This window comes from Oreochromis niloticus, linkage group LG7 (genome assembly GCF_001858045.2).
Source record: "Oreochromis niloticus isolate F11D_XX linkage group LG7, O_niloticus_UMD_NMBU, whole genome shotgun sequence".
NCBI lineage: Eukaryota > Metazoa > Chordata > Actinopteri > Cichliformes > Cichlidae > Oreochromis > Oreochromis niloticus.
The window spans coordinates 28,182,758-28,471,115 of NC_031972.2; the positions used below are offsets into that span (position 1 = coordinate 28,182,758).

Here is a 288,358-nt window from a genome sequence, read left to right on the forward strand (position 1 = left end):
TTTTATTTGGAGAACTAAGCACAGGTTCACATCAGGAACCAATTACCTTCAACTGCCTTAACCAGAAACCAGCTGAAGAACCCCCACCTCTACCGTCTTCTGTGTCCATCCCCCATTTCTTCTACCCTCCTTTTTTCCTCCTCTCCATCCCCTCCCCAACCAATACTGTACTTCTTTATGGATCTATCCCTCCCATTCCTTCCTTTATTTTTCCCTCTATTTTTTCCCTGGCACCTTAATTTTCACCTAAACCCTCCTTTTCCTTCCTGTCTCTCTTTCTATCTGCCCTCAGTAGTTTCTCCTCCACCCTTTCCTGCAGCTGCACATACTTTTTTTCTCCTAGTTTTCACACTTTTTCTAAAAACAAAAATTCTCACCACTTCATTTCTCTCATAACCTTTCCTTGCCCTGCTTCTTGGTTTTTTCTGCACTTCACTTAGACCATGTTTGTGTTTCCAATCCCCTTCTATGTCCTCATCTCGTTGTTCCCTGCTACTCTGCACCCTTTGCTGTCCACCGAGCTCCCACATTTCCCCTTTTTCTGCTTTATAACCTCTCTTACAACAGCAACAAAAAATGTGGGATTAAAAATCAGCAGATCAAACTTTCATTAGTACCCATTAAACTTTGGTGTGGATTCAGATGCAAAGTTTGTTACAATACAGTGATGTGAAAAATTAAGCATATATCCAATACTGATTCCTTTTGTTTTGTAGCTTTATTATACTAAACTTTAGTGAGGTCTTCAGCCCCATACCCAAATCACCAATGTCGAAACGTAAACGCAATCACCTCCCTGAACCTAATAGCTGCCATGTTAAGCTGCAGCAGCTTTAACCAATTGTTTCAGATACCTGGAGATCAATGTCTGACATCACTGGGTTGGAATTTTTGTATGTTGGTATCCTTTAGTGTTTTTGTTCTACGTCTGATGTTATTTTTTTTCCTTTCATCCATCCACAAAACATTTTCCCAAAAGGTCTTCCAAGTAATCAAGGTGGGCTGATGCAAGGAATCTTGGACGTGGTATTTCAGTTTTCTCTTTTTGAGGAAAATGTCTCCCACTGTGGATCCAGAGTATTCAAAATAGACTGTAAAACATTCCACCACATGTCATCTGGAATTTCTTTGGTTCTTCCAAAGTGTATGGCGCAGCATTGTGGGCAAAAGTGATACTACTGAGAAGTCAGAGGAGGCTGTATCCTTGCTGAAACCAGCTACTGATTTAACCAATGAGAAGTTGGCAGTGCCATTATAGGGGGCCACTAGTAAGACCTTTTAGGCACCGATATATGAGGGCTGGTTGCAGTCAGGCTCCGGTATGTTGAGCCTAGCTGCAGCCACTTGTTAATACTGCATAGAAGCTTATCATACAGACCCAGTTAGCAATGGTTAACAGTTTTGCTTCTGCTAGATTTTAAAAATTCTGTCATTGAATGTACGAGGGTACACAAAAATATGGAAGAAATTTGAAAAGGTTATGTGCTGTTTCATAGCATATTATGTAAAGTTAAAATGCAGAGCTAGCCTTAATGCCAAGACTCACTGTCGAACCATTAAGCCATTAGCCTGCTTGCCCGACTTACAGGTGATATTCATGAATGTTTCAGGTCTGTACTTAAAACAGTGTTTTTTAATGCCAAAATTTGGTCATTTTTCATTGACCATAGTTTACAAAAGGTTTAAATTATTCGTACAAACATTTTTATTGTGTTAATAATGCAAGTCTCACGCTTTATGCTTGTCATTTCTTCTTAGTATAGTTTTTATTGCTCGCATACTGTAACATCCCCTTTTGAAGAAGGTATCATGCATGATGATGACATGGAGACATAAAACAAATGCAGACCTTTTACACAGGACTGGGTTTTGCTGTCTTATGTGTGACCATTATTATATTCAGCTCTTTATTTTATTCTTAGGTTGTGTCCACATGAACAAAAGTATTTTTTTTTTCACTTTCATTTTGAAAAACATCTTCGTCTACATAAAAACACAAAGATGAAGTCAAGCACTTGAGAAACATAAAAACAAAATCATAGTGAAGAGTCTGACTTCAACAAAGGAAACAAGGTTTCCTTGTCCACATGCAAGACAGAAACTTTCAGAAAATCTTCACCCTGGAAGTTTTTTTCAGTGACCAGCTCAAAACAAATGTTTACCAAAATACTTGTGTACGTGTTCACGGCTTTACTTTCATTTTCACCTGTTAAGTACAGACACACAGACAACTTTGTCTGTGTGTCAGACAACCTTCGTTTATGGTTTGGTTTAAAATGTCACTGTTAAAATTAACCACATGGCAAAAACTACAGTCATCAGGGTAGTTCAGCTAAACAGGTTAAGAAGTAATCTTTCAAGGGTGGAAAGATGCCAGTTGACGTTGATTTTGAATTGTCTTTGCTAAGGTATGATTTGCTAAGGTATATATATTTATACTCGGTGTAAATGATAGAATTTCTTTGAAAATAGTAAGCGACAGTGTAATCCGATGATTACTGGCACAGATGTACATGGGATTTTTGTTCAGATTCCACCTGCCTGTGAAACTAAATTAGTCAGTGATTTGATTAAATCTAAGTTTTCATCTTAAAATCATAGCCTTCATACTGGAACATATTGACTGTCTACCCACAGATATGCATGTGGTCAGTGTTTGAGTAACATGGAATTCACTGAGAAGTGCCATGTCTGTGGTTAAAAGTCTAGTGGTGTGGTACCATGTAAGCATACCACTCAGAGACATGGTTGCGGTAACCCTCACACACTGTACACTCTATCCCTTTCTGTCTCTGTTTAGCTTTCTCTCCCCCTTTGTCTTTTCCTCTCAGGGACTCTACTTTTCCATCCCCTCTCTTCCTTTTTATCTCATGCTGTCATTCTCCATTTCCTCTGTCTTTTTCTTCTCTTATTCCCTGTGACTGATTATATCTGCACATTGTAAATACAGTTTAAAGATGCCTTTCATATATAACATCCAATATAGTGATTTACTCACAGTGTTGTCGGTGCTTGTAATACATTTGTGCCTTTGTTTCATATCTGATTATCAAAACAATCCATAACACATAATACAATACTTTGGAGTATTTGATCTATTACAAAAAGCCTTATAAACAACATGCAGGATAATATGGGTAGCCTCACTACCTACATTATACTGCCTGCTTTTTTCTTACTACTTTATGTATTTTATATAATTAAAATGAACAATAAAAACAAGTACAACTTTGGTTTTGATCTAAAGTTAAGGCACAGTTGTACTAGTTTTAAGTTTACATGTTGCTACACGTATCTCTACTTTTCAAAGACCAAACTCTTGGTCATGTTCACCAGGTAGCTGCTAAATTTGTCAGCATAACATCTGATCCCTGTTGACGTACAGCTTGTTTGTATAGCCAGCTAGAAACAAGGGATCTATGTACAGGCTGTGAAACCAAAGCAATTAGTTGAAATGTGATTAAATTTTAGTAATAGAGCTAAGGTTGATTGTAGAATCAGGCTCTACCCCTTTCACATTACACCTAGTTCTCTGATCCCTTGTTAATGAAAAATTGCACATATGGCAGCTTCAGTGATGTTTTTATTTTATTTATGAAAATATTGACATAGTCTCACACACTCTCTCTCTCTCACACACACTCTGTACACTGACATCCTCATATGAGAAGCAGGTAACAGACATGCACACTCTTCCCTGTAGGGTAACTCACACACTCAGACATTCTTGGAGAAAGCGCTATTTGTTTTAATGGCCAAAGGGAGGATGTGGATCTACCACCCATTGTGGCACAATGCTGACTGTTGCCGTTCTCAGGCATTGTGTGATGAAAATCAGCCCCTAAAACTCCACGTTAGAGACAATCAACCCTAAAAATGCCATGTTGACGCCTCAGCAACAGCTTGAGATCAGCAATGGTCTGCACAAGTTTGTCCAAAGAAAATCCCAGGTCAGTACTTTATATATTGGACAAAAAATATTAACCCAAATAAGAACAATCAACATCCTGTGGGCTCTCTAGATGGTGCAATAATCATTCAAGTACACACACATAAATTATTATTAAACACACTAAATTCTAGTCCAAATTAAACAGCTTTAGTCTGCCAAACCCGCAGCTAAAAAATGAATATATAAAGCATCGCTTAGTCCGGGGAGAAGCCTGGAGTTGTTCTTGTACTGGCTGATTGGCGTCAGCTGTTAGTGGAATCCTTTATGACTGGCTCGTTTACAGTTGTGTAGTTATTAACTTCCAGTCATTTATAGCCCTTGACATTATAACCTGACAGGTATCAATGTCCCTTCTATTAAAACAATAAAATAACTTCATGATCTAGCTTCTGTTTCTCCACCTGCATATAGTGAAAACGTACATGAGGGGAAAGATTGATTGGATGAATACAGAGGATAGAGACGGAAGTTACAAAAATAAACTTACTCAGGGCTTGGCTGGGAACTCCCTGTTTATTCTTTGGCAAATTCAATGAAAGACTGACATTTACTTCTGCTGTTACTCAACTCTTTCGACCCCACCTCTGCCAAAAACTTCTCTTTATTAAATTCCAGCCAGTTTGACACTCTGTAGTATAGTTACAGTAAGTAAAGTATATTTTACTTATACTTCTTTTGGGACATTCCTTACAGTTTAAATTCAACTTTCATGATTCCTTGTATCTCTTCCTCTGTTGTGGCTGTGTACACGTATGCATGTGTTTCCCCTTCAAAATGGTTATTGTGATTTATAGGGAAGTTGCAGACTGTGGAGAGACTCTGGTTTCAGCTTTGAAGTTGCAGCAACCACAGGACCTCTGGCTAACACACACACACACACAAGGACCTGTGGATTAAACACACACTCTCAGTTGCTATGCCAGAATCCTAGAAGAAGAAAGTGTCAGCATGGGAGAGATGTGATGGCCAAAGAGAATGAGCGAGAGAAAGATGGCAAGGAAAGGCAAAGGAAGATGGTGAGGAAAGATATAAAGAACTTAAAAAAATGTTAAAAAAAAAAAGGTGGGATAGGGGAGAGAGGGAGGAAGGGAAAAAAGGGGGGGGGGAACAGTCCCTATGCATGGAGGTAAAAGAACCCCTTGTTTCTTTCAACAAAGTCACATTTCAGCTCTGTGTAGTTCAGTCTCTTTAGTTTGGTCTAGCTTGTCACCAGTTCCCAGGCGCTCCATATCTTTCACGCTTCAGCGAGAAAAAGTCCTCACTGTAACTGTCATGCTGTAGGTAACTGTTTTACATGGGAAAAATAATTATATGAAAATTACACAGCACTTTGCAAAATATAGAATTTATGAAATAAGATATTAAACAAGGAATTTGATTACATAGAAATTAAATATAGAATTTAAATGTGTAAAATTTATGAAATTACTCAACTAATATAAAGAGCCTCAGACATTATATCAAGTTTTAAATACTGGCCAGTTTTTCATGTTAAATACTAAATAATAGGTGTATATTGTAGCTCTTAGTGTAAAAGTGAAACAGTACAATAAGAAATACCCATTTTAAAATGACACGAAGCTGTCGCTTTAAAAGCTGATGAAGTAATCAATGCAACACATTCTTGGTGTGAAAAATACTTGCGTTGAGATTTGGAGGTTTTCTTAAGATATGACTGATGCGTGTGAGACTGGACATTTGTATCTGTGTGTGGCATTTTTTTGTGGCATGCTAAGAATGTGTAAGAACACACACACACACACACGAGCTGTTGTGCTTTTACATCAAAGTGACATTTTGCACTCCACTTCAAAAAGAGGTCAATCCCAGCAGATCACCCACCATCAAAGCAAAGTGTCATTCATTTTTGTGTGTGTGACACTGAAAGAGACTGAAGGAGAGTGATAGAGCTAACAGGCTCATTTGACCTTGTGACACAGAAACACATGCCCTCTCTATCTGTCAGTGAGTTCACTAACACACTTTGAGGCAAGTCAACGACCTTACCTGCTGAGTTAACCATGTTTGAACATACAGATTTTAGGAACTACCCCATATTAAAGCTGGCTTTATGGTCGAGCAGACATCATTCACTTCCAGAGATGCGCGTCTTGGAGGACTCCACAGCAACGCATCTCACGTGGGTGAAAACCCCTCTCCCCTCTCTGTCCAGACACACACATTTGCGGGACTATAAATCCTGCATAAGCCAGTGGACACCTGTAAGTGTTGATGTCTGATAGCATACTATGGAGACTTGTGCAAAAATGTTCTTTAAAAAACAACAAAACTTTTTGAGAAACCACTGCCTAGAGGACCTCATGCATAGATGTATCCTCGCAATGAACAATTGCAGTTTGTTGGCCTGGACCATTCAGGTGATCAGTAATGATCTTAAAATATCAATTGTAGCTGCCCATGAATCTTTGGATGGCAACTTAAGCTCCATCATTCCACAGGGAGAAAAATTATACACAAGTAACATACAAGACAGTTGCCAGTCTTCCCAGGAGTGGAAATAGACCAAAGTGGAGATGTTTTACCATAATGAAGCAAACACAACATATCAGCATAAACACCTCATACCAGCTGTCTGGCAGTGGAATTGGGACATGATGATGGGGCCACAGGAACTGAGCACATTGCAGTCACTGAGTCTGTATACCAAAGTATTGTAGAGTCATACAGCCAGACAGTGATGTCAGGCACAGCAGCAAATCTGCAACAGTATGGCTTTCAGCAAGAAAAAGAATCAAACTGTTGCAGTGGTTCAATCAAAGACCTGAACTCAACCGGATATGGTGTGGGGACCTTAAAAGAACTGTGCATAAACAAATGTCTGCAAACCTTTAAAAACTGAGGTAATGTTGTAAAGTATGAGCCAAAAGTACTCCACAATGTGAGAGACTGACAGAGTAACTATCTATCTATAAGCACGGTGGCGGTGATCAGCACTGTTGCCTCACAACAAGAAGGTCCTGAGTTCGATTCCATCATTAGGCCAGGGTCTTTCTGTGTGGAGTCTGAATGTTTTCCCCATGTTTGCGTGGGTTCTCTCTGGCTACTCCACTTCCTCCAGCAGTCCAAAGACATGTAGTTAGTGGGGTTGGGTTAATTGGTCATTCTAAGTTGCCCATAGGTGTGAATGTCTGTGAAGGTTCTCAGTCATCCAGGTCATCGTAGTCAAAGGAGTTTGCAAAGAAAAGCGTCTGGACTTCTTTGAGTTGCTTGAAGACGTTTCACCTCTCATCCGAGAAGCTTCTTCAGTTCTAAGGTCAAATGGCCGAGAGTCCCAGATTTAAACCCAGTGGGAGTGTCCCCCCAAGGAGGGACAAAGGACCCCCTGGTGATCCTCTAATCACATGCGCCAAGGTGTGAAAGTGGGTGTGGGACCTAATCAGCCAGGGTTTCGGGTGAGCTCATTGTGAAACCTGGCCCCACCCTATCATGTGATTTCCTGAGGTCAGATGGCCCAGGATGTGAGTGGGCGTTAAGGCGTCTGGGGAGGGAACTCAAAACTGGATTATAGATGGCAGACAGTTGGTGTCGTAAACCACCGCCTCTGTTCAAAGATGGTCGCTCACAGTGGACATAGATGGCCTCTTTCACTCCTCTTTCAAACCATCTGTCCTCTCTGTCCAATATGTGAACATTGGCATCCTCGAAAGAGTGACCTTTATCCTTAAGATGCAGGTGGACTGCTGAGTCTTGTCCCATAGAAGAGCCACCTCCACAGGACAAGACTCAGCAGTCCACCTGCATCTTAAGGATAAAGGTCACTCTTTCGAGGATGCCAATGTTCACATATTGGACAGAGAGGACAGATGGTTTGAAAGAGGAGTGAAAGAGGCCATCTATGTCCACTGTGAGCGACCATCTTTGAACAGAGGCGGTGGTTTATGACACCAACTGTCTGCCATCTATAATCCAGTTTTGAGTTCCCTCCCCAGACGCCTTAACGCCCACTCACATCCTGGGCCATCTGACCTCAGGAAATCACATGATAGGGTGGGGCCAGGTTTCACAATGAGCTCACCCGAAACCCTGGCTGATTAGGTCCCACACCCACTTTCACACCTTGGCGCATGTGATTAGAGGATCACCAGGGGGTCCTTTGTCCCTCCTTGGGGGGACACTCCCACTGGGTTTAAATCTGGGACTCTCGGCCATTTGACCTTAGAACTGAAGAAGCTTCTCGGATGAGAGGTGAAACGTCTTCAAGCAACTCAAAGAAGTCCAGACGCTTTTCTTTGCAAACTCCTTTGACCATAGGTGTGAATGTGGGTGCGAATGTGAGTGCGAATGGTCGTCTGTCTCTCTATGTTAGCTATGCGACACACTGGCCACCTGTCCACGGTGTACCCTGCCTCTCGCCCTATGATAGCTGGGATAGGCTCCAACCCCACATCACACTAACAACGATGAGCGGAAGAGACTGCATGGATGTTCTATAAAGCTGCTGAACCAATAGCTGGTCTCTGTCTGTTTTTCACACACTGTTTCTGCATTTTGGGTTAGTTTTAATCAAATAAATAATTAAATGGTGTAATATGTCATGTGCTGTTCATCTGAGGTGGTATTTACATAACTTTAGATCGGGGTAAGAAGCTGGTTATTTTTCATTATGTCATGATATGTATGATTTTTCAAGTGACTAAAAATAAAAATTATTTCAGTAACCTTTTGTTAAGGAAGCACCTTCGGAGTGGCTGTTCTGTCAGTGGTTGTTTCTCACAGTCTAACGACAGGGGAATACCTACCTTGACTGAAAAATGCTCACTTCTGCTCTGCAAAGAATGTTATATTTTTGGGCAACTTTCCTAGCATGTAAGCACTATATCTCACTGAATTTCACATAAATCACTCATGATACTTAATGACAGCGCTTTGTCAGATATTTTTTTGGCAATTTTTGCCTGTATTGGATAGTGAAAAGGAAGAGACACGAAATGCAGGAGAGAGAGCGACAGGAAAGGGCTGCAGATTGGACTCAAACCCAGGCTGCTACCCTTCACCCATGTGGCCTGTGATTACTTGCCCTCCCACTGAGCTAAACTGGAACCAACTTTGTCAGATATTGTATTTGTAAAAAAAAAATGGTCTGCTGAACCAAGTAATGACAATGATTATAGTTCTTCCATACCACATGGACGCTTTTCACTCTGTATACTAAAATAGCAAGCCTGTAGGCCAACATTAATAAGCAATAAGCTACTTTAGAATTAGGTTCGGTCTTCAGTTAAAGATCCATGCAAGTTAATTCCATGTGTTCCATGTGTTGATGTATAATATTTTGACGAAAAGCACATTAACCACAGAAATGTAAGACGTGCCTTTTTCGATTTCAATTTTCTGGAAGTCAGCTTTAATTTCTGTTAAAGACAAATGGAATGCAGTGGCTGATTTAGTTTGAAATGACTGAAAAAAAAACTGTTGCCTTTTTAGAAATGCAGGTGGTTTCTAAAAAGCAACACTGGAGCCTTTGAAAGTATAGGAAAGGTAATTTGAATGGCATCAATTTAAAAAACAACAACTATCCAGTACTAGCTGGAAATGAGCAATTGTGGTTTGGTAAGTCCTCTTCCATGTTCCTCTCCTGTGATATCATGCCTTTCGGTAAGCTACTTAATCTTATTGCAATAAAAAAAGAACTGTGCAGTTGAATGCAAAACGGGTGAAAACATACTGAGTCAGTCAGTAATAAAATGATTAGTCAGTTTAGATCTCTTGAAGAGCTGTACAAGGATGCCAGCATTTCTCTGGCTTGCATCTTGTTCTACATAAGTGTTTTTGTTTCAAGTCTTTGGTCTTTGTGGGAAAATTCATAGTAAAAAAAAAAGCATCTTAAAATTTATACTGTTCAGGTACTTTTTCCATCACCATGGGGGACTTCCAAGAGACTAATCTTTGAGAGAATTGCTCAATCAAAACCAGCTGCACATGAATATTTGTTCCAGAGCTGCCCAGAGTCATCCCAAAAGTTGGTTTTCTTGAAAAAGTAATGTTTTTAGGTCAGCAATGCTCAGTATTTGACCTTGGTGTCTATTTTACACAATTCTTGCTGTACAAAAAGGTATTTATGCATCACAAATGTAATTATTTACTGAGGAAAATCCTTGTTTACTGCCCTACTTTCTTTGTTTGGGCTGTGAATGTTTGTTTATCCATTGGTTTGTATGTATTTACAGAGCTTCATTACAATGACATTTTGTTTCAGAATTTTAAAAGAACATGACCACATTAACCAGTTTAACAACAACATTACTGAATAACTCAGTAAAAGGAAGTAGTGGTGTTCTTTTGTTTTGTGTGAGATTACACTCATGCTATCCACTTGTAAACTTTGTTCATTTTGTCCAAAATGTTACTATCTTTTGTTAAGCAACTAAAATTCTCATGAAAAGTTCCACAGGTAGTAAAAAAAGAAAAAAAAAGAGAGCTAGAGCCGTATAAGATGTGTTCTGCTCTCAGAAAGAAAACTGAGTCACATTCAGAGATCCTATGAAAACATATATTCTGGCCAAGGGAAACAAAGGGACAGTAAAATAAAATAAATTTGTTTTTTGTACCCCTCAAAATAATTCACATGTATCACTGTGAATTAAAAGTGAAGAAAGCCATTCAACAAAAAGTATTATAGCTGTGTGTGACACAAAAACAGGTTGTGGCTGGAAAGGGGGAAAAAAGAGAGAAAGAGAGACTGGTGTGCATGACCCTGAAGACTATTTTAGCTAGAAAATTCTTGCTTTGATGTTTATTGATATGAAGAGAGAATTCTGGAGTGATTCAAGGAGGCGGCTTGTGGACTGCTATCAGCTATCAGACTGCAAGATTACCATTTCAATCAACTGGAAACTCACACATGCAACAGTTTTCCTACAAGTAGAATTTAAATTGCATAGTCGAAGGAGAAAAAATATAATAAAAAATGCAAAAGATTTTACCGTTGCATCCCGAAGGCTAGTATTAATAATACCTTGGTATTTTTATGTGTGCCTAAAGAAAGTAGGCAACAACAGCAGTCCTTTAGTCTCCTGCAGTTTCTATTTACCCAGGTCTTTGTCTCTATAACAGGAGTAAATTATTGGTCCCATAGAAGTTTCTGGCACTCTTTGTTTTTATCACTTTCATCACTGGTTCAGTCTGAGGTCAGGGGGAAAAACACAGCGTGTTCCTTTCTCCCACAGTCATCCTTTGCTGGTTTTCTCTCCAAGTCTCTGCTTGTAGATCAAAAAATAAAACTTTTTTTTAAACGCTAATATTCTCCCTCTACACATTTTACAAAATATCAACAACAATATGTTTTCTCTTTCATAGTTTTATTACTATCTGTAGACCAAAATTAATATCTTGCAGCCAAATTATGTGACATGATACCTTGAAGTGAATTACATGTGTGTCTTAGCTCTCAGGAGATAGATAGACATAGACAAAGAGAAGAGAAAGTACATTTACCAAATGGGACATCCTCACAAGTAACAACACCACATTCAGGAGCCAGCAGTTACTCTTGGCATGCAGGATCTCAATGGTGCTATTATGTCTGGAAAGAATAATAATAATAGAATCCTACATTTCGGTAACAACTAACAAATCCCATGAACAGATATAGTAATTGTGACCTTATGTAGTTCTTATTCCTGATAATGTAGGAACAACTATAACTGTGACGCTGCTTGTATACAGCAAATATTGTATTTGAACCAGACATTCCCGCATGTTTCCTAAAGTCTCCACTGTACAGTCCAATCAGATCACTTGACCAGTAACTAACTGTGTCAGATTGTATGGGTGTTGCCATCCATTAAATCTTTACAGAGGATACAGCTGTGGTTCCTTGCTCAAAGTCCCACTGGGACCTTCTTCTGTCCTCGCTCTGAGAAGCATTTGAAGGATTGCGACATCCTCGATGGCAGCAGACCTTGATCAATTTCCAGGTCAGGAGCTTGAGGACAAGAGGGTCGAGGACAGGAAGAAGTATAATTAACTGCACAAGTATAATTTTTCCCTCCTCCCTTCCTCTCCTCTGTTTCATTTTCCACATGCCCACTCTCACTCACAGTTTGTCTTTCCCAGAGAGAACACCACTATCTGCCTGAATCACCAGTATGACAAAGTACAACTACGGTATTATCCAGTATCAGTATGATAGTTTATGATGGAGTGACTGCAGGTCTTGATAAGTTCGATTTCACAAAATTAGCATTGTGCACATCTTTCTTTTTCATTATTGTTAGCCTGTCAGTTACTCTATGGCATAGAGTAACTATACATTTCATTTCTTTCTTCTCTCTTTCATCTTGTTATTCCTGTTTAGCATGTATTGTTACTCTTCCTGTATTATTTAATAATTTGCCATTCTGACTGATTACTTTTTTAATAACCAAACATAGTGGTTTCCTTTTGTAACAAATACAGCAGTAGCCAACACTTCAATTTTGTTTCCAATAACAGACCTACGTGTAAAAAATAAAAATGACTTCACCCTTTTATGTAGGTGGGACACACAACACTGGAAGATTCGGTTAAATTGATTTAGTTCCCTGCTCCCAATTGCAGTATCATGTGTGGGGCAGAGAGACAGAGACACTTGAAAAGTGAGTTGTGTATGAGGTAGACTCCGGAGTGGAAAACCAGGATTTTGGAAACATGATTTCCTGTGGAAACAGTGATGTAATGTGTCTTTTACAGTTTCATATGCATACACGCACACACATACACACAGGCATTGTCTGTGTAAATCGGTTTCTTGTTGCAGTCACTCTGTTAATGTCATTAACATGGCTGTTTTTGTCAACTGAGCTGTATACTGCACTGGTTTATGGTGGGATTTTGGACTTTACTACAGTGGTTATGGAAGAAAGTTTGTCAGCACAATTCATTTGAGACTGATAAAACACAGCAGCAAATTCTCACAAATCTTATAAATCTGTTATGTGCCTTTTTGGTGAAATACCACAAAGTTATTATTCTTTTCTTAATTGTCTTAATTAAGGTTTTTTTTCCCTATTGGTTAATTGCACCTTAATTGCGTATCATAAGGTGTGTATTAAAGGTGAGAGGACCCAAATGCAGCATGTGTGAGGCAATGGCAAATTTATTTACCGTATATAGCACATTTCTTTACATGTAAACTCAATGTGCTTAACATGAGATACAAACATAAAAATCTATGTAGGTGTTGTGCCTTAAGGCAACTGAAGTAACAAAATAGACAAAAACTACAACATACATACACACACGCACAAACACAGTAATTAAATGCAACTCTGTGAAAATAAAAAAAAGTTTTGAGTCTGTTGTTTCAATTAACCTCAGGTCACCAGGCAGCTTGTTCCAAAGAACAGGATCACAGTAACTAAAAGCATCATCAGCTCACTTAGATCAAATTCTGGGAATAGTTGGAAGGTCTGCACCTGATGACCTGAGAGGTCTAATCAGGTTATAGACACTGAACAACTCAGACGTGCACTGGGGGTCCAAACCGGTGAAAGCTTTATGAACTAACAGAAGGATTTTAAAGGTAATTGAGAACTAGGAGCCAATAAAGTGACTCCAGCACTGGGATAATATGTTTTAATTTCCGTGTATGTTGGTTAAAGTTGTCCTGACTTGCTCACTGTGTTTCAGAGAAAGGGATGATAAATGTGAACAAATATTTCAGTCTCGTCTCTGTTCATTTCTGAGAAGTTTCAAGAGATCCAGCAGTTAATGTAATCAATGCAGCTCACTAGTTTATAAATAGGGGTTAGGTCATCAGAGGAAAATAATAGACACAGCTGTGTATCATCAGCAAAGGATGGTAGGATTTATTGCGATGTAAAACATCCAAAGGTTAAACAGCTGATCACAGAAAGGGGGGGGGGGGGGGCTAGGAATCTACAAAATCTTGGGTGAAACTTAAATAGAAGAAGAATAAATGCTAGGGTGTGTAAATAATCTCAAAATCTCTAAAAATAATCAAGAAAAACAGAGAACAAGGAACCACAAATAAACGAAATAGAAACCAGCTGTAAGCAAGAATAAAAAACAACAACAACAACAAAACAAAACATATAAAAATCTCCAAAAACCCCTCGAATCCCAGGGACAGACCACGATCATGCCATACCGTGGTTTGTAGGCTAACTGGGACTGTTTTAACAAGCTTGACGGTACTAGCCACCCACAGTCTGTCAAGGCTTTCCACAACTGGAGAAAATGATGTTGACAGTGATTATACTAGGATACAAGATGAGGTTTCAGATGCCAACAAAAAAGCATTAAAATAATCAAGAATTGATAAGAACATAAGTTAATATAACTATCACAGTGGGTTGTCAGAAAAGCAAGAAGGAGGATCTATGTGGGGGTTTACTAATAAATACAAAATCAGAAGCTCACAGACAATATAAAATGCTGGCAGGTTGACTAGTTGGCTGGCAAAGAAAATGAAGGCAGCAGAGATAAAAAATAAAAAAAAAATAGGCAAGAGTTCAGAGCAAGAAGAGAAAAAATATGGCTGGAATTCTAAATTCTCAGCTGGAGTGGATCTGGAGAGCTCGTGTAACATTAATGAGGGAAAAGGTGAGCTGACTGGGTGACTAGGAGAAATGAGGCAGGTGAGGGAGATGTGGTGGACTGCGGGCTGGGACTGCAAACTGGGAACAGACTGAGAGAAATCTGGCCGGTTCAAAAGGTGATGCAAGGGAAACAAATAAAGAGTCAGAAGTTAGCAATCTCCAGTTGCTTCTGGTTCAGACAGACACAGAACAACAGCTATGTGTTACAGTTCCCTTTTCATTTTGATGGGTAAAATTGTAAAGAGCCCCATGACGTAAAGGAAAACACACTGACCACTTCACACCCACAACAGATCCATACCACACATATGCCATCGGTGATGATGATGGGTGCAACGTTACACATGTCAAACTGGAGGCCCAGGAAACTAGTGACAATGCCTAAAACACCGTCAGCGGTGTTACAAAAGTAATTGGACTGAAATGTTTTGACTATGTTCTAAGCCAAGAAGGTGAACTCAGTCAAATAGGTATGCTGTCTCCAAGACAGAGTTGGAAAACAACTCTAGTGAAAACTAATGCAGACACACACAATTGCGTTTTAGTATATAATGATAGTACTGGATAATTGTGCACATTAAATAAAGGGAGCCTGTACTCGGCCCTGGTTGCTTTTTCCAGCAACGTAAAACTTTAAACTAGGTCAGCTTTCAATGGACTTAGCTGAAGAAACTGTATATAGAAAATGGATGTAGCCAAAATGGTTTAATCTATTTTAAAGACTTCTGTGTGTGAAGTTTAGCATGTTGCTTTTCACCATCTTGCTTTTGTAGGGAGGCAATATAGTGCAAAGTTATCAGAAAAAACTGGCTAACGTTTATAGCAACATGCATACTACTACTGCTACTACAAATGCTGGTGCTGTAGTGCACAACATAGTGGTTGGTGGTTAGCATTGTTACCTCACAGGGAGAAGGTCTTGGGTTCAAATCAGCTGGCTGGGGCCCTAATGTGTAGAATTTATTATGTTCTCCCCTGCTTCCTTCTCATACTCTGCAGTCCAAAGAGGCGTGGGTTAACTGGTGGTTCTGGTGATGGTTGTCTGTCTCTGTGTCACCTCTGTCTAGGGCATACACCGCCTCTTGCTAAGATTGGCTCGTACAACCATGAATTGGATAAGTGGAAGAAAATGAATGGATCGATAATAATGTGTTATAGCTTAATATTGAGAGGATGTTTCTGTCAAATATTCATTGTAATCTCAGTTGTGGAAAAATGTCAAAACAACAAATGTGGCCAAGAGGTTAAATCCTCCACAGTTGTCAGGCACTATAAATACATGATAATCCACCATGTTGAGATTGTTGAGATATTTTCAGACTCAGTGAAAGTGTTGGAGCCAAGTATTATCATGGTTAAAAAGATCTCTACTAGCCCGAAGCTTTCTGTTGGTTCTGCTGTCAATTTGCTCTTTGTTTTTTCTCCTTTTGCCCCAAAGCAAAAGCACTTCTACTACTGGAGATGTACTCACGGAAGAAAAGATTTTTCTTGGAAAAGATATTTGCTCTGAAGAACAACTCATGTAAAATCTTTTCATGACCTCATTATAGCTTTCAAATCCATAGTTGATCCCTCAGCTGCAAAGTTAAAGAAAATGTTTGGCTTCAAATGGCCCCTAGACAGCTTTTTGTGGCTATGCTTTATTGATATCCTGTCTCAACCTCTGATCTGATCGATTTCAAATTTAACCTGATTAATGTCTTTGAATGTCACTTGAACTCCAGTGCAATAATTCCACATTTCATTGCCTGTGTTGTGCAGTTCTCTTTTGCTAACTTGCCAAGCAGCAAAAATGTCTCTTTCTTCCTGTTTTCAAAATCCCAGGTCATTTATTTGAGCTTGATGGATAGCTATTCAGACCACATTTATGCAAGAAAAGGATAAAAATGGGCAGTTTCATTTTGATGTCTGTGGGTGGCGTGGTTAATTCATTCCTCCCTTACTCACTCTGGCTCGAGCTTTCCATTCTGCCTCACTGGCACAAATTCAGTTTACAGTCCATGACCTCTATGTCTGTTTCTTTTCCTGCTCCCTGTTTTTTTTTTTCTCAGTTTCTTTCCACATCTCTGTATTTGCTGTCTCTCTACATACAGTACAGTTCCCACACTTCTTTGTCCTTCTGTTCATCAGTTTCATTTATTTCCACTGATTTCATTTAATTTGTCTTAATTACATATTGGCTTATCATGCTCTGTGTATTCCCCGCTATATTTCATTTTAACTTATGACAGCTTTCTTGTTTCACTTTCCTTCTGTTTTTCAATGTAGTTCTCATATTTCTTCTCTACTGTTTTCATATTTTCTCTGTTTCTGCTGCCCGCCTCTCCTCGTGCTTGACCTCAGCAATCCATCTCGCCTTTTATTTTCTTGATGTCTCACTGTTACTAAAACACACGCTTACAGACACACAGGGGAAAGTAAAGAATGTGAACTCTGAAACGCTGCCATAACATGCTATAAGCATTTCCCATCTGAGAACTGGCTATCTACATTTTAGTTATTGCACAGATATGACTTTCAAAATCAATTTCTGCTCTCAGCTCACATCACAGAAGCTTCAAAATTGTTCCAATTGTGGTTAATAAAATTATGTGGTGAATTTCCTGGGTGAGTAACACCAGTTCACTCTCACTTCCACCTCATCTGAAAACAACATACACTGTGTGTGTTTGTGCTCTGTATGTGTGTGTGCATGTGTTCAGAGTGTACAGACTACGATTGTTCTCCCTGGGTGTTAGCTTTCGGTGCAGGAAGTGCACATTCGGGTCAGAAGGGGGGATCTAGGCACGCTTAGTCTGCCCACATCTGTTCAAATACCAGAGACTCTTGACACGCAGGAAATGTGTGCAACTTTGTGCGCGCGTGTGTGTGTGTGTGTGTGTGTGTGTGTGTGTGTGCCTGCACACAGGCAAGGACTTGCAATAGAAGACTATCTTTGTGACCCTAATTTATAAAAATATTTGACATTTCCTTGCATAACAGGTTCCCATAATAAGTAACTGAGGGAAATTTAAACCTGATTATAAAAAAAGCACAGACACAAAAAAAAGCATTGAATAATATGTCCCAGGCCACTAATGGTTTTTGATAGCATTTCCAAAAGTAATAGTTATGGAAAAGAGAAAAATAAAAACAAAGATTCATAACCAACCATAATAAACTATAAAACAAATACAGGGTGTATCACAGAGTTTACATTTCACCTACCTACATGTATTGTAACTTGTCTGTACATGTTTTTAAACTTACATCAGTTACTGGATTTTTGAGATGCCGTTATAATTTTCCATTTAGGTATTATTTCTGATTCTTATTTAAGTATTTAAAATATGAAAAAAAAAATCTGTTGAAAGGTTTTTCCAGTATAATGTGTCACTCCTTTAAATATAGATTAACAAAATTAAAGACCATTAGTCAGACTGGATTGCTGGGTGCTTGACTTTATACACCTGTAGCCATGGGACTGAAGCACCTGCAATCAAAGATGATTCGTAGATGATGGTGAAATTCAATATTTTTTTTCCATATTGTGTATTTAACAATTTGCACAATCAAAAAAGTCAGTAATATGCAGTGCTTTCACCACAACTTCTCCAGTCCAGAGCATTTAAACTTTTATTTAAATAATAGTATTTTCTGGGGTCAAATACAACCCCAGCTTCAAGAAATCTCATACACTGTGTAAAACAGAAATAAAAACAGAATGCGTTGATTTGCAAATCTCACAAATATCAGTTTTATTCACAACAAACCAGAGAAAACATATCAAATGTTTGAAATGAAAAAATGAAACTTTTTATGAATATATCAGCTCATTTTGAATGGGATGTTAGAGTAACCCTTATAGACATATTTACTAGTATTTTTTCGTGTTATATTCCAACACCCCTTGAACGCACCGATATTTGTCGTAGTCCCCTGAATGCAACATAAGCACACGCTGCTGAGTAAGCTAGACAAGGCAGCGCAGGTCACGTGGTAACTACTGCAACATAGTCTAAAAAAAAAAAAAAAAAGTCGGAGTAGTTGAACTGTGTGTGAAACTGAGTGTTATGATTTAGCACTTTCACAAATGCACCGAAATAATGTAAGATCCACTTTTCTTTTCGTTGTACATGTTATTCAGTGTCTTTTATGCACTTTGTCATTTCAGTCATGGGTTAATTCATATTAATAAGTTGCATAAAATTAATTAAGTTACAAACATTTCATAATTTGATTACACATGCCTTAAAAAGGGGTATATAAATATATTTGATCATAATGTTGTAAAGCAATACAATTTGAATTCATAGAAACACAGACGATGTTAAAACAACAGTGTAGTTGATTTTGAATGACATCTCATTTTATTTAGAAACAGCTGTAAGAACCATTTTGTTCATTGCTCTGTACTGTATGTGCAGACTGGGTTTTTTGTGATTCTGGAGCCTATCCCGAAGTTGGTTCCAGATACTCATGGCGAGCCAGACCCTGTGAAAACTCTTGGCAGATCCAAAAGCAGTGTGGCCAGCTGTTCTGGATGCAGGAGTAGATCTACAAACTGAACCGCTTCAACTTGCAGGATTTCAGATAAGCAAGAACAAAACCATTTACTTCCATGCGGATCGTTACTTGGAAAAGCTATCGAACTCACCATATCCTGTTCATCAGGAGTTAGGTCTAAAGAGACCTACACATTTTATTTTATTTTATTTTGCATTTATTTAAAAAAAAAAAAGGGCTCTTCTCTGTTATGTATAATTGTTTATCGTATCATTGTAAAACTGTAAACCTGCCAGCTGTTCAACATTCAGTTCTTTCAAAATCCTTTTACTCCTCTCGAATCTAGTCTATAAGCCTATCTAACTATACTAAGCAGGTGTTATATTAGGAACACAGCTAAAAACAATTGAGAAGTTTATCATACTTAAGGAGTAGGTTCAGCAGTCTGTGAAGAAATGTCTCAATAGTACATAATATCACCAAATTAAGATTCAAGATTCAAAATCAATGTTGGATGCCCATGCTCTTCAGATCCTCACGTGGCACTGCATTTAAAACAGTCATGATTCTGTCATGAAAATCACTGCACAGGCTCTCAGACTGCATACAATCCTTCTGTTGTTGAAATTCTTTTTGGAAAACATGGAAGCAACTGGACCATCTACCTTGTTGTCAGCCCTCAGTTCAAAAGCCTGCATCTCGAGTTTGCATCAGTGCCTATGGAATTACCAGCTTGCACTTCTCTCCAGATTATGTCTAGTGAAGGCTTTTGATATTTCAGAAAGACAACATGGTTAACAACATGGTTTCATAGTAGGAGAGGCCAGGTGCTGAACTTGCCTGCCTGCAGTCCAGACTTTTCGCCAACTGTAAACATTTGGTGCATCATGGAATGAAAAACATGACAAAATGGAGCCTGGACTGTTGAGCAGCTAGAATCCTGTATCAGACAAGAATGGGGCAACATTCCTCTCCCAAAAGTCCAGCAACTGATCTCCTCAGTTCCCAGACATTTAAAGGCAGTTGTTAAAAGAAGAGGGGATGCTACTGTACACGGTGGGAAGCCATTTTCAACAACATGTTTTCAATGGTATGTTTTCTGTTGCGAATGAAATACATGTTTGTAAGATTGTAAGAAGTAAATATTGCTCTCTGCGCACTTTTATTTACACAGCGTGACAACTTTCTTTGGAGTTTGGGTTGCAATATCTTATGTTTCTTTTCCAAGGAAATTCTCTTTAATTTAAGAAATTTGTATTCAATCAGTTTCACTGAATTTCCCAAAGTGTATTGTAATAGACTTTAAATTCTTTCTTTAAATGCTGTCTTATGGGTAAATGCACAGGTCCTGAACAGCTACATATCAATTTTGCTCTCTTTACATCAAAAAGAACAAAATACTGCTATAAAGAAAACAGAGGAAATGTAATATAACGGCATTGCAGTGCTTAACAGATTTATACTGAGAGCAAATATTCTTTAAATATACTGTTAATATTATTCAAATATGCCATTGTAAAATTTATTACAATACCGTAAATCCAAATTCTACAAAAAGAATGTAAAAAATTCAGTTTTTCAGCCAAATCTGCAGCACATCCAAAACTGCCTTTTTGAAATATACTGTAGTTGTATATTGCTTGTCAAGCACAAAAGAATTGACACCAGAGTCTGCACAATACAACCTTTAATGACTTTATTATTGTAATTTTTAATGAGGTGCCATGTTGTACTGAAGCTATGTAACATGTTTCCGCCATGGCGTCTGCATCATTTTTTGCTCACACCAAATAGATTCGCTGGCTTTTGTAATAGCAATAAAAGCTGTCTGCTTTAAACACACCCAGTCAATTAGGAGTCAGTTAAAATGTCGACAACAGAAGGGAAGGGAGTGGGAGCGTTACAAGGGGAAAACATGGATGCGCTGAATGTGAGGAAGAAAAAGGAGGGCAGGGATGATATAGGAAGGTGTTGGAATTGGATGGGAACAAAAGGGGGGGGGGGATGAAGAATCGGTAAAGGTTCTAATGTGCTGCCAAAACTAGCATAATGGCTATACCTAGAGGAGAGGAAAGGAGGACATCAGATAAATGTGTAGTAAATGTTGAAGACAAGACAAGAAAGGAGGACATAACAGGAGATGAGATCAAAGAAACTTTTAAGAAGGGAGGGATAGTGGAATGATTATGGGAATAAACCTTTGATATTTAAAGATCTCTTAAATAAATAATCTGTCAACACTAGCCTGAAAAACAAAGGGCAGAGCCACAAATAGAATATAACGCACAAGCTGAGTAAGTGCCCAAAGTATGTTTCTGTGCTCCTCCACCCCTGTTTCGCCACGTTTACGGGGACTCCATTTAATCTTGGGAAAGAAAAGCCCCGACAGTCTAACTGGAGCCAGGGAGAGACCAAATACCCAAGGTAATAGGTGACATTAACGTGTGAACAATACAAAGGAAAAGCACTAAAATTGCTTCATTGTTGTGGGTTAGTGCTTTGGCTAACATTAGAATTATTTCAAGGATGATGGGGAAGAGAAGCAGGGAGGGTTGGATGATGTGAAATTCAAGCATCTTTTTACAAGATGAAGTAGGATAATTCTGCTCATCATTAACATTATCACAAAAGAAGATTTCTTCTTCACAAGAATAAGAACAGAAAACATTTGCGTATTACAATTCATACTCTGGATCTACCTGATATGCTTCTTGATAATGGAGTCTAAAAAAGAGATCTAAGTACCTGTTAGCATACTTTAACACAAACACACATAAAAAAAAAAAGGTCCTCCCATATGGATCACCCTGTGGTCAACTCAAAGACTTGTGTTGGAAACAAACTGCTGGTTGCACAGAGTGAGACAAGCCCAGCGGACATTTTTGGTCTAAATGTGACATCTAGTGGATATTTCAAAATATAAGTAGTATATAAGTAATATGTAAGTGGTACAGAATGGGGTTTTAATTTATTAATGATGTCACCATGACAATACAAAAGTGCATGAGACAGTGAAATAAAACATGAATAATTTTACATTGCTATAATAACATATGAACGATTAAAACTCAATTAAAAAAGAAAAAAGTACAGACATTTTATATATTGAACAGTTATATCCAAATATATTTTACATTATCATCAACATTAATGTTTTCAACTTCGTGCTGTGTGCTGCTCTGAGTTTCTGTCCTGCTGATGTTTATTTTTAAACTAAATATTTCAAAATTTTCCAGTCTTTTTGTCACAAACAAACAGTCTGAGACAAACAGTCTCAGAACGGTTTTACCAGTGAAAGTAATTATTAGCTGTAGTGTGAAGGATTATTTTGAACAATATTTAAAGTACAAATAAACTGACATTAAACATGATTAAATGCATCTTTGAATCATTGTTATTTTATGCTTGAATGTTTGCACACATCTCTTTGAATTAATGAATGAAAGTGAATTTAAAATAAAAAGACTTAGTGAACTTCTATAAATAACCATGTCCTTTGTATGTTTCTTTGTTTCATTTTTCATTTCTTTGTGGATTGCCTACTGAGCTGTTGTCTCTGTATTTACAGTTACTCCTATTTTAACATTAAGGGTCCTATTTTGAAAACAGTTGATGTATGCTGAAAAGAAAACTCGACCAGAAACACATTTAAGTTAACCATTCATTATTGGTTTGAATTTCATTTTTTATACTTTACATTCATTCTCAATTACTGCAAATCAAATGAAAGACAGATTTAATGAAATCTGTCTTTCATGTTGATTTGAAAATAAAATGTTATAACAATTTGGATTGAATATTAAGCACAAGTTCAAAACTGTTTGGCAAAAGTGTTCTATCCTAAAACTGATATCCCAAGTAGACTGTTTTTACTATTTAAAGACATGTTTAAAAATCGATGTAATTTATTTGAAGAGTTTAAATCATGTTTTTTCTTTACTTGCCTTTATTAAGCATTTCATTCCTGAGACATAATTGAAAAAAAGTATATGAACACAGTCACTGACCATTTAATATATTTATTTGTTCATATTCAGTTATAAAAACAAACAGTTAATATTCATACTTCAACAATTACATTAAAATGTTTCATTTGACACTGGTATAAACAACAATCAGTCCATGTTTTCAGGTTTGTCCTGTGTGCTGCTATGTGTCTCTGTCCTGCTGTCTTCTGCCTGTGAACACACACTCTGCTGTGGTTTGTCCTCTGAGCTCCTCTTGATAGTCAGCTCTCTCTCAGCCTCTTCAACACACGGAGCTTTGGCTGCCTGGATGTGGAGCTTCCCATCTGGAGACAGGTGGCAGGTGATGGCTTCGGGGTTCAGTCCTTCAGGCAGATCAAACTCCTGTCTGAACTCCTGCAGTCTGTAAGAGTACGAGCCTTTCCCGTCCTCCTGCTTCTTCTCTGTCTTGCCACTGACTCTCAGCTTCCTGCCCACCTGCCTGACAGACAGCTCCTCTGGAGAAAAGCCTCGAGTGTCCAGCATCAGAGCAAACTTGTCTCCCTCTTTCTCCAGCTGGCAGGAGAGTGGTTGTACAGCCATGCTGCTTTGGAAAGGCTCTGTCTCCTCCAGGATCCTGTGTTGAAGTTTATCCATCAGCTCCACACTGCTGCGCAGCTCCTGTAGGTTTCTCTGCAGGAGATCCTGCTGGTAGAGCAGAGGCTTGATCTCTGGCCACAGACTGCGTACAGGCCAGTAGAAGTCCATGAATGGACTGAGTGCAGACTGGACTCCATGAGAGCACAGCATCTTCAGTGTGTTTAGTGTTGAGTCCTCTTCTTGTGAGATGAAACACTCTTCAGGTGTCTGTTTTCTTCTTGGTCTTGCTTGTCTTGCTTTCTGTCTCAGCAGTGAGACTGTCCCAGTTTATATATACTAAGTGGAGGAGGTCCAGAGTCTTCAGGAACTTTCCTGCATTTGCCACAGATCTCCACTGGACGGAGCTGTTTCCCAGGAGTGCTTACTTCACTCAGTCTTTCCTGTTCCATCAGGAAGTTCGCTACTAGAATGAATTTCCTGACACTGCAGATGTGGTTTGGCATGAACTTCCAATTTCTCCTGGGTGGTTGGGGTTCGGTGGACCAGATGAGTATAAAAAATAAACATCATCTTTGAAATGATTTATTTTGTTTGTAAAACAAGTTCTCATACAGGTAGACTGGATTATATCACAGCTTAATAGATTTGTCACAGTTTAATAACAGACAAACGGTCTCAGCAGGTTAAGCTCATGAACGGTTTTACCAGTGAAAGTAATTATTAGCTGTAGTGTGAAGGATTATTTTGAACAATATTTAAAGTACAAATAAATTGATGTTAAACATGATTAAATGCATCTTTGAATCATTGTTATTTTATGCTTGAATGTTTGCACACATCTCTTTGAATTAATGAATGAAAGTGAATTTAAAATAAAAAGACTTAGTGAACTTCTATAAATAACCATGTCCTTTGTATGTTTCTTTGTTTCATTTTTCATTTCTGTGTGGATTGCCTACTGAGCTGTTGTCTCTGTATTTACAGTTACTCCTATTTTAACATTAAGGGTCCTATTTTGAAAACAGTTGATGTATGCTGAAAAGAAAACTCGACCAGAAACACATTTAAGTTAACCATTCATTATTGGTTTGAATTTCATTTTTTATACTTTTACATTCATTCTCAATTACTGCAAATCAAATGAAAGACAGATTTAATGAAATCTGTCTTTCATGTTGATTTGAAAATAAAATGTTATAACAATTTGGATTGAATATTAAGCACAAGTTCAAAACTGTTTGGCAAAAGTGTTCTATCCTAAAACTGATATCCCAAGTAGACTGTTTTTACTATTTAAAGACATGTTTAAAAATCGATGTAATTTATTTGAGGAGTTTAAATCATGTTTTTTCTTTACTTGCCTTTATTAAGCATTTCATTCCTGAGACATAATTGAAAAAAAGTATATGAACACAGTCACTGACCATTTAATATATTTATTTGTTCATATTCAGTTATAAAAACAAACAGTTAATATTCATACTTCAACAAATACATTAAAATGTTTCATTTGACACTGGTATAAACAACAATCAGTCCATGTTTTCAGGTTTGTCCTGTGTGCTGCTGTGTGTCTCTGTCCTGCTGTCTTCTGCCTGTGAACACACACTCTGCTGTGGTTTGTCCTCTGAGCTCCTCTTGATAGTCAGCTCTCTCTCAGCCTCTTCAACACACAGAGCTTTGGCTGCCTGGATGTGGAGCTTCCCATCTGGAGACAGGTGGCAGGTGATGGCTTCGGGGTTCAGTCCTTCAGGGAGATCAAACTCCTGTCTGGCCTCCTGCAGTGGAGGAGACGGCGGAAAAAAATATCCAGGTTTCCTGAAGTTTCTGGTCATTTCCCCATTTCTCCACTAGGTGGAGCTGCTACTCAGGATTTTTGTAATATAATAACGGTTTTTTTTAATAGAGCACCATATTTATACAATTTTGTACGTTATTTATATAGTCACCTAACTGTTTTTTGATGTACTAGTTCGTTTTTTTTATTACTATTAGGTAACACCTATAACTTTTACACAGAACACGACTATTTCTGGTCACTGGTGACATCGTGTAACAAGATCAATAACGTTGGCCTGCACGTTTCACCGGTCTCATTATAGCTCATGGACCCTCGTTCAGATATGGAAGATGTGACGGAAAGCTCAATTAATTATATCAATTTCTGTCATAAGTCTTAAAAAAGAGCCACTGACCCCAGAAATGTACACTTGTTATGAAGGATAAATATTATTAAATACAGACCCAGGCTTTCCACATAGTCTCATCAAATAATATTGCCCCCCCCCCCAGTGGCACTAAATCCTATCAGCCCGCCCCGTCATCTCCGACTTCAAGTGTGCAGCGATGAACGTGTGCAGTGGTTCGTCTGCGTTTTATCAATGAATTCTGCGCTCCCGTGATCCAATCAGCCAATGAGCAGCTCGCACCTGCAGCCGTTCACAGCTTGGTAGCTTCAAGAGGTCACTACACTTTGAAACGTGGAAGGGAGAGCGTGGTGAGTTTTTAACAGCGTCAGCTTGCAACAGGGCCTTTAAACAGATATTAAAGCAGAACGGGTCATTCTTCTTCTAATTACAGATTGTAATGCCGTTGAAAAATAGCAACACCGTGGCTTTGGAGAGACGCGTGGATCTGGCCTCGCTTTTCTGTATGATCGGGCGGCACGGCCCAGCCGTGGCTCTGGCAGTGATAGCCATGGTGTCCGTGGTGGCGGGTTTCATCATCTACCGAACCGTGAGGGGGAAGCGGAGAAAGGCCACAGCCGGAGCCACAAGCACCGACAGTGACAGCAGGGACGCCGGAGCGGAGACGCTTATACCGCCGGATCAGGAGCCGGAGCCGAGCCCGGAGGATTTGCGCATCTCGGCGGACTCAACAGGTAACAGATTCGGATGAAACGTTAAAAGCTGCGAGCTGCTGCAGTTTACTAGTGCGGGAATTTACGTATAACATGATCTATATTATTATGTTGTAGCTTTGGTGGTAGATTCAGCTTAAGCTGCGTGCGCACAGACGTCAAAACCGAGCGTCCTCCCCTTTCTTTCTGAAATACAACACTATAAGCAGCCCATAATGGACTACAGCTCACAGTATGCTGGTGTCTAGCCTTGTCACAGTCACGGCTAAGGAAACCAGTTTGAATTTATGTTTAATACAAAAGATTAGCGCTAAAAGCGAAAATCTCGGGCAGATGTCCAAAAACAGTCTTTTTATTTTTTAAAAAAAATGTTATTAATATTATAATGATTATTATTACAAAATTGAAAAAGGCTCCTCACACATTGTTGCATTAGTAGCTTAAAGTAAGATAACACCCAGAAGGGACAACGTTGGAGGGTCTCGCCTTTTATATGAATTGTTCCTGCAGGAATAATGCTGGAGTTTAAACGTGTCTTCAAGTACTTTCAGTGTTTGTCTTTTTTTTTTTTTTTTTTTTTTTTTCATCACAAAATTGTAGTTGTTTTTTTTTTTTTCCTCATTGAGGAAGCACCGTGATATCTCAAAATGAATGGGCACGAGAAATTTGTCTAGAAGAAGTCTGTGTTTTAAGATTTGGTGCAGAAACACTCAAACTGAGATACAATTGACTGAGGCTTTGCAAGAGGTTATGGCTAAAGAACTGTGCTGATTACTTTTAAGACTGTTTATTTCATGAAGAATGGAAAAATTGATAAGTTCCAGCAAAACATGCATGCATGCATACATACATAATCATCTTGTCTGACTTATGTCTGATCGTTAAGAAACTTGTCAAGTACAAGCTACTCATCCTGCCAAATATTAATATTCCATTTTATTAAAATGACTGCCAGTGATTAGTAATGACTTTAATTTTTAGAGTGCTGTAATTTGGGGCACTTCTCATCAACTCTGACTAAAATGTATGAAGTGATCTAGATTATGCAAGTCAGATTCAGTACATTTTACAAATGAATAAAAAGAAACTTAATATTCAGTGTGTGTTTGTGCGTCTGTTTCTCCTCTGATGTCATAGTTGTGAAAGGTGAAGGCTCTTTAGATGTGGAGGATACTGCTCTTAAAATCAGGCATCGGCGTCTCACTGCTGAGAAAAAACCGCCGCCTGACCGTCAACCCAAAGGTGACTCGGTGCAAGACAACAAGCACAGTGCTTCAGTGGAGCAGGTAGCAGAGCTGCATGCAGAGGAGGAAGACAAAGGTGCTGAAATTGATGTGGAAACTGATGGCACTATGAAGGATGCTGACGAGGAAGGTGAAAATGAGGTGATACAGAGCCACAAAGAGGAAATGACGGTAAGCGGTTATCTTTACAAATTTAAGCATATTTTGCCACAATTAAATGCACTTTCGGTAAATGAATGATTGTCCTGGAGTACCACTGATCATGAAATTTTGCCATGGCACATATATTCTATTGTTCAGTTACCCTTCTGTCTAGATCCCAGCAACAGCAGGCACCATTGATTAGAAGCCCAGCAGCTAATGACAATGAAAGTTGGCTACCAGTGGGTGGTGAAATAATGTTAAAGGTCTTGAACCCTTACATCATCACCAACCCATTATTGGTTGTTTTTACTGAATGTGAGATATTGGGATCTGAAAACAAACAGGATTTTTTTTTTTTTTTAAGTGCGAGTCAAACATGGATTTAAAGAAGTTAAACTCCAACTTGAGCATGAACACTAATATTGCTTCAGGTTTTCTGGATTTGTAGTCATTTGTTCCCACGGGCAAAATAACAACTGATTCAGCTTTAATGCAATTATGCCTGTTTTGCGTAGATGGCTTTACATCTAATCTTTCTTTGCTCTGTATTGGTCAAACGTGGGGAAGTGGCTAGCTTTGCTAAAGTGATGGTGTGACTTGGCAGCCATTTTGAATGTTTTGGGGTTTTGTTTTTCCCTTTGGTAAAGCCCCTATCTGAATGCCTCAGTTCACCAGCCCTTTCTGTGGTTGAACAGAAGGACCACATGCATAGATTCCCCAATGACGGGCAGTTTAAAAACATAAATGAATTAAAAAAAAAAAAAAAAAGAAAAAAAAAAACACAACACATTTTGATTTTGACCCAAAACATTCTGGCTTCATTTTTGGATCAATCAAGAGTGCAAACATAAACAGCTTTGCCACTGCCACATGATTAGCTAATGTTTCGTGCTTGGATTGTTTGGCTCTTTGGGTGCAGTCTCAGAGGTTAGCTTAGGGCAAAGACTTGCAATGGGGAAATGAGTGATTTGATAAAATCTCTATGTAGTTTACATATTCTCCATTAGTTTAACTGAAATGCTAGTTTGGTGGTGGTCTGTAATCCTTCATATTTTTCTAACTGTTGTGTGGCTGAAACATTAAGACCTAAAGATTAAAAATGTATATTTTATGCATCTAGGTATTACAAGAAAAATGCCACGATGATGATGTGCCCACTGAAATAGATGTGTCGAATAAGGAGGCCAGTCAAGAGGAGGAAAACCTTCTGGACATTTCAAAGAGCACAGAGGCCAACTTGGAAGAACCCATCGTTCATATTGAAGACGTACCTGTTGCTTCCATCTGTTATTTCAAAGATGTGAAATTTGACGAAAAGAATCTTCAAGGTGTCACTGATTTCTCTAATGATTATAGCAACAATCAACATTTTCCAGAGGAAGAAAAGAAAAGTGGTGGTGAGGAGGCAAATGAGGAGTTGGTAGATAACCAACTGACTTCTCAACAAGCTGAGATCAGCTCCACAGTGTTTGTTGAAGTAACCAAGCTACAGGGCCAGTGTCATGAGGTGATGCTATCCTTTCAACAAAATGCAGATGAAGGCAATGTGAGTGATTCAGCGGATCTAAACTTCAACAGTCACCTGCTACAACTGGCTGAACAAAACAATGAAAGTGAGCTTGCCTGCGATCAAGACAGTGATGTAAAAGAGGAAGTACCCACTGAGGACATTGCCTCACGTGATGAACAAAGTAATCCTTCAAGTGTAGTACTGGACCACACCCTGGCCTGTTTGAACCAGATGCTTGAGCCAGAAAACATAAATGGTGATGATAGCCCAAGCAGTATAACAAAAGGGGAAATGCCCACAGCTGAGAATATTGCCTCACGTGATGAAGAAAGTAATCCTTCAAGTGTGGTACTGGACACCACCCTGCCCTGTTTGAACCAGATGATTGAGCCTGAAAACACTGATAATGGTGATTCTAGCAGTGTAGTAAATTATGCAAAGGCCCAAATCTCTGGCATTGGGGAAATCTCCAGCTTGTCATCAGATCAACAGCAACCACAAAGCAACATAAATGAAGATGACATTTCCCAAGCTCTGGGAGTCACCAGTGGGGCTGCTCCTGTCACATCTGAGGATGGTAAACTTCCTGTACTTCAGATTCACCTGCCCTCTTTTGAGCAAAGTGAGCCGACTTGGTCATACTCTGGTCTTGGTGGTGAGAGTGGAATTTCAAGCATGACTGTCAGCCCTGATTTGCCAGATGTTATCAATGAGTATGACATGCCAACTGAAAATGTGGCACTCGCAGTAAAAGATGATGCACAGTTCGAAAAGCACACTGAGGCTCAGAACAGCCTCCTTGATGATGAGGCTCAATCTGCCATGAATGAAGATCTAGCAAATGTGGTATCCAGGTCTTACCCATCATTTTTTTCCCAGCAGCCCCTCATTGAGCAAATCGACTGGGCTAATGACAGTTCTTTAGTAGCCAATGAAGATGTTTTGGGACATGAAATTGAGGATCGCTACTATAGAGAGATGGACCAGGCTATGGAGCAGATGACAGCCAACGTTACTAGCTTAACCGATGAGCTCGCAGTGCAAACAGACATGAAGGCTGATATCAAGGTTGTTGAAATCAATCAGAAGATGGAAAGGGCAGAGAAAGAGAAGGAGGAAGAGGACTATGAAAAGACTGAAATCAGTATCATGGAGGCAACTATGGACAATAATGAATGGATCACAGATGGAAACTACCAAGTTCTTCCCTGGATGAACCAGTCTGTCCCTCCTTTTGCCCAAAACCACACACAACCTGACCCAGTTTCTACTGAAGATGACCATCCAGGTGCGTCTGTCACAGGTGCTACTTGTGTAGATGCAGATGCATCTCTTTCCTTGAATGATGTGAAACAGGCTATCCCGCTTTCCCCTGTTCATGAAAATGGCAAAAAGGTTGTGGCAGTCCAGCCCATGCCCCAGAAAGTCAATGTGACTTTCCGCATCCATTATCTCACCCACTCACCAAACCAGAAGGTGGCCATCACGGGGAGCCAGCAAGAGCTGGGGAACTGGAAGAAATTCATCCCGCTCGAGAGAGCCAAGGATGGGAATTGGGCCACTGTTGTCAGCCTGCCTGCAGAGAGCATTGTGGAGTGGAAGTTTGTGGTGATGGACAAGGGTGAGGTGTGTCGTTGGGAAGAATGTGGAAACCGCCTCCTGGATACGGGCTATGGAGACGACCTGCTTGTGCACAAATGGTGGGGATTATTGTAAAAGATTTGTTGAAAATGCTGCAGTTTGAGATCAGCAGGTGCACCAGATATTCAAACTGTGTTCACGACCAGGTAAAGTTGCGTTTATGTTTGTCAGTAAATTGATAAAACATTGTGATTAAATTTGGGGCACAAAAGTATTGGTTCAAACTGGGCTAATTTTGGTTGAAAGAAACTATTTCTACTTGCTCAGATTGCAAATTTCCAATTTTTATAGCAGAAACGATAAATGATCTTTTAGTGTTAAATTCATTAGTCTATTGAAGTAAAATGCTCTTTAGCTTTTTTCTTTTTTTTTTTTTCCTTTATTATTTGTGCAAGCAAAAATTTCAAACTTGAGCCTTGTGGTGTGTCTTTGTTTCCCACATACCAATTCTGAGAATGGCTTTGACTTCTACAGTTTTAAATCATTTAAACATCATTTTACTAATATAAGACTTGGAAACATGAAATTTCAACCAGATTTATTCCAGTATAAACCTAGATGCAGTATACAGGTGATGAAAACTTCCAGCAACACAATTCCCTAACAGACTAGCTCTTATAAAACATCTGATGGGACCTTCTAAAAGCCAGTAATTAGGTATGCGTTTTCAGGGAACAGGAAGTATTTTGATCAAAACACTGAACCATTACACAAGATGGCTTTTTTCCCCTTTTACAATACCACAGATTATGCAAACTACTCCTTAACAGGATGATTTAATGCAAGCGTGAATGAAGAGATTACTGTCCATATGCTGCTTGAATATGCCTATCTATAACGACAAATGCACATAATAAAATTTTACTAAAGCAATAAATACAGCAATAATTGTCCTGTACGATCGTTGTTACATCAGGTACTCTTAACGGATTTACCACTAAACTGTGATAGTTGTAACTTCAATGCTGCTTTTATCTCATGGGACTATTTGCATGCAAGACAGTCCCATTGTTGTTCAATAAATGTGCCTTGTGAAAATAATTTTCTATTGTGTTGTAATGCATCAAACGTGTCTTTTGAATAATTTGATTTGCTAATTATCTTAAGAGAAAATTATTCACTACAGTTATCTGGTTCATCATTTGGTTCTTAACTGGTGTAGACTATAGCCTTTGTGTCTGATTCTATCATTGTATCCTGATATGAAATATTGTGATGATGCTACTTCTGAATGTTGGTTATTGTGGAGATGGTTATTAAATAAACTAATCTTAAATCTCATTCCTGAATGTTTCTTAGGCATGTAAATTTATTCAAAAGTATCCCCCTGTCCCCAAAACTCTTTAAATGCTTTAATACACATTTGGGGGAAAAAAATACTGCATTAAGCACTGCATTTGAAGAACACCATATTATTTATTTTAAAATAGAGCTAACATGTGAGGATGATGTGCTTTGCTGTCTTTCTGCTAATCATTTACAGCAGTTGCAACAGATCAAACCAGACGCAGTTGGTTTTTGAAGTTGTTGCCCCGGGGGGGGAAAGCACTTTCAACTTTCAGACCACCTCTATTTTCCTGTTTTTGGTTTTTTTTGTTTTTTCTAACCATTGGCAAAGACTGTGACCTTGTTTTGAGTCCAGCTGGCACAGGGGTGTCTCATGCAGGGGAAAGCATCATTAGCGTGGATATTTTCATGCCAGCTTGTCAGCTCCATTCAGCAGTGAGCTGAAGGTGACTCTGCTCTATCTGGGGAAAAAAATGTTTTTTATCTTCTGGTCTAGGAACTGTGGATGGTGACTAATCTCCTATATACAGGCCAGAATGCAGTCCTATTAGTTCAGAAATTCTCAATTCTGCTGCACAGAATAGGGATGTTTTGTGAAATAATGTAACAGGATGAAACTATATGTAAGCACTGAAAAAATTAAAATGCAGTATAGAAGCAATGGCCCCCTTCAGTCATTTAATTAGATTTTAAGTGCTCATTTAATTGTCAAATCAAACTCAAAGTAAGTCATGCACAAGAATTGCTCACAAAAGATTTAAAACAATTATTCTCATTAGCACAGAGTTTAATGTGATTGGAAAGGAAGCCATCAAAAAGCTCAGATTCCATTCTTACAGTCATGAGAACTTGTATTGCTTTGCTGTTTTGTGCCATCCACTTGTAAATGTCTATGAAATGTGAACTCCACATTTGGATAGCTCATGTCAGTCCAAAGTGATTATTACTTAATGTTGGCTTGGGTATTGAACCTTTGCAGAGTTAACAACATGTTCCTCATATTTAAGCAATACCTTCGTTGACCCACTGAACATGAGATCAGTAGGACTCTGCTCATCTCTAAGTCACGTGATTTCTGTTGTCTTCTATTTCAAAACATTGTTTGGGAAACTTTTGCCTTTTTGACCCAAATTTACCAGAAGATGTATTTATACTGGAGAGAGACTCTAGGTTTACATTGATGTAGACGTGTAGTAACAGTGGGAGGAAAAGTGATCTTTAAGTTAAACCTTTTGCAAATAAATGTGATACATTTTACAACACGCACAATTTTGGAACACTCCCTCACTTGTGCTAACGTGCCAGCTGGGGGTTGAAGCATCTTTTATTGTTGAGGGTAGTCCTTTATTTAGATACAAGGCTTGCAAGTGACACCAGGGGTGTCCAACTCCAGGCCTGAAGGCCTAGTGTCCTGCAGGTTTTAGATATCACTCTGGGTCAACACACCTGAATCAATTAGTTCATTACCATGCCTCTAGAAAACTTCAAGACATGTTGAGGAAGTAATTTAGCCATTTAAATCAGCTGTGTTGGATCAAGGACACATCTAAAACCTGCAGGACACCGGCCCTTGAGGCCTGGAGTTGGAGACCCCTGACTTAGCCTCTTCATAACTCATTTCAGACCTCTTTCTGTTTCTGCATGAGCCTCTATGCTCACCTGCTGTGAGTATCAGTATTTGTCAAACAGCTAAACACTTAAGCCACCGTTAAACTATTGTTTGAGCTCCTGTAAGGCTGGCGTCTTAACACTGAGTCACCAGTCTAATCTGGAAACACTTTCAGGCTCTTAACATATTTAGACTGCCTAGACTGAACAAAGCCTTCAAATCAACACACTCAAAGGGTTGCTCAGCTGTTATTTTTATGTTCTCCTGTGAAGTATATTCATGTGCTCTGGATGGGGAATGAACTGCAGGGTTACAGTCCAACCAGCTGAATGTAGTTTTACTGAACTCCCGTTCACATAAAGTAATTTCCTTAGTTCAGAATTTACTGATCCCACTTTCTTGAATACACTACAGATGATTTCAGAAGGTTTCTTTTCATGATTAAAGCATTTGAAAATCAATGTGTTGTTTTAGTTTTAAAGACACAGCTGTCAGACCTAAACAGCATTGACTCTGAAATAACAGAAGTACATAAATAGCTCATTTAAACCACAGCAATACCTCGGATTCAAATCTGTGGTATTGCTGTGGAGCCCAGCTCAGCAATTTTTAAAATATAAAGGCCATAACCATATTGATTCACATGACAGCAAAGAACACTCAGAAATTCAGAAATGCTTGGTTTGTCTTAAGTGAATATGTCTTCAGACACTTAAAAGTTGTTCTTACCATAAACCAGAGCACTGTCTCCTTGGCTATACCACATAACAATCCTTAGTTCAAGTTGGACTGCCAAGTGTGAAATTCTCTTTCTCTTGAATTTCAGACTGCTGTCTCTTCTTACAGAAGCCAACCAGTAAGACGAGGCTTCTGGTTTCCACTTGAACTTTGACACGGGGGGGGGGGATTGTATGATAATGTCAGACTATGCCAGTGTGTTTGTGGGTGTCTGTTCTGTTTTTATAACTTGCTGTCTTTAACAAAACTCTTTGAATGTATGTATTTTCCCTTCACTCCCATTCACTTTCTCTTCTTTCCTCCATTTTTCCAGCTTCTGTGTCCAGCAGACCATTTTAAATCAGCACTGTTGGCTATTTCTGGCTCAATAAATATTAATGGGGTAAAGGATTTACCCTGCTTCTTTTGATGCTTTACTACTGGTTTTTATTATTCTTACGTGATTATTTAAAGATGTGGGACGAAGGGTGGATTTCTAAAATGTTAATATGAAATACAAAACTTAAGTTATATAGTGGCATTAATAGTCATAATGCCATGTCATAGTTAGAGTGTGCCATACATGCAGGCTATTAATACAACATGCAAGAGCTTCTCCCTGTTCCGTACAGTGAGATCCTCCAATGACCTTCACTGGACTGTCAAGCATGCTGACTGCACTGCATGGCCATGAAAGAAGGAGCAGTCAGTGTGGGTTAAAGTGGAAATGAAGGAAGCTACATGAACAGAGTTTTATCAGTGTAACACAAACTGATTTCCAGTGTTAAAATACAGTTTAACATGGAGACTTTCAAAAGATTTTAATTTTTAAGAATTTTATTCGTCATGTCTTCACTCAGTGGCTTTAATAATTATTTTATTGGCCTACATGTTTCTTGTCTACCTATTTTTGGTCTTCTATGCAGTCCCTCGGTTTCTGTGTTTAAAAAGAAATGCACTGCTCCATAAAGCTCCAGGCGGTACAAACTGACCTGTTTCTTTATTTTGTGCACCAGTAAGCCAACTAAAAGCTCTTCTGGATCTGTGCCACACTGGGACAGCCCTCTGTCAGTGAGGTCGTTGCTCGCCGTCTCAGAGGACACTGCAGTTGTGGGATGAATGCAGCTGTGTTTGTGTACAATGGGAAGTGTTAGTGAAATAAGTGATTGTGAGGGACAAAACACACAGCTGCATGCATATTGCAAAAGAATCTGTGCTTCGTAAACAAGGTCAGGTTCTGAATTTTTTTTTAAAAATTGGCACATTTTAGGGCCTCTTGCAAATCCTGACAACTCTGTTCCCTGATACAGTAACTATGTGTATATAATTTTATTGCATGCAAGTTTCAATAAATCTACAGTACTTGTATATTTAAACAGCCTTTAAGGTGTCACTTCATTCTGAAAGACAAAACTGCACGAGTTTGTATTTTTGCTTCTTCCCATCTTTCCTGCCATGTCACAAAAACTCTCTTATTGAAGTGAGAAATTCAGTCACAGGCAACACAATTTGTAGATTTTATTGTTCAAATGTGTTGCCTGGTGACCCCTGATCTTCAGCCTTTACAGGCTCTATTTCAAATGTTGTGAAAATGTGAACACACAGTTACAGAGACAACACTGACCCCTGGCTGTAATTAGAAGATGCTGAGTTTAAGCTAGTGCCTCAACAATCAAGAACCAAATGTTAAATGAACAAATAGATAATAAGGAAAAGAACAATAAAACAATGTTCAAATATCTTTATGTAAAAAGTTATTATAACTAAAAACAAAACAGTATAATAGATTTCAATTCAAATTAAATCACCAATTTATAATTTTTCAGATTAACATCTTGTGACCACTGACATTTCACCTGAGGAAAAAACATGCAGTAAACATAAGTAGTATAATAATCCAGTTTTTTCAATTCAGCTGGTGGCAAGTTTTAAAAATCAACAAAAAAAAACCAACACGAGACAGAAACCAAGAAAAATGTCACAATTTTCTGTCTCTTTTAACTAATTTCAGGTTAACATTATAACATATTTTCAAACAGATCAAACATATAGCCTTCTTACCAAACCAACACTGACTCACTTAAGCCCTTTAAATCAATCATACCATATGATTCTTAATTAAAAAACAAAATCAACCGTTATACAGTACTGTCCATATGTCTTGAGAACCGTTTTCTCTTAACTTTTTTGAAATGGTCTTGAGCAATAATTCCCCAGGCTTTCTAAGGTTCTTTCAAAGTTTGTCTTTATATATTGACTGCTTTTTCACCCATTCAGTCCTGTCCTCGCCCTGATGTTCAGATGAATGTTTTTGTTCTTTAAGCCAGTTAACACAGAGCGATTAATTTTTAGAGTTTTAAAAAGCAAACCCAACTGAATGAAACTGAGCAAGTGGAGGACTAAAGAAGAAGTGACAGGTCAACCAACTATCTACCACACATGAACAGTACCTGAAAATCCTGAACTTAAGAAACAGGGGGCGGAAATCCACCAAAGACCTGACACAGACCTTCAGTTGATCCATCTGTTCACTAAAGGCTAATCAGAAATGATCTCAGTGTAAGATTGGCTCTCAAGCAGCCTTTGTTAAGAAAGGAAAACAGGGGGAAACAGCTAATCTATGCCATATTACTCAACTTAGTCAGTGACAACAGGTCTTATGGATTAATTAATCCAAATTTAATCAGTATCAGTATCACTAAGTGTCATCAATATGCACAGTGAAACCAGTAAAGAGGTCTACAGCCATCTGTAAAACACAGTAGATGTTCTGTGATGGTTTAGGGCTAGATTTTAACCAGTGCCAGTGGGAACCTTCGAGAATTGATGTAATTATGAACATAGAAAAGTACCGTCACATTTTGAGCCACCATTTCCAGTATGAAAATTATGTGAAACACACTGTCAGAGTATAAAAATAACAACAACAACAAAAACAATCATAGATTGGAGCACAGACCTAAGTAATACTGAAACAGTGTGGGATCATCTTGATGGAGAAGAAGGGCTTTGAATGTCCAGATTGGAGAACTATTCCTGAAGATGACTTAACTACAAGAAGGCTTGGTTAAGAGAGCTAAGGCAATGCTGAAGAATACAGGTGGTCATACAGATATTGACTTTCGAGCTTGTTAGAAGTGTACAAACCCTTTGCTTTATAGAGTGTATTTCCATGTATTTGTGTTTAAGTTTAACACAAATTTTAAAAAAAAACTGTTGCACCTAGTTCCCATTTTGAGGATTGATGCAAGAGTTTTGCACAGTACTTTAAAACACCATGAATCTTTATACTGACTCAGTTTTGAGTGTAAAAGTTTGACCTAGAAAGCAGAATTTACCCTGGTTATCCTCTCATGACTGTTGATTCAGCTTCAGAATTATGAAATATATATATATATATCTGAAGTGTTTCAGTCCCTGCAAACTTCCAGGCTATGGGCTCTGTGACTCTGACTCCTCAGTAATAGTGCGGTAATGCTGTGGCTGATTTTGAACCATGGGAGAATCGGTGTGGTCAAACAGAGCTAGTCTTCTCATGTGTCCTTTCAGCAGGAATTTATGAGACATTACCAGAGCACCATAGCCCTGAGAGTGTGAGAAAGCATAGCCTGACCGCCTGGTGACTCGCTTTTTCAGTGTGCGACGAGGAGCAGGTGCTGGCAATGCCTCTTTTCGCGCCTTAGCTCTCACCTAGAAAGAAACAAGTTAGATGACTTTAATATTTATTTAGTTTTTTGCACAACATTACATCAGTTAACATCCTTATTTACGGCTTTAATGTCTGTCTAATATTTTCCTCACCTCATCGTTGATGGTAGGGCGAAGCTGTATGAGAATGAAACGAAATGCTACCACAGGCAGGACACAGAGGAGCGAACTCAGGAATATGGTGAGCCATATGTTAGGCTGGTTCAAAGAGTTTCTTGCTGTGCCTGGAATCCAAACAAATATTGGACCAGCAATTAAAAACAAAGTAAAAGAATTGTTGTAGGTTACAGCATTATAATGTGCATATGTAAGTGATAAACACTAAATCCCCCAAAAAATTGAAATACATGGAAACGCTGACCTATTTACACTGTATCAATCAGCCAAATGTTAAAACGGAAATAACTTGACAAGGTTTAATTTCACAAATATCAAGTGGACCACACCAAGTAGCCTCCATGGCAGATCTACTTACCAGTGAAGGGGAAAGCAGACGTGAAGATCAAAAACATGCCGCTGCTGTACATGGTGAATGTGATGGCAAAGTAGATCGCAATACTTCCCCACACAAATAACTGGTTTATTGCTGTCCAGTAATAGGTGTCAAGAAACAGCTGAAAAATAATGTTTTTAAAAGTGTTCAGTGACTGAACTAAGTATAATTTTATACTGTGGTATGGGATACATACATATATAAATTAAAAAGGCAATCCTACAAATATAATGTTTACACATTTAAAAAGCTGTTCACTGATTTGTAGTGCAAACTAACAGAAACAGAGGACAAACAGTGTTGCAATGTCTCTGTCATTTTCTTTTATTGCAAAGCAAATATGTCATTGCCAAGCATGCTATAATGCTTCTGACAACAAGAGTTGTATTTCTTACCTGTGCGAACACCACAATAAGCAGGCAGGTCTGTGCCAGTAAAGCAAACGACTGATAGTCGGCAATGTCTTTTCCGTCATCTCTGACTGTGTCATGCATGGAAGCCCAGGGAATAAAGAAGAGGATCAAGGAACTGTAGCAGCTGTGTATCACACACCTCACAAAAGCTTTCTTATTGAAGTATTGGTTCTTCTGGCCTGGAGCGTAGAGCTGAGGGTGCTGTAAACTCCAGCGATCATTTACATCCTGCAGAAAACAAGGTTTCGAGAAAGAGATGAGAAAGCCTGGTTGATGCAGGCACTAGGATATGACATAAAAATTACACCTAAACATGGTGAATAATTTTCTGCTGCATATGTCACACAGTGGAAATTTGTGTGTTTTATGGTTAATGTTGTTTTGATCATAGTGTGTATTGGTGCATAGAGTACTGATTTTATTTGCATGGTTTTATTCTGATATTTACATTGCGTGGTTTTATCTTTGATATTTATATTGCATGTTTTAGTGTTGTTGCACAATATCCTTTTAATCCACTGTGGCGGACAATAGTAGGCACCTGTTGAAGTGTGGGCATGCCATGAGGCAGCCTATTAACCACCAAACAAACTTGTTAGAGGAGAGGGTGAGCACAAAGAGGAGGAAGGAAGAAACGCCTGCAAGCCAGCGCGGGCAAAGAAGGACCTGCTGCCTGATCGTGGAGTGCGACGGGTCATTCGCGACGGACCGGCCAGCGTAACACAGCGACCCAGTCCTGACAGCAAGAAGAACGATAGTGGGAGGCGACGTGTGTAATCAACAGCAGGGCAGATGTGCACCTCTGCCTGCATCCGTGAGTATCACTTTCCCCACTGTTCTGCGCCAGGTGCAGCTTTGCCAGGGGAGTGTTGCAGCAACCGTGCTGACAACGTTAATGGTCAGTGTCTGTCTGTTTCAGGGCGGTGCTACGAGGGAGGCCACGTCTGCAGTAATCGAGAGCCCAAGTGTAGAGTGCAGCTGGGCTCCGTGGCGACTCGCCCGTCAGGATGAGACAGGGCCGAGACAGGAGCTTCCTCCTTGGTTTTCTGGCTGGTATGTTCTCTATTTTGGAAGAGGAATTCCTCTCCTGGTTTTAAAGATAAGGACCATTTGCCTGAGCGGGGTGGACAGTGGTATCACGGGACTGTGGGGGGGATTTCAGTGTGTGAGAAATGTTGTATTATTTTTTGGGAATAGTGTATATTTATTCCTGTCGGCAGGAATTTTAGCATACTGAGAACGTTTTTATTGCATAAGGGTCCTTTTAAAATTGTGTTTGTAATTCCGGTTTTCCTTCCTTCTTGGGAATAAATGGTGTATTTAAGACCTGCTTAGTCTCTGGGCCCTGAGCGCTGATTCACTTGCTCCCCTCGTCCTTGTATGTGAAAGAACTTTAAGGTGAGATGTTTAGACCTACCAGCCTTAGCTGGCTACACATACCTGTTCAAAGAGGCTCAAGCCGAGGACAGGAAGAGCTGTGTAAATTGTGTTGTAGAAGGTGATGAACATCTCGTCATACACAGTCTGTAGATAACCAGAATATGCATGAATGTAGCATTAAAGGAATTATATGAATTTACTTATATACATTTGTCCTGGAATTGTTGGTGAGGAACTGGTTTTCACTCTGAGATAGAGATAAATCATTCAAAAAAATCTCCCAGCACAAAAACTACAACAGTGTTTAGATAAATAATTAACACACCATGACTGGCTACAGAGTTTGCTTTTTGCTTGTGAAAAGTTTAGTTACAACTCTACGTTTATTTTATTTTATTTAAAATTCTCTCTATTTCTTTTGTTTTTGTGTTGTTTTGGGTAAGTTTATATTATATGCAAATGGCAAACTTCCAAGGCTGAAAAGAAAGCCAATGCAATAAAGGGACAAAAACTGTAGATCCTTGAAGCTGGCTCATTCCCATAGTCTACCTTATTAAAATGAATTAGAGCATGCATCCTCCTTCATGGCAACCATACAGGATAGCCTGAGATAAAAATCACCCATTTAAATTATAGTTGGATAAATTATCAGTTTTGTCTGTGCAATGCAGCTATACAGTCCATGAATGCAGCTTGCTAAACAAGATGCTAGCATAAACGGATAACTGAGCACTCTAACCTGTCCAATACAGGGCTTCAGCAGCCAATCAGCAACTGACCGGTATATCCATGTTTTTCTGCAGGCTGGCTATATGGTCTTTTTGTTATTCTGCTCATTTTTGTTCCTTACTATATTTCCTTCTGTTTTCTCAAACTGCATATAAACATTTACATTTCACTGTACATTTACAATGCATATATCTCACCTGTGCTGAGAAACCGCAAAAGAAGGCGTACCAGAAATGCATAAGGGCAAAAGTGAAGTTCTTGTAAAAGAAATATCCAAGGAACTTGCACATGCGGATGTAGGACCAGCGGCCATGCACCAGCAGGAGGCGCTGAAGGTAACGGAACTGGGCAAAGGAAAAGTCACTGGAGAGGACTGCCTGCATGCCTTCCTGTCCACTGATACCTACACCAATATGAGCAGCTGACACACAGAAAAGGAAGAAATAAAATGGCCAGGATCAGTAACAGTAGCTACATATTTCCCAGCTGGTTAGTTGTAGTAAAAATACAGTTACCCTTTATCATGCTGACATCATTGGCTCCATCCCCAATAGCAAGAGTGATAGCCTGCTTGTATTTCTTGACCAGCTGAACCACTTGGGCCTTCTGCAAAGGAGTGACCCTGCAGCAAATCACTGTCTGACACATGCATGCTGTCCTCAGCAGCTCCAGCCTCAAGTTCTTCTCCAGTGCAAAGGCCTGATGATGAAGGGAAGAAAGGATTACAGTAGTGCAATGAGGTCATCTGCCAAGCCTCCCTGGCGCAACCTTATCACCTCAAAATGGCCACCAAAAAGAAAGTCTCTTAAGACAGGTAAATTTTAATAATCATATTAGTATACAAATATTAAATTCCAAAGTGTATATGTTTAATGCTATTTACATTTAAATTAAAATTCTATAAATTTCTCATTTTAATCACTTAAAAAAATTCTGTGAGTAGTTTTCAGATCTGCCTGACTGGTTTTAATTACTTGCACACTCCAGAATTGGTGCAGTTTACTGCATTCTTAAACTACTGGTCTCAGAACACACACAAAAAAAAAGCAGTGAATGTAACACGTTTGTCATCAGTGCTGCGACTGGCTAAAGCTGACCAAAGTTATGCTATTGGCAAGCTGAAGTACCAAGTAGAAGTACCAAGATGAGGTTCTTCTGAGCTTGTGTCATTCTAGCAGCAGCACCCTGCTTGTGGCTGACTGTACAGGAGTACCCCCGCCACAACTCAGCCAATGTATCGCAACCTGTTCAGGATCAGGAACATAACCAGACAATTTCTTGGCCAGCATTTTGTCCTGATATGTCTCCAATAAACATGCCTCTAACATGCTATTGGATGTGTTTATCAGAGGCAGCCACAACCGATGATCCCTGCTCAGCTGCAGGCTGCACTCATCCAGGCATATCACATCCAGAATAAGTCATACCTCAAATTAAGCACTGCCTATACACATATAAAATCTATTTCAAACATTGGGTGATTAATACATGTATGCAAGCACAAGTGAGAAAGAACAACACAAGAAACAATTCTTGTGGCTTCAGCAGCTTCTTACCAAACTGTGCCCATTTATAATTAGTCCATAATCTCCATCCACCTTCTCATCCTGCACAGTCTCCATTTTTTCAACCCAAAACAAGCCTCCACGGGATGTAGTCACAGATGGCTCCTCTGCTGCTTCTGGACACATTTTCCTTCGAGCATTCCTGAAAATATGTGGACAGAGGAAATTATTTTAAATATATTTTAAAAAACCTTAAAATCTTACAACTCTTAACCCATCTTCTTCTTTTTCTTCATTACTATTATTTTTATCTTATGTCAGATTTTTACGTAATTTATTTATTTATGTTAGAATTAGCTTATGATAGTTTAGTTAGAAAATAAGATGGTGACAGTTTCTATTATTTTATGGGCTATGTTTATTTGAAAGTACCGGTACAGTAACAAAAAGCTTCAAATATGTGCCAGTTTGTTCCTAATTAAATAATGGTCATAACTTTCTTAGTTATTTTAAGTATGTTTAAATTTCTAATAGACTCACAGTAGCTCCTCTATGGTCACTAGTAGGAAATATAAAGTCTGATTTTATTTTAATAAAAACAAGGATCTGTTGTTTTAGAACGGCAACAACTACCTATTTGCTTTACAGCTGTAGAAAAGTAACTAAAGGGCAGGGTTTTGTATACAGGAAAAGGAACGCATTAAGGCTTGAATTTGTGATGAATGAGTTATTGGTCATGTTTTTCTAGTAAGTTTATTGAAGTTCATAGTGACAAATTATCTCACTAATTCATATACTGAAACAGCCTCAGATTGGCAGAATACAATCATCATCTGGTTCTAACTGACTCACTGTAGCTCCTCTTTGACTCCTTCAGCAGTGTTTGCTGAAACAAAGAAGACATCCTTCATCTCCTCTCTTAGCATGTTACAGGAATAGCCAATGTTTTCTGCTGTCTCTGTTTAAAAAAAAAATCTCAGTCACTGTGGTGTAATACATTTTTTTAACTGTATATCATATGGTAGTATTGTTTATCCATTTTGAAATGAGTGGTTTGAATAGATGACACAGTATGTTGACACTGACCTTGCTTATCTCCAGTTAACACCCAGATTTTGATGTCAGCTTTAGCCAGTTGCTCAATGGTCTGTGGGACACCGTCTTGCAACTTGTCCTCCACAGCTGTCGCCCCCAACAACTAAAGCCACAAATGTAGTTATCATTTAAACTGATGCTGAAAGCAATGAAGCCATCCTTTGCATTTATCACAAATGATAGTTAAAGAATGCGCATTTAACTGTAACTCTAGTGGAAAATCAAGTATCATTTCTGCCAAAGTGCTCACAGGCAATCAACCAGCAAACTGTTGTCGGTCTATCTAGCAACATGGAAAGGGTTTTTGGACTAACCATCATATCTTTTTCTATCTCTTCAGAAAGTTCATCAAGTTTTTCTTCACGTCCCTCCATGGCGATGCTGGCCTCATGGTGGCGCTGTGTCCAATCTTTCATGTAGCTCTCATCTAAATCCTTGTAGGCCAAAGCCAGCGTACGGAGGCCATCACCTGCATACTCCTATTTTTGTTTGATAACTGAAATTAATTAAAAAAATAATACTATTGACTTTAGCTTCAAGCTGCTGGTATAAGCTATGGATCGCTCACATTGAGGTGATTTGTGGTCAACTTCATCAGTTTGTTACAGGAGGGGTCCAATCTTTCCAAGATGATGGTGTCCGCACCTTTGCAGTATAGACTCAACTTCCCCTCTGGGCTACGCACTGTAAATGACACGGAAAGTTACAATTATGTTATTCAGAAATGTATCACAGGTAGGTACCGAGCAGCTGGCCCTAGGCTATAAAATAAAAAGTTGAATGGAAAGACGATATTTTTAAATTATATTTTTAATTAGATTATTATGTAAATAGACCTTTAATCAGAAAATTAATAAAATATTAAAGAAAATTATCAAATATCTTCTCTGTGATAAAAAGAAAGTTTAGAAATTAAACATCTTGCTGCCCCTTTATCTCACCTATCACTGACATCCTCTTCCTCACATTATTGAAGTCCAGAACAGCCAGAAGTTCATAGATGACTTGTTTGCCCATCTCTACGACTGTGATGGTCTCTGGTGTGCGTGATCGGAACACAAATCCAAAGTTTCTTGCAGCAGTTACCAGAGCGCCTTCATCAGGTGACTGAGCCTGATAATTAAGCTCTCCTGCCACATAAACATTACATGATATTAGTGTAGTGGTAACTGAAAATGTGAAAATTGTGCATTTGAGGACTATAAAAGTCAATTTGTTTGGTTTTGTTTTGTTTTTTTATATGCCCTACATATATAATGGAGAACTTATCCTTAAATAGTAATAGTGGCGATTAAAAGAAAAAAGAAAAACAGTCACTCTGTAGTATTCCAGACTAGGCTCTATTAAAAAAAAACATATTTAATTATCAAGACATTTGCTGCAAAGCAGTTCTGCTATCAACTGCTTTTAAAGAGTTTTATTAAATAAAAGATGTCTTTAAGGGGACCCCTCACCCTCTTTCTTTTCCTCAGGCATGACAGTGTGACACAGGGATAGCAAGCGGAAGAACTCCTGAGTCTCAGGGTTTCCACTTCTCACCATCTCCACCAGACTGTGGTCATGAAAGCTGAACTTTGGATCTGCCAGATTGTTCCAGGAGAAGTCCACTCTCTCTGTCCTCTGCAGGAAAAGCCAAAAGCAACAAAGTTTGATCAATACTTCCTTTAAACAAAGTTCACAAACAGGGTAATCATGCAGTTTCCTCTCACCTCTGTAATTTCCACTCTTTGTCCAGAGAAGTCATAGAGGTCCCCTTAATAGAAGATAAATGTACCGTAAAAATCAGTTTTTCAACCAGTGCTTGTGTTTCCGTTTGGCTCACTAATTTTTACACAAGCAAAGCTGCTCACCATAAGCTTTTCCATTAATGGAGCACTTGTTGAAAGTCATGATGTTCTGTGTCAGAGTGCCAGTCTTGTCACTGAAGATGTATTTAATCTGGCCGAGCTCCTCATTGAGTGTGGTGGTTCTTGCCTGAGCTGGAGTATCATTCTTAGGATAGTACATCTTCCTGTCCCAGTCTATGAAGAAGCTGTTTCCCAGACGAATGACTTCCACGCTAAATTTGTAACACAAATTGGTCAGTTGGTCAAAACATGAAACAATTGTCAAGGTTTTTCTGTACTGAAACTTACCTGACGTAGAGAGAAATTGGTACCACTGTGTTAAGAACGATGACATAAGACCAGAAGGTGAGGAACGATGAGAGATGAGCATCAATGCCCGCTTCACGAGGAAGAAACACAGTGAACAAAGAGCCCTCGTTTGCTTCCCAGAATGCATTTAAAATGGCCATAATGGAGCACATAAATGCCAGGAAACCGAAGATCTGATTGAGTGAAGAGATCACAAATCTGCATGTGAGTAATTAATGTTTTTATGAACGTAATATATTATTATGAGTCATCTTTAAAACATTTATAGATACATGTGTATAAACTCACACACAGCACAAGGATATTCATCAGGTTATCAATGCTGGTCCGTTTGAATACTGACTTTCCACTGTTCTGCATCAGCTTAGTGTCAGGACCTGTAGAGGTTCATGTTGTCATGTTGAGACACACTGACAATACTGGTGTTACGGTTACAGTTTTTAGACGGTTTACAGACTGTTTAGTAGTAGGAGAAAGTAGTAAAAGAAAAAAATACAGGGTTTTTTTGCTTTTACACAACACACTGTAGTAGACTTTAGTACAAGGAAGAGACCCTCGCCTCTATAATAGAAACTGTGAAACCTCTAACAAATGTGTGAATTTGGTTGAAGATGATTCTCAGAAAGAGTTTTTGTGAGTCCCATAATATCCTGTACCTCAAAAAGAGATATGCCAATTGATAGATGTATTCCCAAATTATTTCTGGACAAAACAGTAACTGAGATGGCAGTTAGTGCGACACGTTAAAGCTGATTCTTCTATAGTCCGATTGGTTAGAAGGAAGATTCGGAGGTTAAATTCCTTCCAAATTAAATTCCTAATTTAGCTAATAAATTGGGCTAAAAAAATTGTAACAATAAAATAGTATTTTATATACGTCCACTACAACTGGTTTTACAATGCAGGTAGATATAAATAGTTAGGCTATTTCACTTTCAAAAGCTGGACACTTTAACAAGTCTAATGGGTAACACATGCACCCTTTGGATACCTTCACACACTTTACTCAAGAGGCCCATCCATCCTCTACTTTACTGTGTGTATTTACATTATTATCAGAGTAAATCATAAAGGTTAAATCCAAAAAGAATCTTGTCCATTGCAAACTGTACACAACTGCAGTACTAGTAGCCAGCTAGCATACCTCCAAAAATTACCAGACCGAAGCACCACTCAGTGTTCCTGAGAGTGCAGCCTCTGAGCAGCATTTTGTCATTGTCCAAAGCATAGATGTTATCGTTCACCGTCAGGGTCCCTTTGAACTTGTCGAGACGGTTGTTGGGAGGTTCACATCGCACTTCACCTGAGAAACAGAGGTGTCAGCAACAGATTTTTAATTAAAGTTCCCAGTTTTCAAGGGAATAAGCTCGTGTATAGCTCCACTTCCTCAAACCTAGCTGCTTGCAGAAATTAAAAAAATACTGAAAATAAATACATTCACAGAATATAATTCAAATTCAATGTGACAATCTTTCAAGTTCTCTAACATATTTTTGGGGTCATTTTGAATGTGATGGGAGCAACTTGCATGCGCCTCATAGGGGAGGAAAAAGTGTGACATACTAGCCAGGGCACCAATGGTGGGAAAGGCCCTTGCAAGCCTGGAATGAAATGTTTGCTTTAGTTTGAATTTCTTCCTTTTATTTCTGTTGTAATTCATTTGCCTGGTCAAAAAGATCCACCCCTTCTTCTTTACAGCACAGTCGGTTACTGTTAAAGGACACTGTGAGTGATAGCTTTCCTCAGAAAAGTATATTTAGAGTATCAAGAAAGAAATAAAAGAATGAATAAGGAGAGAATAAGGAGAGAAGTCAGCATTTATTTAAAAAAAAAAGGTGAGCTGGTAAGCAAGATAAACTACACTCAAACTATTCTACTTTGAAGCCATGCAGTATGAGGTTTAGCATCCTGCTAAAATATGCAAAGCCTATCATTTGAAAAAGACACAATCTGGATGGGATGTTGCATTAAAACCTGGTCATACCTTTTATCCTCAGTCGTGCCTTTCCAAATGTGCAGCTGCCAATTTCCCATCCACTAATGTACCTCTATACGACTCGATACAGTATGCAGTAATTGTAATTGCTGCTGAACAAGCACTCTCCTCTTTAATACAGAAGATGGGGCTTTATTTTTCAAACGTAACTTGAAATTTCAATTAAATTTGGCCACAGAAAAAGCAATTTCTGAAAATGTTACTGAGCTCGTGCAGTGATTTCATTGACAGAACCATGCCTGATTTTAATGCAGTGCTACTAACATTAGTTGATATTCATGAAATTGTAAAAAGTCTCAATTTAAAAATGTGATGTTTTTATTCTGTCTCGCGGGTATTTCTGAGGTATGTTATAAGTTTGTTATATGACAGGTAATAGTCATTGTTCTGAAAGAAATTGTATCAACGTGTCAGTAAATATGTTTATTCCTGATCTTCTCATGGCAAAGCCTGCCATCTAGTGGGTTAACAGGGGAAGCACCATGTAAAAGCACAAGCGGGAGTTTTTCTCCCAGTGCTCGACAGGGAAGGTCCATTTCTCCGTGTCTCTGACAATTCCTGCATCTATTGCTCTTGAAAAGGCATAATCTGTAAGTGTGGCAAAATTGATTGATTGATCTCACTTATTAGTACCTTGTTCAGTGAAGGGATGACTTTCTTTTGTGTTTAAAAAGTTTGTTACATTACTAGTGTAAGCTAGCTGTTGGTGCTTTGTTTAGCCTGTTAGCATGAAACATACCAGCGTATGGTGTTAGCTGTATTTCTTGACATGCAATGCCAGTGTATTGTCGATGTTGAGATTGTGTAGTGACTGTTTACTCATGACAACAATGTTGACTGTACCATTTGTGTATTTGTATGGAGACTAAATACACTGTACTCTATTTCTGTTATTACAGTTTTACAAAAGAATGAAAGAATTTATAAATGGCGCAAATCAGTAAAGCTCTGAAGAATGTGACACAGTCTCCTGAGTGTTCACTGAAGCCATTTAATGTTTAGCTTTCTGCACAAGTCGGATAGAGACATTCAGCTGAGGGCAGAAGAGTTTTGTTGCATCATGATAATGATGTATTGTTTTGCACACTGTCATCACTTTATTGAAATTGGGATTTTATAGACATAGCCTCAAAAACATTATTCACAGGACTGTACTGTAAAATTTTCATTCAAGACAATTTTTTTCTGTTGTTTCTGTTTCTGTATCTTCTCACCATTAAAGGCAGCCAATGCCTCAATGTTGTCTCCCAACTCTCCGGTTACAGTCAGAGCCTGTTTTACCTTCAGATTAGTTTCTCTGGGGGAGACCAAGAGGACATGAAAAAGGTAAGGGAAATGTAAGGCATTGTTAGAAATTAGCCATTATGCTAACATACACAGGCTTTTGCACAGTACTCCACACTCACCCGTCTAATTCAGCTGTTTCCACATAAACTAAATTAAGAGGCTCACTGCTAGACAGCAACAGAAGGTCTGCCTAATGAAAGCAATAAGTATAGTCCAGTAGATTGAAACTTTTGAATTTAATTGTTTTCACTTGCTTTAAATCTTTACTATAGCCTCCCAAAACTTACTGTGACAAACTCATTATTCTCCAGTTTGACTATGTCCCCAACCTGAACATTCATCCATTTTTCATTTTTTAGTCTGTCGGGAAAAGGAACAAAGACATAAAACACAGAAATGAATCCAAAACTGCATAATTCTTCACACAAAAGTTGTTCTTTTTTTCATTTGGGTTTCCAAAGACTTACTGGCCATCCATGAGGATGTCCACCTTTCGGTTATTCACTTGTCTGTCACATTTGTGTCTGTTCTGCTCAGTTGATACAAGAGAAAACATTGTTTGCTTACAAATCTGATTTTAGTTCCTTATTTTTTCTCTTTCCTAATACTGAGTGAGATTCTCTTTTAGTTAAATACGATTTCAATTCTGTTTCCAATTTTTATAATTTCTGCTTACTATGTCATCATTGGCATCCTTGACTGCCGATATAGACAGCACAAAAACCAAAGGGACGGCTGTGGTGAACCATGACAAAGAGGAGATTTGTGGGATTAACTGTGGACACACACACACAAAGACACACACTATTTTAGTACAATGATCATTTAGCTTGATCATCTGCAAGCTAAATAAACTTAAATTGCATGACGCATGGACATTTTACTGACAATGTTTCTACAATGTGCAGAAATGGTTCTACACTTTCTGTAGAGATACCTGAAGGATAAGGAGGAAGAGGAAATAGGCATTAGCCAGTCTTCTGAACTGCTCAAATAAATTAAGCGGCAGGAAGGTGAAGATGTTGTATTTGGAGGTCCTGATGGCATTGTTCTAAAGTAGAGGAAATTTCCAGATATTAGTCTCTGAGATGTATGTAATTTTCATAACCAAATAACCAAAAAAATTAAAAAAACTCAAACATTTGCGATTGACAGTATTTAAATATGTCTGTAAATATTACAGTGAAGTAGCAATCTATGCTTTCGATCTCAGTACGACTTTCAAACAATCTCTTATATCCATGGTATTTAATGAATATTCATAATAAGATTTGTTTTTATACTTACAGCATAGCCATGAGATAAATTGAAAGGTCTATCATTAGCTTTTAAGCGTCTCTCCTCTGTGAAAATAAAACACGGAGGGCGAGAGTTTACAATAAGTTAAAGGAGCGCTACGGAAAAAAAAATCTACTACTAGTTTCAAAACCCAGTAGTCCAGGAATATTTTCAAACAAGAAAACCCTGATAAACATAACAGTTATTCAGCCCATAGTAGAAAGTCTGCATGCATCAGAGCTTACCTTCGCTTTTCCCTTTTCCACGTACCCGGTTAAAGCGTGACACTACAGATCCCATCTTTATGTCAGTATTTCCATGTTTTACAACCTAGGGAAAGCATGCATGTGTTTTTATGACAGTGACCTATGTAGCGAGGCAAAGAGTCATTCCTTTGTGGCTTACATATATCGAAAAAGCAAATGAAAAGAGAAACTGTTGCAAAAGCAAGAGGGAATCAGTTAATACATGGAAGGTCATGTTTGAGTAGAATTGTGATTCACTGTAAAAAAAAAAAAAATGTATGTAAATATTTAACAATTAATAGGATTTAAGGATTAATAGAAAAAAGTACAGGTGGTCAACATGTAGGCAACACTTGGCATAACAGACTCCTGAAAGTGAGATGGAAATCAAAATGAAGAAAAAAAAAACACTTAAAAGCTCTGACAGCATCTTTAAAAAGCTTAAAGTTTTACATGCAATCTGTTCAATTCATTATTTTATTTTTTTAATATATTGGGTGAATATAGCCGCTGACTGATGACAGACACTGTTCTTTCACCAAAACAGCACAGTGCTGATGGTGGTAGTAATCAACTACCATCATCTACATACTATATCTATCTATCTATACTTTATTTATTACTACTAAATATAACTATATAGATATAGGGTAAATAGATTTGAAAATTAGACAGAGTAAATACAAAATGCAATTTTTAAAATGATGACCCTTCCCAGGAGTGGCCAGTCTAGCAAAATTCCTTAGAGATTGCATGAAGCCACAGACGAATCCAGAAAAATACATTTAAGAACTGCAGGCCTGACTTGCTTCGGTTAAGGTCAATGTTCAAGATTCAACAATAAGAGACTGGACAAAAATGGCGTCTATGGTAGAGCTCCAAGGTTAAAACCATTGCTGACCAAAAACGACACAAAGACTTGTCTCAAACCTGCCAAAAAACATCTTGATAATCTTCAAGACTTTTGGGAAAACATTCAGTGGACGTACTTGAAAAATATATCCTGTTACATCTGGCATAAAACTAACAAAGCATTTCATAAAAAGAACATCACACCAACAGTCACATATTGCTGTGGTAGTAGCATGATGGTCTGGGGCTGCTTTTGCTGTTATCTAGGCTGCTGAACCTGGACAAGTTGCTGTAACAGATGGAAGTATTAATTCTGCATTATACTAGAAAAAAATGTTTGTGCCATGAAGTTCAAGCACACTCAAAAACACACCAGCATGAATGAATTAAAACAATTCTGTAAAGACGAGTGGGCCAGAATTCCTCCCCAGCCACGTGAAAGACTCATTCTCAGATATTACAAATGCTTGATTGCAGTTCTTGCTGACAAGGGTGGCACAACCTGGTGTTATGATTAGGGGGCAATTACCTTTTCCACATAGGCTAGCTTACCTTAATAAAAATAATCATCATTTAAAAACTGCATTTACATTCTCAGTTATCTTAGTCTAACATAAAAAATTATTCTGTGACAAATGTGCAAGAAAAAAGAAGTTAAGAAGGCGGCAAATACATTTCACTGCGCTGTACACCCACTCTCCAGACTTTATTTGTGTTACCAAGCTATAAAGACATAAAACCACTCCCGTTTTAATCATTTCTGCCAGTCAACCAGGTTTGTTCATCACCTTTAAGTCTCCATTATAACATACAAGTACTGCTTGTGTTTTTCATCATGTTTTCTTTTTGCAAAGTAAAGTTCTGAATAGAAACAGTGAGAATGGGAAATGTTGACAGTGTAATCAATAGCAATTTAAAAATAATGAAGTGAGTCTGAGGTTAGACAATAACCTCTAATGTTACCTAATAAATTTATGGAATCTTCAAGCATAAAAAGAAGCCAATAAATTTTGTTAAGTTTATTGGCTTCTTTTTCGTTAAGACTGATTTAATATTAAATATTAATAATATTAAATAACTGTTGTGAATCTGACCTATCTAGGTCAAACTTCAAGGGTTCAAATTGTGAGCTTGTTTGTGATAATTATTCATGACATTCAGGATATCAAACACACTTCTACGGTCTGAAATGTAAATCAGCCACATACCTCAACAAAATTATGATTTCCTCTGTCCTCAAAGTCCTGCTCACACACAAGCACAGGCTGGAAAAAAAGAGGTTTTTAAGATTTTAAAGTTTCCTTTTATTTCTGCCTTTGATAAAGTTAACCCACGCTAGGTACCAATCCAGGTACCAAGTGGTGGGAGAGGTGCCTACAGTAGAGCTTTCAGGTTCATCCAGGAAGAACTGGGCTGTGATGCCCCTCCACCTAGCCTAGCAACTCAGGGCTTGTTTGAACAGTGCAGTGATCTTTGGACCTGGATGGCGACTCAGTGTAGGATGTAGGTGCGGTAAAACAGCAATAACTGGGAAGAAGTTCAGCCAATCAGAGGTAGCATTACGGTTGTGACCTGGGCGGTCAGGTATGTAACACACCCCGTGACAGATGCGCATGCTCAAATTGAGCAGTTGACTTAAATTCAGGTCACGTTTTGACTCATTCATAAGCATAAAAAAATAATGCATTGTTATACTGATTGTCACCAAATATGGAGCTTGCTGACATTTAACAGTCTGATCTCAAAATAATGGAAAGGCATATCATAGATAAGTTATTGTATTTGTCAAGATTAAAAGAAAGGCTGTGAGGAAAGAGAAAATCTGATCTGTAACCCATTAGAATTTAATAACTGTTGGAGCATAATACAGAATTTGCAGTAATGAGAGTAAAACTGAAGGGCCAGTTCTTTGATAGAGGCCATTAGCTGGTCCAATGTGGTCTAAACTTGTGCATACAGTGAATAAAGTAAACTGTGTTGATCCGCAACACAAGGATGTGAAGTATCAGGAAGAAGGCTGAGCTTTGTGATCTAACACTTCCTAATAAAGAGGATGAAACCACACGTGAAACAGGAGCAGACGGATGATTCACAACAGGTAGATGTTCTGTCCTGTTTGAAGCCTACTGCAGTAACACAGGAGACATTATTTGTTACTGAAGGAACCCTGGCAGAAAGGAATAGTTGAATCAGCTTTCCCCAAATCTCCTAAATTTGAAGTATTCATTGTGTCGTCCCTTAAAGGGTCAAAACACACGGGATGAAAATAAGCTTATCAAAATAACACCTGACATTTATTTAAAAGACTTTTTCTTTGATTCACCTTTTTTTTGACATAGAACTAATTGTTCTTTGCGTAGTGTGTGACTGAGATACACTTAGGTACTTTCAGCATTACAGGACAGACAGAAAAAAATAAGGTTAACAAGAGGTTGAGAAACTAGTGTGACATAAAACTGCTGTCAGATTCATGTAGCCGTTGAGAGGAACTTCGGCCTACTGACAGATACAGTCAGGAACTGTAACAACCTCTTGAACATTTTCAGCAGATAAAATGCTTTGGCCTTGATTGATAAAGGCAATAAGAAATCACCAAGGTGAGAAAGTAAATTTTGAAGGGCTCTACTGGCAAAGAGGAAGCTCACACATACACTATACCAGCCCCACCAATGCTTCTGTTTTTCATAAACAAATGCATTACAGCTCAGGTGACTAATGATGATCAACTGGAACTAAAAAGTGCAATTTGTCACTCAAAGTATGAGCAAAGTCTTAACATTATGAAGAAAATGAGTAAAGCCATCCTGACGCATGGTCCAATGGATTGATTGATTGATTGATTGATTGATTGTTAATTTATTTCAAACATGTAAACAATATACAGGTACATTTAGAAAACAAAATAAGAGAGAGAAAAAAAATACTATACAAAAGTCAATACATTTCAATATTGCTACCATTCTGATTCATTTACATGTTGAAAGGGAGTGGGATAAGGTAAACACTTATTTAATCCCACCCCTTTGCCATAAATTATCAGTTAATATTTAGTCAGCTTCCTTACTGATATAATCTGTAATAAAAATAGTGAACAGAATTCTGATATACTATAATATCACATCATGATTTTTTTTAAATAGAGACATTCACTTAATTTCGATATTTTCCCCTTTCTTTATAGTTCGAGAAGATCATATTTTTATAACTCTTTTTGAACTGTTTAATGTTTGGACATTGCTTTAATTCCATATTCAGACTGTTCCACAGTTTCACTCCATGAACAGAAACACCAAAGCTTTTTCTTGTAGTACGTACCTTCCCTGTTTTGAAGTTACAAAAACCCCTTAATTTATAACTTCCTTCTTTTAAAAAAACATACTCTGAATATTACCTGGTAGTTCTTTATTTTTTGCTTTGAATAGAATTTGTGGATTAACAACTGTAAATGACTATAGGCCTAATCAAAATCTGCTTGAAGCCTGGATTACAAATGATAGATATATTCTTTTTTAGACACCTTTTCCAGCATTCAATACCTTACCAAATTTAAATTATAAAATTTAAAAATAAAAATAAAAAACACGTTTTTTTCAGTATCCCAGTTTCTGTCTTCAGATTTTATAACTGACAAAATACATATTAATGCCATAAAGGACTTAACTGACTTGTTGTTTTTGGAAGTGTTTCTTTCCACCTTTGGTTCCTGTTTTTAAAGATAGGGTTATGAAAAGGTAAAAAAAAAAAAAGAACAGTTACAGAGATAAGATTAATGACTGGCTGTACACTGTGAACACTGTGAATGTTGTAGTACCAGGTTAAGTTAAGTCACGCGTTCATGAATGACTGAATGTTAAATTATTAACACAGAATAACAGCACACACAAAAATCCTCATACAAATAACCACAGTGTGTCAACTATACATGTAAAAATGAAGGGGGGAAGGGGGGCAGGAAAACAGATTTCAACTGGAAACAAAATCAAAAGTTTGTCATTCTTGCTCTTTACATTTCACCATATAGGAAATAAAACAACCAATAAAGGCAAAAGAAATCTGTGTGCAGCACACAATCTCATTGCAGTTGCGTGTTTTGTAAGTATAGGTTTTTGTATTTTTTCTCAGAATGAGTCTGATTGTTACACAACTGTATGAAACCATGTTGTCTAAGGTGATCAGCCACTCACCATACACACACACTATCAACAAGAGGCAGTTTGATGCATAGAGCAGGATAATATCCTTTTTATTTTTTATGAAACCTGTTTAACTTTAAAACTTAAGTTTTATTTTAAATCTACTTTTATAGTATATTAGAAGTGAACTGTGTTCTCATTTAAATGTTTGTTATATACATTGCATTAAAAGTCAAAATAAATAAATAAATTTTTATTTCTCAGCTATGTTGTTGGAAAATCTATTTCAGAACCAAGCAAATTTTATTTTTTTATTTTTTTCATTTTTATAACGACTCAGCATTTTACATAAAAACAACAAATCAACATTCACACATTGTAAGACACCATTAGATTTTATGCTGACACAGTGTTTCACATACAGACTTTATCTGGAAACCACAATATATTTTAAATTTACCCTGTTTTGTTTGTCTTCAGTACCAGGTTGGCTCCAAAATTATGAAGTTATGTCTGTAGTCTTTCAGTACCTGTGTACCAGGCTAGGGACTCTGTGGCTCCTCAAGCTCCTCAGCAATAGTGCGGTAGTGCTGTGGCTGATTTTGAAGTATGGAAGAGTCTGTCTGGGTGAACAGAGCTGTCATCTTTAGGGGGCGTTTTATCAGGAATTTTCTAGATGTTACCAGATCACCGTAGCCCTGGGAGTGAGAGAAGGCGTAGCCTGACCGAGTACTACGCCTTCTCAGTGGGAGACGAGGTGCAGGTGCAGGCAACTCCTCTGTACGCATCTTATACCTCACCTAGAAAAAAAGAAACATGGGCTTGTTTTTTTTTTTTAATGCAAACTTTTTTTTTTACTATGGATACATTTATTCAAACTCAGTTAAATTACATGCTACTTTATAGTGCACAGGGTGCATAGAAGACAAGAACGTCTTAGATGCTTTATGTGTTCAGTTTATTTATTTTTTTCTTACCTTGTCATTAATGGTAGGACGAAGCTGTATAAAAATGAAGCGGAAAGCAACAACAGGCAGGATACAGAGGAGGAATGTCAGGAATATGGTGAGCCACACTATAGGCTGGTTCAAAGTATTTCTTGCTGCACCTAAAATCCAAAAAGGACACAATCACATGAGTCATATACTCAGGTCTCCTTTAAAGTACAAAAATTTTAGAATAGAAAAAAACTTCAGAAAGTTAACATTAAAGTAGCCTCCTTACTAAATGCACTAAATGTACTTACCAATTAAGGGGAAAGAAGACGTGAAGACATAAAACATGCCATTGCTGTACATGGTGACTGAGATGGCAAAGTAGCCTATCGTGCTTAACAACACAAAAAAATGGTTCACTGCTGTCCAGTAATAGGTGTCAACACACAGCTGAAAAGTAGAACATTATTGTTATTATTATTATTATCATTATTATTATTATTATTGTTATTATTACTACTACTATTATTGTTATTATTATAATCACCATTGTTAGTGTCCTGGTGCACAATTAAAATTACTGACTGAGATAGAATGGAAGTCTATCTGTTACAACAGACTAATATACTGCCACTTTGTTAGGTACACCATTTCAGCTGAGTTTTTTAAAAACTGCTGATCTACTGGGATTTTTCTACACAAGCATCTCTATGGTTTACAAAGAATGGTCCAAAACAGAAAATATCTAGTGATCAGCAGTTTGTTGGACAAAAATTCCTTGATGTCAGAGGTCAGAGGAGAATGGCAGGACTGCTTTGAGCTGATAGGAATGCAACAGTAACTCAAACAACCAGTTGTTACAACCAATGTATGCAGAAGAACATCACTAAACACACAACACATCAAACTATGGGCTACAGCAGCAGACGACCACACTGGGTAATACTCCTGTCAGCTAATAACAGAAAACCATGACTATAGTTTGTAAGGGATCACCCAAATCAGACAACAGAACATTGAAAATCACTAGCTGCTCTGATGAGTCTCAGGTTCTGAATTAACATTTGGAGAATTTAAACATGAAAACATGGATCCATCTTCCATTGTATCAACACAGGTCAAATAGTGTGGGGAATATTTTATTGGCACACTGTTAGTACTAGGGCTGGGTATTGTCACTGACTTCTAGAATCGATTGGACCTTGTGAATTGGAATCAATCCACGATCTCGATTTGGTTCGATTCGAATCGGGGAAATTTTGCCTCAGACAGTCAGAAATATTATAATTCTGATCTTTTATCAGTACTGACACTTGTGAGACTTCATCAGAGGTGAGGGCATCACAGCGGATGCCTTTGTGTCAAAGTAACTGAGGCTAAAACACAGAAAAACATGAAGGAAATTTTTCCTGCCCTGACTTTTTAGTAGCAGATAACTTTAAAAATATTCTCCAGTAGAACAAAAACGAAAGAAAACCATGACTCAACATATGAACATTACCTGATGCTGCTGAAATGAAGCTGAGCAAAGTTGCAGAGGTTTTATTAGAGACACAACTAAGCGTTTGCAATTTGGCATAGTTTTAAAAAGTTTACATTTCTTCGGTATTAAAAAGCAGAACCGAGGCTTTCTTGTCGGAAGTCATTAACAAAGAAAAAAAAACAGTGGCCGACAGGGTAGACTGGTGGGTAATAAGCAAGCGAATAATGCAAAAAAATAGAGATTTTTAGATGGGAAACTGTTCTTAAAGTACACAGAGAGGGAGAGAGAGCCCTACAAAGTGTGATTTTATTGTGGTGGAAGCAAAACAGCAAAAGTAGGAGGGAATTCATGACGATGTTTATGTGAAGCGAAATGTGAAACTTAGTTTTGATCTTGTTTTGCTGCTGGTTCAGTTAATTTTGGTTGGAGAGTGATGAAACCTGCAGCTTCAAGACGTAAACACAAAGCGCGGACCCGACGCATCAGAATCTGTGAGCTGTCGGCCTTCAGCTCCAACTGCATGTCTGTGTGCCGTCGGGCAAGAAAGCCACATCTCACTGATTCTGATGCATCGGGTCCGCGCTTTGCGTTTACGTCTTTTTGCTGAATCCGTTTACCTGCTTTCATTTACTGCGTTAGCTGTTTGGTGGTTGTTGAAATAGTTTTGTGAGGTTTAACCTGAGATTCTGGCGTTTCTGGCAAAATACATTTATATTTCAATATCGATTCAGGATTTTAATGAATCAATATCGCTTTATTAAAGCTAAAATCAACTTTAATTGGAAAATCAGTTTTTGAAACCCACCCCTAGTTAGTACCAGCTCAGGATTGTTTAGTACTGATGCTGACCATGTCCATCTCTGTATTACCACAGTACTCCCATCTTCTGATGGCTTCTTCAAGCAGGATAGAGCACCACGTCAAAACTCAAATCATCTCAATTTGGTTCTTTGAACATGACAATGACTTCACTATACTCAAATGGCCTCTACAATCACCAGATCTCAATTCAATATGGCCCTTTTTGGAATGTGGTGCAATGAGAGAATTGCATTATGGATGTGCAGCTGACAAATATGCAAATGTGTTATGCTGTCATGTCAATATGGACCTACATCTCTGAGGAATGTTTCCAGCACCTTGTTGAATCTTTGCCATAATGATTAAATGCAGTTCTGCAGTGAAAACGGGGTCCAAACTAATTGTAACAATGTGCACATAGTGAAGTGTCCAGCAAGGGTGCATGGATTTATGATATAGAAATCTATAAAATCAAGCTGTCAAATGTGATGTTTTCTCAAAGCACTGCAGTTTATTGACAAAAAAAGAAAGAAAAAAAGGGGATAAATAATTCTGTGCTTCTCTATGTTCTCACCTGTGTGTGCACCACAGCAAGCAAACAGGTCTGTAGCAGGAAAGCAAAAGATGGATGGCTCACAATGTCTTTTCCATCATTTCTGACTGCGTCATTCATGGAAGCCCATGGGATAAAGAAGATGATTAAGGAGCAATAGCAGCCATGAATCAGATACCTCACAAAAGCTTTCTTATTGAAGTATTGGTTCTTCTGGCCTGGAGTGTAGAGCTCCGGATGCTGTAAACTCCAACGGTCATTTACATCCTGCACAAAACAAGGTTTCGAGAAAGAGATGAGAAAGCTCAGTGGACACAGAGACCTGAGTATGGTTTATGTAAGTCAACCAAAAACTGATAGTTAATTGTAATCTACATACCTGGTCAAAGAGACACATGCCAAGGACTGGAAGAGCTGTGTAAACCATGTTGTAGAAGGTGATGAACCACTCATCATACACAGTCTATGAACAACCATGATGAATATTTAAGAACAACATTAAGAAAATGTGAACGTGACTTTACTTGTTTCCTTTGTCCTGGGTCATTTGAAATTCTTTTGCATTTCTCTCATTGAAATCAAGAAACACTTTATGTCCCACTAAAAAAGCCACTTAAATTGGATTATAGTATAGTTACAATACATATATCTCACCTTTGCAGAAAAACCACAAAAGAAGGCGTACCAGAATTGGACAAGCGTAAAAGTGAAGTTCTTGTAAAAGAAATATCCAAGGAACTTGTACATGCGTATGTAGGACCAGCGGCCATGCACCAGCAGGAGGCGCTGAAGGTAACGGAACTGGGCAAAGGAAAAGTCGCTGGACAGCACTGCCTGCATGCCTTCCTGCCCACTGATACCTACACCAATATGAGCAGCTGACAAGCAGAAAAGGAAGCAAATAAAATACATAACAAAATACACAATATCAACTACACATTTCCCAGCTGATTGGTTGTAATGAAAATACAGCTTTGTGTATTAGTAATTTCACACAGGTTACCCTTTATCATGCTGACATCATTGGCCCCATCCCCAATGGCAAGAGTGACAGCCTGCTTGTATTTCTTGACCAGCTGAACCACTTGGGCCTTCTGCAAAGGAGTGACCCTGCAGCAAATCACTGTCTGACACATGCATGCTGTCCTCAGCAGCTCCAGCCTCAAGTTCTTCTCCAGTGCAAAGGCCTGATGATGAAGGGAAGAAGGGATTGGAGTTAGGTCATCTGTCAAGACTCTGTAGTGCAACCTTAAAACCTCAAGAGAATTCTATTCATTTCTATATTCATTTCTAAGTTTAAGAAACATAAGAGAATCAGACTTTAAAAAAACAATATGTACTTTCTGATTACACAGTTTGCAACCTCTACTGTTGAAGTTACATAAATAAAATAAACAAAACATGGCCAGAAATTTGGCCAGAGGGGCCGATGGCGCGATATGGCAGCCTCGCTTCTGTCAGTCTGCCCCAGGGCAGCTGTGGCTACAACCGTAGCTTGCCTCCACCAGGGTGTGAATGTGAGCGTGAATGAATAATGTCATTGTAAAGCGCTTTGGGTGCCTTGAAAAGCGCTATATAAATCCAATGCATTATAATAATAATGCATTGGATTCTCATTTAAAACAAAACAGGTCAACCTGCAGAGGTTTCTCAGTGGTTGCTGAAAACAATAATGTGCCTAAAAAAGCCGTCTTACCAAACTGTGCCCATTTATAATTAGTCCATAATCTCCGTCCACCTTCTCATCCTGCACAGTCTCTGTCTTTTTAAGCCAAAACAGGCCTACTCGAGATTTAATCACAGATGGCTCCTCTGCTGCTTCAGGACACATTTTTCTTCGTGCATTCCTGAAAATATGACAGAGAAAATGACTTGATAAAAAAGCTCACAATTCATTTGTTAACTATCCATCCATTCGCTTCCGCTTATCCTTTTCAGGGTTGCAGGAGGCGCTGGAGCCTATCCCAGCTGTCATAGGGCGAGAGGCGGGGTACGCCTCTCGCCCTATGACAGCTGACAAATACTATCCGTTCTCTTATTTACAGTTTTTAGCAAACCTTTTGAGACTTACTCTATTTTCACATATTGTATATTCATTTGTATAACTATTATTTTGGGGTTTTTTCCTCTATTCAACTATCCACCATTAATTTCCTGCCACAGTCTAAGTGGACAAGACCTCCCTCTCAGTGGTCAATAAAGAGAACACTGAGGCCAACTGAGAGAAGTTCTCCAACATGTTCTGCATCTGCTCCAGGGCATCCTAGATTCAGACATCCTAAGATGTCTAACCCTAACCCTAAGATGTCTGAATCAGGTCAACTGGCTCGTTTTGATGCGGCTGAGAAGTGGCTCCACTCTCTATCCCTCCCAAATCACTAACCTCCTCATGCTATCTCTAAGGTAATGAGTAAAAAATAACTGTCTATAAAAATAAATGTCTAGCTAATACAGCGGTAGTCAAATGCCACTTAGGAAGACATTAGCTTACAAATGCTTTGGAACATTAAAATGTCAGAATAATGATTTTTCAGTGATTCTTGAGATAAGGGTCAAAACATGTCTGTCAGATAAAACCCAATTTTGGGGTTAAAAATATGCATACAAGTGTTAACCCAACTGAGTAAAAGATAAACCAAGGCAATGTTTACACAACAAAAGTATGATTCTGCATTTTTTAACACATATATTTTTATTTTAAATGATAAATACATTACCAGTACCTTAAAAATCCATTGTCTAGAAGCAGGTGTGATAATATTAAAATACAGAAAAAAAAATTAAAAGTAATGTAAAATTAAACACCATGGCTCTCGTTTACATATTTTTTAAGTGATTAAAATCGTGTCCAGAGTTTTTGTCAACACCATCAGATTTTTTAAAAAGTACAAAAAAAATCAGCAATTATTGTGAGTAGCTTACACTCTGAGGACGCCTTTACTACTTCCTGTTTGATACACATGCCATGAGATCACTGCTCTGATAAGTTTTTTATTTTCATTTCATTTATTGCATACCTTTCTGATAATACCCTGTGTCACAACCATAGTGCATCAACACCACAGTCGATGAAATGCAAGATTTAATTAATTTTTTTTGTAAAAAAGAGCTTCATTTAGTTAGATTGTAGAGGCCGTAAGCAACTGATGAAAAACAAGATGGCACCAAAACATGGTGAGACAGCCAAAACTTTGTGTAATGTCAAGAGGAGAAATATTTTACTGCTATTATTTGCTGCTATTTTTATAATCATCATTACCATTTCATTATTAATAGTGATGTTGCGTTCAGATGCATTCAGATGTTCAAATATATTGGTATTATATTAGTCTTTATTACAGGTCCAAGAAGAACCACTTTCAACTGTTGAGTTGAATCTATAATTTTAAAGGCTTTTGAATGTTTTTATATTCTTACACTGAAGTCTTCAGTGGGTGAGAAACTGAGCTGCAGGGACAGGAAATACTCTGTGCCAAAATGAGACAGGAAACACTTCTGCAAGGCATCTTCTGCAGAAGCGAAACTGAAACCAGAGTCTGAGGGCAAGTACTGTGAGTAGGTTATGAAACTGTATTAAGCTTTTAGTAGAGGCTCTTGATTAAACATTTACTCAACATATTACATATATAGTTCCAGTTAGGGTATTACATGTAAGGATGAGCCGCTGTTCTGGGGAAAGGTCAGAAGTGCAACGGGTGAGATGAGAGAGCATTTAAGGGCGAGACACCCATACACACACATACAGACACATATAGTGAGAGAGGTTATGACACGTACGCAGTACACAGCACGCACGCGCCCCCGCACGTGCACGCACACACATATTAGATAGACTCATTTATATAGGTAAGAGTTTATAACTGCAAAGTTTGGGTGCGTACGTGTTAGTCTGTTCCAGGAAGTACACCAGATGTCCCAGAGATAAGCGACAGCGAAGACGAGCTGAGGGGAAGCACCGAGCCGAAGAAGATGTTCTTTTTAAAACTATGTCAAAGTTAACTGAACGTTTGTGGTTTTGAGTTGACGTATGCTGTATTAAATCTGCCTAGCAACAGAAAAGGGGGCTGTACTATCTTAACCCTATAAAGCCTTTGTCTGACTATTGTAAAGTAGTTCAATACCGATTGGGCTGTTGAACTCACACATGTGTTCATTAAAATGTCGTCTAATTGCACCAGCCTGGATCTGTGGTTATTTTTGGATTTCCCCTCAATATCTGAACCTTAACATTTGGGGGCTCGTCCGGTGAGAGGGGAATTTTTGGTGTAGACGGAGAGATCCGGGGTCCGTGGTGATTGGACAGGCAGATACGAGTCAGTGGTTGAAAGTGAGAGACAAGCCGGCTTATACAAAGGTAAGGCACATACCTGTTGAATTTTCCAAAGTGTGCCAGAATTGGACATGACAAAATGAAAGTCTACTCACTGAAAATTACTGGTGAATGTCTGTTTTGATTTTGGTGAAGTTTTCATGAGGTTTACCGGTTGAAGTAATGATAATGAAGTATAAGTGACAGTACTGAGTAATGAGAATAAAGGAATGAAAAGAGAAAGCAGTTGGACTGCTAAGTGAACTTAGAGTGATAGGGAATTTGGTCATTGTGTGGGTTAGAGTCCCGTTGGTCATTTGGTCTACGTGTGATGGTCATTTTTGTGGGTTAGAGTCCCCTATGTCCACAACGGGAGATCTGCCTCAATCTTAATCCTGTTTTGGGGGTAGATTGTTGTTTCAAATTATTCTAAATTCTTCTAGAACGACAGCGGCGTCTGTTAAGAAGCGCATTTTCTCGGAGGTAACGCTCCCTCCTGGATAAAGACGTTTACCCTTGACCTAGCGGCGACTAATGGGATAGTACGGTACGACAAACCGGGGAGGACTGGGGAATCTCCAAAATTGCTAGGAGTTAGAGTCTCCTATTTTTGCGCTTGATTGGGCATGCTGGCAAATTGAGTTAGGTTTAGAAATCTGGACAGGACAGTCTGGGACTGCCCTGGTGAATTGAGCACAAAAAGTCTGGGACTTATCGGTTGGAGCCGTTATGTTAAATTTATCGAAATTACATAGGAGTGGAAAATTATATGTAAATATGTTTTTGAAAAATCAAAAAATATTTTTTTGAAAATTAAAACCTGTTTTGTCCCTAATCTCAGGAATCACTGTTTTATAGATTTTTTCTTGTGGTAGAATTAGCTTATGGCTATGATAAACTGGGTAGTTTATTATTAGTTTTTCATTTACAGTAGGTTTTTCATTCAGTTGTGGTAGAATTAGCTTATGATAGCAAGTTATGAAATCCGGCAGCAACAGTTGTCAATTTGTCTAATAAAATCTATGGTCACTAGTAGGAAATATAAAGTCTGATTTTATTTTAATAAAAACAAGGATCTGTTGTTTTAGAACGGCAACAACTACCTATTTGCTTTACAGCTGTAGAAAAGTAACTAAAGGGCAGGGTTTTGTATACAGGAAAAGGAACGCATTAAGGCTTGAATTTGTGATGAATGAGTTATTGGTCATGTTTTTCTAGTAAGTTTATTGAAGTTCATAGTGACAAATTATCTCACTAATTCATATGCTGAAACATCCTCCGATTGGCAGAATACAATCATCATCTGGTTCTAACTGACTCACTGTAGCTCCTCTTTGACTCCTTTAGCAGTGTTGGCTGAGACAACAAAGACGTCCTTCATCTCCTCTCTTAGCATGTTACAGGAATAGCCAATGTTTTCTGCTGTCTCTGTTGAAGAAAAAAAAAAGAAGAAGAATTCTCAATCACCTAGGTGCTATAAATCTTTAAAGTCAATCTTACAGCAAACAAAAGCTGAAACGACTCAGAGCATTTGTCGATATGTATATTAGATCTGTGACTTGAAACCAAACTGTTGATGCTCTGAAATTGTGCGTAGATTAATGAGGGCAGAAACATAAGAATGTATTACACATCATAATGCAGTCTTTATCAACTTTGAAATGCATAGTTTAAAAAGACAAAAAAAGTTGCGCTGACCTTGCTTATCTCCAGTTAACACCCAGATTTTGATGTCAGCTTTAGTCAGTTGCTCAATGGTCTGTGGCACACCGTCTTGCAACTTGTCCTCCACAGCTGTCGCTCCCAACAGCTAAAGCCACAAATGTAGTTGTGATTTAAACTGATGCTGGATAAAGCAAAGCAATGAAGCCATCCTATACCTTTACCACAAATGATGCTGGTTTCACTGTAACATTAACGTACAATATGAACCAGGGGTGTCAAATATAAGGCCTGGGTGCCAGAACTGGCCTGGCATAGACTCTAACCTGACCTGCTGGACAGCTTTGTAAAATGTGAAGGATGGAATAAATTATGGACTTTCACTTGTATTTTCATAGGTTTTTGAGGCTTTTTCTACTGATAAAGACCTCCCCCATGGCCATATACATACTACACCAAGTAAATGAATTAATAGGTAAACAATTAAATGTCAGAACAATTCCTCTGAATTAACAAAACCTTTCTATTTTATAATTAGAGGACAGTCTGGTCAATGAACTTTTCTGTAACTTTACATATTTACTTCTTACAATTTAAGCTCAAAGAGTCATGCTGATAAATTTCTTTAGTTTAATACAGAAGCATTTCTCATCATATGAGAAAATCTGAGACGTACTGTTGAAATTGCACTTTTCTTATTGGAAGATATCTCAGGGATTAAATGTGTAGTAAAACACTGACAGGGGACAATCTGAATTTCACTGGTCCAGCCCATTTAACATGAAATTGGGCTAAATTGTGGGCCATAATGTAAAGTGAGTTTGATATCCATGGTATCCATGGTAACTACCAATAGGTAATCAAGCAGCAAATTGGTATGTCAGTCTATCTAGCAATTGACAAAGTTTTCAGCACGTGTACTAACCATCATATCTTTCTCTATCTCTTCATAAAGTTCATCAAGTTTTTCTTCACGTCCCTCCATGGCAACACTGGCCTCATGGTGGCGCTGTTTCCAATCTATCATGTAGTTCTCATTTAAGTCTTTGTAGGCCAGAACCAATGTACGGAGGCCATCACCTGCATACTCCTGTTTTTGTTTGATAATTGAAAGAGGTCAGATGTTAAATTACATTAATTATAATAAAATTTCATTGACTTTAGCTTCAAGCTGCTTTTATATGCTTTGGATCACTCACATTGAGGTGGTCAGTGGTTACTTCCATCAGTTTGTTACAGGAGGGGTGCAGTCTTTCAAAAATCACTGTGTCCGCACCTTTGCAGTACAGAGTCAACTTCCCCTCTGGGCTACGCACTGGAAGTCACAGGGAAAGTTACAAAGTTTGAAGTAATGTATGGTCACTGAAAATAGCGACACAAAAAAAAACTATATCTACTTCCTCTCACCTATCACTGACATCCTCTTCCTCATATTATTAAAGTCCAGAATGGCCAGAAGTTCATAGATGACTTGTTTGCCCATCTCTACGACTGTGATGGTCTCTGGTGTGCGTGATCGGAATACAAATCCAAAGTTTCTTGCAGCAGTTACCAGAGCGCCTTCATCAGGAGACTGAGCCTGATAACTGAGCTCCCCTACCAGGTTAAACAGAGATGAAAATTTTTGACAACTGGTATATATTTTTTAAAATTTGGAATTTTGCATGGTGGAGCACATTATTACATTCCTCTGTGTCTATGGGTGGGATTTGAGTACTGGCTCAAATCCCACCCATAGACACAAATTTATGTTCTCTGTAATTCAGTTCCTTTCATATTTTTAGTCTGCTTGCCTATAGGGAATTCCCTTTCCTATCTGTTTATTTTATTGCACTGAATTCAGAGTTTGGGATATTTTAGACTTTACAGTTTAAAAGGTTTTTCATAACAATGCTGGAAGTTCTGGAAGTTGCGCCTGTGTAAGGCTTTCTAAGTGGTTACAAATAATGAGAATTATTCAGGACTATTTATCATGAGGAGCTGCAATGCAAATCTCCTGAAATGTAAATGACATGAAGATGTCTTTAAGGGGACCCCTCACCCTCTTTCTTTTCCTCAGGCATGACAGTGTGACACAGGGATAGCAAGCGGAAGAACTCCTGAGTCTCAGGGTTTCCACCTCTCACCATCTCCACCAGACTGTGGTCATGAAAATTGAACTTTGGATCTGCCAGATTGTTCCAGGAGAAGTCCACTCTCTCTGTCCTCTGCAAGAAAATCCAAAACAACAAAGTTGGATCAATACTTCCTTTAAATAAGCTCCACAATCATGCAGTTTCCTCTCACCTCTGTAATTTCCACTCTTTGTCCAGAGAAATCATAGAGGTCCCCTGAATATATGATAAATGTACTGTAAAATCAGTTGTTCAACCAATGTGTTTCCATTTGCCTCACTAATTTTTACACAAGCAAAGCTGCTCACCATAAGCTTTTCCATTAATGGAGCACTTGTTGAAAGTCATGATGTTCTGTGTCAGAGTGCCAGTCTTATCGCTGAAGATGTATTTAATCTGGCCGAGCTCCTCATTGAGTGTGGTGGTTCTTGCCTGAGCTGGAGTATCTTTCTTAAGATAGTACATCTTCCTGTCCCAGTCTATGAAGAAGCTGTTTCCCAGACGAATGAGCTCCACGCTAACAATGTAGAACAAAATAAAATTTCAAAATGTGATACATATTAGCACAAGTCTCAAACCAAACCAACTTCCGTTGTTTTCTGGTTTCATTTTTTGTCTGTGCTGAAAGTTACCTGACATAGAGTGAACTTGGTATCACTGTGTTAAGGACAATGACATAAGACCAGAAGATGAGGAACGATGCGAGAGGAGCATCAATGCCCGGTTCACGAGGAAGAAACATAGTGAACACAGAGCCCTCGTTTGTTTCCCAGATTGCATTGCCAATGGTCAAAATGGAGCACATAGATGCAAGGAAACCAAAGATCTGATGGAATAAAAATATCACACTTCTTGATTATTCAAACAATATTACTCTAGGCACTCAGGTGAAAAACTAATCACTGTCTTTAAGTTCTATATCTATAAGCTCAGACTTTATGTGACTTTCTTTGTATTTGTGCTTGTGTAAACTCACACATAACACCAGGATATTCATCAGGTGATCAATGCTTGTCCGTTTGAACATTGACTTTCCGCTGTTCTGCATCAGTTTAGTGTCAGGACCTGGAAAGGTTCAATGTGATGTTGAGACACTGACAGTGATGCAGATACAGTTTTCAGTATTGTAGCGGGTCAGGGCTGTTTTGGGGTTCTGTTATTATAGTTCTGTTTCTGTTGTCATGTTGTTATGGTGATGAGTGACGCGCTCTCTCGGCGACTGTGTTTTCCGGTGAGAGAGCGCCTTTTTTTGTTGTTGTGTTGTTGTTGCCGCGCTGAGGAGGGAGGTAGCGGCAGTGTTCTCGGCAGAGAATAATAAATGGGTGCTCCCAAGAAACCTCTGTCTCCTCCGTGTCTGAGCTCGCTACATTGGTGTCAGAAGTGGGATAGCTCACCCTTGCCATAATGGAGAGAGACATTCGGAGGCTGGAGGAAGCTGTCGAGGAGAGCATCCGCTGCTTGGGAAGCTGGCAATTGAGGAGAGAGGAAGCGAGCGGCCATGTAAGTCCCCCGACGGGTCCCGACGGCGCGAGCACACCGCGGCGGCGGCCCGTCGCGACAGACGCTACGGCAATGTGTCATGGGCTGCCTCTGTCGACCGACACACCGAGCCCCCGACAGCAAGCAGTGATGCCTGCAACGCCAGCTAAGGTACCGAAATACAACGGGCTAACCCCGCTAGAGCCCTACCTCTCACAAGTACGGCTAGCCGCGAGGCATAATGGCTGGAGCGATGAAGAGGCTGCTACACACCTAGCGCTAGCATTGGAAGGAGATGCACTGCAGGTACTCCTTGACCTAGCCCCGTCAGAGCAGCATGAGCTCCAGGCCCTCACCATAGCACTCGAGAGGCGATTCGGGCAGCGGCACTCCACTGATCAGAGCAGAGAGCAGCTGACCAACCGGAGCCGTCGGCCGGGGGAGAGCCTGGGCACCTTTGCAGCGGACGTGTTGCTGCATGCTCGTCGTGGCTACCCGGAGTTCCCAGCAGCAGCCCGTGAGGAGCTTAGCCTGCATGCTTTTCTGCGAGGACGTTTTCCAGAGTGACTACGCCAACACGTCCGCCTGGCCATGCCTCAAACTCTCCGTGAGGCGCTCCTTGAGGCTGAGAGGGCCGAGCTGGTGTTCACCTCGCAACCTAACCAGCAGGTGCCCCCCCCAAACTACCCCCAAATCAGAGTCGCAGACTGCGACGGGGAGGGGGAGGCCGCCGAGATATGCCAGCTGCAACCCTCGGTGTCCCGGAGGCGTCCCCGTCGACCGACCGACCGCTGCTACCGGTGCGATGAGCCTGGCCACGTGGCGCGTGACTGCCCAGCACCTGCCCCAAAGACCAGGACTACGCAGCCCCAGGGAAACGGGGAGGGAGCGGTGTAGCGAGGGGACCACCGCTCCAGCTTCCTGCCCCCCTCCAAGGACGATGCACGGTGGTGGGCCGAGTTGGGCACCTCAAGGGACTCTACCTGAGCTGCTGTGTTGAGGACCAGCCATGCCAGGCCCTGGTGGACACGGGGTCCACCATTTCCCTGATACGACCTGGCGTGCTCCCTGGAACGTCCGGGCCATTGGTGAAGGGTTGGTCCCCCACCGACACCCAGCTGATGACAGTGACGGGTGAGAGGGCTGATATGCGGGGGAAGAAACCGTTGCGGATCCGAGTGAAGGATCTGGAGCTGGTGCACGACTTCTGGCTTGCTGACATTCAAGACCAGTGCATCATCGGCCTTGATCTGCTGACCCGCTGGGGGGCCTGCGTCGACACCGCAAAGCGGGCTATCACTCTTGGCACAGAGACTCTTGCCCTCCAGTGCGGTCAAAAGCAGGGAGCGGAGGGGACAGCCAGACGAGACAGGCGTCGGGCAGCTGCCGCTCAGCAGATTTCGGGTGCCGGTGGCTCCGGGTCATCTCTACTCACCTCAGCCCCGGCCTCTCAGCCCAACAAATCTCCCTCGACCGAGACAACCGAGGCTGTTGGTGACCTGTGGCAGCGCAGCAGCATAGGTCTCAACGTTGACCAGCGCCAGCGGTTGAGGTGCCTCCTGGACGAGAATGTGGACATCTTTGCTGCCAGTGACAAAGACTGCAGGCAGACGGGGCTGGTCCAGCACACCATCGACACCGGCTCTGCTCAACCCATCCGTCTGCGCCCACACCGGCTGCCCCTCTCAAAACGGCAGGTGGCGGAGGAAAAGATCCGTGAGATGGCTGTGGCTGGGGTGATCGAGCCATCCAACAGCCCATGGGCAGCACCCGTGGTCCTGGTGGGGAAGAAGGATGGCAGCCCGAGGTTCTGCGTGGATTTTCGCCGTCTCAATGCAGTCACCAAGAAGGACTCATACCCGCTTCCACGGATCGACGAGGCCCTGGATTACATTACCGGCTCCAGCTGGTTCAGCTCCCTCGACCTACGCAGCGGCTACTGGCAGGTGGAGCTAGCCCCCAAAGCAAGGCCTAAGACTGCATTCACCATTGGACAGGGGCTGTGGCAGTTCAGGGTCATGCCATTTGGGCTCTGCAATGCGCCAGCGACGTTTGAGAGGCTGATGGAGAGGGTGCTCGTGAACATCCCTCGTAGCCGCTGTGTTGTGTACCTGGATGACCTGTTGGTGCACGGTGGCGACTTCAACAGTGCACTGTCTCACCTGAGCGAGGTCTTCAGCGCCATCCGTCAAGCTGGGCTGCGGCTCAACCCTGCGAAGTGCCGGCTGTTGGCGAGAGAGACTACGTTCTTGGGCCATGTGATCAGCGCTCAAGGTATCGCCACCAATTCCGCAAAGGTGGCTGCGGTCCGGGACTGGACGACTCCCTCGAACGTCAAAGAACTGCGGAGCTTCCTGGGCCTAGCCTCCTACTACCATCGGTTCATCAAGGGGTTCGCGACGATAGCCAGCCCCCTCCACCGCCTGACTGACAAGGGCCAGCCATTTGGCTGGGGTGATGCCTGCGCTGCGGCTTTTGCACAGCTGAAGGAGGCCCTCACCAGAGCCCCAGTTCTGGCCTACCCCGACGCCCGGCACCCTTTCATTGTGGACACTGACGTTAGCAATGTAGGAGTTGGGGCGGTCCTTTCCCAGCAGGGCGAGGCCGGAGAACGAGTGGTGGCATACTTCAGCCGTGCTCTGGGGCGAGCCGAGAGGAACTACTGCGTGACCCGGCGGGAGCTGCTGGCCGTAGTGCTAGCGGTGCGGCACTTCCGGCCATACTTGCACGGCTGCCGGTTCCTCCTGCACACTGACCATGCATCTCTGACCTGGCTCCTGAACTTCAAACACCCAGAAGGTCAGGTGGCCCGCTGGCTGGAGGTCCTTCAGGGCTACGACTTCGAGATCCAGCATCGGGCAGGTCGGCAGCATGGCAACGCTGATGCCCTCTCCAGACGGCCCTGCATGGCCGTCGAGTGCCGCTACTGTCTGCGACAGGAGGAGTGGGCCCGGGAGGCGCTGGGGGGGGCTACTGCTCAGGCCACAGCCAGCGGAGGGGGGTGGCTCCCACTGACAACACAGCAGCTGAAGCGGGAGCAGGAGGCCGACGCAACGTTGGTTCAGGTGGGGGCCTGGCTGGAGGCGGCGCAACGCCCAGACTGGACGGGGGTGTTGGGTCAGGAGCCCGAGGTGAAGGCCTACTACTCCCAGCACAATAACCTGGAGACCGACGACGGCCTCCTGTTCCGGAGATGGCGGGCCCCCGGTCAGAGCAGAGATCTCCTGCAGCTGTTGGTGCCTCGGTCGCTGCGGTCGCAGGTGCTTGAGCTTGTCCACGGCTCGGTGGGGGCAGGCCACTATGGGAACGCCAAAACTCTCCGCCGCCTCAGGGGACGGTTCTACTGGCCTGGTTGTCGACGGGATGTGGAACTTCACATGCACTGCTGTGACACCTGCACGGCGCAGAAGGGCCCCACTCAACGCTCCACTGCCCCCCTTCAGCAATACTTGGTGGGGGCCCCGATGGAGCGAGTGGGAGTGGACGTCCTAGGGCCTTTCCCCGTTACGGAGTCAGGGAACCGGTACGTGCTGGTGGCGATGGACTATTTCACAAAGTGGCCGGAGGCCTACGCGGTGCAGGACCAGAGTGCGACGACGACGGCAGAGAGGCTGGTGGAGGAGATTTTCGCCCGTTTTGGGGTCCCAGCTGAGCTCCACAGTGACCAGGGGCACAACTTCGAATCGAAGGTCTTCGGGGAGATTTGTCAGCGGCTGGGGGTGGAGAAGACGAGAACCACACCGCTCCACCTGCAAAGCAACGGCTTGGACGAGCGTTTTAACCGCACACTGGCTACCCAGCTCGCCATTCTCACCAGCCACCACCAGCGGGATTGGGACCGACATCTGCCCCTGGTCCTTTGGTCGTATCGGACTGCGGTTCAGGAGTCCAGCCAGTGCACGCCTGCCGCTTTGATGTTTGGGCGGGAGCTCCGGACGCCTGTGGATCTGGTGTTTGGGTCCCCCCCGAGCCGGAGATTGACGGTGGGCCAGAGATGGACTACTACAGGAGGCTGAGGGAGCGGCTGCAGGTGGTTCACGACTACACCCGCCAGGCCCAGGCCAGCACCGGAGTACGACAGAAAAGAGCCTACGACACCAGGTGCCGAGGGGGAGCTTTCGTGCCTGGCGACAAGGTTTGGGTGTACTGCCCGGTTCGCAAGAGAGGAGTGTCCCCCAAACTGTGCAGTCACTAGCAAGGGCCGGCGGAGGTCGTGGAGCAGCTAACGGAAGTGGTGTACCGTATCCGCATGCCGGGCCCGGGGCGCATGGTGGTGTTGCACCGGGACAGGCTTTCACCGTACCGACCGCTCGCTCCGGGGCAGGGGATGCTGGTGACACCCCAAGTTCTGATCCTAGTGACTTTTCCCCTGCTGGTCGAGACCGGCCGGTGCGCCAAAAGAAGGCACCTGGACACTTACAGGACTTTGTGTGGGGTAATGGGGCTGTCGGGGACGACTGACCCCTTAGGTGGGGGCTATGTAGCGGGTCAGGGCTGTTTTGGGGTTCTGTTATTATAGTTCTGTTTCTGTTGTCATGTTGTTATGGTGATGAGTGACGCGCTCTCTCGGCGACTGTGTTTTCCGGTGAGAGAGCGCCTTTTTTTGTTGTTGTGTTGTTGTTGCCGCGCTGAGGAGGGAGGTAGCGGCAGGGTTCTCGGCAGAGAATAATAAACGGGTGCTCCCAAGAAACCTCTGTCTCCTCCGTGTCTGAGCTCGCCACAGTATGTTTCCAGACTGGTTAGCCTTAGAAGGAGAATGGCCTAAATGAGACACCACTAATATGTCATTACTGTGATATTGTTGTTTTAAGAACTTCACACTCTAGAATCTGTGGCAGATTATCTTCTGCATACTTTTGCTGATGTAACCGCATCCCCTTCCTGCTCTAGTCTCTTATGTACAACTTCATACATCAGTATCAGAGTAAACAATAAAGGCTAGACCAAAAAAACATCACTCAAAGTGCAAATTGTACACAGTTGCAGTGCACAGTGTACCTCCAAAGATGACCAGACCGAAGCACCACTCAGTGTTCCTGAGAGTACAGCCTCTGAGCAGCACTTTGTCGTTGTCCAAGGCGTATCTTTCCCCGTTCACAGTCAGAGTCCCTTTGAACTTGTCTAGACGGTTATTGGGAGGTTCACATCGCACTTCGCCTGAGAAACAGAGATCAGTGTCAACAAATAATTCTAAACAGTTCACAGGATAGTTAGAGGACAGCTCGAAGCAGTCTGGGTAGTCTTCTCCGACCTCTGGTATCAACAAGGGATTTTCGCTTAGAGAACGGCTGCTCACTGGCTATCTTCTCTTTTGTGGACCATTCTCTGGAAACCCTAGAGATGGTTGTGTGGGTTAATCCCAGCAGATCATCAGTTTCTGAAATACTCAGACTAGCCAATCTGGCACCAACAACGATGGAACATTCTAAATCCTTTAAATCAACTTTCTACCACATTTTATAGTCAGTTTAAATTTCAACAGATCATTTTAATAATGTCTACATGCCAAGATGCAGTGGATTGCTGTCATCTGATTGACTGGTTAGATGTCTGTATTAATTAGCAGGTGAACAGGTAACAAAGCAAACAATTAAATGAAACCCAAGATCCCATTGTTACATTAGTAGAAAAAAGCAATGCATGAAGAAATACAATCAATCAGTAGAAACTTAAACAGTTCAAAGATGAAATACTGGTCTATCCTAAAATAATTATTTTTTGCATTTATGCATTTTTTCATTATTTATTTTGGTACTTGCATTAATTCTTAACTCAGCTGACCGGCTATCAACCCCCAAAAAATCTTTGTTAGTTTTGCTCTCATATTACATTTCCCAATGACACAAACAGGTTTCACTTTTACAAATCAGACCGTGTGTTGTTTCATTCAGATTCTCACCATTAAAGGCAGCCAATGCCTCAATGTTGTCTCCCAACTCTCCAGTTACAGTCAGAGCCTGTTTCACCTTCAGATTGGTTTCTCTGGGGGAGACCAGGGGAAATCCAAGACAGTGTCAGACATTAGTTGTCAACCTAGCATTCACACAAACACCACAGTACAGCACACTTACCCATCTAGTTCAGCTGTATCCACATAAACTAAATTAAAGGGCTCACTGCTAGACAGCAACAGAAGGTCTGCCTAAGAAGTAAAAGCACTGAGTTTAGTTTTGAACTTACTTTTGAACTGAATTTCTTTCACTTGCTTCAAATCTTTACTATAGCCTCCCCAAACTTACTGTGACAAACTCATTATTCCCCAGTTTGACTATGTCCCCAACCTGAACATTCATCCATTTTTCATTTTTGAGTCTGTCAGGGAAGGGAACAAAGGCATAAAACACAGAAATGAATCCAAAACTGCATCATTCTTCACACAAAAGGTCTTCTTTTCTTTTTCATTTGTGTTTCCAAAGACTTACTGGCCATCCATGAGGACGTCCACCTTCCGGTTATTCACTTGTCTGTCACATTTGTGTCTGTTCTGCTCAGTTGACACAAGAAAAAGATACTGTTTGCTTACAAATCTGATATTAGTTCCTTATTTTTGGTTTTCTCTGTTGCGTTTACCGATTTCAACTTACTATATCATCAATGGCATCTTTGACTGCTGTTATAGACAGCACCACTATTAAGGCAAAACCTGTGGTGATCCATGAGAGAGAGGAGATTTGTGGGATCAACTGTCAACACACACACACACACACACACACACACACACACACACACAAAGATTAACACACTCTTTCATTGCATAGATAATATCTTTCAAGATTCTTAAAACTGAAAAACTTACAGTTGCTTCATTTTATTTATGTATGCCATGTATGTTCAAACTTAATAACATTTGGAAATAGCATTTGTTCAAAAAAATCTATTTATAAAAAAGCAAAAGAAAATACAAGTTCTTTCACATTTTAAGTCAAATTTGAAAATTTGAAAAATATAGAGAATGAACTCTGATTGTTTTATAAGCCAGTATTTGCATTCACATAACTATCTACAGCATAAAATAACTATTTTTAAGCATGCAATTCATTCTGACAAGAATGGCAACATGTCTACCTGAAGGATAAGGAGGAAGAGGAAGTAGGCATTAGCGAGCCTCTTGAACTGCTCAAAAAGATTAAGTGGCAGGAAGGTAAAGATGTTGTATTTGGAGGTCTTGATGGCATTGTTCTGAAGTTAAAGAAATCGACAGAGGAAAGTTACATGACTGATGTCAGTTTAACAAAAATCACTGTGACCTAATAAAGTTTGTAATAAAGTTTTTTAATGTTTAATTTATGTTTGGCAGACATACCAACAAAAAATCCTAAGATTTTGAGAATTGCACTATTAATTTCCTAAAAATTATATTTACTCCTTTGTGATATTTGACATTTCTTTTAACAGATTAATCAAATCCAAGCAAGCAAAGCATTAAGCTGAGGGTGTGTCCAAAGCTCCTCTTGTTATCTGCTGAATAGGCATGATAACATTTGTTTATATACTTACAGCATAGCGGAAAGATAGGTTGAAAGTTCTGTCATTAGCCCGCAAGCATCTCTCCTTCTCTGTGAGAGAGTAAAGCAGTCAGAGCAGGAGAGAGTTTATGCTACTGTATGTTACAGCAGTACTGAGGAAAGACAAACTCAAATTTAATTTATGCAAACATTTCAGTGCTGTTAGTCCAGCAACATTTTGAAATGTGCAGTGTATGTCACAAAAATAAATAAATAAAACTAAAACTGAGACAGACATACAGTAACTGAACAATGCAGTAAAGTAGAGCAAAGTTTACGTGCATCTAATCTCACCTTCCTTATTTCCGTGTCCACACAAATGGCAAAAGTATGACAGCACAGTTCCCATCTTTAACTCAGGTTCTCCATATTTTATAACCTGGAAAAAAGTCCACTATTCAGTCCTAATTAGTGAGTCATTTCTTTTTAGGTATTATATGTCAATATAGAAACCAAAAGGGAAAACAGTGGCAAAAGCGAGAGGGAACCAGTTGAAGATTAATAGTGAAAAGGTGGAGCTGTTTAACATGTACAGCACACCTTCTAAAATGGATATGAGGGAAAACAGATGCAAAACATCCCAAAAATAATAATTCTGAGGTTTCACAACACTCAAAATATCTCTCCATCCATCTATAGATAGACAGCCATCATCACATACTTGTCAAGATTTCCACTCCTTCCCATTTTATCTGTTCTCCAAAGCTGTAAAGATATAGCGCAACTCCCTTTCAACTCTTTGTACTATAGTTAAATTTAAGAGGTAATAATCCCTAACTACACAGATAGAGATAAAGATTTATCCTTGACCATTTGACTTGTTCAGTAATCAGCCCATAATAATATGCAGGTGTTGTATTGTTCTGGAATTTTGTGGAAAAAATGTTTCTAAGTGAGACATAAAGAATATGAATTGATCACAGAGCAATATAAAAAAATATGATTAACTGCTTCACTTTTCAATGGTCTGATGCTACCTAATTTGTTAAGAAGCAAAAACAAATTCATCCACGGCATGTTTCATTTGATCTTTCTTCTTCCACTTACAAAAATATTAAATAGGTCTGAATTACTGTAAACCTAAAGTGATTTAAATGGTTTTTGATAAGAACTGATAAAATACAGGATTTCTAATACTTTTTCAAAGTCTGAAAACAAATGAAAATCAGCCACATACCTCAAACAAAAATATGATTTCTTTTGTCCTCCGGGTCCTGCTTGCAAACAGATACAGGTCCTTGAATTTTAAGATTTTAACCCTCCTTTTTCTTCCATCTTTGAAAAAATAAATCCAGGTTTTTGTCTCTTCAGTGCATGGAAGGCCATGCACCAGTTTAATCCCAAACAGAGAAAGGAGGATCAACTGATTCTTCTACCAGGATAAAAGACAACAGGAACAACAGGTGAAGTGTTGTATTTGCACCTGCAGTAGAAGTTTTGAGTATATGCAGGAGGAAGAGGGATTCCCTTGCAACTAACAGCTAAAAGGTTATGTAAACGTTCAGTGTTCATTGGACTTGAGCCGGTGCAGGACGGGAAAGGCAGTAAAACAATAGCAAAGCTGAAGTGCTCCAGCCAATCAGAGGGAATCATATCCAATCAAGGTATATAAAATATATACCTATGGTACATACATATATATATATAAAATTTATACATATATATACATATATATATATATAAAAATTTATATATATATATATATATATATACATATATGTATATATATATATATATATATATATATATATAAAAACAACACCCAGCACGCCCCTGCGGGCGGTTTATCCTTCAAGCTCGGGTCCTCTACCAGAGGCCTGGGAGCTTGAGGGTCCTGCGCAGTATCTTAGCTGTTCCCAGGACTGCGCTCTTCTGGACAGAGATCTCCGATGTTGTTCCCGGGATCTGCTGGAGCCATTCGCCTAGCTTGGGAGTCACCGCACCTAGTGCTCCGATTACCACGGGGACCACCGTTACCTTCACCCTCCACATCCTCTCGAGCTCTTCTCTGAGCCCTTGGTATTTCTCCAGCTTCTCGTGTTCCTTCTTCCTGATATTGCTGTCATTCGGAACCGCTACATCGATCACTACGGCCGTCTTCTTCTGTTTGTCTACCACCACTATGTCCGGTTGGTTAGCCACCACCATTTTGTCCGTCTGTATCTGGAAGTCCCACAGGATCTTAGCTCGGTCATTCTCCACCACCCTTGGGGGCATCTCCCATTTTGACCTCGGGACTTCCAGGTTATACTCGGCACAGATGTTCCTGTACACTATGCCGGCCACTTGGTTATGGCGTTCCATGTATGCCCTGCCTGCTAGCATCTTGCACCCTGCTGTTATGTGCTGGATTGTCTCTGGGGCATCTTTACACAGCCTGCACCTGGGGTCTTGCCTGGTGTGATAGACCCCAGCCTCTATGGATCTTGTACTCAGAGCTTGTTCTTGTGCTGCCATGATTAGTGCCTCTGTGCTGTCTTTCAGTCCAGCTTTGTCCAGCCACTGGTAGGATTTCTGGATATCAGCCACCTCCTCTATCTGCCGGTGGTACATACCGTGCAGGGGCCTGTCCTTCCATGATGGTTCCTCGTCTCCCTCCTCTTTCTTGGGTTTCTGCTGCCTGAGGTATTCACTGAGCACTCGGTCAGTTGGGGCCATCTTCCCAATGTATTCTTGGATGTTCGTTGTCTCATCCTGGACTGTGGTGCTGACACTCACCAGTCCCCGGCCTCCTTCCTTCCGCTTAGCGTACAGCCTCAGGGTGCTGGACTTGGGGTGAAACCCTCCATGCATGGTAAGGAGCTTTCTTGTCTTGATGTCAGTGGCTTCTATCTCCTCCTTTGGCAAGCCTATTACCCCAGCAGGGTACCTGATCACGGGCAGGGCGTAGGTGTTGATGGCCCGGATCTTGTTCTTACCATTCATCTGACTCCTCAGGACTTGCCTGACCCTCTGCAGGTATTTGGTGGTTGCAGCCTTTCTAGTGGCCTCTTCATGGTTCCCATTCGCCTGCGGGATCCCCAGGTGCTTGTAACTGTCCTCTATGTCTGCAATGTTGCCTTCTGGTAGTTCAATCCCCTCAGTTCTGACTACCTTCCCTCTCTTTGTTACCATCCGACTACACTTCTCCAGTCCGAACGACATCCCGATGTCATTGCTGTATATCCTGGTAGTGTGGATCAGTGAATCGATGTCTCGTTCACTCTTGGCGTACAGCTTGATGTCATCCATGTACAGGAGGTGGCTGACAACTGCTCCGTTCCGTAGTCAGTATCCGTAGCCAGTCTTGTTAATGATCTCACTGAGGGGGTTCAGGCCTATGCAGAACAGCAGTGGGGACAGAGCATCTCCTTGGTAGATCCCGCTCTTGATGGTGACTTGTGCTATGGGCTTGGAGTTGGCCTCTACTGTTGTACGCCACATCCCCATTGAGTTCCTGATGAACGCTCTTAGGGTCCTGTTGATCTTGTACAATTCTAGGCATTCCAGTATCCAGCTGTGGGGCATTGAGTCATAGGCCTTCTTGTAATCAATCCAGGCTGTGCACAGGTTGGTCAGTCTGGTCTTGCAGTCTCGGCTGACTGTTCTGTCTACCAGTAGCTGGTGTTTTGCGCCTCTGGTATTCTTGCCAATCCCTTTCTGTGCCCCGCTCATGTATTGACCCATGTGCCTGTTCATCTTAGCTGCTATGATGCCTGACAGGAGCTTCCATGTAGTACTGAGGCAGGTAATTCGTCGGTAGTTGGATGGGACCGGTCCCTTCTTGGGGTCCTTGGGGATCAGGACCGTCCGACCTTCGGTTAGCCATTCCGGGTGTCTCTCGTTAACTAGCAGCTGGTTCATTTGTGCTGAAAGACGCTCGTGGAGTGCAGTCAGCTTCTTCAGCCAGTAGGCGTGAACCATGTCGGGCCCTGGTGCTGTCCAACTCTTCATACTGGAGACCCTTTCTTGGATATCTGCCACTGTGATGGTTACTGGACCCTGTTCAGGGAGGTCGCTATGGTCTGCCCTCAGATCCACTAGCCACTGAGCATTGCCGTTATGGGTTGCGTCCTTCTCCCATATGCTCTTCCAGTATTGCTCCGTCTCCAGCCTTGGTGGTGCTGTTCTCTTATTGTTCCCTTGCCACTGAGAGTACACCTTTGCTGGTTCTGTGGAGAACAGCTGGTTTATTCTCCTGCCTTCGATCTCTCTGGTGTACCTCCTCAAGCGGCTGGCCAAGGCTGTGAGTCTTTGCTTGGCAGTTTCCAAGGCCTCAGGTATGGACAGCTTGCTGTATTTCTTATGCACCTTCTTTGTCGCGCCTTTCTGCAACTCCGTTAGTTGGCTAACCTCCCTCCGTGCTACTTTGATCTTGCCCTCTAGCCTCCTTCTCCATGGAGGGTACTGCCCCTTGTGGCTGTTCAACTTGTAGCCAAGCATCTCACTGATCACTGCTGCCGTATTGTAGATCAGCTTGTTAGTGTCGGTAATCGTGGTTGTAGGTATCGTCCGTAGTGCTGCATTAACATCATCTAGCACACCTTCTGAGGGTACTTCACATAATCTTGGTAACCGGCTACGGAGGATCCAGGTTTCAAGCTTGGCCATGATCCTATTTTTCAGGTCAGTTCCTCTCGCACTCAACGATCCTTAGTTTAACCACTACGCTATCCAGCTGCTCGATATATAGTATATATATATATATACATATATATTAGCCCATATATATGTATACATATATATGGGCTAATTAAAAATATGTTTGTGTATTTTTAATTACTTGCCACTAGCAAGTTATTGCAGCTTGAAATATGGTGTTTTCATGTCTGATATGTGGATCCAGTTGCCCTCAGAATGGAATTTAATACCTGGGCTTGGATACAAAAGAACACTGTTGTCCAGGGGACCTCGATATGAACCTTACTTAGTGTGCTTATGTGTGTGTACACTCTCTGCTTGCAAACAACAAAGTTAAGAAGACAGAGATCTCCTTGAAACATCTGTGAGAGAGATGGAGGCATTCATTTCAAACGTCACCATCAGGGCGGCCTATTCTTGTCTTTTTGGAAGTTTTGTTGTCTTCCAAAAATTGTTGCCAGTGGTACGGAGAACATCCCACATGCTTGCCCTGCCCAATGTCCAGTGTCTACCCACACATTTTGATGGATTCCCAGACCAGCCGACATTGTGCTATGGTTGGCATCATTCCAGCTCGTTTACATTATCGACCTTACTGTCACAGGGGAGGATGCAGTGGAGGAGTCCTACGAGAGCAAGAAGCTAAAGTATGCTGAATTCACAACCGATGTACAACAGTGCACCTGGAAATTGAAGATCCAACTGTACAGTCGAAATAGGCTGCAGAGGATTTGTTCACATGTCATCAGAGCTTTTCTGGGAGTGGGAGTGAAAAGGTTAGTCAGTGGCTCTGACTAAAAAAAAAGAACTCTAATTGGGCCTTAACTGTAAAAGGAGCATAACATTTGCCGGATGTCTGGAACCTTCTGGAGATATTGTGTGCCTATCAGTGAAATCTTGAAGAAGGGATTCCCTTGCACCCACTCGATAACCCAGAAAAGTGTCACCAGCGGACTGCTCCATAAAGTTTAAGCTGCAGATTTCTCGTATGCCATGAAGGCATATAAACACCTAGTGCGATGAACAAACATATTATCATATATACTTTTCATACTACATAACTTTACATCCACACATCAGCAACAAGTCCATTTTCCTCTAATTTATACATATAAAGACCATATCCTTACACCTCTTTTTAAACTTCTTTATCTTTTGACACAGCTTCAGATTTGATAAGCATACTTTTAATTGCCACCAACTTGGAGCTTGCTGATCTTTAACAAAGAGGGCATCTGGTCTGTGTCCCATTAGAAGTCGAGGAACTGCTGAGGCAACATCCACAGTGAGCAGTAATGAGAATAAAACTGAAGGACCAGTTCTTTTACTGAGGGCATCAACTGCTCTAATCTGGTCTAAATGTGTAGATACAATGCAACAATGAAAAGAGATTGATCCACAAGTCTGAGCTTTGTGATTCAACACGTCCTGATAAGTTGATAAAACCACACATTTATTTCAAAGAATTTCTGTCTTGGTTCATGTTTTCTTTGACACAGAATGAATTGTTCTTTATATAGTGTGTGACTGAAGTACACATAGGTACATTCAGTATGACGGGAAAGATAGAAATAAATAAATAAGTTTAACAAAAAGTCAAGAAACTAGTGAAATAAAGCTGTTGTCAAATTCATGTAACCGATGAGAGGAAACCTTGGCCTGTTGAGGGATACAGTCAGGAACTATAACAACCTTTTCAACATTTTCAGCTTCGGAAATGCTTTGGTCTCGATTGATTAAGTCAATAAAAAGGCAGCACAGTGATAGAGTCAATTTTGAAGGGCTCTATTGATCAACACAGTGTGAAAACAGTGCATGAGTTCAGAGTTCACAGTCCTTGTGTGTCGTTAACTGCTTTTACTGTGTAGAGTGTTAACAAAGGTCACATATACACTATCCCAGCCCTACCAATGCTTCTGTGTTTTTCATAAACAAATACATTACAGCTCAACTGACGGATAATGATCAACTGGAAGTAGAATATGCAAGATGATGAAGAAAATGAATACAGCCATCCTGAAGCAATGACCAGTGGATTAAATAACTATAATCCACATCTGCTCGAAGCCTGGATTAGAAAATTAGATATCTCCTTTTTATACCAATCCCCTTTTCCAGTATTTAATACCTTACAAAAAATATATACTGGTATATACTTTGTATTAAAAATCAATATCAATTCCTATATTTGTAATTTCTCGGTTATTTAGTTTGAAAACCTATTTCAAAACTAAGCAAAAATACATACACCTTTTTTTTTAAAAAATCCTAGTCCACAAGCCGATTGTATTTGTAGTGAAATTAACTAAAACCAGGGTAGAACATCTTTGTAAAATCTTCAAGTGTGCTTCAGAAACTGGTCAGTAATAATGCAAGTTGCAAAATATGGAAATTGTACATATCAAGCACAAAAATAAAAACAACCATTGTGCTCTCTGTGGCAAACAACATTTTCACAGAGATATCAACATTCACACATTATAAGACACCATCTTTTCTTCAGTGCCAGGTTGGCTCCAGTGTTAGGAAAATAAAATACTGTCTGTGTTTCAGTCCCTGTGTGCTTCCATCTTAGAGCTTGTGACTCTGTGACTCCTCGGCTTCCTCAGCAATAGTGCGGTAGTGCTGTGGCTGATTTTGAAATATGGAAGAGTCTGTCTGGGTGAACAGAGGGGCTCTCTTGGTGGAGCGTTTCATCAGGAATTTTCTAGATGTTACCAGATCACCATAGCCCTGGGAGTGAGAGAAGGCGTAACCCGACCGAGTACTACGCCTTCTCAGTAGGTGACGAGGTGCAGGTCCTGGCAGCTCCTCTGTACGCATCTTATACCTCACCTAAAGAAAAGAAACAAGGGATTTTTTTTTTTTTTTAAATGTAGACTTTTTACTATGGATACCCTACTTTCTGGTGTACATGACAAAAGGGTGAATAGAAGACAAGATGGTTTTACATGCTCTCTCAAGTGTTTTCTTTTTACCTTGTCATTAATGGTAGGACGAAGCTGTATAAATATGAAGCGGATAGCAACAACAGGCAGGATACAGAGGAGGAACGTCAGGAATATGGTGAGCCACACTATAGGCTGGTTCAAAGTATTTCTTGCTGCGCCTAAAATCCAAAAAGGACACGATCACATGACTCATATACTCAAATTTTAGAATAGAAAAAACCTGATAAAGTTAACATTAAAGTGGCCTCCATACTAAATGCATTAAATGTACTTACCAATTAAGGGGAAAGAAGACGTGAAGACATAAAACATGCCATTGCTGTACATGGTGACTGAGATGGCAAAGTAGCCTATCGTGCTTAACAACACAAAAAAATGGTTCACTGCTGTCCAGTAATAGGTGTCAACACACAGCTGAAAAGTAGAACATTATTGTTATTATTATTACTACTACTACTGTAGTAGTACTGTACTATTAATACATTATTGTTAGTGTCCTGGTGCACAATTAAAATTACTGACTGAGATAGAATGGAAGTCTATCTGTTACAACAGACTAATATACTGCCACTTTGTTAGGTACACCATTTCAACCGAGTATTTTAAAAACTGCTGATCTACTGGGATTTTTCTACACAAGCATCTCTATGGTTTACAAAGAATGGTCCAAAACAGAAAATATCTAGTGATCAGCAGTTTGCTGGACAAAAATTCCTTGATGTCAGAGGTCAGAGGAGAATGGCAGGACTGCTTTGAGCTGATAGGAATGCAACAGTAACTCAAACAACCAGTTGTTACAACTAAGGTATGCAGAAGAGCATCACTAAACACACAACACATCAAACCATGGTGCAGATGGGCTACAGAAGCAAAAGATCACACTGGGTAATACTCCTGTCAGCTAATAACAGAAAACCATGACTATAGTTTGTAAGGGATCACCCAAATCAGACAACAGAAGATTGAAAATCACTGGCTGCTCTGATGAGTCTCAGGTTCTGAATTAACATTTGGAGAATTTAAACATGAAAACATGGATCCATCTTCCATTGTATCAACACAGGTCAAATAGTGTGGGGAATATTTTATTGGCACACTGTTAGTACCAGCTGAGGATTGTTTAGTACTGATGCTGACCATGTCCATCTCTGTATTACCACAGTACTCCCATCTTCTGATGGCTTCTTCAAGCAGGATAGAGCACCACGTCAAAACTCAAATCATCTCAATTTGGTTCTTTGAACATAACAATGACTTCACTATACTCAAATGGCCTCTACAATCACCAGATCTCAATTCAATATGGCCCTTTTGGAATGTGGTGCAATGAGAGAATTGCATTATGGATGTGTAGCTGACAAATATCCAGCAAATGTGTAATGCTGTCATGTCAATATGGATCTACATCTATTCAATTCAATTCAATTTTATTTATATAGTGCCAAATCACAACAATAGTCGCCTCAAGGCGCTGTTGTTGTGATTTGGAATCCCTCATCTCTGAGGAATGTTTCCAGCACCTTGTTGAATCTTTGCCATAATGATTAAATGCAGTTCTGCAGTGAAAACGGGGTCCAAACTAATTGTAACAATGTGCACTATGTGCACATTGTTACAAGCTCTCTCAGCTCTCAGAGGAGGCGGACGCACTTTTCCCCTCTCCTCTCCCTTGTCTTCCCTGCTTATGTCCTTGTCTGGTCTCGTGTTTTTTGTATTACTTTTCCCTGGAACATTCTCTCACAGTCTGTTCTCTAAAACCTAAAAGAGGAATTATGGATTGGATCAACTGGTCCCTGAATGCAATTGACACCCTTTTCTCAACGAGGAGTCTGGGCTCGGGTGAGCCTGAGTGGTGAAGATATCTACCTATTCGGAACCATGGTAACAGGGTTCTGGCTGATCGGAGCTGGCTTGGCCCTGACTTATCGAAGAATTAAGAAAGCGGAACCGGCTGTTCAAACCTCCACAAGGCTGCCCGCTGGGATTAGAACGATGGGAGAGGCGTGAGTTTCTCAAAATGGGCTCATTGAGTCAGCACGGATACGATCTTGGAGAGGCTACGGCTGCTGTGAATACTCAGAATAAGATCTCTGAATGCAGACTGGATACATCTCGGAAGGGCTAGCTCGGAATAACATCTCTGGGCACAAATCGGATGACATCTCGGGGAAGCACACTGTCGTGACTTCTCAGAATCACCTCTTTGAACATAAGAATGACAACATCACAGAACGCAAGTATGGTGAAGCTCGCAGCTCTCCAACGGGAGATTGAGAGACCAGTGTTGGACTGTAGAACTGCTTTGAAATTCATATGAGCTGTTCGCACTAAAGTAAAAAGCACCATCACTTCACTTCATGCGGATACCCTCTTGGCGCCAGCTGCGGTCGCAAGGCTGGAGCCGAACAAAAACACCCTGATAACGACTGTGTTTAGACTGTTCCTTCCCATTCCATGCAAGGCCACCTGGGTTGGCTGGAAGACTATTTACTTAGCCTGGCAGGGCGAAGGACACTGTCTCAGCTGAACTCTGGACACGCACACACATACATATACTGATACTGATAAGCACTCACTGACGCATCACCCTCCCTACCCCAGATCCAACGCCACCTCCAACGCTTAACTCCCCTCTGATGTGGACATCGGGTCAGTTGGAGGCGCAGTCGAAAGATTGCAGCAGTCCCAGATCAGATGTACACACTGGAACTCTTTCCCATGTTGCTTGTCTGTGTTTATTGTGCTATGGTGTGTTGATATCTGTGCATTCCTGTATTATCCTTTTGTGTTACACATTTCGATGTTTTTTTTTCCTCGCTACCTAGCCTGACCTGTCTCCCCAGCGTGATGTTTGTGTATTGTATGTACAGTCGGCAAGGTCTGTCATCTCGGTTGTGGGCAAAAGACCTGCAACTGACAAATAAAGGCTATCTCATCTCTCATCTCATCTAGTGAAGTGTCCAGCAAGGGTGCATGGATTTATGATATAGAAATCTATAAATCAAGCTGTCAAATGTGATGTTTTCTCAAAGCACTGCAGTTTATTGACAAAAAAAGAAAGAAAAAAAGGGGATAAATAGTTCTGTGCTTCTCTATGTTCTCACCTGTGTGTGCACCACAGCAAGCAAACAGGTCTGTAGCAGGAAAGCAAAAGATGGATGGCTCACAATGTCTTTTCCATCATTTCTGACTGCATCATTCATGGAAGCCCATGGGATAAAGAAGATGATTAAGGAGCAATAGCAGCCATGAATCAGATAGCTCACAAAAGCTTTCTTATTGAAGTATTGGTTCTTCTGGCCTGGAGCGTAGAGCTCCGGATGCTGTAAACTCCAACGGTCATTTACATCCTGCACAAAACAAGGTTTCGAGAAAGAGATGAGAAAGCTCAGTGGACACAGAGACCTGAGTATGGTTTATGTAAGTCAACCAAAAACTGATAGTTAATTGTAATCTACATACCTGGTCAAAGAGACACATGCCAAGGACTGGAAGAGCTGTGTAAACCATGTTGTAGAAGGTGATGAACCACTCATCATACACAGTCTATGAACAACCATGATGAACATATAAGTATAACATTAAGGAAAGGTGAATGTGAATCAAGTTGTTTGGTTCATTTGTCCAGCATCATTTGAAATTCTTTTGCATTTCTCTCATTGAAATAGATAAACACTTGATGTCCCATTACAAAAGCTACTTAAATTACATTATAATATAGTTACAATACATATATCTCACCTGTGCAGAAAAACCACAAAAGAAGGCGTACCAGAATTGGACAAGCGTAAAAGTGAAGTTCTTGTAAAAGAAATATCCAAGGAACTTGCACATGCGTATGTAGGACCAGCGGCCATGCACCAGCAGGAGGCGCTGAAGGTAACGGAACTGGGCAAAGGAATAGTCGCTGGACAGCACTGCCTGCATGCCTTCCTGCCCACTGATACCTACACCAATATGAGCAGCTGACAGGCAGAAAAGGAAGCAAATAAAATGGCCAGGATCAGTAACAGTAGCTACATATTTTCCAGCTGATTGGTTGTAATGAAAATACAGTTCTATGTATTAGTAATTTTACACAGGTTACCCTTTATCATGCTGACATCATTGGCCCCATCCCCAATGGCAAGAGTGACAGCCTGCTTGTATTTCTTGACCAGCTGAACCACTTGGGCCTTCTGCAAAGGAGTGACCCTGCAGCAAATCACTGTCTGACACATGCATGCTGTCCTCAGCAGCTCAAGCCTCAAGTTCTTCTCCAGTGCAAAGGCCTGATGATGAAGGGAAGAAGGGATTGGAGTTAGGTCATCTGTCAAGACTCCGTAGTGCAGTGGTTCCCAAAGTGGGGGGCGTGCCCCTTGGGGGTGGGGGCTATGATATTAAAATAAAAAAAACAAAAAACAATGCTTGGACACTGCTAGCATAATGGACAGGTTTTTTGATGGGGCTCCCACACAAATGCAAAGCAGAAGCTGAAGCATCGCCAAATATGTTTCCAAACCAACTTCCTTCCAAGCCAAAGACTAGAACTTATGATGAAGCATATCTTGCCTTTGGCTTCACCTGCAAAACAGCTGTCATTGCCAAGGTAGGTATCCCTGACAGAATTTGTTTCGCCTGTGTCGGGAGCACATGCTGGGCTCGAAATTACAGACAAACAGTATTCCACATTCTTGATATTTAGTTTACAAACACTTCTTATAACAACTAACTACTCCTGAAACTTTGGAGGTTTCAGCTCTTTATACAGTAAAGTTACAGGACAATAAAAATAATTATCACGCAAACTGTCCTTTGTTTGTTAAAATAATCCCATCCGATACCACGTGAGATCAATCAATATATAATTTTCTGTTGTAAGCCTCAAACTGAATGGTAATGTAACAACACTCATTTTTCACTTTTTCACAAAACTAAAACATCACTATGTCCACACAACACACAACACTGATCCTGCCACAATTTGTTCCCCCGGTTCAAATCACCGACAAACAGTATCCCACAGCTGTTTATGTTTTTAAACCCATTTTGCACAGAGAGACATTTTTTGAAAAATGTATTGATAGCAATGTTATCAATATTCTTACGCAGTAAAATATACATATAAATATACATAAAATAATTACACTGCAAAGATGGTTTGCTTTTCTGTTATTTAAAAGAGGTAGTGGTTTATTTTATTGCAACCCGTAATTTATTGCAGTTAACTTTTATTTGTTTAATTGTTTACAAAAGGTTTGAGGTGTGGAATAAACTAAATTTTCTTGGAAAACAAAGGGGGGCAAAAAAAGTTTGGGATCGACTGCTCTAGTGCAACCTTAAAACCTGAGGAGCATTCCATTCATTTTTACATTTTTGCTCTATGTGTAGATTAAATCAAGTTTAAGAAATATAAGATAATCAGTCTTTAAAAAGCCCATGTTTTTTCTGATCTCACAGTGTGACCTCTACTGTTGAATAGCTACAGCAAGAAAAGCAAAACAAAACAGGTCAACTAGCAGGGGATTTTCAGCATTTGCTGACAATAGTAATATGCCTAAAAAAGCCTTCTTACCAGACTGTGCCCATTTATAATTAGTCCATAATCTCCATCCACCTTCTCATCCTGCACAGTCTCTGTCTTTTTAAGCCAAAACAGGCCTACTCGAGATTCAATCACAGATGGCTCTTTTGCTGCTTCAGGACACATTTTCATTCGTGCATTCCTGAAAACATGAGGACAGAGAACATGACTTGACAAAAAGCTCACAAGAATTCATATGCTGTAACAGCCTCCGATTGGCAGAATACAATCATCATCTGGTTCTAACTGACTCACTGTAGCTCCTCTTTGACTCCTTCAGCAGTGTTGGCTGAGACAACAAAGACGTCCTTCATCTCCTCTCTTAGCATGTTACAGGAATAGCCAATGTTTTCTGCTGTCTCTGTTGAAGAAAAATACAAAAACAAGAATAATTCTCAATCACCAAGGTGCTATAAATCTTTAAAGTCAATCTTACAGCAAACAGAAGCTGAAACAACTCTCAGAGCATTCGTCAATATGTACATTAAATCTGTGACTTGAAACCATGGAAACTCAACCAAAACTGTTGATGCTCTGAGATTGTGCGTAGATTAATGAGGGCAGAAACATAAGAATGTATTACACATCATAACGCAGTCTTTATCAACTTTGAAATGCATAGTTTAAAAAGACAAAAAAAGTGACACTGACCTTGCTTATCTCCAGTTAACACCCAGATTTTGATGTCAGCTTTAGCCAGTTGCTCAATGGTCTGTGGCACACCGTCTTGCAACTTGTCTTCCACAGCTGTCGCTCCCAACAGCTAAAGCCACAAATGTAGTTGTGATTTATACATTTATCACAAATTATGCTGGTTTTACTGTAACATTAGTGTACAATATAAAGTGTGTCAAATATAAGACCTAGGTGCCAGAATTACCCTGGCATACACTCTAATCTGCTCACTGGACAGTTTTGGAAAATATGATGGAAGGAAAAAAAAATTGGACTTTTATTTTCTTATTGTAAGATAGAAACGTGTAATAAAAAACTGACATGGGACAAGCAGAGTCTTACTGGTCCAGCCCATTTAACATAAAAGTGGGCTATATTGTGGCCCACGATGTAAATTGAGTTTGATATCTATGGTATAAAGTATAATTTCTGGAAAACTACTACTAAGTAATCAAGCAGCAAATTGCTATGTCAGTCTATCTAGCAATTGACAAAGTTTTCAGCACGTGTACTAACCATCATATCTTTCTCTATCTCTTCATAAAGTTCATCAAGTTTTTCTTCACGTCCCTCCATGGCAACACTGGCCTCATGGTGGCGCTGTTTCCAATCTATCATGTAGTTCTCATTTAAGTCTTTGTAGGCCAGAACCAATGTACGGAGGCCATCACCTGCATACTCCTGTTTTAGTTTGATAATTGAAGAAGTCAAATGTTAAATTATATTAATTATATTAAAATTTCATTGACTTTAGCTTCAAGCTACTTTTATATGCTTTGGATCACTCACATTGAGGTGGTCAGTGGTTACTTCCATCAGTTTGTTACAGGAGGGGTGCAGTCTTTCAAAAATCACTGTGTCCGCACCTTTGCAGTACAGAGTCAACTTCCCCTCTGGGCTGCGCACTGGAAGTCACAGGGAAAGTTTCAAGGTTAGACATAAAGTCATTGAGAGATGAGAAGTTGTTTATCTTTTGAATATACAAAGTGTGGTCACTGAAAATAGCGACACAAAAAAACCTATATCTACTTCCTCTCACCTATCACTGACATCCTCTTCCTCATATTATTAAAGTCCAGAATGGCCAGAAGTTCATAGATGACTTGTCTGCCCATCTCTACGACTGTGATGGTCTCTGGTGTGCGTGATCGGAACACAAATCCAAAATTTCTCGCAGCAGTTACCAGAGCGCCTTCATCAGGAGACTGAGCCTGATAACTGAGCTCCCCTACCAGGTAAAACAGAGATGGCAATTTTTGAAAACTGGCATATAAGGTTGCAATTTGAAAATTTGTGTGTTGGGGCACTCAGTTTCTAGGGATTGTCTTCTTCAAAGGAGCCCTGCCTATGAGTCCTGTCTTTCCACACCAGCCCTGACAAAAATTGCCGTTCAGAGCTGTGACTTTGTGAGAAAGCTCTGGAGATTGGCTCCATTGCTGCTCACGGATGAACAATTTGTCTCTAATATTTCTTCTAAAATTAAAAAAATTTCTTAATGAGAATAGAACACCAAACAGAACGGTATGGGAGGCTTTAAAGGTATTCCTGAAAGGAGAAATCATTTCAGTGGCAGTATTTAAAAGACAGTGTGCACAGTGGGAGCAGAGGCTTATTTCAGACCAGATTTTGAGCATCGACAGGCAGTAAGCTTAATCACCATGACCGGCACTGTACAAAGAACGCCTGAGCTTACAAGCCGAGCTTACAAACCAAACTCACCCTACTTTCCACTCAGCAAGTTGAAGGATGTCTGATTAGGAACAAGAGTGAATTTTACGAACATGGTGGAAAGACTGATAAGCTATTGGCTAATCAGCTACGCGATATGAGGGCTAAACAAATCATAACAGGAGTGAGGGTGGACAATGGAGTGATGATTACAGATCAGAAGGCGATTAATGACGTTTTTTCCTCGTTTTACTCTAAATTATACGTAAGAATCTACAGTAAATGCAAAAGATTTGCATGACTTCTTTGAATCCATCGATATGCCTTCGCTTAGACCAACTCTTGAAGCCCCCATTACAAAAGAGGACATTCAGGTGGTAATAGCATCCATACAATCCGGGAAATCTCCAGGTCCTGATGGATTTTCTAAAGACTTTTATCAAAAAATTCTTTGATGATTTGGCTCCCTTTCTTTGTCAGGTTTTAACAATGCAATTTTTGGTTTTTACTTTAGAAAGGTTTGGTATGGGCCATTTATTTTGCTCCTGGATTAAACTTCTGTACACCAGTCCCACGGCTTCAGTGGTAACCAACTGTCAATACTCTGACTATTTTGGGCTATACCGTGGAATGAGGCAGGGCTGTCCTTTAAGTCCTTTGCTTTTTGCCCTGGCAATTGAGCCATTAGCAATTGCAGTCCGTGGCAGTGGGGGTGTACAAGGCAAATGGAGGGGGCACTGAGCATAGAGTTTCACTGTACACTGTACTGTACTGTACGATGACCTTCTTGTATTTCTTTCCAACCCACCCACCTCCTTATCTGCTGTACTTAATATACACTAAATGGTTTCAGTCAGCTCTCCGGATATAAAATTAATATGAATAAGAGCAAATTGTTTATGATTAATGAGAGGGCTTGAGTTCTGGATGTTGTAAATGTCCCTTTTAAAATAGTTACTGATCACTTTGATTACCTTAGGATATGTGTCACAGAACACTTGAATCACTTGTTTAAGAAGAATCTCCTCCTTCTGCTGGAGCAGTGTAAGCATAGTGTATATTCTCTAGATGGTCCCCATTATCCTTCTTTAATGGGCAGGACTAACTTTGTGAAAATGATGCTGCTTCCAAAATTCCTATACGTATTTCAATGCCTCCCCATCCTGATTCCCAAATCCTCTTTTAAATGTCTGGATTCCTTAATCACTTCATTAATTTTGAATGGTAAACATCCAAAATTGAGGAAAGGTATTCTTCAATGACTCTATCCTTAGACAAGTTCACAATATATCAATATCAATGTGTGCTCGACACAAGCTCATTCAGTTAAAGATAGTTCATCAGGGGCACTGGTCCAGGGCTAAGTTGGCACGCATACACCCAGTGGTGGACCCAACCTGTAGAACGTGTGGCGGTGCTCCTGGTACATTACTTCATATGTACTGATCCTGTTCTTCGTTGGCCAACTTTTGGAACTCTGTTTTCCAAACAATGTCTGAAGTCCTGCAGCACCAAATCAAACCAGAGCCACTCTGTGCTATGTTTGGTGCGGCCCAGAACCTGAAGTGTCTCAACTCCAGACTCAGAGCATTAAACTTTTCATTACCGCTGGCCAGATGAGCTATTTTACTTAAGTGGAAAGATTCTTCTTCCCCCTCACATGTGCAATGGGTAAAAGATAAAATGTCATGTATGGATTTAGAAAAAATTAGATATACAGTTCGTGTGTAAAAAAAACTACTTCCATAAACTAAACCCCTTTTCTGGACTTCTTTGAAAGGCCCATGACTATTGTTTCTGAGACTTTTGAAAGAAAAGAACTAAAGAAGCTTCTCAGATGAGAGGTGAAACATCTTCAAGAAACATAAGGTCCAGACACTTTTCTTTCCAAGCTCCTTAGACTTATCTCTAATTAGGTTCCTTAAAGTTGTGAGTCTACTTGCCTATATGGAATTCCCTTCCCTATCCGTGTATTTTATTGCCCTTTATTCAGAGTTAAAATCCTATAGGAATATTCTGTATTTGAGCTTGTGTAAGGCTTCCTAAATGGTTACAAATAACGTGAATCAGTATTATTCAAAAATATTTATTATCAGGAGATGTAATGCAAATCTCCTGAAATGTAAATGAAATAAAGATGTCTTTAAGGGGACCCCTCACCCTCTTTCTTTTCCTCAGGCATGACAGTGTGACACAGGGATAGCAAGCGGAAGAACTCCTGAGTCTCAGGGTTTCCACTTCTCACCATCTCCACCAGACTGTGGTCATGAAAGTTGTACTTTGGATCTGCCAGATTGTTCCAGGAGAAATCCACTCTCTCTGTCCTCTGCAGGAAAAGCCGAAAAAACAAAGTTGGATCAATACTTCCTTTAAACAAAGTTCACAAACAGGGTAATCATGTGTTTTCCTCTCACCTCTGTAATTTCCACTCTTTGTCCAGAGAAATCATAGAGGTCCCCTGAATATATGATAAATGTACTGTAAAATCAGTTGTTCAACCAATGTGTTTCCATTTGCCTCACTAATTTTTACACAAGCAAAGCTGCTCACCATAAGCTTTTCCATTAATGGAGCACTTGTTGAAAGTCATGATGTTCTGTGTCAGAGTGCCAGTCTTGTCACTGAAGATGTATTTAATCTGGCCGAGCTCCTCATTGAGTGTGGTGGTTCTTGCCTGAGCTGGAGTATCATTCTTAGGATAGTACATCTTCCTGTCCCAGTCTATGAAGAAGCTGTTTCCCAGACGAATGAACTCCACGCTAACAATGTCGTGCAAAATGGCAAATTTTCAACATGTGATACATATTAGCAAGAGTCTCAACTGTTCAAACCAGCTTTGGTTGTTTTCTCGTTTCATTTTTTGTCTGTGCTGAAAGTTACCTGACATAGAGTGAACTTGGTATCAATGCGTTAAGGACAATGACATAAGACCAGAAGATAAGGAACGATGCAAGAGGAGCATCAATGCCCGGTTCACGAGGAAGAAACATAGTAAACACAGAGCCCTCGTTTCTTTCCCAGATTGCATTGCCAATGGTCAAAATGGAGCACATAGATGCCAGGAAACCAAAGATCTGATGAAATAAAAATATCACACTTCTTGATTATTCAAACAATATTACTTTTGTCACTCAGGTGAAAAACTAATCACCATCTTTAAGTTCTATATCTTTAAGCTGAGACTTTATGTGACTTTCTTTGTATTTGTGCTTGTGTAAACTCACACATAACACCAGGATATTTGTCAGGTGATCAATGCTTGTCCGTTTGAACATTGACTTTCCGCTGTTCTGTATCAGTTTACTGTCAGGACCTGGAAAGGTTCAATGTGATGTTGAGACACTGACAGTGATGCAGATAGAGTTTTCAGTATGTTTCCAGACTGGTTAGCCTTAGAAGGAGAATGGCCTAAATGAGACACCACTAATATGTCATTACTGTGATATTGTTGTTTTAAGAACTTCACACTCTAGAATCTGTGGCAGATTATCTTCTGCATACCTTTGCTGATGTAACCGCATCTCCTTCCTGCTCTAGTCTCTTATGTACAACTTCATACATCAGTATCAGAGAAAACAATAAAGGCTAGACCAAAAAAACATCACTCAAAGTGCAAATTGTACACAGTTGCAGTGCACAGTGTACCTCCAAAGATGACCAGACCGAAGCACCACTCAGTGTTCCTGAGAGTACAGCCTCTGAGCAGCACTTTGTCGTTGTCCAAGGCGTATCTTTCCCCGTTCACAGTCAGAGTCCCTTTGAACTTGTCTAGACGGTTATTGGGAGGTTCACATCGCACTTCACCTGAGAAACAGAGATCAGTGTCAGCAAATGATTATGAATAACAGTTCACAGGATAGTTAGAGGACAGCTCGAAGCAGTCTGGGTAGTCTTCTCCGACCTCTGGTATCAACAAGGGATTTTTGCTTAGAGAACGGCTGCTCACTGGCTATCTTCTCTTTTGTGGACCATTCTCTGGAAACCCTAGAGATGGTTGTGTGGGTTAATCCCAGCAGATCATCATTTTCTGAAATATTCAGACTAGCCAATCTGGCACCAACAACGATGTAACGTTCAAAGTCCCTTGAATCAACTTTCTATCTCATTTGATGGCCGGTATGAAATTTAGCAGATCATTTTAACCCTGTCCACATGTTAAAATGCATTGGCTTGCAGCCATGTGATTGGCTGGTTATATGCTTGTATTAATTAGCAGGTGAACAGATGTACCTAACAAAGCAAAGAAACAAACAAAAAAAATAAAACCTAAGATCCCAATGTGAAGAATTATTTTTTGCATTTATGCATTTATGCATTATTTATTTTGGTACTTGCATTAATTCTTAACTCAGCCAGGGGCTATCAACCTAAAAAAATCTTTGTTAGTTTTGCTCTCATATTACATTTCCCAATGACAAAACCAGGTTTCACTTTTAAAAATCAGACTGTGTGTTGTTTCATTCAGATTCTCACCATTAAAGGCAGCCAATGCCTCAATGTTGTCTCCCAACTCTCCAGTTACAGTCAGAGCCTGTTTCACCTTCAGATTGGTTTCTCTGGGGGAGACCAGGGGAAATCCAAGACAGTGTCAGACATTAGTTGTCAACCTAGCATTCACACAAACACCACAGTACAGCACACTCACCCATCTAGTTCAGCTGTATCCACATAAACTAAATTAAGGGGCTCACTGCTAGACAGCAACAGAAGGTCTGCCTAAGAAATAAAAGCACTGAGTTTAGTTTTGAACTTACTTTTGAACTGAATTTCTTTCACTTGCTTCAAATCTTTACTATAGCCTCCCCAAACTTACTGTGACAAACTCATTATTCCCCAGTTTGACTATGTCCCCAACCTGAACATTCATCCATTTTTCATTTTTGAGTCTGTCAGGGAAGGGAACAAAGGCATAAAACACAGAAATGAATCCAAAACTGCATCATTCTTCACACAAAAGGTCTTCTTTTCTTTTCTTTTTTTTTCATTTGGGTTTCCAAAGACTTACTGGCCATCCATGAGGACATCCACCTTCCGGTTATTCACTTGTCTGTCACATTTGTGTCTGTTCTGCTCAGTTGACACAAGAAAAAGATACTGTTTGCTTACAAATCTGATATTAGTTCCGTATTTTCGGTTTTCTCACTTACTATGTCATCAATGGCATCTTTGACTCCTGTTATAGACAGCACCACTATTAAGGCAAAACCTGTGGTGATCCATGAGAGAGAGGAGATTTGTGGGATCAACTGTCAACACACACACAAACACACACACAGACACACACACAAACAGTTTTTTAATGCATTAATAATAGCTTTTAAGAACCTGAAAAGTGAAAAACTTAATGGTCACCTTTATTTTTTTTCAAAAGCAAAACAAAATACATGTCCCTTCTAGTTTTTTAAATAAGATTATATTTTAAAAACATGGTGTTCAGCATAGAGAATGAACTCTGAAATCAACTCTGAAGAATGAACTCTGAAATGCCTTGGTGCCACTGGATTTTAGCATGTCTCATACTCATGCAGTTAGACAGATGGTTGTGGTCTGGTAAGGAAGTTGGGGGAAGCAGACAACTCCACAGGAAGAGTCTTTTGTCTCTTCAAAGACTCTGGGAGGTAGCAAGGGAGTGTGAACCTTAAGGTGTGAAACAGCTGTGTACTGCCTTTTGTTCCTGTACCCACATAGCAGACAGGTCTGGCCCAGATCTGGTATCAAGCTGGCACTGCTGGCCGACTTCTGGCATGGTAAGTGGTATATCATTCAGATATGGGGCAGGCCTGGCGTAGATGGCACTGTCTATGTGATGGCATGCCATATCTGGCCCGATTGTGGTTTGGGTTATGTGGCCCACGTTCATAGAAAACAGGTCTGGCCCGGATCCAGCATCAAGCTGGCACTTCTGACTGACTGGTGTCATGGCAGGGTGTATGTCAACCAGATGTGGACCAGGTCTGGCAATGATGACACTATTTATGTTCCTGTTTTCCTGTTTTAGTTAGAAGACCCAAATGCCATGTTGCAATACTATACTGCTATGGTAGCCAACGTTTCAAATGCAGGTTTGACAGATTTGTGAGTGTCCACTTTATCCAAAACCTAGTGACGGTTTACTCATCTTTGCAAGTGGGTGGCTGTAGCTCAGGAGGTAGAGCAGGTCACCTACTGATCAGAAGGTTAGTGGTTCGATCCCTGGCTCCTTAAGCTTGCATGTCAAGAGTATGAATGTAGTTAGGAAGCACTCAGTTTAGAGATTGGGTGAATGCGGCATGTTGTATAGAGCACTTTGAGTAATCTGCGAGACTATAAAAGTGCTATATAAGAATTAGTCCATTCACCGCCTGGACAGAGTTTTGTCGTGTTGCTCTTGCACTGTTTTGCATGTTCTGGCACATGTTATTACGTAGCTTGATTAAGGTACACATTAAGGTGACATCTGGGGCCAGAGCTGAAACTGTTCTGGGCCAGCACAGGGCCAGCAGTGTGTCTGCAACTGGCCAGTGGCTGCACACAACTTACACATGGGCCACCAAAGGGCCGTCATTCTTTGCGGTATGTGGGCTATGTGTAAGCACATTGTGTTGGCCAGATCCAGGCCATACCAATTTTGCTATGTGGGTAAGAGGTATTTAACTGAGAGCCATGCTAGGCTCATTTAGACACTCTGCTGATCGTCTGCCCCAGCGATGCATTCTCTCCACCAAGCTTGGTTTCTGTTTTGTTTTTTTTTTTATTAAAGAATGTTAGCTACTGCTCACCGCTTGTCTGCAGGCTTTACTAAATGGTAAACTTCCACAACAGCATGCAATTCATTCTGACAAGAGTGGCAACATTAAGAACTGAGAAAAAAATGTCTACCTCAAGGATAAGGAGGAAGAGGAAGTAGGCATTAGCGAGCCTCTTGAACTGCTCAAAAAGATTAAGTGGCAGGAAGGTGAAGATGTTGTATTTGGAGGTCTTGATGGCATTGTTCTGAAGTTAAAGAAATCGACAGAGGAAAGTTACATGACAGGTATCAGTTTAACATGTATCACTGTGACTTAAAAAGGGTTACAAATATTTAATATTTAAATATTTGTAATGAAATTTGTTAATATTTAATTTATGTTTTCAATGGGAGACATAGAAACAAGGTACAATAAAAATCCTAAAATCTTTAGGATAAAAGGAAAATTTTAGGGAATTTAGGATAATTTTCTAAAAGTGATATACTCAAAAACCAGTTTATTATCCAGCTACATTTTTTGTTCTGCTGTTATGTAGCTCATAGAAGTTAGAGCATTCAAATATAGATAACTTTATGTTCAGTGAGTGGTAAATACAAAGAGCTGTTTTTGTGACATTCGACATTTCTTTCAAAGCATTAAGCTGAGGGTGTGTCCAAAGCTCCTCTTGTTATCTGCTGAATAGACATGATAACATTTGTTTATATACTTACAGCATAGCGGAAAGATAGGTTGAAAGTTCTGTCATTAGCCCGCAAGCATCTCTCCTTCTCTGTGAGAGAGTAAAGCAGTCAGAGCAGGAGAGAGTTTATGCTACTGTATGTTACAGCAGTACTGAGGAAAGACAAACTCAAATTTAATTTATGCAAACATTTCAGTGCTGTTAGTCCAGCAACATTTTGAAATGTGCAGTGTATGTCACAAAAATAAATAAAACTAAAACTGAGACAGACATACAGTAACTGAACAATGCAGTAAAGTAGAGCAAAGTTTACGTGCTTCTAATCTCACCTTCCTTATTTCCGTGTCCACACAAATGGCAAAAGTATGACAGCACAGTTCCCATCTTTAACTCAGGTTCTCCATATTTTATAACCTGGAAAAAAGTCCACTATTCAGTCCTAATTAGTGAGTCATTTCTTTTTAGGTATTATATGTCAATATAGAAACCAAAAGGGAAAACAGTGGCAAAAGCGAGAGGGAACCAGTTGAAGATTAATAGTGAAAAGGTGGAGCTGTTTAACATGTAAAGCACACCTTCTAAAATGGATATGAGCGAAAGACAGATGCAAAACATCCCAAAAATAATAATTGTGAGGTTTCACAGCACTCAAAATATCTCTTCATCCATCTATAGATAGACAGCCATCAGTCACATACCACTCCTCCCCATTTTATCTGTTCTCCAAAGCTGTAAAGATAAAGCGCAACTCCATTTCAACTCTTTATACTGTAGTTAAATTTAAGAGGTGTAGAATTACAGGACCCATAACAGAGGTAACAATGCCTAACTACACAGATAGAGATAAAGATTTATCCTTGACCATTTGACCCGTTCAGTAATCAGCCCATAATAATATGCAGGTGTTGTATTGTTCTGGAATTTTGTGGAAAAAATGTTTCTAAGTGAGACATGAAGAATATGAATTCATCACAGTGAAATCCAGAGCAATATATAAAAAAACAATAATTAACTGCTTCACTTCTCAATGCTACGCTCTGATGCTACCTAATTTCTTAAGAAGCAAAAACAAATTCATCCACGGCATGTTTCATTTGATCTTTCTTCTTCCACTTACAAAAATATTAAATAGGTCTGAATTACTGTAAACCTAATGTGATTTAAATGGTTTTTGATAAGAACTGATCAAATACAGCATTTCTAATAGTTTTTCAGAGTCTGAAAACAAATGAAAATCAACCACATACCTCAAACAAAAATATGATTTCTTTTGTCTTCTGGGTCCTGCTTGCAAACAGATGTAGGTCCTTGAATTTTAAGATTTTAACCCTCCTTTTTCTTCCATCTCTGAAAAAATAAATCCAGGTTTTTGTCTCTTCAGTGCATGGAAGGCCATGCACCAGTTTAATCCCAAACAGAGAAAGGAGGATCAACTGAGTCTTCTACCAGGATAAAAGACAAGAGGAACAACAGGTGAAATGTAGTCGCACCTACAGTAGAAGTTTTGGGCACATGCAAGAGGAGGAGGGATTCCCTTGCACCTAACAGCTAAGAGGTTATGTAAACCGTTGAGTGTTCATTGGACTTGGGCAGGTGCAGGACAGGAAAGGCACTAAAACAATAGCAAAACTGAAGTGCTCCAGCCAATTAGAGGGAATCTTATCACATCAAGGTATATAAGACCAACTGTGGTGGCTGCATACCATTCAGACTGAACAGTTTCCCTCTCACATTTTTAATATCAGCTCCTTAAATTCAGTTAATTTGACCTCTTTTGTGGCCATAAGAAAACTCCAGTAGACTTCTTCTATTGATGAAATATATGTATTTTAATTACTTGTCACTAACAAGTTATTGCAGCTTGAAATATGTTGGCTTAATGTCTGATATGTTCAATTGTATATATCCAGTTGCCCTCAGAAATGGAATTTAATACCTGGGCTTGGACACAAAAGAACACTGTTGTCCAGGGGACCTCAATATGAATCACTTACTTTGTTGTTTGCAAGCAGAGAGTGGACACATACAAAAACACACTAAGTTAAGAGGAGGAAGATCTCCTCGAAAGATCTGAGAGAGATGGAGGCATTCATTGCAAATGTCACCATCAGGGCAGCCTATTCTGTCTTGTCATCTTCCCAAAATCATGGCGAGTGGTATGGAGAAGATCCCACATGCTTGCTCTGGCCAGTGTCCAGTGTCTACTCACACATTTTGGTGGATTCCCAGACCAGCCTCTCTCAAAGCCAACATGACTAGTAAACTGAGACCCGACATTGTGCTATAGTCGGCATCATTCCAGCTCGTTTACATTATCGACCTTACTGTCACAGGGGAGGATGCAGTGGAGGAGTCCTACGAGAGCAAGAAGCTAAAGTATGCTGAATTCACAACCGATGTACAACAGTGCACCTGGAAATTGAAGATCCAACTGTACAGTCGAAATAGGCTGCAGAGGATTTGTTCACATGTCATCAGAGCTTTTCTGGGAGTGGGAGTGAAAAGGTTAGTCAGTGGCTCTGACTCAAAAAAAAAAGAACTCTAATTGGGCCTTAACTGTAAAAGGAGCATAACATTTGCCGGATGTCTGGAACCTTCTGGAGATATTGTGCGCCTATCAGTGAAATCTTGAAGAAGGGATTCCCTTGCACCCACTCGATAACCCAGAAAACTGTCACCAGCGGACTGCTCCATAGAGTTTAAGCTGCAGATTTCTTGTATACAATGAAGGCATATAAACACCTAGTGCCATGAACAAACTGTGGTGGGGCGTGGTCTGCGGTGCCGTGCAGGGAGGGCGGACGCACCTGCACGGCATCCTTAATCACGCCCGCCTAGTTAAAAACACGGGGACTCAGGGGTTGTGGGTTGTTGTGGTGTGATGTGAAATCATTAAAATGGCTCTACATGATGATCTTTGGTCCCGCCGTGTCTCATTCACACCACAACAACAACGCCAACCACAGGACCCAGTACAATATTTAATTCGGCGGGGCGTGATTGCGGATGCCGTGCAGGTGCGTCCGCCTCCTCTGCACGGCACCGCAGGCCACGCCCCGCCATACAAACATATTATCATATATAATATGAAAAATAAGGTCAGTACTTCCACGCTTTAAACGCTGCATGCTACACTCTGTCCCGCACTCGATATTATGATCTGCAGACAGCTGTTGTCACGAACGTCGCACTCGCTTACGTCACTGTCATGAGACGTTCTCGCAAAAAATCACGGTTTTAGTAACGCAGTAACGCAGCGTTCCTACGTGAAAGTAACGGTAATCTAATTACCGTTTTTGCAATAGTAATCCCTTACATTACTCGTTACTTGAAAAAAGTAATCAGATTACAGTAACGCGTTACTGCCCATCTCTGCTTTTGACACAGCTTCAGATTTGATAAGCATACTTTTAATTGCCACCAACTTGGAGCTTGCTGATCTTTAACAAAGAGGGCATCTGGTCTGTGTCCCATTAGAAGTCGAGGAACTGCTGAGGCAACATCCACAGTGAGCAGTAATGAGAATAAAACTGAAGGACCAGTTCTTTTACTGAGGGCATCAACTGCTCTAATCTGGTCTAAATGTGTAGATACAATGCAACAATGAAAAGAGATTGATCCACAAGTCTGAGCTTTGTGATTCAACACGTCCTGATAAGTTGATAAAACCACACATTTATTTCAAAGAATTTCTGTCTTGGTTCATGTTTTCTTTGACACAGAATGAATTGTTCTTTATATAGTGTGTGACTGAAGTACACATAGGTACATTCAGTATGACGGGAAAGATAGAAATAAATAAGTTTAACAAAAAGTCAAGAAACTAGTGAAATAAAGCTGTTGTCAAATTCATGTAACCGATGAGAGGAAACCTTGGCCTGTTGAGGGATACAGTCAGGAACTATAACAACATTTTCAACATTTTCAGCTGCGGAAATGCTTTGGTCTCGATTGATTAAGTCAATAAAAAGGCAGCAAAGTGAAAGAGTGGATTTTGAAGGGCTCCACTGAGCAACACAGTGTGAAAACAGTGCATGAGTTCAGAGTTCACAGTCCTTGTGTGTCGTTAACTGCTTTTACTGTGTAGAGCGTCAACAAAGAGGAAGCTCACACATACACTACTTCTGTGTTTTTCATAAACAAATATATTACAGCTCAACTGACGGATGATGATCAGCTGGAACTAGAAAAAGCAATTTATTACTCAGGGAGTATGAGCAAAGTCTTAACATGATGAAGAAAATGAATACAGCCATCCAGAAGCATGGTCCAATGATTTGACAACTGTTAATAACTATCTGCTTGAAGCCTGGATTAGAAAATTAGATATCTCCTTTTTATACCAATCCACTTTTCCAGAATTCAATACCTTACTAAATATAAAAAAATATTTTATTCTGGTTTCTGTTTTAAAAACAAGATTATGAAAAGGAAAAAATAAACAGTTACAGAGATAAGACTAATAACTGGCTGTCCGCTGTGAATAATGTGACTGTAGTAGTGCCAGGTTAAGTTATTGGTTCATGAAGGACTGAATGTTAAATTATTAACACAGTATAATAACACATAATCTTCATGTAAATAACTACATCGTATAAACTATACATGTAAAAATAATGAAAAAAGATTTCAAGTTTCTCGTTTTTGCTCTTTACAACCAAACAACCAATGAAGGCAAAAATAAATCTCTGTGCAGTACAGAATTAATCTTATTGCAGTTGCAATGAGATTGCAATTTATAGTACAGTATTCAAGATCATTGCCTACAAACAAAACTGTTTAGTATATACCCTGTATTAAAAATCAATATAAATTACTATATTTGCAATTTCTCAGCTATTTAGTTTGAAAACCTATTTCAAAACCAAGAAAAAAACACTACGGACTACATACACCTTTTTTTTTTTTATCCTAATCCACAAGCCGATTGTATTTGTAATAAAATTAACTAAAACCAAGGTAGAACATCTTTGTAAAATCTTCAAGTGTGCTTCAGAAACTGGCCAGTAATAATTGAAGTTGCACAATATGAAAGTGTACTTATTGAGCACAAAAAATAAAACAATCATTGTGCTCTCTGATGCAAAATTAATATTTTCACAGAGATATCAACATTCACACATTATAAGACACCATCTTTTCTTCAGTGCCAGGTTGGCTCCAGTGTTAGGAAAATAAAATACTGTCTGTGTTTCAGTCCCTGTGTGCTGCCGTCTTAGAGCTGGTGACTCTGTGACTCCTCGGCTTCCTCAGCAATAGTGCGGTAGTGCTGCGGCTGATTTTGAAATATGGAAGAGTCTGTCTGGGTGAACAGAGGGGCTCTCTTGGTGGAGCGTTTCATCAGGAATTTTCTAGATGTTACCAGATCACCATAGCCCTGGGAGTGAGAGAAGGCGTAACCCGACCGAGTACTACGCCTTCTTCGTAGGCGACGAGGTGCAGGTGCAGGCAACTCCTCTGTACGCATCTTATACCTCACCTAAAAAAAAAGAAACAAGGGATTTTTTTTTTTTAAATGTAGACTTTTTACCATGGATACCCTACTTTCTGGTGTACAAGACAAAAGGGTGAATAGAAGACAAGATGGTTTTACATGCTCTCTCAAGTGTTTTCTTTTTACCTTGTCATTAATGGTAGGACGAAGCTGTATAAATATGAAGCGGAAAGCAACAACAGGCAGGATACAGAGGAGGAACGTCAGGAATATGGTGAGCCACACATTAGGCTGGTTCAAAGAGTTTCTTGTTGTGCCTGAAATCCAATAATGTCAGAATCACATAATATTACAGTATTACAGTATATAAGAAAGTAACTCCACAAACTGCAAAAATGGATGATGAAATTTACATACACAATCCCAGGATACAGCCAGCACAAATCTAACCCTTTTTGTCTAAATGCTAGTTTGCATGACCCTGTTTTAATGTATTTAGGTCTCCTTTAAAGTACCAATATTTTAGAATAGAAAAAAACTTGATAACTTCATTAAATTAACATTAAAGTGGCAAACATACTAAATATAGTAAATGTACTTACCAATGAAGGGGAAAGAAGACGTGAAGATATAAAACATGCCATTGCTGCACATGGTTAATGTGATGGCAAAGTAGGCCACCATGCTTCCCCACACAAAAAAATGGTTCACTGCTGTCCAGTAATAGGTGTCAAGACACAGCTGGAAAAGTATTTACTTTTATCATTATTAGTGTCCTGTGTACTTATTTCTTCACATAAACTCAAATTTAGAGACTGACATAGAATGGAAATGTTTCTGTTATATTCTGCTGGAGTTTAGACTAAGCATCAGGGAGGCAAAAAAAGCTAATTAAGTTACTTTGAATGTGGTGTGGTTTTGCGTGCTAGACTGGGTATTTCAGAAATTGCTGATCTACTGGCATTTTCCCCACACAATTGGGTTTACAAGGAATAGTTCTAAAAGAGAAAACATCCAGTGAGCAGCAGTTCTCTGGGCAAAGATGCATTGTTGATGCCAGGGGAGAATTGACAGAATGCTTCGAGATGATAGGAAAGCAACAATAACTCAAATAACACGGCAACCAGGGCATACAGAAGAACAAAAGCATTGCCTAGTATCATGAATCTCAGTCACATTTAGATGGTAGGGTCAGAATCAACACTTGTATCAACACTTCAGGCTTTTTTTTGAAGCCATAATGAAAACGAGCAGTTCTGCAGGCAAAAAAGGCCCAAAGTGATAATAACCGTGTGCACCTAATAAAGTATCCAATGAGTGCACACGGATTTATGGTATAGAAATGCATAAATAAAACTGTTAAATGCAATTTTTTTCTCAAAGCAGTGCAGTTCACTGAAAAAACTGGAGGACAAATAATGTGGCAAAGTTCTGTGATTCTCTATATTTTACAATAAATATATCACTACTAAGCATGCCTCTGGTAACGAGAGCTGTATTTCTCACCTGTGTGTACACCACAATAAGCAGACAAGTCTGTGCCAATACAGCAAAAGACTGATAGTCAGCAATTTCTTTTCCATCATCTCTGACTGTGTCATGCATGGAAGCCCATGGAATAAAAAAGAGGATTAAGGAACTGTAGCAGCTGTGCATCACACAGCTCACAAAAGCTTTCTTATTGAAGTATTGGTTCTTCTGGCCTGGAGCGTAGAGCTGAGGATGGTATAAACTCCAACGGTCATTTACATCCTGCAGAAAACAAGGTTTCGAGAAAGAAATGAGAAAGCTCAGTGGACACAGAGACCTGAGTATGGTTTATGTAAGTCAACCAAAAACTGATAGTTAATTGTGATCTACATACCTGGTCAAAGAGACACATGCCAAGGACTGGAAGAGCTGTGTAAACCATGTTGTAGAAGGTGATGAACCACTCATCATACACAGTCTATGAACAACCATGATGAACATATAAGTATAACATTAAGAAAAGGTGAATGTGAATCAAGTTATTTGGTTCATTTGTCCAGCATCATCTGAAATTCTTTTGCATTTCTCTCATTGAAATAGATAAACACTTTATGTCCCATTACAAAAGCTACTTAAATTACATTATAGTATAGTTACAATACATATATCTCACCTGTGCAGAAAAACCACAAAAGAAGGCGTACCAGAATTGGACAAGCGTAAAAGTGAAGTTCTTGTAAAAGAAATATCCAAGGAACTTGCACATGCGTATGTAGGACCAGCGGCCATGCACCAGCAGGAGGCGCTGAAGGTAACGGAACTGGGCAAAGGAATAGTCGCTGGACAGCACTGCCTGCATGCCTTCCTGCCCACTGATACCTACACCAATATGAGCAACTGGCAGGCAGAAAAGGAAGCAAATAAAATACATAACAAAATACACAATATCAACTACATATTTCCCAGCTGGTTAGTTGTAATGAAAATACAGCTTTGTGTAGTAGTGACTTCACAGGTTACCCTTTATCATGCTGACATCATTGGCCCCATCCCCAATGGCAAGAGTGACAGCCTGCTTGTATTTCTTGACCAGCTGAACCACTTGGGCCTTCTGCAAAGGAGTGACCCTGCAGCAAATCACTGTCTGACACATGCATGCTGTCCTCAGCAGCTCCAGCCTCAAGTTCTTCTCCAGTGCAAAGGCCTGATGATGAAGGGAAGAAGGGATTGGAGTTGGGTCATCTGTCAAGACTCCGTAGTGCAACATTAAAACCTCAAGAGAATTCCATTAATTTCTACATTCATTTCTAAGTTTAAGAAACATAAGAGAATCGGACTTTAAAAAAAAAGAAGCAATATGTATTTTCTGATCACACAGTTTGTGACCTCTACAGGTCAACTAGCAGGGGATTTTCAGCATTTGCTGACAATAGTAATATTCCTAAAAAAAAAACAAAACCTTACCAGACTGTGCCCATTTATAATTAGTCCATAATCTCCATCCACCTTCTCATCCTGCACAGTCTCTGTCTTTTTAAGCCAAAACAGGCCTGCTCGAGATTTAATCACAGATGGCTCCTCTGCTGCTTCAGGACACATTTTTCTTCCTGCATTCCTGAAAACAGGAGGATGGAAAACATGACCTGATAAAAAGTTCACAATTCATTTGTTAACTATATTTTTCTTATAGACAACAATGAAGATATAAAATGAGCCTAAAGATTAACAGCCTAACAGTGTTTAATTTTTAAAAATATTTTCTATCCTCTTAATTGCCGATTTTAGACACATTTTGCCTTTAGTGGCCTCTCTCTTCTCCTTTAAAAAGAGTGTCAAAAATATCTAAACTAACCTTTTAAGACGGACTGTATTTGCACACATTGTGTTTCCATTTATTCAATTATTATTTTATTTTTAATTCAATCAAACATGCACAACACTGAGGATGACTTTGGTTTGACTCAGGGGCGATTTTAGCCCATTTTTGGGGGTGCTTCAGCACCCTCAAAATGAATCAAAGCACCCCCAAAGATTTCTTACTTTTTTTAACAATATTTGCTGTTTGTGGGACACAATACTAAAAATATAAAAAGCATACAGTACGTAATTGAGATGGACCATTTTAACAACAAAAGTATAGATAACCCCTCTCCCCCTCCCAAAGTGGTTTGTTCCAGCTCGGCTCTCCCCTGCTCTTGGGGCCTGCTCTGGCTCTAGCGCCGTTGCTGCCAGAGCGATGGTGGCTGAGACGCAGCGGGGCGGAGGTGGAAGCGCCTGCCTTAAAACAGGACATATTAGCTGCATTTAACCTTCAGTTACTCTTTATATAGTTAGGTAGGAGGCAGGCCACGTTTCGTTTTAGCTGAAAAATATTACACCCAGGTAACCTGCTGTGTTGAAAACGTGTTTCCCGACTATGTTTGCTACCCTACAATCCGTCCTACTCTGTAGTAACATCAGCGACATTTGACCGTCCTGTTGCTCCCATTTAAATGTATACAGCCTATTTAAAATCTAAAACTTAACATTGTCCGTAGCCTGCTGTTGTTACCACTGTCCTGTTTGAAATGTAATGAGAGAAACTGGTTATTTTGTCCTATGTACAAGGTACTAACTAGCTAACTGACTGGGTGCCCATTAACCTTATAGCTCCTGGTGTGTGTGTTTGTGTACAGAGAGACAGCCAGGTTCATAATGGATATGAGGAAGTTTTTTCAAAAACAGGAGCCACATTCAGGTAAAAGTGTAAGATCAAATTATCCCTCAATAAAGGATAATGTTGGATCAGTGTTTCAATATTTATATCTTTTATTAGATGTACATGTGGTTTGGTTATTTGCCTTTTGGTTGAAAGTACACTGAGAGAGGACTTTTTTTATTAGTGATCTTAATAGTATTTTTTTTAATCTAATTGAATACAATCTATTTGTGTATGATTGTCGGTCCAAAGAGGGAGAGAGGAAAGAGGAGAACCTGAGGAGAAAGTACAAGGTCAGGAAGAACCAGGTAAGAAAACAGACAGGGAGTACTAACAGGCAAAACAGAAACTGTTAAACTGGCAAAGAAAAACCCCCAACTAATTTTACTCATACAATCTGGAAGTTGTGTTCTCCCTATATTAAAGCTGCTATACAGAATCTGCAAAACAAACTGGGTTGTCAGCCCTGGCACTGCATTACCATACTGAACTTCAGTCAGAGGAAGTCACGGTTGCCAAAAACTTTTTGAAGCTCAAGAGTGAGGCTGGTGCCATTCCAGATATGTTAACATTGTAGAATCTTCTGGATAATCAGATCTTCCCCACACTGAAAACTGTTATTCAGGTTGCCCTAACAAACCCAGTTAGCAGCTGTAGCTGTGAAAGGTCTTTTAGTGTCTTGAGTCAGCTCCATACCTGGCTGAGAAGGACCATGGGTCAAAGCAGACTCCAGCACCTGGCTGTGATGTCAGTTGAGAAAGAGATGCTTGAGAGACTTAACCACCAAAATGTGATAGATTTGCCAACCTCAAGGTGAGGCAACATAGGTTAAAAGAAAAGAAAAAATCTGCAGAGCCATAGTAGTATCTGCAGTAAAGACCTTTTCATACATTGTATACATTGTACCATAGGCCAAGGTGTCTCAATTTTTTTTAATTTTTTAATAATATTTTGTACATTTCAAGGACTCTTCTATTTTTGGAGTGTATTTTTTATGTATCTGTATTGTATTATACATACACTTTAAAAGTGAATCTCTGTCCAAAAAATGCACTCAGTTTACTTTTTACTGACTATGAGCATCTTTCATTATTCTCCAGCAGTAATTAAGGTTAGGATATATATTTTTTTTTTAAATTCCAATCCATTCTTCTTTAGCAGCATTTAAATAACCTTTATCAGATTTGATGGTTTTGTTACAGACTTTTCAAAAAAGTGTTTTGCTTTTCTTTCACAAATGTGGGGATTAAATTGTGTTAAAATGTACAAAACAGTGATGTCATGTTTTGTGACGAGGACCCAGGCAGAGAGAGACTTGATGAATTTAAGAATCTTATGACTTAATAAAGAAATTTGCAGACTTGCACAGAGAGGGTAAAATTATGATGACTGATAATGGAGATGAAGACAACAGACGATGAGGACAGGGAGGAACAGGGGTTTAAATGCACCAAAGAGACAGTCAGAGGGAACTCGGGACAACTGGAGACATTTAAGGATACAGGGACTGACAGAGACAGGGAAGAAGTCTCATCGTGACGAGTAAAGTTTACCTTGCCTGGATGGGCAGCTCTCTGGGTGCTCAGCACCCCCAAAGCTCTGATCCTAGAATCGCCCCTGGTTTGACTGTATTTGTATTCAGTCATCAATCAAACCACTCATCCATTTTTGTCACTTATCAGCGACAGTAGTCTAAGTAGACATGTCAAAACCTCCCTTACAATGGCCACATCCTCTAAGTGCACAAGGAGGTATTGCCAAGCCAGCTGTTCTGAATCTGCCCCACAGCATCCTAACAAGAAGTCTGAACCCATACATCCTTCAGAAGTAGCTTATTCCCATTCCTTGTAACCACAAACTTAATTTTTCACATTACTGCCCACTGCTGAGGAACATAGATGATGGTAGGAATGTTCAATCCCAACCTAGTAACCACAACCATGTAAGGCATGGATGTCAGGCTTTGGATTTTTAGCCAAAAAGTTGTGATGAGTTATACAGAATTTACAGAGGTTTGCTCCCCCCCCTTCAAAAAGAATAATAAAAAGTCAGTCCTGTAAGTAAAGGAGCAAATTTTGATATACAGTGGTCCCTCGCTATAACGCGGTTCACTTTTCGCGGCCTCACTGTTTCGCTGACTTTTTTTTGTTCAATTTTGCATGGTGTTTTCTTTTTGTTCGTTTGTTTGTTTGTTTTTTTTAAAAAAAAACAGCGCATTGTGTTCATCCTGATTGGCTGTAGACCACTGTCAGTCAGTCTCGTGCCGTGTCTCCCGTACATTACAGAATGCGTTCAGCTTGTCAAATTTACACAAATCTTCGACCGCTAGCAGTGTGACTCTGAAGTGCTGTACTGTATGTTTGTAAGTTTTCTCCCCGACAAACACAACAATGTCGACGAAACGTTTTTCAAAGTCAACTGCGGGTGCCTTTGGTTTCATTCTATTATAATGGACTTATTTTTCTATGAAGGTTTGAACTTGAAACAAGACAGAAGTGTGAAAATGTTCATGCCTGTCTGAGAAAAGTGTACAAAGTGTGTAGTGAGGGGTTTTACAGCCTTAAAACATCTATTAATATTAATATTATTAAAAAATAAAGTTGGCTACTTCGCGGATTTCACCTATCGCGGGTTATTTTTGGAATGTAACTACCGCGATAAACGAGGGACCACTGTAATGGGTTAACAATAACAAGTCTAGCTAATCAAAAAATATTGTGAAACAACAGCTACAAATTATCTTACAGCTGTAGGAAAAGTAACTTAATGAATCAAGCCTCAAATGTTTGAGTTCCTGTTCGTGTTGTTCTAGTTAATTTAAGTTTACTGAAATTCATAAACTGACAAATTGCGTCATTAATTGTATGATGAAAAAGCCTCTGATTGACAGTTGATCCTTATCTGTTTCTAACTGACTCACAGTAGCTCCTCTTTGACTCCTTCAGCAGTGTTGGCTGAGATAACAAAGACATCCTTCATCTCCTCTCTTAGCATGTTACAAGAATAGCCAATGTTCTCTGCTGTCTCTGTTGAAGAAAAATAAAATAATTCTCAATCAATAAATCTTAAATCTACAAAAAAAAGCTTAAATAAGAGAAACGTAAAGTGACACTGACCTTGCTTATCTCCAGTTAACACCCAGATTTTGATGTCAGCTTTAGCCAGTTGCTCAATGGTCTGTGGGACACCATCTTGCAACTTGTCTTCCACAGCTGTCGCTCCCAACAGCTAAAGCCACAGATGTAGTTGTGATTTATACATTTATCACAAATTATGCTGGTTTCACTGTAACATTAGTGTACAATCTAAAGCTGGGGTGTCAAACAAACCCAGGTGCCAGAATCAACCTGGCAAATACTTTTATCTGGAAACAGCTTTGGAAAAAGGATGAAAAGGATGGCATGAATTTTGGACTTTTTCATTTGTATTTACATTTTACAGCTTTTAAAGACTTCCCCATGGCCATTCATACTTCACCACAGAAATTAATTAATACATAAAAGATTAAATGGCAGGACAATTCCTCTGAATCAACAAAAAAATTCTGTTTCATAAGTACAGGACATTCTGGGAAAACAAACCACCAGAATTCTTCTGTACTTTTACACGTTCTCGTCTTACAATTTAAGCTCGAAGATTTATGCTGATAGGTTTCTTTCATTTACTACAGAAGCATTTCTTATCATTGTAAATGACCATGGCAGAGCTGATGGCATAAACATGCTCTTCAGCATACTTTATTAACACTCACACGGTTGCTGTGCAAACACACACAGAGCTGCAGCTCTCCCGCTGCCAGCTCAATATTACCACAACAACAGTTAAGCCGACGAGGCGTGATTGCAGATGCCGCACAGGTGGGTCAATCGCACCTGCAGCAGTATCGCAAACCCGCCCCGCCACAATCATGTAAGAAAATCTGAGGCGTACTGTTGAAATTGCACTTTTTTAATTGTAAGATATCTCAAGGCAAAATGTATTAACATTGACTGGGGACAAGCAGAGTTTGACTGGTTCACCCAGTTAAGATGAAATTGGGCTATATTTTCCCCCAATGTAAAATTAATTTGACATCCCTGGTATTACGTATAATTTCTGGAAAACTACCGGTAGGTCATCAAGCAGCAAATTGGTCTGTCAGATTATCTAGCGATGTGACAAAGTTTTCAGCACGTGTACTAACCATCATATCTTTCTCAATCTCTTCATAAAGTTCATCAAGTTTTTCTTCACGTCCCTCCATGACAACACTGGCCTCATGTTGGCGATGTTTCCAATCTATCATGTAGGTCTTGTCTAAGTCCTTATATGCCAGAGCAAGTGTACGGAGGCCATCACCTGCATACTCCTGTTTTTGTTTGATAATTGAAAGAAGTCAAATGTATATTAAAATTTCAATGACTTTAGCTTCAAGCTGCTTTTATATGCTTTGGATCACTCACATTGAGGTGGTTAGTGGTTACTTCCATCAGTTTGTTACAGGAGGGGTGCAGTCTTTCAAAAATCATGGTGTCTGCACCTTTGCAGTATAGAGTCAACTTCCCCTCTGGGCTGCGCACTGGAAGTCACAGGGAACGTTACAAAGTTTGACGTAATGTCATGCAGAAATGAGAAATTGTCTATCTTCTGAATATACGAAGTATGGCCAAAAAAAGTATGGCTGACCCCTTATCTCACCTATCACTGACATCCTCTTCCTAACATTACTGAAGTCCAGAATGGCCAGAAGTTCATAGATGACTTGTTTGCCCATCTCTACGACTGTGATGGTCTCTGGTGTGCGTGATCGGAATACAAATCCAAAGTTTCTCGCAGCAGTTACCAGAGCGCCTTCATCAGGTGACTGAGCCTGATAGTTGAGCTCCCCTACCAGGTAAAACAGAGATGACAATTTAATTGACATACAAGGGTAAAATTTGAACATTTGCATGGTGGAGCACATTTCCATGTACCTGTATGTCTTTTATTGCACTGAATTTGGAGTTTTTAAATAGTCAAGAATATTTTGAAATTCTCCTGAAATGTAAATGACATGAAGATGTCTTTAAGGGGACCCCTCACCCTCTTTCTTTTCCTCAGGCATGACAGTGTGACACAGGGATAGCAAGCGGAAGAACTCCTGAGTCTCAGGGTTTCCACTTCTCACCATCTCCACCAGATTGTGGTCATGAAAGCTGAACTTTGGATCTGCCAGATTGTTCCAGGAGAAGTCCACTCTTTCTGTCCTCTGCAGGAAAAGCCGAAACAACAAAGTTGGATCAATACTTTCTTTAAATAAGCTCCACAATCATGCATTTTCCTCTCACCTCTGTAATTTCCACTCTTTGTCCAGAGAAATCATAGAGGTCCCCTGAATATAAGATAAATGTACTGTAAAATCAATCATTTAATCAATGCTCGTGTTTCCATTTGCCTCTGTGACACCTTTTTACACAAGCAAAGCTGCTCACCATAAGCTTTTCCATTAATGGAGCACTTGTTGAAAGTCATGATGTTCTGTGTCAGAGTGCCAGTCTTATCGCTGAAGATGTATTTAATCTGGCCGAGCTCCTCATTGAGTGTGGTGGTTCTTGCCTGAGCTGGAGTATCGTTCTTAGGATAGTACATCTTCCTGTCCCAGTCTATGAAGAAGCTGTTTCCCAGACGAATGAACTCCACGCTAACAATGTAGAACAAATTGGTAAAATTTCAAAAATTGATACATATTAGTCTCAAGTGTTCAAACCAACTTTCGTTGTTTTCTAGTTTCATTATTTTTACTTACCTGACGTAGAGTGAAATTGGTACCACTGTGTTAAGGACAATGACATAAGACCAGAAGATGAGGAACGATGAGAGAGGAGCATCAATGCCCGGTTCACGAGGAAGAAACACAGTGAACACAGAGCCCTCGTTTGTTTCCCAGAATGCATTGCCAATGGTCAAAATGGAGCACATAGATGCCAGGAAACCAAAGATCTGATGAAATAAAAATATCACACTTCTTGATTATTCAAACAATATTACTCTTGTCACTCAATTGAAAAACAAATCACCATCTATAAGTTATCTATTAATTGAGACTTTATGTGACTTTCTTTGTATTTGTGCTTGTGTAAACTCACACATAACACCAGGATATTCATCAGGTGATCAATGCTTGTCCGTTTGAATATTGACTTTCCGCTGTTCTGCATCAGTTTAGTGTCAGGACCTGGAAAGGATTATTAGTGTCAGATTTTCTTCTGCACACCTTTGCTGCATCTCCTTCCTGCTCTAGTCTCTTATGTACAACTTCATACATCAGTATCAGAGAAAACAATAAAGGCTAGACCAAAAAAACATCACTCAAAGTGCAAATTGTACACAGTTGCAGTGCACAGTGTACCTCCAAAGATGACCAGACCGAAGCACCACTCAGTGTTCCTGAGAGTACAGCCTCTGAGCAGCACTTTGTCGTTGTCCAAGGCGTATCTTTCCCCGTTCACAGTCAGAGTCCCTTTGAACTTGTCTAGACGGTTATTGGGAGGTTCACATCGCACTTCGCCTGAGAAACAAAGATCAGTGTCAACAAATAATTCTAAACAGTTCACAGGATAGTTAGAGGACAGCTCGAAGCAGTCTGGGTAGTCTTCTCCAACCTCTGGTAACAACAAGGGATTTTCGCTTAGAGAATGGCTGCTCACTGGCTATCTTCTCTTTTGTGGACCATTCTCTGAAAACCCTAGAGATGGTTGTGTGGGTTAATCCCAGCAGATCATCAGTTTCTGAAATACTCAGACTCATCTGGCACCAGCAACCATGTGACGTTCAAAGTCCCTTTAATCAACATTCTACCTCATTTGATAGCCAGTTTGAACTTCCGCAGATCATTTTAACCCTGTCCACATGTTAAAATGCATTGGCTTGCTGCCATGTGCTTTGCTGATTAGCTTAATTAGCAGGTGTGCAGGTGTACCTAACAAAGTGGCTAGTGAATGTATACAGATCTATTCAAGTAAGCAACAAACAAACAACAAATAAATAAAACCCAGGATCTGCTTTTTACATTGGTAGAGAAAAGCAATACATGAGGATATGCATGGAAAGAAAGCAACTGGACGTCTAAGTTTCCAGAAACGTAAAGAAGCCCAGTCGCTTTATTTCCAATTTTCTTAGACTACCATGACATGGATGACTGAAAACCTACACAGACGTGAGAAAATGTAATCACTCAGTAGAAGCTTAAACAGGTGAAATACTACTTTATCAAAAAACTCTGTTTGTTTTTCTCCCCTATGACAGTTCCCAATGACACAAACAGGTTTCACTTTTAAAAATCAGACCGTGTGTTGTTTCATTCAGATTCTCACCATTAAAGGCAGCCAGTGCCTCAATGTTGTCTCCCAACTCTCCAGTTACAGTCAGAGCCTGTTTCACCTTCAGATTGGTTTCTCTGGGGGAGACCAGGGGAAATCCAAGACAGTGTCAGACATTAGTTGTCAACCTAGCATTCACACAAACACCACAGTACAGCACACTTACCCATCTAGTTCAGCTGTTTCCACATAAACTAAATTAAGGGGCTCACTGCTAGACAGCAACAGAAGGTCTGCCTAAGAAATAAAAGCACTGAGTTTAGTTTTGAACTTACTTTTGAACTGAATTTCTTTCACTTGCTTCAAATCTTTACTATAGCCTCCCCAAACTTACTGTGACAAACTCATTATTCCCCAGTTTGACTATGTCCCCAACCTGAACATTCATCCATTTTTCATTTTTGAGTCTGTCAGGGAAGGGAACAAAGGCATAAAACACAGAAATGAATCCAAAACTGCATCATTCTTCACACAAAAGGTCTTCTTTTCTTTTTCATTTGTGTTTCCAAAGACTTACTGGCCATCCATGAGGACGTCCACCTTCCGGTTATTCACTTGTCTGTCACATTTGTGTCTGTTCTGCTCAGTTGACACAAGAAAAAGATACTGTTTGCTTACAAATCTGATATTAGTTCCTTATTTTTGGTTTCATAATGAGCAGGATCTCTCTATTGTTAATAACAATTTCAACTTACTATGTCGTCACTGGCATCTTTGACTCCTGTTATAGACAGCACCAATATTAAAGGGACAGCTGTGGTGAACCATGACAGAGAGGAGATTTGTGGGATCAACTGTCAACACACACACACACACACACACACACACAGAAAGTTACATATGCTGTTTTAATACACTGATAATTGAGCTTTTAAGAATCAGAAAACTGAAAGCCTTAAAGCTCATTTCAGTGTATGGTTTACATTAAATAATGTGTTGAAAAAACTAATTTTATAAAGAAGCAAAAGAAAATATGTGTCATTTCTAATTTTAAAATCAAATTACAATTTAAAAAGATGGTGTTCAACGTGGAGCTTGAACTCTGATTGTTTTATAAGCCAGTATTTGCATTCACATAACTATCTGCAGCATAAAATAACTATTTTTAAGCATGCAGTTCATTCTGACAAGAATGGCAACATGTCTACCTGAAGGATAAGGAGGAAGAGGAAGTAGGCATTAGCGAGCCTCCTGAACTGCTCAAAAAGATTAAGTGGCAGGAAGGTGAAGATGTTGTATTTGGAGGTCTTGATGGCATTGTTCTGAAGTTAAAGAAATCGACAGAGAAAGAGGAAACTGATGTCAGTTTAACAAAAATCACTGTGACTTAATATTTAAATGTTTGTAAAGTAATGTTAATGTTTCGTTTTTGTTTTCTACAGCAGACATAGGAACAAGGTACAGTAAAATCCTAAGATTGCTAGGATTTCACTACTAATTGCCTACAACTCAGATTTATTCAACAAAACTTTTTATTATTCAGCTACAATTTATGTACTGCTGATGCTTTGTAGCTCAGTCATAACATGCAAATATACGCAACTTTGTGTTCATTGAGTGCTAAATGCAAAGAGTTGTCTTTGTGACACTTGACATTTGTTGTGACAGAGTAATCAAATCCGAACAAGCAAAGCATTAAACTGAGGGTGTGTCCAAAGCTCCTCTTGTTATCTGCTGAATAGGCATGATAACATTTGTTTATATACTTACAGCATAGCGGAAACACAGGTTGAAAGTTCTGTCATTAGCCCGCAAGCATCTCTCCTTCTCTGTGAGAGAGTAAAGCAGTCAGAGCAGGAGAGAGTTTATGCTACTGTATGTTACAGCAGTACTGAGGAAAGACAAACTCAAATTTAATTTATGCAAACATTTCAGTGCTGTTAGTCCAGCAACATTTTGAAATGTGCAGTGTATGTCACAAAAATAAATAAAACTAAAACTGAGACAGACATACAGTAACTGAACAATGCAGTAAAGTAGAGCAAAGTTTACGTGCTTCTAATCTCACCTTCCTTATTTCCATGTCCGCACAACTGTCCAAAGTATGACAGCACAGTTCCCATCTTTAACTCAGGTTCTCCATATTTTACAACCTGGAAAAAAGTCCACTATTCAGTCCTAATTAGTGAGTTATTTCAAACCAAAAGGGTTTCTATATCAAAAAGCGAGGCAAAAGCGAGAGGGAACCAGTTAATTCCTGGAAGGTTATGTTTGTTTAGAACTGCGATATAATGTTTAAAAATTAATAGAGAAAAGGTGGAACTATATAATATATACAGCACACCTTTTAAAATGGCAATGAGGGAAAGACTGATGCAAAACATCCCAAAAATAATAATCCTGAGCTTTCACAAAGCCAAAAATATCTCTCCAGCTATAGGTAGACATATATCGGTCACATACTTGTCAAGATTTCCACCCCTCCCCACAATTTATCTGTGCTCCAAAGCTGTAAAGATACAGAGGCCTTTTATACTCTTGGTACTATAGTTAAACATAAGGTGCAATAATCCCTTACTACACAGATTAAGATAGAGATGTACCCTTGACCATTTGACTTGTCCAGTAATCTACCAATAATAATATGCAGGTATTGTAATTTTATAGCATTTTACTGGAAAAATGTTTATCAATGGGACATAAAGAATACAAAATGTTGACAATGAAATGCATAACAGCACAAAAAATAATTAACTACCTAACTTTTCAATGCTACGCTCCACTGATACCTAATTTCTAAAGAAGGAAAAACAAAATCCAACAAGGAAGCAACAACTCATTCTTTGGCATGTTTCAATTGATCCTTCTTCTTGCACTCACAAAAATATTAGATCAGTCTGAATGATGTCAGATTTAAAGGGTTCAGATTCTGAGATGGTTCCTGACAAAAAAAATAAATAAAAATCATAAAATCATAGTTTTCTGAGTTTGAAAACAAATGAAACTTAGTCACATACCTGAAACAATAATATAATTTCTCTTGTCCCCTGGGTCCTCCTCGCACACACATAAATGGGTTTGAATAAACAAGACAGTGAAAAAGGTAAAGATTTTAACCCTCCTTTTACTTACGTCTTTGATAAAGTAAATCCAGGCCTTTGTCTATTGCCTGGAAAGCCAAGTGTCAGTTTAGTCCCAAACAGAGAAAGGAAGTTCAACTGAGACTTCCACCAGGATAAAAGACAACAGGAACAACAGGTGAAGCGTTGTAGTCGCACCTACACCAGAAGTTTCAGGTTCATACAGGAAGAGCAGGGATCCCCTGCATCTAACAGCTCAGAGCTTATGTAAACAGCACAGTGATCTTTGGACTTGGATTTTGAGTAGGTGCAGGACAGGAAAGGGAGTAAAACAACAGCAAAGGTGAAGTGCTTCAGCTAATCAGAGGTAATGTTATCATTATCATGTATGTAACACAACCTGTGGTGGCTACACACTGTTCAGACTGAACAGTTGGTCAGCTTCAGCTTCTTAAATTCAGTTAATGTTACCTCTTTGTGACCATAAGAAAACCCTAGTAGGCTGCTTTTAATATAAATTAAATATAATTATGTATTTAACTACTTACTACCAAGAAGTTATTACAGCTTGAAATATGTTGACTTCATGCCTGATATGTAGATCCTGGGACCTCAACATGACCCTCTTACTTAGTGTGCTTATGTGTGTGCATGCTCTCTGCTTGGTAACAACAAACTGGATGAATGAAAGCACATTTGATATGAGAGGACATGCAAGCGTATTAGGTTTCTAAATGGTCAAAACACGCTGCAAGAAGTGAATCTTTACACATGCACATGGATGTTAACAAAATGTTACATTTCTGTTGCATGTTTGTGATAAGACATTTTAAAGACAGTTTTTTTGTGATAAGACGTCCTTGTAATGTGCATGAGTTGAGTTTTACTTAGGATTTTCTCTAATGCACACAGGGCCAAAGTATACATAAAGGTTCAAGTATATACATATGCCCCTGATAATCCCTGGGTAAATATCCCTTATGAACTTGTATCTTGACTAGATGTTTTTGGTAACAACAAGCTTCTGGGAAAATTCTGGGTCAATTTTTGAGCGCTCTTGTCAAAATTGGTTGGCTTCCTGGCATGGACCTGACTTTTAAGTGTAATCATTTTCAATAGGAATAAGGTTGGAGTTTTGGGAAGACTAGTCCAGAAACATAATGTCATTAAACTTAATTAAACATTAAATGTTAATCTGTGTTTGGGATCATTATCCTGTTGGAACACCCAATTGTGTCCAAGTTTGTCACTCTTTCTGAAAGAAACCTTTGTTGGTGACACATTTGAATAACCTGTATTTACAATTGTTTGAAGTGATAATCTTGCATTCTGCATTTCTTTAGAAAGACCTTGCCAACTTGTAAATCTACAGTTCTCATGTTTATATCTTCATTGAGTTCCTTGCACGTCCCCATTGCTCTGAGTTCCAGTCAATCCACTGAGCAATGTCAAACAAATCCTTTTTATGCTAGCAAAGTGAAACTATCATTTGTAGTCGAATATGACCACTAATGAGTCAATAGGTAAACAGCCCTGGACTTTGTGATGATGATGGTGATGATGATGCAGGAGTAACACCAACACAGGGCTGTCAGATAAGGTATGCTGCACAATCATTCTACCATGGAAATCAATCATTAAAAGCACCAAATTACTATGACATTCATGCCCACGATGAGTGCACGAAAACCTCTGACCACAGCTGTACAACCCAAAGCCAAAACTATATGAAGAGATGGGTGTTATTTCTCAGCATCAGTTCAAGAAAAAGGGCCAGTGTGCCCCGATGATTTAAACAAGTCAGATTAGGCTTTATTTATGTATCTTGCAATGCTATTGTCAAACAATAAAAGTGAATGCAACTGTGTTTGTGGTAATGAAAATAACAAAGAATTTGCATTCTTATAACCAACTGGGCGAAATGAAAAAGCTATCATATTGTAGTGGGAGAAAAAGCAGGCAAGAAGATTTATGAATACTTAGTAAATATTTTATACAAAACTCATTATTTGGAATGTTTACATGGCAACAACAGTTTACAATAATGACAGATTACACAAATAATGAAGTACAGTGTTTTACATACTGTACTTGATAACTACAGCAGTGATTTAGTGATAGCACAGGGGTTTAAAAATTTTGAAAACACAAAAATTAAAAAAAAAAAAAAAACAGTAGCAACTTGGCACAAGGAACATGTAGCTTAGAGAATGGCTGTGAAACATTGACCCTCTTAAACCAATAACGTTAATTATTCACAGGGGTTAATACACTGTAACAAAGAGGAGCCTTGAGTTGTGGTTGTGACGAGTTTCACAATGTGCACGCACTGAGGGTTTTATAATAGAGCAATACTCATTCTTCATTAAGTCTAACATTCACATTTTCCATCACATCACAACACTGACGCACATTACTTCAGCCCACACAACTGAAACAAACCCATCCTAAACTAATAAAGAGGACCAAGGAAAGCTTTTATAACATCAGAAAGAATAAAGTAACACTAACTATAACACATTCCAAAGAAAACCTAACCCAGATAAATACACCCAATAAAAATTGAAAATCACTTGGAAAACTGGACAATGGAAATTTATATGGGCAAAGAAGAAGCTAGTCATCATTGCTGTAAGCTAAAGGAAATACGAGGGTTTTAAAAAAAGCAATAAAAAGAAAAACAAAACAAAACAAAAAAAGTTTACTTTTCTTTATTTATTATCTTTTCATCAAAGTAAGGCCACTCCAAAGAGTAGAAGAAAACAGGACAGAATTATATATGTAAACTTTAAATATTTGTCCAGATATGCAGATTTTACTTTTTGGAAGAAAGTTCAACATCTAAATGAATAATTCAACAAGACAATTATCTCTTAAATCAAGGACACACATGGTTAACTTGGTTATTAATTGCATGACAAGCACTTGCTTGTCACTTTTAGTTTGAGGGTGTGTATTTCAACTTGTAATGAAGCTGCAATTCAGGCCCAATTTAGGCTACATCAGCAGCTTAGGCCAACCACTGTTCAAATCCTTAGACACTGTCGTGGTAAATACGTCCATTTTTGGTGGTAAACAATAATTCCATCACAAGTTTTGAAACACAAAAATAAATATGTATATAAAATAAATAAAACGGTTACACCATCATGGTTATACTAGGCCACATGAGCTAAATAAATATGGCTCAAATAGCACTCTTGTTAAACTTCCACAGTGAATTTTCATGAGGATTTTAGCTAAACCTTATTGTTACTGATTTTTATTCCCTCAGGTTTTATATTTAGCTATTCCTTTTCCCAGGGAGATAGGGCTGGAAACTTCACATGGCAAGGCACACATTAAACCAATTAATCCTTCAAATTGATCTGTGAAATTAGCAAAATTAAGGTTTATTACTTTAAGTACCTTCATTTCATAAAGTATGTCAGTACTTGACCAGGATTGTATCCTAGCTAGTGCTCGTTCATTCATCAAACAAAACACTCCTTTATAAGATAAAACATAGTAGTTTCACATTTACCCAAACCATCACCCAAGGAGATAAAGAATACAGTTTTTAAAAGCCTATTTTACTTCACATATTCACAGTTTGCAGAGTGTAAGGCATAAAACACTTGGCCACAGTTTGGGGGTGAGGTGGGGTTATTGCACAATAACACCAGGGAGGTGCAGAGATTTGTTTGGCCCTTCAGCAGGACCTAGCATGATCTGCTCCCTTGAGGCTATGACATGCTCCCCGTGCTGCTCCGGCTGATGACAAAGGAGCTACAAATAAGGTTAAGTAGTTGGGTAAGTGGTCACTAACCTGTGAAACAGCTGTTGAGTGTGAAGCTTGAGTGAGCCAGTGTTAATGTGGCTGTTTGCTGAAAAGCAAATAATATGGATGTTTGAGGAACACTGCAAAGTGACTGTTGGTCAAAAACCAAACAAACAAAAAAAACCAAGATGAGAACATAACAGTGATGTAAGAGAAATGGCAACCCACTACCAAACAGTCAACAGCAGCTAAGACACATCAAAGGTCCAAGAAAGAGTCCACATGGTCATCTACAATAAAAATCTGAGAAGATTTTCCATCCTTTTGTTTTCCCTCTTGTTCTCCAGATATCCTCATCTGCCCTCCTCTGCTGATCGAGTTTCTGACTTCAACCTCACAAATTCCTTGGCCACATCATCATTGGACCTTTGAGAGAGGATTCGCAAGGCAGTGAGGCCTGTGTCGTCCATGTATATGCGCTGTCCAAGAGGGCACCAGCAGGCACAGTTGCCTTTCTCCATGATGTCTCTTAATTGCAGCACGACCAAACCCACCACCCGGTCGGCACGACCAAAACAATAATCTTTGACGCATGCTTGCAACTCATAGCACTCAAAGCCATCTTGGTTACCCAGAACACTGTGAAGAGAGAACAGAGTGTCATGTGCTTTGAGTTATCCAACAGCTTAATGGTGTATCTGTCAGCTTAAAGCTGCAAAAGACTTTCAGGTAGTGTCTCAACATCAATGACCCACTGACCTGGTTTTATATTTACTTTTCTAGTGGAAATCAATCAAGATACTGTTGTGCAAATCACCTAATGGACATATACATTTTACATATAGATTTGAATTACATATGAGCTGCAGCCAAAATTAGTTTTCCCAAGTTTTTTTTTTTTTCCATAAACTGCAAAATTTGGAGAAAAAAAAAAAGAAACAAATGGACTTACAAATGGAAGGTTTCATTGAACTTGGGAGACCAGCTGTTGTTCTTGGACTTGGTCTGGAACTTCCGTTTCTTGTCGCTGAGGTGAGGACCGATCATGGTGATCTCCACAAAGGGTCTGAACATGCCAGACGTCTGCCATTTTAAGTCACTGGCCCCCACAACTGTAGTAATAAATGCGCAACAGGATAATGTTGTCAGCTGAAGAGCAAACCTTGCTTAAAATGCCATATTTTTTACATCACTTTTAAAGAAACAAAACTCAGACTGACCTTTAACAGTAACTTTCCTCTCTCCACTCTTTGGATGAGTGTAAAGCTCAATGTGGATACACACCTCTCCAATTGGTTTGTCCACACCTGATCCTATTTTCATGAAAACACACACACGTTAAGTAAGTTTACATGTGACTATATATAGGCAAAAAACAGAAAAGAAAAGAAAACCAAGTAGTAATGCAGGGTCAGGATGGAAGGGAAATGTGGATGGAGAGGATGGGCAAGGAATGACCTACCAACAGAATGACAAAACCAAAAGGAGACTGCGTGGGGAAAAGAGGGAGGTTGGCAGATGATTTCAATGAAACCTACCCCTGCTGGGTTGTATTTTTTCATTGGGAGTTAACCTAATACCCTTTCCATTGTGCACTGGCACAGAGGCAGCACAGGAGATAAAGAGAAGACAGCAATGATACATCAACAACTTCCAGCATCAACAACACATTAAATACAAACGATAGAGCCCCGGTCTTTCTAATCATGAGCACATACCACCCTCTGCTGGTTTATCTTTGGTAAGGCTTTCTTTGTGGACCTTTTCACCATTAGATACTTTTATCAGTTACCTTGTGCTTGCTGTGTGGTCACAAATGTCTTGATGAGTGTGTCTGTTGTCTGAGTATAGAGAGACAGAGCGTGGCGGAGTGAGGACAGCTCAGGACTCTTCTCTAGGAATGCCTTCTTCAGCCCGTTCCCTCCTGCATGGAAATATTGCTACAAAGAAACAGGGTGAGTTAGGGCATAAATATTTAGATGCACAACTGCAAGCATCCAATATTTTGTTTCATAATATTCTGACATCTTTTACAGCAAAATAAAAAGTTTAGAAATATGCAAGAAGGTTTTACATTTATGGCCACACGCTCGCAAATACTTGATTAATGAATAAATAGCTGATATAAATAGCAGATGAAGCTAATCTGAGACAGCATCCTAATGAAACCAAAACCTCGAGTACAAACTGACCTTAATCGTGTCCAGTGCCACATCCATGACAGCACACTGCCTGGGAGACAGGCTTTTAGCCTCCCCTGCCATGTGATCCTACACAACCAAATGGTGAGCAAAGAGGTGACTAGTCTCATAAAAATAGCTACACTCAGTCTTAGTAAGCACTTTTGTGGACACTTCTTTAAATTAGGGTAACACCGAAGCCCATTTCAGGACACTTATTGTTCAAATATGTGGAGGCAATATGATACCTTGAGTTTGGAGAGCTGACCCAGTTCTTTTGCAGCTGAGAGAATCTGTGCTCCCTGGAATATAAATTTTTTTTTTTTTTTTTAAAGAGTTATTTATGTATGAAAAAAGTTAATAATTTTGTAATATTAGAAAAAGGCAAAGACAATGCTGACTCACAAAGGTATCATTGCCCTGTGGCAGGACAATAGTCTTCTCCAGGCTGGTCATTACAATCCTCCATAGCTCCTTGAGCACACGCTTCAATACAGTCTTCTCACACACAGTAGCAAACAGTGTCAGTCTGCAAGAACACACACATAGACGTTGTAAACATACGCTCACAAATGCTTTTATTATTCCTTTTAAACATATAAACAATACGGAGAAGTCATTCATGAATGGAAAAAAATGTGTCTTTTAGCAAAAATGCACTATATATAGCTTCACATTTGTACATTTGAGTTAGTTTACATATTTAAAAAGGAGCAGGGAAAAAGTACACCCTTCTCCATTAGTCATCAATTACTAGTCATCCAGCTGGTTGAAGTAAAATTCAATAACAACAATACAAATATTTCTAATTACACAAAGGTATACACCACGAAGTACAAAATACTATCATGTATATTTTTTTTTATAGTCCATAACTTTACATCCACGCATCAACAACAAGTATCTCTAGTTTTCGGAATGTTGTTTGCAAAATCTGAATAAATATAAGATAACAACAACTATTTATACATCATAAAGACCACATCCTTACACCTCTTTCTGAACTTTATCACTGCTTCACCTCTACACGTAAGCTGTTGCACAGTTTGACTCCCTAGAAACACAAAAACCTGTCTGGGTAGCACAAACATTAACAGTTTTGCAGTTGCAAAAACTGCTTTTTTGCTCTGAAAAACCATTTTACCAAATTAATTAATCACCAAATTATCTCAGCAAAAAAAACAAACAAAGACTACAGGACAATTCAATGAATAAACAGAAAACACTGTAGTTTGGCTAAACAACTACTCACTTTCCATCCAGGAAGTCCATGAGTGGCCGTAGCATGTTGTCAGAGTCAGCCTCTACCTGGTTTTTGTTGTTGGCATTGACCGGTCCTTTGATCTGGTACAGCAAAGATGCCATTTGTCGCATACACTCGTTGATGCGAGTCTGGAAACTGGAATAAAAAAAAAAAAAAATACATTATCAATCAGCACAAATGTGTGTTAGCTTTTACAGTTAGCTGTATATATACACACACACCAGTACAACGTACATACCTGTTCCCAAAGGTTCTACTTAGATCATCCAGCACATTGTTCAGCCTCACCTGCAGGTCATTCAGCAAGTCACAAGCCTCTGTGTCCATCTAAAGACAAGCAAAGACATCATGCCCAGGAGGGATAATGAATCATTTTGACTGAGGCTTCTGTGTTGCACATATAGTAAAGAAGAGCTCTGAAATATGTTGGCAGAAAAAAGTTTTTGAAACTTTGAAAATAAAGCATATTCAACTGAATGTAGAATGTAGGTGCCAGGTTTTCCAGTGAATGGAATTCCTGGAACCATTAAACAGCAGTTCATGTAAGAGTTTCAATCTGACATTTGCAGCTTTTGGCCAAAATAGCACGAATTACCTTTGAACCTCTAAAAGCTGCACTTCACAGTAAAAGCCAAGAAGCTGTGAATGGCAGCAAGATTTTAAGATTTTCATGGAAACCTGAATAGCTTGTGGGTGTTATACAGCTTTTTTCCAAGTTGTAAAATCTCTATATTCTATCCTCCTGCAGCACAGTAATTTCAATATCAGACACCCTTGGAAAAGAAGTAGAACAAATAATTACACACGCATACATCAGAGCAATCACACTTTTTTCACAGCAGTCTTCAACCTTCCACAGATGGAACATTCCCCCCCCCCAAAAAAAAATAAATAAAAATGTAGTAGATGTATTGCAAGCAATAAGACTTACAAGGACAGGCTGAAGGGAAAAAGTAGGAAAAAAATTCTTGAATTACTGTAACCCAAGTATATCTGACTCAGGTATAACTGAGGCATCATCTAAATTAGCACTGCCTGGAGGGGAGCAAAGCCATATGGATGAAGCCGTGGTGTGGCTCATTAAGTCAATGATTCAATGGCCTTTTGATTCATGGCTTGTCAGGGTTAGGTAGCACCATTAGTGAGAATAAACAGAGCGTTGTGCTAAGCACCATGATGAGAGGCTGCAGGGAAGGAAAGGCAGCTAGGAATGAATTGATGCTGCATATGCTGCATTTTTTTTCAGCTTTTGGTGTGTATGGAAATATACATAATGGATGAGTCTGTGTACCTACACTCACCTTTTTGTCTTCAAATGCATTTTCAGTCTACATCGGCACAGAAAGGTGAAGATAACCACGGTTAATATTTCCCGTTTGGAAATTGAATAATTTATAATACCTGGGAAACTACAAGTGGTTGATTCCACAAGGTGTTGTGGCAAAAAGAAGGATTGCCTACCTTTTCTACTGGTGCATCCATCTTTGTGTGATGGGAATGTTTTTTTATTAGAGATAAATAAAAGTAAAAAAAAAAAAAAAATGGTCAAAAAACTTTTTTTTTCCTTTTTCAACCAGGCAAAAAAATATGTATTAAAATTTAAATTCAACTATAAATACTGAAAGTTTTTCAAAGTGAAAAAATGTGTGATATTGATACCCACCTTCTCCATGTCAGACTATTGCATTAGAAAAGGGAAAATTACAAAGAAAAAACAAGAATTAAAGGAAAGCAATAGCAGAAGACTCCGAACAGGGAATGAGAGCAGTTTTGCAGACAACCAGGGAAAATGCCACTGAAAGATGGTGGAAATTCCCACCCCAATTGATGACACAAACTCAGTCAACTCCACTATGGTCACCACAAGGAACTGTTGTTGCAGTAGGACTGATTATGACTGCCGTTGCTGGGAGTAGGCACAGTACAATGGGGGAAAAGGAGCGCAAGAATGACTCGAAAGTGAATGAAGTTAAAACCATTCTGGACCGCAACAAACCTCAGCCTCTATTTTCTCCCTTACTTCCTCTTCCTCTTCCTCACTCTCCTCAAACTATGAGTGGTGGTTAAAAGACAACACACAAAATATGTAAGGCTCATCATTACCAGCCACGCCATATTAAAAAAAAAGACTTTTGTTCCAAGTGAGTATATGCAGGCATGTATCACAAAACATGTATACATATACGTTGGACTTGCCTCCCATTCTAATGTAGAGTTGAGCTAGAAAAAGAGAAAACAAAAGACATGACTTTGACTTTACTCTGTGCAAAGAAATAGATTTTCCATAATTACAGAAGTTCAGTTCAATGAGTGAAGAGCTGAACTGGACTGTAAAAAAGAGTGAGAGCTTTATTAGCCAACCAGCAAGAGAGTAATGGGTAAAATAACCTTACAAATATTCATATTAAGATTTTCCTAGTTAAAATTTCCTAGTCTGCAAAAGAAATGTCTTTATTCGGTTTCCAGCAGCACAGCACCGACAGAAGTTGCAGAATGTGAGCAAAAATATACCATATATACACATGTATATATCAATATAACAAATATAACAAATCCCTCAGTGACCTATCAAAGCCAAGGAATAAGATTTTGTAATAATATTATGCAAACTATTTTCCTTTTACTCAATATTCAGTGATGTAATTAATGGAAGTGCCAGTCTGAGACATGCGCACACACAGAGTATTCATATGTTTCAATTAATTTCTTTCATCTATGATTATGTTGAGGAATCACCCTAAAAATAAACATGACAATCAAACTACAAAAACAAACGTACCAATGAAGGTCAAGAACTGTAATCCATGCGCAACACGTGCAGGCAAGTAGATGTGCACACACTAACAGCTACAGGCTAACACGTCATTAGACGGAAAGTTCACCAAAGCAGTTTGGAAGGAGACCACAATTAAAACGTTTGTAAAAGCAAACACCATAACACACTCAAATGACCTTAACCAAGCTGAATAGACTTATTTCAAAGCTAACAAAGGCTAAAAGTAACTAGAGCCTTGTTATTTGTATCTTTTTTCTAGTAGCAGACCAATTTATTTTCAGAGATGTTTAAAAGATCATGTGTTAATGTTGCAACGTTTAACATCTTCTTATATTTCAAAAAGATTTTATAATAAAGAGAAGATGTTTTCTGTTTATATATGCTCAGTGATAGTTCTCACCCCCCAAAATTGCAACTGATCTACAAGCTAAGGAAGCGAAATCAATAGTCACTGTCACACACAGGGCTTTGAGAGGGTACTTCAGCTACTCTGCGTGATAAAGGAGGGTTGTGGACTACATAAGATTATGACACTACTGGTTTAAAGTAAATATTGCACAATGTAAGCTACAGGCTAACAAGATTAAACTATGATATATTACAATACATTTTATTATTGATTATTTAAAGTCTAACTGCTGCAATCCACAATACCCACCGGAGCCTTTGCTTCATCCTCAATTGCAACCTGCTACTCAAGCCACAGCAGAAAGGAAATAATCAATACAGTGCTCCACAGCACACCATTAAAAATGATTTAATTATATTAGAAAGATGTACATTTATATGGATAAATATCCACCCTGACCAGACTACACTGGAACTGTACCTCTTCTTCTTCTTCCTCCTCTTCTATGATTTCATTTTGCTTCAATTGTAAAGTGAAAACATTTGGTTGAAATTTAGGCTACAGCATCCAACAGCTATCATCCTACTATCACTCCAACAATATAAATTAAATAAAAAATGAAAAAAAAAAGGGTTCAATATAGCTATGATACTGCATGCAGAAATGTTGTGGGGAATGAAGGCAGTGGGGAGGTCACAGCTAGGAGAAAAGCTATTGATTTTCAATGCTCTAGCTACAATATTGATATGGAGGACATGACTAAATTAAGTCTCTGCTTCAATACTCTGTCTATTAAGTAGCACAGGGCTAACCACTGTAACCACTGATCTAGGGCTACACTTTCACTGACAGCTTCACATCAGACATTAGGCATACAGATCTGAATATAACATAATATTCAAAGCATAAGCAAATACCACTATGTCTACATCGTAACACATCCTAATCCAGTAACATCTGCCATTTACTTTAAATGAGCTAAACTACCACTGCTGTACGTACCCATGCTTCTTGTATTGCAATCTGACACATGAGAGACAAATGCAACTGTTGTACAGCAAATTTAAAATGTAATTTCATGAATGACTGATGTTTTTCTTTTTCTTTTTTTTTTTTTCTACACGAGTGACACTACCAATTTATTAACAAAACCGGATACCATCATGCATCATGTCTTCATATCCATCATCTTTAGACTCACCTGTTTGGCACCCATTGACTCAAACATCTTTTCCAGCTGGATTCTTAACTGCTGAACATTATTCATTAATACACAGGGCTACAAGAAGACAAAGAGAGAGACGTTAAGAGTGATTTTTTGATCTTTTTTTTTTTATGTATCATGTCCAATGTAATACATGTTTTTTCAGCACAATTGGCAGAATTGGCTGAAAAAACATGGCAGAAATTGGCAGGGAAAAAAACAAAAAAAAACGTACAATCTTCTCTTTGTCAATATAAGACGGAAAATTCTTGGTCAGCATGGCACTGTACTGCAGAAGAACTTTGGCAATTGTCTGTAAAGACAAGGAGAAATAAAGGCATGTAAACTGCATCGACAAAAAAAAAAGAAACTATTTAAAATCAAATTTCTCTCTTATCTCTTCCAAGGGGGATAATATTGTACTTCAGGGGTTTCGCTAACCAACATAAATATTCCAAAATGTGCTTTAATGTATTCTGAAGCAAGGAGACAAACAAATTCTAAACTAGGAAATTTTTCTCAGCAGCCTTTTCCACAGGAGGGAACTATTATGCCTAGTTCAACAATTCTTTTTAATCCAGCAATATAAAAATTCCCTTTTACAAAAAGTCTAAATGTCCCACAAGACATTGCTATAGTGGTTTAATAGTTTTTTTCCCCTCATATGTCATGCTCATTTTTCAGAAACTTTGCAAGTTAAAAGCAAGTCTTTATTAATTCTAGAATTGTTAAACACAAATGCACACCATATTTCATGCAGCTCGATCAAGCTGGTTTGACTTTAAATGTCATCATCGGGTGGAGTACATTACCTTGGAAAAGCGGCGACTATACTGAGCCATGACCCTCGGATCAGGACATTCCAGTTTCTTGATAATCTCAAAGCTCTGGTTGAGCTGGGTGAAGATGTCCACCACAGAGCAGGAGAACAGAGCATGCTCAGATGTCTGCTGGAACTGAGATGAGTACACAAACGACACTTCTTATCAACACTCGTATAGTAGATAAAACAACATCTACAAGCAGAATGCTAAAGAACATCAACAAGATTTTAAAGCAGCTTTTTAACGTCCCCATGCTGATAGTGTGGCTGTGTCTGTAAACACAAAGATAACTTTTTTTCAGTTCAGCACTATTTTAAATTAGAACCTCAAAGGTATGGTAGAGATATCATATCAAAGGGTAAGTTCTAGTTTTCTTACTCCATCCTTTTTGTCTCTTTCCAGGGCTCCGTGCATAAATTCCATAGATACTTCCTCATTTTCGTCCAACCACTGTAGCACAAACTGCACAAACCATCTAAAAATGAGAAATAAAGATTAGCAAATATGTTTGTTTTTTTTTTAAACACAGTTCCTTTTATCAGAGCTTAGATGGATTATCAAAGTCAAAGAAGGCAAGAACATTTGCCTTTTCTTGTGCCCGTCACTGAAGAAGTCAAATGCACTTACGATGGGTAGTCAGGTATAACACCCTTAAAGACTGGCAGCTCCTTGACATATTCATTGTAGAGCCACTTGACCTTGAAGTGCAGGTTCATGTAGTCTGTGCTCTTACACAGCCTGTGCTTCTCATGCTCTGCCGGTTTAAAAACATAAGGAGCCATATAAACTGAGGGATATGAAGATTAAAGTCAAGGTCCCCATTTTAGCTAAAGCTAATATAAGACAGCCAAAGGGTAAGGGGAAGCAATCATATGGTGCATATGGACATCTGGGTATTGCAACAAAACCTTAAAGAACCCCAATGCATACAAAAAAACCACCTTAACATGAAATTGTTTCTAAATTCTAGTGTATGTCGTTGTTCTTCACTTAAATTCTGAATGAACTTGTGAAATAATTCTACAACATCCTCTTATTAAAGAAAAAAAATAGGAGTAATCCAAAAGCTTTGTTTGGGAAACATGTTCTCTGACGGCCTAATGCTCAACAAAGACGAAAGAACACACACACTAATCCCATTTTATATATTTGCTCACTGTAGAATGTGGTGTGACTAAATTCTAAAAGTCTTTGCTTTATTCACTTTGAATGTTTTTTCTGAGATGATATGTATTAATATCAAGCAATGGCGTGGCCTGCTTGAACTGCAGCTACACAGATATAAGGTAGTAATACAATCAAAGACTGTGAGAACTTTAAATTTTTTTTTTTACAAAATATTGATTAGCCTTAAAATGAGTAGATGCAGGTTCTTTTTTATTGACATGCTTAAAAACAACAGCTAGAGCTTTGAATCGTAAGCACTCAGTGGTTTTGTCTCTGTAGCAAACTCTCCATCTGTGAACTTTTCATGTTTATTCAGATTGAAAATAAAGAAGGCGCCACTTGTGTGTTTTGATGCATTTTGTGAAACAGATATTTCACACTAGTCTCTGTAGGGGATTCATTTTGAGGACAAGGGCTAGAATAAAAACCGGGTGTCTCTGAACACCAATAGCGCTGTGGAGTACAGTATAATAGAGAAAAAGTGCAGAGAGGCTCCAGGGACACATAAGCAGCTTTCAATCCCAGCACATTTATTATATTCTCTCCAACTTCTTCTGTTCCATTGTGTCATTGCTACCCCAGTATTTCCTCTCCCCTTCTGGTCATTTTAAGCTTCCAGAGCTTCTTTTCTCATACGCTTGTTCTCACACCCTGACTCTCCAGCTTTTTCCTTTACTTCTAGCAGAAAAACTACAGTGCACCTCCACAGTCTAACCCAGCAGAATAATCTTATAAAGAGTCCAGAATACCAAGACCTACCTTCCATAGCATACTTCATGTCCTGTGCAAACAATGTCCACATGACCTCTGCTGACACCTTTCCTACATTAAGTTCTTGAGGGAACCTGAGAGAGATGGGAAAATGTGACAAGGTGAAACCTGCTGGATTCCTGAGTTTAATGGAAGCTTCCATAAAAATGTCCTAGACCTCTGGAAAAAGAATCAAGTAAAACACTTTGTTGAACTACTGTAGTTGAAACCTAAAAATAAGGAGATGTGATTTTGATTTATTCAAGCGGCTTGAATATTTTAGGAGTAGAGTTGCATGACTCACTGGTTCAGTACAGGTGTGTAGGAGTTTCTGTCTTCTTCAATAATGGAAACAATGAGCATGATGAGTTTGGGCCAGAAGTCCAAATTCTTAATGCTTGGACCCTGCTCCTCCAGAGGAAGCTCCTCCTTGTTCTGAATAAAAAACCAAAATGAAAACAGTTAACATTATAGTGCCCCTTTATTGAAACATTTATTCACCGGTCTGCTGCTACAGAGTCTGATAGCTGCACATTGTATCCTGCAGCTGTGTGACTCACCGTGTCCACAGGCTGGTACTGTCTGCTGTACAGCTCGTGGCAGTTATTGAAAATGTAGTCGTATGTAGAGTTGAGGCAAGCTTTGACACAATCCCTCACAACTTGACTGGCTCTGGGCGGAGACTGTAACTCCTGGACCTGGACAGAAGATGAAGATAGCTACAGAGTCAGTACATGACTGCAAACAAGGGATATTTTATCAACTTGTCAATATCTGGCAACAACTTAAAGGGAATAAAATTCAAGTCAACAAACTGATAAGAAGATACTACAAAGCTGAACTACAGATAAAGAATACGTAATGTTACCTACCTTCATCCTGAAAAAGGTAATGCTGGTTAGAAGGTCCACAGTGGATTTCAGATCTTGCAGGCGATCCTTGCTGCTGGCAGGGAAGTGATTCTAAAGAAGAAAAACACGTTTAATTTACAAGTTAGTGTTAGTGCAGCACTGAGACTTTTCACACTTTCAAAGACTGTTGGTACAATTTGCACAAAAAATATTCATTGATCAGATGATGAAAAAATTCTTTTTTTTTACTGGCACAAAAATATTAGACATGTACATTTAGAAAACAAGACACTAGTAGTGATACAAGAATCTCACCCTATAACTAGAAAGGTCAATGCGTAAGGAGTTGTGCAGCTGGTCTAAGAGCTTGACAAAGCGTTCTTTCTGTATGGGAAGAAAAGGGGAAAAAACATGTTCCTATATTAGAAGGAAGTCTGGCAATGTATTTGTGCATAAAATACAATAGTGAAGAAAGGAAGAGAAAAGAAAAAAAACAAAACAAAGTAGTTTACTCTGTGTGTGTGTGTGTGTGTGTGTGTGTGTGTGTGTGTGTGTCTCAGTAGTACAAACCCCAAAATTAGAAGCAGCAAAGCGGTCGGAGGCGGACACATTGGTGGAGGCTGTTGTGTGGGCGTAGAAGGCATTGATATTGGCCAGCAGGGTGCTCATCACTGCAGGGACTCCAGGACACATGTACTTAGAAGACAGACAGGCAAAGTGCCTGCATAGAGTAGCAGATGCAAAGCTTGGTAAGTACTTGGGTGGGAGGCCTTAAGACTTCTTCCCCAATGTGTACCTGCTTACACTTTGTTGCAATAATGTCAGCATCCAGTTCAAATACCTTTATAGGGACAGTCTGTATGTACTACAGGCTCTTGTTTTCACAGGACAATTTCTATTAGGAATTGTCATGCTATCTGCCCATCACCTATCTGACACATTTAGACTGAATAATAGCCCACTGAAGCATTTTTCTGCAAATGATTGACCTAGCTAACAGTCATCTGTATGGATGATGACACTGCAGTGAGACACATCCATCCTCACCCTGTTTATAATTGACTGTACCTCATCTGAAGGCCAGAGAATGACAATGGCACCAAGAGGTTTATTGATATGACCTCAAAAGACAGAAAGACAGGGAAAGGAACATGGGGAATAAAGAGGTAACACATATTGACAGGTAAGAAGACGGTCCGATTCACTGTGTTTTTTTAGACTCACGTCATGGCCTGGTAGATGGACTCGATCCCATAGCGCATGGCAAATTCATCCACTACTTCCTGTCCCACATCATCAAAGTAGACTTTCCAAGAATCGTCTCCACGAGTCTCTGGAATTTTTACCACACCTTGACCAAGAACATCAGTTGAATGATGGAACAAGTTCTGTAATGGGAGGAAATGGACAGAGTTGATCTAATTCATGTGAACTTCAGAGTTAACACTAAAGCGTGAGAAGTGATGGCAAAGTTATGGTGGCTTTTTACTGAAACAAATATGATGAGATTGTTGCAATTTACGCTTAATATTATTTTTACTGGATGTGTGTAGAATAAAGACTTGAAAACCTTTGGTTTTACAGATTATAGGATTTTCTGTTTCATAAGCACAGGTCCTTTAGCCCTGATTCAAAATTGGATTTTTTATATCAGGGAAGAGGTTGGATTATGGAAATATCACTGTGCCTTTAATCCTGTCCAAATCTATCACGTCTGCAGTCAATCTGTGCAACATATTGCAACAGCTACAATAGTGTTTGCAACCACTGACGCAAACCCTTTGTGTGGAGAAGTTGCTGAATATCCAGTGTGTCTACGTAATTAATTGTGTTTCTGCAGAATCATATACCTCATGCAAACAAGTGTACTGCACGTGATATGGAGCCACTTTCTCCTCTCCTTTGATCTCCACGTTGATTTGGAGGCGAATGGCACCAGACACAGCTGATTTGTCTGTCCTCTTCTCTGTATTTAAGTACAAAACAGTCAATCAGATGCACATCGGGAATGTCTTGATTCATAACTCCAGTCCAAATCTGTGACACCAAAAGCACTCTAAACTAGGTCTGTTAACACAACCCTAATCACAGACTATTAGCGTGGCAGTTCTATTGTAAGGGCTTCTGTTTCTACAGTTTGATGGTCGTCCAGAGCCAGCGATGCTAATAGAAGTCCTCCAGCTGATAGTGAGTGTAACAAAGGCAGTGGGCTGCATGGGTCTGCGCCTGATAACAGAAGACATTTGAGCTTGAGCTTTTCTGGAGGTGGAGCGCTTGGCGGCTCACCCCTGCTATTTGCCCTGACAAGCAAATCATTAGGGGTAATTTGTACATGTCGCTAGAGTGGTCGATTTCCGACTGGAGTGCTGCTACTTGATAATCACATATCAGGAGGTGAAAGAAAGAGAGTCAGAGAGGGAGGGAGAAAGAGACAGAGAAAATGTTTTTTTTTCCCCCTTTTTCTCATGAACTACGTATATTACATCATTAATCATTAATTAAGCATTCAATTCTAATTCATAATAAAACCTATCAAAAGAAATATTTGATCATATAGTTTTCAGGGGGATATTAAACCAAGCAAGTCAAATCTCCCAGCTTTAAAAAAACCCAACAACAACGGTAGATTTATGGGCACATTCATATTCAGTGACAAGCTGTTGCACTCAAAGATTTATTACTGCTGCTGTCAGGTCAATTTTAGCACTTTAATCAAGTATGAACAAAAACATGTGCTTAAGAAAGTGAACGCCTCACCCTTACATACAACATGAATGTGAAAATGAGATGGAGATTAAACTCATATGAAGAGATACGAAGATGCAGAGACAGTAATTCAGAAATATTATTCTAAAGACAACATTTGTTTGCCCACAAGACTGGGATTAGATTTTATCCTGAGAGGTATTCAAGCTACATTTATTCATGCTGCACAACTACTGCAACTAGACTAGCACACGGGCCTAACAAATCACATCCTGCATACTTGTTAATTATTTTGTTCAGGCATCATCCTAATGAAACTCCCTGCACAGCCTAGGGATAGAATTGGGGGATTATCGTGAAACTTTTTTTTTTCCTTAAAATGATCACAACTTCTTGCTAGCAGGGAGAAACTCATTTAAAATGTAATCAAATAAGCCAGTATTTTCATGCAGACCAACACAGGCCTTAGGGAAGCAACATGCCTGGGTATAAATATGTTTGCTGCAGGGAAAGGAGATGTGACTAATGAGGTACAAACAACTGACTGGACTTGCTGAAAGCAAGGCTTTTAGTGCCAGACAAAAACATACAGATGTGAAATTGATGTAACAAGCAAATGAGATCCAGGTTATTGTAGAAAGGCTTGTATTATCTAGAAAGTAAAACAGGCATGGTAACATGATACAAGGTGTGACCAAAAGATTGGGAGTTTTAGTAGATATTGGTGCATTTAACAAAAAAGATAAATACATAAATAAATTTAGCTAAGCTTTACATGAAGGTCATATTCACACTACCTCTCAGATTGCTCTGTCAAGGACCCATTATGACCACTTACACTGTGCCTTCTGTGACGCTGCCTCCCCTCCGCATATACAATACAGTTTTCTTCATGATGTCTATTAAAAAAAGACAAGAAAGCCAACTGACCCAGGTTATACCAGACATCCATTTCTCCGCTCAGCGTTCGGACTTCAATGATGCTCTGTCCCAGGAAATCGTCAGATTCCCTCTTCAGACGCTGCTTCACTCTGGACTTGATGTCATCATCTTCATCCCACACTCGCACTTTGATTCGGTCTGAGGAATTGTGGCACTCACTAACAAAACAAACAAAAAAAGTAACAAAAAAGAAACATAAACTAAATAATATTAAGTTACAAGATGATAGATACTACAGGGGAGTAATTAAGGTGAGCACTTATACCACTACTGATAACAACAACAACAAAACCCCCCCAACTTTTTTGATTTCATAACCAAGAAACGACTCACAAATGGAACTTTTCCTCCCAGACTGGATTGAGGTTGCCATAGATGGTCTTTGTTCTCTTCTTGGTCTTGCCCACCTGAACAGTGACATACGGATCACTGGATCCTGTCTTGTCTTTTGCCTGAAGTCCTTGTGCACAAACAACTAACAAAGACATAAGAAACAATTAAAAATTACAAAGAGCACAGGTAATGTAGCTCCAAAGTTGTTGTTGAGCTGTGATGGTAAAATACCTGTGATTGTGATCTTGGCTGACCACTTTGACGTCCCGTCCAATACGCTTTGTTTGATGGTTTTCATCTGCTGTGCATGGATGGCTTTGCTGATGACAAACACTTCCCTGATCAGCTCAAAGATTTCTGGTTTGTTCCTTTCCCTGATCTTCATCCTGTCCTTCATGGCCATGATGATATTTTGAGTGCGGTCTTCAGCTCCATGCTTAGAGCTCTTCTCTGCCGCACCTAAATATTTATTTAAAAAAAATTGATAAAACAGACCGAAAAGGCTTGAAACTAAAAATATACATATGCCACTTCAGTGGTTACAAGTTAAATAAAAAAGATTTTTAATGTGGGGAAAATATTCTTAAACATCTGAGACAAAATTGTAATGCAACAGCTTCCCGATAACTTAAAAATGTAATTTCAGATCCCTGATGGAAACTTCCGTGAAACATTCCCTTAATACTCACGCTGCAGACAGTCAGCATTCAGTAATTCTTGGCACTTTTCATGGCACTTGACACCACACTCAGAACAACGCATGCCTTGCCGGGCGATTCCCCACAGGAGCCCCTCACACTCATAGCAGTATGTAGGTGTAGTTGCTGTCCACACCTCGAAGTTATGTGGCGTGGTGCAGGATATGGGGTAGATAAGAGCCTGCAGGGTCTTCTTGTAGACATGATTTTTCTACAGAAGGAAGAAGATTTATTTTTAATAGTCCTAATCCAGGGAAACAGAAAGCCCCTTATCAGTTATAAGGACATGCTTATGCTGAAAGACCGATGGAGTCACAACCATGAAAACTGCGTCACTGGGACGTTTTTGAAACCGACAATATCCAAAATGCAAAGCAGAAGTTTTTTTTTTTCGCATACTCACCAGTTCCTCATCCTTAATTGATGATCGAGCAGCCATTGCAGATGCGATCCCTGCCTTCCTGGCTTGGACAAGGGACTGAACAACACATGACAAATACAAAGAAAAAAAAAATCAGCAAAGTTTGTGTACAAAGTCAAAACAACCCACAACCAAGCACACTGCAAAACATTACTGCAAAAACAAAAGTCAATATGGTTAAAAGGTTTGAGGGGTTAGTTATAAAGGTGGTTAATAGAATTGTTTTTTTTGTTTTTTTCTATGAACTTGATGAACACTTACCATATGGTGAGAACCCATGTGAGTATTATTAGTACCAAGCAAGTTAGCCCAAAGTCAACATTATAAAACATAGACAGGCCTTTGTTAGTAGTTTATTCTATCCAGTCAATTTTATCAAAAAGAAGAAAAACAACGTTAACCAAAAGGTGAGGGAATGACCTGTTGGCAATGTATTTTAATGGGAATGCTGAATAGAAAGAAAAGTAACCCAGGACCAAAAGGACACATGCAAATGTCTTAAATTGTAATAAACAGGAAGTATGGCAGAGATCAACATGCTATGTCTGGTAACTACTGTTATCTGTCCTAGTTTATTTTGTACTTCAGTAGAAAAGGGAGTGTCAACTAGGTTCTATAACTTACCATAGCCTGACCAAGGAGAGTGAATGCATTCAAGAGAGTTGTGGGGAATAATTTTGGGTTTAAGAGAGGAGGGAGAGAGACATTAGCAGACTGATTTCATATTTGTCTCCATTCTTTGAAACAACTCCATCCCAAAGTCAGTGTAAAGAAAAAACTAACAAACAAACAAAAACTATTGTTGCGCTGGTCTCATTTACAGAAACACTCACTGGTAAAAAACAAAACAAACTGAATGAGATACAAAATACGGTGTATATATAGGAAAATAATAGGTGAGTACTGACCACATCGCTGACCAATGGGATAGGCTTCTTTTTACGAAGGTCTGGCATACTGTCAATTCCGTACAGACCAGAGCCTCCACTACGGAACAAGCAAAACAGTTTTTATTTAGGTTTAAAATACAAATTTATTTAATCTAACCAAACTTCACCAATACAACACTATGTATAACTTACCCCGTTTTGACCCATGCCTGTCGAGTACTGGGTTCAACATCTCTGACCTGCAAGTATTTTAAATGTGAGAATTTAGGCTAGTGGCTTACAAAGACATAAAGAACTATGTTATGAGAGGAGTGGTGTTTGTGGAACCAGGCTTGGTTGAGTTTGACCTCTCTGATGTCACAGAACATGCAAATTAAAAAACAAACAAACAATAAAAAAAATTAATTAATTAAAAGACGGGACTAAAATGAATGTTGCTGAACTCTTTAATTAGGTTAAGTGAAATTAAAGCGTGGACCACAATTACAGTATGTAGATGCAAAACTATAGAATACATTTTATTTCCAAATAGGACAAAAGCACAACCACAAATTTTTGTCTGGATGATTAAACATGCATAGAAGGTCTTTTTTTATTTCTTCCTACAAATATAAATTTTTCCTTTTTCATTTATTTAGTTGACAGTGGCGTTTCCTCTGGGGTTCTTTCTAATAGATTTTGATAGTGTTTGAAAATATTATGAAGGGGAAAATGGAACGCGACACAAGAACTAACACCACAAACATTGTAAAGTTACAGCAAGCTCCTGATAAATTATTCTGTAACAGATTAACTAAAGTTATCAAGCAAATGTCTTATCTAGAATGTCAATAATACTTTCAGACTAAAAATTACACATCTATGCAGTCAATACCATATATAATGTGTATTTGGAGCATTATGCTTTGGAAACAACAAGTATTTATGTTGATAAGAAAAGTAAGAACGGTACTGTGTGGGGGGGATGCACACAAATAAATAAATAAATAAAAAAAACGAACAAACACAAAATAATGTAGCTTGAACATGGAGCTAATATATTTCAAGTAACCTGATTATCTTCTCTCCAACAGTCTGCAAAAACAAAAAAACAAAACAAAATACAAGTAGTATTATAAATCAAGCTGAGTAGCTGTACATGAGCAAAGTTAAACAATTTTAGTTACAAAATAAAGATTTGATTTTTGCTGTTATTACCAGGCTTGCAAGTGGTATATATGCAATAAATAAATAAATAAAATACCTGATACAAACTCGTCTTGAGACTGAGATCCTTGGGACCCTTGAGAGCCTTGAGAACCATGGGATCCCTGTGCAGATTTGGACAGTCTATGACGGGTTTGCCTCTTTTCCCTTAGAATACGTCGGAAATTCTCTATACGTGCTCTGTGACTAGCATCAGTTAGCCTGCCTTGCTTTTCATCAGTCAGCCTTTCTTGATTTTCTTCATGAAAAACATGGTTTTCCCTTATGGGACTTAAGCGCACCTCATCTTGGTTACGAACTGGACCCAGTGGACTTTCATCCTGCCTTGTTGCACACTGGTGGTCAGGCGTTATATCAAACTTGGACAGTTCTTCATCGGTTGAATAGTCTCCTTTTCCTTGTGAACTCTCTACAGAGTGATATTCTGTTGGAGTTCCAGGAGAGGGGCTTGCTTTATGTGGAGATGCTTGAAGGGAGCATGACAGATTCTCGTGCATCTCAAGACAATCCATGTAGACTGAAGGATCACTGTCCTCCTTTGAGGTGGCAAAGTGAGGATAATTCTCTGTAAGGCTAATCTCTCCCTCTGTATAATCTACAGTGATCTGCTCATCCTCAGGTTCAGAAATTTGTTTACCCAAGGATGGCGGTGCCTCTGTACCACTATCATCTTTTTCATCTTCGGTATTTAAACCTTCCAGCTTTTTGAAAGCCCCTTTTAAAGCTGACCTGACTGTGAGTACAGCCTTGCTAAAACTTGTTGCATCAAAACCTACGTCAGCAGTCCTGGGTGTGCTTTCAGAATCTATTTCAGGTGACTCTGGTGACAAAGTTTCTCCTACATCCTCCCTGGAAATGCTGTGATCTGTCCACTCTCTGTCCAAACTCTCAGCAGAACCGAGATCGAGAGTGTCCCCAGATGACGGGCAATCATCACATGGTGAATGTGGCTCTAAATAACCATCATCACAGTCTGTCAACAACACAGTGGAACAGCTCAAGCTCCAGGAGGGCCCACTCTCAAGTTCATTCGCGCAGGCATCTGTGGTGTGGTATCCAGAACTACGTGAAAATGGACAGTTTGCAGCACAGTCGCACTCCAAGTTTTCTCCCTCAGCTTGCTGTCTCAGAGGCCTCCAGTCCGCCTGACTGGAAGAACTTGAAGGTGAATTATAATGGGTTCCAAACAACAATGAGAGGTGCTCTGAACTGTTGTGAGAAGAATGACCTGGTGTGCTGCTTTGTGTGTCCTCTCTTGCACGTCTGTTCCAAACCCCTAGAAAGCTCTCTAGCTCTTCTCCACTGTTTGCACAAGAGGAAACATCCTCCTCACTCCAACCGCCTTCTCTACTAATACTGTGCTGAATATCAGCAGTTGGCCATCTGCTATACTCCGCGTCACCAGGAAGAAAGGCTGCCTCTGGACAACTGGAGCTCTGACATGATGACAATGAGCTAGTACTTTGGTAGTTTTGGTCACAGTGAAGCTCCAGGTAACAGACATCAGAGAAGCGCATGTCTGAACTCCTCTCCAAGTACTCTTGGTCTTTTTGATGAACTGTTCTGCAAGTGGCTTGATCATGCCATTGTTTGGGGGATCTATGTGATGATACATATCCTGAATCTCTTCCATAATCATTGCAGTCCAGCAAAGGATTGGGGTCGCCTGTTTGAGGGGAAGATATTGCATTCTGCCTATCCAGACTTCCGTGCCTGGTGTGACGTGTTTGAGAAACAGGGCTAGGATGTGTTACAGCTGAAGCCCCGGAACATAGCTCACCTATTTCACTGAGCACTGCATCAACACAACAGGATACTTCATCCACTGAGCCCCGCACAGATGTTAGATACTGCCTCAGGTCAGAAATTTCCTCTTGGATCTTATTGATTCCTTTCAGCTCCTTCAGGATATGCTCGACTACGTTGCTGTGTTCTGCTTCCTCATCCTCCATCTTCTGCCTCCATTCCTCATTTGTGATTCTTTCAAGAATCTTGGGGATAGAAGCCTCCACAACTCCACTGCCATCTTGGCAATCAGAATTTCTGTCTTTCTCAGATATGGTGGGGTTAGCTTTGGTTATTGCTTTGCTGACTGATATCTGGTCATGAAATGAATTCTCTTCTGGTGCCTGTAGACACTTCTGTAGCTTTTTACAGAGATTTTGCCCTACATTGGGGAGCTGTGTTTTTTTCTTCTGCAGCTCACTCTTCTTGGGTGAGAGTGGAACTGGCTCCAGTTCATGGGGTTCATCCTCTCCACTGACGTGTCCTCTGGGAAACATCCCTGAGAATTGGCACTTGTGATCAACTGTTCCTACACATGGAGATATCACTGCCTCTGTGACTCCTCCTTAAGATGGGTCAAGTATAAGCCAGCATCTTAACCTGCATATGAGTAAGTATCTGCAAGTAAGTTATTTTGTTGAAAAAGCTTTGAGAACCCATGTGATTATTATGCCTACCAGCTCTCTGTTAACAGATGGCAGCTAAATATGATAAAACCACCACATGAACTTTGGAAGTGTCAACTTGTCCTACTTCCAGCAATTACCTGAAACACAGGTACATAAATGAAACAAGCACAGGAAAGGTAATGATAAAGTATGCAAATGTATGCATTTTAAAAGTAGTGATTTTAAATGTAAACTGAATATAGCTCTTTTTTTGTAATTCCCCCAATGAGAAAGTCATTTATCTTTCCCATTTTTATTAAACCCATCAAGTGAAAAACACAAACACATAAAACTTTGCTTTTTTATGACCACTAGCCCAGACCACAGTGGAGTTCTAATTCTGACTATGCACAATATTTTAAACATAGGACAGAAAGTTCCTTTGCCTTCTGGATTAAAGACATGGCTGAATGCATTTGAGCACACATGGAATACCTCTATGAGAGACTACACTACTCTCCACAATACAAATGTTGGATAGACATTGTTTTAACTAAGAGTCAGTCAGAGTGGCAACTTCCAGAATGAACGCCATGCAGCTGCTTAGATCTCTGTAACTAGGATGCTTTGGAAAGACAGCACAGTAATTAGATGACAGGTCAATTCTCTCCTCTGAGGCCATGCCATTCTTACACACCCTTACCAGCTGCGTGGCTTAATAGCTCTGATCCATTGGTACACACTGGAATGACAACTGAATACCCCAACTGTAACATAAATCTGGTTCTGGCATTATTTTATTCACAGAGGGCATTTCACATAGCTCTGTGATTTTGTCTTCTTCACTGAGATAATTACCAAATTCTCAAAAATGTAGAAGATGTTGCAGTGGTTTCAAGGTCAAGTTCTGTTCATCATCCCTGCTTTAATACTGCTTGTAACTCAAATTAAGGAGTTTTAATTGGACACGGCAGGATTTCTTAGTGCTACAAATAGTTTATTATATAATTCTTTTGAGATTTGTTAATGCTACTTTTTAAAAACAGTAATAAAATTCACATTTATCTCTTCCATCTCTGTGACTAAATATCTGGTAAAAACCATAGGAAGTCTTAGCTTCTAAAATTTAAATTACAAGAAAATTAAACATTTTAATAATAATGATAATAATAATAATAATAAAAAATGGATTGCATTTATATAGCGCTTTTCGTGAACCTCAAAGCGCTTTACAATTCCATTATTGATTCACTCTCACATTCACACACTGGTGGAGGCAAGCTACAGTTGTAGCCACAGCTGCCCTGGGGCAGACTGACAGAAGCGAGGGTGCCATATCGTGCCATCGGCCCCTCTGGCCAACACCAGTAGGCGGTAGGTGCCCAAGGACACAACGACCGAGACAGACAGAGCAGGGGATCGAACCAGCAACCTTCCGGTTACTCTGTATTTTACAATACCTTTGTAGTCAATTTGCCTTATAACATAACTATACCTTAGCAAAGTTCTAGGAAAGCAAATTACCAACTCTATTAAGTAAACTAATCCAGGGAGTACATAATATAATTGCTAAATACATTAACACACCCCTGCACTTGAGGTCTCCAATAAGCACTTTAGCACAGAAGGTGTGTGTTACCCTGATAAGCATTTAGTGGGTAGAAAAGTATAATCAGCCAATCAAAACTGACTGTTTCAGTCACCACTCTGAGAATGAAAATAAGCTGATGATCTTATCAGCTGAATGGAATCACCCTATCCTAAATTTACAGGCAGCAATGTGCTTCACAATAAAATTACAGTTATAAATATTCTTTTTGGTCAAATTTATTAATTCCATAAAATTTAAATTATTAATAGCTATATTTAATTTACAAACATACCAACTAATGCTAGTTTTAGACATACTTGATGAATATGTGTAAACAAACAAAGTTGTATCAATGTGTAACTAATTAATTGATTGACTGATTGATCATAATAACTGAGGGGCAGGTAGGGGTTCGGGCCATATTCCAAGTGAGTCAATCTTCAGCAGTCTCCCTTTTTTTCCTCTCCTTATTAAATAATCAACAGCTTTCATTAAAAAGAAAGAAAAAGAATAAGTAAAAAAGGCATCTTGCTTTTGACTTTTTTAGCTGGCTCCTCATCAATGAATGAGATTTTAGAATACTGAAAGAAGAGATACTTTCCTGACATTTAATTGGCTAAACATGGATGCGTATCTATGCCCTACACTACTACATCTCCCATACAGTAACTTGTACAATCTAAATTTTTTAAATCAAAGTATATGTTTAATATATATTTAACATAAATATGCTAAATAAAATGTAATCCTTACCTTATCAGAAAGAAGGAACAACCTGTAGATGCCATCTCATAAAATTGATTAATTCCACATGGAGGGTTGCTCAGCAGCTCGTAATAGCAATTCCCTGTATTTTATAAAAATATTTCCCCAGGTGTACTGGTGAATATTGTTCAGTGCCAAACAAACCAGCAGATCTTCCTTCAAGTTAAAAAAATATACAAGTGCTGAGTTCCTGATTTCTACAACCGAAATAGCCAGCACAGCACAAGTAGATGATCACACAGCAGTTCACCCTCGGCTAAGTAGCCATCCCTCCCACCCTCTTGCATGCTTTCACTGCTCTAGCTCGCTCTCTCTCTCTCTCTCTCACTGTTCTCTGGGAGTCTATTCCAGTGCAAACCTAATCTGAGGTTGTAAGACTACCAGCTTTCAGCTGATCACAATCACTGTAAAGAGTCATTTGTCAAAATGTATTGTTTTTAAAACTTAAAAACATTCAAGCTAAACAGATTGGCAATACTACTTTCCCTGAGTGACTAAATGACAATTTGTGGAGTCGAAGGATAAAACGTTAAAGCATATTCTCATCAAGTATGGGTTATGAATTTGCCTCCCATGATTCTTTGCTGTCATCAAGTGTTATTAAATTACTACAATCTCATTCCAAACCTTTCTTTGAAAATAAACAAGCACGTATGTTTTACAGTATCAAATGTAGCATTGTCATTATGCTAGTCACTGTGATGCCATGCGAAAACCTTCCACTTCTAATTATTTATAGTCTTTACCAGCAGCCTTGTGTGATAAGTATTTCCTTGCATCATTTCATAAATAGCACTTAGACAGCTTTCACCCTTGATTTATACTCATGTCTTCAATCACTCATTTATAGTTCATGTTCATCTCAACCACATCATGGAAGTCATCATCATAATGATAGCATGCAAGGGCTGTATGCCCTGCTCCTTCATTGCCATGCTGTTAAAGGTTTAGTCAGGGAGGATGAACTATAGTTATGACTAACAAATCCCAATATTGTCATTATGAACATGGTAAAGTCCAGTCTTTCTGACTGGTCTTAAATTATTAAATGTAACATTTAAACTTAAATTCTCCAGAAATGGTAATGCAGATTGCCCCAATATTTGGTCACATTACAGTTGATTCCATAATCCCTCAATTGCCTTTTTAACAAAGGTCATTTGATTTGTAAAAAACAAAGAAACAAACACATGGGCTACAGATGCTGATTGCAACCTACACAGTATATGGAGATATGTGTCACTGCATATATTCTGTTTTTGCACATTCTGATAAAATACACAACAACCGTTTAGTCCACACAACATAAAAAGAAATACTGGTAGCCACCGCTACACCTCAGCCTTCTAACAGATGTAAAAATGTAAAATTTTAGGTGATTTTCAGAAAAGTTGACATCTGAACTTGACCTTGAGTTCAAGGTCACTGAGTTCAAAGATTTTTAGTAGCTGCACTTGGTAATTATTTGAAAATCTTTGGTGACATCCTTCTTGTGTTATCGCTTTCAGGAGATTTTCAGAATCTCTATCTAATTTCTTTTTTTTTGAATTTGTCAAACATAGCAGTGAGCAAAACATCTATTAATGCCATATAGATTTTTCATGCAGTGAGTAATCAGCCTAAAATCAACACTATATTTCTTACTATGAGTACCACATGAAGAGAGTAAATTCCACATTTAAGACTTAATAAGATGGAGAGGAGACAAAGATGTCTCATATAAGTTACAAAATGAAGACTACTTAAAAATTAGAGAGGATCATAAAAACTTTTGCTGCATAGTTTTAGCAGAGGAGCACATTGTTAGTCATGTGCCTGCAATTAGGACACCAATTCACTAGAAGTAATATCATTCTAGTACATTTTAGTGCATCTGCATGAACATTCAGAGAGACTAAACTCAACCAGTTTCAAAGGATTGTATGTATGTACGTGCTTGCAAATGTTTTGTGTGTACAAGGACAGGGAAAAAAAGAAAGTTGGAATTAAGGGTTAATAACAGATTGAACATTGTTGGAGGAACTGAAGTTAAAATAGTGCATACCTCCCGCAGTTGAACTCTGACTTTAGTGATGGCCTTCATCCAATGAAGTCTGGATTGGGAAAAGGGTAATGGTGGTCCATCATCATGGAAACTAGGTCTAGGTTACATGGATTTAAGCATTAGATGAAAAGAAGAGAAAGAGGAAATTTCTCAGTTCTCAAGCATTTTCATTATATCACACACACAGTTGAATTACAAGCAAAAATGTACCTGTGGAGTTTAGGGGATCCTGTCTCTGCTGTAGTATCACTTTTCAAGTTCTGTCTTTTGTCAGGGGACAGCCTATCCATCTCCCGCTCACTGACCACAGAGTGTCCATTGATGGAGAGATTTGTGCCATTTGTGCGTAGCTGCCCATTGGTAGAAGGGTGAAAACCAGTACTATGATAGGAGTGGAAGGACTCCTCCAGTTCTGATCCTCCAGTGCTCTCGTGGCCAGTCTCACTAAGCTGGGAGCTGGTCTGGCTAAGATTTCCTGATGACCCAAAGCGACTACTTTCCACTGGACTACATTGGTGAGAAAGGAGTGAGGAAAACATTCAGAATGGTGAAATATCATTTCTGAATATTTTATAGTTTTGAGTTTCCACTACAAAAGACCAAATGGATTCGTAAAATATGATGATTACTAGATGTACACGTAAAAAAATACTTAACAAATGAAAGTTTACAAATTAAAGCAGAATTCCATGACAATGTTGCAACTTAATTCATAAAATTTATATAGCCCAATTCACAACAACAGTCGGCTCAAGATGCTTTACTCAGTTGCTGAAACATCCATATATATATATATATATATATATATGTGTATACACTCATCTACATTTTTTGCAAGTGCCTAACAAAAGGGACTGCAAAATGAATAATGATATAACAATAATAACAATATAATGATAATAATAATAATAATAATAATAATAATAATAATAATAATAATGTTTGAGTACAATGTAGATTCAGCCAGAAAATTAAAACTCAATACAACATTGTTGTGGAATTCAGATTTAAAATGACAAATGATACTGCAGATACTAAACACAAAAAGCCCACACTGAACAACACAGACATAGACACAAAATAACTAAATTAGTGAAAATTGACTGCAAAGCTGAATAGGAAAAACATTTTTTTTTCAAAATTCCCAATACATCATAAATGGGGGGGGAGAGGGAGGATGCCATTTATTGTACTTTTACTAGCCTTGTTGTATTCAACAGAAGGTTGGACTGGTTGTCCAGCTGCACTCCAGAGTTAGGACCTGCAGAGGGGTAAATTTCTACAAGCCTTTCCTTCTCCTTTGGGGTCAGGGATGCTGAAGGATCTACATCAGGAGTGGAGATGCAAATCTGGGGAGTTGCTATATCATCTGTGGAACCTACCGGTTCAGTTTTTTGGGCTTCAGTTGTTTCGACCTTTTGTACAGTCTCATTGCTTGCTGAACTGTTGTTAGTTTGGGGTTGAGAAGTTATAACTGGGACAGCTTGTGATTTGGACGGCTGTGTCTGCTGAGGAAAACCTGCATTTTCCCCCAGTAATGAAATGGTGGATGGCTCCTGTTTTTCAGTATTAGATTTTTCCTCTTGAAATATGCCTCCAGAAAGATTTTTCAGCCCTGAAATTAGGCTACTACCTCCTTCTGTCTGAGACAATGATGAAGCAAATGATGGTGCTGATGACATCAGGGATCCAAGAGATTTTCCTGCATTGCTCTGTGCAGATATAAACCCAAACAAAGACTTAGCTTGAGATGGCTCTGCATTGTTGGGCAACTGATTAGGAGGTGAAGTAACATTAACATCTGCTTCTTTGACATCAGGTGGGACTGACTTGTCACTTTCTTTACTCTCAGGGTCCTCTTTAATAACCATGGGCTTCTCATGTATCACTTCTCCCTCACCTTCTGGTTTTTCTTTTTCATTGTTAACTACCTGATGAATGACATAACTGTCTTTTGCTACACTTGAAACAGTAGAAGTTTTTAAACAAGCTGTTTCAGATTCCACAGCACTGTCATTTATTAAGGTGCCAGGCTTCACTTGATCTTTATCTTGCAATGTTGAGCCCATCACTATATTTGCACTGGTGATTGGTTTGGGTACTGCTGGCACAGATTCAGATGGCTTACGTGGTTGTCCCATTGCACTGGCTGTTGGTTTTGGTACAGCTGGCACAGATTCAGATGGCTTAGGTGGTTGTCCCATAGCCCCAAACAAAGATCCTCCTATGCCACCAAGTAAAGTTGATGCTCCAGTTTGTGATCCTGCAGTCTGACCAGTAGCTCCTCCAAACATTCCTCCAAACAAAGAACCACCAGTCTGAGGTGTAACTCCAGAAGCTCCAAACATTCCACCCAGTAATGAGCCACCACTCTGGGGAACTGCAGATTTGGCACTGGATGCTCCCCCAAACATCCCACCTAATATTGAACCTCCGGTGGTGGGGGCAGTGGCTTGAGTAGCAGACTGAGGAGCAGACCCTTTAAATAAGCCTCCAAGTAATGATCCACCTGTTTGTGGAGACGCTGTCTGGGCACTGGGCCCTCCAAAAATACCCCCTAGTATTGACGCACCAGTCTGACTGGAGGAAGGTTGGGGTGCTGTTCCTCCCAATCCAAAAAGCTTTTGCTGTTGCTGACCTTCAGTGGGGGTAGGTGTTGGTTTGAAAAGAGCGGACATGAAGCCAGTAGCTGTATCTGACTTGTCTGGCACTGGAGGTTTCTGTTGTTCTTGGACCAAAGAACTTACTGACTGAGGGAATGGTGTTTCCTGTTCTGCATTAGATGTTTTTGTATCTTGACTCAACTGACTACTCCTTGCAATCTCTGAATTTACAATTTGTTCTGTTGATGCACACGTTTCATACTCTTTAGACTGATTTTTTTCAGATAAGGCAGTTTGCTTATCAGTATCTTGGCAACTTACTTCTTCTATGAGAATATCCTCACCTTTAGACAAGCTTGCAGCAAGAGGCTGAACTTTATTCTCAAATGTATTTGGGATTTCCACTTGATCGTTGCTTTTGATCAAAGTATTAATTTCACTTGTATCACCACCAGTCGAAACAGTTTTACTGTCAATGGCTTTTTGTTGATCAGTTACAGTTGATGTAGTACTGTTAAGAGTGGTAGTTGATATTTTGTCATTATTAGATGTTGGAGTAGTTGTTGCAACTGAAGCAGATCCTCCAAACACTGAAAGCAAACTTGTGTCATTAGGACCAGAAGCACTAGTTAAAATACTACCTAGAAGAGATGTACCTGTCTGTACACCGGCTGTTGGAGATGGTGAACTGCCCAAAATCCCTCCAAATATAGAGTTTTTATTTTGGGTTGTCTGATCAGCCCCACCACAACTTCCACCTGTGGACCCACTAGTCTGCACAACAGATGAAACTGCTGAACCACTGAAGATACCACCTAAAATAGACCCAGCAGACTGGGATCCAGCAGCCTGGGGAGCAGATCCTCCAAATAAGCCTCCAAGTAATGATGACCCTGGCTGTGATCCTGTAGTTTGGGGAACAGAACCACCAGTCTTGTTGAGACTAGCTTGTGGAGCAGTCTGCGGTACAGACCCTCCAAATAATCCACCTAGCAATGATCCTCCTACTTGAGATGATGGTGTTTGAGGTGAAGAACCTCCAAACATTGCCCCTAACAGAGAACTTCCAGTCTGTGAAGAGGGCTGAGGGGCAGAACTTGCAAACACTGAAAACAACCCCTTGGCTGGTTGGTCTTTCAGGCCCGATGATCCAGGTGTAGACCCTGTAGTTGACAGCCCTGTTTTGGTAGAACTTGGCTCAGTGCTGGGTGCAGAAAATAAAGAAAGAAAACCTTTTCCCGGCTCATCTGAGAAAGATCCAGTTAAAGATGGAGGATGTGGGTCTGATCCACTAATCACAGAGGCTGAAGGTTCTTTAGAAAAAGAAGGATCCTGGGGTGCACTCTCTGTGCTCATTTCCTTATGCACAACAACACATTCTGAATTTGAGTGCTTAGATATAACATCACTGGCTTCAATTGAGTCACCACAAGTATTTGTGGTAACTACAGTAATATCACTAGATGGGGTGGCATGCACTTGACTGGAGTTACTATCAGATTTGTTCGCTGAGAATTCACTTGAGAATTCACTAGAAGGGGCATCTTTGAGGACATGGTCACTTGAAATAGATGCTATCTGGGAAGAACTTTGTTGTGAATGAATAGCTGGGGGCTCTTTGGCAGAGGTGACAGCAGATGAACTGGGAGTCTGTTGTGGTGTTGGCAAAACATCGTTAAAAACAGAACGCATACTCTTGGTTGGTTCTTTTGGGACTGCAGTCCCTGGTGTGTAGGGCATGTTTGTATCTCCTCCAGTTCTTGGTGGTTGAGGGGAACTAGGACCACTAAACACGGAAAACAATGTTTTTCTTGGATTTTCAGTAGAGGCAGACAATCCACCGAATATACCCCCAAGAACAGAGGTAGCTGTTTGTCCTTGTGGCAGAGGCTGTTCTTGTGGTTTAGATGGTGCCTGTGGTCCCCCTTGTTGTTGAGTTTGTGACTGGACTACTCGTTCTTGAAATGGTCTTGTTGATGACTGTGTTTGTGGCGGGTTGGGATCACTAAACATTGACAACAGCCCCTTCATTGGGCTTTCAGCTGAACTTGATGACCCAGGAAGAATTCCCCCTAGAAAAGATCCAGTTTGATTTTGAGATTGTTGGGTGCTGTGACTGCCGAACATTGAAAGGAACCCTGTAGATGGAGGATCCTTTGGAGGGATAGTTCCCCCCTGTGGTGCCTCAGTGTTGGGCCTGGATTCGTTAGGAGGTGCATGAGGAGTTGATGCTGACAACTTTGATAATAAACTTTTACCAAGTGTTTCGGGTTGAGAAGGCTGTGAAGATGTGCTTGATGGGTGTGTTTGAGACAATGTCCCAGATTTATCTGTAGTTTGCTGAGTATTTGGCCCTGTAAACATTGAAAATATAGTTTTACCAAGTGATTCTTCCTGTTGACCAGTAGGACCAGACTGGTTAGATGCTGCTGATCCACCAAATATTTCTCCAACTGAAAATCCAAACAGCCCACCAGATGGTTTACTTTCAGCTTCCTGCTTTGTTTGTGCAGCAGGCGGCACAGATTGTGACTGGCTTGCTGCAGAGCCTGTGGGGATACTCGGAGTAGACACTTCCAAAATATTTTTATCTGGGATTAGGCTCTGCATAGACCTAGATGAGCCACTTTGGTCTAACGTTTGCTGTCTCTGAATACCTTTAGATCGAGATGCTGATGTTAGTGAATCCTCTGTAACACTAGGTTTGATTTCCTGTTTTTGTAGTTGAGAGGGCTCAGTGCTAAACAGATTACTGATTGACCCAAAAAGATTTGAAACTCCTGTAGCCTCTTTATTTGTAGTGGCACTTCCTGGTAAGGAACTTGTGCTGCCAGTTTTGCTCTGTTGATTTGGAGATGTGTCAGTAAATTTATTGAGAACTGGTTTGGTTTCCTCTATTCCTACTGCAGATTTTAGGAAGTTCATGAACCCTGCCTGTGGTTGTTCAGATGGTTTTTCCACTGGTATGTCCATCGGTTTATCAGATGTAGGTTGTCCAGTTGGTGCAGGTTTACTAAGATATTCTTTTGATCCTAAAGGCACTGTCACATTGAGGTTTGTTGGTGGAGTCACTTGTTGTACCATGGTAGTCTGCCGCGAAAGTTTAGGTTTCTGAGTTGCATGTGAATTTGTTGAGTGTGTTGCAGGGTGAGTCACTTGAGGTGCTGTTGGTACTGTGGGCAAAATTCTACCCTGTTTGGTAACTGGCGTTTCAATTTGTTGTTTAAAGCTTTCTGTCTGAGTCACAATGGCAGTAGATTCTTCTCTGATGATCTTAGACTTCAGACTCTGAAATCCTGATGAAAGGATGCTTTTAGATTGTTTGTCAGTGGCTTGCTCACATGTGGACTTACTAGAACTGTTCAATTCAACCTGTGATGTTTTGCTGACAAAAGAGGTTATTAGGGAAGAAATCTTCTTAACCTGACGATTAGGTTGCTGTTCTCCTGGAGACACTCTTTTCCTCCATTCTTCCTCTGATACATCATCCACATGTTTTATTGTAACAGCAGTCGATGAACGCCGCCGTTGGCTAGGTTGGTAACAGTTATAAAGTAAGTGTTGATTAGAATTTGCTGTAGGAGTAGAATTCAGGGAAACAGAAACCTTTTGAGCAAGAAATGTCTTTACTTCCTGGTTATTCCAGTATGGGCCAATATGATCTCTATTATGACATGAAAGGTCAATGATGTCATTACAATAATCTTGATATACATAACTTGGCTGTCCTGGATCCATCTTAACTTTGTTTAATGTATAGGATGAGAAATCCACACCGGGCTGCCCTTGAGACAGAAATGAATTTTCAAACATTTGAGAGAATTGTTCAAGATTTAAATTCATAATCTCATTTCCTTTTCTGTAGGCAGCGGACAAATCTAGGGGGGCATTTAGAAGTTGAGAATCCCTGTGATCTTGGCCTGGAAGCCAAAGAAGCTCATCTTCATTGTAAAGTGGAATTTTAAAGCCACACACTAAAACCATCTCATTCTTCAGCCAAGCACTTGGAAAACTTTCTAACTGCTGTGCATTTCCCCAAGATTCATCTTCAGGGGCACATGCATACACATATTCTCCCGCTGCATCTGTAAGTAAAGCATAAATATACTCATGATCTGTGTAAACAAAGTAGCCACAGTCACCGTCTTCTGCTGGCCACCACATTCCTTGCTCCAAAAGAGCCAGCCACTGCTGATACCATTCAGTGTCTTCAAGGTACCGGGAGTCTTCAAGGTCTATGTTTGCACTTGGAGGATCTACTGGTCTATTCAAATTAAACTGACTGTGATGGATCATGCCATTAGTGTGAACATGGTGTGAGTCTGGATTATCCATTCCATATTGCCAGTTAGCTGAATAAGATAAGCTTGGAGCAGTTTCTTCATAATACCCTTCATGATATGAAACACCATTCAAGCTATAAGTGCTACCATCATTAAATGAATGCCATTTCCCAAACTTGCCATTACTCTGTTTAGTAGTTAAGTTCAACACACCTTCCCCATTGGGTAAATGTTCTATATTTCCCAAGTCTTCATAACTATTCCATAATTTTCTCTTTGGATATAGATCATCATTTCTATATCCTTCACACTGATGTGGTTTATATTGTTCTTGGTGATAAACAACACCTTGCCATTGCACAGTGTTCTGATTCTCAGGTACTGGTAATGGTGTACTTTCAGAACTGAGCCTATATCCTTGATTCTCTACCGGGAAATGATAACCTAGTGACTCATCCTGAAACTGCTGCCACAGAGCACTTTCACGGATCCACTGGTTTTCATCATAAGAGGGACTTACTGCATATGCAGACAACTGATAAAGGTTTTGACTTGTAGCGTTGTATAAAGATGGGGAGCTTCCACCAATATATGGATGCATGGTCATGACTGGTGAAGTTGCACGACTTTGTAAAAGGGAATGGATATTTCCTGTACTATAGGCCATTGGGTTAGTTGGCCTAAATGAACCAGAATTATATAACTGAGGCAAATTACCAGTGCTCACTGAGGAGTATGTCGTACAGCTCTGAAGAGATCTTGCAAAAGTAGCTGATGTACGCAAATCCAAACTCTCAGTATCGACTGACACAGGTGCACTGATTAAAGCATGTCTACTCCTTCCTGGATTGAGAGAATCTGGATTGTCTTTTTGTAAACCATCCCTTCCAAGGTTTAAGTTAGCACTTGTTAATATGTCAGAATAAGACTCCGTGAACTTGGCTGAAGTAGTCTGTTGTCCAGTTATCTGATTTGTTCTTTTCTCTTTTTCTGCCTTTTCTTTTGATTGTTGTTGTGTCATATTATTGTGTGGCTGCTTTTGCAGTGGGCTTTTCATTGTAACTGTATAATTATTGGCCCTTTCTTGAGGTGGTTGTTCTGTTGATGTTTGACAGGTTGTGTGAATACTTTCATTTGATTTTGTAAACTTGTTTAACAACCCTGAGAGCACTCCCGATTGACCCGGTGTCTCTATCTGTGTTGGATCAGTCTGGTTATGTGGTATTTTGTTTTGCTGATGTGTTTCATAGGTGTTTTTGGGCTGCAGCTGTTGAGCTGTGTTTTCTGAAGGGGATTTAAAAAGTCCAGAAAACAGACTACTTGCATGTGTTGTTTTTTGCGTTGTGCCATTTTCTGGCCGATCTTGACTAGAAACTTGGATATTCTTTGTCTTTAATTGCTCATTATTGGATTTGCTTAGTGTCATTCCATGCTGATGAGCTGACAGTTGACTTTGTGTGTTTATGTTGTCTGCTGAAGCAAATTTTAAAAGTCCAGATAGAAAACCACCTTGTTGGGATGGTGCTTGCTGAAGTGGAACAGTCTGCTGTCGAGCAAATCCTGGTTTATTTGTCTCGTATCGGACACCGTGGTGATTCTGAGGGATGTTTTTAATAGGAGGACCTTGGCTTGGACCTTGAGTATTCAGTTGGCTCAGACCTTGTTGACTGCTTTGGTGGTGAACTGTTTGACTCCTTGAAATATTCTCAGAGGATTCAAATTTGAGCAAGCCAGATAGCAGCCCCTTTTCTGGAGTGTGTGTTTGCTGAGTTCTGTGTGAAGTCTGCTGCTGACCAAAGTAATTGCCGGGAATGTTCCTTTGTGCTTCACTATCACGAGATTGTCCCTTTTGTTGCAGGTTTTTTGTCGATGAAATGTTCAATAAACCTGAGAGAAGACCCCCCATCTGTGGAGTTGAAGAGGTTTGTTCTGGGGCAGTGTGTTGGGAAAATTGTGTGGGATTATTTCTGTTGAATGGCTGATTGTTAGCATGCTGTGATAAATGGCCAGATAAGTCACTACTAGAGCCAAATGTAAGAATTCCAGATAGCAATCCACCTTGTTTTGGTTGATTGACAGTCTGCTGCTGCATTCCAGATTTCTGATTTGATGTATGTTGGGCTTGTGAGACAGATGACAGTTTGCTGTTCTGAGATTGCTGATTACGGATTACATTCTGGTCTGGACCAGAGGGTGCTGGGGTAGGGTTGAATATGCTGGAAAACCACCCTTTCTCACTATTTTCCTGGTGCACAGGAGGATTCTTGGTCAAGGTGGTCGAAGTTGTTGAAGTCAGATCATGCTGAGGATTCTGTGTTTTTATGGAGGCACTGATATCTTCACTGGATGCAAACTTTAAAAAACCAGAAAGCACACCACCTTCTGCTTTGGGACGTTGCTGAGTGGAAACGTTTTCAGATGAAGGGAAAGGTACTTTAGGCTTACTAGTCAATGCCGGGTCTTCAACTGGTTCCTCTAGTTGGGGGTTCTCTGTGGTTCTAAACACTGGATAAATTGCCACAGGTGGAGTTCCCTGGGGTGAAACAGGGGCAACAGGTGTGATCAGTGAACTTAATGACTTCTTAAAAGGGCTAAAGAAACTGGTGTTTGCAGAATGTGTTGGCCCAGTTGACCTTTCTGGCTCTGGAACAGGAATACTCTCTTTATTCAAAATTGACTGGATTTGTGTCTCATATAAGTTTCTATCATAATTTTGTCCTGAATATTTTTCGTGTGAAAGTCTTCTTAATTTTCCTGTTTCACTACCTCTGTTATCAAGCCATCTCTCTTCCAATTGTGTATGACTCTGAGAACATGTGGGTTCCAATGCCTGTTTGCATTCAGCCAAATTCACATTATCTGCTGAAAAAAGCTTCAAAGGATTTAATCTACCCAAGACTGAGTTTTCTGGAGCACTTTGAGGTTTGGTTACAAGCTCGGGTACATGGTCTTTTGCACTTGTTTGAGTCTGACACCTGCTGGGAGTTTGTGTTTCTTGATAATGACTGTGTATTTTGGCATCATGTGGTGGGTGAGAAGGCAAAGAATTGAATGATTTTTCAGGAGAACTTTCTACTGGAGAGACAATAGCTACGGGAGCTGTGTTATTTGATTTAGGAATGAAGGACAACAATTTTATTAGTCCAGATTGTGAGGGTTGTGTGGATGATACTTGTGGAGATAGGGCAGGCTGTTTAGGGCCTCCACCAACTTTGTCAGTGAGAGAAGTAAACAATGAGCTCATGGCATTTTTTACTCCTGAAATTCCCTGATCAGATTGGGGTTCTTCTCTTAAATCCTTTGAATTACTTTGTTCCTCCCCAAATGAATCAGTTCTATTGCTACCATAGGAGGATAGCCTAGACTTGCTTGATTTAGGCAGGGATCCATATTTGCTAATTTCCTCTTCTTTTTCAGCTAGGTATTCAGACACTGTTTCAACAAGACATTGAAGCTCATCCATAGGATCAACATATTCATCACTTGGCTCTTCTACAGGAGAGAGCATTGCCTCTGAAACCCATCCTCCTGATTTAGGTTTCCCATACTTCTTCTCCCAAAGGCTCTGTGAATTTTCTATGTGGCCCTCATAGGAGAAAGAATGCCTATCTTTATAATGTCTTTTGTTCTCTGAGCGACACTCATCAGCCATAAAGGCAATGTCATTAACATTGTCCTCTGCTCCTACAGGGTGGTGCAGAGGACTCTCCAATTCAAAATCAAACTGTGCCTTCCTTCTAGCATCTTGCCCTTTTTTGTATGCCACATAATTCTCCAAAGTGCTGTCCAGCTCATTTTTAGCCCACATCCTTGTTTTGTAGAGAAGCCCATTCTGATATGGTCTCAGATCTGATGTCATACGCTCCTCTTCTTCCTGCATCTCTGCTACCTGTCGCATGAAAAGCTCCCCTCTTTTCTCACGGAGGAGTGCAAGGTCAGTGGGAAAGGTCTCTTCTCTCATTTTGTCTGCTTCTGGACTGAGAAACCCTCCTGGGTCTGTAATCTTTTTCTTTCGCCGACGATCAATAGTATCATAACCCTCAGGATAGGTGGCAGGCAGACCACCACTATGCTTTGTATTCTGATGGATAGGTGAATGTGATAGCTCAGAGTAGGGTCTTCCCATGCGAAAGATAACGCTGTCTTCATCATCTATAAAGTCACTTAGCTGTGGCTTGCTTTGCCCCTTGTATTTGTTTTCCCAATCTTCAACCCCCATGCCAGAATCTACAGGTATAATTCTGACTCTTCCTTTCTGGTTTAAAGAGCTTCTTTTTTTTTTGTGTAAGTTAAAAAATAAATGTAATAAGGGTGTGGGAATGGATAAAGGGATGGAAAAGAGGCATACAAAAAGAAAAAATGCAAACAAAAACACAAGTTAAGCCACACAGTAAATTATGACAGAAACAAATCTAAATAAATCTTTTCGTAATGATGACCTGATCTATAATATATATGATAAGCAATACGTAACATTACATTCTTTAATAAACATTTTTGCAGTTTTTGATGATCTTAACTAAACTGCCCAGAAGGCATACCAAAAGACTAGAACATAACATGTTACACATTTCGTACATTTGACACGGGTAATAAAACTCTTTGTTTGCAAGTGTGAGATTGTGTGCATATGGCTCCATGTTTGCACGTGCCTCACTGAATTTAGATTGTTGTAAATCCCCACTGCAACAGACATGCTTATCAGCACTTCCACAGTCTGTCTGTAAAAGCCTTAACAGGAAATGTCCGCGAAATCGCCACCATGTGGCATTCACGGAAGAGGTTTTTATGTTACAGCTGAAAGGCATGTGTCTATCACTGACCTATTTCCTCCAGAGGTGTGAAAGAGGGATTTCCTCTGTGATATACCAAGAGCATTTCAAACTAACAGGAACTTTAAACAACCCAACACACCCCCAAGACAAAAAGAAACATGAACAATGAAGGTCTTTTTTTCAGACTGTAATCACATTTTTTTTTCTGATGTAGAATTATCCGGATCAACTCCCTATCAGTCAACACAGACAGATTTGTAGCAGTCTCACTGGTGCACATGCATGCTATGGCAAGTGCCAAGAACCAAGAACATTTGTTTTCTGGACCAAATACTTCCTGACAGCATTTTAGTGGCGTTGTAGTGACCATAATAACAACAACAACAAAAAAGAATATATTATTTTTGTATATTAGTAACAATCAACATATAAACACTTTACTGTTGGCCAAATTGCCACAATAAACAAATAATCCTGATATTCTTCCTGATGTACGGAAGACAAAAACATAGGCTTTTGCTCAGGTAAATTATTCATAACAAAATTAATTAAGAAGTAATTACCAATTCTTTCTCTGTGAAACAATCTTATCTAAAGTAAACATTTCTGACTAGGTTTTAAACCCTAATTAAGGGAGACACAAGTAATGTCATTATGGTACCAATTACACTTGCATGATTTATCTTTATAATTTCATTGATGTTGATTTAACTCTGGTTATTATTGAGGTCATAATGAATAGACAACTCATTTTCAGTTACATTATTGAAAAGCACTTCTAAAGTTTTGCACCATTTGTGTAAAAAGTGAGTGGGAGAAAAAAAAAAAAAAGGCAAATACAGCCATTACCGCCGTGATTATATTACTTTGCATTAGACTGCAGCAGTACACAATAAAACAACATATCAAAACTAACTGCTGCAGTGGAAGCAAGAACCATCAGGCTACACTGCCAGTATGTGTAAGGATAAAGAGTGTCTGATCATAAGTGCATGAGTGAGTGAAGGTATCCCTGGGTGACCCTGTCTACCTGCTTCCTCTTGGGTCCCTGTAGTCCAGGTCGAAACTGTGGACAGAGTCTGCGCAGCCATCCGGGCGATGCTGTGGCCGAGGCCCCATCGGGTACTGGTGCATAGATGAGTTGGGCTGAGCAGTTGTGTGGTAACGTGGAGGCAAACTGTTACTGGTCTCACTGCGGTAATCGCTATCCCGGTCATCTACAGCACTGTCCTGGTCATCCAAGGCTGCAGCAGGTAAAAAGACAAGCTCTAAACATCCCATCCTGACAGATTGTCAAATCGTGGAATCAAGTACGTTTAGTAAGATGGCTTTGTTTTTCTATCAAACCTTGCTGATTATTAATGTAAAAGAAGTGTATGTGTTCTTATTTGAATTTTCATTAAATATAAAAATGCAAAAAGCTGAAAAAATAAACAAACCAAGGTTACCTGATGCTAGGTGAAAAGTTAAAAATGCAAACATTTAAAATTTTCTAAAGGCTATGGGTCAAGTGCAAAGCAGTATGGGTCTTCTGCAAAAAAAGCAAAATGTTGAATACAAGTTGCAAAATATGGCAGTTTCTAGACACGCTCTTAACCATTATAATGATGTCTGAGTAGGACAGGAAAGCAACAAATGGACACAGAGCTACACAAATCTGCAGCCAGGAACGCATTGTGTGGTTTTTTTAATAAATGTTAATGGCCCTGATATGACAGAATCATTCTGATTATATTTTAATGTATTTCACATCATAAAATGTCATAAAAATTGTGCAATTGATGCAAATATTTCAAGAATTTCAAGAACAAAATAAAAGATGCAACTTTTACTAAACAAGAAAGAAGGTAGTATTCTATAATTCAGCATCCTAGCAAAAAAATAAAAAATAAAGCTGACTAACTGACTAACAATAGGTTTGTAGAATTATAAGAGCTAATTGTGTACAACCCTGGGGTTATTTGAAAGTGATTTATTCAAAGTAAACAGAGTGGACAGACCCACAGAATGGCACTGTACTCTGGTACAGTCATTCTCAATTAAGAAGGTAAGAGAATCTTCTGAATGAGAAGATTTCCATGAAGGATAAAAACAGATTTTGTCAGGATCGCTCTTATTATTTTCAGGTAAATGCAGACCTTCCCTTGCTCTTTTAGCAAAAATAATATTTTTTTTGTGATGCTGATTTTTGTTTATAAAATACTAAAATAATTGGTTATCACTAAAAGGGTTACAGTGCAACACAAGACAAAGTTTCTAACAAAACAATTCACCTCATGTGGCTTTACTTAAATAAAACTCCCACCTGTGCACATGTAGCCTGGGAAATTCATAGTCATGAATATATCAAACCATTATATCACTGCTTGCACTCTTTCTTGCCCCACTAAGAAAATAAAGTGCTGTACATGCAAGTACTTGTGCTAAATGTAAGGCAAAGAGCTGTTCTTCACCTCTCTATATGTATGATCCCATAGATTCATCTACAGAATAATTTTCTATAAGAAAAGTAAAGACTATGAACTTTATTTCTTGTTAGCCCAGTTAAGCCTCTATATTTATACATGAAAAACATAAAATAATCATTTTACAAAGGGGCAACCTTGTGTTGAAGTACAGAGAAGAAGACAGTTTGTAAGTGTTCACCCCACACAGCTTCAAAATAATTTTTATAACTTCATATAGGAAAGCACCAAAATATACCACTTTTTGAAACTGACCTCACCAGTTCAAAGACAACGTCTTTCAAAAGCTAACCTAAGGCTAGTATTGGGTAGGGGGATAGCTAGGCTGGGGTTTATCGTTTCAAAGTGATAAAGTCATAAGAAGTGATTCATAAATATTTAGCAAAGACTGCCACCTGTCATTTCTGTGAAGGAACTGCAATTCCCTACTATAAACACGTAATAGGGGCTTCCATTGTTAATCAGACTTCTAGCAATGCTTGTTTATGTATCAGAAGATGACTTTTCTGGCTCTTTTCAGGAATGTGCACAATATAATAATAAATGATACATGTGTTGTAAAAAATATTCTAACATCAGCACAGGGCATACTGTAGAAAACAAGAAAACAGCAAGAGCATGATGGGAGAAAATGTCAAAAGGTAATCAATGAATACAGTGAGGAAAGAAAAATAAAATTAAGTAATGTGAATTAATTGAATGGGAACCTTATGGATTACTTGTTACAAGGGGGACATGGGGCTTTATGACATGCAGAAGGGGAATGAGGATTGGCCAAGGGGGAGAATTTCATCAAAGTGTGTTACATACTCAGTGAATCAGCCCATCCGAAATAGTTGCCTGGTAAAAGTGCAGATGTAACAAATGAGAGGCAAGTCAGAGGAACCAGGGATTGTGTAAACAAAGAAGAATTAAGTGCTCCTGTGTTGTAATAATTGGACAATGAGGGAGCCCCATAAGTGGCAAACAAACACATAAATTGTCACAAGAAATTTAAAAGAAAAAAAATAAAATAGAAGTAACAAGACAAATGAGTCTGAGATCCAGAAAGATGGAAAACTGGCTCCATCTAGAGGTTAAAAGTACAACACATTCAGGTACTCACAGCACTGGGAAGCTGCAAATGGCAATGGGTGACTCTGAACATCTTCCTGAAGAGAGTACTAGAGAGGACAGAGAGTAAAACAACAATTTATTCATTATCATTATTATAATTCATGTACAATTGCTACTCTATCAATGTTAGGAACCAGAAATAATTATAGATGTTATATGCATGTGCATTAATAATTAAATTGTGCATATAATAGCATTCTTTATTGACTGGAATAATAAACTTAATTTTATATTAAAACTTTCTGGTATAAACTGTATTTTACCTCATCATGGATTCCCATTCTGTTGATGCGCTCAAGTTTGCCAGTCCAATACTGCGCCTCATCATCCGGGATATCTGGCACAAAAATATGCATGTAGCAAATATAAACTTCAAGCTTCATTTCCCAGCATGCTATCATAATACATTTATGTCTGTTCAATTTTTTATGAGCTGTTTGGAAATGAAGAAAATAGTAAGTTAGCCGTAACATACAAAATAAATGTCAAGTGTACAGTGTGGCAAGTTACAGGTTTCCTGAAAAATTATAATACAAAATTGAATTTCAAATCCACAAATAATCAAAAGATAACTTTTAAGTGAAAAATACAAAATAATTACTCTACATTATTTTTTTTTACTGTTTGATATGATGTCTGGTAGACTAGTCGTACTTGTAAGGGGGATCTGCACTGCACTGCAGACAGATGCACATTAAAGGCCACACACAACACAAAGGCTAGGACTTCAAAGACACCACAAACCCACGGCTTTAATGAATGGCTTTGGAAGCACAGAGTCATGATGGGCTCCTGCAACCTTAAAAGGGCTCCTCTTAATACAGAGGAAGAGGCTCTCTCCCACACAGTGGACACTCTGCTTCAACTTTGATGCCTTTTGATCACAAGGCTTAAGCATTACATGCAGTGCAGTATTAAAACAGTGTAGTGGTCAAGTACAAAAAGGTGGTGGGAGCACAAAGGACACTTCACCATACAATAACTAATTAACTAATATTTTTAAATGTGAATCAAACTTTAATATTGAAAAACTTGCCAATATCAGGTAAATTCAGCTGTTTTTGATTCCTAGCAAGCTCCAAATGTCAGGATATTTAGTCTTTATTTATAGATGACCGCAAACACCAAGCTGAACTACAGTTCGTATTTCATCTACAGTATTGTAGTCTTGAGTCAACCCTCATTTCCTCATTTTGCTAAGAAAAATTATAAAAAGGTGCAACCATTTATTGAAATATGTGGAAACATAAATGAAATACAGTATACAAGACAGAAACAGAGTTTCTAATTGTAATGAGCTTAAAAGTCAATATTATCATGACCACCTTTATCCTTTTACACAGCCTGGACTTTCTTAGGCAATCTTTCTTGTACTTTCTTTAAGTAGCATTCAGGAATTGTTCCCCAGGCATCCTGAAGGACATCTAAAGCTCTTCTTTGGATGATGGTGGCTTTTTGGACAGTTCTATGTAAAGATGATCCCATACTGCTTCAATAATGTTAAGGTCTGTTGATCCCCTATTAGCATTCTATAGTGTGTGTGTGTGTTTGTTTTTCTTTTTTTTACCCAGATATGCTTTAACTGCACTGCCAGTGTGTTTGGGATCATTTTAATGCTATAAAACAAAGCCACTACCAATTAGATTCTTTCCAGATGTTATTATACAGTGAATCAATATCTGATCGCCCTTTTCTGAATACAAAATTCCATCAATTTACAATAGATCTCCAATATCACTGCCTGAGATGTAGCTTCAAAAATTACAGATCATCCACCATGTTTTACAGATGGCTGCAGACACTCACTGTTCCAGCTCTTTCCTGATCCTCTGGACATACTGACTAGGGCGGGGTATCGGTTTCGATTTTTATAATCGATTAAGTTCCGATGCACAAGGTCCCGATTCGATTCGATTTTGACTCAGACAGTCAGAAATATTATAATTCTGATCAATTATCAGTACATATCCATATTTTACATCTATGTATAAAAACAAAGCTGAAACTTGTGAGACTTTATCAGAGGTTTAATCATCACAGCAGATGCCTTTGTGGCAAAGTAACTGAGGATAAAATGCAGAAAAACATGAAGGAGATTTTCCTGGCCTGGCTTGTTATAGCAGATAACCACCTTAAAAATATTCTGCAGCAGATCAAAAACTGAAGAAAACCATAAATCAACATATGAACATGACCTGATGCTGCTGAAGTGAAGCAGAGCAAAGTTACAAAGGTTTTTATTAGAGACACAGCTAAGCGTTTTGCAATTTGGCATAATTTGTAAAAGTTTAAATTTCTTTGCTATTGAACAGCAAGAATGAGGCTTTCTTGTCGGAGGTCATTTTTGAAAAAAAAAAAGAAAAAAGAAAAGCAGCGATTGCGACAGCACTGAACACAATGGTAGACTGGTGCGTACTAAGCAGGCGAATAATGCAGAGATATAAAACACAGATTTGACATGGGAAACTGTTCTTGAAGTACACTGAGAGCTGTGCAGGAAGTGTGATTTTATTGTGGTGGAAGCAAAATAGCAAAATTATTCAAACTAAAATCGACTTGAATCGGGAAATCGATTTTTTAAACATACCCACTAACACTGACAGTGATTCGAACCAAATTTTCTACATTTCTTAAGTCATAAGACCTGGTGCCACTGATTTTTAATCCAGTATGTGTGTAAACTGATCTGGACCTTGTTGTGTTGGCACCTTTGAGACCAAATAAAAGTAAGGGAAATTCCAACATTATCAGCACAAATTAGTAGGTAACCAATTCTGTGAAATGCACCTATACAGTCCCATCTCGAATTAACTAAGTACTTAACACTCTTGTCAAAATAGTCACCTCTGGCTAGTCCAGAAATCAGTAGCTGGAATTATAGTGGCTGTCTATCTTTTACACACAGTTTGTGATCTACCACAGAGTTGTCAGGGTTATGTGTCCTTTAGCCCACTGTGGAGATTTTCTGCCCCTATGTAGCTAAATAAATAAATGCACCTTTAATGAAATTTGTGTTCATATTCTGACATGGATCATTCCAGAAAACACTGATTAAGTGGCTAATGGACCCAAACTCAGAGTCATATATTCCTCTTTCTCATGTTAGGAATGCTTTTGGATATTTCTAATGGTTCCTAAATCCTGTTGGCCACAACAGGACAACCTGGCAAAGACAAAATTATATTTACGGAACCTAAATTAATAAAGGAAGGTCTGCTATTGTTGAATTAGTGACCTCAGCTTATGCAGGACAGAAACAGGCGTCTCATTCTCAAAGGCACCAGATACAGGATGTTACACTGTAAGGCAAATATCTAAGACAAATATCTGGACTGCTTCTAGCCATAAAATCCTGCTCGACTCCACGCAAAGGGAGAATGTTATGATGTGACCTTATATGTATCTTGTGTAAACCAGGCTGTTCTGAAAATAGGGGACTTTATCTAAAAATTCATGTGATTCCTAAACAGTTCATGATTTTTTTTTTTTTGTAAATGTCCTTCAGTTAATGTTGAAAGTCTTAAATCCAATGGTTATCTGATTTAAAATCCACTGTAGTGGTCAAAAACTATGCAAAAATTGTGAATCTTTGTCCAACAATTGTGGACTCAACTGTTTAGCCATTAGATTTTCTGTTCAAAAGAAATTACTACTAGGTACCATATGTCTGCACAAGACCAGTGGGTACCAGGCTATGATGTTACACACTGCCCCAGGCTCGCCACTTTTTTTTTTTTGTTCCTGACATTTCAGGAGGAAACATTTGTGACCTTTGAGTAACTCTCCAGATCAAGGTTTGATTTACCCTAAGGCAACCAGAATAACTAATGTATCTATTACAAAACATCTTACATAAGAGCTTTAACTGTATTTACAAGTGTGGTTCAATCAACTGAACAACTGTATGTCTTAGACTCTGGAAGTCTATTGTGCAGCTAAAATGGTTTCAGATTTAATCTCACCAAAAGGCAGTTCGAAACGAGTATCTAGCAGGACTCGATGAGGCGTCGGGTTCTTCGTGCCGTACATCTCATCAGCTTTCATCAGGACCTCTGCATCCAGGAAAAGCCACTCACCTGAGCCCTCCTGAAATTAGATGTGGACACATTCATTTATTTACACAGACAATGCCTTTGCATGTATTCTTCAGTTTATGCTATGCCACTGATTCTTTTAATATGTATTTAAGGCAGTTTTACTGGACTAATATTGCCTGCCTTTTTACTATTTGTAGCTCAGATAGTGAAGCCAAGCGCCATTTATAATAAAGTATGTTTAATGTAGTGAAAAATTCAAAGTTCATTTTCTTAGTATTATGCGGGTCAAACAAGAAACATTTTTGTATAAACTACTTTTTTGTATGTAAAAAATACATATTTAACTTTTTGATTTCCAATCATCCTGTAACTGTAATCATTGTATAACACATTTAAACATATTGATCATTTTCAAATGTCTATTTTATTTGAAACTGCCTTTATACTTGAAATTTCTGTATTACTTAGGTTTACCTTAGGTTTAGGAATCCAGTATTACTTTACTTTTTAAACTAACAAGTAATTTATGAACAGAATATAGCCAACACACGGGTGCTTGCATTTACTTATTGTAGCATTTGAAGTTTTAGTACGACTAAAAATTCAAAGCGTCCCTTTTATGAGATCATCATTTCACATCTTTGTTGTGCCAACTGGAATTACTTACATATATCTTTCTAGGGAAAAATGCAGATAGACTGAGCAATATTTATGTAAAGGTACAAACTTTTGTTTTGTCTTTTGTTAATTTTACTAATTTAACATCTATTGATTGATGAAGTTAAATGCTGTATTTTGTTACTTCTAATGGATGGATTTCAAGTGGCTTTTTTCCACCTCAAAAGTTTGGACTAAAATTCACTTATACTTGACTTTTTGTGTGGGTGTAAGTTCTGACCTCCTCTGATTGTCGGACACTTTTTAATGGAATCCATGCAGTCCCCACCATGGTGTCCCAGATGAGACCTTTGTTCCACACCTCAACAATGAGGCCGAGGTCCAGCCGGTTGATCTCACTGTGGAAATTCAAGTAACAAATGATGATGATGATAAAATGTCACTGAATTAAAGAATGAAACAATAACCATGTTGTAATGTAACTTTGTTACCAGAAATTTTTAAAACAGAAAAAAAAACACAAGGATTGAACCAGAAATTTCTAAAGGATTGCAATCAGGAGCTACAATCGCTTTAGCTACAAAAGCTACTTCCTCATTTTGTCCTGTAGTAGCTGTCATAATCATTTCCAGCCTTGTTTTGTCATTCAACATGCTATTCAAAGGGCTCAAAACAGCTTGATGACAGTATTAAAATGGCACATGAATTTTAAAAGCAACCACACACCAAGGGCATTTGCATATTCTCATCTGTGCCACTTTACAACTACTGACGGACCAAACAAAAGCAAGATCAGAGAAAAGATAATTAAAAAAAGAGCAAGGGTGGGTGTGAGGGTGGTGGGGTCCAGAGAGCTCAGGTGCAGAGATAAAGGCCTCCTAAATCATTTGCTCATTGAAAAGAGAATAAATACATATAGCAAGGTATTTAACTGGGGCTAATTTTAACCGGGAGATTTATTGTTGTTCATGTTGCTGTTTAGATTATCTTTTCCAGTTGTGCCACCTTTTATTTTAACGTTTTGCATTATCCCTGTCTTTTTAAACATGCAAAATAAACTGGTAAAGCCAAAATTGCTAATAAATTGCAATCTATTTTCAAATACAAATACAAGCATCATCATTCATTTCTTTAAATCACTTTCCAACCACTTTGTGCAAAAGAGAAATGATTTGAGCTTTATCCTAATGCAAAGCAACATTAACAATTTCAGTCTAAATTTAATAAAAACAAGCTTAATGTAATATACACATCAGTATGAGACTGTGGATAATTTTCACTATGATGGCCACTTTGTGTAACATATCAAGAGCACAGATATATATAGACTGATTTACAACCATGTAGTCCAACCTAATTCAATTTAAATTCGTACAGTACTGTTTTTCCTTATATGAATACACATTCACCGGCCACTTATTAGGTACAATTCCTTGACTGTTCATTAAAGTAAACTTCTAATCAGTCAGTCACATGTGAGCAACTGAATGCATTTAGGCATGTAGACAAGATCAAGTTGACCTGCTCAAGTTCAAAACAAGCATCAGAATGGGGAAGAAAATTTAAGTGACTCTGAACGTGGCGTGATTTTTACTGTCCGCAAACTGCTGATCTACTGAGATTTTCTTGCATAACAATCTCTAGAGCTTACAGAGAATGGTCCAAAAAAATAAGAGAAGATATCCAGTGAGTGGCAGTTCTCTTGGTGAAAATGCTTTTTTGATGCCGGAGGTCAGAGGATAATGGGCTGCGCTGAGCTGATGGGAAGGTTACAAAAGGCCAAAGATCGAACCTTGGAGCAGATGGCCTACAGCAGTAGAAGACCACTTTGGATGCTACTTTTGTCAGCTGATAACAGGAAACTGAAGCTCAAATTTGCACAGACTCACCAAAACTGTACAATGGAAAATTGGAAAAATGCTGCAGGGTCAGAATTTGGCATAAACAACACGAAAACACAAGTTTAGACTAGTAATGGTGTCATTTTATATTTCATGGGCTATTGTCTTGGCGCATACAGGCCCATAGCCTATATGGAGTATTGTTACTGACCTTAACAAATCTGATAGTCAGGTGCTAAAAGGCCAAAAAAAAAACGAAAACAAAAAACAAAACATAAGAAAATGTAAAAAAATGTTTTTGACTTGTTAAATATAGAGAAGGTGCAACTGAATGAACAATTGCAGTTATTAATTTACAAAACTGAGACAACCACTACTTACTCATTTGTTTTGTTCAGATGATGTTTTTAGACAATATATTTAAAATGTAACATAAAAATCCTGAAAAAATACTTGCATGGTAGATACTAAGATACAAAGTTTGAAATTGTAAAGTTCCCACTTTTTGCTTAAATTTAAGCTGGGTCGCTGTAACAGATGGTACTCAGAATTTGCTGGAAAGCCTGATGAATAACCTGGAATTACACCTAGTGACAAAGCATGAATGGACAGTTGGAGGAAGGAGGCCTGGAAAAACAAACACTGTCCCAAAAGAGGGAGTTCACAAAAGACAAACAATGGCGCGCATGCAACAAAGTGTTGCCTTTAGTGTCACCATAGATACATTTCACTGGGAAAGGAAAATGGGGAAATTAAATCAATAAATTATAAGGAGGAAATGACCAACAGCTGTTTTACGATATACTGTCTTAAACTGAATGGCGTAGATGAAAAACTGTAGCTTTTAAGCATTCGGATGAGTAACTTGGAGAGATAAAAGTGTGGATGTGTTGTTTCTATCCCAGAGATGCAGAGTGTGTGGTTTTTTATGTATTAATGTTTGATTTTGTTCCCCATGATGAATGGTGTGTTTCTGTATTTGCTTCTGTATTTCAGATTGACTTACAACATGAAATCTTGCTCCCAGCAGGGCTGGTCCCCACGCACAGTGATAGTTGTGCTTTTAACATTTTGCACTTTCAGCGTCACATAGGTGTTGAACTTATCTGAAACAGAGGAAAAGGCAGATTCCGATTTAATTATAATGAGAAGACAGCAATGCACTGAGAGCATATGGAGGAGAGCGAGTGTTGCACATGAGTTAATAGAAATATATGGGATTCATTAAGCAGTAATTAAGACACATAGCATAGTAAGACTTTGGACAGTCTACTATTAGATAGAACAGCAGAGGAGATGTTTGAACTACCATGCCAGCTCTACCTCTGTTTTCTGTAGGAGGAAAAAAAAAGACATCAGGAGTATCAGTGAGAGTAAAAGCAGATCAGTCTCCTCCCCCGACTATGTCAAGCCAAACCCAGGCCAGGCCAGCAAATCAACCCTGTTAATCTCCAATGAGAGCCTAACCCTCACAGCACATAGTACTACAGGATGTACAAATACATGATAGGTCTCCAGTCCACTATGAATTGCAGCTGTTTTTTAAAATACACTTGTCCTCTAAAAAATACACATTTTACAAAGTGTATTTTTTAGAGGACGCATGCCTGCTCATGATGTAATAAAGCTGAAGTCACTACTGACCTGTTACTATTACAGAAAAGGTCTCTGTCAGCCCTAATATCATCAATACATAGAATATAGTTGGTTTAGTTGCATTTTTAACATTTGACGCAACAGTTGACTGTGTGACCTACACACAAAAATTGAACCCTGCTAGGAGTCTACTGCCTGTCAAAACCACTGAAACACTGACTCAAATGTCTATCTGTGTGTGTGTATACAACTTTCACACCCAGTGATCTCAGTCAACTTCCTTCCGACAGTAGTGCTGGACAGCCGATTCTCAACAACTGTATGCTTCAGCGGTCAGTGCTGAAGGGGAGGGTGGATGGATGAGGGATTAGGCAACCCGTGCTAAAACTACCAGCTTTTCATTTCCTACTGTGGGGTTGGGGGGATCAACACGTGCCTGCTGATGTGCTCATTTTTCCTCATGTAGTTACCAGTCCTGCACAACTGGTGGTCCTCGCTACAACTCAACCCCCCACATGGACACAAAAGCTGAGTGGGAGGAGGACTGAAAGGGAAAGGAAAAAGGATGTCTGTTTCCGACTGATAAATAAAATATACTTCATCATATGTCATGCAATACTACTCAGGGAATAGCTCACAATCATCTGATTCAAGATATTAAAAGGACACCTTTGTATAAACAATGTTTCCCCACATCAATTAGAGTAGCACAAGTAGCAAGGTATAAATGCTCACGCCAACAAAATGACAAGACTATCAAGCAGAAAATGATATTAAAATTTAACAACATACAGCTGGATGGATATCATCTTGAAGTTTTTAGCAAAAAATGTACAACTATATTAATATGAATATCTTTTCCATAAACTGACAGCACATTTATGGTTCTGAGTTTCTGATATTCTGAATGGTGGCTCCCTGATATGGACAGCCAACAGTGCAAGCAGGCAGTACAAACACACACAAATGACCCTCTTTGGTCTATGGGAAACAAAAGCAAGAGATCAGCTGTTCCTGTATAGACCAGTCCCATGACCACAGTAAACAAAGATTACCCTGGTTCCTCCAGCAACAAACCGAAACATTTACCCTACACTAGCGTTTAACATAGCAGCCAGATAAGTAAAATCAACTCCTTGACACAATGGGACTGCCAGCAGTTGACACAGGTGGATTCATACAACGCTCCACTGACACGGAACATAAATAGATACTTAAGACTGCAAACTGAAACAGTGTACTGAAAGCACAGAATCCCTGAAGTGACACTGAGACCGCAAACCAGGACTGACAGGACACAGACCTAATTAGTGTCCTGTGAAAACAGTAGCAACAGAACACACACAGTATTAAAGTTGCCTCGGGGATGCTGAAGCTTTTCCCTAATTAGATATTCCATGCCTTGTGCCACACTTGGGCCAGCTCCCATGAATAGCAGAGATGAGATAAGGCAAGAGGATGTATGGATTAGATAAGAGCCACTTAGTGGTTGCCGGACCTTTACACCAGGTGTTTTCCTTGATACGGCTGACACCATTGAGGAGGAAGAAGTAATAACTGACTGGAGGGAAAAAAAGGATCCACCTGCATAGCAATGTCTCACCAATATAACGGACTAGTCTTATGTTTGTATTGTATAGTCTGAGGACAACAAACACTGAATGAAAACTAAAATTTCAGTTAAAATACCACTATTTTAAAACACATCATACACATGTAATAATTAGCTCAGTGCAAATATATGATAGTGTACGTAAGCATAAGTACGTAAGCATAAGTACCTACGTAAGTAACGGGAAGTGCAATAAAGAAAAGACAAACTTATTTGTCACCAGTCAGATCTGCTAGGCTATAACTGGGCTATAACTACTATATGAGAAAAACAAAGTTTAGCAAACGCAAATGCTCAAGATAAAACCGAAGGTACGTTTCCTAAGTGGTCACATTTTATGTCTACAGTGTCTTTCTTTGTAACTTGGTATGACAAGTTACAATGCACAGCAGCTTGGTAAATATAGATTTTCCTCCACACGGATTTCAGAATCCAGTATGCTGGAAAGTGTTTTTTTTTTTTTTTTGTTAACTCCATTAGAGACCTTTATTGTATTCAGAAACAAGGTATCCACCTGCACATCAGTGCCTTACCTACATAAGAGATCAGTTTTATATGGTTACTGTATAGTATGAGGATCACAAAAATCTAATGGAAACCAACATTTCAGTCAATATGCAATTATTTAAAAAGAAATTATGGATATATCTACAGTAATCTCAGCACAATAGTTAGATAAATCATCTTCTATTAAATTATTGCAAATATATGTCTTATATGTACTTACTAGAGATGGACCGATCCGATATTACGTATCGGTCCGATACTGACCTAAATTACTGGATCGGATATCGGCGAGAAATAAAAAATGTAATCCGATCCATTAAATATCAAAAAAGCACCTCACAAAAATTGCAACATGGCTTAACTCGGCTCATAACCGTAGCACGTCGGAGCAGTATGCATCACAGAGCGGCTGTGTGTATTTGTAGCCTCACTACCAAACTAGCATTTCATCTCTGAGGAAGTTATCCCAGAGAGAAGTAAAGCAAGTGTGTAAGTTCATCTCTGAATGTTTGTAAAGCATTCCCAAGTTAAGCTTAACAACCGATATATGGAGCGACTGCCTCTTCTCTCTCTCTCCCTCCCTCTGCTGCTGCTACTTCAATCGTGAAACTGATCAATGATCAGCTGATCGGCTTTTCTGTAGCGAGTCCGTCTCTCTTCTTTGTTTTTGGCCCACTTTGCACCAGAAAGAGGAAACCAGCGGCTGAACAACAGCAGCACGTTTAACCTTGATAAGCTGTTGTTAGAATTTATTTAATATTACTTTCTACACCAGGATCCTTTTCTACGTAGCTGACAGCTGGTAACTGTGCAGGGGCGGATCTAGCAAAGTTTAGCCAGGGGGGCCGATAGGGCATTAACAGGGAAAAGGGGGCACAAAGACATACTTTTCTTTCTTATTCTCATTTAAAATGTCTAGCTTTTAATAAATAATTATCTGAATCTTACACTCAAAGTTTTAATCTGATGTAAAATGTATAGAAGTCCATTACTGTATATAGTAACTGTTAAGTCTAATATACCCTAGTAAGCTAGTACTTTTTCCTTTGGGAAAGTACCATCTGTGCAGTCTGCAATTCTGTAGAAGAAAGATGTTGAATCTATTTAATTATTCTTGAAAAATAATTTATTTCTGTGCATTTTTTTTTCACCCTGCATCAAATTAAAGTTGATTACGTCGATTAAGCATCATGAGGTGGAGGGTGGGGGGTGGTTCCCTATTTTCTTTTGCTGGGAGTTTGCAACCCTATTATTTAGGTTGCTTAATATTTCTGCTAAGTACTCTTTAAAATACCAGAATAGGGAGGATGGAGCAGGTTTAAGTTTATTAGATTGATCAGTGTTGCTGAACTATGAAATATTTTGGGCGCAGTGTATTTTTTACATACAGGTATAACAGAATACCTTTAGTGTTGTTGTTTGTTTAAACTTGAGTATGAACTTATACAAAATGCAGCAAGATATTAAAAAAAAACAGTTTTATTGATTAAAAAACACACTATATCGGATTCATATCGGTATCGGCAGATATCCAAATTTCTGATATCGGTATCGGACATAAAAAAGTGGTATCGTGCCATCTCTAGTACTTACAGGCTATTAAGACATGGGAAGTGCAGTAAAGAAAAGACAAATATTAGTCACTAGTCAAATATCCTGCTTAAGACAGTTTCATATCAAGTTTGCTTGTTTTCTAATATGTTTATGAGACAATTATATTTATCCAATTCTAAACTCCCATATCTTAACATCAGCGTCGGCCTCAAGAATCTTAGCACCAGTTTTAACCACCAGTGTGCACATTTAATGAGAACTTCCAGATGCTGTAAAAGAATGACCTTTTTAATAAGACATTATGCATTGTGTACAGTGAAAAACCCTTATTCTGTAGGCCCATTGCAGAAAGAAACTGCAATGTTGATTGAGTCAAGTTGCCTAACCCAAACTGTTGCTTACATATAAAGAAACATGATCTGTTGACCATGTTGGTGGAAATTTAAACATGCTTATGTGTGCATTCACATATTTGGTTTCCAATACACACACACACAGAGTAAAACAGTGAAGGCACGCCAGTCAATGTGCTCTTAAGCAGAAAAAAATCGAATGACCATGTGAACTATGCGATGATGTTCTGAGAATCATTGTAAACCCTCAGTCAAACGTCTTCATTCATTATTGATTAGTGATGAGTTTTCTTAGTAATAAATTAGTCAGGAAAATGCAGGCAGCTGGAAGACTGGCATTTCAACATCAGGCCACTTATCAATATTGCATGCAACACAAAACATAAATTTATCAGAGGACTTTCCTACCATTGCTTGAATATCCTCATGTGTAAGTTAGTTTGGCAAAAATAGTGTTATCAAGCAGTTATATTACCCACTATTTAACCTGGAAGTCTATGTTTGTACTTTGTTAAAAGAGAAGCTTGTGATTAAAATGATATATTCCCGATTTTACTCCAAGCAGAGACTCTGCAAGCACACATCTAGCAGCAAACAGTTATTATGAGCGAATCAGTGGATAATAAGACAGTGGATAGATAGATAGATAGACTGCCAACTAGTTCAAACAATGTCACCTTCTGTTTTACCATATTCTCTCGAAACACTTTATGTAAATGTGCCAAAATAAAAAGCCATCCACGCGTAGGTGTGGTGTAGACACAATACAAACATCAATCCCAGGCCAGCCTTATGTAAACTTTGAGGCCTCTTCCAATAAGTCACATGTCACCCTATGCAAGTACAATTATCATGAGGTAAGAAAACTGGTAAGTAATATGTTCAGTAATTCCTTATTCCTTCCTGTTCTTTCAGAATCTATCCCTTATTGCTATTCACACAAAAATTGAAAGTAAAATGGTGCAATGATCATAAAAATGCAGAAATCTGATCTTAAAATTTGCAGCTCAACACATCATGGTATGCAGTTTTGAAGCACAAACCATTGCATTTGCAGCATAACAAAATATTTCATGCTCATTGGACCATGACCACACTTTACGTTGCCAAAAAAGTAGGACAGCAAAACAGCATTGGCTATGTTTAACCAAATTTGCTGAAAAATAAAATAAAATACATTAGTTCATTATATGTATATTTTCAAAGTCAGCTAAAACTCTGTTTTCTAAAACACCTTTACTCATAAGCTCAGACATCAGTTTATTGAGCTGATATCACTTCATAAGTCCTAAGGAAAACAGCTAATTTAGATTAGTTGGAAATAGAAATTTTACTTTGATGACATTTTTTTAAAAGCTAGTCTTGATACACTTTTTTGACAAAATCTTTAACACCATAACACATTACAAGGGACATCTTTAAACACATGAAAATACTAAACTTCTCATTTGGTTATTTTTGTTTATTTAGCTAAGAACTGCAAAATTCTCATTCTGATTTAAGAACTACAAATTAAAACAGACTTCTGTTTTGCCTTTTCATCTAACAATGTTAATCTTAAAGCTGGACGGAGAGATTTTAGATAAAAAATATTCAAGCACTTTCCAAATGAGTTCTCACAATATGTTCTCTAAATCTCTCGCAGGCCTTCGTTTCCATCTTTGCCCTCTTAAAAAACCCCCCCAAAAAACAACAAAAGTGACTAGTGTTTACATTTTGTTCCAGAGAGATGCCTGGCTAAAGTGAAATTCACCTAATGTTTGCTCTGAGACAGGTGTCACATGTCGTATGACCCGGAAGAGGGAGGAGCTCATAGACAGCCAAGCAAAGCCCCACAATCCCTTCAAAGTTTCAATGCTACAAAGCCCTTTGAAAACTGACAATACAACAATATATTTAAAAAAAAGGATCAACTTCAGTCACTTGATGCTGGCTACAAAAACTGAACTCACAGCATTAGAAAGTAAAGACACTGTCTGGAAGGCAAATGCTAGCTTTTGAGCTGTGCACTGTCCCCCATTATCAATAGCCTGGAGAGCACAGTGTCCAAGATTTCAAGGAAGAATTTCAATCTTGGACTGGTCAACCCACATGACAGTTTTCCATCCCAGAGGATCTTAAAACAGTACTGGGACAGAGTGTTTTGGGATCTGACTTGTATATTTTACTTCCTTGTTGATGGTTTTTAAACTACATTTGTGAATGCAGCATAGCATTAATTGACAGAAGTTTTCTGAAGTGGTCCTGAGTCCATGTAGTTACTTCCTCTAGATAATCACTTCTGTTTTTTTAATGTAGCAGTGTCTGAGGACCAGATTAAGGCCACTCGGTAATGATTTTTTGGGCTTGTACACAAAGCCAAAAACTAATACTGTATTGTTTCCTAGAATCTTTCAATGATATTTTGTACTGATGACGAAATCCCAAGTTATTTTAATGTCACACTGAGTCATTCTTAAATCCCTGAACTATTGTCTTATGCAGAATGATGTACACTTTTCAGGTTTTCTTTGTTTCTGAAAGGTTCAGCCTTTTTCGGAATGCTTTTCTGATACCCATTCACATCCATTATGTGTTGCTCATGAACATAACTAGTTGTGAGATGTATCACAGGCATTTAGTATTAACAACTTTTCCACTCTTATGTTACCCCTCCATTAATTTTTTAAAATTTTTATTAACTTTAGGATGTTAATGATTTTAAAAATACTTCTTTTTAAATTCACATTTTGTAAGGGAAAAAACTTCACAGAAGTCATTTTGGCATCAAATGAGTAAAATCTCAATGGCAAATTCAAAGCTAAGTTGACTTTGTATTAGTGCTCCTCTCTGCTTTTGCCAGAAATGTCACATGGCTTAAAGGTAGACAAGAGCCTGAACACCAGAGGGATTTGCCTAGTTGGAGAGTCTGGGGATTTGGACACTGATCTATGTCCACCTGCATGGCATGACACTGAAAGACCCAGGATTACGTAATGCAAAATCAACCCTAGCGCCTGTAGTAACTTGCCAGAATTTAAGAGATTAACCTATATAAGACAATTAGTACACATGGCATATTTTTAACAAGGTCTACACAAAGCAACCTCACATAAGTAGCGGTGTTTTGATCAAACTGTGTAGAATTCTGGACATCCTCACTGGGTAACTGGATAACTGAGTTAATTTACAGTTCAACACGGATGACAGTTCAGACATTCTTGTTTTTATAAACAAACAAACAAACACCAATAAACATAATCAAAAATCCCACAAGTTTCACAGCATACAAATCTCTCACCAACTGTGAACAATGAACATTAGTAAAGTGTAAGGTAAAATGAACCGAGAATGGGAATAAAGTTTGTGAATAAAGAAAGTTCTTACCTGGTGGTCCCTGGAGTTTGGCTTTCTTCACTGCACAGCACACAGAAACACACAGACACACACACAAAACAACCAAAGATTAGCTCAATTACATAAATTTAATTTGCACTAACTTAAGAATAAACATCTTACTATAATACGTAACAAAAACTGACACATAGGTAAACCTTAGGCCCCTGAGGGGTCTCACCTACCAAAGACCTAAAATTAACCCTTTCCAGTGTTTATGTACCTAAAACACAGTTTAAAAGCACAGTGTAAATAGAATTTTTAATTTTTTAAATAAATTATTTCAAACTTATTGTCTTTAATGAATACATCTGACATTTGATTAGCAACCACAAAACTTCCAATATGTATATTATGTACTGTAGCAAAGACATATACTACTCCAATGTAAGTCAAATGATGGTAATACAATGTTGAATCAAAAGAGTTTTGTTTTGTTTTTTTAATTATTTTTAAAAGACAAGTCTGAAATACAAACACAGATGTGCATAAAGTAATTATCTCATGTTACTTGAGAATACCAAATTGCTCATTATGCAGACAAGTAAGTCACGAGTTGGTGCAACGTGCAACAAATGAAGACTACAAATACATCATCTTGTTTTAGGAACTATCTGAAGAAATCAACTTTACACCATTTATATTTTTCAGCTTTATTCATGAAATTATTGTGTCATATTTAATAGTTTTGCTAAGTTCATAACTGATAACAGTTCAGTTATAGTAAAATATATTTGTAAAAACCTTATAATTTTAGTTAGAACGCTTCAAAGTTAAATCAATGAAAAATGGGATACTAAAGACTGGCACCTCTGTTTTATTAGCAGTGACAAATACATTTTTATTGGATTGCAACTTTCACATAATCATGAAGCATAAGCCTTGACAGCTGCATCACAAAACTTAACAGCTGGTGAACAAACAAAAAAACAAACCCAAAAAAACAAAACAAAGGAAAAATGGGACTCGGGCAGATGGGTATTAAGATACAAAATAAACCAAAAATGTCTGATAACAGCAGCCATTTCCAAAACCCTCCAAACATTATTTATGGTGAAGAACCACGTGCTGCTCGATTTTGGTTCATAAGTCGACCTGCCGTCTTTAGCCCCCGAATGCATCTTTACAATAATGTTTATGGGATTTTGAAGCGATTTGAAGAGGATTACTTGTGATTGCAATGGCAGGGTTATGTGTGCAGGCATATAACCTACTAAACCTCTAAGGCCTGAGCTGCCAGATGTCCAGAATGGGATGATGGAGGCACAAATAACACTTTCATATTTTCATGTACCATCCCTTGTTTTTTTCCGTGCACATTAAAACAATGGTATAAAGTTTACGGGTCTTCTAATAATTGATCATTCTTAATTATTCTTAATTAAAGAGAACCACATGCACATAAAAATAGGAAAGTAATATTTGCATATTAGAAAACAAATAGTGAAGTAAGAATTAGAATGAATAAAAATGCAGGTTGAAGTGGAATGCACCAAACCTAACACATGCAGCCACAAATGTAAACTGAAAGACTAAAAGGACCTATAAGGACCCGGTGTTCCTTATCTTTTACATAATTCATTGTGGAACAGTGGAAATCTTCAGTGAAGCTAGCAGTATGATTCTTTTTTCCACCAAGTCAAATGAGCTGGCTGTGGCCTTCTCATTTGCATCGCTTAATTTTGACTGTGGAACAAAGAGCAGGAGGGCATTAAACCAGAGAGAGGGGGATTGCAGTGGAAACTGATGCTTATCATTTTCTGTCCATGCATAATTTGATGGGTGTAGTTGATCTTTATCTACTGTTCTTCGAAACCTACTGGTTTCATTTTGTTTTGGTTAATTTTACTTGCTTTTGATCCTACTTGGTTTCAAATATATTAATGCAGTTGCATGTCTCAATAAAAGTAGATCCCCCACCCCAATACTATCCCATATCATTTCTCTTTAGCAAAGTAAAGCTCTTTCCCCCAGCAGTTTACAATTTTGACATGATGACACAAACACTACCTCATCAATTGAAACTAACACCAGCTGTGCTATTGCAGATGGTACATATGCAACACAGTTTCACAGCACTGCATGAAATAGTCACCTTTAAGTTGTTCTCTATTTTATTGATTAACATTTATGGACACAAATTGTAATGTTTATTTTTGTGCCTGAAAACTAATTTCTTAGCATTATTTTGGGTCACTCAGCACAACTTCTCATCAATCATCTCTTATGTAGTGATTCCTGTCCATGGACATGAAAACAATACCACAATAAGAGTCTGCATTTGAAGGTCAGAGGTTGTTGGTAGAGCAAATCATCTTGAGATTCGCGTCCAGTTTATACAAGCCATATATTTTCACAGATCATTTGTATTCTTTTAATGATGTTATTAATAATAAAAAACAAAACAAAACACAGTACTTGGTTAAGCTCAGACATTTGCAGTGACTTGGCTGGGGTTAGGCATTAAAAAGAACATAGTTAAGTAAGGGAACATAAAACTACTGGGTTACCGTTTAGAAACATGTTAGATTTCACAGCTGGTGTGATACCATCATAAGATGGTGTCTAGTGTATTGCTCACAGTTTTAATAGCTGAATTTCATGTAACTATTTTGCTTTCCGAACGTCTGTAATGTGACTAAAAATCACAAAATCCTGCAGCTTTCTGAGAAACCAAACAAACTGTATACTGTTAGCGATTTGTAGCAGCTGTGTTATCCAGATGATAATTTAAAAAAAAAAAAAACTTCATAGGTAGAGATTTTCTAAAAATGTGTGCTAATTCTGAAGTTGCAGCTCATGATGTTCATAAGCCAAATAAGGACTTTAACCCCCTGCAAACAGTATCTATACTTTATTTCTTCTGTATGAACATGAATGAACAGCAAATAATGTCAGTGTTCAGAAATTATTTTTAGCTATATCTGTTTCTTAAAGCACTGCAGGATTTAGTCAACTTCACTGGCTACATACACAAACTGCCCTACAATCCACAGAGGGGTCAGGTGTAAATAATGAAACAATGTTTAAACTTTAAAAGAAAAACAGAAAAGAGGAAAATGTTGATGTTCCAAATAACAGGACACGCAGAGATGGAGGCAGGCACAAAGCAGGAAAGTAGGAACAGGAAATGACACCAGAGTCAAAGCAGTGGTGTACTTCCGCTTTGTGTTGACTGTTGGATCTGATCACTTGGAGCTGGTAATAAGAGGAGAGAGAGCAACAGATGGCCAGGGGATTACTCCCACAATCTCTAAGCTCTCTCTCTCTCTCCCTCTCTCTCCATCTCACTCTGTCTTTCTCTCATAATTCCTCTACTCGGTTGCTTACTATACTCAACCCCTTAGATTCCACTTCAGTCACTTTTATCTCTCCATTGCATCCTTTATATAATTATTTTCTCAGCATAACTCCTCAGCAACTGACTCGACTATAGACAAATATGAGCCAAGTAGACTCAAAATGGGGCATGCTGATGTAGTTGTGATGACTAGTTAATTGTACTAATATAAACCAAATCTGGATTTTGAACAACTGCATTAAAGCTGTGTTTGAGTGATATTAAAAGCTGCTATGTCACAGATTTCACCTGAGAGCCATGTCTCAGTACAAAAGCAAGTACATCCAGAGTGAACGCCACTAACCTTGCAATAATACAAAAATAACAATGTATAGTACAAAGTACAAGGAGCCTTATGCTGATAATTATTGGTATGCTAATATGTTGATTAATCAGTCACTCAACAGAAAAAATGCTCCATAATTATTTTTGCTGACCTTAAGGTAATAAGAAAAAAAATGACAAAGGTCACCATTCCTCCTTAAATATTTGGATCTGCTTTTTTGTCTGTAATGAGCGACATGGTGCACTCTATGGATATAAGGCCTCAGTTACACAGGACTAGAAATGAAAAGCAATTCCCTGGTATACTCCAGTTATTAGGGACAAAATGTGTATTCCTCAACCAGTTGCAAGCGGTTGCTGAAGGTTCCTGGCAAAACTGGTCACAAAGACTATGCTGTACCGGAAGCCTCCTTGTGGTTGCTTTGGTTGCCATCAGATTGCCACGGTTGCCCATAGTTTGCACTGAAGACATAAACTTGTCTGCAAACTCTTGTTAAGCTGTAGTAAACCTTGAAAGAGTCAAATACAAACTGAAAACGGGGACACTTTGCCTTCAAAGCAAAAACTGTATACACATTTGTAACTAGCGATTAGTATTTATCTATTGGTTACTGTCCAGTCTTTAAGCTTGCATGAACAGGGATTTGGCAATCAATTTTACTGTGACCGCCAGCAACTACTCGAACCAGTCAGGTGCCGACTAGTCTCTAGGTGTATGTGTCGGTGGTCTGAGCAAGCTATAACTTCTTGCTCGGCATAATTTTTTAATCACAATTGAAAATCAGGATGTTGTTCTATTCTATACACATGCCTGGAGTAGAGATCCCTCCCTCTTTCTGGAGGTTTCTACCATTTTCATAATCCTTGTTGTCACCAAGGATACAAGCATTGAGGCTTTTACCTCCTGTCCAGATCATGAACGCCCCACAAGCAAATCTGACTTGACCTGAATCCAAAAATCATTAAAATAATGTAACCCACCTGCCATTTACAAATGTAATTGCTTTAATGTTCAACATCTCAGTATGCCACTCCACAGTTTGATGATCATCTTTGTCCTCATTTTTCAGTTAATGTTTTCCATTTCAAGTGGAGCACCACAGAAAGCTTTCTTTCAACAGCCATGTATAAGCTCTTGGAGATTCCTCATCTGCCTTCAAAACGAAGAAAATCTTAATAACCACAAATATCATGTAACTAAATCAATCAGCAATGTCAATGTCATACACAATATCTGTGCACCTCCAGTCCTCCAGCATCGTGGCATCCACGTGAACCATGTGTCAACTCAGCCTTGACCTGATGCACAGTAAGAGTTTCCCCCCACATGTTCACTCGTAAGGGCAACCACTTATCTATTGTATAAAGACATTGCCATGGTGATGAAGCATCTCAACTAGCAATAAATAGGCAACACTGTCAAGCTGTGCTATCAAGCGATGACTCACAACATCAGTTAATCACAAAGCTTCTGCCCAAGCACCCTTTAAGCTAATCTACTCTACTTCTTCCTCTTCCTCTAACCTTTCCTGTAATCTATTGGCTGCAGCTCCTACTAGCTTTAATTTCACTAATCAATAGAAGAACAGTCTTTCCAGAGGTTTTCCAGAGGCACAGAGATGAACTTTTTCAAGCAAGTGTTGTGTTTCTCAGACTGGTGCACAGGTGTCCCAGTACCTCCTGAGGCTAACTATATTCACTATTTTTATTTTTTTTTAACCAGAAAGTACATAAGTACTTAAACAGATTTATTTTTGTTGTACATATAACTTGTAACACAGATGTGTCTGGGCATGCATAGGTTCCAGATAACAAGAATTAGTGGACTAAATGGAAAAAAAGAAAGAAAATGTACCTTTTAATGTAAACACAGTCATTGGCTTCTTGCCATTACTTGGAAGCTAATCAGTACACTATCAGGACTATACACTCAGAGAAACAATATAGTAAAGCCTATTTGCTTTCAGGTAAAACGTGTTCAAAGACTGAATTACAAAGAAGAAAAATACTTTTATTCCAGTTTCTTATCAGTGGGGATTATTATTGCTCCATTACTTCTATAGCAGATGCCAAAACTTTTAAACTGTCCCATGAAGTATTCTGTGGTAATGAGCAGTCAGTAAGAGTAACTAATTTAGACTAATTTCTGAGAGACTAAATTTTGTGGAGACAAAAAAATTATCAAGTAGTTTGGTGTGGATGGCTGTGTTATTGCAGATATGCATGCTTGTGTAGTTAGGGGGGGAAACGTTAGCTCTGTTTGGGGTAGTTTTTTTTTTTCTTTTCTTTTTTTTTAATCGAGCTCTTAGCAGCAGTGGAGCAAATAGTTGGGTGTCAGGCTTCTTGTTGCTGAATGGGATATTGCATAATGTGCTTTTCTGCTGTAAAAGCCTCTAAAGCAGGATTCTCCACCATCACTCCAGCTGATTTGCTGTAGTCTTCTGGTAGATGGCATGCTAACATGGAAAGAACACTAACCTTGTTTTCAACCTTCTATTGACAAGACGGATTCCTTGATAGCAAACACGGTTTCTTTTTTCCTCAGCATCAGTCCCTGAATCATAACAGGCTTTCAATCTAGAGGCCTACGAAACTAATGTTGGGAGATGATATTAAGACGAGACACTAAAAGTTCAATTATAAAAACCATCAGTTGTTACCGAGGATCCCAAAAGATTTATTTTCAACATAAATGACAAATACATACCTCTGAGTTTTTAAAAATAAACATTATAAAGTCTTGGTTTTTAAAAACGTAAAATCACGTCAGGATAAAGGTACTTTTTTTCCAGATACTACCTAAGGAAGAACGTCTACTGTTAGAAAACCAGTTTTGTAAGCTATTACTGGAATTATCACTATGACTTCAGCAAACTCATCAAACAAACAAAGACAAAATCGCTTATGAAGTACAAAGAAAGATAAAAGCTCATACCTCTGACGCACAGTAACGACATGACCGACCGCTTCCAGCGACAATCCAGTAGTTTCACACAGTTTACAGAGCGTGCTCTCAGCGGAGATTTACTCTGTGAGGTAACATTATAACAGTCATTAAACAGATTTTTTTTTTTTTAATTGCTGATAAATTCCTCGTCGATGTTTACAGGTGGTTTTCCAGTCCCGGACCTGGGCAGAGAGCAGCTGCCCCTCTCTGTTGCCACGCCATTATTAAAACTCATCACAGGTTTCCAGACTGAAGGATAGACCGAGAGCAAAGAGACAGGAGAGGGGGAGGAGGCTGGGTCAGGACACCTGTTACAGGCATCTGAGGCAACCAATCAGAATGCTAAAGGGCTGAGCCTAATGTAGACATTTGTCCAATCGCCGGGAGGGACAGGTTGGTGGAAGACACAGGTGACGCGCACAGATTCAAGTAAACATCCAGAACCTTTGTATGTATTTCACCATAGACACTATAAAACGATTCTCAGTAGAAAGATTCATTTAAGGTACTCAAACTGACCCAGCTTTTTGGTTCTTTGTTTGTTAAATATTCAAAAAAAATGTTTTGTAATTAAGCTGTGTTTGCTCTGGGCATGTCACACACATAATAAAGTAATCTGTGGGGAGATATCTGTAGGTTTCTTAATTTTAGGTTTCGTAGATATCAGTAAAATAAGTTATATGAAAAATGTATTCTTTAATAATTCTCATGAATTTCAAGTTCTTCCATAAATGCAAAATTTAAGTAAAACTACATTTCAATGCTTTCAATGACGTTTCACATATGTTTTTTATAAATTGTGGCACAACGGTCAGTTTGCTATATTTCTATGGAGTTTCTCTGGCTTTTTAAAAACACATAACATGAGTCTTTGTGTTTGTTTTTAGCAAAACAATCCTTTCTGAGCACTGATAATTCACAATTTTAGATTTTGACTTTGAGCTTGGTTTTATTTTATCTATTTACTAACTCCTTACATTAGCATTTTACATTTCCATTTACCCAATTAAATAAAGAATTTAGTTTAAAAAAAAAGAAAGAAAAAGAAAAGGTTCATACACAATGTGTGTTCAACAGCTATCACATACACCAAATGACCCCAAATGACAACATTGAGTTGAGTGAGCAAAAACGAAACAAATAGCACCACCTTATGAATTGTGTCAGCCATTACACCAGAACGAGGGCATTTATTAACGAAAAACAAAACAAAACAAAAAAAACAAACAAAAAAATTTGTAGTAGTAGTCGAAATATTACTCAAATATTAGTTGCCAGTAGTAATATTTTTTATTAACTAATAGGATTCAGTGGGCTTAAGTCATATTTCATAATAGATTATCAGTCTTCCAGAATGAGAGGTACTTAAAGAGAACAGAGGGAATAAAAGTAACCTTTAAAACGTGAAATAGTTAAAGACATACTGCAAAAAGAATATACTAGTTTATGTGAAAGAAAAAAGTTACAGGGCACTATAATAGACATACAGTGAACATTTTTATTAAAGTCACTTATTTCTTCCTATATTTTTATATAATTTTTTATTTATTATTATTAATGTATCTATTTTGTAGCGGAACTGCTGTATGACTTTTTGTTTCCCGCGCTGGGGGAGTTTTTCAGCGTTGCACCACTGATGTAACTTTCATTTCCTGATCGGTAAGGGTCACTCGCGTGACTGTGTAGTTTCAACAGAGTGTAGTTTACCAAACCTAATCTTCTTATTTTAGAACAGTCACTTTGCAGTATTGCAGCGATGTTACGGACGCTGTGTCGGACCGGCGGGCTCATTTTGCAGGTAACTGAAACTGTCACTGTGTGCCTCCTTCGGCTTAACAGCTCGTGCACCGGTTCTTTTCTGTCACTGGTGAAATAGGTGTCATTCATCAGCGTGAGCCCGTGCGTTTAATAATCCCGATAGTGCTGTATGTTTAGTGGAACACTGTCGGACATAATGATTAATTCTAGATGAAAATGAACTATTGGTTAGCTGGTATGGCCAGAGAAAGACTTTGGCATGGCCGAATAATATGGTCACATACTGTTTACACTCAAATGGATATTTACTAATGATCCCGTTCATATATATAATATGTAGAATGTGACCAAAAAACTCTAACCAAAAACTTAAAATTAAAACATAAAACAAGAATATTAACATTGATGTTTATTCAGCAACCTTAAGTTCTACAAGCTAAGATAGTCATATTAGTCTGGGCTCAAATTCATGTATTAATGCCACCTGTTTAAATGAATCCTCTGTAGCAGACCCAGCAGACCGTACCGAGGTTGTGTGTTAACCCAGTTCAGCAGCGATGGGCGTCCAGCCTGCCCATGAACACCGTGGTGCTGTTTGTGCCCCAGCAGGAGGCTTGGGTGGTGGAGAGGATGGGTCGCTTCCATCGGATCTTGGAGCCGGTAAACTTTGTTGCATTTAATAGATCCCCAAAAAACAAAAAGCACAACAAATAGATGGTGTTAGGTGTACAACATGGGCTCAATCCCCAGTTTGACCATGAACTTCATAAATTTTCATTTTGGTCAATTTAAAAGGACCTCAAAGTGTCTCAAAGGCTTCAAACTGAAAATCTCAATATCTGAACATCTGAACAGCTTGATATCCTATGGACTATCCTCCATTGCAGTCACATTCCCCCTCAGATGGCCAACTCCTGGTATTTGGCCTTTTGTTTGTTTTTTTTCTCCAGTGTATCTGGGATGACACCTATAAACTGGGCACACGCAACATCATTACTGTATGTGGGGTTTATGTTCAAGATATTTTTCTTGTGAAGAATTATTTTGGACTTGAACTTGGTGAACGGAACTTCTTCTTTGGGAATATCGTAGGCAATGTTAAACTTAATCATCATTTTGGCCTCCTGATGACCTGTTTGCTGCTGCTGCTGCTGAAAGACAGTGGGGAGAGGGGACACTTGGGCAGTGCGTTTATCGCGGCATATAATGTGTTTTCTGGATACACTGTGCTTATTCAGCGTTTTAGTTTGAAACGTATTAGCACCATTCACAAATGCAGTATTGCCGGCCATGGTCTTTCCACACTCACCACAGCAGGGGCGGTCCTAGCCTGTTGGGTGCCCTGGGCGAACCCACCATGTATATGTGTGTGTGCAGGGCTCGCAAAATCGCTAGCCCGACGTCACGGGGCTAGCAATTTTTCCAGTCGGGCTACCAAAATCCATCTCAGTCCTACCCGTCGGGCTATCATAGGAAGAAAAATATATGTCAATGCTTTTGCATTCTTTCGCAAATGTAGCTGGGTAATTATGTCAAGGCCATCAATGAGCCACTGTCAATATGTGACATTGAAATCGCGTTTGAATTTGCGCTTGTTTTTTGCTTTTGCATTGGCAAAATTTAGCAGTCTTTGCAAACTTCAAAAAGCAAATGGCCTAGATCTTGGTTCCACTTACCCCTTACCCGTGACTTCAGTGGAAATTTCAGATTCAGGATCTGACACAGACTGATTCATGTTCTACACAGTTCTTACAAGTTCATAGGAATTTCTGTTCAATTAGAACCAAATATTTGAGTTGATGATTGTAATTTTTATACAGTTATTGTAATTTGATGTTTTGTTTCCTTTACAATATTATACTTTAATGTACGATATTGTAAAGGAAACAAGACATCAGTCAAAAAATTGTTCTCTTTTTAATTCGGGCTACCAAAAACTGAAGCGTGCCTTCCCAAAGGGCTACCAGGGATTTTGAAATTGTGTGTGTGTGTGTGTGTGTGTGTGTGTGTGTGTGTGTGTGTGTGTGTGTGTGTGTGTGTGTGTGTGTGTGTGTGTGCAACTTTTTTTGATATTTGATATTTTCTGATATTTGCTTATCAAGTTGCACCTATTGCACCTGCATATTTTCTTACTTTCTTTTGGTAATTATTTATTCTTCCTACTGTTTCACTTGTTGTTTGGTAGCATGATGCAATGCCAAGACCTAAGTAACTGTGTTTCATTCATATCATGTCAAATTGTTGAATGACAATAAAACTGAGTCTGATATTTGACCACTCTGCTTGGCAGAATTGGGAGAGTTAATTTAAACTGGTTGGTTTCCTGACGTGGACTCAGCTTTTGTGCTTCATTCCTAAATTTTCAATAGGATTAAGACTGGGGCTATATAAAAGCCGCTCCAGAAATGTAATGTCAGCCTGTTTTATCCACTCCATAACCAGATTTGATGTGTGTTTTTCATTGTCTTCATTGACCAAATTGGTCACACTCTAGAGCCCTGTAAGACATCTGACTATCTTGTATTTTTGTACACTTGTTTGATGATCTTAGATTCTGCAGCTGTTTAGAAATGGCTTCAAGTTATCTTTCTAACTTGTGTAAATGTACAATTCTCCTTAGATCTTCACTGAATTCCTTGAACTTTCACATTGGTCTGAGTATTGGCCACTTCAGTGAGTGCTGTCAAATCATTTTAATGCTGGCAAATGGAAACTACCAGTTGTAGTCAGTCATGATGGCAGTCTTGGCCTTGTCAAGTTAAAACACATTGTAGAACCTTCAGCACCACTTATGAACACAATTAAGTGATTGTATGTTTATATTTGAGCCCGTATGTATACATACAATCCTACTTCAATTCTCATTTGTTTAAAGTAATTAAAGATGTATGCTGTACAATCATTCCACTTCAAAGAAATCATTAAAAGCCCAAACATTACCATGTCATTCATACCATGAACATTTTAGTGCATTTTATTTTGATAGACTACAAAAGAAACTTGCCTTTAAGCAACAATACTATAACTCATTTTGCTTTATTATTGGAACTATGTCATTAAAATTGAAAACATTATTCACTGCTGGCACACCCTAACATTTTCCCTTTTGTTATCTATAGGGTTTGAACTTCCTCATACCCATACTTGACAGAATTCGCTATGTTCAAAGTCTCAAAGAAATTGTGATTGATGTCCCAGAGCAGTCTGCAGTATCCCTAGGTAAGTAAAACATTGTTTATTTCTCATTATTCACAGGTGGACGAGCAGGCTTATTTTTTTAAACAGTATTGATTGTTTTCTTCATATTTTTATACTTTCTTTGAACTTGCAGATAATGTAACACTGCAGATTGATGGCGTGCTTTACTTAAGGATACTAGACCCTTTTAAGGTATGCTGGCAACAATTAGAACAGATCCAAATATCTTCTTTCTTGTTTTTTTTAAATTCACTTTATACTTTTGTTTGTTCACAGGCCAGCTATGGTGTTGAGGATCCAGAGTATGCTGTCACACAGTTGGCACAGACCACCATGCGTTCAGAACTGGGCAAACTCACATTGGACAAAGTGTTCCGAGTAAAGACAAACTGCTGTTTCATCTCATATCTTTTCTCTGTTCATGAAGGGACAAGTTGTATTTTATCTTTGCATTTGTTTTTAAGGAAAGGGAGTCTCTGAATTCCAACATCGTCCATTCCATTAACCAAGCTTCAGACGAGTGGGGAATCCGTTGCCTTCGTTATGAAATCAAAGATATACACGTTCCACCTCGTGTCAAAGAGTCCATGCAGATGCAGGTGAGAGAAACAAAAGAGCTTTTTGGAGCACAATTTTTAGTTTTTAATTCACTGCACGATCTTATGGTACAAATGGGTATTACATGAAAGTACAGCTTAGCCATCCAAGTACAGTTCATATCTTCAACAGAAAGCATAGACTTTTTGTAGTCGAATAACTTGTTTTCTTATATTGTGTTGGTTAGTTTGGTTAAGTTTAAGAGGTTTTACACTGATTCCTAAAAACTAGAGTTCATAGTACCTTAAAGAAATTATAGGTCTTTTCAGACAAGGTCAGAAACATTTTTTGCATATAGCGGTAGATATTTCAACTGTGGGGACAAGACTAAATCACTTAAATTTACTGAAGAGAACACTTTATTCACCCCATGTAGGTGGAAGCTGAGCGTAAAAAGAGAGCCACGGTGCTGGAGTCTGAGGGGACAAGAGAATCAGCCATTAATGTCGCCGAGGGTCGTAAACAAGCTCAGATCTTAGCCTCGGAGGGTGAAAAAGCAGAACAGATCAATAAAGCGGCTGGTAGGTGCATTTAGTTGGTTTATCACTCCAATTTCCACAAATTATCTCACATCTTTTTGCTTTTAGAGGCTAATATGCTCCCTGTTACCAACTACTCTGCTCCCTCCAGGTGAGGCCCAAGCAGTTCTAGCCAAAGCTGAGGCCAAAGCCAAGGCCATCCGTATGTTGTCAGAGGCTTTGACAGAGCAGGTAATGTTCTTTTCCATTTTCACAGTCTGACTTTCAAAAGAGTTTTCATTTAATCATGTTTTTTTTTTCCTTTTAAATTCAGAATGGAAATGCTGCCGCTTCACTAAGTGTAGCCGAGCAGTATGTGTCTGCTTTCTCAAACCTCGCTAAAGAGTCAAACACCATCCTTCTGCCCACTAACACTGGTGACATTAGTGGAATGGTTTCACAGGTATGTCTACTATCCAATAGTCCCAACTATTGGATTTATATGTTAACAGCTTCTAAATTATTAAGTTTACATGCCCCTAATGATGCTTATCTTGTCTTCTTGCCACTCAGGCTATGACTATTTACAGCACGCTGGCAAAGCCAAGCATGAGGGTAACTCCAGAGGTTGTGGAGGAGAACCGTGAAGAGGCTACGAACCAGTCGGGATCACCTCAAGAACAGAGAATTAATGAATGAACTCAAACTAATAAATGACACAGAACCAGAAGAAGCAGTTTATGTTGAAGGTCCACAGTTTGTTCTCACACAGACCTTAAAGAGACAGGACAAAAGGGAAAAATTGCCAACTTTAAAACTCTTCCGAAGCCTTGTCCTGGAGCCTGGGGGAAAAGTTACACCTTTTGTATGGGGATTGGTAATCTTCACTGTGTATGGTTTAATTAGTGTATGTTTGAGAAAGTAACACCAGCCTCCAGCCAAATACACAGATACCAGAGTCTATCCAGCTGACATGGATGTCAGCACAGACATGGATGCAAAAATAAGTCTCCCCTGAGCTATTTTATATTTTAATATGTTGAGCCCTTTTGACCTCTCTACCTGAGGTTTTTGTCATTGTTTTCTCACTTTGCAGCCTATTTTCCATGTTTTCCCAAATGACTATATTCAGGTTCTCTGAGATTATTAATAATTATATAATAATCAAAGCCAGCTCAGGTGAAAATATATACGTAGGTATTATTTACAGAAATAGGTGACAATTCTCCCTCTACTCTTTGTGTTGATGGGACCACCGACTTTAAGTTGCTGCATGTGATGTCTGGCTGGATTCCTCACAATGTTTCTAAAAGTGTATTAATTTCCCAGTTTACTACGTTTTTGGAAACATTACCCTATCGATAATAAAGCTGTATCCCCATGAAAAGGTTACATTAGAATTTCCTTTAGGAAAAAAAAAAAAAACTTTTTGAAATGATTAAGAGAGAATTTTTTTTGTCAAAGACTAGGTAATGTCCCGTGTCAGCTCGATGATCAAAATATTCCTCTCCTCCGAGTATTTGTATTCATATCTGATGTCTTATCGCCAGATATATTTATTAAATTTCAAGATTCACTGCAAAGACGAAGTTTGTTTTGTTATTTCTGTTTTCTACAAAATAATGGAATATGAACTGGGCAACTGGGCATGTTCAGTCTGAGAAGATTTGAAAAGATGTGGTTAGATGAAATATTAGGACAAAAATGTTCAAAATATGCAAACATGTTTAAAACTGTCAAATGGCTATAAAAATAAAAATAACACACCCATGCTGATTTAACAAAATCTGTAAAAGTAAATACTTTCGCCTATCTTGTTACCTGATAAACAAGATAGACAAACATGGAAAGCGCTGTTGGTTTATTAGCCCTCTACCTTGCCTTGCAGGCATAAACGTGTATTTACATGAACTGTGGGCAGTGACTTGCACTTGCCTCTCAGCAAAAAAAGATGAGCGGTCACCTGGGGCCTTCCTATGTGGATTGTGCGTGTTTTTTCCTGTACCTGGTTCTGTCTTAGGTCCTCTCACAGTCCGAAAACATCTGTTAGGTTAACTGCAGATTCTGAATTGGCTGTAGAGTATGAAGACTTATGTCTTTGTGAATTCTTGAGATGGTCATTTTCACCACTACCATCTTGGTGTTTTGAAGCCAGATGTAATGAGTGGTCTGAATGTGAAACCAAACGCTCGTTGATTAAATATTTGTCACGGAAAAGTTGGTAGCCAATGAGCTTGCCCTGGCTAATTTTTCACTCAACCCTTAGAAGATCAAAATTTATTAAATGGACTCAGTGTTTCACTGTTTCAAGATCTAAAGGCCATTTTCACAGCCACAGCCTTTGATTGTCTTTTTACAATCACAGGTTGTGGCTATTAAAAACAAAGGAGGCTTAACAAACTTGGCCACTGGATTCACTTTCTGCAACTGTAGCAGTCCAGGGTGCAACTTGCTTTTTTCCCAGTGACAGCTGGGATTGCCTTTAGTACCCCTAGCTACCCTAAATTGTATCAGTTAAGTCTAATTTGATTTTACGTTAATAAACCAACCAACAAAAAAAAACAAAAAAACAATATTGTAGTAGACAAAGATATGAAATATCATTAAATTAAAATGTTTGTGACCATTATTGATATTTTATAATAACTTTTACTAAACCTATTTCTAATCCATTCTTATTTAAGGGTGATTTCTCTGCAGAATTTCTGACGTGTTTAGCAATTTTCAGAGAAGCGCTAAAGCCGTTGTTCCCTGTAAGTCACAGAGCGGGGCAAAGCAAACGTATTCATGGTGTTACACAGAAAAGCGCCCGCCGTGTTCCTTCCACGCTAAGGTTCCTATCTACCACCAGTCATCTAATCTCATTGTACCAGAGTCCCAATGAAGGTGAGCGTGTTGCTCCGCTCTCTGTTTACCTGAGGCACCTGTGCTCCTGTGTTGTTAATACACACAGTCACCCCCAACGTCCGGCCGGGAGAGGACGAAAACTAGCTGCCACAAGGTCAGTGACAAAAGGCGAAGCGTGCTAGCTTCTGCTAACAGCGTTAACTTAACCGTCATTCATGTTAGCCACCTGTGCGGCTCAACTGCAAAAGAGGTTTTAGTTGGAGCTTAAAATTTCAGTCACCTTACACGTTATCTTCTTCTATAACAGGTGTAGCTCACAGGCAGCTGTTCCGCTCATTTTTTTGTGTGTTTGTTACCTCTATGTAAACCAAATGTTACTGTATTTCACCTGACCTGCTCTTACCTGTGCATGTAGGATGAAGGGGCTGCCTGTGCTGTCCCTGCTTTTCTGGATGTGTGCGGTGTTCTTCGTGGGCATCTACCTGTTCGTGGGTGGATTTTTGCTGGTCAGGTTGGAGGTTAACAGAACCAGCACCTGCGGAGACGTGCTCGAGCCCGGAGAGGAGCCGGTGGACTTCTGTCGAGCTCAGCCGCGCTTCCGCAAGGTTGTCCTTCTCATTATCGACGCCCTGAAGATCGACTTCGCCCGGTATGACCCCGACAAGACGGCACCACGACCTTATGAGAATAAGTTACCTGTGCTGGAAGAGACGGTGTCATCCAGGCCTTTACAAAGCCGCCTGTACCCCTTCCGTGCTGACCCACCTACGACCACCATGCAGAGGATAAAGGGGTTCACGACTGGATCTTTGCCGACGTTTGTAGATGTAGGTAACAACTTTGCATCCAGTGCCATCTTGGAGGACAATCTTATTCACCAGTTTGGACAAGTAGGTGAGTTATTACAAGTGTCTGTAAATTATAAAAATATAATACATTCATGTAAAGAGCTTTATGGGAAACATACAGATGAGGACAACGTTGGGATGTAGGGATTTTCAGCAAAGCATTTGCTAAACAATAGCCTCCCAGAAAGCAGACCTCTTTATTGAGCCACAAACCACTGCTATGGTCAATGACAGGAGACCATCAAATCTGGAGGAGCTCGAGAGATTTGTCAAAGAAGAATCAGTTGGGTTTGCTCAGAAGACTTGTGAGCTTTGCTGAAAACTACAACAAAAGACCACAGGCTGTTATCTTGCAAAAAGGATAAATAATCAATTATTAGCATCAGGAGGCTAATAATTTTGACCCTAATAGTGTTTGGTTTTGTTTCTGTGGGTAAAGTAAAGTAATATAAGCATCAATAATTCTCTGTTCATCTGTAGACATGCTCTTTTCTGCCTGGCAATACCACAAATCTAGGACTTTTAAAACCAGAAAACCAACTGTGCCATCTGATTTTGCTCATATAAATCTTTCTGTCTCTCAATAGGCAAACGTGTGGTGTTTATGGGTGACGACACTTGGGAGAGTCTTTTTCCTAAGAAGTTTTACCGCTCTCTGCCCTTCCCTTCTTTTAATGTCAAGGATCTCCACACTGTGGATAATGGGATTCTCCAGCACCTCTACAACACTAGTATGTAGTTACTTAATATGCATTTATTGTGCAATTAAAACCTACATTTAACAAATAGCCTCTGTTGCCAGGAAACTGTGCAAAATCAAAATAATTTTGCACCAACACTTGTTTATGCGGTTGATGTATTTGTGTTTCATCTCCTTTTGTTTGTCTCTTGCTGTTGGTTTTAATAGTGGTGGGCGATGACTGGGATGTCCTAGTGGCTCATTTCCTTGGAGTCGATCACTGTGGTCACAGGTTTGGCCCGGATCACCCAGCCATGGCTGACAAACTCACGCAGATGGATGGAGTCATCAGGTCAGGCAGTAGTACAGATGCTACATGCTTGTTTCACGCCATTATCCAGATGCAGCTGGATCATCAGCTGTTGCCACAGTGCACTTGTAGTGCTGTAGATATGTCATGATACCAGCACTATTATTGTAATATGTTGGCCCAGATCAAGCAGTTGAACATTAGAAAGCACCTGGCATGACCTGTGAAAACTCTGCTTTTCCTCTAGGTCTGTGATTGACCGTCTGCAGAATGACACACTCTTGGTGGTGATGGGAGATCACGGAATGACAGATACTGGAGATCATGGTGGAGAAAGTCAGAAAGAGACTGATGCTGCCATCTTCCTCTACAGTCCTTCTCCCATGTTTCATGGACCCCCATCACAGGTGGGTAGAATGCACCTTTTGAAACAATCCTACTGACATGCTGTGACTAATTCTTATTTAAAATAAACCAATTCTACATCACTTGAGTTTGTATAAAATATAAAAAATTAACAGTGAAGACATACTGTCATAATCAAAACAAATCACTAGTGTACGTTAACAAAGAAATTGTTAAATGACAGTTTTGGCCCAAGTGTATACAATATCCATCAATTCATTTTGTGCTGCTTTTCTGGGTAGCAAGAACAGCAATCCAAGCAGAGATGACTAGGCCTGATTCTCTAGCTCTCCTGGTGAGACACAGAGTTGTTCCAGAGCCAGCTCAGAGACTCACAATCTTCATTGTGCCCTGGGCCTAATCTGGGGTCGCCTCCCAGTAGGACACCTAACCAAGGAAGCTACCAGGAGGCATCATAGTTAGATGCCTGCACAGTCTCACCTGGCTCCTTCTGGTGTCAGGAAGTAGAAGCTTTATGCTGAGCCCATCCTAAATGACAGAGGTCTTCAACCCTATCTCCAAGACACCCTTTTGAGAAAGCTCATTTCTGCCTCTTGTAGTCTTGATGTAATTTTTGTGGTCACTACCCAGGGCTTGTTCCCATAGATGACTGTGGGATCCATGAGTAAATTCAGGGTTCAGCCCCCTGTTTATGACAACAGACTGGTACAGCATCTGCATTGCTGTGGACACTGCACCAATCTGTACAATGTCTGCTCCTCTCTCGCCTCCACATGAGGCACTAGATCATTCCCACTGATATACATAGTGTAGTGACCAGTGCTTATATCAGTAATTTAACTATGTAAAAGAACCGCTGAAAACTGCTGTAAAAGTCAGTTTAATTCAGAGTGAGAGTTGAGCACAGAACAAGAAGTTATGAGAGCACACTCATCATATTGTATCCCAGTAATGGGCAGTCACATGTTTAGTGGTAGAAACATTTCACTCTTGTTGCTTTTCAGACCAACACCATCAGTTCAGTCCACAAATGAGTTAAAAAGGAAGAACAAAGTCAAGTCAAATATATAACTAACACAACTGTTTTCAGTTACTTGTGTGTTTGTCTTTATCCTGTCTGCAAAGGCACATTTACGACATGTCGATCTCTCAGAATAACTGCTGTAATAAAAACATGAAGCATTAAACCACTGATGCATGCCCATTTCTGTTCATGCTTGGCTGTGCAGTTCCCAGAATCCATTAAATTGATGCTGGCAGGTGGTCTCCGCCTTTTTTTCATAGATAAAAGTGGATCTCGCACTAGAAAAGAGAGCTCAAGTACCGATTTCCATAATTGCAGCCTAACTGGAGAGCTATATCATATGCCGTGAAAAGTCATTAGATGCAAGAGAGAAATTACACTGCTATTTAAAAAAAGGCAGAACTTAGTAGACACTTTTTTTTTTCTTCCCCCCCCCCCCCCAGGCATTTTTGCCACTGCTAGGAAGTATTGCTGTTATCAAGCACAACCCTGATTTAAGAAAGGCTACAAGATAAAATATCACTCACTGAGTTTAACTGACAACCCAGCCTTGGAACAGCTAGTTATTTTGCTATGTGCTAAAAATATTTACTTCAAAATATCACAGATGATTATAAGGGTCAAAGCACAATTTAGATCACGAGAACACAGAATAATGTAATGTGACACATTTTTATTTTTCCCCCTGTGTATTTCCCAGAATGAACCAGATGTGGTGCCACAGACTGACCTGGTGCCCACCCTGGCTCTGCTACTAGGAGTTCCTATTCCGTATAGTAATGTTGGGCAGGTTCTCTTGCCTTTATTTCCACCGCATGAGCAGACAGAAGGTGCAGTTGGAGGTCTCAGCCAGCTGGAGGCACTGTGGATCAACACAAAACAGGTATGCTGCTCAGCAAAGAACTGTCTAGAACACTTTTTGAGCATCTGTACACAGAAAAATCTTTTTATATATTCACATATCCTGGAGCCTTTTCAGGAGTTGTTGTTTTTATGGTTTGTGTGTTAAATTTTATCTCTGTTTCTGAAGGTCAACCGTTTCCTGGAGACTTACTCTGGCATGGCCAAAGACATCCCACCAGAGAGCCTCTCTCGGCTGAAGAGTGAATTTGCCCTCTTGTCTTCTGAGTTTCTCAGCGCTGTTAGAGAGGGTCGTTCACCCTCCCCGCAGCTAGCCTCTTCTCTGCAGGCTTACCTCACCTCTGTCAGAGACACCTGCCGAGCCACCTGGGCCCGATTTAACCCACTGAAGATGGCGGCAGGTTTAGCCATCCTGGCATTTGCTTGTCTGATGTGTTTCATCTTGTCTGAACTGTCTCTAGTGCTGATCAGGGAGAACGGTGCATTACTGAAGACTCCAGTTGTTGTGTCACTGACAGTGGGGGTTAGTGTGGCTGCTGCTCAGCTACTCATACGGGGCTACATTGAGGTGATGTGGTGCCTTGCAGCTGCTGCTTTCAGCTCTGAACTCCTTTTCCTTTGGCGTTCACGCCAACTGAGCACCTCTACAGTGTCAAAAAACGGAACCAAAGCTCCAAAGCGTGTTAGCTGGCTGACCCTGCGTCATCTCCTAGTCCCCTCTCTCTTGTTTCCACTCCTTCGCTGTGCCTCTCTGCTCTCAGACAGCTATGTGATTGCAGAAGGCCGGGTTGTGACATTTTTGGTGTTATCCCTGGCCCTATGCATTCCCATCCATCTCAACTGGGATGGCCTACTTCTGCCCCCAAGCCATGACCCGTTGAAGTCTGCTGGGCTGCTGCCTGCCCCAGCTTTGTCTCCATCAGCTGTGAGGAAGGAAAGCGGCACCCTTCTAGCCTGCTTAGGACTACTTGTTGGCAGCCTCTACCTCTCCCTCTCGTTCCACGGCTGTCGGGAAGAGCAGGGCTCCTGCCAGCCATCTGCATTTCTTTCCCCTCTTTCCCGGTTGCAGGACAACCAGCTGAAGAACCTCCATTATGTCCTTGCTGTCATTTCCCTTGGCTTGTGGACATATCTGCTAAGATGCTTTCTCTGCCACTATGGTAATCTGAACTCGTCAGGCGGGACGGTGTTTACAGCTCGCTGGATCCTACCGCTGCTGTCTGTGTGCCTGGGGCTCCACTGGGCTGTTAGTGCCACTCCGGAGGACAGCTTCAGGAATCTGGCTGAGCTGATCCACTTGGCACAGCTGGCCCTCCCCAGGGTCGCCTTCTGTCTGCTGGGACTGGGGCTTTTCCTGATCTGGCTAGACCCCCTCACTGTGTTCGTGAAGACTAGGACTCAGGCTTCAGCCAAAAGTTTGACTCTACCCACACCCCGTTATCGAGCAAGCATTGGCATCAGCCCCCAAGCTGAGCTGCACCACCTTATCCCACAGATCTATCAGCGCATGCGTCGTTCCCTAGATGATGGCGACCTGAGCGGGGCCAGCGAAGTGGACAACAGGCCTGCTGTGGAGGCCTACGGACTTGGAACAGTCTATTCTGCTCCTTTGCTGTTGTTTAGTGGGTTGCTGGGGATTGGTCTGCTGCTGTTGCACCCAGAGGGCATGGCTCTGTCTTTCCTCCTGCTGCTACTAGAAACGGGAGCTCTGTTGCACATTCACGCCTCGTCTACTACGCTTAGTGGCCTGCATGGAAAGTATTCTGGTAAGATGTTTGCATCGCATCTTTTAATTTATTTATTTTTAAGCCTATCATGTTCCAGGTCTTAATTAGCTCACTGACTTCTCATTCTCCCCCCTCAGGTGGGTTTAATGTGCCTTGGACCCCAGTAGTGCTCTGGTCCCTGGCTGCCACGCAGTTCTTCCACGCTACAGGTCATTTACCCACCTTCCCCTCTATCCAGTGGGGTGCTGCCTTTGTGGGATTTCCTGAAGGACACACAGGGACCATACTGCCTGCCTCACTGGTTACCCTTAATACTTTTGCTTCACACATTCTTTTTGCAGGTAGGTAGGTACCAGAGAAGCAAAAATAAATGTTATCGTTTAAAGAAAACGAAAGTCATCATCCATTAGGCAAAGAAGGTTATCTGTGAAACTAATGGGATTCAGCTGGAATAAAATAGTACAATATCAACAATTAATTTCATTATATTGTGAAAAACGGGAAAAGAATCATTTTGCCTGTTTAAACCTTAACAGTATAATCGAAAATATATAAAATGTCAGTGAACCCGTATGACACTTTCAGTTCTTTTTATTTAGTCATATTTGTAGTTTGTTACACAAATGATAAAAACATTCTAAAAAGCAGTTAAGTTAAATAAAGCAGCTTTGTGAAACTGTCTCCTCAGTGCTTAAAATGAATTGTGAGCTTGTGACGCGATGATTTGTTGTTGTTATTTCTCTTTGTCTTCAGTGAGTTGTCCATTGCTACTGTTCTGGCCCCTGGTTTGCGAGGTGCGTGGGAGCAGAGGACGAGCCTGTGGGGATGACGGAGAGGATGCTGTGATGGAGATGAGGCTGAGAGAAAACCCTCAGATGTTCAGCTCTGCTCTTCTGCAACTGTCAACACGCTACCTCCTTATTCACGGAGCACAGGTATGTCCACAGACCTAGAAATTTTTTTTCTCACATCCATTTAAGGCATATGTGAGCTGGGAAAGTCTTTCCTCAGTAGCATGTTTGATTTTTGTTGCATTTCTTTCTTGTATTTTTTTTTTTTAAATTTAGTTCAGTTACACTTTTGGATGAGTAGCAGTATCACATCACACCACTCAGTCTGTCTGCTCACTTCACAGGTCTTTGCCTCAGTCTGTGCAGCTGCTATACTCAGGAGACACCTAATGGTGTGGAAGGTTTTCGCACCCAAGTAAGTGCCTGAATGGATTTTCCAGCTCATACAAACTCACTGACAGTAAAGGCTTTTTGAGGATATGGATACAGGATCGCTGCTAATTCTGAACTTTCAGTGAACACACAATGTTGAATGCCGGTCCATTTTTCTGCTGTGATATCCACACATTTACATCTAGGTTTTGAATGTGGTGTCCTTTTTTTATAATAAGTTGGTGGCTTGAAAATATTAAAAGTATAGAGGTAATTTAAATAAACTTGGAAGATCTTGGGGGGGGGAAGTAATAGTCTTGGTTCTTTTTATCCTATGATCTATTTAATGTCCGAAGGAGTTGCTGAAGCTTAATTTAGACTTGTTTAAACCTTTGTGTCTCTTCTGTTTTGTCCTTTCAGGTTAATGTTTGAGGCCTCAGGGTTCCTGGTGAGCAGCGTGTTCCTGCTGATTGGGGTCACATTAGTGCTGAGAGTAGATGTGGCTGTGGGCCAGTGGTTTAAAAGACTCATCCCAGATGTGTCCAGGTAGCGAAGGCACTGCTGCTGCAGCTGCTGCCTACCGGCACCCACCAGAGCTCACTGTGCCCCAGAGGAAATGGACGTGGTGGTCACTAAATAGAATTTGGTTTTTTTTTCTTTTTTTTAGAAAAAATGTTGCCAATAGTGATAAGGAAACCCCACTAACATGTCATCTGGCATGTCATACTGTGATTCTTGAGGGCTATGTTGTACATTACTGACCCTGAGGAACTTTCGTATATCGAATCTTGGATTGACTAAATGTGGAGCGTTGGGACCTTTTTATATAGCAGTTTGATTGAACAACCCCAGGAATTGGATGAAGAACTGATAAAGGACTTTGAGACCCCCCTGTTGATTCTGTTCATCTGGGTGTAGAGTTTTTCGTGGGAGAAATGTTTCATCACTCAACCAAGTGACTTCTTCAGTCTCAGCTGACTGCAGGTTTCCCAACCTACGTTTGCACAATGACTGAAACTAGCCCACCGAATGAACAATGAACTCTGAGGTCAGTTCCTTGATCATTAATATGCAAATTGTCATGACCATTGATCAACAACCACTGATCACTGAGTACCATTCACAGAGAATTGGGGAATGGCTGCAGTCACAGCATTGTAGGATGGTGAAAGATGTGCCCTTAGACCCCCTCCTCAATTCAGAGATGGTCTTTCCCTTTTTAGTGGGCTAGTTTCAGTCATTGTGCAAATGTACTGTTTAGGGTTGGGGAATCCTGCAGTCAGCTGAGACTAAAGAAGTCACTTGGATGATTGGCAAAACGTTTCTCCCACTGAAGACTCTACGTCCTGATGAACAGAGTCAACCTTTTGGGATTTACTTACTTTTGGGATGCATCGAGACTTTGAGACCCCTTTAAGTTTGCATGTGGATAGAGAGATAACATCTGCTAGGTGTTTTTGAATGTTTCTTGTAAACCTTCCTAACTTATGGATCAAACCTTCAAGAACAGTTGAAGTCAGTCTTGCAAGTGGTTCATAAGTGTTGGAAAAACAACACCATACACACAGAGTTTACACACTCTAATTGCCTGGCCAGCTGGTTTAAAAAACATTTAAATACATCTTTTAATATGCATTTCTTTTTTCCCCCCTTTTTTTAAAAAAAAAAAAAATTGCCGCTGACATACATTTATATGCAGTGTAGCAGCTGAACTGACAGTATACTATGATGGGAAAGCACCTGTGAAATGAAGAATTTTCTACTTGGTAAAGTGACATTTAAATTTACTCCCTTTTTTTCTGCATTCATGGGTGGGTGACGGTTCAGCTTGTCTCCTTTCTTTGTGGGCTTTAATATGTGGCTTTTCACATACAGTGAGACCACAAAAGCAAAACTGCCCATCAGTGTTTGGAGCTACTTTGTGATCACTCTGGAAGCAGGTTCTCTCTTTTTCTTTAAGTGCATTACAGCAGGTTGGTAATGTGTCTGCTAAAATAACTGTTCTCATGTTTATATGTATGTATTGTTTTATTCAATGCCATGAATTAACCAGTGTTTCTGGTTACTGCCAATTTGTATACAGTTCTGGGTTCTTAATTAGTCAAAGTCTTTATTTTTTGTAAGGTTTTGATTCGTTAATGCATAATTATAATTTTTGTTTTGTTTTCCTTTTGTTTTCCTTTTTCTTTTTTAAATCACTGGCATTTTTTCTAATCTCAAATCAGTGTTGTTTTTGATTAGACCTCACACACTTTTACCCACAAATAGGTGCCTGGCCTTTAATGAATGCCTTTTTTTATGTGTATGATGTCATTCAAACCAAGACCTCCTGGGACAACAAATGTGTTTTTTTTCTCTTCTTTTTCTGTACATGTCGGAGTCAGTATCCAGTATAGGATCCGTTACTGTACTGCAGCTGTAGTCAGCCAACTAATGATATTGAAGGAATGTCAAGCTGCATGACAATACTACTGAATCCCTCATGCTGCTGCTGTATGGGAGTGATGAGCCCAAGTAATGGTTTGGTTTGGTTGTATGATGGGGCACATCTGTATCTGTTTTTAAACTTTAATATATAAATAACAGGTTAATTAAAATGATTTTACATTCTGTAAAAATTCTAATAAAACTTTTCTACTTGACATCTTAGTCTGAATATAATTTGGACTTAAAATTATTAGAAGCATGCAGATTTGTCTCAGTTTATTCCTTGTTGTGATTTGTGATGCTTCATCTATGTTTCATCTTTGAGATTATCTATAGTAGAATTGGAAACTATTCAAGCGGTCCATATAAGTAGTATTTAATGACTGGTTTTATTGAACCAAGGACTTGATGGAGGAGAAAGTTGCTGCCATATTTCAATGCCCATCAGTTAAGGTACTTCATTCATTATTAACTGGGGCTTTCTGCATATTCTAGTGCCCATAACTCTTCACTTGTTGAAATTCTCCCTTGTCCATTTTTTCTTAAATCCTCTTTCATGAAATTATAAATATATATATACACACACACACACACACGAATGTTTAAGTCCAACCTTAAATCAATGAAAATGTGTATGTGTGTGTTTATATATGTTTCACAACGTTGGGTTTTCCTTTTGTCTTTGTTTTCCACTAGACAGTTTAACACAAAGTGCACCTCAAAGGGATTTCAGCCAGTTAAAGTTGAACTGCATGAGTTACCAAAGAATTACTATCATCAAAAAGAACCTCAGGAGCAGATTATGTGTACAGCTAATTAAAAAGCACCTTCTCAAAGTAAAAAAAATAAAATTAAAAAAAATCAAAACCCCACTCTAAGATTATTTCCAAGTCATTGTTGTGAATCTATAGCTTTTCTACTAAAGATATATCATTCTTATTTTGTGCTATGTTGCCATGAAAAGCTCACTTACTTCACCTGAAAAACTTTATATTTACTTTTCAAATTATCAATGAACTAACGATTTATTAACTATGGCCCATGGGAAGGCACAGTTGTATTTGTGTTTATAAGTATAACACCAAATGCATGAACTTCTTGTGTGAGGGCACAATGTAATGGCTGTGCTGACTGTGTGTTGGATTGGACCCCCTCCTTGTGGTGAACACATCTGCCATTATTGAGAAAATAACAAGTTCAAATAGGCTAGTTACGACATAGCTAGAAATGTGAATAACATGTGTTCAACAGAAAAGGCAGATAAAATCCAACTAGAAACAATACCATTATCTCCAACACAGTCAAGAAGAACAGCTGCAGCTGCGCTCACAGAAAATAGGAGTTTTCTATGGTAGTTTGATTTTTCCTTTGTAAGGAGGAAATGGCTCGACAGGCTGGCGACTTGTCTGGGGAATACCCTGTCTCATGGCCCTATGGTAGCTGGAGTAGGCTCCAGCATGCTCCAGGAACCCTTAACTTGATAAGCAGAAGGCGATGGATGAATGGTGGAAGGAAAATATGCTGTGTAGGAACAAACAAGTAGTCCACAGAAATAGTTGCCCACATTTATGCCAGAGATTCTGTAGTTTCCTTCTCAGGTAAACAACTTCTGGGTTTGTACCAGATAAAACTATACTATGCTAACTATACTAACAGATAGTGGTCCGCTGTTAGTAATTCTCTATAATCATTAAAAAAAGAACTACAAATCAGGATTTTTTTTTAGAATGGGTTAATTAGAAAGGTAATAGCAAATAAAGGGTAACATGTTGCCTGCATAGATTCAATTCATCAGCAGGGTAATTCCAATCATCTATGAGTCCCCTTGAGTGGAGGTTTGGTGTAGTGTTAACCAGCCAATTCTAAGACAAGTAATTTGAGACTTAACTCTTTTTATGAGCTACTGGATGGCTCAAGCCACAAATACAACCAACATAATAGCATGCCATCTTCAAGTAAAACCCCAAATAGGGAATCTGAGTAGAAGACTGAATATCAACCACTTTTGGACAAATAAAGCAAAATTTGGAATTGCAATACTGTGTACCATGTTACCAAGGAAATGCAGGAGTATTTAATTATTAGTGAGTTTAAATACTCATAAAACTATGTTAACAGTGGTGCTAATAATATGGCCTTATGTCCTGCAACGAGATGAAGAGGATGAGAAGAAGAAGTGTAACATTTGGAGTCATTTTTCTCATCATTTTGTTGATGCTGACTTATTGCCTGAAAAATGCACTGTCCAACCTAAGCCCTCTGTTCACAATTTACTGTTTGTTATTTTGTGTAGAAACAATAAGCTGCCCTCTAAAAATGGACAATATATCAATAACTGGTCATAAACATAAAGCAACGTGAAAAACACTTTATTGTAAAATCCATCATGGCACTGCTGTAGATGTTGAAGCTCATTATTATGGTTTTGAACGGGGGAAAACTGTTATGGCCACACAGCTGCTGAACATATTGCCAAGCTTTCGTTCTAAGCATCGTTACTGCTTTAATCATCCGTATCTGTTCTTTGGACAACAATAGTCACATTTCAGCTGGCATCAAATATTAAAGTCTGACCAAGTCGCATTATGAGGATGAAAAGAAAATCTTCTAGCTGGCCTCTGATGTTTGTGCTTCGAGTTCAGAAGGAAGGGCTTGAGCTTTTCCGTGGGGGACCAGACATAAAATTGTTTTGATGATATCCATCATCACTTTCAGAAGCTGCTTTAATGAGGATGAAAAGGGTGCAGAGTTTCTGAAGTTGCTGAATGTAATGGAGGACCATTTATGGCCATTATGCCACTTAGGGTTCACTTGTTAGATCTGTAGAGGTACATTTTGAGGAAACATACTTGGCTTTCGAAAAATGCCAAGAAAATTAGCAGGCGAAAAAAAAGATATTTATAGAGCATGGATTTTATGTGTTGAATGACTTTTTTATCAAATTAAGATTTAAATGCAAACACTTGAGGATTCAGCATCATCAGCCGTAGTAACCCAGGTTTAGATGAAGATATGTGGAGTGAAGCTGTCTTTGTTTCTGCTGCTGCAGGCTTAGATGGAAACTCATCAACAGAAGGAAATGGGAGTTGGGAGAGAACATTACGGTGTATGTCACCTCTGGGAGGAAATAAGCTTCCTGAACTGTCAGTGAACCACCAGTTACAACCCACAACTGAGGACTCTGCTGTTCGCTTGATTGATGCCGTGACGAAGGAGAAGGGACGCCTGAACAGAGACAGATTAGCAGAGTCAAAGACAGCACAGTGAATGTGCATCAGTGCTAGCAAAACAAACTCAAACACAGGAAAGAGCGCCCATGCATCTTCCAGAAAAGGAAAGGAGATTCAGTTATTTTTTGAAAACTATGATGGTAAAGGGACTGGTTCTCACACAGCAATTTTCTACTTTGCTTGAGCACTCAAAATGCTTTATGCTACAAGTCACATTCACCCATTCACACCCACAATCATACGAGCACTTTTTTTCTCTATCAAACATTCACACCTTCATGCTCCGATGAACGCATCGGGAGCAAATGGAGTTCGGCATCTTGTTCAGCATACTTTGTTCAAACCACCTACCTTCTGATTACTAGACGACCTGCTCTGCCGCCCCAACCGCAGCCGCCCCAGTGATGATCTGATATGTGTCATTTGTGATTGTGAAACTGATCCAGCCAAAGCACAGCAAGAGGCTGTCATGTCCTTCCAAAGTTAGAGAGGCTGTTCTTGTGAAGCAGGATCCTCGTGTGTACGGGAAGGTCACTGGTCACCTCCTGTCAGGCTGCACTGTTAGAGTCTCTGAAGAATCAGAAGAACATTTAACTAAGGCTGACACATAGACAGCTAGAACTAAAACTCGAGTCGAGCCTGTGGATGGTTATCCTCTGTGCAGAGCTCAGCTATGGTGAGAAAAACAATGCCTGTAGTCATAAAATTGAGCTCTCATAAATTTAACTAACTGCACAGTCTCTATATTTCTGATAGTATAATTTTTAAGACTCATAAAATTGTCCAGTGTTATAAACCACAGCAGAATTTTCATGGTTTTTAATCAGTGGTAAGGAATCCCTTTCTGCATCTGTGTGCTGGTGTTTTCAGATGGACTCCTGCCTGCTGACTCCTTTCTGATAAGTCTTTTTCAACATATGCTACATGTACAGGATGTCATACTCAGTGCAGGCAGCACCCACACAGAATGAATAACAAACTCTGGACATATTCCAGTTGAGGGTTAATAACCTTGAAATAAACTAAATTGGAACCTGACATTCAGAATGAGTGAGTTTTACGCTTGAAGCAATATATAGCAGTGGGCCAGGGCTTGGTCAATCAGATGACTTACATCAGCTCTTCACACAACAAAGGGAGACTCAGATGGATTGTAAGGTAGGATACGTTTGAAACATGACTGCACTTCTGTTGGCTTCAGATCTGCAGTATCTTTCTCAATTTCTTTACTAAATGGTATATTTATGAACCAGGGAAAACTGGTTTTTGAATGCTCCAAACATACTTTTTGGAAACAGAGACCATTATACCCTGTAAAATCTGCTAACCTTGTAATCAAATGCCTAAAAAAAAACATGTTGGGATAGTTCGGCTTTGTAGGCTACCAAAAACAACTTTGTGGGAGTAAATATGCTGTTTACACTGTATGCCTCACTTTGAAGAGACATTATCCAGAGCTGCCTTAGGTCACATTTATTTTTGTAGCCTGACATCCCACACTGTGCAGTTGTTCAGAAAGCTTTTAAACAAAAAAATCATCCTAAGCACGAAAAAACACTCATGCCCAGGGTTAGCCGAGCTAAGTTGAGGATAAAGAAGGTAAAATTTAAGGTCTTTATAGTTCTCTCAGGGGTCTGTGGAGACCCAAAACAGAGGTTAAAGCAGAGTGAATGGGTGACATTTGCAAGGTAAAAACGAAGAATGAATGCTAACCATAATATTCAGTCTCCTGTTGAATTTTCTGTTGGTTTGTTTGGGTTTTTTTGCCACGATAAGATGACACTGAATTCACGAGTTAGCTACTTAGGTAACCACGGACTTCATTATCTATTATGTGTCATAAAATTTAAAAGGAGTGAATTTTATCAAAGTTCACCATCTGTCTGTTTTCACAAATGGAGATTTTCTGTTAAATTGACTGCAAATATGTTTATTTCCACTTGGGTGGGGCGTCTATGAGCATTACCTCATATTTCAGGCCTCAAGTGGCCATTTGAGACACTTCAGTCCATATCAGTGTTGTGTCACAGATTTTTCTACTGCTTCCAAGTGGCCAAAACTCAATTAATACCCTTTTTTTAATTATTATTATTATTTTTTTTTTTACTAATGCTATGCTATTACTTTGTATGAGAGAAAGCACCCTGTAATTCAGAGCCAAACCACAGCAGGAGTGAGAATGCTAATGCAGGGTGAATTTGATGTTACAGATGGTTAACACAGATGGGCAGACAGACTATAATACCCATGCTTTTGATTTCCTGCTTGACACCAAAGGCACACAGGGCCTTTGACTGCAGCTTGAAAATAAACAGTTGGAGGTTCTTCTTGGCGTTTGAGCATCAAGGGAAAACTGCAAGTGATAGAAGCTGCCACTGAGAGAGCTAATGTGAGAGTTAATTCTGTGTACATATCTGACAAGTTCCTACCCCTTTAGTCAATCATTTTGCTTTGTTTTTTTCTCCACCTTGTTTGTTTTTTTTTTACATTATAGTGCACTTGTGTATTTTTGTAGTAATGATAGCAGTGTGCTCTGCATTGTTATGGATTGTGCACAGCATTGAATCTCTCTATAAATTGATTGTCTCAGGGGGATGATATCATCTTGGATAAAATACAAATACACTTACTATACAAAGGGTTTAAGACTGGCCGAGTGGTTATGTCTCCGTCCACGCTTGTGGGCGTCTGAAGTGAGAAAGAGAGGTATTGGCTGCGATAAGATCTCTGCGATAAGATAAGAATCTCATCCAACCTTTTTTGGGTGTAAATATGAAAGAGGATTTCACTGCTGCTTTTAAAAGCTGGTAAAGATTCATGTTGTCGTGGGAGACAACAGCTTGTCTCTTGTCTATGCACTCTGCCAATGATGCTGTGAAGAAGAAGAAAGACCAGATAGATCAGACGCTGCCATTACAGTGACCTAGTGATTATCTATGGATCCCCTTGAGGACAAAAGGTAACAGGGTGGAAATTGTACCCAAGACCCAGCAAGCTCAACACAGCCTCACTGCACATACTGAGCTTACTACATCAAGTACATCTAAAGGGAGGGATCTTGAGTATGAAAAACAAACTTAACTCCTAAAAGTTTTAAAAGTGAATTGTTTTATAAAACTGGGGATTAGGATTAATCCAGACCATATGTAGCATACTCACCTCTCCCATTGCCCACTCTTTGTGGTATTGGAGCTGACCAAATTTAATTTCAAGCTTGATTTGCTCATGACAAATGTAATATTTCAAGGGCCATGTATTTCAAAGTAGTCAAATAGATTCAATTTCCTTTGAACAACCATGCTTTCGGGTTGAACAGCCCTCCTTATCAGAGTTTGACACAAATGATTCAGAAAACTCTCAGGATATTCCTTACTTCTCTGTAGAAAGTGCTACTGTGTTGCTAGCTTGTTTCCTTCGGGGCTTATAGAAATGCTTTGCGATTGCTAGATTTACTGCTGGAAAACTGGCTGCTTGTTAATGGAGATAAAATATCAGCATATTAAGGGAGAAGGTCAGGCAGTAACAATTTTGAAAAAAGACAATAATGCATTTTCTGCAAAGTATTTAGAAATATTTAGTGAATCTAAATTGCTCATAGGTGAGAATGTGAGTGTGAATGGTTGTCTTTCTGTCTGTGTCAGCCCTGCGTCAGGCTGGTGACCTGTCCAGGGTGTACCGCGCTTCCCATGTTAGCTGGGATAGGCTCTAGCCCCCTCGCGACCCTGATAAGGATAAGTGGTAGAGAATGTGTGGATGGATGGATATTTAGAAATATCAGAGTACAAATGGGGTTAAATTAATGGGTGCTTTCAACAGTTTTCATTTTTATCAGTCTGCTGTTCACCACAGCTCAGTTTTAAAAATCTTTGGCATGGCTCAGCAGGTAAAAGGAAGGCTTATGTGGTCAAAAAAACCAAACAAAAAAAAAACATGGAAGATGTCAGCAAAAGGGCATTCAGCCAGAACAGGCAACGTAGTTCAAAAGCAGACAGAAACTTAAAAGGGCAAGCAAAGGACAAAAACAAGTTGCAGGAAAACAAGTCAACAAGAATGCTGCAGTACAGCTGAGGCAGCACAACAGACAAAGAGCTGCGGCTATAGGGCATACGCAAAATAACAGGGAGCTGATTAATGAGTTGGGGACTTGTGCTCAGGTGGAAACTAGGTGATGGGAACAACGAGGGAATGACAGATTCTGAAACAGTATTTTTTTTTTCAAAGAAAATGCGTTTTTTTAAAAGCATAACTGTAAAGCTCAGTTTCAGGGCTTTAGTTTTTGTGCACTTTGGCAGAATTGATCCATTCTTTATGCTGAATTTCCTGCTATGACCAATCTAATTGACTGCTGTAAAAGAGGTTTATAAGAGACAACAGTGCACTTTACTCAGAAAAACTCATCTTCTTTGAATTTTGAAAATGATTCTGTATATGGTGCCCTCAAATATCCCCATTTTATTCTACCAAGTGTCACTTGTACAGTATACAATTTTCCTGCATCCAGTTTCCTTTGTTCAGTCACAATATGCTATTTTACATGAAAAAAGAGTACTTTGTCACTTCAGACTCAACTTAATGACATTAATTTTTGAATCATGCTAACTGAATCACTCAGCAATCTTTGCATAGCATGAAAATAAGTCAAATAGGGGATTTGGAGAAACTGATATAGTGTTACAATCCGGTAAATTTGCAAGACTTTGCTTTCATAGGATGATATCTACGGTTGCTTGAAAGGGATTCGATTAGATTACTCAGTTTAAGTCAGACTGAAGTAGGCTTATTGACCGAATGAATGGACTACATTACAGCCCTAATCATCTTGGATGTATTGTTAGTAGCTTTAGTTTTACCAGACCAGTGAGTGGGCAGATAAGACTGAGTGTCTGTATTATGTAATGTAGGGATGAGAGGAGGAACCTATAAAATGCACCCTCTAACTGTTACATTTTATACAGAGTACTTTCACTGTCTGTTATGATTCTGATGGGTTTCATGGCAAAACAATCTGAACTGATTCATGGGCATACTTTTGTGTTAAGTATGAGAACGAACAGAGAAGAATAAAATACTTTTTGATGTGCAGCCAGAAATGTTAAACCTTTTATTAGATTTAGCTTGATCTGTTTGAATCTTCTGAACACAGAGTATGTTTTTAAGATGTGCCGATCATGACAGAAGAAATTGGGCACACAGAAACCAGCATTATCAGCAGTTATACTGCTACACTGTCACAAAGTTGATTTTGGAATGGATAAAGCTGACCCTGACCACAGACGTACTGAACATTTCTGGACTAGGCTTAAAAGCTTGGTTCATATCAGGAAAACAACCAGCTTAAATGATCTCTACCACTTCTGCCAAGAAGACGGTTAAAATATCGATGCAGCATTATACCAGAAGCCTGTCGATGGCTACCAAAAATAAAATAGCTGAGGTCCAAATAGCTAAGGGACATTTAATAAATTATGGGAGGATGTATGTGTATATTGGAGCATGTGTGTATATATTTGACCCTGTGTGGGTTAGAGAAAATCCACAACAACTTCAAACCACCCAGTTGTGCACCCAGTTCTTGTGTTTTTAAAATAATTAAAGATGTGTACTGTACAATCATTCCACCCTGGAAAAAAAGTTCAAAGAACTCATTAAAAGCACAAAATTACCATGACAGTTGTCCCATGATGAGTAAAATGGCCTGTATTTGTATAACTAGTCCCTAAGGACCCCAAAGCACTTTACACAACCAGTCATCCACACATTCACACACACTGGTGATGACAAGCTACATTGTAGCCACAGCAACCCTGGGGCGCACTGACAGAGGCGAGGCAGCCGGACACTGGCGCCACCGGGGCCTCTGACCACCACCAGCAAGTGTCTTGCCCAAGGACACAACGACCGAGACTGTCCAAGCCGGGGCTCAAACCAGCAACCTTCCAATTACAAGGCGAACTCCCAACTCTTGAGCCACGATCGCCCCAGTATATTTAACCTTCTCACAACTCTAACTCTACGTCTGAACTGTGTGGGCGTGCATGCCTTGTGTCAGGATGGCATTGAGTCCAAATTGCACGGGACTAATTGGACCCCTATGCAGTTGTAGTTGTATAATTGAATTCTTAAATCCACATCTCGAAGAAATGTCTTTAATTTTCAGTATGAGTTCTCTGAGTTCTTGGAAGTCTATAAAATGAATCTCACCTTGTCATTACAAGTATCCCTGGTGCTTTCATCTTGAAATGCATTATCCCACACTGCAATAACATACGCACGCACGCACGCACGCACGCACGCATACACACACACACACACACACACACACACACACACACACAAATATGAATTGCAAATGAAAGCAATTACACAGCAAAACTCTTAGGTTATTTGGGGTGCTACTTTTCCCCAGCTGCCAGGTAATCTGACAAATTAGTCTCAGCTGCTCCTTCTTCATCTCTAGGGGAATATTTTTTTCTCTCTCTCTCTCTGTGGCTGCTGAGATTTTAGGCTTTCTAGAGTGAGGACTCACACACAGACACGCAACGCACACTGCAGATGGCTGTCCATTACCTGGAGCGAGTGAAGCAATGTAAGAGATCCCTGATTTCAGACCAAATAAAACAATTCATTGATTTACATATGGAAAAGAAAATGGACCCTAGGAGCATTAACAGCCCGAAGTTTCATCTCGGGCGGCACGGTCAAGAGACATACTTATGTAGGTGGTGGCGGGGGTGTTTTTCCACCTTATTAGAACATGAGCGTTGTTTGAATCTAGCACTTGCCTAAAGCTGTACAACAATCTTTGATGCTTATCCAAGGAAAATCTTCCTCCCCTCACATGTTTTGAAGGTGGCAGCGGTAACAGATGAAGTGGTTTAATGAGGTTTCTGAGAGTGAATTCCCCTGAAGGGATTAAAAAATGTTTGGGACCCATTTCTCTCCCACCTGGAGCATTGGGTTATGATGAGAGGCTGAACTAATGACAGTCATTACTTTCAGACATAACACTGTCTATGTGTACGGATGCAGCTGGTGTGAATACGTGTAGCTAAATAGCTCCACTTGAATGCCAGCATACTTTACTTAGTTTCAGTGCAAAGTTGCTAAAATACCATATCCCATATTCATCATGGTTTTCTAAATGAACTGAACAAATGTCAACTGAATTTTTTGAGTCAATGATCGGACAAAAAGAAATGGAATAAATAACTAAAGAAAAGCTGTTGAGCCATAAAAGAACAAATAGAAACAATCATCTAAAGCCTTATTTGCTCAGGACTACTAGTGTTTTCAGTAGATGTGATATGTGCATGGGATTTATTTAATACTTTCACCACTCCTGCATCTGTGTTTCCTGCAGCACATTTGCATGCCATAAGCAGACTGAAGATATGGTGACAAATTTGAGCCTGTTACTGTCATGCATGACATCCATCTCCTCAACTTTTAAGATTTTATTCTTCTGTTGGATTTAAGCTTGGGCTTTCTGTAAACTGGGTCTCCATGCTCCATGTGCTTGCTAATTTTTGAACACTGAATGCTGTCTAAAATTTATGTATTTGCTTTTTTTAAAATTTCCAACACAGCTGGAAGGCAAGAGAAAAGTGTATAAAACCCATCCACCATGAAGATCATGTAGCTAGACTAAGGCTATCACAGGATACTTGGTGAGACCGCTGAAGTAATTTATAAATTACTGGAGGTCTCCAGGTGACACGAGTCCTATGTGAACACGGCTATGCTTGGAGCATGTCATTTCTGAAATTATATTATTGAGCTTATTCATTCATGTCTGGTAAAAAATAATGTTTTGTATCTGACATTCTAGGGTTCAGCAAGATTTATTTTTTTTCTCTTAATATGTGAGAGCTCTCTGCCTCGCATAGCTAATCGACACGTTTGCATATTTACAACCTGGAGCAGTGAGCTCGAGATCTTCCAGCTGCATTGACAGCTGTGAGGCATATGCTTCTGTGGATGCAGAAGAAGCCAGAAGGCGCAGTGACACGTCAGTATATGTATATGTAAATCCACTTTTTAGAGGCAATGACACAGCCTGCTTTAGCATCTTTAGTGAGCCTGCAGTCTTTCATCTTCGGAGTACTTAGAAGCATGTCAAAGGGATCATGTGCTACTGTTTACTAAGCAGAAACACCTCTAACACAGTGTGATGTGTTCTGTTTTATCTTCCCCAAACGCAAAAGGCAGGTGAAAAGAGAAGAGCACATGACAAAGTAGTCATTAGAGCATTAAGGATATTAGGTATTGAGTGGAAAAGAACACATTAAGCTAATGGATGAAGCTGCTCTTAAACCCCCACAGTCCCCAAACTCCATCTACAACGTTTGCTAATGTATCATCCATCCATACAAGGTGCAAAGTGCATTTTGAACAAGAACACTCTCCTGAACAAGTCAGAGACATACAGAAGGTTCATATCAGCAAGGAACTGAAACAATACTGGAAAAAGAAATTATCAGTATATCCTGGCATGTCATCATTGAGTAACATGAAATAATATGCAGTACTAGTAAGTTAAATAATAAATATTTTTTAAATAGATCACACAGATCACATCAAAACATACATAGGAAATTATTAAACCACTCCTGAAGCATAACACATTTCCTGGCTTTTTGATCTGTTTGTGACTCACATATTGACCATTACATCTGAGGCATACAGCCAAGCAAGATTTATTTATTTATTCTATGAATATAAGATGATAACACAAAGGAATGTATTCATATTTTGCTTCTGGTTTATAAAAAAAATATAGCAACAAGGCTATTTCTGGATAAAATAAAATGTATTTATTGCTTCAGAGTTAATATTATTATATCGAAATAGAGGGCTATTAAAGAATACTTACAATGACCATAAAAACAACACATTTTTTCACAGTCTTGGAAACTGCGTGTTGTAAAAGTGTTTCAGAGCAGAGCTTTTGTCTATAGTGCTGCATTTTAAGCCTGTAGCTGCAATTCCTCAGTAAATAAACAAATAGAACTTTCCTATAAGCTAAAAGCAGATAATCCTCCCTCTCAGTAATGACGGAGAAAAGCAGCATCATGACACATCAGAGCTGAGGTGTGCAGCAGAGGCTTTCTGTAACAGCGTGCTCAGTTTTGGCGACATACCCACAGCGAATGTACAGGTGGATTCACCTTGATTCAGGGTCAGCTGAGAGTTGGCTGTGGGAACATACAGTATACTCCACAGAAGTAGTTTCAATGAAAAGTTTTACCAGGAAACTCAATTTGTGGGTTTTTGAAAGGCTGGATTTTGTGATTTTTCTGTTTAGCTCATTTTTACGCCACCTTCTTACTTCCAAAAACTGTTTTCTTCTTCCAGTTGTTAACTTGTTTAGGCAGCACTTTTCAAAAGGATAACAGCCACAGTGACATACGGAAACAGACTTTGAATCAATGATAATGCTCATCAGCTTTTAAAGATGGGAGCGACATATATGTCTCATGGTTTTTATGCGAATAATCAGCAATCACCCAACTGGACAGAACCACAAAAAGGCTGCTTCGGCTGCCCACTGTGGCATCCCTTTTGTCAGCCTTCCAAAAGCACTTTCCTCATCCAGCTGGCATGTTGTCAGGCTTATTGGCTTTTAGAGTGATGTTCACTTCCTAAGAGCAACTGAATACCTTACACTTAAGAGTCAAAGGTTTCAGGGGCAGACAACTGTAAGACACTTTCTCTCTTATCACACATCTACCGTGAGGAAAAAATGGATACTTATGCAGTCGCTTATTTCTTCCTACCTCATTAAAGTGCCCTTGAGAAGTCATGACAGAGTGTTCGCCGAGTTGATCTTAGTCTCGAAAGGACTGTAATCAAAATAAAGTCCAGTCACTGGGGAATGGAGCCAACATGGCCAGGAGTGGTCTGTCACATTCATACTATTACTGCAGCTGTAGGCAGTCGACCGGCAACACAGATGGATGCGAGAGCAGCACAACATGGTAAAGGCTCTCTCGCCTCAGCCACTTATTTTCAGATGAAGGAAGATCAATAGTTAGCGAGATTTAACTGAGCAAGAAGAAGAAAGATCATTTGCACCAAGAGCACCCAGGACTGTGTATTTCCCCCCTTTCTGTCAGTCTATTTTGTTTTTCATTTGAAAAACTGCAAGACCCATTAGTTTTCCCCCTGAGCCATAGAAAGCATTTCACTCTTTTACTATAGTTAATGCTGTGATAACAATTAGTAAAGCTACAGAATAAGCTTTTTAAAAATATATTTTAAGTCAATATTTATCTGATCTAAAATACGCAACATGAAATATATTTGTGAATGTATTATCTTTAAAAAAATAATTGTAAAAATATTATGTTATGATGGAGCTTAGAATTGAACTTCAGTTTAGTGTTTTATTTTGGTAGTTTTATGTCTCACAGCACCAGTGAAAATATGTAACTTAATGGGACAGTGTTTAATGCTGTGCATCCTGCAGTCAGCAAAATGTTTGCTTTACCGACTTTGTTCATACAGAGAATAAATCCCATTTTATGTAATGGGGGTGTTTTTAGATGCCTTCTGCTTTGCTGCTCTTCCTGTTTGGGAGTGTTGTGCTCTTCTGAACAAAGCTGGATGGTGCCATTAGCCACTTATTAAGGCTACCTGAACTATGCAGATAGCCTGATTACTATCACACTGAAGCACATATCTTAGTTTAGGCTTCGTGAGGAAACTGTATATATAAAAGCAGACATTCTAATTGTTAACAGTTAACTCATTCTGTCCTCATTCCCGTGATATCCAATAAACACCCAGCTGAAAACAATTAAGAAGCTTCATCTATAGTATAGGTCTTGATGACGTGCATTGCAGGCTTTTTTTTTTCCTTACAAATACCATACCGTTCTTTGTGGGTTTTCTCAGCTGATACTTGATTTACCGTGGCATTTAAGAAGCCTAGTATTAGAGTATACAAAGAGACACAACTACACAGCAGTAAAGGTGTCACTAATTAGTTCAGGTCAAGCAACTAAATCAGCTTCTGAAGAAGAAATATTGCAGGCAGAGGAGAGAGGACACTTTCCTAATGAGGATTTACAATGTGCGATTCTTCAGCACACACTGCACACTCATTAAAAAAGGCTTAAATCTGTAGTTCATTCATTTCCATTTGTGGCTCTTTCAGATCTTTTTTTAATTGACAAAATGTGATCATTTGAATTCCATTTGTTTTTCTTAATACTTGAAATGAAAATTCAGGGCCTTGGATCTGTTACAGGATTTGACAGCAGCCAATTAAAAGAAACTTGAATGACATGGGCACATGCAGTGGGTTTTAACTTTAAATTTTGGTAATTTTGGTCAGCTTTAACAATGAAAATATAAGTAGGAATGAGCTGACAGACTCAAAATCCACTGGTGTGCTGCCATCTAGATTTTCTATTCATCTTTAATGTCTTATAAGTTGTCAAGGCCTGTTATCTACTTGTTAGTGATCACGAGTGATCAGTATTACTTCAAAAACTCAGTGGACTAGTCCCTTATTCAACTCATTGGACCAACACAATGTTCTGTGGGATAGTTCAAGGAGGTAATTGCAAAGAACATCAGTGATGTACACTGAATTTACAGGTTAAGGATCTCTTGTGGACAACTCTCAGCAACTGTAGATTTCAGTTCAAACAACTGTACAACAGCACAGTTTGCAGGGTGGTGTAGCCACTTCCCCAAGCTGTCACAGAAGAAATACGTTAGGATGGTTAGAAACAATCCAATAATGACTGTGCATGAGATATAATTGTCACTGCTTATTATCAAGTTAGACTTACATCATCAAGAACTGAGAAACTCCTGTTCAAAAAAATAGTCTCTCAAAACTCAAGTGAAAGAAAAGGAAGGCTTCTGGAGGAATGCTGGATGGCCAGATGGGCTAAAGATTGAGTTGCTACAACAACAAGAGGTATGTTTGGATGGTTAAAGGTTAGCCATTCAACTCTAAACAAACTGTTAAGCATCTGTGGTAGCATCTTGCTCTGGGGCTTTGTTTCTTTGCTGCAGTAGAACAGAGTGGATGCAATAACCTCCACTTTAGAGGCAGATTAATTTTCCAGCATAACCTTAAACTGTCGGTTCAAACTTGGACATAATTTGTTGTTTCAGCAAGGCAGTAACCCCAAACAGATATAAAAGCTTTTTCTGAGCTTTTAGAATGGCCTTTACAAAGTTTTGACCACAAACATATTGAAAATGCGTGGACTGTATTTAGAGGTTGGATCTGTGCAAACAAAGCATTATTCTGAACTGCATTAACTCACTTCTTCCCTAGAATAGCAGTCAAACATCCAACCAAAATTATGCCAGAAGCTTGCTGAATGCTACTAAAAGTCTGTGGTCAAGGTGCAACTTGCTAGAGAAAATTTCCATTAGCATTAAATGATTTTAGAAGAAAATCCAAATAAATCAAAATTTGTAAAGCAAATTATTATTATTAGTAGTTATGCTGTGTGTTGTATAATCCTTCAGCACCAGAAGAAGAACTGTTTAGAGCATAGGTGTCAAACTCTGGCCCGCGGGCCAAATTTGGCCCGCAGCCTAATTACATTTGGCCCGCGAAGCCATACCAAATTACTATTAGAGCTGGCCTACTGGTATTATACAGCTAATATATATATTGTTTAGTATTAAGCTTTGCTTGTTCCATATTCAGTTTTTCAGCAAAATGTGTTTGAGTCCATAAGAAAAGATTCATTCTTATATCTGGAGGAATAAATATATTTCAATAAATATTAACGTTAGCCCGCGACTTTGTTCCAGTTTTGAATTTTGGCCCACTGTGTATTTGAGTTTGACACCCCTGGTTTAGAGTAATAACTGGAAGCCAAATATGCCTACGACTTTTTTTTGTTACTGATCAGCGTGAGTTTGAACAAAACTGCACATTTTGTCACGGCTGCCGAGGCGAGCCGTGTGGTGTTGGAGGAAAGGAGGACCCAAAATGCAGGCGATGACTGATGATTCGAGTGACATTTATTTACAAGGTCGTGTAGTAGCAAACAGGCAGTGAGGGATGACAAGTAACTAAAGAAACCTAAACTGGGAAAACTAAATAACAAACCTGAGAACATACGAAACTGGGTGCGGGGCAGCGAGAGGAACGAAACACCATGGAACACAGACCGGCAACAGGCAGGAGAACACACAGGGCTTAAATACACACGGCAGTAATCAGGGGATGAGAGACAGGAGGGCAACACACCTGGGAGAAATCAGAGCTGACGGGACAGGGGAAACGTAAACTTGAACACACTCACATGAGACGGGGACCTTCAGAATAAAACAGGAAACTCAGACACAGAGAACCAGACAAGACACTGAACTAAACAGACAGATTCACAAACAGACAGTGTGACACCATAGACAGACAGAACATAGGAGTGGGACCAGGGCGGGCACAGAACAGAAACCTAACAAATGGCAAATCATAACAGAATACATACTCAGAATAAACAAAAGCATAAAGAAACACAAAACACTGAGTCGGCAGACTCAGGACCATGACACATTTGTGTTTTTAAGATTGGTATATTCCGAATGAATTTTCTTTCACCATTAGCCACAAACAACATGTAAAGTCAACATTAACAGGTTAACAGAGAAGTTTTTTATTTTGTAATTTTAAAACCTTTAAAAAGTTTTTATTTGACCATTGACTGCTTTTTACGTATCTTCAGTCCTTCAGTCCAAACCTCAACATTTTCAGATGAATGTATTTGCCATGGCAAGCAAGGCAAGCTAACCTGTGAACTCTCAAGCACTCTCCCTCAACACTTGCGTTATTTACAGAGAAGAGACAAGAGCTCAGGTCAGTAACACCAAATGGACATCTGTTTTTTTTTTCTTGTACATATAGATATAATTTCACATCACTTATTATATGTTCAAATGTTGTATTATAAAATCTTTATGGAAATCTGAGATGGTCAAGCAGAAAATGTTCTGAAAACTCATTTAACTTAAAACGACCCTGTTATAAAATCTAAAAAGTTTAAGAAATTACAAGAAACCTTGTCTAACAGAGTTCAAGCCAGAGTAGATTATCTGCTTCCATCGGACCCTGTAGAATCCTCCTCCATCACACCAACCCTTTGCATGTGCTCCTTCATTGTATCCACAATTCTTCTCTGTGGTCTTCCTCTTCTGCTGCTTAGTAGCTCTATATCAGGGGTCTCAAACTTGCGGCCCGGGGGCCGCTTGCAGCCCATGTCACCCCTACTTGCGGCCCGCATATTGACGTGAAAAAATATAATGCAATTTGGCCCTTGAAATTACTTTTTTTTGTTAGGGAGGATTTCTTTGTTGATGAGTGCAATGTTAAAATAAATTCATTAAAAAGCAAAAAATTATTTAATATGAAGGCAATATGAGCAGAGAGTACAAACATGTTGAGGGAATGACTGTGTTAGTTCAGTGATTTGTAAAGAAAACAATTTTCACTAGCAGTCAAAAACTAATGTGTACACGTGTGTCTGCATTTTTATTTTGTTAAATATGAACAAAATTGTAGCAGAAGTGCTGCCACGTGTCTGGCCAGCAAGAGAGTACCAATGTCTTACTGTACATTATTTGGTAGTTCAATGAAAGGTTTCAGTTAGTGAAAAGTGAGAAAAAAAACTGCGTTCACATTTGCAGTTTTGTCTTGTTATAGAATATATTTGAAAAAACCCCTCACTAATTTTTTGGAAGTATTTGTGGGTGTTTTCCTGTTTGTTCTTTTGTTTGTTTGTTTTTTTTGTGCTACTTGAACACTAAAGTGACCCTCACATGAGATGACAGTGCCAGCAGTGGCCCACAGCTCATTTAAGTTTGAGACCCCTGCTTTATATTCTACCTTTGTTCAATATATCCACTTCTCCCGCCATGCACATGTCCAAACTAGCTCAACATTCCCTCCCTAACTTTGTCTCCAAACCCCTCCCCCTGAGCTGTTCCTCTGTACTCATTTCTCATCTTGCCCATTCTGGTCACTCCCAATGAAATATCTCAGAAAATCTTCAGCTCTGCCTTTTTTAGTGCTACTGTCTCCAAACTGAACATCATGCCAGGTTTCACTAAAACACCATAAACCTCACCTTTCACTCTTGCTGCTATTCGTCTCTTAAGAAATCGCCCCAATATCTCCACACACCTGTACTCTCTTCTACACCTCTTTTGTACACTGGCTGTTGTTTTCAATGCTTAACCCCAGGTACTCATTCACCTTCTATGCATCAGACTGCGTTGAAGAACGAAAGCAATCATACCAAATAGTGACTTTCAAGCTCAATAGAAATATGAAGATATGAGAGGTGGATCAAAACAGTTGCATAGTACTGTATGTGTGTATGTGCATGGATCTGCAACCAAAGTAACCCACACAATCTACTGTCATCTGAAGAAGAAATATAGACAAAAAAGGAAATGCAGCTTTTTCAAAGTGATGCTACTGAGAGTTTTATTCAACTAGCTGTCTGTTTAACTTGCCTCCAAAATCCATTTTACAGCATTACACAGACAGATTATGTTGAGCTGGTGGGCAAGATGCAGCTGTGAAGCAGTTTTGGGATCAAATGAAAACTTTTCAGGATGGAGTTAAGAAAAATGAAGAATACTTGCACATTCTTACCTTAAAAGAGCAGACTTGTTCTCTCATGGTCAAGATGTCACAACATCAAAATGCTATTTGTGGAAGAAAAGCCCCAAATTTACCTGGTAGCGGTACAAAACTGTGATCACCAAAGACGTACTGCCATTATGGAAGATATTTCAGGTCACAGTCAAAGGAATGTGAGAGTTTATTTATATCCATCAAGGAGTATGCTGGACTTCTAAAGTACAAAATCTGACTTTTTGTTATTATTTTTCAATTTCAGATGATCTGGGATAGAGGGCAAAATGGCGTGCAGGTGGATTAAGTCTGGTTAGCTCCTTAAGTATATGAATTGAACAATCTTTTTATAAATCCACTCTCTTAACCTTTTGACCATCATGGATCCACACAAGCAACAGAGAGACAGGCTAAGCACAAGAAACAAGACATCCATAACAGTACACACACGATAAGTGGCAGTCCATTTCCTTTCACATTAGGGCTCAGCCAAAGAGAATCTTTATTTTCCGGCTTCTCATCGTACACAACAGCATATCCGTCTTTCATCTAACCCAGTGACTCAATTATGCATGTGAGCTAAGCACGCCTTTCTTACTGAAGTACCTGAGAGCATCACGACTGATATTTTGATGTGGCGCCAAAGATGTTTGTGTATAATGACAAAGTGTCATCCCTTGATTTATTTTTTCCCTTGTTTGTGGAAAGTAAGCTCTTACAACCGTCACCATGAAAATGTATTTAGTCATCTGACGTTTTGGAAAGATTTAATCTTAAAATAGATCCAATATCCTTAAAAACTATGCACACTGAGACTGAAAAGACTGGATCTGAAAGATGAGTGTTTTCAAGTATATCTTAGAATTAATGATGATGTTAAAAGCCTTCAAAGCCTATTTTATGAATGAGTGTCTCAAGATAAACACAAAAATCTTCTGAAGAAGGTTGAAGAATCTATTTGATTTGATCTGTGTATGCTTTGCAGAGAAGAGGTTTTCGGCACAAATTTGCCTACTTCACTTCAGTATGGAAGAACCCCCCCAAAAAGTCTAAAGGATATTTTACAATAGATAGGAATGAAAGAATAAAAACACAAACCAACCAGCTATACACATACACAAAATCCACTAAATTTTTAGCCAGTGGGGCAGGTACAAGAATTGCTTCCACATACAAAGTAGCTTTTAGCCAGTGCAAGACATTTTCTTGCACCGAGTACATGTACTTATAGTAAATTTAAATAAACTTCATTTTCAGTGCAGAGCTTTTCATAGTATTATTTTTGTGTAGACTTCATATCACAGAGGCAGTTACTCCAGCCTGCTGTTGTCAGTTTATTCACATCACCAATATGCTATTATTAACTGTCAGAACATCAGTTTTCTAAATCTGTGGGCATCAAAAATACCTCTATGAAAGTTACCACTCTTTTGAACTAGCTTCAATGAGATTTTAGAGTATAACTGTGGGGATTTACTCCCTTAAGCAGCATGGCAATTGATGTTGGGAGATGAAGCCTGGTTCACAGTTGTTGTCCCAGTTATCCAAGATATGCTGGAGTTCTGCATAGGCCAGTTTTATTCATTCTTTCATGAATGGCTGGTATTGCGAGCTAAATTAACATTTAAACACATGTTGCTGTTTTTTTATGCTTTGTTTAGTTGGTATTTTTAAAACACAACTTTTCCTTTAAAGTTGGTAGAGGAAGCAGAAGGGGGTGACCATCCTATCTGTGTGGAAATTATCATTGTTATTTATTTATTTTTCAGAACTGCCCTCACCCACATAGCAGACAGGTCTGGCCCGGATCTGGTGTCAAGCCAGCACTGCTGGCTGACCTCTGGCATGGTAAGTGGTATGTCATCCAGATGTGGGCCAGGTCTGGCAATGATGGCACTGTCTATGTGATGGCATGCCACATCTGGCCCGATTGTGGTTTGGGTTATGTGGCCCAGGCTCATAGAAAACAGGTCTGACCCAGATCCGGCATCAAGCTGGCACTTCTGACTGACTGGTGTCATGGCGGGGTGTATGTCAACCAGATGTGGACCAGGTCTGGCAGTGATGGCACTATTTATGTTCCTATTTTCCTATTTTAGTTAGAAGACCCATTCCCATGTTGCAATACTATACTGCTATGGTAGCCAATGTTTCAAATGCAGATTTGACAGGTTTGTGAGCGTACACTTAATCCAAAACCTAGTGAGGGTTTACTCATGTTTGCCACTGGGTGGCTGTAGCTCAGGAGGTAGAGCGTTACGGAAGGTTAGTGGTTCGATCCCTGGCTCCTCTAGTCTACATGTCAAGAGTGTGAATGTCTATGAATGTAGTTAGGAAGCACTCAGTCTAGAGAATGTGGCATGTTGTATAGAGCACTGAGTAATTCAGGAAAGTACATCAGGTTTGCCAGAGGTAATCCACACATGGGCCAGCACAGGTCTGTAACTGGCCTTGTGCTGGCCCATGTGTGGGCCACCTCTGGCAAACCAGATCTGGGCCACCAAAGGGCCGTCATTCTTTGCGGTATGTGCGCCATGTGTTGGCACATTGTGTGGGCCAGATCCAGCCCATACTAATTTTGCTATGTGGTCAACTTGACACTATTGTACTTGCCCCTTGGTTGGGAATGCAGGGCAAAAGAGGGAATAAAGCCCAATCATCTGCCCAAGAACTTCTAGGGCAAACCATTGTAAGAACTCAGGGGGTCACGTATTGCCAATTATTTAGAGTCTATGTGTTACTGAATTATCTATATACAATTTCTTTTATAAATATTTATTTTGTATTGAATTTTCATTAGTGTGTGTTTTCATACTGCCTTGATACCTACCTCTCCCCTCAAATTTGGCTCTTGCAGGTACTCGCCTGAGACAGGTAAGATGTATTGATGTGTGTTTCACTCAGTCCTCCCATATGCCACTAAATACCACAACCGGGTGTTTGAATTCTACTTTATCCTCATACTACTTTATCAAACACTGGGCATTCTTGGTTAAATGGACATGTGTAAAGTTGGAAAAATGTTAGCATGCATTATTTTTGCATGTTTTGTATTTTAACAAAGAAATTTACCTCGATTAGCAACTCATAATATCTCAAAAATAAATACCTGACAGACTCAGATAAACATCTGAGGACTTCACTTGGTTTTGTCTAATTATTCAGTGACTTCTTTGTTAGTGGGATTGTAGCATGAGATATTTTACCTATTAACATACCCAGTGATTTGGGCAGGCAGCTGTACCGTAATTGTGGAGGATGTGCGGAAGAAAGTAATTAGATCATTTTGACGCTGTGCTTTGCCAGCAGCTGTCTGTTTTGCATCAATTTTCCTAAATGAGTTTGTCAGGGCCCTCCTTCTTCGTCCATTCAGAAACACTATTACAATTTTATTATAATTACTTACCGAGCACTGAATTATGACACAATATTCATTCAGTGTCATCAGTGCCCAAAGGGGAATTTTTTAAAAACTCAAATAAATAAAACTGCATTCAAATTAGGAAGAGAAAGGGTGGGTGATTATTTTAACTGATGGGGTGGTTTCTTTTTGTGCCCTTTGTGGCTTCAATTAACAAACTGTCACTTAATTATTTATGTGAAAAAAAGCGTTACCCACAAACTTCCTCCAAAACATCTAATGACTCGAGTAGATGACTGTTTGTTGTTGTTTTCTGGGTGGTTGTGACACTCTGCTGATCACATTTTCTTGTGTTGTGATTCTCTTCCATCAGCTGTATCTCATATGTAATGTTTTCATTACAGGAAGGAGCCATATAAAATATTAAATTGTGCTAAAATGCTCTTTTGGGCCGATGCCATGGAATTATAGACTGTCATTTGTACTCCAGATATTATCTACTTCTGATCACGATGACTGTCTTCTCGTGAGAGAGGTAGGGAGGTGCTTCTAATGCGCACAGCTAATGGCTTTTCCTTTCATTACTGCCTTCCTTGGAGTGCACAGAAATGAACCTTGATATATTACAAAAACTAAACACCAGAGAGAGACCTCTAAAAACTTCCAGGGGTTCTGTTCTCTGAAATTAGAAGTCTGTGGTCTCTAGTGGCGTTAGTTGTTATTCTGTTTCTGTCACTTCCTGTATGTTTAATTAACCCCACCAGCTCCTTCCTCAGCATTTTTTGGCAGCAGAAGTGGAAACCCCTGGTAACAATACACAAAATAAATTATACAGTCACAATAAATATAATCTGTGTGAATTTCTCATTTACTTCCAAAGGGCGGCAGCATTTTTCTTTACCCTTCTTCACTCTCCCATGTCATTATTTCTGCTAACAGCCAAAAATAGACAACAATTGGTGATTTTATTTAGGGTAAGTAAAAAATCCACAATATACAAATAGCAGAGTTTCTTTATAAAATTCCTCACAATGCTTCTGATTCTTCCATTTTAGCAGGAGCTATCTGGGAAACCATGGGCGAGTCATCTAGCTTCTGGAAACTACAGTTTTCATTTGTTGTTTTTATTTAGTCTTAGTCTTAAATTTCTAGCAAACTTTTAGGGAACACTCCATTTCATATCTCAACATAACAATGTCCATGCGCCATGGTCCATAAGGAAATTATGTGAAAGAACCCTTACATCCACACCCTGAGGAATGAATTAGGACAGACTGTGAACCAGGCATTATCAACCAACATCAGTGTCTGACCCAGTCGGGTTTGAGGATGAATGGGAACAAATCCCTGCAGCCATGGTTTCAAAATCTTTGAGAAAGACTGAAATCAAAAGGACGGAAAGATGGATCAGATTGCCAGGCTATCATGTATGGATGTCAAGAAACCATCAATACACAATCATTGGGCTTTGATTTGTCAGTACTGAAAGCTTAAGAACCATGCATGGTGCACATAATCTGGCCTTAAGTGGCTAAATGCATTCTAGCTAAAATTCAGTTCTGTTCATTTATTCATCCCTGCTTATAGACTGTGTAAGCGTGATTGGCATCCTGAGGGAAACTTTTATCTAATTATGTCTTAGCTTTGATCCGCAACCTTAATGCAACAAAAATAGATAAAGCACAACTCATTTCACTATCAAATGGCACTACTTAGCAGTTCTCATAATGCAAAACAAGACATGAATGATTATTAGACCTCTGATGCATTTTTCATCTGTCTGCTTCAGTTGTTTAAAGGAAGCTAATACTTGCTCTGCCCTTGAATCTAATTGCTGTTGTTGGAAAATGAAGTTCATTTTATTGCAAATGCTCAGAAAAAATTCTGTCTTCCGTTTTCTTACTATCTGAGCAACTTAGTTTTGGGTTAGTTGGATTTGGATTCTGGTTGTTTTAAAACACAAATATTAGACATGTATTTGCTAAACAATATTTTTAATATTTAGACATTTGAAGATCAGTGTGTTGTTACAGTGTGTTGTTACTTGGATTTGAAAAGCCAGCAGTCATTCCACATCTTCTTTATCTTCTCACCAATCATCTACTTTGCAAGTCTAGAATCTTGTTAAAGCTAAATCTTCAAATGCTTGCACAAAAATATGCAGCTCTCTCATCACAGTTTGAGACAAATGAGGTAAATTCTCTTGCTGTGTTTGCAGGAGTTTCATACTGTCCTGTTTCTCCATTCAGACCATAAATAGGCAGAAACCTGTGACACATTTAATTAAATTCAAAAGCTCAAGCTGTCAGATGTTGTGTTTGGCTCTTCCTTATTTCAGTCTTAATGGATCTTTGAGGTCCCTAATGCTTCTGTGCCAAATCCACTATGTCAACTCTAGGGAGTGATGCTAAATAATGGGGCAATGTCAAATCTGTAATAAATCTACACTGCCAGATGAAGACGTCGAATTGTCTGAGGAAAAAGAATGCATGTCCAAGTCATTAGTCAACCTCAAAAATTGAGGAAATGGCCATGTGCATCCACATTTTAAATTCAATTTAGAAAAAGCTGAGATTGTGTAACACATGATGGCTAATTTGCTAAACCACAAAGTAAACAATGCTCCGTCTGTCAGAGCAAATCTTCTGATGCAGTTTGACGGGGAGGAGAAAGCACAGTGGTTTTGTTAAATCCTTCATTTACTGGGAAGGTTAGAGGAGCATCAGTTGGCAGGTAGCATCTGTATAAAATAATACCAACTGTGCTCAGTCAGAAGGCAAGCTGTGCACAAATACAAGAGCTCCACAATGTGACAAAAAGCAGATGTGCTCCAGAAGTAGCGCAGCTACCAGATTAGTCTGCATTCTTCATCTCTGCTTTGTCATACTGTTCTGCAATGATGGACAGGTAGATAAGAGATTAGCATTTGGCAACACTATCGGATTTCAGTGTGAGGACGGAAATCCAATTACCACTTCTATCATATCACGCAGGGGTGTGTGAGTGCAGGAAAAGCTACTCCAGAAAAGAGCAGTCCTGAAGGGAACAAACACTCAATTTACAGCAATGATATGCATTCATTATTCACATTTAAATATCAATAAAAAACATTATAGAGGATCTTCAGCTTTGAGTGAAACAAGTGCACAAGCAGGAAGCTCAGGAAAGCCTTGATCCAATTGTTTGGACATTTAATTTGATCACTCGAATGTGGATCATGTAGCAAGGAAGGAATCCATGGATGTGCACAGTGATTCTTAGTTGCATACCTCAGTTTCCTCCACTGAACAATCCCAAACACTGTTGCTTTGTTTGTTGCCATTATTTTAGTCATCATGTTTGAGCCCACAAACATTAGATTTTCACTTTTCTATATGATTCAGCCACTTAATGATATTACAAAAATAATTTACTAGTTTGTATCATATATAGCAGTAAGATTGTACTTTACATACAACTGTTTTAACAAAATGACTAATAGTGATCGATTGTTACAAAATAGCATTGATTACCTCCTTTGGAACTAGACGCCACTTGTAGGAAGACATGGAAACTAAACTAATAATGTCACCACTGCTTCAATTAATTCCTTCTGTGTTAGGGCTCCAAATTTCAAATGTACATTATTTGCCATCATATATTTTCCATGCAGTAATGTGGTTTCTTTGCCTGACCTCATTTGAGGCCCGTTTAATATCCAAAGGTCCCAGCTGGAGAATGTTAATCACATCCTCAGTGCAAACACAGGAATGCCCAGCAGTAATGGATATATGTGTAGCTGTTACCCCATTCTTCTTAGAAAAGCAAAAACATGCATAATACTGCATTTTAGTTTTGAACTATAAATATACATGCAAGCCTTAGGGAATGCGTAAACAACTGAAATAAAACATCTGTGCTCATGTACAGTGAATGGTAGGCACATGTTTGTTTTTGTCATCTTAAAGCGATCTGTTTTTTTTTCTGAACTACAAAAACATGCATCTTACTGATCTAATATCTGGATGTGGAGGTGGTTATGTTTTCTTTAACTAAATATCAGACTGTTCCAGACAATTCCTGAAAAGAAATATATTCAAGTACTACATAACACCAAAGCTGACATTTGCTCCAAAACAGTCAAACAGCCAAACCCCAAAACTGTGTCCTTGATCTTTTAACTGTACGGTAGCAGGCAAATCCAATCATCATGTCTGCCTACTGGACCTCTGTATCCATAGCATGAATTAGCACTATACCTTTTGAACCCTTCGGACAATATTGTTATGCCAGTTTATAAAAAGTTGTGTGCAAATCATTTAGACAGCATCTTGGTCTAAGTCTGAAATATCTACCCTAAAAGAATTTGGTTGGAATATGCGATTGTTTCTGCTTGCAAATGATCAGTGAAATTTTTGCTAAGTGAGAAACTCATAAATAGTTAAATGGGAACAAGTGTTTGGTAAACATAAAAAAAAGACACAAAGTGAATGTTTTTATCCTCTTAAAATTAATTTTTTGGGAGATTGTGAAAGCAGACTCATGAACTACTGCTCAGAGTAACTATTGAGACAAAATCACATCAGACATGATTGTGTTATGTAAAATCTTAACTCAACAATAAACACTGGAAAAAATTAAATGGTATGAAATGGATTGATGAGCTGTCACACTGATCAGTTACCTAGCAACAGTGTTGGTACTGGCATTAACAGGTTTTACCAAACTACACCTTGTTTCGGCTAAACCTGCCAGCGGTAGGTATGCAACACTGGTTTCTGACTGGAAAACAAAGTTATCATATATAACTTATAAACCTAAAAAAGCCAATAAAACTGGCTAAATGTTATAATGCATGAAAAGGAAAAAAAATGGATTTTATAAAGAAATAAATATATTTTTAAGGTCGTTTTATAACATTTTTCCATCTCTCTTCTAATCCACTTTGTGTTCAGATGTGAGCCTGAGTTATCTCCCAGTTAATCTGATCAGGCATCAAAATGATGCATGATCATGCATACATCGAGGAAAGCTAAATCTCATCCAAAACCTTCCCTCGGACTGATCCCAAACCCCTTCAGTAATAATCTTTCTATAAATGTTTAGACAATGTGACGCAGAGATTTTCTTAAAAATTTCCCAAAGTAATGCAGATTCACTATTTAACATTCTGAGCTTTTAACCGTTTTCAGGCAATGAGCAAGACTGACCTTTGTATCTCTTGTGCTCTGTGTTCTGCTTTTTATTCAGAGATGTATGTTGCACAGGACAAGGAGATCAAGACTCAGGCATGAATAAACATCATGGTCTGAAAGTATATAATGGTCAAAACAACAGAGGAGAAGACAGCAGTAAAAAAAAAAGTGATTAATGATTTCACTGACCATTTGCTCAACCTCTCTAGCTTTCCAATTTCCTTCAGTAGAGGACAAGTTCCACTGAAGGCAGCATTAAGACATTTAAATTATTAGAGAAAGCAGGTTTCTGATTTTCATATCATTCAGTTTCATTTTTATCTTAATTTGGTTCATTTAAATAACAAACCAAAAAGGTGTAGGTTGAAGCTAAAGCTTATATAACACCTACCCCTGATACAACAATCAACATGTAAGGGATTTTAAATCAAGTACATCTTTAAACCTCGGAAATCATGCCAAGAAAGAAATAATACACCATCCATGTTAAATCGCACTACAGACAAAACATTAATGACAATACTGAATAGTTTTGTTGTGTTTCAGTGCGCTATACATTTTAATTATGCCACAACAATAGTTTTAAAGTTTAACCTGCATAACAGATACCATAAAAGAATAATACAGCCATTTTCTTCCACTTGTACAATTCAGGGTCAAAGAGAGCTGGATCCTACCCCAACTGCCAAGGGGTGAGAGTTTTTTTGCAGGGTTATCACAGAGAGAAACATCCATGGCCAATTTAGAATGACCGATTAACTAAACCCCACCAGCTTCAGGCTGTGGGAGGAAGCCAGAGTACTTGGACAAAACCCGTGCGGACACAAGGAGAACATGCAAACAGAAAGGCTCCAACTGCTGGAATTGAACCCAGGACCTTGTTGCTGTGAGACAACAGTGCTAACTACTGTACTACTGTGTCGTCATCAGGAAAAAAAACACAAAAAACAAAAAAACAAACATACATAATTTTAAAATATTTTTGTGGATATTTGAGCGATATTTAATTGTTCAAATATTACATTCTGACAATATAATTAAGTTGGTGGAAAAGCTCAGGGCCTATGGGCCTACAGTGTTACCTTGCAAGACTGAATCTGTTTCTATGCTTAACAATCTTGGGATGTTAATATAAATGCACTGTAATCAGTGGCATTGTGTCAAGAACTAAATGAAAGGATTGCAGCAGCCCACTTAGCCTTATTCCCTTTCATTGTCTGATCTGTCCTTCAGTAATATATTCAGCCTCTTTCATGTCAATGCATATTGTCAAAGAGGACATGTAAGGGCTGAACAGCATGCTTTGCATTAAATATCATACAGTGCACTTTTTAAGGAATAAGTACCATCCTGAAATAAGGGCTTTCCATGAAATACAAAGATGCTGCATGGCTACCTGATGCAGTCAGATCCTGCAGTGGAAGAATACATGCTCTAGGCTATGTACCCATATTAATTCATGATTAATTTATGAGGAAGCAGAAGTGAAATGAGGGTGTTTGGAATGAAATATGACAACAACGTAAGATTACCAGACCTGAATTGAATGGAGACCCTAGCATCCAGAAGCAAGTAAGGACAGATATAATTAGATCAGTGCTTGAGACAAAACACATGTTGAACGAGTGGTAAAGCATAGGGAAAAATGCTATTGTATAAACCTGACAGCATCACCTGCAGTTTAAGTGTCACAATATTTATATATACACACTAATGTCCACTAGGTTGCAAAGCTTTGAAATTATATGTATCCTATTTAATCAACAGAAGATTTGAGTTTAGCATTTGATTACTTTTTGGCTGGAAAGTGTGACTTTCTGAAGTCTCAACTGGAAGAGATTTGATATGATTTGTGAACTTTAAAGGAGGTGATAGGTGAGTACCGCCTTTAGCTATTGTCATCTTAGTATCCTCACATATTTCTGAAAAAGGCCAACCAGGAAACACCAGTTTGCTGCAGAGCTGCAGCCTCAAAAATATCCCATGGTGTTAGCAGTCTTTCAGTACTCCTTAAGCCAGAACATATGAACTGAATATTTTCAGTGAGCTCCGATGCACAAAACTACTGATTCTGAAAGTGACACTGATACTTTGAAATACTCACTTGGCTTGCAGCTTTGTTGCTTAATAGTCTTTATTTTGGGGCATGCTTAAAAATAAGGAAAGCATCTCTGAAGGCCTTGAGAGTAAGTCTATAATATTTTCTAAACCAATGACAACAGTTCACTTATCAAACCCCTGACTTTTACTGCTAAAACTTAGCATGCAGTATTATTTTCAGAAACAAGTGATGATTTCTGTGTTTTTGTCCACATTCTGTGGACATTCAGGACCAAAGGTTTGATTAGTGTGATGATTTGTGGCACGATGTAACTGGTACAGTGAATTCTGTTCAACTCAAAAACAGAGCAAGTGAAAGTAGATGAAGAGGAAGTAGGGATCACTGCACACTTAAACGGACCAATCAGGTGCCATCGGGTCAATTGTTCTCATTCAGAGGAGAAAGTAATTCAGTGCTGAAAAGACACTGATTGCAGTGCTCCAAAAGTCCAACTCTAAATCCATGGGAATGCTATTAAGAATGCACTGTGTATATAAGAGTATAAGAATGGACTGTGAATGGACTGCTAATACTGGCAGACTGCTCCACAGAGACCATTATCTATTCTGAAAAAGGAACAGAGGCCATTACTATTTGTTTTCCGAGCCTAATTCTTCTTTTTTAAAAGGTCCCAAGCTTGGCATTGCCTCTGCGGTTTGTCTTCATTTAGAGGGCCACTTATGGAAAAGTATAAGTTAACTAAAAGTTTTAACAATGAGCTCTTAATGTCAAGCTTGAAATGCACAAGGTGTTCAATTTTTACACAAATGCAAACAAAAATTCAGAGGATTGGCTGCTTGTGTAAAAATCCATAAAACACTCCTTCTGGATGTAAGATAATGCAAACTGAAAAGACTTTTTTTTTTAAGTTATTTTAAAAAATATTTTATGCTGAAGCAACCACAGTGAAAAGGTTCTCTGAGAGGTAGGTGAGGGGTCAGATTACCTCGGTAAAATGCTACCATTTTCTTCTCCTCCCTCCCACTGAGAAAAGATGCTAAGACACGTGAGTCACTGTGCACTCACATATTCATTAATATTGCATACCCTTCCATTTGAACCAGCAGGCTGTGGAACAACACAGTCAGGCTTGGCATATATAGTTGTTCATACATTAACCATATATACTGCTGTGGAAAAGCATTGGAGAACCTCCCTTTGAAACCACTGTAATGATACTGACTCGGCTTTGACGTTTTTTAGCTGTCACTCTACATATACATGTGTTTGATCGGTGTGTGCGCTTGGCTATTCCATGGATTACTGTGGGGCAAGGAAAAGCACATTTATGTGGTATTCTGCATGGATTGATTTTTTTCTTATTGTAATGGATTTCCAAATTAAGTACTTGCCTTGAAAAACAAGTAATGATTTGAGAAGTACTGGTATTGTATTATTTGAGTCTGAAAAGCATTACAGTCCATACATTTATTCTATATAATGGCAATAAATTCAGGCATAATGTGTATCTGAAACAGTCTCCTAATGGATATAAAAATATACACTGGAAAATGCCAAGCAATTCAGTACCAGTATCCCAATATTATTAACATAAATTCAGAGAAATTCTGATATCCAGCTATTACACTGAATGGATTAGTAATTGTCAAACTAACAATACATTATTGCCTTTATTATGTGTGGACATTCTGGCAAATTCAAAGCGGCTTTTAAGAATAAAATAGTGGCCATTGTCATCAATATTGAATGCAGATCCTGAACCAGAATTACTGATACTTTTCTTATTCATATAACAAAGAAACTGAGAAATTGATGCTAAATATCTTCTAATGGATATTTCCTGCTAGTGAAGAAAAGGTTATAAGCTCTGTTGCCATGTCCAAATAAAATAATGGCGAGGAAAACATAAAAAAAACCATTTCCTGGACATGATCATTATAACAGTGAGGATTGCTAACCAGATTTTTTAAAAAGTGGTAAAATCTCACAGTCTGTGGTTTTAATCTACATTATGCATTTTACAAACCTGCTTGCATCAGCTGTCTTCATGTCACGCATTATGCTAAATGTGTCTCAAATGGGATTGACACCTCCAAGCTGCACTCTGATTCTTAAAATAAGCATCCATTAATTTCTGTTGGAAATAATTGGCTGCTGAGGAAGCCTCTTTCCCAACGTCATTTTTTGGAGGGGGGGACTGCAGTGTCCTGACGGTTCTGGCCAATCAACACTATCTAGGTTCAAGACTGGGTAGCCTACAAGTTATTAACCTGAATGATCAGGACTAAGTCGTCGGGGCACCCGGGAAGGGGAGGGGGGCTTCGAGATGGTCATAAATTTCTGATTTAACTCCACTGGCCGTCTGTGAGTCTGCACCGACGTCTCATCCTGCCTAAACTGAACTGCCAGCAGGCTGTGTGTCTCCTCAGATGCCGAGGGAGTAGCTCAGGAAGGAGGGTGGGTGAAAAAAAGAAAAGACAAAAAAAAAAAGAAGGGAAACAAGATTTCAGCACCGGAGCTGTCCGCGGCTGTCTTGGGAAGACTCTATTCCTGCTAAAAAGGGGAAGAAGCTGTAAATTTTCTCTGTGTGACTGTGAGGGCAAGGGATAATAAACTGCTGTGCCATTCGTCTCCCTGCGGGGGTACCGACGAACGAGTAAAGGCTCACATACTTCATTCGGGCCAAGTCTTGCCATGCTGGACGGCCAGGCTTGAGTCAGGAAGGATAAAGTCGCCAGAAAGTCACGGTGAACAGCAGCCTTTACCCTTTACGGTGAGTCCGCGTATATAAGAGCCGTTGCTTTTCTGTACCACTTTGTAAAATGTTGCACGGGGAAAAGAATGCCAGTCTTGATTCAGATTTAGCCGTGACTGAACTCGCTTAAGGTGGAATTTGCGGGGAACCCCGAACACAGATGCTTGCATGGGAAGCATATTTAGGTCAGCATTCATATGGGTGTGGATGCGCGCCGCGGTTGGCATCAAACTACAGAGTTCTCATTGCAAAGCCTGGTAGCTCCGTCTGCTCATTTCATAACAGTGCACCAAAATCAGCAGGAAACGAGGGTGAAAGCAGGGAAGTTCTTAGACTACAGCTGGTGCACGTAAAATATGTTTTTTATGATGGGAGATTCTGCAACTAATGGCACAATTAAGTCATCTGGAACTCATGCCCCTCTCTGTAGCAGACACTCTTTAACTGTAGTTTGCCGTCTTCAATTGTTTTTCCCAGCACTGTCCCACTCAGGGAAGCATTGCTGTCCATTAAGTTCTCCATCAGTCTTTGTTTACAACCCATACGTCCGAAAACAAACAAGCCAGTTTCGGTGTTAACCCGGAGGCAGTGCTGCACCTCGTTCTGTGGCAGATCTCTGCAGCCTGAGCTGCTTCACTGCCGCCTGTTCTGTGCTTATTGTCAGAGCCTTTGAGAGCATCGGCTGGCTCAGGCTCTCTGGCTGGCAGAGCCTGAATGCCAACATGATGTCTCCCGTGTAAGGATGCATTGAGATTTAAATTCCACCTCCATTCAGACACCTCTCTGTTTCCTTTTTTTTTTTTTTTTTGGCCGTTCAGAAGCTGAATTTCAAACCCCTATATGCATTTGCAGAGCCACAAGCTTGAGAATGTTTTAGATGGAAGGGAGAACAGACAATGAAAAGCCAGAGGGAGAACTGTTTTTTTGTTTTTTGTTTTTTTTAAACACAGAGGGGTAAATTTCTGGAATGAAGAACTGGATCAGGATAGGCCAAGGAAAAGCAACAAAACCAACCTTAAGCTCTTTGATTTGATTTAGGTTCCTTTCTATGTCCTGGTGCATGTACATCTGCGTATTTTAGATGAGTGTTAATGATTCCACTCACTAGCTCTAACAGGGATCTGGGTGAACTCGTTAGTGTAATTAGTTCCAGGTCTTTGCTTCCCTGGTCTGTGGGTGAGATCTTCAGCTAAAGGCGGATTCATTCCCACGAAAAGGCATGCTTTGTGGTGCCTCCATTGAAAAACTAAGCCCCCCCTCAACTGAAACAAGGAATGAAAAGGAGGGCTGGTTGGGATTCTAATCAGCACATACCAGTGACATCCAACAGCTTTGGGAAGGGAATCCTAGCACAAGAGAAATGGCACATACAGTGTAGCATCCTTGTAATGCTTTTATGATGGAGAATGCACACACATGTAATAAGGAGACATACAAATGTGGTTTGAAATTGTGTCTATTTTGTTTGATTTTGAGCTTTCAGAAGACGGTTAAATGCATAATAGAGGAGGAACCTCAACATTTTTCTTTCTCTTCAGTTTTGCTATTTTCTTTAAAAGAACTGGCTACACTAAATGTTCTAAGTTTGCAACATGCCTCAAATGAAACAGTCAAGAAAAAAACAACAACTCTTTGGCTGCTTACAAGGTAACAAGATATGTTCACATTGGAGCCGTAATCTCTCTCTGCTTCCAAAGAATCCATCCGAAACAGCTGAAAGCTTTGATATAAATTACTGGTTGTGATATTGTCTTAAAAAATGCTTTTATATACTAAACTGGGCAAATATGATTTGGTGAGTGCACCCATTATTGTGAGTGGATTATATCCTAGCAAATACCGCCCACCCCCATTTATCAAAATCATCCTATATTTGTAGCCTTCTTAAGCGGTTAGATGTCCTGCCAATGTGAATCAGTGCCCTTAAAAGATTACTCTTTAAAGATGAAGTTGCTTCAGCTAAATTGCTGAACATGCCATACTGCCACATAGTACACTGACCTGACCTGAGCTTTCACCATCTTCTTGGGATTCTTAGAAAATAAAACTAATCAAACCTCCTTGGAAGATAAGAATATAACAGTCCAACTTACTTGACCAGTATTAACTTAATGAATAATGAATAAAAAAGACCAGTTGTGCTTTTTCATCTTTATCTGTAAACTATTTTTCCTCAGTCTAATAAATGGCTGCTCAGTGAGCTCAATAACCTACACATGGTGTCACTTGTATAGCAGAAGACTTAATACCATTACAGACTTTAATGTTGGCCTGTGCCTACAAGAGAAAATGGATTCTGCTTTAAATAAACATCTCACAAATTCTATAAACACAATACCATCACGGACAAATGGTGTGGTGTTGCTGCTGTGAGTGGATACTCCAGAAGAAGTTAGGATGTATTGCCTGACGTGGCGTGGGAGTGTTAAATAAATGAATGAAGTGTGGACACTAAAAAAAAAAAAACACTCAGAGGAGTAGAATAAAATCACAAGGATTTCAAGAGCACTTTGGCGCCACCTCCCTCTGAAATTATCAATTTTTAATTAAATCAAGATGCTCCTGAGAGAATCATCATTTCAGGACTAGTCATAGTCATTTGCCGACATGAATTGGGAGCAGAAATACATAGTGGATTTTTCTAGGACTCAAATATACATAAAATAAACAAAACAGGGAAAGCACATTAACAGCTCATTTCTCTGTAAACTCCCCTAAATCTGGCTTTTGTATGGATAAAGGCAGGATATATCACATAAGACCTAAAAAAGACCAAACTGCTGATGTACTTCACTATCTTCAGAATATTCTCACACAGTACAAGATTTCCTCAGACATATATGTCAAGTTCTGCTCCAAGGAGTGGCCCTGTTTTACGTCCCTTGGTCCAGATCTTTTTTTATCCAGGGGCATTTAAATCATTCAGAAGGGTCCAGGAAGGAGAGCAGAGCAGCCGAGGCAGCGGCTCCTGCAGGAGTCTAGTGATCGTCAAGCCTGAGGGAGTTTTATCCTGCTCGCTTCTGCTTGTATTGGCCATCAGATGTAATATAGAGGGTGAATGTGGGTGACCGCTGAGCCTTAGTGGAATCACTTTTTAATACAGTTGGCACCTGAAGGGGGATTAAAAAAAAGTGAATAGGTAAAGTAATGTAAGCAGTTGAGTGAGCAAAAAGGTTGTAAACAAGTTGGTGGAGCTCAGCAAGATTATCTAAGCAGTTTTGTGTTGTCGAGTAACAACAAATGACAGCAAAGCAAATGTGTGGTCAAGTCAATTTGTGGTTAATTTACCTTCATTTTGTTTATTTTCAGCAGTGCCACTACAAAATTATAACTTTCCTTGTAGCCTGAAAAAAAAAAAACAGTCTGACTCACATAGATCCTTTCAAAAATGATTTGATGTAGATATTTATAGGCAAGGTGTCAAAGATGAACACCCCCCCCCCCCAAAAAGAGATCATCTCTCTCTTGAGTATGACGCAAACGCAGGTGTTGAGCTTCACAAATCTAACCGACAGCCAGGCACGAAGAGGGCTGATCAGTTTGACAGGTTTGTGGTCAAACGCTTTGGGTTTTTTTTAGACTTGCAAGGTGAGCGAGTGACAGGTTAGTCAGCTCTATCTAATGCACTATGGTATCAAAGCCAAGCGCTGACCCATTTGTGTCAGAATCAACTTGCACATGGAGAAGAAAAACAGTCTTTTTAAAATTCATAAGCTAACCTGAAAATGACAAGGTCTTCTGTCTGCACATGCGTTTGCTCATCAGGAGTGGCGTCAGCTCCAGCATTGTTTGGAGAATACAAATGCTGAAAACAAAGAACCTGACCTCTTCTTCCCTTCGGCAATATATAATTTGCATACAAGTGTAGAAACCTATCATTACTTTCCTAAACCCTGGACTGGGTTGTGGAGTTTATTGATGAGGCTGGCAATGTTGTAATCCCTCTGTTTCTTTCTCTTTTGTTTCAAAGTATAGATAGACCTTCACTTTGGCCATTGTAGCATATTGAAATTATGCATGCTCTTTATAGATGGCATTGATTCGATGGAGTGCACAAAAAACCTTGGGACTCGTAACAGCATTTAGCTTATTGTCATTATTACATACCCACCCCACCACCACCACCCCTGCCCCACCCCCCACGCCACTTCTGTTTATGAAGCCTATTCACTTTGCTGGCCATTACAAAACAATTTGTTTTCTGTTGATTATGCCATTAAAAGTGACATGGCCTGTTATCTGCACTGCAGAGTAGTTGAGGATCCAGCTGTGGTAGCAGCATTTAACCAATGTATCAGTCATGGTGTGGTTATTTTAAGCCTTGTCCTCAAGCATGCAAAAGCTATTAAACTTTTTTTTTCTCCAGCGGCTTGTAAGCATGGTCTTTGCAGGCATCTCTAGCATCTAAAAGCTGTCACTGCCTAATGCTGATGCCAGAACCGCTCTGAGCCTGAGTGGAAAGGTCACTTCAGTGGATAATTAAGTCCCCATAATAGTCATGGTGCCTTCCTCTGTTATGATCACCACTTCTCCTCCATTATGTGTGTTCTTTATGACTTTGATGCAGTCAGGCTGTTCAAAACATATCTAAGCTATTGTATTACAGCTTTCTTCTTTGTGTCTTTGTCTGATATTTCTTTTTTCAATTTTGAGGTAAACTGTAACAATTTAAAGACTGTAAGTTTCCTTAATTCAAATCTAACCACCCCTTGGTAGATTTCCTTCAGATTAAGTCTGCTCTCTCTGTTTTTGTCGTTTTAAGATGAGGAGACGAGGAGAAAAGGTTGAGTATAACACTTTATCTGTTACTTGTGTGCATTTCAAAATGGTATCTTTACCTCAAAACGAACACAGGCAATTCACAAACTGTGTGCCTGCCAATAAGAGATGCATTTCCATCAGCCTCTCTTAAAAACAAACAAACAAACAAACAAACAAACAAACAGACAAAAAACAAAACAAAAAAACCCACAACTATGATAGAAATGCTAAAAGGGTTTTCTAAGGTGGAAAAGTAGGTGTATCCAAAAAAAGCAAAACTGAAACAGACATAATGAATAAATCATGACATGCATTATAAATCAAACAGGGCATATTTTTTTTCCACTATCTTAATTATTTTCCGACTTTTGAAGTTTGACTGATACTGTTTCAAGTGCATCATGCTGTTGTATCCTCTCAGTCATAGCCAAATGGAGAATGAATATTCAACATTTGCACAGTGCTAGCACATGGGAACAAGTGTTTAGTATCTTCCTGTTGGAGACTTTTTTAAACTGTCTAAAATACTTGGATAGAAAACAGACTAATATATGCTCATGTGTATTTTGTTCATATAACAGATATAAATGTAAGTTCAAACTGGTGTTTGATGTGATTGTTAAAATAATAAGTTTTAAATTCTTTGCCACACCCAGCATACATCATATCCTGTACCAATCAATCAGTTGGACACACCCAGGAGTCTATATAACTCCACCCTTTTGGCCTGCTAGGCTTTTTACTGCCTGTCTACCAGAGTGCGAACATAGGACCTCGTAAGTTAAGTAGACTCTGCTTAAACCTTTAATTACCTGATTGCCATACAATGTAAATGGATAGTTCATCAGTTGAATGTGTATTTATGTTATACTAAGTCCTTGTATTGTTGCCTTCTGCAATGGAAAGGCAAATTCCAAAATGGTGGATGGATAGTCATGTAGTATTGTAATTTGGTTTGAGCTTTATTTGTAATTGTCATTATTTTTATGTATAGAAAAAAACCCCAAATCATCCATCTATCCATCCACCTAATCATCCCTTCATTGAGTCTTCCAATTCATCATCAATTGTTTAAATGTGCCACCACATCAGATGTTCTGTCAGCAACAACCACCACCTTCAGTCTTGTTTCTTCAGTGATATTTTTCAGTACGTTGACAACTGTATTTATTGTAAATTATTTCAGTTTGATGTAATTGTTTCCCTAATCCTGGACAGCAAGGATGGAGTCTAGCATAAGTGCCATATTGGAGAGATAAGCAGTTAAGAAAAATGTTGGCAAATGTGGCAAAAAAATCTCAACTACAACCATTTAAAAGAACTGAATGCAGAACTTTTTTTTAGTCTAACCCCATCTGTAGTAAAAGACAGCCCACTGAGCTTATTGTTATCCCTGCAGTTATGGTGCTGGCTATTCGGTATTCTGCATGCCAGCAGAGTATTTTAATGATTGTGTATTCTCAGCATGCTTCGGTCATTTATTGGGCAGGAGGAGGGCACTGTTACTAGAAAGACGGCTCTTCTAAATGAAGTGCTTGTCCTTGAGGAAGACAATCAATGTGTCCCAAAATCTCCCACTGAACTTGGGAGTCAGTAGACATAAAACTCACATGTCTAATAAAATGAGGTTTTCTAAGCAGCAGTGAACAATTTCCTGATTGCCTGCAAATTTTTTACTTTTAGTACTCCTGAGCACCAACTCCATTTATTTTAGATTTTCGTAAGCATGCTGAGATTGAAAATTACACATGATTTTTGGCATTATCCCAGTGGGAAATATTTTAAGTTGTGCATGATTTTTGGCATTTTCCCAGTGAGCTTATATAGTATATGCTAAATAAACACTATTGTTCTGAAGGGACGCAGGTAATTAATCTCTGCAGGGATACTATGCTTCAGATGAATTGACCTTTCACTGCTATTTAGTGCATGGCATCCAAAACGAAATGGGTGTGCTTCTGTTTTTTTGTTTTTTTTCTTTGTGAAAGGAATCCAGACAGGGATAAACATTTGAAAACTTAATTTAAATGTATTCTAAATTGGTTTCCTATTTTGCTATGCCTCCTTAAATAGTTTAAATGCATGGAAGCGGAAATAGTGAAGTTATGCTGAAATGGGCACAAGCAAAATGAGTGTAGTTTCTGGAGTCTATGAAGCATGGGTCCCATAGCAGTCTGACGACATAAGGCCTGACAGGCTATGAGTTGTAGCCTAGGAAGGGAGAGAGGGGAATGACTCCTATTTCACTTTCGATAAATGTGATTAAATTTCACACAAGCACTTAGTGTATGCGCAGCATGGTTGGATGGGATTGCATTTCAGAGCAAAAAACACATGTCCCAGAAGTACCTTGTAATCAACTTGAATCCACAATGCTCCCCCCACCACCCCCCACAATAATGCAATTCAAGGTTGCTTCTCTTAAGTGTAAATGAGATCTCGATCTGATTTTGCTGAACACTACCACATCTTACGGTTCATGATTTCACTAAATGTGTTTAGGAATTGAAAGTATTGAGTATTAAGTTTCCTGGAAATGGTGGAGTTGTAACATGGTTCAGACTTGATCAAACTTTGGGATGTTGAGGTCAGTCCGAATGGATGTTGAGCTTTGGAGCCTTATTGCTATTTCTGAAAAAGCTGAGAACAAAAGCTACTGCAGAGAACTAGCAGGGATGCTCACTTAAAAATGCAACAAAACAGAAAGTAAAACTGGGAAAAAATGACAAAGTCTGAAGACAGGCTGGAGAACAGGTTGGGTAACAGGTGGTGGATTAACCAAGATTGAGGGAGAGGCACCAAAGCACGGGAAAAGACAAAGAAAAATCAACAGACTCCAAATTAATGAACATGAATAACAGAACAGAGAAAAACAAACTATACATGGGCAAAGACAGAAATGCAAATCCTTACAAACACGAGTCAAGCGAAGTTTAAAAAAAAGAAGCTATTTTTCTCATTCTACTGCAGGGGAAAAAACTGCTTTCTTCCAGTTTTCAGAAAAGACATAGCTGTTGCACTTTATTTGGGGTTGATCATAGCCTCTGTGTCATGACCTTTTTTATATTGGGTTTCAGGAAAAAACTATAGTCTGAAGTTCTTTTAATAATGGGCAAAATCTCATTTAAAACCTGCCCAAGGGGTGAAGTATTTTTATTTTTTTTCCCCCGCTTTAGGATCAATAAAGTTGATCTTATTTTATTTTGAGTAATTTTATTTGGTGAACAGGGTGAAGAGGAGTGCTGTGATATCTACAGCTGGCTGAAGGCAGCAGGTTTTGGTTATTTCCTTATATATAAGAAAATTACAAATGAGTGAAGCAATTTATTGATTTATGTGCAAACATACATGGAAATGAAGTATTTGAGGTAAAATTATACGCAATTCTAATAAGCTTGAAAGTCAAAATTTGGTTGGAGCAGCTTTATTCTTAAACACAGCCTGAACTCGCTTAGGCAACTTTAATGTTCAGGAATAGTTTTTCAAGCTTCTTAAAAGGCATTCAAAGCATTGAATGTTGGTTGGCCCAACATGTTTTACAGATGCATGTAGACATGTTTTGTTTTTTTTTGTTTTGTTGTTTTTTTTTTTGTTTTTTTTTTCTTTCGACCTCCTCTGTACATGTTGATGATGATGATTTGAACTGAAAAACTTTTAGATTGTTCAATCCATAATGCCCATTACCACTGATTGTCCAGTTCTCGTGTAATTCTGCTTACCTCTGCCTTTTGACAGCACCTTTCCTATGATACCAGCCTGCCTGTGCCCAGATGATGCTCTGTTTTGTCTCCACTTGTCTAATTTTCTCAAATTTAGGATGAAGGCCATATCATGCTCAGGTGGCAAGTTTTTAGCTAATAGCTTTTAGCAAAAGCATTACTTTTATATCTGTACATTACAGTTCCTCATATCAAAGATATGTTCATCTCAAAAGTGTCAACTTGTGTCATTTTTGACTTTTTTTTTTTTTTTAATGAACATATTTGATATGAGGACTTGTAATGTATAGATTTCTTCAGTGATATGAACTAGATGGCTTGTGAGTAAAAGCAGTGTGGATACATTTCGTCGTGCATTGTCAAACATGTACCATCATTTCAAGGTGCAGAAGGACCGATTTGGATCCTCAAACTTTATAAAATATGCGATTAAGGCTTTTATTTTTATTTTCCAGTGAATTGTGGGATCTGCTTTCTTCAGCTTTCTATTTATCTGAATCATGTAAATAAGACTGCACAAGGACTAAAATCTTTCTTACCGAATGCTATAGAAATCTGGGAACCAGAGCAGATGGTCAGGGTTTATTAGTAATAAGGAGAGGAGTTCAGGGAAATTGCTGCTGATAGAATTAGATTTGGAGAGATGGAGCTCTTCTGTGCTAACAGGAAAAACTAAAGACATTCAGTAACGGCAAGATCTGATGTGCAGAGAGCAAATATTTCCATGGGTTGATTTTTAGCAAAATATGAAGTGAAATTTGATGCCATCTGTGGGCTTGTAGCTGGTGCTATCAATCACTTGTCACATACAAGTCAGTTTTGGGGGGGGGGGGGGAGAATTCTTTTGTAACAGTTCCTCATTTTATTCCTTCTGTTTTCATCTTTCTACAGCAATGGGAGTGCTCATGTCAAAGAAGCAGCAGGTGGAGAAGGTGCAGAAATGTACTGCCGTCGTCTCTGCCTTCCAGGCGGGCCTTAAAGATCGTGCTGCCACAGTGAAACCGGCAGAAGGGCAAGTGGAGGAAGGTGAAGGGCATGCCAAGACCAATCCTGATGAGAAAAATACAGAGGACGCAGTGCAAGAGGAGAATGACAATAGCGCAAGTCCATCAACTTCCCAGCAGGCCTCAGCGCCAACAAGAGACGAGTGTAAAGTCAACCAGGAGGCTTGGTCGAGGTTACGGGATGGGAAGGGAGTAGAGCCGGAAGATCTTGACAAGACTCATCAGCTCACACCGCCTGCTTTTGTGCGACCCAAAAGGGAACCTGATGATGACCAGCCTATAGAAGTGGACCTGTATAAGAAAGAGGAGGTATTAAATAACAAAAGTCAGTAGTAGTAGCAGCAGCTAGTCTTTGTCATATATTAAAAAATAAATGCATAAAAAAATCAAATGAGATGGCTCACAGTTGTGGGATTAAACGGATGACTACAAAATGTTAAATAATCTCTATGGCAGCAGCAGGTTATTATATCTGGTGACCTGTTTTCTTCCCTCACATTAGGCATCATGATTGAACAGCACAGACAATCCGTAAAGAGATTTCTTAGCTTTATCTAAACATCCTTGTTGAAGGTGAGAAAGTATGAGTTTGAAGTTGTTTTCTGTTGGGCCTTTAATAGCTACACAGGCTGTGATGTATTGTGGTGTGTGTGTGAGGGCTCTTCACAGTGAGCATCCTGTAGGCGGGCTGCTTTGGCTGGCTCTGAGAGGTGGCCATATTCAGGGTGACACTGACTAACAGACCATGTAGTTCACAAGAGCACTGACCCCATCAGGTTTTCTATTTAGAATGAATAAACATGGCTTGGTAACTTACTGTACTTACAATCCCGCACTAAACATTTATCTTGCAATAGTAATAGATATGTCTATTGGAATGTTAGAAGACTGATACACGAGGGTCATAAATACTCGGACACTGACTCATTATGTAACACTCTTTTTAGCTTTATTTTAAAGAGTAGAACTTCTATTTAGTAAGGAAAACTTTGCATATACATATACTCAAATCTAAAGGGACAATTCAGTGTCAAGCAGCTGCATGTCCAGGTGAGGCCAGTTCTTGTTCCATGGAAAATTAAGCAGGTGAAAATTTAGGAATTTATTCCAAGAGTTGAACTTGCATTTGGTTTATTTTTTCAGTATACCAGTGAAATTAAAAACTTTACCTAATTCAGCTGGCACGCTCTTAAATAGGAGTGCACTGACTAGCTCTGCAATATCAAAAGGCTTAGAGAACCACAGATGTTGACTCAAGTGTGAAAATCTCCAATTCTCTCAGGTTAAGAGACTTTACAACATCTAGCAGTCTCCAGCACATAGACAGTCTACTCTTTCATGAATGTAGGTACAGGGCTTACAAGATTAGACAAATAAAACAAAGGTTAATTTGTACAAGAATGATGGGAAGAGAAGCATGGAAAAGAAGAGGGAAAGCTCCAAACATGGCTTGGGCACCCCTGCTCTATGCCAGCTCTTTGCCCAACTCCAGGCCTCAAGGGTCTGTGTCCTACAGGTTTTAGATGTGTCCTTGATCCAACACAGCTGACTTAAATGTCTAAATTACCTCAACATGTCTTGAAGTTCTCCAGAGGCCTGGTAATGAAGAGATCATTTGATTGAGGTGTGTTGATTCAGAGTGATATCTAAAACCTGCAGGAGGATGGCCCTTGAGGCCTGGAGTTGGACACCCTTGGTGTAGAGTATGGTTGCTAGTGTTTATTGATGATGCGACTGGTGATGGTAGCAGGAAACCTGAATTCTGAAGTGTATACACTCAGATTTCAGATTGAGCAAAATGCTGCAAAACTGATCAGAACATTTCAGTGCAACTGGATAGTGACATAGTTTAATTTGACATTTTTGCTAAATTCCATTGACTTAAACAGCACGTTTGCACTTAAAACTAAAATTTACGATGGCCCTGAGAGGCCAAACGGACTGCAACTTAAGAAAACATCAGCAATAAGAAAAACGCTGCAAAAGCACACAAAACACAACGGAAATAGGAAAACAGAAATGGGGGAAAAAACAGATTTCCAAAAGCACAAGGGAAGTGTTTCTGGGGAGACAATAACCCGACGGACCAGTTGCAGGAACCCAAAACATTAAAAAAAAAAAAAAAATGTCTGATTTTAAAATCCACTGTAGTGGTATGAAATGGCAACATTACAAAATGTAATTCTTAAAATATTTATAGACCTAAAAAGACCTTAAAAACTCATGTTAGACCAAGTCAGTTAATTATGTGTCAATTTTTGCCAGGCTACTGCTTCTGCTAGATGAGGGTCTTTTTAATGGTGGCTGATTGCAAATATGTTTATCTCCCAGACAAGTGATATGTTTACTTTTTGGCTGAAGTACCATATTGAGCATGTTTGGAGTGTTACGTCATTCTTAGAAGTTGCTATTTTATAGAGGGGCTTGCTGAAGAGTCATCAGGTCAGATGAGGTTCACCATATAAGAGAAACTCTTACTGAGCAATATGACAAGAGGGATTTGTCTATGGCCCTGGCAGCATTTTTATAGATGTGTAAAAGTACTAAGAAAACTTGCAATGTCTTTGTGTTTAAAGCAGCCAAGCATTCAGCAGTCATTTTCCTTGGCTTGACAGCAGAGTGCAGCCTGGCTGACTTTACAGGGAGGTTGGATAAAAACTGACACTGAACACATTAGACAGCGTCATAGGTAGTGATGTCCTTATTTGAGCCTGAGATGGACAGTTAAGTGCTGTACGCGACACAAACTACATTATATAATACCACTTCCACCACACTCCTACCACTGATGGACTGATGCTTAATTTCTTCTCGGTAACCTGTTACATAGCGGTTTGGTTGATGGGAGATAAAGCAATCCTCAGGAAGTTTAGAAACTACATGTTAACACAATTGCAGTGACCAGATTGTTTTTTTCTAAATGGCGGGGGGGGGGGAACTACATTTCTGTGAAGCATGCAAAACTTAAAAAAAAAAAAAAAAAAGCTGTCACTGATGCAATCTTTCTCCTGCAGCCACGAAGCGATGAGATGTGTGACGTGTGCGAGGTGTGGACTGCTGACGACCTGTACCCTTGCAGGATCTGCACTCGGGTATTTCACGATGGCTGCCTGAGAGAGCTGGGCTACCTGCGTGCTGAAGCTTTGCAGGAGATGAGAGATACAGCCCACACGGTTACTGGCTGGAGCTGCTACTATTGTGTAAGTCGGGGCTCGTTGCCACCATCATGTAGTGGATGACAGTTTTCTAAAATACAAATGCTTGTATGAATCTAAAACAAATTTAACTAACTTTTTATTCAACATTATTGCAAGCATATGTGACCATGTTCAAAATCCGAATTCTTGACCAACTGCACTAAAACATTCAGTGCTTACAAATGCAGCTATTTTTGTCATGTTTGCAACATAATTACAAGCTTAACTAGTTTAGTATTAAAATATTTATGTAATAAACACTAAAGGCCAACCACAGTTCTTATTTGCCATTCTGAAATGTCAGAAGAATCCGAACTCCTATCCATTCATCTACTTAGCTGCTTGTCTAGTTTGGGATCGAGGAGGACCTGAAGCCTGTCGCAGTCATTGGGTGAGAGGGTGGAGCCTGGAGAAGCTGCCTATTGGAGAGTCATTCATGCTCACATTCACACTTGCAACCAATTTAGAATCGCCAAGTAACCCAACATCTCTGGTGCCCTTGCACAGACCAAACTCCAAAAAGGAGCTTGGACATATATTGGTAAAGTGGAACATTAATTTGTTAAATTTGATAATGGCATAATCTAGTAACACAATGAGCAAGTTATAGCAACAAATGCAAACTGCTTAATCAATTGAAATGTCACACTACTGGTGTGACAACACATTGACTGGTTTTCACTGTAGCTGCTTGAGGTATCATTCTGACAGCAAATATGATTTGTCACGTCTGGAAAAGCTCAGGTGGAACTAATACAGTTAATGATGCCTCTGTTTCCTTTAAGTGTCACAGACTGTGACTTAGTGGAATTAATTAAGTACAGCTGAGTAAATTTGCCAGTTGTCATTAAAGCTGTTGACAACAACTGTTGCTGCCTTCAGCTTTCAATTCCTGCTTGTTAATTCATGTCAGATATACAAGTTGTTGTTGTTGTTGTTGAAATGGTGGCTTTTGCCATGTTAAAATCAGTCTTGTGGTAGGTTCTGGTTTTCTACATGTGGTTAGATTGCATATGGAATATTCCACAATATGACTTTTGTGTGAAGGCATGTGGAGAGCATAGGCTAAAATCGGCAATATCATTTAGATCATTACATAGAAGATGATGGAGATGGATTTGAGCCCACTTTGTGGCGGGCAATAGTTAGAAGCTCTTATTATATTCACAAATTGCAAGTCTCCATTTTATGTCTAGATTATTAAAGCTAGATTTCATATAAACTGAGGCAACGTTTTGGCAGATTTTTCTGTAATTCAAACAATAAAACAAACTGCAGTTTCTCATCAGAAATTCAGTGCCAGTGCCAAAGCCTACGACTCTCTGATGACCCCGTGAGAGGCATAATGCAATCTGTTTTAATTCAAGCATAAACAACTGAAGAGCGCTTTTGCTGGAGGACCCTTCACAGCAGAGTAAGGGCGCCATAGCCCAGAGAAGCAAAATCACTTGCCAAAGTTGTGCAAGAGGGATGTTTTCACACAATCTGCGAGAGGACGCTGAAAGGTTCGTTCTCTGGCTGGCTTCTTCAGTGTGTGAGGAATGAGGGCGGAAGGAGACAATTCAGTGAGGGGGCAGGAGCAATGTTTTATTTAAATTGTAAATTCTAGTCCTCCTAGCCAAAGAAACCAGTTATTTTGTTAGTGTATCAGTCAGATGCTTCAAATCCCCCCCCCCCCCCCCCCCCCCACACACACACACACACACACACACACACACACACACACACACACACACACACACACACACACACACACACACACACACACACACACCCTTCTGTCATATCTGACATTTAATTTCACACAGGCACTACAGGCTGCTGCTGGCAGATGGACTGAGTTCCCTTGAAAGTGGATTTACAGTCTTCAAAGTAGACGACTGCAATAGTGGCTTAGTTTCAGTTGCTCAGAAGGATTGGTCTGTACATACAACTGACCCCTCTTTATAGCACTCTGATGCTTGCAACTAGGTCTGTATGGTCCATAATTTTCCAGCAATTCAACAAATTAGTGCTGTTACACGGGGTCACCTACAGGATCCATGTTTTTTCCCCTAAAGCGTTAGTTGCATTCATTTATGCATGTGGAACAAAAGCAGTAACTTTATTCATTATTCAAAAATTGATTATTCATAATTTCTCATGAATTCACCCTTTTGCAAGTTGCATGTAGTAGGGAAAAGCTCTATAGAGCAATTCTGATTCTAGAGCAATGTTTTTTTTTTTTTTTTTTTTGACTCCTGATCTTGATGAGATGCCAGTATAAGTGATCATTTATCCAAGACATGGCAAACTGCAGTTTATTGTATTTGCTGTATTGTATTTTCCCACCTCCTGGCACCTCTTCCTTTCTTCAAATAGCTAGGCATGTGGTAATAATTCTTATACTCTTACTACCTCATAAAGTGACTGCATTACAAGTAAACCTTTCAGATCACATGGTGATCAGAGTCTTTGGTTACAGAAATACTGTTTATGACAGTGAGAATATTTATAACTTCTTGGGTAGAGGGCTTGCTGATTATTTAAAGCTGTCTGCAATAACGCATCACCAGCGCTATAATTTTATTTTTTGAACAGGACAGTCTCAGATAGCTATTTATGCAATCTGCCAGCATAAGATTAGAAAGTGTTATTTTTAAACCTTGTTCCCTGGAGGCCTTTTGTCTCCTAGAGAGCATTTTTTTTTTTTTTTTTTTTTTTTTTTTTTTTTTCCCCCAGATGCTGCCAGTAGATGTTGCATAAACCCTTACATCTATTTTAAATTTCCTCTGCACATTAAATTGGATGACAAATGTAGACGCAATATCATAAAAGGCATCTGTACCTGATGGGCAGTTTTATTGCTCAGCAGACAGCTGGTGTTACTAAAGGTAATGCTTGATGCACATAATGGCTTACAGATGCACAAAAATGTCTTGAAGACAAAGGACACAGTTTTAATGATTAAAGCACAATTTGTTTTGTCCCCCTGTTGATTTTTAATTGACTCCTTAAATGACAGATGCATGCAAATAAATAGATATGAAGATGTATGAAGTCTTGCAGGGAAGTGTTTAATTACAAGCTTATTAAGGTGCAGCAACCCCAGAGTACATATATCGGTAAGCTATATCGATACAATAAGTGAAGCATCTCTTTGGCTTTTTCTTACCTGCAGAAGTTGGTGAATGAAATTAAATTTGGAGAAACTTACACCACCCTCAAAATTATGATTGTTTCTGACACCTAACATCAGGGAAAATCTTACAGCAGGAGCTTGCCTAGAACAGTACACACATTAATATCTTCCTTTTTCCACAAAGTTTAATAAAATTTGGATTAGCAGTTTTTGCTAATCTCCAAAGACAAACATGGCATTTAACTTCACACACAGTCTTTGTGCTGGATTGAAGTGGAGGCACTCGGTGGAGACGATTTGCACAGAGTGCAATTTGCATTTCAGCCCCGATATCTGATTTTCTGTGCTTTAGAGGAGACGGATGACTAATGAAACTGATTTTTATACAATATTGATTCAGAATTGGCTGTCATTTGTTGAAATATATCTGCATTGACAAGTGTATAGCACATACAATTGGACACAAATCCACACTGGAAGAAAAGTACAAAACATTGTTAAGGAAGCACAAGGGTTTTTTACAATGTGGAGCTTTACTGCACTGTCTGGCCATAGCTCTCACTCAGCTCAGACACTTTGTAGTATTAGGCCTGTTAAAATTGAATAGCCAGTGCCACAAGTTTAAGCAGGACGAAGTGTCCCAGACTGGAATGACCAACAAGACCAGATGTGCATAGTTCACTTTTGAATGAATTGGTCCAATGAATGGAGGATCTTTTGAGTGACTAATTTTGTCAGTGGGATTAACTGTTTAAGTGGAACCACCCACTTTCAGCTCTTAGATATTTATAGAGCCACAATTTCTATAGTAAATATGAAATTACATTTATTACAGTCCATACTTCCCTTCATCCCTGTGCTTAACTGCTTATCCATTTCTAGCTCATGAGGGTGTTTGAGCCTGCTCAAGCACCCCAATGAGTGGAAAGGATGATACATTTGATCTTGAAATACAGACAGTAAGGTGGTAAGATGATAGTTACTTTCATCTTGATTATAAATTGAAAAGGAAGAGCAAAATTAAGATGTTGTGCCCATGTTGGCCAACCACCAGTGCCCTTTGTGGCAGTGATGTCACTGTCAGCAGGTGGGGTGGGGAGGCTGGGGTTTTTTCTTTACAGCGCAGTGCACTCACCTTATTTTTATATTAGAATACATTGTTCTTACACTAACCATCCCATCTGTTTATATTTGGGGAAATGCAGATACTGGCAGGAGTGTTAGACTGATACTGACACTGAAACACTCAACACACTTGCTATACAGTAACTCATACTTTAATCACACTTGGCTGACATATCTGTGCTTTATTCACTTGCCCTTATTACATATACCATTTGCTTCAATTTGCCAAGCTTAAGGGTATTTTTTTCATCTTTTTTCCTAAGTGTGGGCGGTTGTGAATTTCATTTGGATTTCATAATGTGCCTTTTGTGAAGCCCTGACAGATTGTAAGGGTGATCAAGGACCATGTAAACAAACTAGAATTGGCTTACCTCAATATTCCCAAGGAGACTAAAGTTTGATCACGTCACTTATGTGATAAATAATGTAGAAATTTAGATATCAGCATCTTTTTTGCTGATATTCAAACAAGTTGGGGAATAAAATAACCATCTCACATCTTTGGTTACATTTGTCTTTCCAGCTCTGGTTTACTCTGGCCAATTATTATTTAACAATCTCCTATTTTAATACTGTGTGTATCAGGAAATCTGTTAATTTAAACAAAGTGCATAACTGTCTTTTCTCCTGTTAAACCCAAATTGCTTTTTGTTGACACCTGGACAGTGCTAACATCGTTATATGAAAATTTATGAAATAAGTCATTGTGAACCTAACATCTTGAAAACATTCTTTTATTTCTTTTAATTATGCCATTATGGAGAGTGACATAAAAGGCCCATTACATGAATTACCCAGGAAACACTGAAATGGATTCATTATTCAAAGCTGCACGCATGTAGCTAATTGCAAGGACTAGTTTAAGCATACTATGTTCATCCATCAAGTAATGTGCCACTTGCGATAAAAGAAATGGTCTGAGCATCATGTTACAAAGCGTACTACTCTGGCCTCATCTCACCTCCTGTAAAGACTTTCCAAGGACCAATTTAAGCATATTCTCTTATCAAGAGTGCCAGCATGCCGATTGACTGTAAAAGAGACTGCATGAGCATCAGTTTATTAAGAGTAATACTCTATTCTTCCCACACATCTCTTCCTGCAGGACAATCTCAATCTACTTCTAACAGAAGAAGAGATGTACAGCCTCATGGAGACCTTCAAGCAATGCAAGATCATCCCTGGTGAGCTACTGAATACAGGCTAAAGATGTTTTGGTAGATGGTAGTAATGCTGTCTATGCAAGAACTTTAATACTTAACCTTTTGTTGATATACTGTAAGGGACAGCAGTGTTGGTTGGTGCAAAGTTTGCAGATCTGATTATATAAAAAAAAAATTAACATCCTCAATGAAAACCTATTATATTCTCAAGATGATGGGACACAAATCACCATAAGACCCATATTTGCCACTGGTTGTACATGTCCGGAATGCTTGGTGATTAAAAGCAAAGAGATCCCAGATGAAATCTTGAGCACCTGTCTGGTCTGTGGTCACCTCAGACGTTTACTGCCCACAACATTATTTCCTTGAGAAAGTGCATTTGCCCTCCACCCAGTCTACTTTGAAATGTGTAGTATGCTGTGACTTTGCTGGACTGGCAGTCAGTGGGAGGATGCTTTTCATTTTGTTGAAAACGACTCACCATAAGATAATGTATCTTGAAGACTGCCAGGTGACTAATTAGGACCTGTGTGATGAATTGTTCCCTGCTGCTATAGAGTCGTGCCTGGTGTCAGATGAGCTGCTTCAGTACCGTCACTTTGTATCCAAGCAGCAGTTTGAAAAGGATCTGACTGACGAGCAGGAAGAGGAAGTCTTGGCCCAGTTTGCCGCGCTGGATCCTGAGAAGAAGGGACACATCGAGTGGTCGGACTTTCTCTATTTTGAGTCTCTGGCAGTGTTAAAGAAGTTTCGCACTGAGGTATAGTTGTGAATTAAGGAAACAAGATAACTGGGATAAATCAGCACCACATTTTTAAACTCGACCGTGAACTGTCTTCTTCCACTACCATGGCTCTTGTTTGGGTTTACACTCAGCCAAGGCCTACATAGCCCCGATGAGTTTTGTTGTAGAACACTTTAATTATACCTCCAAAAACTTTCAAAATACTCTATTCCTTGTCATATAGAGAAAATGCATACATAAATTTAATTAAATTTTACAGACTAAGGGAGTGTGTAAGCAATAATCATTGTAGTTGTTGATGAAATGATCTCATTTTTCAGTCTGAATTTAAAAACTGAGTCAAAAAATGCCCAAAAATCTGGCTTGCATCCAACAGCTGAACTATTCATTTTATTGTTCCTTGACAAGAAGTTTTCTTTTTGTTTGTTTTTTGGCTTGACTAATTTCTATAAACAGGTATTTGCATGTGAAGTCTGTATACAATGGACCTTTGTATACAGATTGTGGTTTGAGAGGTTAAATTTGAAGTTTGTCTGAGACTTTGGGGCAGTACGGGATGAAGCAATGTTGGCAGAATATGTCAGACAGTCAGTGTCACAGGAAATGACCAAGAATGTCTAAGATCAGCTCTAAAGTGTCAATTTTACTGAATTATAGCTGTTTAGCATTTACCTTTTAGTGATTTATTCTTACACTTGTTGGATTTTATTTTTTATAGAACTCATTGGTGCGTCTGTTAACTGCCAAGGAGAGAGACACTGCAAGGTCAGTGTTTCAGGGTCTGGATCTGGATAAAGATGGTGTAATCACACGAGCTGAATGCCGCCAAGCTCAGCAGTCTTGGTTCGACAAGCTCAAGAAAGACTCGCAGTCCTGCAATGTGAGGTGAGTAGACCACATGCCACTTACAGGGATAATTGGAAGGAGTTTAGGGAGTCATTTGTATGCAAACTGCAGATGGCAGAGGCATAAAAGGTCTGGGCACTGAGGGAATAGAAACAAGAGAACATGAATGTGACACCCACCTCTAGTAACGCCATAAAGTCAGACTATATGAACTCTCTCCTAAGTCTCCTTAAGTCTGTCTTAAGAATGCTGCTGCAACAATCTTTTATCCAAACACACAATATGGCAGCATTTTGAATTAAACTACACCGACTGATTAGTTCTCTTTAAATGCCATACTCTTTCCCATCTTACAATATATTTCATTATTTATGTTAATGCATGAGATTAACCTTGAGATGTGTAACTTCAATTTAAATTGTCCTAATTAGTTTTGATATAGAATTTTAATTGCAAAGATCAATCTTACAAAATGGCTTTGAAAAATAATTGAATTATGGGTATTTAGTTGTTAAAGCATTGTGCTGGGAGAAGAGCACAATGCTGGCGCTATGCCTTGGATCATGTGAAAATGCAGGGTTAATGGTGGGAGGTTTTAATCAAGCAGCAAGTTGAAGTTGTAAAAAGAGCTTGAAATAAAACTAGCCCACAACTGAATACAAAGTTGGTATAATGAAGTATGGAATACAAAGGACGTGAACAGGACACAAGCTTCCCAGCCTGTGACTTATACCACTGTCATTGCCACCCTTCCTACCTCTTTATGTAGACTGTTAGGTCTTGGCATACTGTATTGCCACCGCTGATCCACCAAGGCACAGATGCCAAAGCACAGCTTGTGCGTATATCTGTGATCCCAGTTACGTCAGACGGAATGGCAATATTTGACACCCTGGGATGAAAACGTGTTGGTGTAAGGAGTACTTTGTGACGTTGGACTCAAAGACTTATCACCTGATTATGCAGCTCACCTCAGCTCCACAGGATTGAGTTTTTGTTTAGCTGTCAGTCAACTTAATTTTCTTTTATTTCCTCACTCTGACAGAACTGTTATAGCCAATAGCATTAAATGCTGTTCCTCAATATAAATGGTTATGTCATGGTTACAACTTTGAATAAATCATCAATATAATATAATCAGGAGCTTCCGAGCAAACTGATAAATCTTTGGGATGCTGAAATTAATATTGGATACCATTGATTATTAAGCCTCAGATGGCACTACGTTAATAAACAGCCTTGATTGTGTCATGGAAATCACTGGATCACTGGGCTCAGGAATGATGTGATTGATTCAGTGTGCCACAAATGCAGGTTTAAGCTCTGTGATGCAAAGACACAACATTTAAACATGATCCAGAACGGTCGCATCTTCTCTGGGATAAAACTCATTTAAAGTGAAAGTGTTCATTGGTTTGGTGAATTGAAATATGAAATTATTTTTGGAAAACATGGATACCACGTCCTCTCAACTAGAGATAAAGGACCATCTGGCTTGCTGTCAGCACTGTTCAAAAGCCTGCATCTCTGATTCATCAGTGCCTATAAAGATTGACATCTTGCGCCTCAGAAAAGGACCATCAGTCCAGAAAGGTATATACCGGTACATGTTTAAGAGCAACATGCTCCCATCTAGATAACAACTTTTGCAGGGAAGGCCTTGGCATATTTCAGTAAGACAAAGTACACCCGTTAAGAGTGTGGCTAGCAGTCACTTTTAAGATGTCTGTGAGATTAAATTCAAAATGATCTTTTCCTAAAATCCAAAATTTTCTCAGTTTGAACATTGTAATCTGTTTTTCTATTTTACAGAAAATTCCAACATTTTGGAACTGGGGTTGTATTTACCTGACTGGATTTTTTTTTTTTTTTTTTTTTTTTTTTTTTTTTTTTTTTTTTTCTAAATGCAAAACTCTGAAGGAGCTAATCCAAACTGCCAAGACATCAACACTATAGGAAAGCTTTTCTCGTTACACAGTAGTGTTCATCATGTACATTTGCATAAAGATAATTAGTTATAACAATGGAACTTCTCCATAATTGACTTGCTGTCAATATTTTTTTTATTAAATGCAAATCGGCAAAGATTATGATAACATCCGAAATGAAGGAGAAATGTCAGTTAATGCAGACATTCAGTACTCTTCCTACTGCAACATTTGCTGATTACACAATTTGCATCTCATCATGCTTTGTTTCCAAGATAATGAGGAGAATATTGATTATCAAATAAGTCACCAATGTACAAATATTATTCTTACAGTAAAAACTGACACAGGTTTGAACAACTGTCCCCGTTAAGTGTTTGGGTTAAGATGAGCATTTATGTGACGTTTTCTTTGGCCACCGTAGAAAATCTGCTTGGAGTAAAAGCCCCAAATTTGTGCAGGGTCAAAATATCCACTGTGGTTTCTTCTGATAACCATTCCCACAATGAGTTAAGCCACAAACTAAATGTCAGTGTTGCCACTGACAATGCATGACAGCAATTGTGGACTGTAACAGGACTGGGGTGTAATATTTCTGTCCTGATGCAGAGAAGCTCTTCAGTTCAGTTTCCCTTTAGCTCAGTAAAGACATAACTGAGGACTTCAAAGAAATTATTTTGGCACAGTGACCGATGCACAATGCAATAGCTGCTTGCACCACTGCAACACTGAAAAAGAAATGGCAAGAGTCCTTAGAATTAAAATATTTTTCTACATCGTTTCTTTTTTATTAAACAGCACATTTCAATAATATCAAAAAATATTTAAACTGAAAAACAACCCCATGTACATCAAAGGCAAGGTAATGTTTCCTCTATGTATACTGTTAAATACAGAGTATTTTACTGTTAGTATGACTCCTAAGTTTCTAACGCTGACATGGGCACAATGGATAAACATGGATAAATTGCCTTTTGCGGGGCTTTATGTGAGACTGCATCAAAGTTGAGACACAATATTAGATGTCTCACAACATAATGCAATCTAGTGTAACACTACAAAGTGCAAACTGACAAGGCTCTCTGACAAACACAATCATAACCTCAAGACAAGCAGTTTTTTTTCTTGACTGAACTACACAGCTGATGTTTGTCCCCTTAATGCAGCGAGTAGCTTTATTTATGGTTAAAGTTGTAAGGGACCACAACTAGTTTCCCCAGTAGATGGAATAAAGAAAGGAAAATTGACAGTGTAACCACTGACTGACCCATCAGAGTAATAATGAAAGAAACATCTCTGATGGGGTTACTTCTGTTTGTTTTACAGTGTATGTGCATCAGTCGAATAAGTGTCAGATCATTTTCTCATTTTAAAGATGTAACTGCCACATGCAAAAGTGCTTGACTGCAGGTCAGAAATGTACTGAAATGTCCTCAGATTTGTACTGTAATAAATGCACTTTCCATCACTGTCACTGTGCCTGCATGTGCTCGTTTACCACTTGATATCTTGTGCTGTCAAATCTATGCTGTACCATTCCATCCCTCTCACCTATTCGGCATTCCCCCACAGACTCATGGGATTCTGCTCTCCTATGAATTGTGGGTGAGTGTGACTCAGCACTGCATGGCTTGTCTTTTTTCCCCTCACTTCAACATCCTTGAGCACTACTCAGTCAAGTATTCTCAGAGAACCCCTCAGTTTAGATTTGATGTGCAATTTAACCCTTGCTTCGTAAGGAGCCTAAGGGAAGGAGAAACTCCAAAGTGGCTCTTTCTGGATGTAAAGCAACCAAAGACACGTGAATCTCTGAAGTTTAATGAGGAGACTGAGATGATCAGGTCTCGTTATACAGAGACATGAGTAATATTCAGTCTGGCCTTTAATTATAGGAATCAAAAGAAATAATTTTCTTCTCCTTAGGAGAGCTTCTCTTTAAGTCTTTCAGAGCACATGCATGAAAGTTGGGTGAGCACAGCGTCCATTAGGGCAACCCTATGTAGTACAACCATACGCATTTGTGCTGATTAAAAAGTAAATGAATCAGAAAACTCTGCTCCCTTGGATTGCAAAAATTCACATGCTATGATGTAAAAGGTAAAATGAATTTGTTCACGAAGCTATCAGAATTTATCAAAAGAGCTTCTAAAAAAAATGACTCATACTTGTGGGAGAGAGCCTTATGAAATAGGCAGTTGAAATGTTTTAAGAACCATATTTTATATGGCTTCACTATAAAAAAAAAACAAAAACAAAAAACTTGCTAAACGTCTATCTTGTATTGAATCTTAGATTTTTTTTTTTATTTTTTTTTTTAAAATCTCATGTGAACGTCCTGATTTTGGATGGAAAAGCTGATGCCGTAAAAAAAATCTCACTGCCTGGAAAGGACCGCATTAAATGATTTGCTGACTGGAGGAAAAACATCTTTAAAAAAAAATTAGATAAGCTAGTTAAGAAAACATATGGTTTGCATTTCTTCATCATATAAACACATTTCTTACATTTTGGAGACCAAATAAATGGCTAATCATTCATCATCAGCTTGTCAAATTGAGGGATACTGTGTAACCAAGCTCCATACATTCAGACTGCATTATACCTGGTATAGTTCACAAGTCTATCACAGATTGATAATTGGTTAATCATGGAATAATATCTATATTAGTTGTCGATGGAAATTCAGCTTAAAGCCTTAAGACTTAAAATAATGATGCAAAACTAGGATGTTCCAATTTCAACATAAGTGCTGCCATGTTCATCATAACATGATGAATTAACTTCTATTTCCTTTTTTTCTGATAGGCAATGGCAGCTGTCTTGTTGTTCATTGACTGCCACTTGATTTTTGACATTTGTTCTTTGGTACAGTATAAGTCATGTTGGCCCCATATGTGAGAGCAGTCCAGCCAGCTCTGGCAGTGAAAGGAGCAAGAATGACGACAGCAGGTTTGTTGCTTTTTTTTAAATATTTGTCAGTCTGTGCGTCAAAGTGATCAGTTATTGGAAAGTATATAAAAGATTTTAGTAGATGCCAATTTCTGAAGTTCTTACAGGAAACCTTAAAAGTCTGCAGTAAAATTTTTACAGTACCTAATTCATGCTTCTCACCAGCCTACACATGTCCATTGTGACACTGGTGTGGTACTCATGGTAAAAATCTTTCTTGGGCAGAAATGTAGGAGTAATTTTGAGTGAAACAACTCAGCCCAGAAGGCCGCAGCATGGACAGTGATGTGACCTGCCTACTTCCTGCTGCAAGCTTTGTTTCCAATGCAAATGACTTCAAATTCACTTTCTAAGCTGTTGCCAAGAAGTTGGGGTGAATCCTCTTTGCCATATCATGACTTTTGAGACCTCTGACATTTTTTGATTTTTTTTTTTTTTTAAATAATTGCAGCCAATTTGCAAGCCGTTCAGGCAGGCAGTGTTTTGGGATGAATACAAAATAGTGGAAGTTTCTTAGAGGTCTAACTGGTTTTATATTAAATACAGCAATAACGTCATTTTTATATTTTTTTTTTGCAAAAACATAATGTGTAAGAATGCATTAAATTTAAAATTCCCAAACTAACCTGTGATTTTTTCCATCATTACATCTATCAAGTTGCAATTATTTAAGGACACTTGAGTGTGTGACCATATGCCACAAGGCCCTGAACTGAGGCAGGGGCCTCAGTTCAGCTCCAACCCTGGACCCCTTGGTGTCCCCATGCACTCTTCCCACCTTCCTGTCTGAAAAATCTCCACTGTTCTATCAAATAAAGGCAAAAATGTCCCAGGAAAAAATGTCTTGAAAGGACCATTATCAGCTGGGCATAGCAGCATTGAGAAAATACTACTGTGCAGTTCATGGTCATACAAAGTAAAGTACATACAGTAGGACTGATCAAAAACTATAGATCTTATGGCCACTATAGTGAGGTGCCAGGATGACTCCTATTGTGGTGTGGTGTATTATTTCATGGCATTAATTTGCAGTTACAAAGATGTACAACTGCTGACTCTTTCTGTATAGAAATAAAAAAAAAAAACAAAAAAAACTGCAACACTATCAGCAAACGCGATTAATTTAATTTGTTCAACAATCAAACATTAGTTGTTGTTGTTTTTTTTTTTTTGTTTTTTTTTAACTAAACTTTCTTTTTTTTTTTACACAGGCCAGTGACCTGGGCAGACTTTCTGAGGGAGAGTGGCATCTATATTTTGGCTGCACGGCCTAATAGTTCTGCCATGCACATCAGACTGCCTCTATAGTCCTGGATCCGCTACTGCACTCAGCAGAGGGAGTGAGAGACGGAGGATGTACCCCTATAGTCTACAGTTGAGTGAGGGAGGATAGACATGCTTATACAATGACATGAGGATGGCAAGTGAGAGAACTGGATGAAGCAATGAGGTAGCAGATCAAGCCAGTGACAGAATCTCTCCTCCTCTGCATCACCTCAACACCACAACACTGACAATGCACGCTGACTGACACACCACAGACGCAAGTGACAGCAGCTGTCACAGGTCCCCACTCCAAAACCTGACAGCTTCCAACAAATGTGAAAGCTAGAACAAGTAAGACAACCCACTCACAACCTAATCAGCTGGTGATATTTCTGAAACTTGAAATGATCACGCACAGTCAGATGAGCACCTAGGATGATCACATGAGCCAACCTAGACTCTACAGTTCTACAGCTCCATAAGACACCTGGGTGGGCACATTAGGGTGTTGGGCTTCTACTCTTTCATGTGTTCTTTCCTTTGGGCCCCAAAATGTCCTAATTATAACGCCACGCAACTGAAATGGGATTGTGTTATGCACCATTAAAACTGTTAATCGCGCCACACAGAACATGCAAATTAATTTCTGGTAGTGTTTGATTTGTGGGAGGAGATTAACCACGCAGCTACATTAACGGAACATATACCAAACAACATTGAAAGCTATCTGCATACATTATAAGAGAACTGCTATACATACCAGTATAAATTATCATGCATTAAAAAGATGTATTTATTCCTGTATTCTCTGATGTATCCTGTTTTCTCCATTTCACCCAAGAATCCGTGTTCAAGAAAATGCTAACTGTGAAAGGGGATGTTAAAGCTAACCCTGTAAGTGACATGTATATACTGCCATATAGTGCATTTTGGTATTATTGTCTCAGAGCTGCACTATAACAAGGTGTAAAATGCCACTCCTCGTATTCTAATGTCATTATTTGCACTGTGGGAATGAGATGTAGTTGGACTATTGACATAATCACTGTACTGAAAGACTGAGATCTGCTGGAAATGTTTGTCCTTTGCTAATATGCAGAAGCACTCTTTAAAAACTGCTATGGAAAACAAGATGAAATTATATAATGTAACAGATTACACGATAATTTTAAGGCACGTGAACCTGCCCCTGAATCACTAGAAATCTACTGTAATGAATAGGACATCATGTAGTGTTTATGCCATGTAATGGAGGTTTTATGCTGGGTTCTTTTGAAGTAAATAAAGTATGGTAATTAAATCAAATTGTGTGGTTTGAGGGATAATGTGTTGTAGTGCTGAAATGCTTGCATAGTATTTACCATATTGAGACTCTTTGTTTTCAAAGTATCAGCAAATATAATTAAAACTTTACAGATTTAGGGGTTTTTTTTTTTGTTTTTTTTTTTTCATTTTAAAACTCAAACGATATTAAATGGAATGGGGATAAGACTCAAATCAAAGATCAAATATTAATTGGAAAATTAATAAAAATAAACCTAAAATAAAACTGACCATGTCTGATAGGAAGGTTACAGTAACCGGTGGTATACTGATGAGCATCAATGAATGCACAACATATCAAACCTTGACACAGACTAACTACAGCAACAGAAGACCACACTGGTGCCACTCCTGTCAGCTAACAACTGGAAACTGGCTACAATTTGCACAGTCTCGCTTAAACTGGACAATAGAATATTGGAAAAGATGTCACTTTTGAGTCTTGATTTCTGTTGCCACATTTGGATGGAAGAATTCTTGGTATAAAAACATGAAACCAGGGATTTGTTCTGCCTTTCATCAATTGTTCAGGATGCTTCTGGTAGTGTAATGGAGTGGGGTATTCTTTAAGCGCACATTGTGCCCCTTAATACCAACTGAGTATTGTTTAAAGCAGGGGTAGGCAACTCCAGGCCTCGAGTGCTGGTTTTAAGATATCACTCTTTGTCAACACATCTCAATCAAATGATTAGTTCATTAACAGGCCTCTGGAGAACTTCAAGACATGTTGGGGAGGTAATTTAGCCATTTGAATCAGCTGTGTTGGATCAAGGACACATCTAAAACCTGCAGGACGCCGCCACTCGAGGCCTGGAGTTGCCTACCCCTGGTTTAAAGAATACTGCCTGCCTGTCCCTTTATAACAGTCTACCCTTCTTCTGATGGACATTTCTAGCAGGATAACAAGCCATATTACAAAGGTCTATTCATCTCAGACTTGGTTTCTTGAAAATGACTGAGTTTATTGTACTCAAATGGCCTCCAGTTACCAGATCTCAATCCAATCCTTACCCAGAAGGAACACAGACCTCAACCACACAATGTACAAACTGTCTTGGCTAAACACTACAAAAATGTGAACTTTCTGACCAGAGGCAAAAACTAAAAATCTGGACCAAATTTACACAAACATTAAAGAAGCATAGAAGGCTTTGCCCTCTGTCTGTTGGATCACATTTCACTGGCAGTGACTCCATAATATAGAACTCTAATCTGTAGAATCAGATCAGCTGTTAAAACTGTTCAGGTCTGGAGTGAGGAGATCGCTTCACTACTGCAGAACTGTTTTGAAAGTGCAGCTTGAAACAGCATCAGGAAATGAGTATAAACTCTATGACAAGCCTATTTCTCATTTTGAAATGGCCCTTTACTGGCACTGTTAAACACACCACATGCAAATCAAACTCAAAATTCTGTATTCTTCATAAGCCTCCAAATCATCCAAGGATTATCTAAAAAGGGGAAAAACTACTACTGCTACTACTTTACCAATGTTGTACTTATGTTTGATTTGGAACTGGTAGCTTTGTCATTCTTTTAGTATAATGTAATGTGTGATGTGACTTCTGGGATTTATCTGAAACCAGACATTTAATGACACAATGTTTGATCAACTCTTAGGGCCAGTGTAACTTATGCTAGCTTGTTGCATTTGCTAAAACAAAACAAAACAAACAAATCTGCATGCATCTGACAGCATCCATTGCTGTTGGTGAGAAATGAGACTGCTTTTGTTTACTTCTGTGTGAAATTGAATAGCCATTGTTGTGCAACGGTAGAATGAAAAGCTTGACAAGCGTAACATAGCAATAGAGTAGCACTGAATTTACACTTGTTTAAAATTCACTTATCAGACTCTGTTTGATTGCCTCATGCACTCTTTTTCCAAGCAGCTGGAGCAGACAGCACGACGGGATAGAATTGCTGCAACATCAACAAAGCTATGACTGCGAAGATTACACATTTCATGGAGTATAAAGAGGCTTTCCTTGAAAACCTCAACCATAAAATCTCAATATACAGCATGGAGGTCAAGAAGGTAGAACATTCAGAAGTGGCCCTTCGTGGAGCAGTTTGAAATGAAGTGTTGCCTTTAAGTGTATGACCACTGGAACTTTCACCTACACACAATTAAAATTAAAACAACACTCTCTCATACCTACAAGAGGTTATACCATCTTTGTGCTAAGCGACTTTCCATATATTGATTGAAAAGAGAGTACAATTTGCCTCAGAAAGTAAAGGTGGTAAAAATAGAGAAGGGAAAATGTACAGTAAAATAGTTGTCAGACCCTATAGCTAAGATAAGATGGCCTTTATTAGTCCCACAGGTGGGAAATTTGTTAAAACTAAGAAAAACAACCAGAACTAGCACAAAACGGTAGAACATGGTTGCAGAGTCTAATTACTAATACGTTAGTTATAAAAATTACTAGAAGAAAAAAGATAAGAAGGAAAGAAACTCAGAATGAGCAGAGCTGCTGTAACAGGCTGCCGCACACGGGGGGCGCCGGAAGTAGCTCCCCTGTTGCCCTCAGGCTTTTTACTTTTATCTGTTAGTAATGGAACAGAGTCCAGCAGTTATATCTACCCAGATGTTAAACTGAAGGTCAGACTAACTGTTCAAACTAACTGTAGGTGACAAACACACAAGCAGTAGAAAGAGAGAAAAGGCAAAATGGAGGGAGAGAGAGCGAGCGTGGGAGTGAAATCATTTGGATGAGGATGTTATGTAATTGTTTCATAACAGATTCAATGATGATCTTCTTGACCAGGCTAATTGCTACATTAAATGCTGAGTCAAATGTGAAACTTGAGCTCTGAATTAATTCAAGGTTATCCCGCCCAAATAGCCTCACAAATTAACGTGCTAATGAGAAAGACTGTTTGAAGCCCTCTTGTGCGGACTTTGCATCATTTGGGATATTCAGCTTATGACTAAGTACTTTTTTTTTCTGCTGAAACAAAGGCTCCGAAAAATTAAGATTGTTGAAAAGTTGTTTGAAAAGAGCTGAAAGCAAAGCAAAAATTCTGACTTCACTTTCTTTAAAGCATGAAACAGCAACTCTAAGCAGTGAATGGTATAAAAATATCTATTTCTCCTTTAATCAGTGTCATATTGGGCAGAAGCAGAAGAAGCATAAATAAATTAAAGTGTGCATTGTAGTGGTCTGCCCTGCTGCCTGTTCAGGGACTATCTTGCTTTTCACCCATTGTCAGTCAAGTTAAACTATTCTTAGACCAAAACAGATGATGACAGGATGCATGGCCAATTTACCAATCAATTAATCCAAGAATGTAAAACATGCAAACTAAGCTATTACATCTTAAAATCCAAACTGTTCTGTTTTATAGGGGGATGACTATTTTTCTATTTTCCATTTTTGTTATAGTTTCAATCAATAAAAATAACCAGTAATCCAATTCTGTCTACAGTAGATAAACCATGGCATGTTCCTAAGTGCATTATGAAAAAAAAAGTCAGTGAATTACATGTGAAGGGCTCTGTTGTCATAAACATGGAAACTATCGTCACTTCCAAATTTTGCTTCCATAAATAAATAAATACATTTTGATGGTGCATTAATTTGTTCCTAACTGCCTCCAGCAACTGCACAGTTGACTTTTGTTTGATTTCAGTGTCCCCAGTAACCTCTGTACTGTATTTATGATCTGTTTTTTTTAAAAGTACATCTTCAACAGAAAACAAATAATGTTGTTGTAACAGAGCTCTACCTTTCAGTTAATGATAGTGAGATGATATGGCATCATGTTTGAATGTTAGCACTTTAATAAAAGTAGTCTTTGCTTACTAGTCCATAAGTGTGCCAAATCGGTGTTATGCACAGATGTGAGCCTGTAAGAGTATCAAAGAAACAACCGTTTTTTGGGGTTTTTTTTCTTTTGAGTCTCTCCATGTGTGATCCAGAGGAGCTCTGTACAAAGGTTATCTGGCGTGTCCTACAGGGAGTGTAACAGGGCCAGCTGCTGGCAGAGGTGCTGTGATGCGGATGGCTGCTGTTGTGTGATGGCTTCACTCAGCAGGGATGAGTAATGGTAAACAAGTGTGGCAGTGCGGTCATAGCTCTGGGGAAGCAGAGCCAGAGGAGAGCTGCAGTAAAATGTCAGCGCACAGTTTCTTCATGGAGTTCACAGACTGGTTTGAGTGCCAGTGCAGGATTTCTAAATAGGCAGTGAGTTCCAGTTTGGCAACTATTAGGTTTAATTTTTCTGGTGGTAATGAGTGTCAGTGGCAATGCCTTATCGTAGAGTTTGATTTGAAGGTCATCTGCATACGTGGGAATACAGACACAAGACACTCCAGTCTCACTGAAAAACAAGACCTCAGTGGGGATACTTGCCAACTCCTTTTCAACACATCAAAATCCATACCATCCAACTCTATTTCTCCAATGCCATTTTTAGATCATCCTCCGCATGTAAGCAAATAATTCACATCCCACTTCCACCAGCACAGCCAACTTTTTCCTTGGAGCCAACTCAGTCTTTGCAACTGACACGAGCCAATTACAGTCGTCTGGTTCCAGGAAGTACAGCCATTGCTCTTTTTTCATTTTTCTTTTCTTTTTTTCCTCTTGAGCTAATTTGATTCAATGTTGAAGTACTCAGTAAAAGTGTTGCATTTGTCCACTGCACAAAAATATGCATTTAAAATTTTGGCTCATGCTTTTTTTTTGTTTTGTTTCGGCATCTCTAAAAAATAAAGCTGAGGAAAAACCAACAAAAGCTGGCTATAACAAGGCATAAGCTGTGAAGGGAAAAATTAAATCTCTGTAATTGAACACCCCATGTGGATCGACATCTGTGTGATGCAGTCAAGTGTGGCTGGCCATGGATGTAATTTGGGGCTGTGCCTGCTGTAACATACACAGATAACAGGGCCTTGTGAAAATGTAAATTCTTCTCTTTTAAAACGGTCCAGTGAAATCCCACCTCCCCTCAGCTCAAACATCTCTACTGGACATTAAAAAAAAACCAGAGCCTTAGCTGCTCATTATGTGCCAAAAGGCTGCACAGCTTTCTCTGCCTCCTGTGTCTCGAAGATGCTGTTGTGCCATTGGGGGGTGGACATCGTTAACTCTTTTAAATCTCTGTCAAACTTTAAGAAAAATGAGAGTTGATAAAGTTAGGGAATGTTGGTGAGGGGACAAACAAACATCAAAGGATTTTTTTAAGCTTTTGCTGCAGTTTTGTGTGACTGCTAACAGGAGATACTGTAACAGAAATGTACCCCATGAGGTGCAATAACAACAGACAGGGAGCGAACACTAATAGCAAAAAGCACTGCATTTGCTGTTAAATGTTCCACTTGTATTGCAGAAGTAACAGAACATAAAAATGTGTAGTTAATAAAAATGATGACAATCCATTTGCTGTGTTACAAGTAGCAACACAGTGTGCTGTTACTGTATGACTTATAATAAATGCATTTTACTAAAGCTAAATCTGAATACTTTTTGATGTTATTAATTGCACCTTCTCTTTCCCTGCTTTTTCTTTTATTACCAGGCACACAGACGCCACAGTACTGCTCAGGGTGCTTGCCACCACAGCAGCCTAATGAGTTTTCACACTGTCCAACAGTTAGGTCGGGCTGCCTTACAAGGACTGGTGATTTGCTGCTTCGTCTCTATCTCTTTATCTCTACAGGGTGTTGATATTTTAATCATCACAGAAGCATGGCTTTGAATTCAAACAATTATTTAGGTGACCGTATTAGGCATTCTCACAGCTGGATCTGATTCCACATATTACATTTGTGAAATGTGTTAAAGGCAATTATACCAAGGAACAAATTCATAATAAATATCAGGGATAGGATAAAGCTACTGTGTTTTTGTTATACCAGCAGTCTAATTTTTGCCCAAAGCACTGTCACTGGCTGCAAGACATCATTAGCCTAACTGGTGGTATGAAACACAATGTATAAGCATATCATATTTAGACCTACTACAATATTCTATCAGTATCTGCATCTATATTTATGTAGACCATGGATTGGAGATTATGACACTGACAAAAAGACAGGAGGCAAAGCTGGAGTTGGCAGGGTTGAAGACGATAAGATTTTCATTTGGAATGACCAGAATGGAAAGGATTAGAAATGAGTACACCTCAGGAGTAGTCTGTGTTTGGATCTGTGCACAGGAGGGATATGAGGATATAATAGGCAAATGATGTTAAATATGCACCTGACAAGCCAGCGGAAAAGAGGAAGACCACAGAGAAGATTCATGGATTTAGTGAAGGTGACTATGCAGAGGGTTGTTGTATCAAAGGATGCCAGAGATAGGTCAAGTTGGAGGCAGGTAGTCTGCGGATCATCAAAGCTGAAAAAAGTGTTTTTCTATGGATTTGAAGGATTGCTATGTGCATTTTAAATATTACAAATGTTGCACAAGGATGGCAGCAAACTGCATTAAAGAAAAAAAAAAGTCTCATCCTTCTATTGGCTCATTAAACACAACTCTATATCCATTGTACTGACCCACATTGCAGGCTACTTGACTCACTCTTCCATCTAGTGTTGAGTACGTGACATTACGTCTGTCATTATAGAGAATTACATTATAAAAGGTTATAATAGTCGAACATTAAACCAAAAGATTTATTATGGATAAGAGCAGTTTATGAGACAATAAACGACGGTAGTAGTGATGGGTAATATTTTGCTTTTCACGAGGTCAGGGTGCATTAATATTTTGCATTTTGATGATGTGCGCATGCGCAACAGGGGCCGGGTTCTGCTAGAAGGATCAAATGTTTTTGTTTTCGTGTGGGATGGAAGGTAGCTGACAGGTCGATATCGATATCTACGACGGCAAACGTTTCTCAGGTAAACAAAACAACCCTGCGTTTCTTGTCGGTGTTTGCGTTCATTAGTTGGTGTCACCTTTTAAGTCGAAGCAGGTAGCAGGTTTGGGCTACATATGCTAGTAGGTTACCCAATGTTAGCTTTAGTAACGGTGTATTTCATAGCTTCTTTGGTAGATATCTCTTATAGCCTGGTGTTTATTTGTTATAATTTAGAGTATGAGGCCACAGGAAGTGGGAATGGAGCTTAGACGTTAAGATGAGCTAACATAACCGCAGGCATGTCACAGCCTTTGATGCTAGTATGTAAACACAGTGTTGATAAGAGAAAAACACGCTGCGCATACATGTACACACCTGTTTGACATCGTTTCCATAAATATCATCATATAACCAAAAATAGCCAAGTTATTCTAAGGAAACTGAAATGAGAAGGTTTTCATGTTGCACGGTACTAGAGTATTCCAGTAACACTCCCATTCAGTGGTATTTCCAAATACAGTTTCATACTTTTCCTAAAGTAAAGTAAACTGGCAGATATCATAACAGTAAATCAGTAAAACATCATTTGACTTTAAAACCTCCAGTGTCACTTGTGGGAGTGTTTCAGGTAGAGTTTTATTTCATTGTATAACATTATGAGGTCAATAATAAGTAATCCATTACTGTAAATATGGTTTCTGCTGTTCTTTTAAAAAGGTTGTCTTACCTTTACTTGTGTGTACTGATACAGCAGGAAGTGCAGATTCCATGATATTGTTCTATAAGTAAAAGAACAACAAAGTGTGTTCAGAGTGTTGGCTAGAAAATTGTTTTTTATTCTGTAATTGTATTTTTATATTGTAAATAACTGAGTGTAAGCTAAAAATGTAAGGAACAGCATTATATTTATAGGCCTATAAATGAACTGCAGTAATGTAAATGTATTCTAGAGACAATGGTATACTCAATCAAATACACTGATCCTTTAGGAATTAGGTATCATGCTGAAATACGTGTTTTATTAGGATCACATTTAAACTAACATTACAAGACAGTTGAACTTTGATAATGCAAGTGTTCAGGTGGGACACTGAAACATATACAAGATATCTGGTATTAATGTCTCAGGGATTGTTTTGGAGTCAATAAAGGAACTCCTAGTTGTTCAGTATGATACACTGAGAAATGGAAAAGTTGTAGTCTGCCCACATGATTCAGCTTGTTCTACTGCAGAAGTCACTATAAATAATGTTGGTACCTAAAAATGTCTGTTTTGAGATTTGCAGGCCTAAAAAGCAACATTTTTAACAGTAAGCCTTTAGCAGTTATAAATAAATCTGTAAGGTGTTATGTAGTCTCTTCTGAGTTTACGGCTTTCTTTACACAGCTGAATCAACTCTACTTGCAGTGACCTTGTAACAGCCCGCAAGAAGACAAAGCCATGGGGAATACAAGCAGTGAGAGGGCTGCAATGGGCCACGGGGAGAAGGCTCAGCGGAGGGACAGCCGAGGTATTAAAGAGGGCGAGAGGCCAAAAATCCTCATGGATAGCCCGGAGGATGCTGATATTTTTCACGGAGAGGACATAAAGGTAAATTGCGCTGCTCTCTCAGAGGCGCATATCAGGTAGAATTTATAGCCTTCTTGGCCCTGTAGATTTCTTCAAACTCTAATCCTTGTTGATAAACAATAGTCTTGTGTATGATATGCATTTCAGGCACCTTTAGAGAAAGAGGAGTTCCTTGCTTGGCAGCAAGACTTAGAATCAGATGACAAAGCACCAACTCTGGAACGACCGACAGTCTTTCGCTGGAAAGGAGATGGAAAGGAGGTCTACCTCTCTGGATCCTTCAACAACTGGGCCAACAAAATTCCCCTTATTAGAAGGTGAGAGCATGTTATAAATCTGAACATGTTTTTCAGGTAGACCTTGAATTTCTGGCTGTTTATCTTTTGAGATTTAAACTAGAGTTTTAACAGATTTCTTTTACAATATTTCTATTTGCATATGAGAAAGGTTTAGTAGAACTAGCCAAGGAGGCAAATCTATATATTATAGGTACATGTGATTTCTTCTTCTTTTTTAAATGGCTGGTTTAAATTACCTGTGTGCCAAATGTTTTCTTTTGTTTTGTTTGTGATCTATCAAAGTCAGAACACCTTTGTGGCAATTGTCGATCTACCTGAGGGGGAGCATCAGTACAAATTTTACGTGGATGGCCAGTGGACCCACGACCCAGCTGAGGTAAGCGGTTACTCTCGCAGTCATTTATAAGCGTATTTTACTTTTCTTACCTAGACCTCAACACAAAATCTGCAGCAGTTTCAGTTTTTAAAGGGATTGCAGCTCTGCCATTCCTGTAAAGTCTGGGTAGACAAAAGCATATATTCACTGATGCAGTATTATTATCATTGCATTATGAGTAATAACTTGTGGGTGTATTAAGGCCACTAGTGTAGGTTAAGATGAGCTGGCTTCATGACTGACTGCAGGCACTTATCTGAGTCACCTTATCTGATGTCATGCTTTAACAATAAACATCTTTTTTTCTCTCTTCAGAAATATAGTAACAAGTGTATAAAATATGTTAGCACACACATATGGTAAACAGGACAAATGGTGCAGTGGAGGGGCGTGACTAGAGGTAGAGTAGTCATGAGTGGACATTAGTTTAAGAGGCTCAAGTGGTTTGTTTCACATCATGATGCTTGTTAAAGCAAACAGTGGCCTGCTATTATATAAATTATGTCTTTCTGGTCTATACTTTTGAGCTTTATTTGTGAGTTTTATTGTCTCCTGTTTCCTAACAGCCTGTTGTAACCAGTCAGCTAGGCACAGTCAACAATATCATTCAGGTAAAGAAGACTGACTTTGAGGTTTTTGATGCGCTAATGGTGGATTCGCAGAAATGCTCTGACATGTCAGGTGAGTGCCGACAGCCACTTTTAATCTGTGCTTTTTTTACATTTACTGATCCAGACTACATGTATGGAAAGCAGGGGTATAAAGTGTTCAAAAAGAATCTTCATTCATTTTAAAGACCAACATTTTTGTTCCTGCCTTTTTTAATGGATGTCAACATTGCTGTTAAAATCTATAGGTTTGAAAATAATTTAATGTTCTTGTCATACTGTTCCCCCTTTTTTTCCCCCCTCAGACCTTTCTAGCTCTCCTCCTGGGCCATATCATCAGGATGCTTATGTCCCTAAACAGGAAGAGAAGTTCAAATCTCCACCCATTCTTCCACCTCACCTTCTACAGGTCATCCTTAACAAAGACACTGGGATTTCTGTAAGTAGCTGTAATCTGAGATGAATTTGGCTTATTCCCACTTTCCCCTGCCCCCTAAAAATAGAATAGAATAGCCCTTTATTGTCATTGTACACGTACAACAAAATTGTGAAAAAATGCATCCACAAGAATAAATAATACAGATCATTTATTTGAAATGTTGTTATTTTGTTTGTCATTGTTTCAGTGTGACCCTGCACTGCTCCCAGAACCCAACCATGTCATGCTCAACCACCTCTATGCACTTTCCATTAAGGTAAGGTTTCAGGGTGACTTTTAAGATTTTTGTGTTTGATGTTTTTCGGCAGCGTGTGGGAGAACTTGATCAGCTTTGTAAGCATTTTAACAGAAAGTATGCGCTGCTGCTGCTGCTTCTGCTTTTAGCAAGCTTGCATGTTGTTGGCACAGCAGATTGAATCTATGCAATGCCAAAAAGGCTGATAAATGGGACAGAAGAACAGATGAAGGACAGATAATTCTCCTTTCACAGGAAAAACAAACTTGCATTTCAAGATAGCCACAGCAAATGTCTGCATGTAAAAAAAGGAGTGGAAAACAAAACAAACTATGTGTATTTTCCATTTCAGGTAGCGGGTGGTCAGATATTCACTTTTTTCCATTTGGTTTCACCTGTAATGTAGTTAAGTAGTTGTACATGGAGCAGATAAAATGCTAAATACAGAGCTTAAACACATTTTTGAATGACTTTATGTAGGCTGTGCGATATGACCAAAATCTCATATCCCGATATTAAGACATCTATCGTCCGATAACGATATAAATCACAAAAATGTAACATTTTCTGTAAATTCTGTGAATGTCGGGCAGCTCGACTTGCGTGAAGTGTTTCCAGCTGGGCGTCGCGTACCTGGAGTCGAGTGTTTTAACTGATGCATGAAACGATACATTTTTAGACATAAGTTGTAACAGCCGCCGTTTTCTTTGTGAGTATTTATCACACAGCGTGCTGCGGGGAAAAGCCTGTTCGAACGTTTGAGTCTAAGGTTTATTTTTTAGCATCTGACGGCTCTTTTTTGCTTCTCATCCGTAAATACTCTGCATCTTTCACGTGATTCAGTTTATTTTGAAAAGTCTCAACAGGATCTTGAGCTTTATTGTGAAAGGTTTATGTGGAAAATAAACAAGCAGACATGCGGTGGTTTTACCGTCGTTGTTGCTAACGACAACGCATAAAAACAAGCGCTTCTCCGTCTGTAGTGTGGTTATATTAAACATAAGAGAAAGAGAGAACTTTAGGAAATTAATATAGCCACTACAGTGACCATCAAAATAATGAAAAAATATTGCCGTAAACAGTTTATTTTGCGACACCACGAAACAAACGATAGCGTAAAATGAAACGATAGACGTTTTTATATCGTCATCCGATATATATCGTTATATCGAACAGCCCTAACTTTATGTTCACCAATTTGACCTGTGAGAAAAACTTTCATTTTGGGGACAATCTGAAAGGCTCTATTTAAACTTAATCTTAATGACTGTTGATACATTAGTAATGCTGCTAAGTGACAATCTTGAATATGCATCACATTATTTCATTATGTCTTATGTCTGGTTGAGTAATCTGATTAAAAAATACTTCTGCTCAGACGGTTCAATTCTAGAAATTGCAGTGCTTTTAATAGCTTAAAACTTAACAACTAACAAATAAACCCTTTCATTGTATTCATGCTATATTGAAATCAGATGCAACAATAAATAGTCATAAGTACAGCAATGTCAAACAAAAATAAGGCATAATATAAAATAGCCTTTCCTCGGTCTTCTAGGAAGTCTTTGTTACGTTAGGAGGCAAAAAAAAGTTCTGACAGTATTGTTTCTCCTGGATGATGTAGTGTGTTTATGTGTGTGTTTTGTGCACCTCCATGTGTGTCTGTGTGTTTAAATGTGCTAGTGAATGAGTTACTGTGTGTGTCTGTAACCTTTAAAGGAGCATGTGGTGGCTGCAATGAAGAAAAGTGAGCATATCACCATTCTCAGAACTGAGGGTTGCTGCCACGTTTCCTACTGCACAAACAGACACTCTGATGGTGTAGATGTTAATAATTAATGTTAATAGTTAATGTTTAGGATAATTCAGTGTCCAGCCTAACAGTCCCAGGTCAGTGACTCAGAGTGTTACTGGCCGGTGGAAAGAAAAAAGGAAAAAAAGCAAGCTTTTATTTTTATAAATTTCTTTTAAATATATATTTACTATATACATCTGACAAATTGTTGTCAGAAGAGGTGATTTGATGAAGGAGTCCCACCATGGGCACCCATTCAAGTTTGTGAATGTGATAACTCGAGAAGAAGGTGACGCATCACCTTCAAATTGATACCATAAGTGTATTTATTAAAAGTCTCGGACGAGTTCGAATCTTATTGACGTCAACTTAAAGGTCAGAGGTCATGTTTTCTGAAAGTCCTGTTAATACGAGAAACTTCAGAACAAGGTGACGTAGGATTTTGAAATCAATACCATAGATCTGTCTACCAGGAGGCTGGTGGTTGCCAGTATTTTCTTTGTCTTTATGTACATTTATATGAGAGTCTGAACAGACTTGGGTGTGAACTGCAATTTGACTGGTAGGGGGAGGCATGCAACCATGATGCTGCAATTCTGGTTTCATGTGTGTCCTAAAAAAGCCACAGCCTTACCGATTGCAGCTTAACCATACTGGCTTATAGCATGGTGGAACTGTACATGGTAAGACTGATGCTACTGTTTCCATACTAGTTGAAAGCATGCATTGTGTGAGGTTTTAAGATGACTTCTCCTCTGTGTTGTATCTTTCTGTCACAGGACGGAGTGATGGTACTCAGTGCAACACATCGCTATAAGAAGAAATACGTCACCACCTTGCTTTATAAGCCCATCTGATGAAGCATTCTTTTCTATATTTGGAGCTGTTGTTAACTGTACACTGAGTGTACAAAATGTTAGCTACACATTTTTTTTTCCCCAAAAATCCAGTATATATTCCTTCCAGGTTTCACCAGTTAGATCCATTCTGACCAAAAGAAGCAGCCCTGAATAAGCCGAGGGAACAAATTAAGTTTGTAAAATGTTGACTTGATTTCCAGAAAAAATTTGGACTGAGGGTTATAGTAATTGCTTTACAGTAATGCACTAAAAGCAATACATACAAATAACAAATGATTCAGTTGGACAGCCACTTACTGGAAAACAGACAGAAAAGAGTTATTTTAAAGGAAGCCTGCTGTAAAAGGTAGTTTAAGTGATGATGATGCTTTTCCCATGCAGTACATCACATCCGATTTTTGTGTCATATATCAGCACAACTAACTAATAGCTGGATTGGATTGGTGGGTAAATGAGGTCACTGTGTTCACTTCAGTTCTGTGTTACTGTGTTTACTATAGGAATATTTAATATGTAACATAGACTATAGTAATTATATAGCACATCGTGGTTTTTGGGCACCTGTTTTGAAGCCTGAAGTTGGGTACTTCAAGTATTATTTCTTTCTTTTTTTTCTTTTCTTTTTTTTTAACTGGCAAACGAGTGGTGGTTGTGACACTTAGTCGTTACATACACAACAGTGCCCTTACAGTACCCTGCTTTTTCCCTAGTTTTACCCTGAATGCGAAAGTGAACATAATTTAGTATTACATAAGATGATTGAAAGCATAAACTCATTAGTAAAGTGTGTACGGTGGTCATAAGTCAATAGAAAAGTAGGGTTATTTTACTAATAGACTTCCATAAAATCTGACTTTTTTTTGCAATGAGTGGGCTTTTCCCCTGCTGGAAAGATTACAGGTTTAAAGCACTACTGCTTTTAATATACAGTCTTTGGCCAGCAACACCCACTAGCTTCATTTTAATAGCAAGAACTAACAAAGCATGCAGGGAGCCAGGAGTAAAGGGTAAGTGGAGGGATTTCATGATTCCTACACCAGTAAGTTTGCTTGGTTGGTTTGTTTGCAGTGCTCTGTGTATTAGTTTTGATTTGGCAAAGTCGGCTGATGACAGAAAGTTGACGGTGCTGTCTATGCCAGCTTGTCTTTTGGCATTTTGTTTGTTAACATCACATGCTGCAAAGCTTTTAGTGCATTTTAATAAAATGAAAAGTTGTGCTCTAATTAAGTAAAAACAACTTCACAGTAAAGCAGCAAAGAGAAAAGCACAGCTTCTCTCACACTTTGCTAAAATGAAGGAAATTTGGTAAATTATTTTTTCCAAAAGTTGAATCTGTTCATCTGGACGTAGCATTTGGTGGAAGAAACGTTTCGTCACTCATCCAAGTGACTTCTTCAGTCTCAGCTGACTGCAGGTTTCCCCAACCCTTATAAACAGTATATTTGCATAATGACTGAAACCAGCCCACTGAAGGAACAATGGGCTGTGAGGTCAGTTCCTTAATCATAATTATGCAAATTCCCATGACCACTTTCCTGGATGATTGAGAATGCATCAAGACGATAAATTATTTTTTATTCATTTCTTAATTTTATATTTATTAGTTTATTAAATATTGTTAAGTACCAAAATGACTACTAATTTATATATACACTATATAGTGCTAAGACAATTAAGGGAACACTTGAACGATTGTAACTATGATTTTTGCTGTGATTTTTGAATCCAGCCCCCGGGGGGTTAATGAGTTTGGTTTTTACTGACTGTTGTTAGGCCGTTTTGTTCTCAACAAACTACACAATGTATGTCAGTAAAGATTGTTTTACTTGAATACTTCATTCGTCAAGATCTAATGGGTAATGTAATTTTCCCCTTTATATTTGGTACATTTTGGTTTTGCAAAGTTTGGAAGGGAATGATTAAGGCAAGTGCAAATTACTTTAATTTGCACTTGCAAATGGTATTGAGTGATGCCCAAAGTGATGGTACCCATGTTTATATTGTGACTGAAAATACTGGCTCAGTAAATTCTTGTAACCTGCATGACAGTTTTAGATTAACCTAAACATTATAAGAGGTTAGCAACTCTGAGATTATGCACACTATTGTGCACATCTGTTTAGTATGGTAATGTCACTCCATTCCCACTTAATCTGCCTCTATTTGTTCCCATGACTGCCCTTTGTAGTGCTCAACTTTATCTTTTCTTAGCAGAATGTGGTAGAACATGAACATGTTTGTAATTAAAACAGACAAAAGTGTAATGACGCAAAATGATTACTAATACTGAGAAAACCTAATTGAAAGACCTCAGATAAGTACGCGCTGTTTTTGTCTTTCTTGTGGCTGAGAAGACCACAGCGGCACAATCAAGAATGTAAATGTTGAGGTCAAAGAAAGACAAAATGCACTGTGGTAGCTTAACTGTTCAGCTATTTATGTTGTTGTTTATTTATTTAGCGATGATCACACTGAGCACATTAAATAAGTTATGTTAACTATTCACCAATATATCTTTTTTTCCTACATTGTTTTGTTTGTTTTGTTGTGAAAACTAGTCTTAGTTGTGGTTATGACCATTCCAGTCAAAAGCTAGACAAGAGTTTAAAAAAAGAGAGAATAAACTTTTAATTTAGGGCATGTACTCCAAACAAACTAATGTATCGCAAGAGTAATATTTATTTTTTTTAAACATCTGTGTAGATTTATATAGGTGCCATCGCACACATCCTCCATCCTTCCTAACATCCTTCCTTCTTTTACTGATGTATTTTATCAAGAGTGACACCAGGTAGTTGCTCCCTACTGGTTTAGCTAATGTGGCATAGATCATTGTGAGCACCAGTTTCTTTCAAATAATGTTTCAGATCCATTATTTTGTTGATTTTTAAACAACCGCTCCTGAAAGTTGTGGTCATAATGTGTAAGCTTTTCTGCTCTGTGTATAATCTGTTGTTGATTTGATAGGGCATCAAGGACTGAAATATTTTTAAAGCTGTGTGAATCGAACCAACATCATTTTATCATCTTATTTTATAATTTTTGTGTCTGTGCATGATCACCATAAAAATGTGATGCTGATTATTTTGATTTTGACGAAGTCACATTTGTTCATGTTAATTTTGCTGTCAGGACTGACATAAAGGTGATTGTGGGATGTTACCATGCTAGACATATAAATCCATTTCAGGTAGTCATTTTAATCATTGCAATTTGCAAACCTTTTTTTCATTCTAAGAAAGGTATTTATTAAAGAATATGTTTTAAAAAATTATGTATTGTGTCATGTTTAATTTATAACACGACTGCAGCCATTTTGATCATTAGAGCTGAACCTTCAGTAACTGACTGACCTTTGTGCAGTTATTAAGCAGTCATTATTTATAAAGTGCATATTGCCTTCCAGTCATATTAGGGCCCCTGCAGAATTGGGAAAGTATTTGTCATTTTCAGAGGACACCTTAAAGTCATACACCTGCATGCGGAATGATACTAAAAGCTGTTTTATACCTGTGTAAAATATCTGCAAAAACCAGTGTTGCAACCATACGGTACATTTTTAAAGTTTTAACATGAAATATTATATTCATCAACATCTACCCTTTAAATATATCCTAAATTTCCTATATGGCCCCTCTTCAAAAAATAAATACTGCTGTTATGAATTCTGAAACGTGCCGTTTCCTGCTTTCTCCTCTACAGATTGTTCTGTTAATGCACTTTGCATTGAAACTCAGTGGTCTACACATCATCTGTTATCTACTGTATGTCATGTTTTATTTTGTTTTGGCTTTTTTACTTTATAATTGTTATGTAATTATTTTTAAAAAGTGTCTAATAAATAAGCATTTTACATGGCTAGCTGTGACGTTATTTTTCATACTATATGGGTAATAACTATCTGAAAGATGAGTGGAAACAAGCTTTGCTGGTTATGAAATGATGCATTTTCTAAACTGCAATCTTGTGTGCATCAAAGGAACCTTGGATATACAGTACTGTGCAAGTCTTGAGGCTTTTGGTTTTCTTGGAAAAAGGGAAAGGTGGAAATAGATTATTAAAATCTGCAAACATAACAGATTTAGCAAAAGCAGAGTTTGTACTGTTCTAACAAGCTTGAAAGTCAGTATTTGATCTGACCACTTTTATTCTTCAGCACACCCCCTGAACTCTCTTAGGGAAACTTTCTCTTAATTACCTTTTGTTTTCTGTCAAGATGAACCCACACTGCTTGAAGAATTTTGAGGTCTGGGCTCTGGGAAGGCCAATACATGACTGATAGCCACTAACACCACTGGCTAGAATGCAGCCCCAAAGCATGATGTAGCCTCCACTCTGTTTTAGAGATTGCTGTTTTACCTCTGTCCTGACCACCTCTTTACATAATGATGATTTGAACCAGAAATGTCACAAATTTAATCAATAAGACCTGTTGCCGCTGAGGATAAGTTTGCTTTTATCTAATTTGACATACCCCAGCCTTTTCTCCATCAGTGTTTCCCTTCTTTGAGAATGGCCTTTATGAGAACCACCATTCCACTGAGAACATTTCTGGTGAAGTTTCCGCAAATAGTAGATGGATGAACTAGGGACCTAATGCAACTCGTGTCCTGTTTCAGGTTTTAAGTTGTCTGTTATCTGTAGACACAACACTGTTTCATCTATTAAGTAAGGTTCCTTCTAACTTAAGGGATGATTTTGAGTGAGTCATAGGTCAGTGTTAAGTAGCTTAACAACCAATAAAAACATTCCTCTCAAAATGATCAGGTACAAGGACTAGACTGAAAATGAGTGACAATGCAACCATTCTCCAAAGAAAATCTTTGAAAGACCTTCAGAAAGTCAAGAGAGTGCTCAAGACCACTTTAAAAAATCTCCTTGGAAGAAAAATATGAAGAAATGGGGCATGGCTCAAGACTTTTTTCACAGTACTGTATGTTATTTCCTCCTTTGATAATAGTAATATGACCAATTAACTGGTTCATAGAGTCCATAGAGTCATAGTTATGTACATCAATGTACTTCTTTCGTTAGAACTGTCCCTTTAATTTGGTATACCGCAGCCTTTTGACCCATGAGCCCTGCAAATGTTTATCTGCGTGAAAAAAGCTCAGAAAGCTTATTTTCAATAACAAAAAATCATATTTTGGAAAACATTTATCCTGCACAAATAAATAAATAATTTTTTTTTATTTATATAGCACCTTTCTAGACAGAATCACAAAGTGCTGCACATAAGATAACAAATAATAAAAGGGTAAAAACAGACAATATAAAACAGGCAGAAATTTAACCAAAAACTGTTTTAAAAAACTGTTTTTGGTTAAAAAACTGTTTCTGTACATAGTACAACATACAAATCCAGGGGTACATATACCAGATGTTATCAATTATCTGTACTTCTAGGAGAATGTTATGGACAACAAATCATTATGAAAGACAGAATATGGGTGAAAGTATGACAACCTACAACCCACAAGTATTTGCTGATATTATAGTCCCTGGGGATTATAACAGTCTGGGTCATTTCTTCTGACTAATATTTTAAGCAATTAATAGACTTGAACAAAGATCCAGTAATTACCCAGTAAACAAAACCAAACGTTTCACTAATATTCAAATCCTAACTCAGAAATTTACAAAAAAACAAAAACATGATTACTTAACAGAAGCAACCACTAACACATCTACAGAAATCTGAACACAAGTTCCCCGAGTGTGAGAACGATTATCCTTTTTGGCATATGTTGGCTCTTGATGCTAAGAGTCTATGTGACCCTGTGTAGTATGAACAGCTGACAGACAGGGTTTCATACCTGATATATAAACAGGCCTGAACATAAGTGGGAGCTACTCTGGGATTAACCTCCTAAAATCCGAACTTTTCCACGGCATGCATTTTTAATTTCTCTTTGATATTTGGGCTGATTGGGACCTGATGAATGTAAAAACAAAGAATTATCAGATTTTTTTTAACCTAATTTTTGTTTCTAAGAAAAATGAGAGCCACATATGAGGATATTCATTTAAAATTTCAATCGAAAAGTACCAGTATAATGTCATCGTAAGTGGATATCAGGCCCTTGTACAGCAAAATTGAGTATTTTGGTCTAAATAACCCAAAATGTGATGTCCACATATGTGGACACCAGGTCCTAGGAGGTTAAACTTCAAGATGAATGTCCTCCAGACTGCATTTTTCTTGGCTCTAGGCCTCTGTGTTGGTGAGTACAGCATGTCTGTGGCTGTTAAGCTATACATATCATGAATAGAAACACATCCCATTACGGTATAAATCATAGTTCTACCCTGTGCTTGTGCTTCAGCCCAGTCCTTAGACTACAAGGCACTCAACCAGTTCAGAAATATGATCCTGTGTGTAATGCCTGATAGCTGGCCTGCTCTTGACTATGCTGATTATGGCTGTTATTGTGGAGTGGGGGGCTCTGGCACACCCGTGGATGATCTGGATAGGTAATGGGTTAGCCATTCTACTTAACACATAAAAAACCAAAAGAGGTTGTTTTTTTTTCTTTTCAGTAATCACCATTATTCACGTTTTGACTTGTAGATGCTGCCAGGTGCATGACCAGTGTTACACTGATGCTATGCAGCACCCTTAATGCTGGCCCATCCTGGACAATCCTTACACTGAGTTCTATGACTATAATTGTGATGACCAAAATAAAAAGATCACCTGTGGCAGTGAGTACTCAGAAAAGCTGATTGGCATTTAACTTTACAGTAGCACTTGTTGGCCTTCTGGTTACTGCAGAGTGATGTTAGAGCTCTTTATTTTCTCTTTTTCAGACAATAACAATGAATGTGAGATGTTCATCTGTGAGTGTGACAGAAAGGCTGCTGAGTGTTTTGCAAGATCACCTTGGAATCCTGAGCATGAGCACCTTCCCAGTGACCAGTGTCAATAAGACCTCTGCAAACAACTATATTGAACAAAGAATTTAATCTTTCAGATATGTTTATCTTTTTAAAAGTGATGTAACGCTCTTTCAGTGTAGAAATATAGTGATGGTTAACATGGGTAATGTGATTTAGTATGGAGCAGCCTATAACCATCCATAGCTTCCTACATTCACTAAATTGCCCAGCTTGGATTGTAGTTGTGATCCTGCATTGTTTCCTCTGTTATATGACATTTGCTGAAGTATAATCTTTAAAAATTATTGCCAATAGAGGGCACTCTGCTCTACTTGTTTCCTTTTGTGGCCAGCAAGAAAAAATTGAAAGGATATTATTGACATGGATTCATTTGATGTTTGGTCTGTGTTGGCTGGATTCAGTATACTATCTGTAACAGTCTCATTTTGTAACACCAAACTTAAACAAATAAAAACTGAACAGTGAAGTGAAGTAGCCTAAAGATCTCAAAAAGCAACACCTCTCAACAAATATAATGATCATTTGGAGAATGATTGATGTCAATGACTTTGTTTCACATACAAAGTCCTTGACATCTATCATTCTTGAAAGGCTTACAAAACCATTTCTAAGGCTTTGGGACTCCAGTGAACCACAGTGAGAGGTGGGACCTAATATCCATAAATCGAGAAAACTTGGAACAGTGGTCAAACTTGACAGGAGTGGCTGACCTACCAATATTACCCTAAGAACGCATGGACTAGTCATCCAGGAGGTAAAAAAAAAAAAAAAAACTTCCAGAAAAACATCTACAGAACTGCAAGCCTTACTGGCCTCAGTTAAGGCTAGAGTTCATGGAAATGTGATTCAATAAAAAGAATGAGACTGGGGGAAAATAGCATCCATGGGAGAGTTTCAAGGTGAAAAACACTGTTGACCAAAAAGAACGCAAAGGCTCGTCTCATGTTTGCCAAAACACATCTTGATGATCCCCAAGACTTTTAAAAAAATAGTCTGTGGAATGACAAGACAAAGATCAAACATTCTGGGAGGTTTGTGTGTATTACTTCTGGTAAGTAACACACAGCCTTTCATTGAAAAAACCCCCAAAACAAAACATTCTAACAACAGTCAAACATGATGGTGGTAGTGTGATGGTCTGGGTCTTCTTTGCTGCTTAAGGATCTGGGCGACTTAATTGATAGAACCATAAATTATTCTCTCTACGAGAAAATCCTGAAAGAAAATGTTCATCCATGAGATGCTTTGGCATGGCCTTAAATGATCCGTTCATGCTCAAAAGCCCTCCAATGTGGTTGACCTGAAACAATACTGGAAAGATGAGAGCCAAAATTCTTCGACAGTGATGTGAAAGATCCGTTTCCTTCTTTTTTGGCTACTTAGGGGTTGCCACAGCAGATCATCTTCCTCCATCTCATCCTAGCATCCTCTATTCTATTGCACTGGCACATCAAACTGGTTGTGCCAACCTTTGCATTAGGTTTAGCGGGCAGTTACTTTTTTTTACATTGTGCCAGACAAGTTTGGAAAGCTTTTTTTCTTATAATATATTAAATCGTATTTTAAAAATTGCATACTGTATTTGCTCAAGTGGTCTTTTTCTAATATAAAAATTGGTTTAATGACCTGTAACATATAAGTCTGCCAAATTTGCATTAAAACAAAACACACAAACTGGCAAAGGAAGCTTTTTCATAGCACTGCTTTCACAGCATTTTTATTTATTTAAAGATATGATACTTTGCATCAGGCACTATAATGTAGCATTTGTACCATATATAAATACACGATATACTAAATATACAAATACAAATAATTCTACTAAGACTTACCTCTAGTCATTTTGTGTACTATTACCATCAACTATATCAACTATTATCATTTAATCTTGAAAGAAAAAAATCGTTTGCCTTTCATTGTTGCAACTCTTTGGGTGACCCATTTTTCTGGACTGACTGAATGTAATTGTTATAGGTATAGACACGTGCACGTGACTTGAACTAATCACAGACACTATTTCCTATGTTTTATGCGCTGATTATGTGTTTTATGTCCTTATTAACACCATTGATCCAAGTACTCACGTTGTTTTTTTCCATTCTGGAAGATAAAGAAAGAAGGTAGTTTGATATAAAAATTAAATACATTTAAATTATTCCAAATAGATCATTCACTTTTTGTTGTTCCTATCGTAGACAGAGTTTTAGTTAATTGTGAGTTTATACCATGTAGGAAAAGCATAAATCTCGTCTACTTGTTTTTAGCAAGCCACTTCTGTTAGCTACCCAAAGCTCACTCTTTGTGATCACAGCTGTGGCTGCAGCCCACTGGATCAGTCTGCAGGCTATTGTTCAGACAACATGAGCTTTAGCACTGTAATCACCAGCAGCTGGTAGCTGGCTTCTGGCTACCATCCAGCTGTGCCTGCTGCTCTCTAAAAGATAAAATGAGAAAAAAAAGATATCGACCAGTGAAAAGCCTTTCTCAGACTTAATGCCTTGTGTGGATGTCTGCATACAGTCTTTTAATATTTATGTAGTAGTTGCCATTATCATGGTTCCTAAACAAATGACTATAGTGTTGATGGCTATGCCTTACTTGGACTTGTTGTGTGAAACAGTGTCTGAATTGATGAACAGGAGACCTTAATGTCCACACTGTTTCAATTTGGGGCTTCAGTATCTTGGACTGTACCCCAGGTCTCCAGAGATTAGACTGTGAATACTCTGTGCACTATAGAATGCAATGGGTCCTCAAAACTAAATGACAAATGAGGGTGTTTATCAGCAGCTTGCAAAATGACCAACATCCCAGTCCCACTGGCAGGAAGTTGTCATTTGTCACTGTTGTTTTCCTGTGACAAAAATACAAAATATAACATGCATCATCAATATGGGTAATTAATTTTTAAGAATGAAAATGTTTTTAAAGAATTATTTTGGAACCTTGATTCAGAGAATGTATCTCAGTACTGGAAAAATATACTTGACATTGTTGTTTAGCTTATCTTTTAGTAGGTGGAAGAGATGGGAAATATAATACTCAAATGATATAGTAAAAAAAAAAAAGTAAAATAAATAAATAGGTGCTTAAGGCTACAAGGTGTGAAAACCTGCTTCATCTGTGAATGCCCCACATGCAACACCCCAGCTGATACCGTTTAGCTGTGACAGTTTCAAAAAGTGTTTTTTTCTGGGAGCTGTCCTGTGTGAAAGGACAAAGAAACCAGCCCAAAGACTAGAATAAACAGAACAAAAGCAACAATAACATCCTCCCAGTGGTTTCAATATCTAATAATGACTCCACCCTTGTATGTACTGTAAACACAAACTCATGCACTATCCAAAGTACATGCTGTCCCTTATGCTGCCATGGTTACATGGTGTTTGCCACTCCAGTCATGTGCATGACAAGATGTAACAGTTCCCAGGGTGTTACTCAACCATTTAGAGCAGGTAAGTGTTAGGGTGTGTTTGAACACAACGCCCCATTCAAAGCTTGTCTGCAACCTCGCCCAGAAGATCTGTTTTGTTTTGTTAATTTATTCTTTCTGGTATGTATGACGCACAAGAGTGAAACACACACCAGAGCCAGAACTGAGGCCAGAGGAATAATGTCTGTGTGAATATACAAGTTCATTCATTGTGTTAGCTGTCATTACAAAAGATTTTTGGAATAATTACCTTTATCTGCTGATATATGTTTTTTCTCTTAAGCAAATTAAGGTCTCGTGTTTTTTGCTTTTTCCCCAGTGATGTTATGTCACGCTACAACACGCAGCTATGCAATATTGCACAGTTTACCTTGCCAAGGAGATGGACAAAAAGACAAACTATATTTTAAAATAATTTTAATCAAAATATCAAGTAAGACAAGTTTTCACATTTCAAAAGGGAAGTTAAGCTTAGGAGGTGGAGGTGCATTATGTTTGAATTGTTTCAAGGGTATATTACAGATCAACCAGCACTGTCCACTGAAAACCTCCACTAGGTTTAAGTAACTCTCCACCATTTAGTTTCAGAATTGAAGAAGTCTCTTGATGAAAATGTCTTCACAAAACTTAAAGAAGTCCAGTCGCTTTCTTTGCAAGCTTCTTAGACCACCATGTCCTGGATGACTGAGAATCTGCGCAGACATATACAGCACAGTAGATTTCATAAGCATGTACCCCTCCCTAAAGCCACTGTTTCTTAAATATTTTAAGTTAAAATAATATTTCTCAAGTCTGTGAAGAGGGTATTGGGTGATTTCAATTTGGACCCGTTTTCCAATCTTCCCTGAGTCTTCTGAATATACTGTAGATCAGGGTAGTTCTGCACACTGATCGACTTCTGTAAAGGCCACGACAGTGACCTGTGCTTTGAAAATGTGGGGTAAGAACGATTAGTGTTGCCTTGGTTGACATTTGATCTTTCTTTTTCCATCCAAACTCTGTAATTTTGCCCCCCGTTGTTGTCCCAGTGTAGTGTAGCACAAGGCCCTGGTCTGAAAGACACACAAAACTCAGTTCGCTCCCTTGGATCCATGTTGTGAGTTAAGCTTAAGTTGAAGCCAAAAACATCCACATCAGACCCCCCACAGCGATGTTGCCACAAGAATGTGCAAGGAATGTCACGATGGCTGCGCCAGGAGTCAAAGGTCACCCTTATGCACACATCCTTTTCAGTAGCAACATGGGCAACAAACACTTTACCACTTAAGGCGTACTCAGAAATGTTGCAGCTTTCCAGCTGTACTTTCATATCTTGCAAACGTGCAAGAAAGGCTTTCTGGTCCTGGGCCGGCTGAGGGAAACCCAACCGCAACTTGTAGGGATTCAGTTTATCTGAGGTTGACTGCTGGCCTTCCAGTTTGGCTGGAGAGGGTCTCATCACCAGGGTAGAAGTGGGAGACAAAGGTTCAGGAATAAACATACGCAC

General features: G+C 39.1%; 11 protein-coding genes, 2 long non-coding RNA genes and 1 pseudogene across 33 annotated transcripts in view; 7 read left to right on the forward strand and 7 right to left on the reverse strand.

Annotated features, from left to right (window-relative positions):
- Nucleotides 1–22,998: 22,998 nt before the first annotated feature.
- LOC109203027 (heat shock protein 30-like) lies at nt 22,999–23,889 on the reverse strand. Its single transcript, XM_019362059.2, has one exon. It carries the CDS (start codon nt 23,751–23,753, stop codon nt 23,115–23,117), a length of 639 nt encoding a protein of 212 aa, XP_019217604.1. The 5' UTR covers nt 23,754–23,889; the 3' UTR covers nt 22,999–23,114.
- A 1,985-nt stretch (nt 23,890–25,874) lies between these two features.
- On the forward strand, nt 25,875–32,223 carry stbd1 (starch binding domain 1). Of its 2 annotated transcripts, XM_005470363.4 has the most exons (4): nt 25,875–26,040; nt 26,124–26,424; nt 27,541–27,818; nt 28,912–32,223. In XM_005470363.4, the coding sequence occupies exons 2-4, from the start codon at nt 26,130–26,132 to the stop codon at nt 31,015–31,017; spliced, it is 2,679 nt and encodes an 892-aa protein (XP_005470420.1). In that variant the 5' UTR covers nt 25,875–26,040; nt 26,124–26,129; the 3' UTR covers nt 31,018–32,223. The 2 variants fall into 2 exon arrangements, with proteins under 2 accessions (XP_005470420.1, XP_005470419.1); XM_005470362.3 differs by lacking the exon at nt 25,875–26,040 and having other exon boundaries at nt 26,047–26,424.
- Nucleotides 32,224–36,281: 4,058 nt separating this feature from the next.
- On the reverse strand, nt 36,282–53,255 carry LOC100710384 (phospholipid-transporting ATPase ID). Its single transcript, XM_005470364.4, has 28 exons — nt 52,901–53,255; nt 50,841–50,925; nt 50,605–50,660; nt 50,255–50,368; nt 49,994–50,092; nt 49,785–49,846; nt 49,605–49,677; nt 49,437–49,507; nt 49,245–49,327; nt 47,179–47,337; nt 46,323–46,411; nt 46,014–46,207; nt 45,729–45,937; nt 45,588–45,631; nt 45,333–45,498; nt 44,820–45,008; nt 44,447–44,562; nt 44,193–44,357; nt 43,870–43,981; nt 43,636–43,741; nt 42,835–42,985; nt 41,794–41,977; nt 41,476–41,699; nt 40,610–40,693; nt 39,152–39,397; nt 38,739–38,877; nt 38,357–38,487; nt 36,282–38,245 (listed from the first exon to the last, which is right to left on the reverse strand). The coding sequence occupies exons 2-28, from the start codon at nt 50,893–50,895 to the stop codon at nt 37,988–37,990; spliced, it is 3,579 nt and encodes a 1,192-aa protein (XP_005470421.1). The 5' UTR covers nt 50,896–50,925; nt 52,901–53,255; the 3' UTR covers nt 36,282–37,987.
- Nucleotides 47,348–67,764, forward strand: LOC109202827 (uncharacterized). Of its 2 annotated transcripts, XR_002062792.2 has the most exons (4): nt 47,348–48,620; nt 49,253–49,356; nt 56,820–56,890; nt 67,628–67,753. It is a non-coding gene; the product is annotated as an uncharacterized LOC109202827 (long non-coding RNA). The 2 variants fall into 2 exon arrangements; XR_002062793.2 differs by lacking the exon at nt 56,820–56,890 and having other exon boundaries at nt 67,628–67,764.
- Nucleotides 54,584–102,676, reverse strand: LOC102076730 (phospholipid-transporting ATPase ID). 8 transcript variants are annotated; one of them, XM_025909172.1, is made up of 29 exons: nt 102,657–102,676; nt 100,798–100,992; nt 99,880–99,964; nt 99,582–99,640; nt 99,002–99,115; nt 97,291–97,389; nt 97,149–97,210; nt 96,957–97,029; nt 96,789–96,859; nt 96,617–96,699; nt 95,789–95,947; nt 95,368–95,456; nt 95,024–95,217; nt 94,694–94,902; nt 94,558–94,601; nt 94,304–94,469; nt 91,515–91,703; nt 91,265–91,380; nt 90,992–91,156; nt 90,452–90,563; nt 90,056–90,161; nt 89,792–89,942; nt 88,325–88,508; nt 87,979–88,202; nt 87,700–87,783; nt 87,342–87,587; nt 84,513–84,651; nt 84,265–84,395; nt 82,719–84,121 (listed from the first exon to the last, which is right to left on the reverse strand). In XM_025909172.1, exons 3-29 carry the CDS (start codon nt 99,932–99,934, stop codon nt 83,858–83,860), a joined length of 3,588 nt encoding a protein of 1,195 aa, XP_025764957.1. In that variant the 5' UTR covers nt 99,935–99,964; nt 100,798–100,992; nt 102,657–102,676; the 3' UTR covers nt 82,719–83,857. The 8 variants fall into 8 exon arrangements, with proteins under 8 accessions (XP_019216810.1, XP_025764957.1, XP_019216805.1 ...); XM_019361260.2 differs by lacking the exon at nt 102,657–102,676 and adding an exon at nt 102,108–102,604 and having other exon boundaries at nt 100,798–100,897; XM_025909171.1 differs by lacking the exon at nt 102,657–102,676 and adding an exon at nt 101,963–102,245.
- Nucleotides 102,677–103,205: 529 nt separating this feature from the next.
- LOC100709854 (phospholipid-transporting ATPase ID) lies at nt 103,206–119,758 on the reverse strand. Of its 2 annotated transcripts, none has more exons than XM_019361268.2 (28): nt 119,562–119,758; nt 118,498–118,582; nt 118,200–118,258; nt 117,638–117,751; nt 117,185–117,283; nt 117,007–117,068; nt 116,824–116,896; nt 116,656–116,726; nt 116,484–116,566; nt 115,520–115,678; nt 115,257–115,345; nt 114,917–115,110; nt 114,603–114,811; nt 114,459–114,502; nt 114,214–114,379; nt 113,830–114,018; nt 113,595–113,710; nt 113,336–113,500; nt 112,269–112,380; nt 112,073–112,178; nt 107,919–108,069; nt 107,475–107,658; nt 107,128–107,351; nt 106,849–106,932; nt 106,491–106,736; nt 105,587–105,725; nt 105,171–105,301; nt 103,206–105,029 (listed from the first exon to the last, which is right to left on the reverse strand). In XM_019361268.2, the coding sequence occupies exons 2-28, from the start codon at nt 118,550–118,552 to the stop codon at nt 104,766–104,768; spliced, it is 3,588 nt and encodes a 1,195-aa protein (XP_019216813.1). In that variant the 5' UTR covers nt 118,553–118,582; nt 119,562–119,758; the 3' UTR covers nt 103,206–104,765. The 2 variants fall into 2 exon arrangements, with proteins under 2 accessions (XP_019216813.1, XP_019216814.1); XM_019361269.1 differs by lacking the exon at nt 119,562–119,758 and adding an exon at nt 119,447–119,465.
- A 1,729-nt stretch (nt 119,759–121,487) lies between these two features.
- Nucleotides 121,488–195,480, reverse strand: unc13bb (unc-13 homolog Bb (C. elegans); the record flags this gene model as incomplete). The annotated part of the gene is made up of 48 exons (XM_025909369.1): nt 121,488–123,908; nt 124,222–124,381; nt 124,490–124,582; nt 124,808–124,864; nt 125,062–125,209; nt 125,462–125,539; nt 125,698–125,751; nt 125,855–125,978; nt 126,702–126,848; nt 126,952–127,040; nt 128,015–128,041; nt 128,175–128,195; nt 128,377–128,391; nt 130,148–130,180; nt 130,319–130,357; nt 130,841–130,861; nt 131,040–131,117; nt 131,278–131,355; nt 131,855–131,998; nt 132,245–132,341; nt 132,494–132,620; nt 133,793–133,878; nt 134,088–134,218; nt 134,344–134,481; nt 134,656–134,745; nt 134,950–135,018; nt 135,205–135,355; nt 135,859–136,022; nt 136,485–136,600; nt 138,271–138,440; nt 138,616–138,757; nt 138,847–139,074; nt 139,305–139,524; nt 139,717–139,791; nt 140,359–140,364; nt 140,643–140,721; nt 140,817–140,863; nt 148,624–148,720; nt 148,834–149,130; nt 161,315–161,528; nt 163,560–163,589; nt 163,855–163,912; nt 164,129–164,202; nt 167,828–167,951; nt 168,801–168,918; nt 171,368–171,467; nt 179,350–179,379; nt 195,192–195,480. Coding segments are annotated over 48 exons (5,259 nt in total), but the record flags the coding sequence as incomplete, so codon positions are not given.
- Nucleotides 187,528–193,524, forward strand: stoml2 (stomatin (EPB72)-like 2). Of its 2 annotated transcripts, XM_005470365.4 has the most exons (11): nt 187,528–187,589; nt 187,661–187,728; nt 188,196–188,348; nt 190,808–190,907; nt 191,020–191,078; nt 191,163–191,264; nt 191,351–191,485; nt 191,860–192,004; nt 192,114–192,193; nt 192,276–192,404; nt 192,515–193,524. In XM_005470365.4, the coding sequence occupies exons 2-11, from the start codon at nt 187,687–187,689 to the stop codon at nt 192,638–192,640; spliced, it is 1,071 nt and encodes a 356-aa protein (XP_005470422.1). In that variant the 5' UTR covers nt 187,528–187,589; nt 187,661–187,686; the 3' UTR covers nt 192,641–193,524. The 2 variants fall into 2 exon arrangements, with proteins under 2 accessions (XP_005470422.1, XP_003440296.1); XM_003440248.4 differs by having other exon boundaries at nt 187,546–187,728.
- An 84-nt stretch (nt 195,481–195,564) lies between the features above and the next one.
- On the forward strand, nt 195,565–202,316 carry pigo (phosphatidylinositol glycan anchor biosynthesis, class O). Its single transcript, XM_025909371.1, has 10 exons — nt 195,565–195,682; nt 196,224–196,367; nt 196,544–196,667; nt 196,873–197,032; nt 198,716–198,898; nt 199,046–200,642; nt 200,741–200,944; nt 201,357–201,538; nt 201,739–201,809; nt 202,187–202,316. The coding sequence occupies exons 1-10, from the start codon at nt 195,565–195,567 to the stop codon at nt 202,314–202,316; spliced, it is 2,913 nt and encodes a 970-aa protein (XP_025765156.1).
- A 4,101-nt stretch (nt 202,317–206,417) lies between these two features.
- Nucleotides 206,418–213,817, reverse strand: LOC102076254 (uncharacterized). The gene is made up of 3 exons (XR_269347.3): nt 213,625–213,817; nt 207,775–207,993; nt 206,418–207,418 (listed from the first exon to the last, which is right to left on the reverse strand). It is a non-coding gene; the product is annotated as an uncharacterized LOC102076254 (long non-coding RNA).
- A 22,088-nt stretch (nt 213,818–235,905) lies between these two features.
- Nucleotides 235,906–263,523, forward strand: phf24 (PHD finger protein 24). Of its 9 annotated transcripts, none has more exons than XM_005470369.4 (9): nt 235,906–236,409; nt 245,763–246,184; nt 248,890–249,075; nt 254,424–254,502; nt 255,042–255,244; nt 255,948–256,114; nt 259,576–259,608; nt 260,875–260,952; nt 262,164–263,523. In XM_005470369.4, the coding sequence occupies exons 2-9, from the start codon at nt 245,765–245,767 to the stop codon at nt 262,258–262,260; spliced, it is 1,263 nt and encodes a 420-aa protein (XP_005470426.1). In that variant the 5' UTR covers nt 235,906–236,409; nt 245,763–245,764; the 3' UTR covers nt 262,261–263,523. The 9 variants fall into 9 exon arrangements, with proteins under 9 accessions (XP_005470426.1, XP_019216818.1, XP_005470424.1 ...); XM_019361273.2 differs by lacking the exons at nt 235,906–236,409; nt 262,164–263,523 and adding exons at nt 241,830–241,933; nt 261,178–261,577; XM_005470367.2 differs by lacking the exon at nt 235,906–236,409 and adding an exon at nt 241,831–241,933.
- Nucleotides 263,524–270,268: 6,745 nt separating this feature from the next.
- Nucleotides 270,269–277,744, forward strand: prkab1a (protein kinase, AMP-activated, beta 1 non-catalytic subunit, a). Of its 2 annotated transcripts, none has more exons than XM_005470371.3 (8): nt 270,269–270,397; nt 271,745–271,948; nt 272,075–272,244; nt 272,509–272,602; nt 273,169–273,283; nt 273,516–273,649; nt 273,837–273,905; nt 276,459–277,744. In XM_005470371.3, exons 2-8 carry the CDS (start codon nt 271,799–271,801, stop codon nt 276,534–276,536), a joined length of 810 nt encoding a protein of 269 aa, XP_005470428.1. In that variant the 5' UTR covers nt 270,269–270,397; nt 271,745–271,798; the 3' UTR covers nt 276,537–277,744. The 2 variants fall into 2 exon arrangements, with proteins under 2 accessions (XP_005470428.1, XP_003440152.1); XM_003440104.4 differs by having other exon boundaries at nt 270,270–270,397; nt 271,766–271,948.
- A 4,677-nt stretch (nt 277,745–282,421) lies between these two features.
- Nucleotides 282,422–284,720, forward strand: LOC100690524 (phospholipase A2-like; annotated as a pseudogene).
- Nucleotides 284,721–287,272: 2,552 nt separating this feature from the next.
- The window catches only part of ppp1r3c2a (protein phosphatase 1 regulatory subunit 3C2, duplicate a), a 1,978-nt gene continuing 892 nt past the window's right edge, over nt 287,273–288,358 (reverse strand). Inside the window, exon 3 of the mRNA XM_005470373.3 lies at nt 287,273–288,358. This exon is cut by the window's right edge and continues 337 nt beyond it. Within this exon, the coding sequence (XP_005470430.1) occupies nt 287,639–288,358 (720 nt within the window). The 3' untranslated portion in view covers nt 287,273–287,638.

Coding starts and splice junctions, on each gene's coding strand:
- LOC102076730 (XM_025909171.1), bottom strand. CDS start 102,025: ATGACATGTGAACAAATCCTCTGCAGCCTATTTCGACTGTACAGTTGG. Junction 97,030..97,148: donor GATGTCCTCATGGATGGCCA/GTAAGTCTTTGG, acceptor CTTCCCTGACAG/ACTCAAAAATGAAAAATGGA. Junction 87,784..87,978: donor TTTGTGGTTTTTCTGCACAG/GTGAGATATATG, acceptor GGTTGTTCATAG/ACTGTGTATGATGAGTGGTT.
- stoml2 (XM_005470365.4), top strand. CDS start 187,687: ATGTTACGGACGCTGTGTCGGACCGGCGGGCTCATTTTGCAG. Junction 191,079..191,162: donor GGATACTAGACCCTTTTAAG/GTATGCTGGCAA, acceptor GTTTGTTCACAG/GCCAGCTATGGTGTTGAGGA. Junction 192,405..192,514: donor TTAGTGGAATGGTTTCACAG/GTATGTCTACTA, acceptor CTTGCCACTCAG/GCTATGACTATTTACAGCAC.
- prkab1a (XM_005470371.3), top strand. CDS start 271,799: ATGGGGAATACAAGCAGTGAGAGGGCTGCAATGGGCCACGGGGAGAAG. Junction 273,284..273,515: donor GAAATGCTCTGACATGTCAG/GTGAGTGCCGAC, acceptor TTCCCCCCTCAG/ACCTTTCTAGCTCTCCTCCT. Junction 273,650..273,836: donor ACAAAGACACTGGGATTTCT/GTAAGTAGCTGT, acceptor TCATTGTTTCAG/TGTGACCCTGCACTGCTCCC.
- LOC100709854 (XM_019361268.2), bottom strand. CDS start 118,552: ATGGGAACTGTGCTGTCATACTTTGGACAGTTGTGCGGACATGGAAAT. Junction 117,069..117,184: donor AAGATGCCAGTGACGACATA/GTAAGTTGAAAT, acceptor TCAACTGAGCAG/AACAGACACAAATGTGACAG. Junction 114,503..114,602: donor CATTAATGGAAAAGCTTATG/GTGAGCAGCTTT, acceptor TCTTATATTCAG/GGGACCTCTATGATTTCTCT.
- LOC109203027 (XM_019362059.2), bottom strand. CDS start 23,753: ATGCTGTGCTCTCATGGAGTCCAGTCTGCACTCAGTCCATTCATGGAC.
- stbd1 (XM_005470363.4), top strand. CDS start 26,130: ATGCCGTTGAAAAATAGCAACACCGTGGCTTTGGAGAGACGCGTGGAT. Junction 26,425..27,540: donor CATCTCGGCGGACTCAACAG/GTAACAGATTCG, acceptor CTGATGTCATAG/TTGTGAAAGGTGAAGGCTCT. Junction 27,819..28,911: donor GCCACAAAGAGGAAATGACG/GTAAGCGGTTAT, acceptor TTATGCATCTAG/GTATTACAAGAAAAATGCCA.
- LOC100710384 (XM_005470364.4), bottom strand. CDS start 50,895: ATGGGATCTGTAGTGTCACGCTTTAACCGGGTACGTGGAAAAGGGAAA. Junction 46,208..46,322: donor TGAATATCCTTGTGCTGTGT/GTGAGTTTATAC, acceptor TCACTCAATCAG/ATCTTCGGTTTCCTGGCATT. Junction 43,982..44,192: donor AGATAGAAAAAGATATGATG/GTTAGTCCAAAA, acceptor TTGTGGCTTTAG/TTGTTGGGGGCGACAGCTGT.
- pigo (XM_025909371.1), top strand. CDS start 195,565: ATGCAGAGGATAAAGGGGTTCACGACTGGATCTTTGCCGACGTTTGTA. Junction 197,033..198,715: donor TTCATGGACCCCCATCACAG/GTGGGTAGAATG, acceptor TGTATTTCCCAG/AATGAACCAGATGTGGTGCC. Junction 201,810..202,186: donor TGGAAGGTTTTCGCACCCAA/GTAAGTGCCTGA, acceptor TTGTCCTTTCAG/GTTAATGTTTGAGGCCTCAG.
- phf24 (XM_005470369.4), top strand. CDS start 245,765: ATGGGAGTGCTCATGTCAAAGAAGCAGCAGGTGGAGAAGGTGCAGAAA. Junction 249,076..254,423: donor GCTGGAGCTGCTACTATTGT/GTAAGTCGGGGC, acceptor CTCTTCCTGCAG/GACAATCTCAATCTACTTCT. Junction 255,245..255,947: donor TAAAGAAGTTTCGCACTGAG/GTATAGTTGTGA, acceptor TATTTTTTATAG/AACTCATTGGTGCGTCTGTT.